Source organism: Muntiacus reevesi, chromosome 12, assembly GCF_963930625.1.
Source record: "Muntiacus reevesi chromosome 12, mMunRee1.1, whole genome shotgun sequence".
In the NCBI taxonomy this organism is placed as follows: Eukaryota; Metazoa; Chordata; class Mammalia; order Artiodactyla; family Cervidae; genus Muntiacus; species Muntiacus reevesi.
The window spans coordinates 68,078,782-68,367,139 of NC_089260.1; the positions used below are offsets into that span (position 1 = coordinate 68,078,782).

Consider the following 288,358-nt stretch of genomic DNA (forward strand, 5'->3'; position numbering starts at 1 on the left):
TTGTGTTTGCACACGTGGATTCTTTTTTTTTTTTCCACACGTGGAATCCAGGTATGGATTCTTTTTTTTTTTTTTTTAAGATTTTTTGGAAGTGTACTATTTTTAAATCCTTTATTGAATTTATTACAATATTGCTTCTGTTTTATATTTTGGTTTTCTGGCCGTGAGGCATATGGGATCTTAGCTTCCTCCCAGACCAGGGATTGACCACCCACCCCCTGTAATGGAGGGTGGAGTTTTAACCACTGCACAACCAGGGCAGTCCCCAGGTATAGATTCTTATGGAAGAGACAGTATTTCTTGTTACATTTCAGTTTTCTCTTAGTGGCAAACACAGGAAGAGTCTGTCTCCTAACCTCCCTTGCCTTGAGGTGGGACCAGTGACTGAGTTCTGGTTGATGGTAGGAAAATATAATAATACGGGTGACTCCCAGGCCTGGTATCCAAGACCTTCTGAGTGACCTCCCTTCCTTTCCCCCTCTTCCCTATAGCTGGCTGGATAGAGAGGATCAGGCAGAGGACTCCAAGTGGAAGGAGACCAAGATCCTGAGACCATTACTAGGAAGGCCCTGCCACATATTCAATAGGATGTAAATAAGATCTAAATCTCTCATTTCATTTTAGCTGCTAAGTGTAGGAGTTATTTGTTAACAGCACTTAGCTATTGTTGACCAATACAGTTCTGAGCCTAGTTCTACACCTAACTATAAGATCTTGGGCAATTCCTTTACTTTTTCTGAACTTTCTCATCTGTATGAAGCTTTGCTGGCAGGCTCTGTGATCAGAAGAGCAGAGCTTAGCATGCAGTCTTCCCAGGAAACAGCATACCTGCCTGAACCTGCTCACCAACCTGCTGCCTTCTCATTGTGCTTCCATCCAATCCAGTGGTCTTGATCCCACCTCAGGGCATTTGTACTTGCTATTCCTTCTGCTTCGGTCACTTTTCTCCCAGGTTCTATGGCTTTCCTCTTTCTCATCAATTAGGGCAAATCTTTAGCATCATAGCCTTAAAGATGCCTTCCCTGGTGTCTTCAGTTCAAAGAACACGCTTGACCACCAATTCTTTTTTTTTTTTTTTGGCCACAGCATGTAGGATCTTAGTTCCCTGACCAGGGATCAAACCTGTATCCCCTGCATTGGAAAAGCAGTGTCTTAACCTCTGGACTGCCAGGGAAGTCCATGATCTTCAATTCTTTATCACAACTGTCCTACCTATTTTTTTTTTTTTTCCATTGCCTCTACCCCTCTCTGAAAGCATTGTTCCATGCTTAGTCATGTCTGATTCTTTGCAGCCCAACGACTGTAGCCCACCAGGCTCCTCTGTCCATGGGATTCTCCAGGCAAGAATACTGGAGTGGGCTGCCATTTCCTACTCCAGAGGATCTTTCCAACCCAGAGATCGAACTTGCATCTCTGTCGTCTCCTGCATTGGCAGGTGGGTTCTTTACCACTGTGCCACCAGGAGGGCTTCCCTGATAGCTCAGTTGGTAAAGAATCTGCCTGCAACGGAGGAGGTCCTGGTTCAATTCCTGGGTAAGGAAGATCCACTGGAGAAGGGATAGGCTACCCACTCCAGTATTCTTGGTCTTCCTTGGTGGCTCAGCTGGTACAGCTCAGGACGGCTTCCCTGATAGCTCAGTTGGTAAAGAATCTGCCTGCAATGCGGGAGACCTGGGTTTGATCCCTGGATTGGGAAGATCCCCTGGAGAAGGGACAGGCTACCCACTCTAGTATTCTGGTCTGGAGAATCTGGTGTCACAAAGAGTCTGACATGACTGAGCAACTTTCATTTACACCTCACTTTTCAGTGCCACCAGGGAAGCCCCTAAATACTCTGAAAGCAGAGTATTATGTATTGGTTTATAGGAATATTATCCATTAAAATTATCATGTACCAGGCACATGACAAGCACTCTATAAGCAGCAGTTCTTTATGCAGATCCCACTATACTGAGTCTCTATTTACAGATTTCTCTTTTCACACTCCATTGTGAGCCTCTGAAAACAAGGACAAGGTCTTACTTATATTCGCTTCCCAATAAACCATGTATATAACAGACGATGAAGAAATGTCTGTGACGGGAGAGAAACTCAGATCATGTCTTCTATCTAGAGCATCCAGAGACCAATGAAACCATCCTTGTTCTAAAAAAAATTAAACCTTTTTATTAGTATATTTATTTTATATATAAAAGAAATACAAAAAAAGAAACACAAAGAAAATGCGTTTATGGCAACTCGGACTTGTCGGCGCCTTCGGCGGGGGCTCCCGGCTCTGGCCCGCTGGGTGTCAGCAAAGTCCGCCGGCTGTAGTGGCCCTTGATAATGCCCGTGTTGTTCTCGTTCAGCAGCTGCTTCTGCCTCTGCCTGTTGAGGGACTGGACGAGGCCCAGGACGACCGCGGCCAAGGAGTACTGCCCGGGCAGTCTCCTCGGGGGCAGGATGAAGGGGTTGGGCTGGACTCTTCCCAGGAGAAAGTACGTTTTGATTTTCCCTTCCTGCTCACTGATGCCCTTCACGTAGATCTCCCCTCGGTAGTCAAAGGCAAAGCCCTGGTCCTTCAGGATGAGGTAGGTCTCCTCCGGGACCTGGATCCTGCCGCTGACGCCCGTGCTGTCCATCCGACTCGCCAGGTTCACGGTTTTGCCCCAAATGTCGTACTGTGGTTTCTTGGCGCCGATGACGCCAGCTACCACGGAGCCGTGGCTGATGCCTGTGAGGGAAGCAAAGGAGGAAGAGATGAGAGAAGAGGGAGGTCTCGGAGGGACCCGCCTCCGCCGTCCATGGGATTCTCCAGGCAAGAATACTGGAGTGAGTTGCCACGCCCTCCTCCAGGGGATCTTCCCGACCCAGGGATCGAACCCACATCTCCTGTGGTTCCTGCATTGACAGGCAGAGCCTTTACCACTGAGGCACCTATTTTCATCTCATCTTACTACTATGAGGTAACAATATAAAACCCAGTTTATACAGGATAAAGCTGACACTCAGAGAGTTTTGTTTTTGTTTTCTAATTTTGGGCCGCACCTCGAGGCATTTGGAATCTTAGTTCCCTGCCAGGGGATCGAACCTGTGCCCCCTGCACTGGAGGCGTGGAGTCTTATCCACTGGAGCACCAGAGCAGGGCAGTCCCAGAGGATTTAAAAGACTTGCCCAAGTCATAGATCTGGTCACAGCAGACCCAAAACACAAACTGAGGTGCCTGATCCCATTGGGCACATAATTTTCCAAATTCCAAACTATGCTTCCAGTGTAAAGTACGGGTTGGCCTTAATCTCAGCAACATCTCCTGAAATTACGAAGCCATTGCTCAGGGTTATAGTTCTGCTTTTTGTTCCTGGTTCGATCATGTATTCAATGATTTCAGAAAGGACATGTAGGGCCACTGAAAGATGTGGAAACAAGCCCTGAACATCCCATCCATCAATCAAAACATAAAATATCAATGCTTTATTCCAGTGAACAAAGGCAGTCCTTAGATCTGACAAGTCAGGCATGGGTATTACTTGACCTTTTATACTTGAAAGCTACTAAAGCAGAACCAAGAAAGTAAAATGGCACACCAGCCAGAGGATATCTAAGACATGAGAACTGTAAGAACATCTGTTTTTAGACTGCACACTGGACCCCAGAAGGTCACTAGTCTCAGTAAGGAAATCCTGGAGCTGCTGCTGGAGGACCATTTGGCTGTGTGATCTTAGGCTAGTTGCTCCCCTTCTCTGGACCTGACTTTACTCATCTATATGATGTGACTGTGGACTAAGCAAAGGCTTTCAGATTGGGCTTCCCAGGTGGCTCAGATGGTAAAGAATCTGCCTGCAGTGCAGGAGACCCAGGTTCGATCCCTGGGTTGGGAAGATCCCCTAGAGAAGGGAATGGCAACCCACCCCAGTATTCCTGCCTGGAGAATCCCATGGACAGAGCAACCTGATGGGCTACAGTCCATGGGTCACAAAGAGTTTGACATGACTGAGCAACTAACACGTTCACTTTTAAACTGTGCTTTAGGAGCCACCCCACCCCCACCCCCTAGGCTCAGTAAAGATGCTAAAAAAATTAACGAGTTTTACAAATTGTAAATGACTATTATCACATCACTGTGAGTATTGTGCTGTTGTTTTGCACAAGGGTATCCCAAAGCTCAAAGGATGCTGAGCTATGTGGCTGAGTGAAGAACTCTAATGCTATCTGCCTGTCCCTGGCTCAATTCAGCATCTGACATCCTTAGGAACAGAATCCTGGCTTTTGGCTCAAGGCAAATACCCAGAAGAACTATAGGGCAATGCATTGACCCCCAGCATCAGATGACACAGAGGGAAATGACTGACAGCCAGCTTTTTCTCTACCCAATGCCTTGCATGGGTGGGATTCCAGACAAGCTGGAGGAGGGGGGAGCCACAGCCTATCATTTGCTTGGTATTTCTGCACACAGGCCAGAATCCTTCCCCTGCTTCCAGCATCTTGAGCAAGAAGCAGCCCAGACAGGCCTGTCCTTGACCAGGTCACACTGGCTCTGCTGTGTTCTTGTGGGAAAAAGCGCCCCTGGCTTGATGCCCAGGGCATGGGAGGGCTCAATGGAGTGAGGCCAGCCAGCCTTCCAGCTGCTACTCACCAATCCGGAGCTCGAAATTGTTGAAGGAATGCTTGTTGATCTCCTGGATGCTTTCAGTCAGGGCGAGGGAGAAGTCGGCCAGGGCACACAAATGCCCCCACTTATCCTCGCATTGCTGCAGCGAACGTGAGAGAAGAAGTCATTGGACGGGCAAACAGGATCGTTTCTGCTGCAGGGGTCTGGTCTGTGTCCCAACCTAACTCCACCCACACCCGCCTTCAAGGGAAGTAACCAGGTTATGAGCCGCTCAGTCATCAGTGTCCAAAGTCACAGGGTGCTAGGACATTTGCTCCAGAGAGTGTGTGACTCTCAGATTCCATTCCCTACCCCTACCCGTGTCTGTTCAGGTTGATGCTGTTCACAGGGGTGTGTGTGTGTGTGTGTGTGTGTGTGTGTGTGTGTGTGTGTGTGTGTGTGTGTGTGTGTGTGTGTGTGTGTGTGTGTGTACACTCCTACATTCACATGTGTGATGTTTCCAATCTAGGGGCCGTGTCTCTTTCCTTTGAAGCACTCACAGTGTCTGTTCAAGGGATGTTTCACATAGACATTTGCTTTCTGAGCCTCAGTTTCCTTGCAGCAACAAAGACCCAGTTCAGTCAAAAAAATAAATACATAAAATTATTTTTAAAGTCTGACTTTCATTTTTTAAAAGTGGAGCTATTATTATCATTACTTTTGGAGGAGAAAACAAAAGTAAGAATAAGAAAACAGGCTGGGATCAGGGGTTTAGCAACACCTGCAACTGAGTCATAATCAGTATTTCTCATTCCTTACTTTGCACATCAAGTGAACAATGAGGTTCAGAGTGAAGCCTAGAGGCTTCTCAGTCATAAAGAAGCATCATGTCACCCAGTGGATCCTGCTTACATGGGGAACAAATACATCACGCACCTGGAAGGTCCACTTATCAGAGTTTCTCCCTACCGGTCGCCAAGTCTGGGCGCTGACAGCCCACCACGCTCCCACCTTCAGCGACAGGACCACAGTGCGGTCCCTGCCGGAGGGTGTGGTCGAGTCCGGAGCATTCTTTACCTGCTTCTCAGGTGACAGGCCTGACACGGCCATGTAGGTGCTGCCAATGGTCTTAATCTTCTCAATGTCCTGAAACCGGTCTTCTCCGAGCAGCTGAAACAGACCCAGACAGCAGTGTCAGTCCTGGTCCTCGTGCTTCCAGCAGCCTGGGGCTCCTGGAAACAAGCCCTTGGCTCACGGTGAGGACCACCTCGGGCTGAGTTAGTATCTTTGAGGTAGCCACTTTCCTTTCTCAGAATCAAACATCCAGGCCGTCAACATATGTTTATTGATCACATGCTAAGTGTTAGGTGCCCAGACGGGTGTGACCAGATACTCTTAAGCACTAGATCAGTTCCTATGAGTCTCTGAAATAAATAAATCTATCTTATTAGATTAAAGAAGAAACAGCAAATATTCCAAAATCCATCAACATCTCCTTTTGGCTTTACTGTCAGTGTGTATTTAAAATTTTAGCATTTCATGTCAGCATCCTGGTCTAAGGCACCATTAGTCTATACCTGGTTTGTTGTTATTGTTTTTTAGTCGCTAAGTCAAGTGCGACCCCAGGGACTATAGCCCATCAGGCTCCTCTGTCCATGGGATTTCCCAAGCAAGAATACTGGAGTGGGTTGACGTTCCCTTCTCCAGGGGATCTTCCTGACCCAGGGATCAAATGTGGGTCCCCTACATTGACAGGTGGATTCTTTACCACTGAACCACCAGAAAAAGCCTTATACTTGGTTACTGTATTGCAGTAACTTCACTTCTTGAGCTAAAGTTAAAGCCACTATTCTGAGATCCTGCAAACTGTGCCTAGGGCAGAAAGTGGCTGGAGCGGTGTCTGTCCTCAGCCGTTTAATGCCTGACGTTTATCCTCAGATGCCACTAAGCAGGCTTGGTCTCTTAGCAGCCCTTTGACTATTGATATTTTAGCTCAGAGATTTTGGCATGTTTTTGGTTGCCCACCTCCCTCCCTCTGCCTCCTTACAATTGCATTTCCCCAGATTCCTGCAGGAGGGGGAGCTGCCTTCCTCTCTTCTCTTATGAACTACTTCATGCATGCCTGCTAAGTCGCTTCAGTCGTGTCTGACTCTTTGCGATTCAATGGGCTGTAGCCTGCCAGGCTCCTCTGTCCATGGGATTCTCCAGGCAAGAATACTGGAGTGGGTTGCCAGGGGATCTTTCTGACTCAGGAATTGAACCCGTGTCTCTTATGTCTCCTCCATTGGCAGGCGGGTTCTTTACCACTAGCGCCACCTGAGAAACCCTCGGAACTACTTGGCTGAAGGCCAATTTCCAGTCCAGACAAAGCTGTTCCCTCCTCAAAAGTTGATTAGAAGCTTTGCTACTTCGTTTTACATCCACTATGCAGCTAAGAGCATCAGGAGCCATGATGGGGTTCCTTATCAATGCCTTTATTAATTCTCTGTGAGGAGCACTGAGATATGAGGGACTCTTCAGCCTTCGATGAGGCAGAGGCTGGGGATGAGAAGTCCTGCCATTGGGTTATCACAAACCCAGTCCTGCAGTGTGTGCTCCAGGCAATGTTCCGCCTTCCTCTGAGCCGGGTTCCAGTGGCAGTTACATCAGCAAGAAGAGCAACACGATCACTGAAAGGTATCTGGTTGGAGATCAGTCAAGGCAGAGTCTAGAGGGTCTCTTTGGACCCAAAGAAAGAAGGCAATCTGACTTGACACTGTTGGTAATAACGGTAAAATATTTTCTTTAATTTTAGGATCCCCAAAGCTCACATTTCTCTCTAGGAGATGAGGCTGATCTCTCCAATGTGTATCTTCACTGCTTGCTATATCCTTTAGGTAACAATATGTTATCTGCTTCATCCAAGCAGTGTCTATATGTGATCTGACAAATCTCCAAACTTGCCAATTATTGTTATAAACGCCATGTACTTTGTCTATCTATTGCATTTCATTTTTCTTGCCTTGCAGAAGTTCATTATATATTTGTCACATTGATAATTTTTTGTTATAGTATGTAGACTATAATACAAATAAGTATTGTGTGGAAAACAAACAAACTCCAGAGAGCAAAGAAAGAAGGCATGTCCAGATGATCCAAGGACCCATGCAAAGGAGGTTGATGGGGCTTGGGGTCGGCAAACCAGGGAGTCTTATTTTTCCTTCCTGTGGACTACATTCTCTTCTTTCTTCCTTCTCCTCCGTGGCTTCTCTTCTTCCTCATCTTTCCCCCTCTTCTTTTTCTTCCACTCTCTCATCTCTGCTTCTCCTCTTTCTTCTTTCACCTTCTCCCCAAATCTCCTTTTTCCTCCTGTTCCTCCTGATCTAAAACCCCTTAGAAGGACTGATTCCTTCTCTTAGTCTTTCCAACTTCCCTCCTCAAACCTCCATCTCTACCAACAGAGACGCTGTCTTCGACCTCTGTTTATTGGGAAGACTGGCAAAGAGGAGCCGCCAAGGGATTTTAGGCTTCAAAGGAATGTAACAAAATACTGTTGCTTTTGGTGGTTGTTGGTAGTCAGATGCAGAAGCGTGAATGGTAAGGTGACTGTACTCATTCAGATGAGAAACAATATGGCCTAAAGCAGGTCAAGGGCCACTTTGATGGTGAGATGGTGAAGGGCGTATCCAAGAACTATTAAGAAGCGGGACTCCACAGGACATTCTAGATGGATGGTGGGGATTAAGGGAGAGAACTTTGCTTAGGGGGATGGGGTAGATGCTGTTGATACTGGCTCAGTTCTCTTGTATGGGCTCATTCTCCTGAGAACCCTCAGGGCTGGCTGCTAACAGTGTACTATTATACCCATTTTGGAGAAAAGCCCTGAAAGCCCTCTTCTTGACAATGCCTGGAAGATCACACACCCCCACGGGGGTGGCCCGTGGCCAATGGCTGACCTAGACAGGTGTACAAAAGCCCTGCCTCAAGGTGGACCTCTGTGGTACCACTTACAGCCCTGAGCTCCCTGGGGGATCAGGCTGAGGAGGCTGGACTTCAGCTGAACCCACATTTTTGCCTGGCTTCTTCCCTGACATCTTTTCAATTACTCACAAACTTCCCATCTAGGATTCAGGCATGTGGATGGACATGGGTGTCCTATGTCAAGCTGGGGGGTGGTGAAGAGGAGAAGACCCCCTCCTGCAAAGCCTATTAATGTAAAGTGTGGCATGAGTGTTTCCTGCATTCCTGGAAACTGGAAGAAGAAAGTACCATCTGGGGTGTGTTAACATTTTGTGTAGGTCTGTGAGCAAATGCTAATTGATGGTTTTATCTTTGGCAATTTGAGCAGATGGAGAAATGGCCCCATCTCTGTGATGTCAGGGCCTTGTAGCACTGGCCTCCGGTCAAGTCGTGGTTTTGCTATTTGCTGGTTGCATGACACTGGATTAAGTTCTTAGTCTCACTGAAGCTCACGTTCCTGGTCCTCCAGGAGAAACAACCGCCTTTATCTCATGTGATAATGAAATTAGATGACACATGTCTGTGTCTTTAATGCAGTCTGGAATTCTGTAAGTGCAGACATTGGTTACAATGAACAACACAACACTACGACAGCAAAGATGCTTATGCACGATTGTAAATTTCTGAGGCTCCCGCTTACCTCATCGAAGTCAGCAATGATCTCATTCAGCAGGCGGAGGCATTCCACTCCTTGGTTGTTCATTTCGGTCTGAGAGTAAAAGTCTGCAAACCCCGGGATGGAGGCAAACATCACCCCAACGGCGTCATAGGATTGAGAATACAGCTCCTGGACAGATAGACACAGAAGGAACCAGACACAGTCCTCAGAGGTGAAGTTCTGCGGTCCCATGTACGTGCACCTGCAGCCACGCACAGGCACCCAGAGAGGACAGAGAACGGGACCCTGACGCATCTCACCGTAGCCTCGTCACCAAGTGGGCTGGGACCATTGAAAATTCATGGTCCCAATTTCGCTGACTTGAGCTTAACTGAAGCCTAACAATTGACATAAAATGAGTATAATGATATAATATGCCATGTAAATGGGCATGAATGACAAATGCTTACTAGAAAACTGTTTTTTAATGACTAAACATTCACAATCTTTTTTTTTTTGCTTTTCATGTTGAATTTGTTTCCAAATCATTTTTAGTGTGTTATTCTAAGACCAATTGATAATTTTAAGTGGCAAAGCTATGGCTGATTCATGTTGACATATGGCAAAAAGCTATCATAATATTGTAAAGTAATTACCTTCCAATTAAAATAAATACATTTAAAAAAATAAATTATTTTTGTATTCTATTGTAAAAATACTTTGTACTAATAGCCTGTATGAGGATTTAAAAAAAAAAACTATGACGAGAAAAAGAGAAAATTTGTAAATTCATGGTCTCCAGTCTCAGCTGGGCCCAGATTTCTGCCTGCGCAATACTGCCCTTGGTCAGCTTCCTTTTCTGCTATTCTCAGTGGCCCTTCTCAGCTCTAATCACTCTCCTTAACTTCACTCTCCACTTGATTCTTCTCAGTAGATGGTCTTGTCTGATATGCTATTGAGAACACTGAGGCTCTCACTTTCCTTACTCATACAATCATCTCATTCATCATATCTTCATCTCTTTGGCTTCAACTCCAGACAATGCATCTTCCCTTCTCCTGCTGAATATCAATGCTTCTTCCTCATCTCTGGGTCCTCCTCTAGTGATCCCTTCCTTTCTTCCTTCTTTCTCCTCTCCCCCTCCACTTTCTCTAAGTGCCTCTGATAAGAAAAACTGCAAGGTGCTCTGGATGCTGAAGACACTTGTAACTAACCATCTCCACCCTAACTTCTCAAACTAGCTATCTCTAGTGCCTGTTCACGCTCTGTGTCCATCCGCGTGAAACGAATCTAGGGAAGGTCAGACTGCCAGCCAAAATGAGAACATCACTACACCAATCTCCGTGCAAGGCTCCCTGCGAATCCCTGGGAACCCGTATTGTGATCACACCCAAGTTCATAGGTCTCTCGACTTCTCTGTGCTAGTTATACCACATCTATTTTCTTTGTGCCTGGCCCCTTTAAGGATTTATTTATTTTTTGGCTCATCTACTGTCTTCAGTGTTGGTGATTGTTGTTATGGTTCTGTCCTTGACCCCTACAAGGTTCAGTTTGCACATTCACCTGGGCCATCTTGTTCACTCTCAACCTTTCACCAGCAATCACGTGTGAATCTCTAGAATCCCATTTCCAAGTCAGTTCTCCTTGGGCTCCAGGCTTCTCTGTTCCATGCTGGGTTGCCTTCACACTCCTCAAATTACAAGTGCTGCACGTGACTGCATGTCCTCCGCACCTACACCTGCTCCTGTTTCTTCATTCTCTGACTCAGTTGATGGCACCGGCATGGACAAGTCATCCAGGTTAGAGACCCTCAGAGTCATCCTTGACCCTTTCTTCCCATCATATTCAGATCCAATAAACTGCCAAGTCCAGGTGGGTTTCTTTTTGTCTCCAACATATTTTTTCTAACCCTCTCACTATTCCTATCAGGTCCTTCCTGTTTTCCTCCTTGACTGTTTTTTTTAAACATTTTTTTAAAAAGATTTTTTAAATACAGTCCAGCTATAAGGTTTTTTGTTTGTTTTGCCTGCACTGTGTGGCATGCAAGGCCTTAGTTCCCTAACCAGGAGTCAAACCCACAGTCTCTGCAATGGAAGGCAAAGTCTTAACCATTGGACCACTAGGGAAGTCCCTTCCTTGACTATTAATTAATATGAGACCCTCTTCCTGGGTTCAGGACTGGTCTTATCTCATTCAAAGGCATGTTCCATATGGCAACCAAAGTGATATTTCAAAGATATAATACAGACCATGCCCTTCCCAATCTCAAAACCCTCCCTCAGGACAAAGTTGAAACACGGGAGCATGACCTATATTCACATAGTCCTGCCCTCTCCTCCGCCTATCTCTTCCGCTTCATGGCCTGCAATTCCCTGTGTTGGACCTTGTGTTCTAGAAACCCCGAAGCATCTGTACTCCTGTACGCCCACGATGGCGGATGCGGTAGGCGCCTGGCCTGCATTCTCTTCCCAGGTTCTGCGGTCGGCCAGTTTCTTTGCACAGTTTTTCTCTGGCCACTGGAGGGCACTCTGCCCATGTGCGCTGCAGGCTAAAATCTCCAGGAAGCAAATCACCCCCTCCACTCCCTGCGCCCCCGCGAGGAGCTGCTCTTAACAGATTCCGGATGGACGCCAGCATAGAGTCCTCAGCACCTTCACCCTTTGGGCCAGACAACTTTGAGGCACACTTTCTATACCATTTCCCAGGTTCTCCACCAAGATTCAGCTGCAGTCACCCACAGAGCTAACTAGTCTGATAATGCCTCAAGACTGGATTCCTTTCCTTTCCCTACCATCTTTCTTCCTCTCCTGTCTACCTGGGTGGGTTTCCTGGGACCACCTTCAAGCAAGATACTTGCACGCAAACCCTTGTCTCAAGGAATGCTTCCGGAAGAAGCCGAAGACACGTCCTCTTCAATGCTTTCTATTTTTACGGTCTGTCCTTTGATAGAATATGTCCTTCCTTCCCTGCAGTGAGCCTCCCTAACCAGGCTAACTCTAGTTTTATGCTTTCACTACCCACCTAGGTATCATGTCTTCCTGCAAAACTTCCCAGACTTACCGAAAGGGGTGGGAGGCCGACTTGGGCCGTGTGGGCACCTGGGTCACTATACACCAGAGCGCTTGCCGTGTACACTGTCTTAATGTCCCTCTCTTCCTCTACCTGTGGACTCTGCAAGGGCAGGGACTCCACACCATTCATCTCAACGTGTTCAAATCATGTGATTAGTAGTTTTTGGATGTCTGCAATGTCATACATGCCCCATACAGGGTCTAAAGTGGAAGTGTAGTCGCTCAGTCGTGTCTGACTCTTTGCAACCCCATGGACTGCAGACTATCAGGCTCCTCCGTCCATGGGATTTTCCAGGCAAGAACACTCCAGTGGGTTGCCACTTCCTTCTCTAGGAGATCTTCCCAGCCCAGGGATTGAACCAGGTCTTCTGCATTGTAGGCAGATGCTTTACCGTCTGAGCCACTAGGGACTGTTGCAAGGTAAATGCCCACAGTTTTGTTAAGTTGATGACTTTTAGCCTGTGTTGTTATTGCTGTTGTTATTGTTGTTTAGTCGCTCAGTTGCTCAGACCTCATGGACTGTAGCCTGCCAGGCTCCTCTGTCCATGGGGATTCTCCAGGCAAGAATACTGGAGTGGGTTGCCATTTCCTTCCCCAGGGGATCTTCCTGACCCAGGAGATCTTCCTGACCCAGGAATTGAACCAGGGTCTCCTGCATTGGCAGGAGGATTCTTTGCCACTGAGCTACCAGGGAAGGCCCCCTTAACCTGTGTAGGAAATGTTAAAGCTTTACAAAGCATTTTCATATGAATCTGATGCTTTAATCCTTGCACTAATCCTGTGTGAAGTAGGTACAATTTTTATACCCACTATACAGATAAGGAAAATGAGACACGGATGACTTAAGACATCCGTGTCTGCAGTTGGCAGCAGAAGAGCCAGAGTTAAAGATGTCCAGGGTCTTCCCCACTCAGCACACCTGGACTTGCTTTCTCTGCCCTTGGTATGAGAAAGAGGTTGCCCCTGACTCACGATCAGTTGACTTGAGCTTTAAGAGTGGGTACATCTGAATGGATGGTTTTGCTAGTCTTCATTCAAAAGGTTACTGGTGGCTGGTGACCAGCTGGATTGGGTTGGGTTGGGGGACAGTGCAGATTGTAGCCAAGTTGCAGAGCCATGGTACACACCTTTCTTAGGCTGGGTCACTCACCTTGGCCTTGAACAATGGAGTTAGACCACAGGAGAAGCCTGACTGCTTTATGGGTCTGAGAAGCTGCATAAGCAAACCTACAGAACTGCATCCTCTGAATGACTGTGATTCGGAGAGAAAAAAAAAATCTGTTTGCTCAATTACTTGCTGTATTAGTCTGCTCAAGCTGCTGTAACAAAGTACTGCAGCCCAAGTGGCTTAAACTACAGAAGTTTACCTTCTCACAGTGCTGCAGGCTAGAAGTTTAAGGTCAAGGTGTTGGCTGGGTTGGTTCCTTCTGAGGCTGCTCTCCATTGGCTTACAGATGGCCTTCTCCCTGGGTCTTCACATGAGGTCTGTTACATGTGTATCTGTGTCCTAATTTCTTCCTTTTGTAAGGAAACCCAGAGAAGGCATTGGCAACCCACTCCGGTACTCTTGCCTGGAAAATCCCATGGACGGAGGAGCCTGGTAGGCTGTAGTCCATGGGGTTGCTAAGAGTCGGGACACGACTGAGCGACTTCACTTTCATTTTTCACTTTCATGCATTGGAGAAGGAAATGGCAGCCCACTCCAGTGTTCTTGCCTGGAGAATCTCAGGGACGAGGGAGCCTGGTGGGCTGCCGCCTATGGGGTTGCACAAAGTCGGACGTGATTGAAGTGACTTAGCAGCAGCAGCAGCATAAAGACACCAGGCACATTAGATAAGAACCCCATCCTATCCCTTTAAAGACCCCATCTCCAAACGCAGTCACATTTTGTGGTCCTAGCTGGTAGCAAGAGGGTTCTGCAGTACTGGGCTGGCCAAGTGGAAGGACAGAACTTCTTTGTCTTGGGCACAAACAGGTCCCAGACTGAGGGACTGAGGGACTCGTGAGTCGTTAGCACAGTACTCCAATGACTCTGGTCTCCCCAGTTATATCCACTAGGACAGGGACGATGGGGGAGGCAATGATGAGACCCCCTCCCTAGCACTGCCCCAGAGACTGGGAGGTGTCACAGGAAGTTCTTTCCTCAGTGGGTCAAGCCGGGAACATGTGAAGAGAGGAGACGATGGCCCTACAGATGTAGTCCTGTGGCCTTGGCCAGGGAGAGAAGTTCTCTGCTTCAGATCCCTTGGGGATAGAGGAGATGCTCATGTCTGCTCTGCTGTTGCCCTGGTTTCCCTGAGATGCTCTGTGTCACATTCCTTGATCCTCTGCACCACGGCCAGCAGTGGCTGCCTTCTCCTGGTGGCCCGGCTCCTGTCAAGTATTCTTGCCTGGAGAATCCCATGGACAGAGGTGCCTGGTGGGCTACAGTCCAGGGGGTCACAAAGAGTCAAACATGACTTAGCGATTAAAGGACAACAGTTTACAAAGGGCTTAACTAGGAAGATGAGGGTCAAGTATAAGTTTCCCCTAAGAAATCCCTTATGGAAACAGGACTCGTGGTCGTCGAGCTGTGGCAGTTGAGCTGCCATCCTCCTCGGCTCAAAGGAATGAGAAAAGCCAGAGACAAGGATGTTGATTTGACATTGGAGGTGGCCCAGCAGCGGCCTTGGGAGGAGCTGTCAGTTTCTGTGGGGGACGTAGGCAGCCTCAGATGGATTCCAAGGGAGGGAACCAAAGGAATAATAATATACTGACCTCATTCTCCTTCCCCCGCTCCTGGATCTCTGGCCCAGTGTCCCCAGTTAATGACCCTCAGCTGGGTGCCAGAGGGCTTTCGAGGTCACTGCTGTGACCCATGAAGGTTGCCCCCTCCCTTTCCAAGCGAGCAGGGAGAAGGGGGTGGGGGCGCTTGGAGGGGCTCACAGGAGAGCTCCAGCCCCCTGCCCACACCTGTCCACACCTTTAGAGACATCCTGTCACTCGACTCGCTCCAATCAACTGCGCTGAGTGTGCCATCTGTTTCTTTCTATTTTGAGTTCTAAAAAGATAAAAACACTGTACACTGTGGAGGGATTGATGAGTATAGAAAGGCTATTACTGTTTCATTGTCACCCTCCTCTGGCTGGATGTGCAGGTTTGGGCTTTGCAGGGGATTCGGGCACCTGCATGCTCTGCCCTCTGCCCCCTACCCAGAAGCCAAGATGAAGATTTTGCCCAGGGAACCAGCTCTGGTTTTTCCCTGGCCTAGGCCTGTCTGACTCAGAGCCCTGCGTGTCTTGTACTAAGTGAAGTCACCTCTCTGCAGGGGAGAAACCGTGTCTGATACCTCCTGGCCTTGTAAGCATCCTCAGGTCTCAGCACAAATGCCATGTGCTCAGAGAGAACTTCCAGGACCCTCCAGTGAAAATGCCCCCCTTTCACACGTGCTTTTCTCTCACTCGGGGATACCGAGGTGGCTCAGTGATAAAGAATCTGCCTGCCAATTTAGGAGACTCGGGTTTGATTTCTGGGGTGGGAGATCCCCCTGGAGGAAGAAACGGCAACCTACTCCAGTATTCTTGCCTGGACAATCCCATGGACAGAGGGGCCTGGCAGGCTATAGTCCAGGGGATTGCAAAGACTTGGATATTACTTATCGACTAAACAACAACAACAACAACAATTCTCTAACTCTGCTTCATCCACCCTCATAGAACATTAACATTAACATATAACTGTGTTACACATTCTTTCGTTTTAATGTCTGTTTTCCCAGAAAAACACGTGCCTCACATCAGGCAGGACTTTGTCTTCTTTATCCTTCTTTGTTTGAACCCCAGGATCTAGAATAACATGTGGCACATGGTTGACCCTCAAGAAATCCTTGGGGAATGAATGACTGAGTGAATAGGTGGGAGGTGGGGCTGGGAGTAGAAAGAAGTAATGATGACTCATATTTTCAGAAATAACAACAGCAAGAATCAGAGGGCTTGTAAAATGTGCCAGGCACCACTTAAGCCCTTTATGCGTAATAACTCATGCAAATGTTGTAACATAAAGTTGGGGGATCCTGTTCCTGTGGAGATGAGGAAAATGAGCTCTAGAGAGGTTCGCCTCTTGTTCATGGTCACAGAGTCGTGAGAGGAAGAGCCAGGACTGAAGTTCAGGCATCAGATTTTCAAATATACCAAATGGCTCTGCTCTCCTGAGCCCCGCTTACAGCCAGCCACACTGGGCACTTCATGCGTTCTCTCACCCAGTTTAATTCTCACACCAGTTCAGCAAGGCTGGTATTATTTCCTCCTCAGTTGGCTGACAGAATGGATTCAGAGAGGTTGTGTAAGCCGCCCTGGGTCATACCGATAGTTCGGGGCAGAGGTGGCACTTGTGCGGCACAGACTGTCCAGCACCTGAGACAGCTGCCCTGGGCACTGTCCTTTCGGAAGTTCTAACAGAGCCGGGATGAGTGAGCAGGTTTCCTGGGACTCAGCGAGCGCCTGCCTGACACTGCTGACCCAGCCCCGCTGGCCTGATCCGCAAGAGTCCCTGCCTGGCGTGCTGAGTGCTCTTCGAGGCCGAAAGTCGAGCGGAACAGCAGGAATGCCAGGACCTCTGCGCAGATGACTCAGCCGGAACAGACTCGGACAGGATGTTCCAGAGTGCGGCTCTGTCAACTGCCCTAGGTTTGGGTGGCTTGCATCATTCCTTGTCACCGTTCCCCCATCTCTGCCACTCACACCCTGACAGCAAAGTGCAGGAGAAGAAGCACAGCGTTTGGCTTGGAGGTTGTGCACACCTGGGCTTGAACTCCAGCTTTGTGACCTTGGGCAAAGTCCTTTACCTCTCAGAGCCTCAGTTTCTCCATCGATGAAATGGGGATAATCATTCTTACTGCCTTGCTGCCCGTATCTGTGAGCACTGCCCTCGCCTCTGAAAGCTGGGACCCAAAGTCATGAATGTCCCCAGGCAGATATTCACAGGTTTGTATCACAGTCAGATTTGTAGCAGGAGAAGAAGCTAAAAATGCCTCTTATGGAAACAGAGCATGAAATCGGGAATTCTTGCAGGCTATAGCTGTCCTGTCTCTGTCTGTCACCCCTTCACATGTTACACCACTCCGCCTGTGTCTCCTGCACACACACATGCACAGGCACATGTAGACACACACAAATACCAAGTTCTCCCACACATACGTTCATATTTCCATACACACAACCCAATCTTTCCAGATACCTACACAACATAAATCATGCCACACAGACATCTTCTATAACCATCACATACACACATACACACTCCCTCATCTTCCTGGGGCACCATGGGTAGCAGCACAGTAAGGAGTGACGTGGCATAGGTGGAAGAAATTTGAGGGACTGGATCAGAGCTGTGGCTTTGCTGAAATAAACAGAGGCACACCATGGACCTCGCTGAGCCCCAGTTTCTTCATCACTACTGTGGGGGTCACAGAACTCTCCTCTTCAGGTTGTGAATATGTGAAATGAAATATGTGAAAATGAAAGGTCATTTTCATCAATTGCCTGTCTCAGTACCTAGCACACAGTAGGTGTTCAGTAAATGATACGGCATCATAACGTGAAGTCCTCCAGGCAATGTGAAAACTTCCTCTATTTAAGCCTAGCCAAGTGCAAACTGTTTAAATATTTATAAAACCACAAATGAACTTGACAAGACTTTCTATTGAGAATGCCTTATCCATGTGATGAAGGCTGAGATGAGCCTGACCTTTATTTTGCTCAGTGGGGGTTTGGCTCGAATAATCGCTGATGACCTGGGGTCTGGGCATCTCTGGTTGGTTTCCTTAATTTCAGGATGAAGTCAGCCAGTGCATTCTTGTTCTTCCCCACTGGTTCCAAATATCTCCTTGTTTTGGTGTCTTGATTGACAGGTGGCTTTCCTTTCATTTCTTTGTGGGTCTTCCCTCCGAGGGCTCCAGTGTTCCATCTGCTCCTTCTGGTGGTCGCGGTTGATGCTCAGCGACATTTCGCTTTCTTGGCTTCCTCAAGAAGCTCTTGCAACAAAGTCTCTGACCTTAGGGAGCTCTGAGGAAACCAGGCTTGAACCCAATTCCAGAGAACTCCATCTGTTGAGGGTGTTTGGTGCCTTAATCTGCATCCAACAGACTCTCAAGGGCGTGAGTTCATCAGGAGTTGATTATTCAAGCAGCAGATGACTCATGCTCTTGGCTTCTCTCCCACTGGCCTTTTACAGAGGCTTGGATGGGAAATGGACCTTGTAGGTCTCTCTTAATTCTACCCTGAGGCAGGGGTCACAACCCCAAGTGTTTTCAGAGGTCCAGCAGGTAACATAGGTGTCAAGGTAGAGATGGATAAATTGGAGAGTCCATTCCAATGTCTAAAGGCATTGAATCTACCAATTAAAACAAAAAAGCAAAACAACCAACTGAGCACTGTCCCAGCCCACTGGCTTGCTGGTCAGATTTGTCTCAGAATCAGCCAGTCTGTGAGCTTTGTTCTGTGAGTTCTTCACCCCCTGTTTGACTCGGTTTGAAACTCTCTATTGGAAGGGTTGTCTTGGTCCGGTCTCCCAGACAACGGACCTTGCCTTTGTGGTGTCCTTGGCAAGGACTTTCCTCTCACCACTTAAAAAGCTTCAGCAAAGGAGCTCACCATTCTAGTTCATCCACAAGCCTTTAATGAGCAAGACCACGGGGTCCTGCACCAGGGCCCAAGGATCAGTGGTGGCCAAGGCTGATGTCCCTGCTCCTGTGGGTCTCACAGCCTGATGGCTCCGTCACCATAGGATTCTACAAAGTGCTGAACACAGAGATACCCCCGAGGGCCGTCCACGGCCTGGGTCTGCCCTCTGGAGTCTCACAGAGCAAGGTCGGTCCCTCTCATGCGATAACCCTTCAGGTCTTTAAGGGCATCTTTCATTTTCCTCTTGAGTTACTTTTTTCAACCAAATGGCTTGATTTTGTTTTTTTTCATTTCTCATCTTTCACATCTACTCCAGTATCGAGTCCTGTTGATTCCAACCTGTAAAGGTACCTAGGATTCATCCACTTCTATCTCACTGCTACATCTTAGGCCTCCCCATCAGACTCTTCCCTGGGCTATTTTAGGCTCTCCTAACTAGTTTCTGGTTTTGTGACTCTCTTATCCACACTCTATTAGCATTCGGTCAGATTAGGTAACACACTTTCCAAAGGCTCACACAGCCCTTAAAAGGGTGCCCCAAACCCTACCATACTCCTTAAGACCCAACTGCCAGGCCCTGGCCCCGGTTCTTCTTACATCACTCATCACTCTTCATCCTTGGAATGGGAAGTGTTCCAAATTCATGTCCCCCACACAACCTGGGCTTCCCATGTGGCTCAACTGGTAAAGAACCTGCCTGCAGTGTGGGAGATCTGGGTTCGATCCCTGGGTTGGGAAGATCCCCTGGAGAAGGGAAAGGCTACCCACTCCAGTATTCTGGCCTGGAGAATTCCATGGATTGTATAGTCCATGGGGTTGCAAAGAGTCAGACATGACTGAGCGACTTTCCCTTTCCCTTCCTTTCTTTCCACAACCTCAGAATGCGCCCTTATTTGGAAACGGGGTCTTTGCAAACGTGATTAAGCTAAGATGAGGTCGTATTGGAGAGAGAGAGAGAGTCCTAAATCTAATGACTTGTGTCCTCATATGAAAAGAAGACACATGCCCTTATAAGGAGGGGGAAGGCCATTTGACTAAGGCAGAGATTAGACTGATGTGGCCACAAGCCAAGGAGTGCTTGAGGCCACCAGAAGCTGGAAGAGGAGGCAGAATTCTTCCTAGAGACTTCAGAGGGAGCCTGGTCATGTTACTGCACTGAGTTCAGATTTCTGGCTGCCAGAACTGTGAGACAATACGCTTCTGTTGCTTTAAGTCATGCAGTAATTATTATAACGGCCTTGGGGAACCGAGACAATCCCCTAGCCTGGCCTTCCTGTTCCATGGGCATCCCAGGCTCATCCTCACCCCGTGTCTCTGCTTGTGCTGTTCTCTCTTTTGTGGATCGTCCTGCCTCTTCCTCACTCTCCTAGGATGACTTGGTCCTTCCTATCACTCAGTCACAGGTCAAGTGTGGGCATCTCCCCTGATCACACCTGTCCACGCCAGCTGCTACTAGCAGGTAACCTTTGTTCACCCATCAGAGCAGTGCCCTCACAGTGCGCTTTTGTACTGGGCTGTTATCTCTCTGCCCCCATTTGAATATAAGGTACACGATGGCAAGCCCTTGTCTAGTTAATCCTCCAGAAGCATCCCAGGGCCTTTTTGATGTTTATTGCACAGTCTGTGCCTGAGAAATATTTTTTGACTGTTTGTTGTGACTCAGATACCAGGAAGGTTTAGTTTGCTTTGCTTAGACAAGGCTGCCCTTTTGTGGTCAAAGGCTAAGGCTTACTTCACTTGCTGTAGTGTCTTCAGGCTTCATCCATGTTGTAGCATGTATCAGAATTTACTTCCTTCCAAAGACTGAACAACATTCCACTGCATGTATAGACACAACATTCCACTGTACGTACAGACACAACATTCCACTGTACATATAGACCCCATTTCCCTTATCCATTTATCTTTTGATGGAGTCTTGGATGATCCCAACATTCTGCTATTATAAATAATGTTGCTATGAATATGAATGTGCAGAGCTATTTCTTTGTGACTCTACTTTCAGTCGTGTTGGTTACACAACCCCAAAGTGGAATTGTTGGATTTATATATATATATATGCACACACACACACACACACACACACACACACACATCTATGTAAAACTTTAAAACTCCAACTCAGTCTTGCACTAGTGAACTTATTACATGCATCTTACAGATGAGGTACCAGAAGCTGGGGAGGCCACACGTGTGTTTCAGAGTGCTGGGGAGTGGGCCTGGCCTCCACGCTCAGGTGAGGACAGTGGGGCCCTCTGGGCGCCTGGGATCAGGGTGTCCCGCCGCAGCCCTCCCGCGGCCGCCCGTCCTGGGGCGGACGGGCCCAGGCTCACCTCGTTGTCCCGGTCCTTCTCCAGGAAGTGGCGGGCCACGTGGCTGGGCAGGATGTTCCGCAGCATGTTCTCGTTGTGCTCCCGCAGCTCCTTCATCTCGTTGATCTCCTCCTTGGCCTGGACTCGCCACAGGAAGTCCAGGCGGGCCGTGTACTCCAGCTGCGGTTCAGGGGACAGAAGCGGAGGAAGGGGTTCAGACACACGTCTGTGGGAGGTGGACAGGGCTTCTCCCAAACCCTCTGCACATGGAACAGAACCCAAGCCAAACATTTCGGGAGGCCTTTGCCTGACACCAGGAGACCGGAAGATGAGTAGCTTTTACGGGGCCGTGTGCCTCCCGTTCCGAGCACTGCGGCACCTGGGATTTTGTCGTCGTTTCTTTCCTCCACTGTACACTGCAGGTGCTGTGAGGTCAGGGTTCTCCCCCCCGTTCAAATCACATCCTTGCCATATAAAAACTTTCCTGGCACAGGGCTGGTGTTCCACTAATATTTCTTAATTCGACAAACAAATTACAGTAGTAAAAGCAGCTAGCACGTAGGCTGTGCTCATCAGATGGTGCCAGGAACTGTTCTAAGGAATATACATATATTAACGCCTTTAATCTATACAACAAGGACTTCCCAGTGGCTCAGTGGTAAAGAATCCCCCTGCAGTGCAGGAGACATGGGTTCAATCCCTGGGTCAGGAATTATTTAGGAAGTTGTAGGGAGAACATATGGCTCACAGTAGGTATTTAATACCTATAAGTTCCCTCTTCTCTTAAAATCCTGTTTGTTTTTTAATTTTAAAAAATTGTTACTCTTTCTTAAAAACTTTATCTTTTGTATTGATATTTCAGGTGAACAGCAAAGGGACTCCACCATACAAATACATGTATGCACCCTTCCCCAACTTCTCTCATCGTAGCATTTCTTTTCACTGGAAAGTGGACAGTTTCCTTTCTAAAAAATCTCACAAACCATATTTATGAGGGCTTTTGGTAATGTCATTATTTCAAAGTCTTTAACTGTTGAAATGAACAATATGTTGCACCATTTAACACATGGTTAGACGCCCTGAATTCAAGAGCTTAAAAAAATTCAGCTAGTTCTTTTCTTTGTCTTATGTGCAAGTCTCAGTGGATGGCAAAAGTATGAAAAGGCAGAGGTGCAAGGTTATTCTTTCAGCAGAATTTCTAATAGCAAAAGCTGGAAACAATCCAAGTGCTCATTTTGCTGGTTGAATAAACTTATATATGGCTATAAAAAGAAATGAAGAATATTTCTCTCTATGTACTTTGATGGGTTGGTATCTAAGGCGGAGAAATATATTCACAGTTTGTCATTATTGATCTAAGGAAAGGGGATATCTATATATATCTCTCTCCACATATATATATTTATTTATTTATTAAAAATTGAAGTACAAAAACATAAAAAATAATTACAAGGAGATGAGAAAGGTGGGGTGAAGGAATAGGGATACATTTAAACTTTAAAAATTATATCTTGTTTTATAAACCTGACTTTTGAATCATGGAAATATTTTACATAATTATGAAACTGGATGGAATTTTTAAAAGCTCAAACAAAGAAGCAAACCTACAAGTATAACCACACAGAGAATAATTATTCCAAATGTCTTTAACACAATAATTTGAAGGCACATTCGTGGAGAGACATATTCTAAGACTAAAAAGAGCTCAACAAAAATCTTCAAAGTGTTTACAACAATCACCTGGTAGATGGTGGTGTCTGTGGTATTATTGTTACATTACTGTGGTTTGGAAAAGACTCTTGAGAGTCCCTTGGACTGCAAGGAGATCAAGCCAGCCAAGTACTAAAGGAAATCAGTCCTGAATATACATTGGAAGGACTGATGCTGAAGCTGAAGCTCCAATACTTTGGCCACCTGAGGCAAAGAACTGACTCATCAGAAAAGACCCTGATGCTGGGAAAGATTGAAGGCAGGAGGAGAAGGGAATGACAGACGGCAAGATGGCTGGATGGCATCACCGACTCAATAGACATAAGTCTGAGCAAGCTCTGGGGGTTGGTGATGGACAGGGAAGCCTGGTGTGCTGCAGTCCATGGGGTTGCAAAGAGTTGGACATGACAGCAACTGAACTGAACTGATTGTATCTGAGGGGCTTCCTTGGTGGCTCAGACAGTAAGGAATCTGCCTGCGCTGTGGAAGACCTGGGTTCCGTCTCTGGGTTGGGAAGATTCCCTGGAGAAGGGAGTGGCTACTCACTCCAGTATTCTTGCCTGAAGAATTCCACGGACAGAGGAGTCTGGTGGGCATGGGACATGTCTGGGGGCATGTGACCCCATGGAGGTCCATGGGCTCACAAAGAGGTGGACATGACTGAGCGGCTAATACTTTCACTTGCATTGTATCTGAGTTGCAAGATAAAGCAAATGAATAATCCTTTTCAACTTTTTGTATTCTGATTTCCCTTCCCAAACCATTTAGGAACTGGCTATATGAAAACAGTGCCAAGGGTTTGTGTGCCCTCAAAATTCATATTTTGAACTCTTAACCCTAAAAGTGATGGTATTAGGAGGTGGGGCCTTTGGGAGGTGTTTAGGGCATGAGGTTGGAACCCTCATGAATGGGATTAATGTCTGTAAAAGAGATCCCAGAGATGTCCCTGTGCCTTCTGCCATGTGAAGATGTAGTGAGAAGATGCCTGTGAACCAGGACGCGGGCCCTCCTCACCAGACACTGAATCTGCCAGCACCTTGGTCTTGGACTTCCTATCCTCTACTGGGAGAAATAAATTTATGAGTTTATAAAAGAAAAAAGAAAAGAGCACCAACAGAACTAACAAACATTGTTTATATGTTTTCTGCCAGGCTCTTAACACAGAATGATAATTAACACGGACTAAGTCCTTGTCTTGAACTGGGCACTGTACTTAGCATTTCAAACATACTGAAAGTCTTTTAATCACACTATGGCTCAACAAAGCAGGTACTTTTTTATGCCTGTTTGATAGCTGAGGAAACGGAAGCACAGGAAGGTGAAGTCAGGTGCCCAAGGTTTCACAAATAGTGGCTGGGCTTTGAACTCAGGGCATTTGAACTCCAAGCTGTGATTCTTAACCCCTGTACTCTATGAACATGACTTCATTCAGCTGTTCTCCAACGCTTGATAGGTAACTATTAGACTTTTCCTTTTGCAGGTAAAGAAATGTCAGGTCTGAGAGGTTGAGCATCTCAAGGTCACCTATTCTTCCAGGAACCTTGCTGGGATGCAAATTTAATTATTTGGTCCCAAGGCTTGGGTCTTTCTAAGCTGCACAATCCCAGTGCCTATCTTTATCAGACCCGGAAGTAAGCAACTAGAGACATGACCTCATTAATCTCTATCTCTGTGCATGGGTGTGACGTCCTCTGCTCTGAAAGGAGAGCTGAGGCCAAGCCTAAACCTCAGGGCTGCAATGAATCAGGCACGAGTTGGGAGGCACCTGGCTGTCTGCTCTCTTCTGTCCAATGTTCGGGATGTTCACCTGCCTCGGAGGAGGAGGAAGTGTTTGGCGTATCGCTTTCACATATGTGCAGAATGAGAATTCCCAATTATTCGGTTGCATAACCGTCTCCGTCACTCTGGAGATGTAAAATTACACACGCTCCCACCGGGATGCTGCTGTGTACCGGCATCAGTGGGGATTACTCAGGCTTCAGTAAAAATAGAGGGCCTCTGAGTCACCAGGGAGCACAGTGGGAGCAGGTAGCAGACTCAGGCGTGGACGGACTTGATCCGGATGAACAGGATGCTGATGGGCGTCATGAAATGATGCTCGAGGTGATGCAGTTCTGCAGAAAGGTACCCTCTAACAGATAGGCAGCACCACGTGGTGGAGAGGGCGTGGACCGAGAAGTTGGATGGAGCATTTGCATCCCTGTTTCTGTCTGGTTCTCCTTGACTTTGTGACCTCAAGTGACTTGAGTCTCTGCTGCTGCCTTGGGACCAGATGGATGATAACGCTTTCTCCGTTTGTCTCAGACTCTTGCTTCCAAAGTAAACTATTAATAGCTCACGATGTTTGAGCACTTACTCTAAGTGCAAATCACTGGCAGAAGTGAATTATAATTATATTCTCAAATAATACTACAAAAAAACCTACAGAAACTGTTACTATCATACCCACTTTATAGGTGAGAAAACAGAGACACAGAAAGTTAGATAAATGACTGAAGGTCACATATCTACTGAGTGGCAGAGTTGGGATTTGAATAGTATCTACCCCACTCCAAAGGTTACATCTGTAACTGCTACAGTTATGGGATGTAGTTATGTCATTTTAAAACCTTTTGAGGGACTTCCCTGGCGGTCCACTGGTTAAGACTGCTTTCCAATGCAAGGGGGGCAGGTTTAATCCCTGGTCGGGGAACTAACATCCCACATGACTTGCAGTCAAAAAAACGAAAGCGTGAAACAGAAACAATATTGTAGCAAATTCAATAAAGCCTTTAGAAATGATCCACATTTAAAAAATCTCTTAAAAAACCTTTTGAAGATTAAAAATAAAAAAGAAAATAATCAGATATCACTTAAGTACTCAGACCCTCACTATTCACTTACTTGCTCTTTATTCAGATTCTTCATGAGATGAGGTTATCTGCTTTTGCAGGATAAATGGAAAATAGAGTAAACTAAATCAGAATTTCAGAAGGGCTTTGTGGAGGCACTAAGAGGCACAGAGTAATCCTTAAGGTGACAGGGAAGGTAGAAACAGCCTTCCTATTTTAGAATGAGGACTCCCTCCCCATTCTGAACTTATGCTCTCTTAGCATAAGAGAATTCTCTGAGAATTTCTCACTTGTCAGTTTAAAACCCGCGTGATGGAGAATACATACACTTTTCTATAGGATTGCCTTGTCTGATTCTGTCTTCACAGCCCTCAAATGGCTTGTCATTTGCATGTCAGACGAAGAATTTCTCCCCTGTGACTAGAAGCCATCAGGAGGTGGAGGACATGATCCCAGCTCTTACAGAACACCAGAAAGACCTAAGTAGGGGGATTCTGCCAATGGCCAGACTTTGACCTTTGGCTTAGTGTTTCAGCTGAAACTGAAGGGCAAGGTAAGGTCAAATTGCAGGACTGAATGCCCTTGGTGTCGTGAAGATACACAGACAGTGCCTTTTGTTTTTCCCCCGATCGAGAAAGTGGAAAGGTGGGCTCTGGAGACAGATCTGGGGTTGAATTATACTTTTCTCACTTTCTAGCTCAGTACCCTGACTGCCTTCATCTGTAAAATAGGATCCATCATAACGACCATTCAGGTTGTTGAGATGATTCAATAATACAATGAAGTGCCAGACACATAGTAGGAGGCCGATACAAGCTAACTCTTGCCTCCTTTTCTTCGATTGCCAAGTTTAGTCATTTTGTCCCCCTGAGTACATTTTACCATCGGCTTCCCAGGTGGTTCAGCGGTGAAGAATACACCTGCCAAGCAGGGGACTCAATTTCGATTGCTGGGTTGGGAAGATCCCCTGGCAACCTACTACTCCAGTTTTCTTGCCCGGGAAATCCGTGGACAGAGGAGCCTGGTGGGCTATAGCCCACAGGGTCACAAAAGAGTCAGACATGAGTTCATGACTAAACAACATGTTACCATCCCGCTTTATTACAAATAACTTTATGTATGTATCTCTAGCTTCCTGGGGTTTATGGCTGTTTCATCCCTGGTTTCTCAGGATTCGTTACCTCCCTGTCTCCATGGTAATTTCTCAGTGGTATGTTTCTATTTCTACTCTGGCTGATAGTCTTGTTTTTTTCCTTTCCTGATTACTTTTTTTTTTTTTGAAGTACACGCACAGAGAGACAGGCTGGGATCCAGAGCACAGCAGTGAAGCAGACAGGGCCTGGCTCTAGCAGAAAGTGATGAGTGTTGCTGCATTCATGGCCTGCGTCCTCATGGAGAAATCCTACTGGCTGTGGAGAACAGGTGACATCTCTCGGGTGAGGTCTGGTATGATGCTCCATGCAGAATAATTTCCTGCTTCTCTGACTCTTGCAGTCCTTGGACAAGGCTGGTTCACTCAGCACATCCCACCTTGCATTATTTAGGGTCCACTCTCCTCTAGGAGACAGGAAGCCTTGGGGCTAGGGACGGGGTTTTGTACGACGATATCCACGGTGCCCGCCCCAGATCCTGGCAGATGGGGAAGTGGCATCAATACTCTAGGCACTTTATCTACTCAGGACAAATCAATGATGAAGTGCCTCCTCTATCTCTGAAAGGCAGCGCTCAAAATGCTACATACAATCATCTCAAATGATTCTTCAAAACAGCCCTAGTCAGGAATTACTATCTTATTGTAAAGAAGAGGAGGCAGAGAGTCAGGGAGAAGGCCACAAACTTCTTGGAGGCAGGGTGGGATTGGAACCTTGGTTAGGATGGTCCTCAAGCCCGATTGGGAGTTTGGAGTAGACATGTACCTGTGTGCGTGCATGCCAAGTTGTTTCAGTCATATCCTACTCTGTGTGACCCTATGGACTGTAGTTTTCCAGGCTCCTTTGTCCATGGGATTCTCCAGGCAAGAATACTGGAGTCAGTTGCCATACCTTCCTCCAGGGGATCTTCCCGACCCAGAAATCGAACACACATCTCTTATGTCTCCTGCATTGGTGAGTGGGTTCTTTACCACCCAGATGACATGTACAAATACCTATATTTAAAATAGGTAACCAACAAGGAAGAAGGAAACGGCAACCCACTCCAGTATCCTTGCCTGGAAAAGTCTGTGGACAGGGGAGCCTGGCGGGCTATACAGTCCATGGAATTGCAAAAAGGTCAGACATGACTTAGCAAACAAACAACAATTGTACAGCACAGAGAACTTTGCTTCATACTCTCTGCATGTTGTGTGTGTGTGTTAGTTGCTCAGCCATGTCTGATTCTTTGTGATCCTGTGGACTGTAGCCTACCAGACTCCTCTCTCCATGGGATTCTCCAGGCAAGAATATTGGAGTGGGTTGCCATTTCCTTCTCTGGAGGATCTTTCCAACCCAAGGCTTGAACCTGTGTCTCCTGAGTTGCAGGCAGATTCTTTACTATCTGAACTCAATACTGTATAATAACCTAAATGGGAAAAGATTTTGAAAAAGAAGAGAGAGATATATATATATAACTGAATCACTTTGCTGTACATCTGAAACTAACATAACATTTTGACTCAACCATACTCCAATAGAAAATAAAAATTAAAAAAAATGCCAAAACACAAAATCCCCAAACCTGAATGTTTACCTTATTTACACAACTTCCATTGTTAATGTTTAGTTGCTAGGTTGTGTCGGACCCTTTGCAACACCATGGACTGTAGCCCGCCAGGCTCCTCTATCCATGGGATCTCCCAGGCAAGAATACTTGAGTGGGTTGCCATTTCCTTCCCTAGGGGATCTTCCTGATCCAGGGATCGAACCTGTGTCTTCTACACTGACAGGAAGAATCTTTGCCACTGTCCCACCAGGTCGACTTCCATAGTAATAGTATTATCCAGGCAACAGAACTGGGAGAGATCCCAGTTGGCCTTAGCCAGAAATTGAAAGCTCTTTTTTTATTTTTTTTCCTTATAATAGTTTCACTGAAAGAGATACATCTAAAAGGAATGAAAACCATATTGCTCTCCAAATCATCTCCATCTTAGTTTTTTATTAAGTGTTCCATACTAGGAATTGCTTTGTTAAGAATCACAACTTGCTGGGAATTCCCTGGCCGTCCAGTGGTTAGGACTCAGCGCTTTTAATTACCGGGGCCTACGTTCAAACTCTGGTTAAGAAGCTAAGATCCCACAAGCCATGCATGGCTCCGCCAAGAGGGGGCAAAAAAAAAGGAAAGAAACAAAAGAAAATAAAAGAAGAAGAAAAAGAAGAATCGCTACTTGCTGCAAGTTACTAAAAGTCATTTACCACAGAGATGAGTGGTGGCCCCCCAGCCCAATTTTATGGCAGCAGGAAATACCAGGTAATCACAGGCAGTCAGAGGAAAATGTCAGATTACCTGCTGTCCATGGTAGAACACAGCGAGAAGGAACATGGCCATTAGCAGTAGTGATGCTTCCTTGGTCCCCAGGAAATCTCTGCCAGGAGAAAAAATGCAAATAGTGGCATGGTTATTGACAACTATGAAGGGACTTCAAGGAGACCCATTATGAAACAGAGATTCAGAGTGGAGTGGGATAAAAAGAAAGGAGCAGTTGTTTTCTGAGCTCCCACTATATGATAGGGGCTCTTTGAAGTCCTCCACATAGGCTAATCGGAAACCAGTTGACCCGAAAGGCTACAAGGTCATGAAGGTCATACCTGGTGGAAGACTCCAGAATCTAGCATCAGACAAGGCAGTCTCATTAATAATGATGTCTTCTATTGCAAAAAGTTTTTTTTAAATTTCAAGGAACTCTTACACTTTCTTGTCACAAAGGTCCACATGAAGACAGACAGGCACATTGGACTTGCTATGTGGCAGTACCTGTTCTAAGTGCTCTAAGAATAACACTTCAGTTCAGTTCAGTTCAGTCGCTCAGTCGTGTCTGACTCTTTGCGACCCCATCAATCGCAGCATTGGAAAAGACCCTGATGCTGGGAGGGATTGGGGGCAGGAGGAAAAGATAACACTTAGGTTTTTATAAAAAATCTTATTGCAATTTTGGGCACTGTTGTTCTCCTTTACAATCTCTTTTCTGCATGGCTGCTAGAGTTTTGTTTTTTTAATACCACAAAAGCCAGAAAGATCCAGGGCAAGAACAAAAGAGGGCAACAGAAGACGAGGTGGTTTGATGGCATCACTGACTCAATGAACATGAGTTTGAGCAAACTCCAGGAGATGGTGAAGGACAGAGGAACCTGGCATGCTGCAGCCCTTGGGGTCGCAGAGTCAGACATGACTTAGTGACTGAACAACAACAAAACCAGATCACATCACTCCTTTGTTTTATAGCTTCCCAACCAAGCATACATACACTCAGAACTCATTCAGAGGTAACTTGACTCTGATGTGTTAAAGGACACAGTGAGGCCATCAGAGATGAGACGCAGGGCTCAGAGAGAGCAGAATGGGCACAAATATGGCAGCACCCAGGCCATCTCCAGCCTTCCCTGTTCTATTCTCCCTGGAGACTAGCAGGAGTAGCATGGGGCTCAGGGAAATGACAGCATGAACTCAGCTGCCAAGGCCAGCTTTTCACCTAGCTTTACACTAAAAGACCCTTCCAGCTTACACAGGGCCAGACCCAGTCCAGCTCTCCAGGCAGAACGGAGACTCGGGAATGGAAATGTGCTTTCTCTTGGGGAGATACTGTGCGCATGGGGACCCAGGGCTCCGAGGAACTCTGTAGGCTGCAACAAGATGCAGATTCGTGAATTCCTAGTTCCATCTGCTTTTTCTTGGAGATAAGATGCTAATAATAGATGAAACTCATTATTACATCTCTTTTCTGTAGCCCCAATGATGCACATAATTATTGACCATCTACTGTGTACCGGGCATATGCTAGGATACAGAACTGAAGAAGATACCTTGCCTTTGCCCTAAATACAGTTCAGTAAAGGAAAGAGTTAGACAGATGATTTCATAACATGGTACATCCCATAGTAAGGATATACCCTGGTTGCCATGGGAATATAAGGGAAGAGAAAGTAAACTAGGCTGGATATTCAGGTGAGACTCAAGAGCTGAATACTAAAGGCTGATAAGAGTCCATCCTAAAGGAGATCAGTCCTGAATGTTCATCTGAAGAACTGATGCTGAAGCTGAGACTCCAATACCTTGGCCACCTGATGCGAAAAGCTGACTCATTTGAAAAGAGCCTGATGCTGGGAAAGATTGAAGGTGGGAGGAGGGGATGACAGAGGATGAGATGGCTGGATGGCATCACCAACTTGATGGACATGAGTTTGGATAAGCCCCGGGAGTTGGTGATGGACAGGGAGGCCTGGTGTGCTGCAGTCCATGGGGTCGCAAAGAGTTGGACACAACTGAGCGACTAAACTAAACTGAACTGAAGAGTTTGGGAGGAAAAGGGGGGAGCGGAGTCTATAGGTATAAGACATAGATCTTACTTAGCTAGCAGCTGGTTTACAAGCCTGTAGTGCAGGGAGGATAAATAAATACCATACCTCCAGTCTGAGGCCACACGCAGACTCAGCAGGAGAGAGTGCTCAGATCTGCTGAGCCGTACAGCTTACAGCTGGACTGTAGGTCATGTATTGTCATCCAGAATTTTAGGGGCTAGGATTCATTCATTCATTTGGTCACAGTCACCATAGTGCTGAGCACAGGGACATACTAACGGGACCCTTTTTTCATGTCACAATTCTCTGGCCTTTCAAGCTTGTGGACACCTGACAAAATCAATTCACAAGCTTTATACTCATGCAGACCCAGCTTCCAATCTCAGTTCTGCTACTGACCAACGGTTTGCCTTTGGACAAGCTACTTAATACCTCTGAGCCTCAGTTTGTTGCCTTGTGAAGGACACTAACTTCATTTACCTCCTTAATTGTGAGAAATAATTGACCAAATCTTGGCAACATATATGCTTGGCATGTACTCTCTTTATCCCTTAAAGTTACCAGTACATCAACTTGCTCCTAGTGGTGGTATTTTACAAAATCACTCATTCACATGGCATAGATTGACTGGGACGTGTCCTATGTTTAGCTCCTCATGAATATAGCCTGAACTGCTGCCCTGACTGGCACTTCTGATATGCTTTCCTTTCTGATGCAGAAGAATTTTTAAAGCTCAGCAACTTATCACATAAAACATACCCTCAAGAGAAAACGTAAATACATCTTGAATCATTGTGAAAGTAGTGGTTGACTAAAAATAGAAAGATGACTAGATCACATTTGGAAAAAAAGTAAAGGAAAATTATGAACATTTGTTAAGTCTTCAGGATGTACTTCAAATGGAAAAAATATGGCCTAAGTAGACTACATAATATGCACAGTAAGTTAGCCAGGCCAAAGAACATACAGAAAAAATTGTGATTTGAAAGGATTTTTTTTTTCTTTGTAATTTTGGTGACTATTTGAAGAACTTCCAAAGAGAGCCAAATGGCTGAAATTTGTACAAAACTGTAATACTTTGCCAGATATTAAGTGGCAGAGACATGAAACCAAGGGCATTTTGAACTAACTTATTTGTATTAACAAAATTACTGAATTGATAGTATCCTCACCCTATACTCATAAAAAAGGACATAATTAAGTGAAAGCACATGTAGAATAATGTGATCCTCAGGGCTACCACAATCTTCAGAGACCATCTTATCTGATATCTCATAAAATTAATATTTAATTTGAGCATTAATCATTGCAGAGTACTCATACTAGTTGTAGTGAAATCGGAAGCTAATACAAATTCACAAATAAAAAAAAAATAAAAATTGTTCTTCAGCCTATCACCCAGAGAAAACAATGATTAGTATTTTGGAATCAGCTCAATGTCATTTCCTTTTCCTTCATGCAAAAATATATTTATGTTTACAAATTTAGAATCAGAGGGTTCAGGCTGCTCTGTAACATATTTTTGCACTTAGTATGTATTATGAAAATAATTCTATGTAATTAAATACTACACAATGTGAATTTAATGTATCCATCCAATTCCATATTATGTGTGCCATATATCATATGATGGTCCTTGCAAGCCCTTTAATTACTGGTTGAAGAATAAGCCCAGAAAGAATAAGATGCTTGTTCAAGGTCAAACAGCTGATTTGTGTCCCAGGATGAGGATTCACATCTCAGGCACCAAGTCAGAGCATTAGCCATTGCGCATCTGATGCCAAATTTTAATGCTGCAATTAGTTCCCATTTCCCCTTGTGAAACCCAAAATAAACCAGCCAGTTTGAATTTATCTTTTATTCTGTTGCCATACTAATGACTGCATTTGCTTAGCACTGATTTTATGTCATACCTCTAATAACACTTTGCGTACATTGCCTGCTTTAATTGTCACAGCAACACTTAAAATATTATTCTCCCTATTCTAGTAAAGCAGAAACTGAGACTCAGATGTTAAATGAGACACTCTAATTCATAAATCCAGTGAATGATGAAGGCTGACTATCAATGCACATCTCAGTGATGCTTTTTCAGTAAGTTCCCACGGCTTTCTAACATGCACTTACTTATAATTACTTGCTTCTAAGCTCCTTATCCCAGATGGTTCAGTAGTAAAGAACCTGCCTGCCCATGTAGGAGACGAAAGAGGCAGTGGATTCAATTCCTGGGTCAGGATGATCCCCTGGAGGAGGGCATGGTAACCCACTCCAGTATTCTTGCCTAGAGAATCCGGTGGAGAGAGGAGCCTGGAGGGCTATAGTCCATAGGGTTGCAAAGAGTCAGACATGACTGAAGCGATTTAGTAGGCAAACTCCTTGCAGTATCTTGTTCATCTGTGAATTTGCAGAACCTACCAAAGCCCATAGCAAAGGTTATGACACTTAAGTTCAGAAGCAAATTCTCCTGATGGTTAGGGGAGCACCTGGTTTGTGAGCACGTGAATGTGTGTTCAGTTGCTCAGTTGTTTGTGACTCTTTGCAACCCCATGGAATGTAGCCCGCCAGGCTCCTCTGTTCATGAAACTTCCCAGGCAAGAGTACTGGAGTGGGTTGCCATGCCCTCTCCAGGGGATCTTCCCACCCACAGGACCAAACCCACATCTCTTGTGTCTCCTGCATTGGCAGGTAGATTCTTTACTACTGAGCCATCCAGGAAATCATAGGGTGTAGGTAGGTGAAACTTAGCTTACTGTGAACTAGTGGTGTAATATGATCCCAAATTAACTACTATTTCCATCAGTCACTCATTCATTTCATTCAACAAGCATTTAATTGGACACTTGCTGCCAGATACTCCACTAAGTGCCAAAATTATGAACATGGGTAATGGCCCTTGCCCTTAAAAGCTCCTATTCTAACAGAGGAGGAAGATATGGAAATTAATGATTACAATCAGTCTAATGATAAGTGCAATGATAAAAAATTATATGCATAGATTAGAAAATGAGGAATGATCAAAGAGGGCTTCATGGAGGAGGTGGTCTTGAGCATGATGGGTTGGCAAGGGGGAAGAAAGTGCAGAGGCTCATGTGGGCAATGGCACATGGTTTCCCATGGCTAGAATGTGAGATCTAAACAGTGACCTGTGGAGTTGTAGGAGATAAGGTAGGAGTCATCAGTGGGACTCCAGGGAGGGTTTTGAAGTTCTTGACAAACAAGTTGAACTTTTCTCTCCTTAGAGGTAACAATGGGCCCCTTAAGGATTTTAAGAAAGATAATGAGTTGACCAGATGGCTTTGAGGAGGATGCCTTGAGAGGGCAGCTTAGGAGATCAGGTATGGTACAACAGTCCAGAGATGAAAGCAGGGATATTTCTAAGAATAGCAGTATTTGTGCTATAGAAAGGGTCATGTCTAACACAATAAGTCCCTTACCCATAAGCCTTCTAGTTATGACCTTTCAAGGATGCAAAGATGCATTCATATGTCCAATCATGCAAGTTAGTTCGTGTCTGGCTACATTGTACATGCAGGCATCCTCTATTGTCCAGTAACATATAGAATACAGAAGTACAGGGTCTTTATTTCAAGCCCAGGATGTCTGGAAGCAAGAGTACAAGCAGTGGTGATGTAGCTGGTACTGTACTGTAAGATTAAACATGTTTTCTTTATTTTTTGTGTTTGTTTTCTATGCATTATTTGCTTGAAAAGTATTACAAACCTATTACAGTATAGTACTATTTAGCCTATTGTGTTAGCTGGGTATCTATTTGTTGGACTTACCAACAAATTGAACTTATGAATGCACTCTCAGAAGGGAACTTGTTCGTATGTAGGGGACTTACTGTAATAATCATTTATATTCATCAAGTGCTTATTCTATGCCAGACCTTGAGCTAAGTTTCCACTATCACAATTTATCTCTCGTATATTCCTACAACATAGGAACTATTATCACCCCCACTTTGCAGATGAGAAAATTAGGCTTAAAGAGGTTAAGTCGCTTTTAATTCATTTTCTCAAGATTACACAGCTGGTTGATGAAGGCGCTGGGATTTGAAGACAGGTGGTTTGGCTCCTAAACTTGTACTCGCAGGTGTCACGATGTAGTCTTCCTTACTGGGGGTGCTGAGGAGGATGAATTTCTAGGGGCCGATAAGGCATTGGCAGTGAGGGTGCCTCCCCTGTTTTGCGCTCACTGTCATCCATGGAGACAGGGGGTTGTCACGGAGGGGGCCTCATGAGCAGATAGAGTCCGAGTATTGGGGTCATCTCAGCGTGGATGTAGCCAGGATGCCCTGTGCTAGCTTCTCTGTACTTTCCCAAGCACCCAATCCCCAGGAACAATCAGCAGAAATGCCCCAAACCAATGTGCGCTCCTATGGATTGGTTAAATTCCAATAGTATGAGCAGATTGTGACTGCTAAATGGATCCACAGTGACTACTGACCTGCTGATTTATAAACATGGCCGAGACGGAAAGCTGAATGGACTCTTCCATTTCTCATTAATTTAATTCTGTTGATAGCAGAGTGTGAATCAATACAAGACTAACTGACAATCAACCTTGAGTCAGGAAGCTGAGAAAAGCAGCAATGAACTTGGGATTATGTGCACTCTTAGAATCCTGCTTAACAATTTAACAGTAAGTTTTTCCTTAAGACCTCAAAACAGAACTCAGAACTAAACCTTTCTCCTGAAAAGGAAGGATGGGATAGGAGTGAACAGATGCTGAACATCTACCATGTGCAGGCACATCGGAGTCTCATGCAGCTCCACAATTGCGGACAATTGCTTCACTTCGCTGATGAGTAACCTGAGGTCCAGAGGTGGGAAGGGACTTTCTAATGCAGCAGAGTCTGGACCTGACGCCAGACCCCTGGTTTGCTCCATTAATACTTTTAAAATTTCCTTTGAGTGAGTAGGTTTTAGGTGATTTAATTTTTATTTTTACCACAAAAATGGCCTACCTTGTTCATGTATATTTTTGCCCTCTTTTGTGCTGATTTCTGCTTGGCCATGGGACATCTGTTGCCACTAACCATTTAATCTAATTTGAAACTATTTTGACTTTCTTTGAACCCTGGGCATTTGGTGAGAGATTCTTCATCTTGATGTGAGAGACATGTATCCAGTGTTTACAAAGATGGGCTTTTGAGCCAGAAAGACCGGAGTTTGAATCCAGATCTGTCACTTATTGGCCATGTGCATCCAGGTAATTGTTGAACCTCTCTGAGCCTGTGTTCCTCAGATTGTTGCCATGAAGGTTAAATAAGGTAATGGGTATAAAGCGGATGTTGTATTCACATAACAGGCACAAATTAGTACCTAGAAATTATAAAGAACCTTTACAAACCTAGTAAGAAAAAGGCAAACCACCTAGTAGAAAATCAAGCAAAAGATATGACCTGGAAGTTTGCCGAAAACGGTCAATCAACAGTAACAAGCTGCACAAACTTACTCATGATGAAGGAACTACTAATGAAAATAATGAGACAAAATTCTCACTAAAGAACTGAATACGCATTACAGAGACCACTGCTTGTAAGAGATAAACCATTCCAAACTTGTTGGAGAGCCATTTGGCAAGATCTTAAAAAGTTGAAAATGCAGATACCCTCTATTCCAGTAAGTGTGTTTTGAGATCTAAACCCAAAGAGATATTTTCAATGGTGATCACTGAAGTATCAATAACATTTCAATAGGTTAAAGGATAAATATATCTTGGTATGTTCTATCTAAAATGAGCTAAATCTGTAGATATGAACCTATATGAATCTAAAAAATACAATATTACATGATAGCATAAGGATTTTATAAACAATTTAAAATATAGACACAACTAAATATATACTGGGTTCAATATATATATATATATATACACACACACACACATACATACATACATACTGGGTTAGCCAAGAAGTTCGTTCTGATTTTTTCAGTTTATAGAAAAATCAGAATGAACTTTTTGGCCTACCCAATATAAAACACATGGATGGGAAGGAAACACATTAAATGCATCAGAAGTTGACTCTTGGGAGGAAGATAAAAGAACAATGCTGGGGAAGGGAACTTCAACAATATCTGAAAGACTTTATCCTTCTAAAAATGCAGAAGTAAACAGGACTAATTGTATGCATTGTTTATTTCCAGGAGCTGGATCATAAATGTTCACATTATTAGTCTCAGGCACATTTTCTGGGGCTTCTTGGACTGTCTTTACCGCCTCTATTTCTCAGACTTTGGCCACGTGTTCTGGTCTCAGCGAGACCTCTGTTCTTCCCACCTCCCAAGGCCAATCAGCCTCGTGCTCGGTGTCCGGCTCCTTCCATCACTTCCAGCCCCTGTGGAGCTCCACAAGGCAGGTGTGGGGTCTGGTTTCCCCAAGGGCTGTAGAAATGGCTGGAGTACATCACTAGGAAGTACATCCAGAGTATGAACTGAGACTAATGGGAGAAACGAGAGTGAAGGAACCAACAGATCCCATCCCTCCTGTCTGAGACATTTTCCCTACCTCTTCACCTACCCAGAGAGACTTCGAGACATCCTCCAAAGCCCCAGCTTCATGATTCATCTGGGCAGCATAACATGGCTTGTATTTCCCTTCCATCCTTTCCTTCTTCACTTCCTTTCCCCTCACTTTTGCCGTCCTGGGTTTGGATTAGCACTTCATGCTTGCCTCAGGCTCTGTTCTCTGAGGAATCTAGGCTGATTTTTGTTGTTGTTGTATTTTTCCATATTTCAAAATAACACCATGTAAGGAGTTTAGCAACTGCTCAATGCACAGGGCCTGCTATTATTAATAGTGCTACAGCAAAATGACAATCAGACCTTCCAAATCTTGGAGCGATCACAGTTGAAGGAATTATAAATTATTACATTTAGGGAGACTTGAGTTATGGTTTAGTCCAAACTTTAATCCATGAATTAATCTGTAGTGAATATACACGATAAAATAGAAAACTAGGAATTTTGCCTAAACTTATCATCCAGAGTGCGTGAGAAATAAGTCAATATTCAACCAGTCTCTAAGTTTCTCTGCCTTAATCATTTTCCCAATGGTTTCATTTCCCACTAGATGCTGAGGTCTAGTAAGTGCACTTACTCTCCGCTGTGGTTCAGGCTGTCGTAGCGCAGAAAGAGGCCTGCATAGATGGTCTCCGTCAGCAGGGCATAGATGGCAATCATGATGAGGAGCACGGCCAGCTTGAGGACAGAGTTGAGTCGGAGAAAAACCGCACAGGTCACCATGGCCAACACCCCCGTGAAGATGAAGTACTGGAAACAGAGAAGGGAGCTGGTCAGATTCAACAGGAATGTGGGCTGGTCACTCTCCTAGTCATAGATTCCAGTAGGTCGCTATATACGGCTGTTTCCTGAGCATCTCCATTTGGAGGTCTCAGGCCATCCTCAAATTCAACAGGTCCCAAGTTGAACTCATCATTTCCTTACCACTGAGAGAGTCAATTTCTAGGTAGGTTGATAAGAAGTCCAGAGTCCCCGAGAAGGAAAAAGGGGTCCAGAGCTCTCAAAGAGGAGGTAGGGGCCTGGGGTTCTCAAGGAGGAGAAAAAGACAAGTTTTTTTTCTTTAAACCCAGAGCTGATAATTGCACAACAAAACAGCTCATCTTGCTCAAGGATATGTTTTCCCTTAAACCCTGCACCAATGATTATATGACAACAATGTACCCTGCTTGAGGACATGTTTCTCCTTAACAAGAATCTTCTGACTAATCTTGTTATCTTAAGATGTATATTGTGGGAGTGGGTCTGGCAGTGGTGGTATAGTCACTAAGTCCTGTCTGACTCATGACCCCATGGACTGCAGCCCGCCAGGCTCCTCTGTCCATGAGATTCTCAAGGCAAGAATACTGGAGTGGGTTGCCATTTCCTTCTCCAGGGGATCTTCCTGAATCACGAATTGAACCCAGGTCTCCTGAATTGCAGGCAGATTCTTTACCAACTGAGCTACAAAGGAAGCTCTAAAGTGAAAGGTGCTCAGTTGTGTCCAACTCTTTGTGACCCCACGGACTATACAGTCCATGGAATTCTCCAGGCCAGAATAACGGAGTGGGTAGTCTTTCCCTTCTCCAGGGGGTCTTCCCAACCCAGGGATTGAACCCAGACTCCCACGTAGCAGGCAGATTCTTTACAAGCTGAGCCACAAGGGCAACTCCATGGGTCTGGTAAGAACTTTCTATTGTTAGTTCTAACCTTGTTAATTTAAGGTGTATGTTGTGGGAGCGGGTCTGGTAAAAGTATATAAGGCCTTGCTAAGATTAATGAGTGGGGGCACTCGCCATCCCCCTTCTGATGTCTATGTCAGGAAATTTCTCTGTCCCTTTTTCACTTTAATAAAACTCTGCTACACAAAAGCTGTTGAGTGATCCCTGGTCCCAAAGCTAAATCTTCTTTGGAGATCACGAATCCAACATCATTCACCATAAGCTATCACCACCTCCCCCAAACTCTCTTTCCAATTCTTGGCAGAACCATTGGCACTGTTTCTCAAGCCAGAAACCTTAGTCTCATCTTTGTTGCTTTTCTTTTCCCCCATATTCCACAGTCTGGTCATCCTAAGTTTGTAGATTCTATTTCCTCAATAAATCTCACATCCATCCACCTTTCTCCTTCTATCCTATTTCTGTTTTAGTTCTCACCTAGTTTTGGAATAGTTTTCTGGCAGCTGTTTGCTTCCAGTTCCCAATCCTTACTGAATATACAGTATCTTTTTTTTTTTTGGTCACACCATGTGGCAGGTGGGATCTTAGTTCACCAACAGGGATTAAACCTGTGGCCTCCACAGTGGAATCTTGGAGTCTTAATCCGTAGACCACAAGGGAAGTCTCTGCATACACACTATTATTTTCCAGCCAGTATTCTGAAACTCAGATCTGACCATGTCACTCCTTAACTCGAAGTCTTTCCATGGCTCTCTAGTCTCTCAAATTATATTCTCCTTCCTGCATGGCAAAATTCTCAAGACTGTCATATATCAGATTCCCTTTCACTTTCCAAATCCCGACACATGTTCCAGCCTCACTATGAACTGGCCATCTCCCACCAGCTGTTTCCCTGCTCACTTGTTCCTCTAGGGCTTTGCTTCTCCAGTGTCCTGTTTCTCTCAGGTCTCATGCGGGTGACCAAGCCTTACGCTTCTCATGGCATTAGCTCAGGTGTCCTCTCCTCTGAGACGCTTCCCTGCAAATCCTCCAGGTGGATATGGCCTCATTCCTCCACGCATCCTTCCCAGACTAGCATGACACCTGCCATCTCGTATTAGACGTAGCTGCGCAATAGGCCAGCTGGGAACCAATCACGGGCAGCAACGTTAGAGGGACCCCCAGGTGTCAGTCTGCCCAGGTAGATCTCAGCCTTCTGCAGGAAGATCCTCAGCCCATTTCCCTTACAGAAGGACCCACTATATCATTTTGGTTGAAAGGTTAGGATTCTGAGTATCCAGTAGGAAAAAAGAATAAAACTTGCATTATTCAAGACCCACTTGATGGTGGTACTTTGACTTTTATACACATGGTCTTCCCTTGTGATTTTTCAAAGCAGCTGGTCAAGATGGGATTCCTAATTTCCATCTTACAGGTGAAGAAACTGAGGTTCATAGAGCTGAAGTAAAATTTTCAAGTCCTCATAATTAGAAAATGATACCGAGGACACGTGGATACAACCTGTGCTTGTGACTGTTAACTCTAGTGGGCATAGTGGGCTTAATAATTTCTAAAAACCATTCCAGCCTTGTTATGCATGGCTCTTTCCAGTAACTGGTTGTCTTCTCTCTCCTGGGACATCAGGAGACAATTTCTGTATAGGTAGAGGAGACAGGTAAGAAATTCTGGAAATCTCTGAGCAATGACTGAAGGATTCCCACGTCTTGACAAAGTGTTAAGGGGAGCAATACTCTGTTTGCTTGAGACAAGCATCTTATAAACTAAACAGTGAAGTTTTTCCCTACAATCGTAGTCTGGGGACCTGCTGGACACCAAGCATTGTTCCAGGCTGGAAGGCACCATCCTAATGTCAGGACATTGTCACAATACATCATCTTCCTTTTAGAGAAGGAGGAAGAAGAATTTTACACAATGATAACTTAAAGGGACTTGCGCATCTGCTGACAGGGGTAGTATGTACTGGAGTGTCTGTAACCATTTGATTCCTGTCAAAATCCAATGGCATTATGAAGTCGCAGAACAAGAAGGAGAGAGAGCAGAGAGTTTTCAAAGAGAGGATCCAAACTTCCCGAATCACACAAAATCAAGCATTTAGCAATTACGAGCCTTGATACGAGCACACAGTGAAGGGTACACAGGCCAGCGACAGTGGCTTCCTGTCTCTTCCTGACCTTGGACTCCTCTCATGGTCCAGGAATGAGGCTGTCATGAACCCGGGGTCAGCATGGGTGCTGAGTGGGGACGACTGATCTGACTCTCCCAGCTGTTCCCTGGACCGCATCAGGTAGGGGAAAGGGACATTTCACACATGTATGAGGCTCTGGGACAGTCCGACTGTGGTGGGCTTGTCTGAGCTCCATGGTTTCCATGGTTGACGTCCCCCCTCCTCCCAATACTACAGGAAGAATGATGAGTATTTTTTAGTTCATCATAAGTTGTTAACTTAGATCTGTTGAAACTGTATTTAAATTCCACAAGCAGATGTGCTGTTTGTGTCTGACTTGGGTTGAGGATGGACTCTTCTGGTTATTTCCTTGAAGGGACTGCAGCCCCGGTCAATATTTTAACCTCATAATAATTCACAGGAAGACATAATCTCTGTTAATGATGTTCACAAACGATGACTCACAGTAGTATGAAATAAAACCTAACCAATGAGCAGGCAGATAGCTAGTTCTTAGGGAAAGAATTTGATATTTTCTATACTTTTTAAAAAAATATAAGAACTATGCTTCTTTTGATGATGCTTATTGGTCAACTCAATGTAGTCACCTTGAGGAACTATGTGTTTATCTTGATCCTGCTTCTTTGATGACTGAGCTCAGATCCCTGTAAATAATCTTCAGAGTCCGGTTTTGAAAAATGCCCCCCCCAAAATGCAGTTTTTTTATATTTGATTCCTAAAGAATGATGTCCAACCAGATTATGTCTCCCACATTACAGGTGAATTCTTTACCGTTTGAGCCACCAGGGAAGCCCAAGAATACTGGAGTGGGTAGCTTATCCCTTCTCCAGGGGATCTTTCCAAACCAGGAATTGAACTGAGTTCGCTTGCATTGCAGGCAGATTCTTTACTAGCTGAGCTACCAGGGAAGCCCTTTCACTTTCACTTTTCAAACAATGATGTCCAGCCAGATTATACATCTTGGTGACTTTCAAAAGTTAAATTTGTTCCCAGAGGATAACAATTTGACATTGCTGGACATACCTAGGAAGTATATGCTGTCAGCAAAGAACAGTTAGCAAAGAGGAACACGGGGGTGCTGTTGGAGTGAGCGTGTCCTCTCCAAGGCCACTCTCTTGGCTGGGGCAACACGTGGAGGTCTAGGAGGATCTGGCTTCCTGAGAATGATCCAAGTCAAGGTGGTTGCCACTTTGTAAATAATTGATAGGAGACTGATATTGCAATGAAAGCATGGCCCACTCAAATTTTTAGTCACATGCTGTATATGTGATTATGCAGATAATCTCATGTTTAGAGAATGAAGCCTTGCACCTTTTTTTTTTAGTCATTTTATTTATTTATGACTGTGCTGGTTCTTCATAGTTTGGCAGGCTTTTTTTTTTTTCTAGTTGAGGTGAATGGGGGCTTCTCTCTATTTGTGGAGCTTGGGCTTCTCATTGTGGTGGCTTCTCTTGTTGGGGAGCATGGGCTTTAGGGTGTGTGGGCTTCACTAGCTGTGACTCCAGGGCTCTGGAGCACAGGCTCCTTAGCTGTGGCACACAGGCTTAGCTGCTCTGCCGTATGTGGGATCTTCCCAGACCGGGGATCGAACCCACGTCTCCTGCATTGGTAGACAGACTGTTTACCACTGAGCCACCAGGGAAGCCCTGGCTTTAAAAAAAAAAAATTGTTATATTCCTATTTCCCTCCTTAAATACAAATCTCTACTTTGGCAGATACTATTTACTCAATTATCAAAGCTTTAAAGAAAGAGAAGGAGAAAAGAAACTGATATTTAGTATTTTATGTGTATTATCTCTATTTGTCACCCAAACAATCTTAATAATTCCATTAAACAGATGAGGAAACTGAGGCTCAAAGAGGTTAGGTGATTCCCCCAAGGCTAAATGGCTAGTTAATGGCAGAAAAAGAGTGCTTGCTCATTCTGTGTCACCTCACAGCTTCTATCATTCAAATCTATCCTATTTTCCATGCACAATTAATGTCCTTAAACATTTGGAATCCAAGCTTCAGTGAGATGGGACTTGGTTTTTGGATCACATTGTGTTATTAGAACTTTTGGCTCTTTGTGGGAAAGGCAATTCCAAAAATTAATTACCATTTGGGAAAAAACAAAATGATCTCCACTATGTATTTAGCCATAACATAAATTGGCTCAGTATAGAAGAAAAATGAGCTTATATAATATCCCTCTGTTCAACTAGAAAAAGTTCTGAAATTACAATGGTGCTATTTGACACTTATTTTTTGTTTGAAGTTTTTGGTGGACCTGCCACTGTGAAAGTCTGGAGAATCTAATTTTATCCTGAATGCCAGTTGGAGATTTTAGACTGCAGTGAATACATTTTCCTCCAAAATTACTCAAGGCTCTGATTCCTACCTGAGAAGTTAACCAGAGAAAGGAAGGCAAAGTTTAAGAAAATACCAATTTTTACAGTCACTTTTGGAATTTAAAATATCTGCTTATTTGCTTGAAGAATTGCACAGACAGAGGAGCCTGGCAGGCTACAGTCCATGGGATCGTGAAGAGTCGGACATGACTGAGCGACTACCATGAACTATTTGCTTTATTGTCACTCTTTTGTTTCTGTTCCTCTCTTTTTGCTCCTTCTTGGTTTTTCTCCCTTTTGTCTTCCTCTTTTAACTCCCACCCCCTTTCATCCCTCATCTTCATCATCATGATCAACTGATGTTTAATGAGCATTTATTATGCACCAGAAACTGTAGTTAAGTGTATACATGCATTCTCTCAATCTAAGTCTCAGGATAACACTGTGAGGTAGGCACAGCCGTTATCCCAGTGTGGAAATGAGGCTCAAAGAGATTAAGTAAGTTGCTAAAGACCACAGCTGCATGTTCAGCCAAAATGTTCTGACTACAGGTTTTCAAGACTCTTAATTCTCTTCCCCTTTCTCTCTCTCTGTTTCCTTTTGCACTTGTTTTAAAATAGTTTTCTTCAGTTATGATTCACCTACAGTGAACTGCATGTATCTATTGCATATACTTTGCTAAGCTTAAGTATTTGTATACATTCACAAAACCATCACAATTACGAAAATGAACACTAGCATGAGTTTCAGTGTATCCCTTTAGGAGTCTCCCCTCCCATGTTCCTCCCTCTCCTCCTGAGGCAACCACCTATTTCTTTCTGCTATTATGTATCAACTTATCAATACATTTTCTACAGTTTTAGATCAGTAGGACCATACAAATGCATACTTTTGCTTTGTTTTGCTTATTCCCATCAGCATACCGATCTTGGGATTCATCCATGTTATTGCACATATATCCAGAGATCATCTCTCTCTACCGATGGGTAGTAGTCCCCTGGATGGTTATTCTATAGTTTCTTAGTTTCTTTATCTTCTTGACTATTTAGGGACAATTGGGTTATTTTCAGTTTTTATCTATTACAAAGAAGGCTGACATGAACATTCTTTTCCAATACAGAAATAAAACTGTATTTTCTAATATAAAATATTTCTCATTTTACAAGAAGTTTATTAACCAACAGAGTGGTTGATTTGAAGGGAAAACATTCTAGGATTCATTTCTTTTAGAATAATTTATCCTTTTTTAAAGATTTATTGCCCTATATGTTTACTTCATTATCTGATTGGATTTCTTTTCATTTTTTGTAACACAAAATAATAAACATTTTGATCTTCATAAAAAGGAGAAATGTCTTATTAGACTTTTGGTGTTACTTTTCTTTTCTTTTTTTTGCCACACTGCATGGCTTGTGGAATCTTAGTTCCCTTACCAGGGATCGAAACCCAACCCCTTGCATTGAAAGGGTAGGGTCTCAACCATGACCACCAGAAAGCCTCATCTTCCTTTAAGATTATTTTTAAGGAAGAACTAGAGCAACAGCATATAATCTAGGGGTAATTATTGAACACTACTGAAGCAAGGCTCATCTGATTGCTCTACTTAATGTCCCATGAATTATGGTATTTTTCAGACTGTGGGAAAAGACACTATTCCCAGCCCAATGTGAGAGTCAGGCACTAATCCTTTCAGATGTTTTTTTTCTGGAGCATCGCTGTTTCCTCATATGCATGCACTGATCGGACCTTCTGCAGATCTCTGAGTCTTCTCTCTCAGAAACTCTTCTCTCTGGCAGTATGTCCTACAAACTCTAGCCACCTTGGTCCCCCCAGATTCTCAGTTTTCTCTCCGCAAATCAGGAAGTTGCACTGAGTTCCATGTGCGTTCTTCCAACCTGAGCCAGTCTGAAACACTCTTAATGCAAGATACAGCCCAGGCAATCATAGGGTTCACTTAATTTGCTTCCTGTCTTTCAGGGATTGTGCTCCTTTAGTACCTGATGCCCAGTGTCTTGAAAACTATTGCTTCAGATATTTTGTTTGTTTTTAGCTATTTCAGGTGGGAAGGCAATTTTATCTCTACGGTTCCACTTGAAATTTATCTTTTTAAAGAAAAATTATTAAATTGTGGATTCTGTCCTGTGCTGTGCCCTTAAGGTAATGTTGAATATTGAATACAATATTGTGTTTTCTCCTTAAAGCAATTTAGAAGCTTGAAGAGTTGGAAGAAATGTTCTAGCTACATGAATTATAGAAATGATGAACCGTGAGTATGAAGATGATGCCTTAAGGACATGTGAGATTGGCAGGAAACACACGCTAGTAAAGTAATGCTCAAAATTCTCCAAGCCAGGCTTCAGCAACACGTGAACCGTGAGCTTCCAGATGTTCAAGCTGGATTTAGAAAAGGCAGAGGAACCAGAGATCAAATTGCCAACATCCGCTGGATCATCGAAAAAGCAAGAGAGTTCCAGAAAAACATCTACTTCTGCTTTATTGACTGTGCCTAAGCCCTTTTGACTGTGTGGATCACAACAAACTCTGGAAAATTCTTAAAGAGATGGGAATACCAGACCACCTGACCTGCCTCTTGAGAAACCTATATGCAGGTCAGGAAGCAACAGTTAGAACTGGACATGGAACAACAGACTGGTTCCAAATCAGGAAAGGAGTACATCAAGGATGTATGTTGTCACCCTGCTTATTTAACTTCTATGCAGAGTACATCATGAGAAACGCTGGGCTGGAGGAAGCACAAGCTGGAATCAAGATTGGTGGGAGAAATATCAATAACCTCAGAAATGCAAATGACACCACCCTTATGGCAGAAAGCGAAGAACTAAAGAACCTTTTGATGAAAGTGAAAGAGGAGAGTGAAAAAGCTGGCTTAAAACTCAACATTCAGAAAACTAAGATCACGGCATCTGGTCCCATCACTTCATGGCAAATAGATGGCGAAACAGTGACAGACTTTATTTTTTCAGGCTCCAAAATCACTGCAGATGGTGATTGCAGCCATGAAATCAAAAGACACATGCCTCTTGGAAGAAAAGTTATGACCAACCAAGACAGCAGAGACATTATTTTGCCAACAAAAGTCTGTCTAGTCAAAGTTATGGTTTTCTCAGTAGTCATGTATGGATGCGAGAGCTGGACTGTGAAGAAACCTGAGTGCCGAAGAATTGATGCTTTTGAACTGTGGTGTTGGAGAAGACTCTAGAGAGTCCCTTGGATAGCAAGGAGATCAAACCAATCAATCCTAAAGGAAATCAACCCTGAGATATTCATTGGAAGGACTGATTCTAAACCTGCAACTCCAATACTTTGCCTACCTGATGCGAAGAGATGACTCATTTGAAATGACTCTGATGCTGGGAAAGATTGAGGGTAGGAGGAGAAGGGGATGACAGAGGATGAGATGGTTGGATGGCATCACAGACTCAACGGACATGGGTTTGAGTAAACTCCGGGAGTTGGTGATGGACAGGGAGGCCTGGCGTGCTGCAGTTCATGGGGTCGCAAAGAGTTTGACAGAACTGAGCGACTGAACTGAATCTGAAGGGATTGGGTACACTTGAAAAAGGTTTGAGGGCTGGGTAGAACCTGAATTCATGAAAGAGAAATGGGAGAAAGTCCCAGGATGCAAAGACAACAATGATGATTGATGCCTATAGGGAAAACTGGTTCCCAGGGACCCTTTAAAACCATAGCATACTCTGACTGTACTTGCAAGTATAGCTGACTGGTCAATGACTATTCCAATCTGCTAGAGCATATTTAAAGGGGTTTGAACGTAAAATGAAAATCTTCCCATTGAATCTCCTGAGAACCACATTCTGGAGTTTGAGATGATAATGGTTTGTGCATGTGACTGTCATCCACTTTACAAACTTATGGCTCTTTGCTCTCCTAGACTGCTTCTCAAATCATAGCTGGAACATGACTTTCTTCATGATCATTTCCTATATCCTCACTTTTTTTTTTTCTTTAGTAATTGGCAAGCTCCAGTTCAGAAATAAACTTTAGTTTATACCATGTATGATGACAGTCTCTTATGTTTATGCCACATCATACAGCTTAATTACCTGCTTCTGGACTGAGAACTGTTCCCCATGGGGGAGGTAGAGAGGTCCAGTATACAGATGAGGAAACCAAGGCTCAGAGAGAGGAAGTGATTTGCTTGGGGATACACACTTGTGAGTGATGGGAGGTGGCTGTGCAAATTAAGCCTTTTAGAAAGTTTGAATGTCTGATTCCTTCTACTTTGGTAGACAAATCCTTGGGTAGAGAAACATGGCCAGATATATCAATTTGGTAAATGGTGGGTTTAACAAGGTTGCTGTAGTAGCTGATGATGGAAAGAATCCTAGTGCTCACATTTTAGGCCAGTGGGATTCCCGCACCTGAGGAGATGTCAGAATCTGGCAAACTTTGCCTGGCAAGGGCCAGATAGCAAATATTTTTGACTTAGTTACCACTACTCAACTCTACCATTATATTATAAAAGCAGCCATAAAGACATTGCTAACAAATGGGTGTGTCTGTGGCCCAATAAAACTATCTACAAAACAGGTGGCAAGTGGAATTTGGCCTGTGGTCATAGTTTGCTGGCCCCTGGGCAAGATGATCCTCTGTCTTGGGAGGAAAATTTTAATATTAAAACTGATTGATTTATTTTATCTCATTTTTAACATTTCGATTTTACAAATATGTTTCATAATGTACATGACACTTTAGTACAATGGTGCATGTGTGCATGCCAAGTTGCTTCAGTCACATCTGACTCTTCGTGACCCATGGACTATACATAACCCACCAGTCTCCTCTGTCCATGAGATTCTCCAGGCAAGAATACTGGAGTGGGTTGTCAAGTCCTCCTTCAAGAGATCTTCCTGACTCAGGGACTGAACCTGCATCTTTTACTTCTCCTGCTTTGGCAGGTGGGTTCTTTACCGTTAGCACCACCTGGGAAGCCCAGGACATTGGTATATATTACAGATAAATATATTTTTATGGTGCAAGTTCAAAACCTTTTAACTTAGTAAATGAATCACAGCTGACATTTAATCAGCAGATACTTTGTGGCAGGTGTTTCTCTAAACACTTTCCATGGATTAATTCACTTAATCCTCACAACTACCCATGAGGAAGGTATTGTTTCTGTCTTCACTTTGCAGAGAAGGAAACAGAGGCACAGAGATGAACTTATGTGATCCAAAAGCTTACCCACCACTTTTTAGGCCTGGGAAATCCATGAGTGCTGTGGTCCTGAGTTTGGGAGTTCAAGTTTGAGGCAAGGGGTATATACACAGCATTGAATCAGAGGCCCAGATTAATACTTAAACACCAGCTTCAAGTCAGATCACATGTTAGAAACTCGACGTTTGCCAACTCATCTAGGTAGGCACATGGAACCTGATATTCTGTAACTCCACAGTCACTGTGCAAAGAAGGTATTATTTTTTCCACTTTACAGATGAGGAAGCTGAGGTTCAGAAAGAGTTTGAACAGATTCAAGATTCCACTGCTAGCAAGTAAAGGGGCTCAGTTTGGAGTGAAATCCAGCTCTTGCCTAACTCTAAATATCTGATTCTTGGCCAACTTACTGCCTCTTGGACACTCTTCATGCCCTCCAAATAAAGGTGTTTTCAGGGGACTGGTGTCCCACAGACTCTACAAAATTGGAGATCACTCCTTTCTTGGTGGGAGGAAGTTCCAGAGCACATGGTCTGCCCCACACAGCTGTGAAACCAGAGCTAGTCCCATCCTGCCCAGAACTTCCTTAGGAAGAGCCTTGTTCTTCCCTAGGGATGGAGCCTGAATTCAGAAGTGTGAGCTCATGAATAAGCCAGATGTGGTTTGAACTGCAGCAGTAAGTCTTGATAACTGAATGAAGAAGGGAAACACAGAAAGAAGGAAGAATGAAAAGAAGTGAGAAAAAAAGTGGGTCAGGCAGGAGTAGCAGTGAGCAAGTTACTTTCTGAACCTCCGTTTCATTATGTACAACATGGAGATGGTAGTAGCATCCTCCACATATCCTGAAGATTTAATGATTTGGTGCATATCCAGTAGATGCTCTATTACCTGAGGTCGGACGTGAGGCTTTCTCTCCTTTTCAGAACAACTGGACCAATTCTGGGGCTGAGGTCAGGTAACAGAGCGCCTTTCCCCCACCACATACTGGAAGAGGTCTCAGAGAACAGAAGTCTACCCAAGGTCCTCAAGGTTGGCTGCTGTCTGCTGGGACATCCCAACTGTCTTCCCTCCAGACCCAGAGTTTATATCCCAGTATGTAAAGGTCTGGGTCATGGCTTAACAGAGCCAAAGATTGTCCTGTGCTTGATCCTTAGGTTGACCCCAAGACCCAGGGCCAGACTAGTGGCTGTGAGGGGCCAGGAGATGGTCAGGTTTATACTACAATGGTAAGTGACCTGCTGGGACATTGCCTGAGTCTGCGATGCTATGGGCACTTTCTGTACCACTTTAATTTATATTTATTTACTTATCCTTTTTTTTTTTTTGGTCGCACTGCTCAGCATATGAGATCTTAGTTCCCCAGCCAGGATTGAACCCGTGTCCCCTGCAGTGGAAGTGCGGAGTCTTAACCACTGGACTCTCAAGGAAGTCCCACTTTGATTTATGTTTAGTTGTTTTCTGCATTTGTGATCTACTAGCTTCCTTCCTTCCTTCTATCTCCCCTTCCTTCTATCCATCCTTCCTTCCATCCTTTCCTTTTCCAATGCAGCAAACTCTGAGCCACAGCTCTGCGCTATGCCCCATACTGGAGACAACAGCACATTCCGCTCTAGGGTTTTAAGAGGAGTTGGGGGGAAATGAGAGGGAAGGGGAGGCAAAGGAAAGAAGAGCGTGGACAGAGGAAGAAGTGAAGAAGAAAGAAGAGGAGGAGGAAGAATAGAAGAGAAATGGTAAAGAGAGGCAGAAGAGATCAGGAAAGAGACAGAAGAGAAGCAGCAGATATAAGGAGAGAAGGGAAGGCAGAAAAGGGGAAGAAGAAGAAAAGAAGGAGGCAGAGTCAGAGGAGGGCAGACAGGCCCCTGGAGAGCTAGCATGTCTAGGGCCCCTCAGCCAGTCCTGCCGATTCGGAGCTGGTGAAGATGCCTAAGCCCCAGTCTCACCGAGGGGAGCTCGTGAATAAATACCTCTGGGTAGGAGCAGATATCTGTAAACACAGCTGAGGAATTGAAAGTCAGGTTCTTCAAGGGTATCGACTTGTCAAAATCACACCACAGCTGCGGATTAAGAAAAAAAAAAACAACAAAAAACAAAACAAAACAAAAAAAACACAGGAACAACAAAGTCAGTGCGAGCTGGAGATGGAGTCCTGTGCTATTGCTGCGGGGCTTCGGCAAACAACTGGGGCAGATCGGGGCCTCGAGGGGCTGGATTTCAGAATGCAAGCCCAGCTGGGATCTTCTGTTTCATTTTAAAGAAAGGACTGGCTCAGAAAAAAAAATTCACAAGCCAGTCATGAAACTAGGGTAAGACTGCTCCACCAGCCCCATCATGGAGGGTCGCTGGAGTGCGCTTGTGGCGCTTGGAAGAGAGAACTAGGGAGGGAACACTCACAGCCTGTCTCCACATGAACAGCTGGGGGGACTCAAGGGACCCACAGGGCATGCTTTCCAGAAAGACTCTTAGCATTGGGGTAGTGGGCATTTCCTAGGCTAGAAGTTGCTGCAGGAGATCTTGCGGCACTCAGAAGAGAATAGCTACCACTGGCTGAACGCCTAGGCTGCGGCAGACACTTTGCACAAAATAGGCGTCACAACCCTCTTGTGATGTAGCTACTACTTTTATCCCCATTTTACAACTGGAAAATATGAAACTCTGAGAAGTAAAGTAACTTGTCCAGGGTCACCGAGCTGATAAGTGGTGGAGGTGAGATTTGAACACAGGTCTATCTGACTCCAAAGCCTCTGAACTTCCTCCCACAACACTGTGGGTTGGTTGGCCCCAGTGGCAACCCTGACCTACAGTCACTGGGACGCCCCAGAAACATGATTCATCGAGAGTTGAGATCCTGGCTTCAGCTCTGCAGTCCGTGATCAATGACTAAGGACTTCTGTTTTTAATTGCCGTTATCTATAAAATGTTCATTAGATGAGGAATTTAATTAGACTATGATTCCCCTCTTCTTTGTCCCATAGTCTCTTTACAACAAGGCCAACCACAGAGCTTGAGCAACGTGGACACTAGGTGTGACATGGATTTCAGGCAGTGTAAATCTCTGACTTAGGGACTGACAATTGTGGGGGTCCAACAGTTGGGCTCCCTGAACATTTGGAGACCCTCCCTCAGGCCCAAAGGACACAATGATGGCTTTGGCCACAAGATGATGCCTTAATTAATCTCCTTCAATGTTCAAAGCCTGGAATCAGATAAATCTCTCCTAAACATCTAGGTTCCTAAACCATGGACAACACAAGACTATTGGGATAGACACAGAAAATGCCTATAACTACCACGTTACCATTCTAGAGAGAATATGAATTCACTGAAGCATGGATCACCAAGTTAAAGACAGTGATAAATATGGCAGTTGGAGATTCATCCGAGTTCGATGTGTCACATCCGGTATGAACTCTTAGAACGTCATAGGCAAGATGCTCAACCTTCCTGAAAGGCAGCTTCCGCATCTGTTAGGTGGGAATGGTAATACCTACCTGTGGCACACAGTAGGTGCTCAATAAATGACAGCTACTTATTTCCATTCTCCCCGCTTCCCCTCCCAGAGATACAGTTGGGCTAATGAGTTTGAGTGTGAGTCATGGAGTCAGACAGACCTTATTAGCAAGTTATTTCATGTCTCTGAGCCTCAGTTTCCTCAGCCGTAAAGTGGGGATAAAGAGACTTACCTCATGGGGTCTATTCGAGAACTAAATACGGAGAGCACAGACAGCTCCTCCCTCAGAGCATGGCGCACAGCAGGTGGGAACTTAATGAGCAGTAACTCTTGTTTACGACTTTAATTGACTGGCCACTGAAGTACAGAAACTTAAGGGCACTTGCAGTGCCTCTAGAGCAAATAACCTCCACCACTGAGAAAAAGACCGTTTTCCACCAGTAAAATGCACGGTTCTGACAGTATAGCCACGTCTTCCTTCTCTAACCCTGAACTTGGGGTTTGACCAGATACACGAAGGCATTAATAATTAGTTCCAAGGAAGGCAATGCCAGAGGCTGCAGGTTCTATAAACTCTTCATTCCTGACTACACACTAGACACCCAAGGACATGCAATGCTTACGATATTTAGGATGGCGCCCAGGAAATTAATCAAGATGGATGCAAAGATGATGACGTTCCTGGCCAAATAGGTCTCGTTAATCCAACAGCAGGTCTTCCGGAGGACCAGGGGCAAACACTTGTAATCCTCCGCTGTAGTGATGAGGACCAGAGCCGAGTGCAGCATGATCAGAATGGAAAACTGGATGGCCATGGGCATCACCCTGTGGGAAACACAGAAAGTTGGGTCGCGTGGCATTAATGATGGGACCCCCCTTCGCTGTGCAACCCTGTCAATCATGTTCACAATCACCTTTCCCTTCTCCTTGCACCCAATAATTCCTCTAAAGCTCTGTTTGCCCAGGAAAGGGGCTATTAACAAGAGACTTTTCAAAAATTACATCCATCCCTATAAAATATTCTCTTGAGAAACTTGGCAATGAACATCAAATATAGGGCTTGATCTATTGCTTCTGCCCATTTTTTCCCACTTATTTCATCATTCCTCTTTCTCACTTGGCAGCTGCTGTCAACACACCACTGGAATTTTATCTGAGTACTCTGGCTGTGGGAGAGCTCCATATGCCCTTTCCCCCTCAAGGTGGGTGTTAGGAAACACTTTCCCCCACGACTGCTCTAATATTGAGAACTGAACATGGCACCTCTCCATGTGGCTCAGTTTGGTTAGTGATTATCACAGTTTGCAGAGGCTACACTATGTGCTGTGTGGGAGGTGGGTATCAGTTTGGCTCAGTTCAGTTCAGTCACTCAGTCGTGTCCGACTCTTTGCGACCCCATGAACCGCAGCACAGCAGGCCTCCCTGTCCATCACCAACTCCCGGAGTTTACTCAAACTCATGCCCATCGAGTCGGTGATGCCATCCAGACATCTCATCCTCTGTCGTCCCCTTCTCCTCCTGCCCCCAATCCCTCCCAGCATCAGGGTCTTTTCCAATGAGGTGGGTACATACGACTCATATTTGCCTAAGGCTTCAATATCACTCCCAGTTACACATCTGGAGCTTCAGCACTATGTCCCATGGTAGCTCCTGCCTGTTGGGCACCTCTGTTGGGTGTCAGGTGGTGAGCTAAAACCCCATCTCTGGAGGCATCTGCTTCCTCTCCTTATCAGCCAACTTATCACCAGGATTCTCCTTGGGGATTTATCCTTTGTTCTCTCTACTCTGCCCAGCCATTTGGGTCCGCTGCTGGCACCTCAAGTTTCCCTACCTCTGTTTTAGCCAGTGAACTGTTGCCTGTTACAAGGTGTCTTGAGGGACGTGGTAGGAGGTTTCGCATCTGTTCCTTCCTCCATAAAATGAAGTTCATTCATTTGGCTTTAATATTTTGACTGGAACTCAATAAATGTACATTGAGTGAATGAAGTTGAACCCACCGTCTTTTTTTCCTTTGGCCACACCATGCAGCATGTAGAACTTCCCCAGCCAGGGATTGAACTCGTGCCCCGGTGGTGGAAGCACAGTGTCTTAACCACTAGACCACCACGGAAATTCCCGAACCCATCTTCTGCTGGCGCTACCACTTCTTACTGTCTTGTCTAAATTTTCTTATTTCTTATGACTAACACTAGCCTAAGTACTGTATTGAGCTCTTGATTATATCCTTAGGCACGTCCTGATCACTTTATATCAATGCATAATATCTCATTTCCATTCCTCAGAACAAACCTAAGAGGTCTTTTGATCTCTTTTTTCACATGAAGAGTTAAGGCTCAAAGAGCAGCAACTTCCCAGGAGTTACTGAGTTGGTAAGTATTAGAGTTAGGATTGAAAGTCCACTCTGTTTCACCACTTTGCTAAGTCCAGCCATTTTGGTGAGTAATGTAGGTCCCATGATTGCAGTAATCTTTTTTGTTTCTGTGGCTTTATTGTGATCTTTATTCATTCAACAAGCTTTCTTCCTAGGGTACCTTTCTTCAGGGGTACCAAGATGAAAGACACATTTTGCCCATCTTCTAGGAGATCATAATCTAGAGGGGAATATGGATATGCAAATGATGAACTATTACATACTGTGTTGTGATAGAGAAAAAGTAATCCACAAACATGATTTAAAAAAATAAGAAAGGAAATCAAGGAAGACTTCCCAGAAGAGGTGACATTCAGGTTAGGCCTTGGAGATTGAAGAGTAGGAGTTTAGGGAGGAAAGATTGGGGAATGTGGGCAAAGTAGCAGAAGAATGGGAGTGACCAGAGTGTAGACTGTCAATTTCCTCTGCATGGTCAACCATCATGAAGGCTGGAAAGTGACTTCTCCTATAGTCCAGATATCGTTGTTGGAGGTTTTTTTTTTTAATGCCTGCACAGTTTTGATTTTATGAATCACCTTGATAGGAAGTCTCTGCAGGAGTTTAAGATAAGAACAGAAGGTCTGTGCAGCAGTGGGTTCCCGGAGGGCTCCACACAGATGGGAAACTTCCCCCCAGACAGGCTGGAAAAACACTCCCTGACAACACACCATTATTCCTGGGCACCCAGGGGAGGCAAACGACGAAGAAGGCAGGCAGATCACTCTGTCAGGTGCTCCCAGGAGAGAAGGGGCCAATTCCAAGGCTGACGCTGATGCAGCTTAATAATGTGAGGCAGCGGCTGAGAATACTTGTTCCAAAGCGAAGGCAGAGGCAAATCAGGCAAGAGGGAGTCTGAAAGCAGCTCAGCGGGAAACTCGGACTCTTTGAAGGTCAAGGCTGCCATCTTGGTGGTCTACAGACCTCCGCACGGTATACCGGCCTGGCAGGTTCTCACCGCTGCCTTTTTTCTTTCCCCACCTCTCCGTACCCTCTGGGCAACCCTCAAGCACATGCCTGAAACGCTCTGTTCCTCCTACCTCTGTATTTTCTCACTCTCTGGGGGTGGTGGTGGTGGGGTGTAGGGCAGGGACATCCTGGTCATTCTTCAAGGCTCAGCTTTCTTTGGATTCTTCCAAGACATTTGGCATAAGGCTTGTGCTTGTGCTAAGCCACTTTGGTTGTCTGACTCTTTGCAACCCCGTGGACTGTAGCCCGCAAGGCTCCTCTGTCCATGGGATTTCCCAGGCAAGAATACCAGAGTGGGTTGCCATTTCCTTCTCCAGGGGATCTTTCCAACCCAGAGATGGAACTCATGTCTCTTAGATCTCCTGCATTGGCAGGTGGGTTCTTTACCACTAGCGCCACCTGGGAAGCCCTGGTATAAGGCTAGGTACACAGAAAGTGCTCAATAAATACTCACTGACTTGTTTTTTTGTGGGAGAGAAGACTTTCTCTTCTCAGCCTCCATAGGCTGTATTCCTATCCATGCTTCAGCCCCTCTGCCTGCCCTCCCTGAGGCATCCTTTACAAGAGGAGGAAGGACCAGCTCTACTGGTCCACATTCATCTGGGGTGTTCAGTGGACCTGGTTCTTCCTAGAGGGCAGAGTCGCTGCTCAAGGTCAGTGTTTATGCAAAATTCAGATGTTTGTCCTCTCCTCCTTCTAGATCCAGAAGGAGGATGGGATGCTCAGGAAGCTAGAGCCTTAACTTTCCCGGTGGGAAGAGACTTGGTCATCTTCTCCCTTTGGCCAGGCCATCTCTTCCTTTAAGCAAGGAAGCTCAGTTCGTCCCAGGAAGTCCTGATGGGCAGGAGGTAAAAGATAGCTAAGAGCAAAGCCCTGTGTGTTTGAACCAGTAGCTCTGAAACACAGCCAATAACACACCTGGGGCAAGGTAGCGAATTCTTCTGAGCATCTTACTTAAATTTTTTTTCCCAGTAACTTATTTTTATCTGCAAAACCAGGATTTTTAAGTCCACCTCTTAAAGGAGGCTCTGAGGGTAAAATAACAAAGCAATGTAATGCTTAGCACATAATAAGAGCTCAAAAAAAAAAAAAAAACCCATTCATTTTCTTTCTCTATTCATGGTAAAAATCAGTAAAAAGCATTTTAAAGATCTCTGGGAAGAATATTAATGGTAAGATAGGCTTTCTAAGCAAGCTACTGGTGCTACATAAACATTCCTCTGCAAATCTCTGCAGCAGCTCTTCAGCGTTCATTTATTTCTGCACATGTAAACATTATAACATCAATTGCAATTTTTATCTAATTATAGAGCTACTCAGGCATCAGGGAGTCTGAATTTGCTTTTGCATTGTTGATGCATGTGAGAGGCAAGGAAACCTTTCATTTCTGAAATCGAGTCTGAAAATGAATGACAAAGAATTTGTAAACAGCTCCATCCAAAACATTTCTAGACCTTAAGTTCTAATTTGCAGTATGTCATTAAAACAGGGTGCGGGCTGGTATCATAACTGGGCATTTGCTGGGGAGACACGGATCTGGGAAATGAGTGAAAAGCCTATGGCGGCTAGTGGTGCAACAGGAAAACAGAAATGCAGACTGAAAGATGACATTCGTACCACACTATAGAACTGGCAAAGAGCCCATGAGCCCAGAGGTATATCTGATCCTTGTAGCAACCCCGAGAGGTCAGTATTTGTAGCCTCTTGATTAGGTGGAAATGTGATGACTCAGGAAGGGAAAGGGAGTCAGAATTTATCAAAATGGGTATGGCTCATTTGATGCTTATAGCAACCCTGGGAAGCTGGCATGATTTTATAGATGAGAAAACAGGCTTCAGAGAGGCCAAGTATAATACATACAGGCAGCCAGTAAGATGCACAGAAAGAATTAAGATCCTGTGCCTCTTTCTTTTCCCTCTCTTGCTGGCTCCCTCTCTCTTTTCCCTCCTACCTTTGCCCTCTCCCCTTCTCCCCTCCTTCCCTCCCTCTCTCGCATTATCATGCATACAGACTTAGATACACTGTTCTCTAATTACAAAAGGTATCTTCTGGTCTTTCCTCAGTTTCCCCTTCTGGGAGAGGAACAGCTGCAGGTATGCAGAAATTAAAGGAAAGAACCAGGCAAAGCACTGTCTTTCTTTGCCAGGGTCCATTAATTTTTGCTGTGGGCCTGGGAATTCGCTGTGGTCATATGAGCAAAGATTGGCTTATCTGCTAAAGAGTCCATGACGGAAGAAAGGCAACTGCAAGGCACCTACCATCTGTTCAGTCTCAGAGAATCAATCAGAAATAAAGTGAGTTGGAGAGGAAAAGCGCTCACAGTGAAGAAAGGCTGGGCTGTCTGGGCCCATGGGCCACTCACTTCCCAACATATGTGGGCTGTCTGGTCAGAGCTCAAACTTGGAAGCTATCTTCACTGTCAGTGTTTTCTCTTCACTGAGCAAATGAGGTTGGGGTGTTGGCTGGTGTTTCATTTTTTTTTTTATTATTATTATTAAAAAGGTTTTTTTTTTTTTTTTTTTTTTTTTTTTTGGTTATACCCTGCACGGCATATGGGATCTTAGTTCCTGACTAGGGATTGAACTTGCACCCTCTGCATTGGAAGCATGGAGTCTCAACCACTGGACCGCCAGGGAAGACCCTGGCTGGTGTTTTAGTTCCTGGCTTCAGCTTGTACCCCAGAGTCAGAGACTTCATCCAGTCAGCTGCTAGGCGAGGTTCTAGATCTCTTGCCCCCGGAACCCAGGAATTGGGCATCAAGGTGTCTCACCTTCCTTGGTCACCTCTCCTGGGAAGGCCAGCTGGGAAAGATGGGGCACGGCGACCCCTTCTTCTGTCCCAGGTGCAGGTCCTCAGGTCCAGCCTGGGCTCCTCCTTCACCCTCATCCCCCCACACAGTCAGTCCTGGAAACTGTCAACTCTCTGTCCCAAGTACAGAGCAAGTTCATCCTCTCGGGCTCACTCCTCTTTCACTGTCTGGTCCCTCTTATTTCTCATCTGGAGTTTTGCCAGTGCCTCCCAAACAATCTTCCCAACTGCAGACTTCATCCTCGCCCATCATCATCCATCCCTTCCAAACACAAACCCAATCACGTCTCTTGTTGGATTAAAATGCTTCTGTGGGGCTTCCTTAGTGGTTCAACGGTTAAGAATCTGCCTGCCAATGCAAGGACACCAGTTTGATCCCTGGTCTGGAAAGATCCCATATGCCAAAGGGCAACTAAACCCAGGTGCCACAACTGAAGCCCATGCACCCTAGAGCCCCTGTGCGGTAACAAGAGAAGCCGCAGCAGCAAGTCCATGAACCGCGACCAAGACCAGCGCCTCTCGCCATGGCTAGAGAAAGGCTGAGTGCAGCAACAAAGACCCAGCACAGCCATTAATGAAGAAATAAAATTTCAAAAAAAAACTAAAAAGAAACGCTTCAATGACGTCTTCTCTGCTGAGCAGTCACATTAATCTGCAAGGCTTACACATCCCTCACCTCCAGAACACCCACATTCCAGCTCTCTCCCTGCCCCTCTTGGCCTCCGTCTCATGTCTCTGTTATGACTGGGAGAGGCCTTCAGGCAGTGGTTCAGGTGTCAGCATCCCCTCTGGGAAAAGCTGCCCTGATCCCCCCACCTCACCGCACGCTTGTGCTATCATGAGTTATTGCACTCCGCTACAGTTGTTCAACTCACGGGCTTTCCCCCAAGTAGACTGCCAGCTTTATGATGCCAGGGACCGCATCTCTAGTGTCCAGCATGGACCGGCACACAGTAAGTGCTCGAAGGATGTTTGTGGGGAACATCAACGCCCTGTGCTCCAGGGCGGGAGGGAGCACACACCAGCTGTGACCACACTCACATCCTCACTGGAAGGAGAGAGGAGGGGAGTCCAGGGGGTTTGGGTAAACCTGACAGGACCCCACAAACACACACAGCTCACCACCCTGAGACCAACCCCTTCCCCATGATCCTAGACCCCACATGGCTCTTCGGTAGTCAGGAGACCCATTCTCCTATGGCAGTACCAGGGGGTACCCCATCCTGAATTATTCATTGCCGTTTTTGTTGTTGTTCAGTCGCTCACTCGTGTCTGACTCTGCGAACCCATGGACTGCAGCACACCAGGCCTTCCTGTCCATCACCAACTCCTAGAACTTCCTCAAACTCATGTCCATCAAGTTGGTGATATCATCTAACCATCTCATCCTCTGTCGTCCCCTTCTCCTCCTGCCCTCAATATTTCCCAGCATCAGGGTCTTTTCCAATGAGTCAGTTCTTCCCATCAGGTGGTCAAAGTATTGGAGCTTCAGTTTCAGCATCAGCCCTTCCACTGAATAGTCAGGACTGATTTCCTCTAGGATTGACTTGTTGGATCTCCTTGCAAACCAAGGGGCTCTCAAGAGTCTCCTCCAACACCACAGTTCAAAAGCATCAATTCTTCGGTGCTCAGTTTTCTTTATAGTCCAACTGTCACATACATACATGACTACTGGAAAAACCATAGCTTTGACTAGATAGACCTTTGTTGCCAACGTAATATCTTTGCTTTTTAATATGCTGTCTAGGTTGGTCATAGCTTTTCTCCAAAGGAGCAAGCGTCTTTTAATTTCATGGCTGCAGTTATCATCTGCAGTGATTTAGGAGCCCAAGAAAATAAAGTCTGTCACTGTTTCCACTGTTTCCCCATCTATTTGCTATGAAGCAATGGGATCAGATGCCATAATCTTCACTTTCTGAATGTTGAGTTTTAAGCCAGCTTTTTCACTCTCCTCTTTCAGTTTCATCAAGAGGCTCTTTAGTTCTTCTTCACTTTCTGCCATAAGGGTGGTGTCATCTGCATATCTGAGGTTATTGATACTATTATCACTATAATATCATTGCCATAGCACATACAAATTTACATATGTAGGCTATACCTATCTACATATATATCTACATACACAGCATATAAGTAGCTACATTTATAGCATATACATCTAGACATGCATATACTTTATATTTCTTTATGTCCTTCCACTAGATGATAAGGCTCAGAAGGGTTTTTTATTGCTGTTGTTTTGTCTCTCTCTCTCTTTTTTTTTTTGTATTTTCTGTTCAGTGATGTAACCTCCACATCTAGAACATACCTAGCTCACAATAGGCAAGGGTTCCCCAGCTCCATGTGGAAGAGGTACATGGGCCTTGCTTCTCTCTCTCTCCCTCATTTGAAACATTTTTTAAAAAAAATTACAAAATGAATCCAGAAAACCACATAAGTAGAGCTTAATTAGCTATTTGAAAGTGTCTGCCTTCGTAATGGCCACTCAGTTCATGAAACAGTGCTTTGCAGGGCATTTCAAAAGTGCATCCATGTCTCCTGTTCCAGTTATGATCCTCTCTCTCACTCCTTGTTAATCACTTCCTATTTCTTTACAGTTTTAGCATCCAGTTTTAGACACTATAGTTCTGTCTTGCCCATTTTTTGCTAAATTTTATGTATCTTGTAAGTCTTTACAAAAAATCTACAGGTTCTCTCTTTACCTCTTTCCTTACAATTTATTACAATTTATTTATTAAGGAGTATACGCCTTTGACATTACTTTGCCAACAAAGGTACATCTAGTCAAGGCTATGGTTTTTCCAGAGGTCATGTATGGATGTGAAAGTTGGACTATAAAGAAAGCTGAACACCAAAGAATTGATGCTTTTGAACTGTGGTGTTGGAGAAGACTCTTGAGAGTCCCTTGGACTGCAAGGAGATCCAACCAGTCCATCCTAAAGGAGATCAGTCCTGGGTGTTCATTGGAAGGACTGATGTTGAAGCTGAAACTCCAATACTTTGGCCACCTGATGCGAAGAGCTGACTCATTGGAAAAGACCCTGATGCTGGGAAAGATTGAGGGCAGGAGGAGAAGGGGACGACAGAAGATGAGATGGTTGGATGGCATCACTGACTCAATGGACATGGGTTTGGGTAGACTCCAGGAGTTGTTGATGGACTGGGAGGCCTGGTGTGCTGAGGTTCATGGGGTCGCAAAGAGTCGGACACGACTGAGCGGCTGAACTGACCTGAACTGATATGCCTTTGGCGCTTCCCTCAGAGGCAAAGAATCTACCTGCCAATACAAGGGATGTGGGTAGGGAAGATCCCCTGGAGAAAGAAATGGTAACTCACTCCAGTATTCTTACTTGGGAAATCCCATGGACAGAGGAGCCTGGCAGGCTACAGTACATGGGGTTGCAAAGAGTCAGACACAAGTTAGCCACTATACAACAAAAACAAAATGTGCCTTTGATCTCACTATCTGGATTTTAATTTTTTAAAGTTTAATTTATTGAATATAGTTGACTCAGTGACTCAGTCTGAATCACTTTGAAGAATGTGTATATATGTATATACATATATACATTCTTTTATATTCTTTTCCACTATGGTTTATCATAGGCATTGAATATAGTTCCCTGCGCCATACAGTAGGACCTTTTTGTTTATTCTGGATTTTACTTTTGTAAATTCATCCAGTATCTTCTGTCTCCTGTGATTCATGCAATTTAAGAACCCAGTTCAAAGGCCTGACCAGACCTAAGATTGATCCCTTTGATGAGACTATCAGCTTGTGTTCTTCTATTTTTCCTCCATCCATACTGTCCTCCTTGGCAGGGAGTTACTTTCAGTGTAGCCACACTTTGAGGAGTAGAGGAGATAATTGCACCTCATCAAAGACACAGTATCTACATAAATTATTTGGACTTTTCCCCTTGGGAAATTTATTTGTTCTTCATCTTTTCTTTATTCACTCAACCATTTATCTAAATCAGTATGAACCCATGGATATTTATTTTACATTTTGGGTTATTGTTTTTGTTCAGCCACCCAGTTGTGCCCGACTCTTTGCAACCCCATGGACGGCAGCATGCCAGGCCTCTCTGTCCCTCACCATCTCCTGAAATTTGCCCAAGTTCATGTCCATTGCATCAGTGATGCCATCCAGTCACCTCATCTTCTGATGCCCTCTTCTCCTTCTGTCCTCAATCTTTGGGTAATAACCCAATACTATTTTATGTATTTTCTGGCTCAAGTTGTTCTAACTCTGGTTCTTGGGAGCTTTTCCTATGTCCCTTTGATATATTTCCATCACTGTGTGTTTTAATACTACCTAATTTTCTGGCCCTAAATGATGTCCCAGGCTCATCTTATATATTTACTACTCCAGACTTAGAATCAGCAGCTCTCCAAGGAGTCTGGTTCCTTGTACTGGATATCGATATTAGAAATCAGAATCAGGGTTGTGCCTATCGCTTGATGTGCTATCACTGCTGAGGCATCATTGCTGCTGGAAATTCTCTGCTGACAGAGCAAGGACATTGGGAATGGCAATCCACTCCTGGAGAATCGGACAGAGGAGCCTGGAGGGCTACAGTCCATGGGGTTGCAAAGAATCTGACATGACTGAAGCAACTTAGCAGGCCTTCTAATATGTGTCTATAAATATATCTGTGCTTATGTAGACATCCTATTTCTAACTGTATCTATGAGCTCAGTTGCTCAGTAGGGTCAGACTCTCTGCAGCCCCGTGGACTGTAGCCCACCAGGCTCCTCTGTCCATTGAATTTTCCAGGCAAGAACATGAGTGGGTTGCCATTTCCTACTCCAGGGCATCTTTCCGACCCAGGGATTGATTGAACGTGTCTCTTGAGTCTCCTGCATTGGCAGGCAAATTTTTTTTACCACTAGTACCATGTGGGATGCCTCAAAGGCACATACTCTAGTGAGCTTAACAAATACACGCTAATGTCTCCAACTCTAAGCCTTTACCATATGGATCATTCTAGCCTTTTCTCCTTGTCTGTAACCGTCTGGACCAACACTGAGAAGCCTGACTTCCACAATCATCCATCCATTAGCTTATGGTGCCAAATAAACTGTGGCTCAAGTTGTTCACACATATGTCCATGAGAATCACATTTATCAGCTAAAGTACAGTGCTATGGCACAGTTCTTTTTATGCTTAGTTCTAGAGCCCATGAATCCCCAAAACTACTTAGGAAACCCCCTAAACTACTTAAGAAAACCCCATCTTTTCTCCCCACCCCCTTCAGTAAGGCTGTTTCACACTTTTATTACAGGTATAATCTTTTGTCATAGTTTTATTTCATCATGGGGTCCCCTGAACTCCTAAATAATTTTTAAAAAGTTGTATACATTAAGGTCGTTCTTTGGGCTGTAAAGTTTATGGGATTTGACAAATGCATAGTGTCATATATACACCATTACAGCATATTAGTGAATAGTGTCACCACCCTAAAAACATCTCCTCGACTTCACCTATGCAATAATGCTCTTATCCTCCCTTCCTTTGCATGTTGTCTGATTTTAAATGAGCATTTTATATGATTTCACTTTGTTTCCTTTCTTAGTGTATCAATTTTATTTGTTTATTTATTTATTTATTTTTTAGTATCTGGTCTAGAGTTTACAATGGTTTACCTTCAAATTGGACTTTCCTGGTGGCTCAGTGGTAAAGAATCTGCCTGCTAATTCAGGAGACACAGGTTTGATCCCTGGGTTGGGAAGATTCCCTGGGAAAGGAAATGACAACCCACTCCAGCATTCTCACTTGGGAAATCCCATGGACAGAGGAGCCTCATGGGCTACAGTCCACGGGGTCACAAAGAGTCGGGCACGGCTTAGTGACTAAACACCACCACCAGCAACAACCTTCAAATTGCACTGCAGCACTTCATGTATAACGCTGGTACCTTAAGGCATCCCCAGTTCCTCCCTCACAGGCCTTATCGTGCTGCTGTTGTTCATCTCACTCATCTATGTTTATAACCACTAAATACATCGTTAATATTGTCATTCTAAACAGTTATCTTTTAGATCAATTAAGAATAAGAAAAAAATTTTAACTTCATCTTTTCTGAGGCTCTTCCTTTCTCTGTGTAGATCAAATTTCTGACCTACATCATTTTCCTTTTGTTTGAAAAACTTTTTTTTTCTTTTAAAAAAAGCTTTAAAAAATATTTCTTGCAGGGAAGGTCATATAGAAATGCACTTTTTACTTGTCTGATAAAATCTTCAGTTCTCTTTCGCTTTTGAAACATACAGAATTCTAGGTGGGTGACTTTTTCCTTCAACACTTTAAGCATTTCATTTTTTATTCTCTTCATGCTTGCATGGTTTCAGGCAAGACGTATGGTGTAATTTCTTCCTGTTCCTCCGTAGGTAAGTAGTAACTCCCCTACCCTCACCACTGCAGTCTTCTGTGAAGATTTTTTCTTTGTCTTTGGTTTTTTGTTATTTGAATATGACATACTTAAGTGTGCTACTTATTTATCTGGTTATTTATTTATTGTGTTTATCCTGTCTAGTGTTCTTGAGGTTCCTGGTTCTGTGATTTGGTATCTGTCGTTAACTTAAGAAAATCTTCAGCCATTATTACTTCAAAGATTTTTCCTGCTCAGATCTCCTTTCATCTCTTTCTGGTATTATGATGCATAAGTTACACTTTTTGGAATTGTCCCAAAGTTCTTGGATGCTTTGATCTTTATTATTTTTTTCAGTTCATTTTTCTCTTTGCATTGCAATTTGGGAAGTTTCTGCTGATCTATATTCAAGCTCACTGATTCTTTCCTTGGCCTTGTTGAATCTATTGATGAGACCATCAGAGACATTCATTATTTCTGTTATGGTGTTTTTGAGTTCTAGTGTGTTTCTTTTTGACATTTTCTTAGAACTTCCATCGTTTCTTGAACCATGTATACTTTTCCCAGTTGAACCCTTGGTATGTAGTAACAGCTATTTCAAGTTCTCATGCTGATAATTTCAACAAACTCTGTCATACCTGAGCCTGGTTCTGATGATTGCTTTGTCTCTTCTTCCTTTTTGGTATGCCTTGTAATTTTCTGTTGAAAACTGGTCATATCATATCAGGTTATAGAAACTGAGGTGAACAGACCTTCACTCTGAGGATTCATTAATGTATTAATCAGGCTAAGGGGTGGGCTATGCTGAGTACTGTATCTATAGGTACCAGTGGCTCCAGATTCTTCTTGTTTCCTTGTGTTTGTCTCTTCTCTTGAACTGAGCTCCCCTAAGTATTCATTGGGCTTCCCTGGTGGCTCAGATGGTAAAGAATTTGCCTGCAGTGCAGGAGACCCGGGCTTGATCCCTGGGTTGGCAAGAGCCCCTGAGGAAGGTAATGGCGACCTGTCAAGAAGCATTTAACAGGAGGCTTCCTGTGTGCTGTTTTGGATCTGTCAGGAATCCTCTGTTCCTTATTAATTCCTGAATATTCAGGAATTAAGAGGATGGGCAAGCCCTTCCCCGGGGCTGAAGAATCCAGGCATCTCCTTTGTTAGTTTTTCAAAACGGTGATAAGTACCCTCTTCCTTCTTATGAACCATTCATTTACAACCCTCTCTCTTTAATATGAATCGCCTTATGTTTTGTAAGTCTGGAATTTTAATCTTTATCTTTGCTGAGAATAACTACCTTGTAAGACAGTATATATGCCCACACCATGTTGATTAAAACACTTCAGCTCCATCAGAGTTTGGGTCCCCGTGTCTTTCTTTCTTTCTTTTTTCTTCTCTCTCTCTCTCTCTATTTCTGGCTGATTCCCTGGAGCGTGAAAGCCGTCTGCGTAACCCAGGGAATATTAGCCTCTTTCCTTCTTTCACTCTCTCATCGTCGACTCCGGACTACCAGGTTCTGGTCCAATAAAGGAGCAACAGCAGCCCACTCCAGTATTCTTGCCTGGAGAATCCCACTTATCAGAAAGAGCCTGGGTCTTGCAGTTCTTTCAGTCATGCCCTTGAATAATATACTGGATTCTAGATGGTGATAAGGTGTGGGGTATAGGGCTCTGCCAATCCTTTAAATCTCCTTTTTTATTTTGAAAATATTCTTCCTTTCCACCTTCTATTTCTCTTAAGGCATTATGTGCTGCATTTATGTGGCTTATGTTTCCTCATATTAAATCTTCATTCCTGAAATGTACCTTTCTTTTATTTCCTTTTTGAGCACTCATCCCAAATTTCTAAGTTGTTTCTAATTCTGATTTAGGTTGTTATAGGCTGCTTTGAATCACATTAAGGGTTTCAGCTGGTAGGTTAAAATTCTGGTATCTGTTGTAAGCATGTCTTTTGGAGTGTCATTGCCAATAAGGATATCAATCTATTTTTACTTAATTATCAAAGTATAGCTGATTTACAACATTGTGTTAATTATTGCTGTAGAGCAAAGTGCTAAACTACTTTTAATTCTTTTTCTTATAATAGCTTCGTATGAGATTGCCACCAATACATTCTGTTGCTAATTTTTGTGTAATTAGCAAAATTTGTGCAGAACAAAAATTAGCAACAAAATGTATTGGTGGCAATCCCATACGAAGCTATTACAAGAAAAAAAGAAAATTTATAAAGAAGTATGGGTTGGAATAGTTGTTTTTTTTTTAAACTCCATGGAGTTTTCTTGTCTTTAAAAAAAGATTTATTTTATTTTGACTGTGCCGGGTCTTTGGTGCTGCATGCAGCCTTCCTCTGGTTGCAGTGAGCAGGGTCTATTGTTTTCATTCCAGTGGCTTCTCTTGTAGAGGATCACACACAGGCTTCGGGTGCATGAGCTCCACTTGTTGCAACGTGTGGGCTCAGTGGTTGCGGCTTGTGGGTTCTAGAATATAGGCTCAGTAGTTGTGGAGCACAGGTTTAGTTGCTCCATTATGTGGGATCTTCCTGGACTGGGGATCAGACCTGTGTCCCTTGCATTGCAAGGTGGATTCCTAACCACTGAGACACCAGGGAAGCCCCCACAGAGCGTCCTTTAATGCGTTTATATAGCATTCAAAACTTGATGGCTAGATTCCTTTTCTATTTTTACTTGGACCATCCCTTTTCTTCTTCACTATAACCCTTACTGTGAGTAATTTTGATCCTATTCACACAGAGTCCTGTCCTGGGAGGGGGATTTGGTTGATCAGTTTTAGGAGCTCACAGGGTCTGATGACTGCAGCTCTTGGAACCTTAACTATAAATCTTCATGCTCACCTTGTTATGCCCGATGTCCAAATCCCCGAGCAGGAAGAGAGAAGGCTTCTAAGACAATGCAACTCGCAAAAAAGGGAAGTTTATTGCTGGCTCGAGTCAGGGCTCACTGCCGCAACCAACGCAGTGGTGCAGGGTCAGAGAGCACTGAGCCCGAGCTGTTACCCAATTTATAAGGTGTGCATAAGCAGTTGGTAGCTGGCTTAAGCGGGTTGGTTACATGTTTGCAAAGTAATCTTATTGACTCAAACCTTCTCGGGCTTTTTTTTCAAACTCGGGCATTCTCGGGCTTTTCAGCTTTCCCCTGATAGGATCCCTTTTCCTTACTGGGCGCATATTGATTGGCTGGCTCCAGGTGGCCTGATAATCATGTTACCCTGGAAAACCAGGCCTACTCCTAATCTAGGCTGCCTGTCATGGCGCAGCCTCACAACCTGATGTTGGATTGGGCAAACCCTTTCCCACTTTCAATTGCTTTTGTGCTTTGGTCCAAGGCACTTTCCGGTGGACATCTGTTGGCAATACTGGGACTCTTCTCTTCCTGGATCTGACAGATATCTGCTTGTTTCTTTCCAATTCCTTCCACAGATACTGACATCACACCAGTCTTGGGGCTCTTGGGAGACTGTCATTCCCATTTTGAAATTTATGGGTTTAGCACATTAATTCTGTTTGTTGCAAATACGGTCCTTGAGGTTTTTGGTTTTGCTATCTAGTTGCTCAGATTCTGAGAAATTCAGAAACATAATTTCAGAGATGTATCACTATTTTCCCGGAATCCCCTTTCTCCTTCATTGTTGTTCCATCGCTAAGTCATGTCCGACTCTTTGTGACCCCATGGACTGCAGCACACAGGCTCCTCTGCCCTCTACTATCTCCTGGAATTTGCTCAAATTCATATCCATTGAGTCAGTGATGCCATCTAACCATCTCATCCTCCACTGCCCCCCTTCCCTTTTGCCTTCAATCTTTCCCAGCATCAGGGTCTTTTCCAATGAGTTGACTCTTCACATCAAGTGGTCAAAGATGATTCAGCTTCAGCATCAGTCATTCCAATGAATATTCAGGGTTTATTTCCTTGAGGACTGACTGGTTTGATTCTTTCTCCTTATATCCTTGCTAATCAGGAAAAGGTCAAGCATTGCCATGCCCTCGAGTCGAACATCTTTCTCTCACAGAATTGTGCTATAACCTTCCTCAAAAACCTTCAGGGTCTCCTTCTTGCTCCCAGATTCAATTATAAAATTCCTTAACATAGCATGCTGACATTGAACTCCTGCTGGTTACCTCCCTATCCAGCCACGCCCCCCACCAAATCCTTGTACAAATGCTTTACAAATGCTCTAGAGTCTTCCACGTACTCACTGTGTTACAGACACAAGGTTTTTCACATCCCTGGGCTTTTTCCTGCACTGTTTTCTAAACTGGGAACACCTTTCCACTCTTTTTCCCTCATCCTGCTCAGCTCAAAACATCAACCCTTCTGCCAACTTTCTTTAAACCACCTAGGCAGGATGAATCATTGATTTTGGCACAAAGTAGCTAAGTAATTAAAAGCACAGACTGTCTCTGTTAATCCAGCTCCATCACTATATGGATGGGGATTAGAATGCTGCCTCACTTATTGGTTATTTTTGAGGCTTTATTGAGACAATCTGTGTGAAGGGTTTAGCACATAATAGATGCTCAGTAACTGGAAGCCATTATTAACATCTCTCTCTCTCACTAAATTATGTCTTAGGAGATGCAGACTTCCTCCTGCAAAATGATACCATCCCGAGGGGCCAGCGAGTTGCATTGCCTGTATTAGACATTCAACTAATATTTGTTGATGCTATTTTTAACCATGTAACAGGGGGAAATTCCTAGCAAGTTTAGGGGGAAGGGAATTTATCTGAAAAAAGAGGCAAGTGTTACCTTCCTGTACAGGAGACAGCAAAAAACATGGCCATTGGATGAATCTAGAACTAAATTCAAATGCTGGCTCTTGCACCTGTAACCTGTATGATGCAAGCCTGTGTCTAATAGAATGTTAAGATTTCCAGGCTGTGGAATCTGGTTTGAATCTAGGCTGTAACATTTTTCACCTGTGAGATGTTAGGCAACTCTATTCACTACCCTGAACCTCAGTTTTCTCCTTTTTAAGTGGGGATAATAATAGTACCTACCCCATAGGGTTGTCATGAGAATTAAATGTGTTGCTATATGTAAAGAATTTGGATCAGGGAATGGCCACATATATTTGATTGTAGTATTATGAAAGTGCTAATTTTGCTGACCCTGAAAGCTAGGATATTCTATCTATGAACAATAAAGATGCAGTTAACAAAGAGACCCATTGATGGTGATGGAGGGATTTATACTTACTTTCTGCATTCATGGGTGCCATGTCAAATACGAGGGAACCCTATGTTGATTTTTGTTGTTGTTTCTATTGAGATTGGGAAAAAGCTCTTGCCTTGGGAGAGTAATGAGGTTATTACACAGAGTTATACAACCAAAACAGACCCTGCTATCATCAAATATTTGGCTATGAATCCGAGATCCTGTTATTTCAAATTCCGATCCCTTGAAAAGGTCAGTGGCTGGCTCCAGGTGAGGGCCCATCAGCTCTCAGAGACATTTCATCTGATAACTCAGTCCTTTTATATTTACCTTGAAGAAGGAAGCAAGCTTTGTATTGCCGTGATAAATAGAAGAACGATAAATGCACAGACCAAGTTTGATTTGAATACTTCATCCCTCATTTGAGAATACTGTAATTAAAAAAAAAGGGAGAATGAATTACATTGCAGCAGCGTTGGTCTCTTGGAAAAGTTAAGTTTTTACCAGTGTTTGGAGTCAGGGGGGAACATCAAGAAAAGATAAGGCATTTATATATATTTGACATTAAGAGTCATCCATATGTTAATAAATCTTTGCGGGCATTACCTCCATCCCTCCCACCAGCCTTCCAGTGAGAGCCCAGGGGTGAATATGATTTCCTTTATAGCAAAAGGGAATGGGAGAGGGACTTTGCATGAGTTTATAAATCAGTTCTCTTCCTTCCTCTGAACTCACATCATCTGAACAAAACAGAAGAGCACACATCCATATACGTAGCAAATCAAATTCACATGGACTTTCTTCATGAGTAAACGTTAAGTCATTTAAGGATCTTGCTCTTGGGGACACAAGGAAATTTTTGACCATAGAGTCCTTCTGCCTCCCTTTTTTCATGAAAACTATTGAAAAATAAAATCATGGAGTCTTAGGATAGAAAATGGCCAAGAAAATCTCCAGCAAGGGCAGTCCTTTCATTTTGTACAAGAGAAACCAAGACTGATGGACCAATATGCTTGACTGCCCTTCTGTTGTCTGCTCGAGGTGGCCCTGGGGAATGGTGCTAACTTTATTTTGATTATCCAGAGTACTCAGTAACTTCATTGTCCACCCTTAAAAGCTTCTGGAAGGTCAGCACTGAACGTGTATATACTTGTCTTAGTTGCCTAGTTTCCTGAACTGTCTTTGAGTCACTAAACTGAGGAATAATCCAATTCCTCCAGAAGGAAGAAAGGATTTTTTTAAAACTGAAAAAGATCTTAAAGTTAGCCTACAACCAAGTCCCTCTTTTTGTCTTAATGCCAGAGAGGTCTAGTAACTCACCATAGCCCACATAGCACACAACATTTTGAGGAGTGGGAACAGAAAGCTAAGTCTGACTGTAATGTCTTTGATTCCCAATTTGAATTTCACCATGATTTTATGAAGGAAGGCAGTAAATAGAGTTCTCATGTTCTATGTCCCTAATACCAAAAGAAGACTTGCTTGGGTCAATGAAATAATAAAATCAGTCCAACTTGTTGTTGGGAGTCCAATCCCTGGTAGCATGATTTTTACTCTCTTGCCTACTGCTTGGTGTGGTCTGGGTTTTAGACTGAACTTGCTGCTCCGTGTCATGGCTGTGATTTGGAGAGTGGAAATGACCTGCAGTTGGTGAACTCCATGGTTCAGGCACCAATGCGGCTCAGAAACTGCACATTCATTGCTGTCAGAGGGCAATGTTTTTTCTGCTCACTGCTGCTGAGTCCAGCGCTTGTTTGCTGACAACCTGCTCCATACCTAGAGGGGAACATGTCCCTTTGAAAAATCACGAAGCACCTCCACTCTTGATAAAATGATAGAAAATTCACGTTACTGACAGTTTTCCAGAGCACTGCCTAAGAAAGGGCACCATCAGAGAGACCCACATATACCCACTTCAAAATAGGAGCTAGTCACAAAGCAGTTAATTCAAAGAATGACAAATGTCTGAATTCTTTCTAACAACCAATTGCACAAGACCTAATTATTCTTTGTTGACTGATTTCAAACCAACTTGGTTACATAGATAATGCGATTTTAAAAACAATGATAATAATTTTTCTTGTATATAATCCCCCATAATGGCAGAAAGCAGAGGAACTAAAGAGCCTCTTGATGAAGTTGAAAGAGGTGAGTGAAAAAGCTGGCTTCAAACTCAACATTCAAAAAATTAAGATCATGGCCTCCGGTCTCACCACTTCATGGCAAATAGTGGGGAAAACATGGAAACAGTGACAAAATTTATCTTCTTGGGCTCCAAAATCACTGTGGACCATGACTGCAGCCATTAAATTAAGACTCTTGCTCCTTGGAAGAAAAGCTATGGCAATCCTAGACAGCATATTAAAAAGCAGAGACATCACTTTGCTGACAAAGGTCCATATAGTCAAAGCTATGGTTTTTCCAGTAGGCATGTAGTTGAGAGAGTTGGGCCATAAAGAAGGCTGAGTGCCGAAGAATTGATGCTTTCAAACTAGTGCTAAAGAAGACTCCTGAGAGTTCCTTGGACTGCAAGGAAACCAAACCAGTCAATCTTAAAGGAAACCAACCCTTGACTATTCATTGGAAGGACTGATGCTGAAGCTGGAGCTCCAATACTTTGGCCACCTGATGTGAAGAGCTGACTCACTGAAAAAGACCCTGATGCTGGGAAGATCAGGGGCAGGAAGAGAAGAGGGCAGCAGAGGATGAGATAGTTGGATGGCATCACTGACTCAATGAACATGATTGTGAGCAAGCTCATTTTCTTCAAATGGCAAGTTGGTTGGTGATAAAGTAGGAGGACTTACTTGGCTCCCAAAGCCTCCACCTGTCAGTGTTTCACAGTGAACAAAACCAATTCCTTTTAACCTCAGTTTTCTTATCTGTCAAATGGGGAAATGAATATAATTCATAAGTTTTGCAAAGCTGTTCCAATTTACTGTATTTTGTTATGCTAGAATTTAATAATAACTGCTATCATTTTCATGTTTGAGCTCCAGTGCTTAGCACAGGTCACAGAAAGGAAGAAACTTATAAGATTTGTGAAGATGATACCAATTAAATATAAAATATTGGTTTCATAATGGAGTGCATTGTTACTTTGGAAATGCAAAGGAGACAGAACTGTGGAAAGAACATCCCTAATTGGCTTAGAATGAGAGGGTGCTGAGACTGAGTGGTGATTCATTTCACTTCCTCTTGACTTGTGAAGATCTGAACGCTCTGGTTCACAGCTATATTAAGTTACACGTATTCTCCTTCCTGCCATAGTTAGACTCTTTATCTTGCCTCTTCTCTGTCCTCACTTGGCCCCATTTACTCTTTTATGTCTTAGTGGTGAGCATGGAGTAATTTAGAGCTTGACTACCAGGATTTGAATCCAAGCTTCAACACTTAGGAGCAACGTAACCTTAGACAAATTTACCAAGTTTTCCATGTCACAGTCTCCTCACCCAGAAAAAGGGGACAGTAATAAAACCTATCTTGGGTGGGTTGCTGGGAGGATGAAATGAGTCAATATACTTAAAGTGCTCATAGTCGTGGATATAGCACATGATAACCTTATATAATTATTTACTATAATCAATGAATTATACATATTTTATTGCTATACAGTAAGTCCCCTACATATAAATGAGTTCCCTTCCAAGAGTGTGTAGGTCCAGTTTGCTCGTAAGTCCAACAAAGTTAATCTAGGTAAGTAACATAATCGCTCTATGGTATTATACTGTAATAAGCTTATAGTACTTTTCACAAAAATAGCATATGTAAAAAGCAAACAAACACAGAAAATAAAGAATGCATTTTCAATCTTCAGTACCTTGGAAAGTACAATAGCTGGCATACAGGGGCTGGCATCGAGTGAACAGACAAGAAGAGTTACTGATGGAGGAGAGAGAGGAGGTGGGAGATGGCAGGGCTGAAGGGTCGTCAGCAGTAGGAGGCAGAGGGCAAGCTGCAAGTTCACTCCCACCTGACACTGAAGAACACACGCTTGCATCTTTGAAAGTTCTCAGCATGAACACTCGTATGTAAGGGACTTACTGTGTTTGTTACATTTTCCAGCAAGTGTTGCTTTCTAGAATGCTGTCTTCCATTTTTCTGTACAAAACTGTACCTTGCACTCAGTAGGGCACCCCAAAATGTTGCTGACTGATGGGTCCATCATGTTAGAAAGGATTCTTCTAATGGGAATTACAATCTCCTATGTGATCTTTTGTCTTCGGAAAAGACTTTGTCCTTATTCCTTCCTTGGCCTCCTAAAAGATCCTTCACCAAACGGATAGAATTGTCCCTTCTCCTTTGGAAAAAGTGTCCTTGGAAATGACCACTGGGCCCTTATAATTCACCGGGTCCTTGATCTATAAGAGGACTTGGCCATTGCATACATTAAAAATGAGGAACTTGAGAATCAGAGATAGGGAAGAACAGGTCAAAGTCAATCAAGTGGTTGGTGGCAAAGTTCAGACAATAAGACACATCTCCTGGCTCCTAGTGGAGTTTTTATTCCACTACACCATTGGACAGGAAATGGCCTGAAGACAGTAACTGAGCTAACTGTGGATGAGATTAATACCCATTAAAAAGGCCATAATACTTGGAACAAATTACAGATGCTTCCTTTGAGAGCTTAGATTAGAATTTTGATTATAGGTAGCCCTTTGTATCCAGGGGTTCCACACCAGCAGATTCAAACAACCACAAATCAAAAATATTCGTGAAAAAAAAAAATTCCAGAAAGTTTCCCAAAGCAAAACTTGAATTTGCTACACACTGGCAATTATTTACATAGTATTTACACTGTATCTGCAACTATTAACATAGCATTGAATTGTACGTAAATTAGAGATGATTTGAAGTATTTGAGAGGATGCGTGTAGATTATGTGCAAATACTACGTCATTGTATGATCTTGGTATCTATGGTCCTGGAATCAATGCCCTGCTGATAGAAAGGGACAACTACTATTATTTTTCAATGTGTAGGGTTTTGGTTGATTCAGGAAAGGGTCAGTTCAGAAATGAGCCAAAATCTAGTATAACAAATTGAATAATAATGAGTAGGCAATAGGCTATGTGCTTCTTGTGGATGATCTCATTTAATTATCATATCAACATTTTTAAGAAGATTATATTTATCATATCCCCATTTTGCAGATAATGAAACTGAAAATTAGAATTATTGAGTAACACAAGCAGGACCTCACAGATTGTAAAGAGGGACTCTAGACTGTTTGACCCCAAAGTTCAAGGTCTCATCGGCCATATTATGTCGGGAAAGAAAGAAAGTGAAGTTGCTCAGTCGTGTCTGACTCTTTGCGATCCCATGGACTGTAGCCCACCAGGCTCCTCCATCCATGGAATTTTCTAGGCAAGAGTACTGAAGTGGGTTGCCATTTCCTTCTCCAGGGGATCTTCCCGACCCAGGGATCAAACCTGGGTCTCCCGCATTGTGGGCAGACACTTTACCATCTGAGTCACCAGGGAAGTCCATATTATGTCAGGGAAGTGTGTAGTTTCCTCGGTTCTGTCTCATCACAACAAAAATCTGAAGCAATGGACCAGCATCACAGCCCTTGGACAGACCATGTCACAATCACAGCTCTTGGACAGACCGTGTCACAGCTCTCAGGCAGATCAGAGTTACAGCTCCATGTTACAGCTGTTTTATTTAGAAAATAAAGGTAAATACATCCTTGAGGTGTGAGGGCATGCCAACCCAAAAGACATGAAGAGAAGAGAGAGCAAGCGAGAGAGAGCGAGAGAGAGACCCCTGGACCCTTGGCTCCTCTATTTATACATTTTTTCTCCTCCCCTGGGTCTGCCGTATGTAAATCAGGCTAGCCAGGAATGCTATTTGTTCTACCTGAGGTCCCCACTCCAATCCTCAGACCATCCTTTGTTCTATTTTCGGGGGCTTTTCCCTTCCTTGTCTTTTAGCCACCACCATTCTGGACTCCTTTTTCCTATTCTAACTACCTAACATTTATCTGCTGAGACTTTGCTGTTTTTAAGATAAAATCATCTTCACAAGGTGAATGATCATATTTCAGTGATGTGGTTTACAATACAAAGAAAGAAAACGTGTTAAAAATTTGAGTCTATGTAAATCTTCATTAGAATGAAAGTGAATGAAAGTGAAGCATGATCTGGGCAAAGAATGGACCTTAAAACACTTCATGAATCAGTCTAATACATTGGCACTGCTGCATTTTCATGATTAATTTATGGATCCTCATCACAAAGCAAAGCAAAATAAAGAACCCTTTTCCTAAGGCCTAAATAGGTGAATGAATAACAGGGAAGAAAATAAAAGATACAGTGGATTTTATTAAATGCAACAGAATAAGAGGGACCACCAACTTTCAAACAGTTAAAAAAATGTTTTAAAAATGAAAATTTCCTACTTGATTTGATTAGGTTGGAATTTGGGTTCCCTTCCAAGGACGTAGAGCAGGAAGAACTTGTGTTCCATTTTGTTCATTGTCTGCGGATGTTGGCCCTGCATTCTCTTGAAAGACATGTTCATAAATGAACTCAGAGCCATCAGGACCCATGACTTCCTAGCTCTTTCATAAGGAAGCTTGGAACTGAAGTGTGCTCACACAAGGAAAATCCCGTTCTATATTCTTCATCTACAGAGATGTGACTAGGGACGTTAGCTTGCAGAGGTGATGGACAGAGTTTCTAGCTTTTTATGTTTCTTTGCCTGAGACAGGCCTGGAAAATCATCCTAGGTGGATCAGAGGGAAATCACCCCACTCTGCCAGATTCTCTAACTTGTTGTTGTAGTTGCTGTTCAGTTGCTAAGTTGTGTTTGACTCTTTGCAACCCCATGGACTGCAGGACACCATGCTTCCCTGTCCTCTACTATCTCCCAGAGTTTGCTCAAACTCATGTCCACTGAGTTGGTGATACCATCCAACCATCTCATTCTCTGTTGCCCCCTTCTTCTCTTCATGCCCCAAATCTTGCCCAGAATTAGAGTCTTTTCCAATGAGTTGGCTCTTTGTATCAGTTGACCAAAGTACTGGAGCTTCAGATTCAGCATCAGTCCTTCCAGTGAATACTCAGGGTTGATTTTCTTTAGGATTGACTGGTTTGATCTCCTTGCTGTTGAAGGGACTCTCAAGAGTCTTCTCCAGCACCACAGTTCAGAAGCATCAAATCTTCAGCATTTAGCCTTCTTTATGGCCCAACTCTCTCATTTGTACATGACTACTGGAAAAAACACACCTTTGAGTATACAGACCTTGGTCTGAAAAGCGATGTCTCTGCTTTTTAACATGCCATCTATGTTTGTCATAGCATTTATTCCAAGGAGCAATTTTGACTATGAGCTAAATGGTACTTACTAAATTCTTACATCTCTACAAGTTGTAGAGGACACTTCAAACCAAAGCAATAATCTAGTCCAAACCACAATTATTTTTGTCTTTTTTTCCATGTATTTATTTGGATTGAAAAATTTTATAGGTGGAGTGGGGATTTTATTGATCTAACTTTAATGAATGCTGATTTCACTTGGTAAAACCTCAGAAATGAGCCATTAACTCCTACTGGAACATTTCCAGTGATGAAGAAGTCAGTCCCTCAGTTGATAGCCCATTCCATCTTTGGATAAATCTAATTTGAAGAATGATAGTTTTCTAGCACATCTCTCACTAATATAAATTAATATGTTAAGAATCTCAACTGAGACAATCTACTCATTTTGTATGAGTGAACTAAAGAATGTAACCTCCATTCTATTGTTGGATCCATGCATTGTGAGACCTGGCACTGACTAGAGCACTCTTAAATTAGATCATTTGGGTGAAAGACATAATTACAGTAAAAACCAAGAAACTAATTTTCAGTCCTTTCATATTTTGAAATGGACTCTATTTCCTATCTTGGTGTCTAACCAAAATATTACCAGGAACAGTTCTGTGAGGGACAGGTGTATCTGAGGAATGTCTCACTGGTATACTTCTTCCTAAGAGATCTGACCTTCAAACACAGGTGGTCTCATCTTTAACAAAGTCACAAGGAATCATGCTAATGCGTATTTAAGATGGACAGCTTCAGAAGTGTGAGACAGAGAGGATGCCACCCCAGGACGGACAGAAGATCCTTAATGATAACATAGTATTGTAAATCTATCTTGACAATGACAATGTATTATGATCTTCCTTGGTGGCTCAGCTGGTAAAGAATCCATCTGCAATGCAGGAGACCTGAGTTTGATCCCTGGGTTGGGAAGACCTGGGTTTGATCCCTGGGTTGGGAAGATCCCCCGGAGAAGGAAATGGCAATCCACTCCAGTATTCTTGCCTGGAAAATTCCATGGACTGAGGAGTCTGGTAGGCTACAGTCCATGGGGTCGCAAAGAGTCAGACACGACTGAGCGACTTCACTTTCACTTTCACCCCCTTCAGTATTCTAGACTGGAGAATCCCATGGACTGCATAGTCCATGGCTTCACAGAGTCAGACAAGACTGAATGGCTACGCACACAATGTATTATAGTCTTCCTAGGGAGGGAGATGGATTGCCATATGAGAATTCCAAGTCGAACTTTTACAAAGCTTACAACCCACCATTCTCGCAGCTCACCCTTCTCCAGATCTCTCACTGTGGGGAGGAAAGACTCTTCCTTTCTTGAGGACCCAGTCGCCCAAGCCATGGTGAGGGGATGAGAATGATAACAGCTCCTTGACTTTTTGCTTAGAAGCCCGTAGGTTTAGATGATGCTTATACCCACACATAAAACATCAGATCACTTTTAAAGACTGAGATGATGAACTTTAGGCTGAAATCATCATAACTGTATCATTCTATACAAGATTATTACAGATGAAATTGGTCCTCCTGACTCTGAAAACGCTGGCTTTGTGGTACTGGAGCTAGCTAACTGATCTGATAAAAAAAAAAAAAACACAAGTGACACAGCCCTTGATCTCATTTGACCTCCTAGAGGGTGTAGAAGTAGCAGTAATTTTACAAGATAATATGAAGAATGTAAAGGATTCTCACTTAGCTATTGTTTGAATAGGAATGATTTTCCCCCCAAGCATCTTTGAAATCTGTCCATCTTATCTGAAGAAGATGGTCTAAATATTCTTATTATTCTGAACCTTACTAGAGCAATAAAACTCAAGAATAACCTGAGGCTACAAAGGAATAATTCCTTCAAAAACCAGAGATCACTTGGTTCAGTGTTCCATGTATCTCTCCTCTGCATCTAAATAAGAAATAGTGTGCTTCAACACATTCTGAACATTTCCCAAAATAGACAAAAGCATTTTTTCTCATTACTTAATCCCAGAATCCAACATCTTAAGAGATTTTTCATTCATTTAGCTACCCTCCTCTGCTTTGCTGAAACTCCTCCCTATTTTAGTTCACTCATTATAACTCCAATATGAGTTTATGGAAAGAAGAAATATTTCAAAGCTTGTGACATATTTTTCCTGAAATCTCTTAAGCCTTCGGTTAGCTTTGATTTTCTTTATAAAGGACAGAGAAAACTGAGTGAAATTCTGAACAGATATAAGAACCAACTGTACTCAGCAAAGGATTATATAAAGGTTTCTTTGTGTGACAAATCCTTGTTTTTATGTGGTTACTGAACATAACAAAAGTAATATTAAATGAATGTTTTGAAATATTCAGCACAGAACTTAGTTCATAGCAAGCACTATCTATGGGCTATGGGTGTGTACTTGATTATTATATACCTTACAAGGTTATGAATTTATGAAAGTCGTAACCCTAGTACCCTGAGATATAAGACACATTAAGATTGCTCTTTACCACTGTTTTTAATGAAGCAGTTTCTCTAAAGAAGCTGTAGAATTGTAAGATTTAAGTGAGGATGTAGCCTCACCCAGAATTGGACTGGCATAGAGTTCATCAGAAGGAAAGGGAAAAAATAACTATTGCATTTATTCACACATCTATTATATGTGTATTATGTCATCTGATTTTTACAACAATCCAATGAAGGGCAGGTGGTATGATCACCGTAATCTCACTGAGATCAAACACCTTGGCCTCCATCATCCAGTCCGTATTTAGCAGGAATTGGGTTCAAGTCATGACTACTCAGTAAACAAGTTTATGTTTCTTCCTCTGTCTTTTAACAAAGACCAAACACTTGTGAGCTTCCCTGGTAGCTCAGACAGTGAAGAATCTGCCTGCAATGTGGGAGACATGGGTTTGATCCTGGGTTGGGAAGATTCCCTGGAGAAGGAAACGGCAACCCACTCCAATATTCTTGCCTGGAGAATCCCCACGGACAAAGAAGCCTGGTGGGCTATAGCCCATGGGGTTGCAAAGAGTCGGACATGACTGAGCGACTTTCACTCACTCAAACACTTGTGAAATAAATGAAGCTTTGGCATGTATGCAGGGGTGTCTATCTATCAACTTGTTATTATCCAATAATGATCTGTAAGTTAATCAAGTCTCCATTGCACCTACAACTATTTTCAAAGTAGGATTCGAACCAGTGTCTGTTTGACCCCCAAGCCTGAGCCCTTGGAAGGCTTATGGAGACAATCCTTCTAGGCTTATCTGAGACCATGTGGACCTTGTTTATGAACCCAGGACCTTCTGACATGACCTGATCTCTGAAGGCATGAAGCAAGTGACTAGCCTAAGTTTCAAAGTACAGCCAAGGATGGAGAAATGTGGCTGGCAACTCAGAACAACAGAATCCCAGGAGGGTTTTCTCAAAATGCAGGTCCCTCTGCAAAATCAGAATCTTAGGGACAGAGTGATGGGCAGGGGTACATTTTAAACAAGATCTTCAAGTTTGAAAACTATTAGCCTAGGACAAAGAGACTTTTTATTGCTTAAATTTGTAAGGGTGACAAAAGAGGCCTTGATTTCTCAAAGAAAAAATTTCAGAATTTAACAGGAAAATACTGGCATTGAAAGAAGGAAGGAAATCTAATTGCCATCGATATGGTTTGATTTTTAACAGCCCACTAAAAGGCAATGGCAACCCACTCCAGTACTCTTGCCTGGGAAATCCCATGGATGGAGGAGTCTGGTAGGCTACAGTCCATGGGGTCACGAAGAGTCTGACACGACTGAGCGACTTCACTTTTCACTTTCACTTTCAAACATAAAACACTCCACATCAAAACATAAATTTTCAATCAATTTTGAAATGTGTACTAAACATATCTTAATCTTTATTCAAAATAAAGAAGCTGCCTCATTCTGAGGTGGTCCTGATGTTTTTGTAACATCAAGCTGAGTGAAGTCACTCCAGTAACTACTTCCGTGTGATTAAGCTCTCTTTAAGGCACTAATGTCTTTCTTTGGCTTGGAAACCAAAGTAATTGTAATTAATTGCCTTCCTCATCTAAGCTTCATTCAGAGCCTTGTTCTAGAAGAGAAATAAGAGGTAGAGGCTGAGAAATATCACCTTTCTATAAGTGTTCTGGGATTAAGATCCTCACTACATAAAGAACACTCACAAATCAATAAGACAGAAATGAGCATCACAATAAAAGAAAACAATTAAGACAAACATTCAAGTCACATAATTAAGACAACTGTGAAGATCACAAAAGAAGAAATATAAAGACCAAAACATAAAAAACATGTACAGAAAGACATTCAACCTCAATAATAATTTTTTTAAATACGGCAAGAAGAAGCTCCTTGTATCTTATCAAGTCAGCAATTTTTAAAAAGTATAGGCACAATTTTTGAGGGTTATTTCAGAACGCACATCATGTATTTTAAAATGTGCATTCTCTTATGCCCATTTTTATGATTGTATCCCAAGAGAATAATTAAACATGGATGTATGATTTAACTATGACCCTGGTAATGGCAATGCAATTTATAATTTGTAATAGTTAAAAACTGAGGGAACAAAAGCCAAAGGTAGTTAAAATATGCATGGGAATAGTATGTAGTTACAAAAAATATTTTGTAACTAAATATTTATTACTGTGGGGAAAAGTTCAAGTGAAGAATGCTTAACACTGTCTTACAAGGCATGATGTATAAAATGGCCGTTTTAATAGACACATTGTACAGGTAAGTAAAAAGAATCACATTCATGAAAGACTAGGATGACACATGACAAAATATTATCAATGGGTATTGTGGGCTGAGATCATAAGAGGTGTCATTTTCTTCATTTTGCCTTATATGCTTGGTATAAGCTTTCGCTAGGGCAAATGCATTACCTTTTTTAGCAAAAAAAATCATATATAATAGAAGAAAAAACCCAATATGATTGACAGTATGTGACAAATGCCGCGATTCCTACATCTCTTTATCACAGTTCTAATTTTTTTTCACCTGTGAGATCTGTAAGCTCCCTTTAGGAAATTTTAGCTGGAAGTGAAAGATGGGCAGAAAATTCTTTAGTGGAGGGGACCTTAGATGACTGGATAAGGGCTCCGCCCCCATTCTGGAGTCTTCCCAGAAATCTCATGTGGTTGCAGGGGGGTGAAGATGTTGAGAATCACTACTTCTAACCTGGCCAAGATCCAAGCCGGGGGTCACATGACTTGTCACCCGTGTGATTTTTGAGTGAATGGAACTGCTATTTATAATTACATTGAGAAAACGGATGTAAACTGGGCAAACCAGGACATGTGTTCATCATGACCTCCGGGAACTCAGCCCCAAAGCATTGAGTGCTGAAAGCTACGAGGAGCTGCCCAACCATCTCATTTCACAGATGAGAAAACCTGAGGACAGAGAAGGAAAGTGTGCCGTTCAAACTTGGTTAAGACACAGGAGTCATGAGCATACTGTCTGAAGCTTAACTCGGAAGATTTTTCTGTGTGGACATGCGTGAACCACCATGAGATGACATGGCAGGGAGTAAGCAGAACATTACATTCTTCTCTCCTGAAACTCCACCGCCAAGAGTCAGACCAAAAGCAACCCATGTCTTTTGGATCTTAGGATTCACAACATATAGCCTGAGGCCAGTTGCAAAGGTGAGGCAATCTCCTCAAAGATTCTCCTTACTAACCTGAGTCTTCAATCGCTCAACAAGTTTTATAAAATACTGAGAGGCGGGCAAAATGTCCCATTTCACATAACACTTGCTACATATGCTAATTTTTATAAGCTAATGCAACCAAGAAGTGTCTGGATGACATTTCAAAGCAGTTTTTCGTGTTCTCCAATTCACAAATAAACATGAAGAGGAAAACAGTTTCACTTATATTGTTCAAACAGAATGAAGCTTTTTCTTCCTACAGAATTTCCAAGGTAAAAATCATTGTTTCCATTTCCAGTTTTTCTCTCAGAAAATATACCTTTATGGTCCAAACTTGCTCTCAAAAAGCAGGGTAGGGCAGTGGGAAGAGAAAAGACTTTGGTGTCACAAATACAGTAAATATTTCAACAAATCTAAGATGCACAAATTTTACCCTACCTTTTAACACTGAAATCAGAAAGTTATCTTACTGTCAGTGAAGACTTAAAATCTTAAATTCCTCCAGGGAGGTTTGTGATTGCTGCTACTGGTCACCAGGAGGCAATATGAACCCAGTGAAGTGAAAGTCTCTTGGTTATGGTCTCTTTGCGACCCCTTGGACTTTAGAGCCCATGAATTCTCCAGGCCAGAATACTGGAGTGGGTACCCTTTCCCTTCTCCAGGGGATCTTCCCAACCCAGAGATCGAACCCAGGTCTCCTGCATGGCAGGCGGATTCTTTATCAGCTGAGCCACTAGGGAAGCCCCAAAATACTGGAGTGGGTAGCTTGTCCCTTCTCCAGCAGATCTTCCTGACCCAGGAATCAAACCTAGGAATCCTGTATTGCTGGCAGAGACCATTTTAAATTCTCTGCCTGACTTTTTTTTTAAAGATCACATTCAGAGCGCGAACTCAGGTGGCAAAACCAAGTGGATTCCATTTTGGAATTCCACTTCTTGGAGAGGATTTTTGTTTGCTTCTTTTTTCATCTAATCAGTACCCAGGGAGAGGCATGTGAGTTTCCTTGTTGACTCTGTCCATTGGGTGGTTTTTCTTAGTGCTGCATAGAAACCAAACACCTCACAGTTGATGGTACCTTAGAGTCGATGAAATATGGCAACCAGATTCTGAGATCTATAACCTCTACTTAACCTCTAAGAGGTTCAGTTTTCTCTTACAAAAGTGAGCGAGATAGTAATGTTTCCCTGAGGATGCAATAGACCAGTATACCGAAACACTGGCCACAGACGAGATGCACACAGATGCTATGCTTTAATTCTGGGGTCCTGTGGATTTGAAGGCTCTGCTTTTACTTTGGTAAGGCTTCTGGGACCTTTCTTACCTGACCTCTCTCCCAAATCCCTGCCCTGCGCCTTCTACTTCATCCAAAGTTCAAAGAGAAGAGAATGAAGATGGCAGAGGATTGCCTTCTCTAGACAAGGGCCTGGGGGAGTAGATCCTCAGGGCTCCTGGGAGGGGCAGTGTCCTGACCAGACCAGACCGCTGGCTTTGGGGTCACAGTGAGCTCAGACTGCAGTCCCTATACTGACAGCTTGAATTTGGGTGGGCTACTGAATCATTTCTCCATGCCCCCATTTCATCAAATATAAAAGGAGGCTCATTATAACATCTATTGGGTTGTCCAAATGTTTGTTTGAGTTTTTCTGTAACATCTTACGAAAGCCCTAACAAACTCTGGCCAACCCAATATTTCATACTGTCATTGTTAGTCAGTTTGTGCTCATAGCTTAGAAATTGGTGTTATGTAGTCACTAAGTCCTGTTTGACTCTTGGTAATTCTATGGACTGTAGCCTCCCAGGCTCCTCTGTCCATGGGATTTCCCAGCAAGAATACTGGAGTGGGCTGCCGTTTCCTTCTCTAGGGGATCTTCCTGACCCTGGAATCGAACCCTCATCTCCTGCTTGGCAGACAGATTCTTAACCACTGAGTCACCAGCAAAGCACATAACTTAGAATGGTGCCTGTTGTTCAGTTGCTAGTCATGTCCAACCCCGTGAACTGCAGTTCTTGTCTTTGTGACCCCATGAACTGTAACCTGCCAGGCTCTTCTGTCCGTGGGGTTTCCCAGGCAAGAATACCGGAGTGGGTTGCATGTCCTTCTCCAGCGTGAAATAACCACTGGTTACTACTTTTGATACATCCTCTGCTCAGCAGTAGTGCTGCCCCCGAGAGGGTCTCTGAGCAGGAGTCAACGAGGACTGTCTCTGTGACATGAGGGGAGTGAGCACTATCCGGTGTGCCTCGATTGCCCGCCCCTGGGAGCCCATGTGATGCAGAGCACGTGCGAGATGGTGTAAGACTGGACTCTCAGTGACCTAATCCCCACGTGTCTGTTCAGGAGGGGATGCTGTCCCTTGCTTCTCCTAGAAGAACCTCCCTGGTCATAGAAATCAACCTCTGATATATAGTGCCTCCTCTAGATCCGTTCCCTCTCCAACACCAATGCCTGCAGGTCAGCACCAGACATTACTGAATAAAACTACATTAGAAATGATCTCTAGTCTGCAGGGGTCAAGTCATCAGTGAAGCAAGTACATCTTCAGCAAGAATGAATAAAGGAGTTTTTGTACAGCTCTGGACACAGGTATTTACACAGCCTAATTGAGAAGATTCTTTGTAAGACCACCCTGTCTTTCCTAGCTCCTTCAATGGAGAAGCCAGGATAGAAAATGTATTTAATTATATTACTAACAAGAAAAATCCACCTGCAATGGATGGGGGGGGGGGGGGCGGGGTTGTTAAATAGGCAAAGTGTTTCTTTTCCTTTTGTTTTGTTAGTACATAGATACAATACATTCAAACTGTAAATTGCAGGTAAAGATCTCAATTTTGGAGTTTGCAACCTTCGGATAGTTATCAAAGAGACTCACTGGGAATAAAGCATGTGCTTGGAAGTGTGAATTCTCTAAATCCAGCAAAGTAGAATCTCCCAGGCAGCTGAACACACTTGCAAAAAATTGCTCACTGGAGCTTTGCAGAGTATCGAATCAAACTCCTGAAATTTGCTTGCAAATCCCCTGCTGTTCTTGCTGGAGGCTCCTGCAGATGCCGAGCACCTCCTGTGCTCAGCCAAGGAAGGTCTGTCAGCTTCCATCAGTGCAAACGAGCAGCCTAGTTACCCAGGGACAGCACCCACTCATGGTTTGGTGCTGGGGGGAGGGGAGAAGGGGCATGAAACCATGTCATCATCAGTACAGTAATGGTGGCCACTTTTGAGCAGTTGATCTCATCAAGGCATTGCCTGGAGCATTTCATCCTGAATTATCAGGGAGGCATGTTCATCAGTTCATTGTACAGAGAGGATCTCCTGCTCAGAGACTCCTTCACTTACTGAAGGTCACACAGCAAGGAAGTGGCAGAGGTGGAACTGGAATCCAATTCTGAATCCACTACCATGTACTCTGCGTACATCAGGGGATCTCTGAGCAGCGGACAACTGGGAAAATGGGAGAACAGGAGTCTACAATCTAACAAAGACAGTGTTTATCACTAATGCTTGCATTAGGTTATTGAGTGCCCTCATATAGTAGGTTACAAGGGTAGCAGATTCACCTAAAATCAAAGGCAAGTGGGTGCTAACGTCACTTGGGTTAATAATCTTAAAGTGGAAGGAACTCCTTTGTTCTTTCCATCATCTTTTCCATAAAGAGCAAATGATGCTCTCTTTATCTAACCAGCATCTCCTTTCATGGCCTTCGGTCTACTCATGATTTTCAAAGAGAAAAAGAAAAGACAGTACCAAACCCAACAAACACACACAAACACACCAACCAAAACCACAGCCCCTGGGCTCTCTCTCTAGTCCCATGAACATTTACGACAATTTATTTCAGAAAAAGAGCCACTGTGGAGACCCAGCTCTACCTTGTGCTCCAGGCTGGAGTCTTTAAACATCAGTGAGAATGGCTTGATATGCTCTCTTCTCAATTTATCACCACTCCGCAAGTCGATGGTATGTTCTATTCTCTTGTTAATTTCCTCAGGCCCAGACTGGACATGCAAAGCTTGTGCAAGATGGTTTGGAAGTAGATTTATTGAATTTCTTGTTAGGGCAGCCAGAGTCTAGGGGGAAAGCACATGCAAACACAATAAACCTGCTAGTCCCCTTTGGATTAAAAAGAAAGGCAATGTGTTCAGATTAGGTTGCATTGCAAACAGTAACAGCATTCCATGCAGTTGTATTCAGTGAAACCTACAGAAGTTGACAAGTTAGCATTTGGTTCCCAGAAACACAACCTGGAAAAACAGTATATCAAGGGGGACATTTCCCTTTCCTCTGTGTAGGTGCACTGAATTCCTTCCGTTCAGGTATTGGGAGAGTTGTCAGTTTGCAAATGTTAACCAAGAGCCTTTCTCTAACCAGGCACATACCTGGTTTGAGAGAAAGAAAAACCAATACAAATAACAAAAGGGAAAACAGAGCTGAAAAGCCCACAGAAATGATCCCCTCCAGCCAAGTAGATTCCACATTTTCATGTGCTCTTTCCTTGAATGGTGGTGGAGAGACTTGGGGACCAATGGCTTGCATTGTTTTTGTTTTTTTTTTTAGCATTTCTCATGGACAGTCAAATGAGCCAGAATCTGCTACTTAAACTTGATGGAGATTGTTAGACCTTTTACACTTGATGAATGTTTTTTCCCCATAGACTGTTATATATCTATATTTTCATATAGATATATGTGTTTAATTTCCTTCAGGCAAAAATGCAAGCAGTTGCAACCTCTCACCATTTCACAGGGTTAAATAGCAGGAGGTGGGGAAAGGCACAACCACCATGGTTGATTATTGGGTGTGGCCACATGGTTGCAGAAATAGCATTGGCTCAGGAAGACCCAGCAGATTTGGCAGACGGAACTCTGTCTCCTGACATCTTAGTCGCAGGTGACGAGAGCAACCAGTTCGGGATCCAGCCAAATGCAACACCCCTCACAGCTCCAATTTCAACTTCTTTGACCCAAAACATGAGAGTTGGAGCTGGAGGGATATAAGGACAGCAAGGCTCATCTCCTCCCTGTAAGATTTCTTGAGAAGAGGTGGAGGATGTAGTACCTCTGTAGAGGGGAAGAGAAAGCTCTGCCTCCGAACACACTCACTGAATCTTCTTTTCTCTGCCAGCCTCTCATCTTGGCCAATGTTAGACCATAGGCTAGACTGAGATAAGATGATGCAGTCATGAAATAACAGCCTGTGAGAGCTGATAGAACACCTTGGAGGTCCTCCTGCCTGAATCCTGCATATACCCATGTTGCAGTGGTTGTTTAGTCACTAAGTTATGCCTGACTCTTTGTGACCCCATGGACTGCAGCACGCCAGGCTCCCCTGTCCTTCACTATCTTCCGGAGTTGGCTCAAACTCACGTCCATTGAGTAGGCAGTGATGCCATTCAACCAATCTCGTCCTCTGTCACCTCCTTCTCCTCTTGCCCTCAATCTTTCCCAGCATCAGGGTTTTTTCCAATGAGTCGGCTCTTCGCATCAGGTGGCCAAAGTATTGGAACTTCATGAGTCTCAAAGAATTATACTCATGTGCCTTCAGCCTTCTCTGCAGCCAGGTCAGACTCTCTGACTCTGGAGCCAGAGTTGGGGGCTTTGATCTCACGGAGCCCACTAGCCCATTCCATGAGGATTCCTCCTATGACACTGTTGGACTCCTCCTTTTAATCTTCATGGAGATACTCAACATAACCTAAATTCATAGGCTCTAAAGAAATCTAGAGCAGGGCTTTATCACTGGTAGAATTTATTGAAAACCTTTACTCCAGCCACACAATAAAGATGGAATCACAGGTGCCAACACGAGCAAGTACAGTATATGCTCTGGGGATACTGAAGCTAATTTCAGCACTGAGTGCCAAGGAGGCAACCGCAGAGAAAAAACAAATATCAGAAGGAGGTATGGAGGAGGAGAGCTGGATCCAAGAGAAGGAAGCAGGTACCAGTGTTTCAGAAAACCGAATAGCAGGGTTCATACTGGGGCAGAGGGTTTGAGCTCTGGGGCTAAATGTTTTTAGAACAGCATCTCAGAAGGTGAAGGAGACTGGAGCCTACCCTCTGTGGGTCTCCTATTGGCTTCTTGGGCAGAAATTCTCTACACTGTTTGGAAATATCAGAATTCAGTCTTCTATCTCAGAGAGGAGGTGGGAAAGACACTCTGCTGCTCACAGCAGACCCCAAACACAAACTGAGGTGTGCCCAGTACCACTGGGAACATAATTTTCTAAACTCCATTCCTGCTCTATGAATTTGTGCAAGTTGTTTAAACCCTCTGGGACTTCCCTAGCCACTCAGCAGCATTTAAGATGGTTAAGGCTCCACGCTTCAACTACAAAGGACATGGGTTCAATCCCTGGTCAGGGAGATAAGTTCCTGCATGCCTTGATGTGTGAGAAAAAAAAAAATCATCAAAGTCCAGATGAAAACCAGAGATCCTCCTGAACCCAAATTTCCGAACATAGGGTCTTGCCGAGAGGCTCGGGATTTTGTAAACTTCATTTGGGTGGGGTAGGAGAATATAAACCCTCTCAAACTCATCATTTGGTTTATGACCAAAAGACTGTTCTTTCGGAATCATGTTTATCTGTGTACACACCAACAACGTGCTTTTTCTTTTAAACAGGTCCTATGGCGTCATGGATAGTCATACACTTTGGTATTCCTTAATCAGTTTGTGCCAGCAAATAACAAATTACTCCCAATAAAATCGCAGACTGAAAGTGTACTCTAGAAATATCCAGTTTTGTTGAGGCAAAAACACTTTAGCTGTTATGGATCACATATTCCGGTCTTCAAACACCCTCTACGGCATCCGTGTAGAGGCTGTAAATCAGCCTGCACAGTTTCCGTTCTGGAATCTGGGGAAATCATCCCTCAATTTCATCACAAGATTCTCTTAACTAACTCTTTCCCCAAAATCTTGTTCTAAGGAACACAGGAATGAAGGACTGCTTCTTTACAAAATAGTTTCTGGACCAATCGATTTGGGAAATGTGGATCCACTGTTTGTTTACTGCCATCCATTCTCACTACTCTCCTCCGGAGAAAGGATTTTGTCTCTTTTGCGAATCTCTTTGTCTGGAATGTGTATGCCAGAACCTGGCACAAAAGTAGGCACTCAGTACTGGTGTGTTGGATGAAAAAATTCTTATATCCTCCTATTGGAGTCTCACAGTACACATTACTGAAATAAAGGTACTGATAAGTTCTGCAGAAATCAGGCTTTTAAACTCTGCATATTCCAAACTTTTATAACCATGAAACAGTTTTTGCTCAGATCTCCTCTCCATGGTCCATGGAGGACCACTTTGGAAATAGTACTCCAAAGTTCTTCCCTGGTTTTGTTTGCAACTTTTCCTTAGTGGATCTGTTTCTGATTTCTGAATACAATCTATTTACTCCCCTCCGCTTTTCTGCCACAGGCTAATGGCTTCAGCTTTCCCAGTCACTTCACAGGTGACACGGTTTCCACATAGGACACAGCAACGCTTTCCAGTTTCTGCATACCTTGAGTTACTACTGCACTGAATCAGACCGAATGCAAACGACATCAGACCCTGTGTTGGAGCCTAGGCAACTGACGCAGTATGACCTAGTAAACAATTACTCAGTCTACTACATTTTATGCATTTGAATGTTTGGCAGCTAGGTAGAATGTCCTACTGCTTCTCTGAAACCCAATTCAGACATCATCTTCTGCAAGAAGCCTATTATGAGTCTGCATGTATCCTTAGCATAGCAGTTACTGTGATGTATTGTTACAGCCTCATTGTGGGTTTGCCTGTTCCTCTAGGCTCTGATCTGGAGGGCCAGGTACTACATTTTACCCGTAACTAAGCCTTCAGCATCTGGCATATTTGATAGATTCTTAATAAGCACTTTTGGAATGAATGAATGCATGCATGAATGAAAGGTTGAATGGCTGTGTCAGACTATTCTTAGGGCATTGTTTTCAATCTCTTGCTACCAAAAGTCTGGTGATGCTTTTCCTGTCCTCCCCCAAACGGACTTCAAATTTAGACTTTGTTTACCAAATTGCATTTATTAAATAAGAGGTAGTTTGTTTTCCTACTATTCAATTAAATGCCTAGGTTTTGATCAGCCTGGGGTAACAGGCATTTGCCACAACAGCTTAAGAGAATTCCAGCCAAGAGTAAGAACCTTGAAAGGCAGCTTTATGATGCTTCTCAGCATGCGGTTTTATTCAGGTGTTTGGAATCCAGAACATGAGGTCACAGATGGGAAAGCACTAACCTACCGTCCTTTCTGGGACCAATGCCTGGATAAACATCAGCTTGAGTGTTTCCCATGAACCAGAATAAAGCAAAGGTTAAACTCATCAGTGAAAGGGTGTCATCTTTTAGCCCCGCTGGAGATGGAGTCTTGAGATTAATTGATAGGTAGTTGTGACTGAGATCCTGCACTGCAGGCCAGCTTGCTATTGATTGGGAAAGACCCAGGGAAGATGCCCAGCCCAGCAGGCTGAGTCTCACAGGACCTCTGTCTCTTATGCGGAGATGGCTTATCCTCTCCCTGGACTCTGGCTGTTTCCAGCCTCAGGCTGGAGGCTGCACTCCGAAGCAGGTATGCCCAGCAGCTTCCTCAGCTGCTCCAGAGCTTCCTCCCATCACCCCTACGCAGCATCTCCCTGGGCCTCACCTGGAGGCCTCTGTGGCTCCACTTCAAACTCGTCACCTGCAGGGTTTGGACTGCGGAAAAGTCAGATATTGCACGTTTTAGTGCCTAACCCATTTTCTGTGTCCTGCATATAGGCCAATGGGAGAAGAAATTGCCAGGAACAGACACCAAGCCTGAATAAGGGCTCCCAGGTGCACACATTAGAGCTCCTTTTTATTCTGTGCTATGCTCAGTCGTGCCCTACTCTTTGTGACCACGTGGATTGTAGCCTTCCAGGTTCCCCTGTCCATCGGAGTTCCCAGGCAAGAATGTTGGAGCAGGTTGCCATTTCCTAATCAGGAGATCTTCCTGACCCAGGGATCGGAACCAAGTCTCCTGTATCTCCTGCATTGGCAGGCAGGTTCTTTTCCACTGAGCCACCAGGAAAGCTCATTTTTTTCCTTCTACTGTTTATTAACCACCCTCAACCAGCCCCCAGAAGAGAAGACTTCTTTTTAAAGTTATTTTTGTGTTCTTTTTATGAAAGCTCACTTGGAAAAGCTTTGAGGTGATCTAGTCCAAAATTATTTGCTCCAGGAAGAATGCTTGTTGCTTTTGAAAGTGGAACAATTATTATTTTTTCCCCTCAAATCCAGGGATGGGGAGCAGAGATTTCTTTGGGTATGCACATCATGTTTTTATGGTAAGAAAGTTCTAGGTGGTATTTATTTGGGTAAATGCTGAACTGGGGGTCCCAGGGAAAATATCCACATGGGGCTTTCCAGAACCTGCCATGTAACAATTTTTCCTTCTGAAAAATATGGAGGTTCTAGTGAATTAGACCATTCTTTATAAGCAAGCGGTGTTAGCCAAGATTGCCACAATTTTCCCTGTCTGTACTGAGACAAAAATGAAATGTCACATTCAAATGATATGCCTGATGCTTTTTTTAAAATTTGGGCTATTGCTTACTTTCCCTCTCTTTAAGATATTTATACCATCATCACCTGTCTCCCAAACAAATCAAAAGAATGTTTAATGAGATCTTACTGTGGGAGGAGGTTTACAGAATACAACTACAGGAAGAGTTGAAGGAATTTTCATAATAGGCTCGTAGCTTCTGCACCAGGAAACGAAGTAACAAGCATCAGAATGTCCACTCTGTTGGCTGAAATAATAATCCGGACATTTCTAGCCAACCTGCTCCAGGATTCCAGCACCCCTCTGTAGCCTGGTTCCCCATTCTCAATTGTCAGCAAACAATGTCAGTCTGGGGCCTGGGCTATTTGAGCCTTCACTGCTTCCCACTTTGGAGCAGCAGCAGAAGTGTGCAAATATTGGCTGGGTGCTGCATTGGATAGGGAATAAAAAAATGTATAAGTGCGTTTGTCACTTTGTGGTCTGAAATTTCAAACTGTGTGTGATTTAGAGAACAAAACAATAATAGGGAGGTATCCCAAATTCTGGCAGATTCCACAATAAACATTTACTAATTTGCTGCTGATTTGAACCCCACAAACTCACTCTTGAAATTTTGACTAACACTGATAAGGCAGATCATCAAAACAGTTTACTTATTAGGTCCCAGATTGCTAGGTTCCCTTCTCAGGGTCCTTTGTCTGACATTAAATACCTCATTCTTTGTTTCAGTTCATCCTACTAGTGGCTCCTGGCTTTGGAAACAGGCACGCTGGTTGGTTGCCTTTGGACTGCGTGCATGCTAAGTTGCTTTAGTCCTGTCCTACTCTGTGCGACCCTGTGAACTGTAGCCCTCCAGGCTCCTCTGTCCATGGGATTCTCCAGGCGAGAATACTGGAGTGGGTTGCTATGCCCTCCTCCAAGGGATCTTCCCGACACGGGGATCGAACCCGTGTCTCTTGGGCCTCCTGCATTGGCAGGAGGGTTCTTTACCTCTAGTGCCACCTAGGAAGCCCCTCCATTTGGCTGAGGGGTGGGCAAATGGTCATTTGTGACTGAATTTTTGGACTGACCACAATTCCAGGTAACTGGGCAGAGCTCTGGAAACAAGGTTACCTGGAGCCCACAGAGGGAAGCTCCAGCATTCAAGACTTGGTCCCGGAGCCCTAGTCCAAGGACCTGAGGGCCAGATTAGTCCAGGACAAGCGGTGCCTGACACTGATTCTGTCCGGCCAGGAGTTTGTCTGGCTCTGTTTGACCCATCTGCTAACTAATTCGGGATCCCTTAAGTCTGATTTCATCCTCAGAATTTCTCAGAAAGATGCTAATCTCACTTTGGGAATAGGATTGTACTCTTGTCATTACACACTTGAGCCATTTTTAATCAAAAATAGTTGCTAAACTGCTGCAGAATTGGCTGAAGCAGACCTTGGCACATCCATTTAGACATGGCCACTTTGAAGTTAGATGATTTGGGGGCAAGCTGCCAGTTGAATTATTAGCTTTTAAAATATCACATCCACAGTAATGTGTGGAAGAGATGTGCAAAGTCCGACTTGGACCTCATCTCAGGACTGGGTGGAGTGGATGAGAGGGATGGTGTGGACTTAGGGAGGGAGGCAGGACTTCCGCTCTGGATGTGGCTCATGAGCTGGGGAGAGAGAAGCCGACACATTGATGGCTTGTTTATAAAGCCACAGGATAGGTGTGAACCAAAATACTCACAGCACTGAAATGACTGGACCAAAATGTAAACAGCTGTGGCTGGAGAGGTGGCCACTAGCCCACTGACCAAGTGACCCTTTGTACTGGCAATGAATTGGGCTGGCAATCAGATAATTTCAGCTCAGGAAATGAATAAATGAACATCTATCAGGACCGAAGTTATTCAGATTTCTTGTGAACATCAGTGATGTAGGCTTTTCAGAAATGTTAATGCCATGGGAAAAATTAATGTGTGTGTGTTATATCTGTGTCTTTGTTTACTTAACAGAAATTTGCAGAAAATTTAAATATAAGAATTACCTTTTTATCTTTTTTAAAAGGTTCTGAAGTAACTCTTTTCATTGAGGAATATGACTTAAGTATTACATCAAGTTGCTGTTCAGTCGCAAAGTCGTGTCTGATTCTTTGAGACTCCATGGACTGCAGCACACCAGGCTCCCCTGCCCTTCACTATTTCCCGGAATTTGCTCAGATTCATGTCCACTGAGTCGGTGATGCTATCTAACCATTACATCCTATCAAGAGTTGCTGATAAATTGCTCATATTTGGTGCCATAAGTCTATGGGTCTTATTATACAATTTGATGATTAAGTTTAGTGACTGATGCTTTCCTGGATTCAGCTTCAAAGGAGCTCACATTACTGACCTTCAAGAATCCAGCCTCTAAACTTTTCAACAGAGATGGGGTGACAGACTGGGACCTGGGACCCTTGGCTGCAGTGCTGCAATGTTTGCATCTGAACACACCTCTCCACAAACAACAAAACATAAGAAATAGTAAGGGACTAAAAATAACTGCATGCATGTGCTGTTGGGGCAAATTCTGAACAAAAGATACAAAAAGACCAAAAAAAGCCCAACTGCCACTTCTGGAGAGCCAGGAGCAAAAACAGGGAGTTGGTAGCAAAAGCAGGGTGCTGTGCATGCCCCCTGCACAAACCACCACCTAAAGGGTGGACAAATGACCTAAGCCACCCTTCTGGCCAGACCCCTGGATACACCCCTACCCTCATCCCATATAAGGAAGAAGCTTGCCCCCACTTTGGGGAATGAGCAGGCAAGGGAATCTGTTACTTGTTCTTGCTCCCTCCTGCTACAGCAGGGGCCCCAGTAAAGCCTTTCCTGAATTTCTTGTCTGGCCTTTGATCAATCTCTATATACAGGAGGCCAAGAACCCTGGGGGGGTAACAATAGCAGGACAAAACTGGGAAAAGAAGAGACTGCTTCCTGGTTTCTACATCCTCTTATCCTAACTTCTCTATCACACACTTTATTAGATTGATGTAATTAATTTAGCTCTTCTTGGCTATCATTATTCCTAATGTTTGTTTCTGAGTTTATCACTTCAGAACAGTCCTGTGTCTAAGTACTCTCAAGATATGGACACCTGAGTGGGGGCTACCATGTATGACTTGTATGGAGTTCTTATCATCTCAAGCTGTGAAAAGATCCTTTAAGGGACTAAAAACGATACAAAAGTCACAGAGTAGGAAAGACACAATGGAATCTAGTGGTTCATAACCTGGAATTCACAGTAGTGTTTGAAGATCCTTGAGATGTGACGGTCTTTCAAAAAATTCCATCAATACCCAAGGAATTAGGGCTATAACTCCTTGTAGACTCCAGGTGAAGTGAAAATAAGTACATACACAAATAGTCAAGATGAAGCTGGCCAGGCCAACAGAAACATCCAGTGTCTGTGCTCTGGGCTGGAACTGAATCATCTTATGTTGGTACCATTCGTTTCCTTGTGAAGAGCAGTAGCAATGGTGGGTCATGACACATGTGCTAACTCACTTTAAAAAGAGGGAATGCAAATTCACTCACATCAAGTGCAATTTTCTTTGGCAAGAAAAACTTTGATATATATAGATTGCACTGGGTCAGAACAATGAAAGGTATTCATGGAGAAAAGATGGGAAAATCTTGACATAACTCAATGAAGAACTTTTACAATGACACATCTCAGCCCAGCAAAACTGGCGCCAAGATGAATAAAACTTAAATCCACTTCTATTTTTTCAAATTGAGGAAATAAGTAAAACAAACAAACAAACAGACTTTTGCTTTCTCTTCCTACCTACCTTCACACATTTAAAATATCATACAATTATCTTCACATATTTAAAATACTATTGGGACTTGCCTGACAGTCCATTGGTGAAGATCCCTGGTCAGGGAAATTAGATTCCACATGCCTCTCCACATGATCAAAAGTAAAAATAAATAAAAATAAATCACCACTGCGTTCTTTGGGTCCAGTTCCTCATATGTTTAGGGCTCCTGAAACAACTAGTCAATCCCTGGTGAAAGAAGACTCCAATGAGTTTAGCAAAGTTTCAGCCAGCTACTGGCCATGGGGGAGCCATAGGCTATGTCTTGTGTCAACTTATATGCTCCTTTCCAGAACTGCAATTCCATACAAGCCACAAACTCATCTCTCCCTTTATCTTGTCCACCTTAGTCTATCTCTGGAACTCCAGAGAAAGTGGGGATGTTGCATCAAAGTTAATGGATCAAATTGCCTTCTTAATCCACTCAATGCTCTCTGGATGGCTTCAAATCCATTTGCCTTTCTGAAGAGAGTGAAAAACCAGATCCCTCTAATTCCTGGCTGAACTCAGCTGCTATCTTCAGAGTCAGGACTAAGAGCAGCCTGGGGAGTTTTGTTGTCAGTAAAAGCCACGTTACTGGAAGAGTCCAGATGGACTTCAGGGAAATGTCCAGAACCCATCATGGTGTCTATCCCTAAAGCCTGCAGATGTCCCATCCAATGAACATCAGAGCTTAATTTGATGTTAAAAGTGGTTCAAAAGAAATTACCTATGGAAGAAAATTTGCCTGTGGCTTCCTCTACACCAAGACTGAACACAGACAATTAGATACTTAGCAGCTTGTCATAGAGTCAGCCAACGGAAAACACAGCTTCCTCTTCAAGACCACTGCCCAGTATTTCAGGAATTTTTAGGGGTAGAAACTTCAGGTTAATGTTCTCAGGGGGGAAGGAGAAGCATGTGCTTTGGTCCTGAGGAGCCGCCCTGCTTTTTCTCTCCTCTTGGGGTCTTGTTCCCTCATCCTTTGCCTCACTCCTGCTGTCTGTAGATTTCAACGTCACACCCACCTCCTTGGGAAGGTCTTCACTGACTACCTGGGATCACTATTCGGTCATGCTAGAATGAGAGCAATGTCCACTGAGCCTGATGACTTGCTAGTAATACCACCAGACAGTGAGCTCCCAGACAGCTTGGACCCAGGACAACGCTTGGCAAATTATAGTTCATTAAGTAGTTGAATAATCAGTAACTGCCTGAATGAGGAAACAAATGGACCTCTTGGGGGACTGACTTGCCCAAGTCAAATGCTAAAGTAAAATGAGTTTGAATTAAAAGTGTTCTTTGTCTTCTGGCCTTTCATATGCAAAAAGAAGCGGCCTGCCACTTAATTTGCATCCCACCTTTAGAGAGAAACAGAAGGAAAGAAATCAAATCCTAGTGATCTTGACAGGAGAATACAATGATCACGTTGATCGTTTTGCCTGAATGATCGTTTTGCCTGAAAGATAGCAAAGCGTGATGATGTTTATAATGACGTTTGGTTTTTATTTTTCCCCTCCGTTTAATCAAAATGCAATTATCCAGAACGCTTAGAGAAATGGCAGAGTTCATCCCCTAGTTAGATGAAATTTCATCTCAATAATTTTCTTTTTTTGCTTTAACTCTTGCTTCTGATTTGGTATTAACATTTTACGACAGTTCATTAGATGACAGTTATGCTAAACTGTTATACTAGGAAAACTGTAAACAAGGGGTATTCCCATTACTTCCCATTATTACAAATAATTAATTGTTTGTTCTCTGGGCTTTGGGTGGCAAGATTCTCAAGTGGAGGTAACTCACCAGGATAGCCACAGACTTCCAACATGTGTCTGAGGCTGACAAACTGAAGGGGCAACGTTGGAGCTGAGAATAGTCATGGGACCATCTAGTCCAGTTCTGCCTTTGCACAGATGAAAACCCTGAGGCCTGGAAGGGAGTCGTGGTGGTGGCCCAAGGCCTGCAACAGTATCCGGAGAATCAGAGCCAGGACTCCATTCTCTTGAGCTTCCATTCCAGCCCTTCCCACTATCACAGGGGCAAATTTGAGGTCCGGCAGAAATTTGCCCCAAGTTTAGAGGAGACTCACAGGGCTAAGCGGCTTACTATGAGAAAACGGGCCCTCAACATCAGGTCCACATGACTTTGATCAGCAAGGCAATCAGATGAGAGTTTTTTTCTTTCAATGGCTACAGAAAACAGGATCTAAGCAAAGTCCCAGCTGGAACTGATAAAAACATAATAACATAAATATGCTCTTATATCCTGCTTTCAACCATGGCTAGCCTCACTCCCTATACATTTCTGGAGTCAAGGTTCTCTAGGCTAAATGCAACTAAATCAAGTGGCTCATTTTTTGTTTTTATTACTGTATAGACATGAGAAACTTTTCTGCTTAACCCTTTCCATGACAACAATGATCGCATCAGGACTTTCAGGGAGATGTTGCTGCTGCTGCTAAGTCGCTTCAGTTGTGTCCGACTCTGTGCGACCCCATAGACGGCAGCCCACCAGGCTCCGCCGTCCCTGGGATTCTCCAGGTAAGAACACTGGACTGGGTTCCCATTTCCTTCTCCAATGCATGAAAGTGAAAAGTGAAAGTGAAGTCGCTCAGTCGTGTCCGACTCTTAGAGACCCCGTGGACTGCAGCCCACCAGGCTCCTCCATCCATGGGATTTTCCAGGCAAGGGTACTGGAGTGGGGTGCCACTGCCTTCTCCGAGTGAGACGTTAGGGGCATGCTAACACTACCTGGAGGAAAAACTGGTCCTTTTCTGGAGTTTTCACAGAAAATTTCTAAATATGACTGCTTAGAAAGTGAGTCATCTTCAGAGGGTGAAGACACACACACGTGCACACACACACCTCCTTTTAAGCTTGACTGACCAGGACACAAGGTAGACGGTAGAAACCTGGTATGCATCTTCAGGACACAGAGAGGAGACACTGCAGCATGATTTAAAGCATGAAGGTTTTAGAATCAGACATGACCGGCTTCTGATTTTAGTTCTGTTGTTCGCTCACTATATGGCCTTCAGAGAATGAACTTATCTCTCATTTCACAATTTTGTCACTTGTAAAGCAGGCACATCACACTGACCCAGTAAGACTGATGTGAGAGTGAAACGCAAAGACTTTGAGCAATACTCCCCACGTGGTACCTGGCCCCAGGCTCTCTCCTTCTATGAGTGTCAGTGACTCCATGGATGTTTATCTATGTCCCTGGTAAGCAAAGGCATTTAATTTCTGTCTTGTTGTGTGGAACACAGGCATACCTTATTTTAGTGCACTTCATTTTATTGCACTTTGCAGATACTGTGGTTTTTACAAATTGAAGGTTTGTGGAACCCTGCCTCAGGCAAGTCTATGGGTGCCATTTTTTTAAACCGTATTTGCTCACTTGGTGTCTTTGTGTCACATTTTGGTAATTCTTACAATATTTCAGACTGCTGCATTATATCTGCTGTGATCTGTGATCAGTGGTCTGTGCTGTTACTATCATGACTCACTGGAAGCTCAAGTAATGGTTATCTTTTTTAGCAAAAACATGTTTTTTAGTTAAGGTATGTACATTTTTTTAAGACATAATGTTATCACACGTTTAATAGATTACTGTATACTGTTAATATAACCTGCATGCACTGGGAAACCAAAACATTGGTGTGACCTGTTTTACTGTGTTATTTGCTTTATGATAGTGGTTTGGAAGCAGATCTAATATAATTTCATTTGTGTTTTCGATCTTCACAGTGCACATATGAACTTTATGCTGCTGCTGCTGCTGCTAAGTCACTTCAGTCATATCCGACTCTGTGCGACCCCATAGATGGCAGCCCACCAGGCTCCTCTGTCCCTGGGATTCTCCAGGCAAGAATACTGGAGTGGGCTCATGACCAAAGTCAGTCTACTGTACAGAAACAACTAATATATACAACAGGAGCACCAAATCTATACTTTCCCCGCTGGTGATTCTTTTAAAAGGTCTAGAGGAGTAATGGAAAAATGCTTAGGTTCTGATGTCATGATCAATGTGAAAAGGAGGGATGGGACAATGGTGATGATTTCTCAATAAATGGGGGAGACAACCCAGGCTTTAAAAAGGGGTTGGCTTCTAAAAGAATAGCTCCACCTCTCTTGGCATATCACCTGTCATAAAAACCAAGTTAAGTATATGTACGGCTGATGCACTTTTCTGTACAGCAGAAACTGACACTGACATAGTAGTGTAAAGCCACTAGACTCCAATAAAACACACACACACACACAAAACCAAGTTAAGATGATTCATATCCTCACACAAAGCACTTTATAGCGACATAAAAGCTTCAACCTTTGATACTCTCTTGTAAATCATAAGTAAAAATGCTCTTTGTCTAATGAATCCATTCTTGCTCCCTATAATCCATTCTCCACAGGCAGCTGGAATGATCTCTTAAACATCTAAATCAAATCATGTCACTGGCCAGCTTAAAATAGTTCTATCACTTCCCTAGAATAAGATCCAAAGTCAACCAGGTTTTCAAGCTCAACCTCTGTCTCCTTTAACTTCATCTTGTGTTCCTTCCTTCCCCTCTCTCTATGCTCTGGTCGCTTGGGCCTTTTTGCTCTCCTAACACATCAAATTTTTTCCCACCCCAGGGTCTTTGCACAGGCTGTTCCTTCTATCTATAATGTTCTTTTTCAGGTCATTCAAATGCAGGGCTCTTTCAACACTCATGTAAAATTTTCAGAGGACTCTTGATGTAATAAGTCTGCAGTAATTCTATCTGATTCTTAGTCATATATCCACCTATATTTACTTCTCAGTACTTTCGTGTTTTGACTAATTATCTGCATTCTCTACTCCCTTAAAATGTAAGCTCATGAAAGATGGGGGCCAAGTCTGTCTTCTCCTTATGGGATCCTCAGCATCTCAAAGACTAAGACTGTTAAGCAATTGAATGAACCAGAGCTCAAGCTTACAAATAGATTTTAGTTATAGCATGCAACCAGCAGGGGAAAATATGATCTTCAGTATAAGGACCCTTTCCTTATATCTTCATTTTCATCTCAAATTTTGTCTCTGTTCTGAGAGATTCAATGACCACGTTGATGACTTACTCAACAGCGTAGCCTTGAGATTTTTTGGACATCCTCCTGGAGGTCAAAATGTTCACACTTCGGGTGTACTTCAGCTATCTACTCCTACTTTTGTTATGTTACATTTTAATAGCCCATGTATGATCATAAGTTTCTTGCCTTCTAGTTTTCTTAATTCCATTCCACTCAGAGGCTCAGAGCATAGGAACCCTCATAGGTATCTGAGCCACGGTTCAGGGAGCCAGGACCCCAAATCAGTGGGGAAGATGTCTGCCCATGTCAAGAGTAAAGGATGAAAAGCACAAGTGTTTAGGGTGTCCAAGAGTGGGCTGAAACAACAATTTTAGCCCAGTGGGGCACAGATATAGGGGCTGGGAAGATGCACATCTAAACCAAGAGATTATCTTCGGGTGTAGATTGGGACTGAAGACTCACCTAGGGGCCAAAAATAATTCTAAGTGACTTCCCTGGCTCCTGCAAACTACTGACGGACTCCTAAAATGGGTAGTGAAGAGGGGACTGGGGTGGAGTTGGGGGTCCTGGAAATCCAGAGCTCTCTCATACCATCTTGGACAGTCTGGCTTCTGATTCACCACTGCATCAGATCTGCCTCTTGCAACTGTTGTTTTCCAATTCAGTTCACATTGACAATTTTCAGTTATCCTTTCACTGGGCCTTTTGGCTACACTGGACACTGCTGATCACCTCATCCTTCTCCAAATGCTCTGCTCTTAGGCTTCCATGATACCTCATCGCCTAATCTCCTCTGATCACTTTGCTTCCTCTCTGTCTCTGTCATGGGATCCTGACTCTCCTTTACCTCCATCTGGTGTTCCTGTATGTCTATCTTATACTTTCTTACTGTTTTATTTTGCACATTCCTTAGCATGATCTCTTTCACTCTCATGGTTTCATCTATCCTCAGATGTTACCAGACTCATATCCCTTGTGTAGTCCTTTTACGCCTAAGCTCCAGAAGTGTGTATTCAACAGCCTTTTGGATATCTCTCCTTGGACCTCTCCCAGGCTTTTAGTGTTTCCTTCCATTCGAGTATCACTTATTTCGGTGGGCAGGTCTACCATTCATCCCATCAGATCCAAGCAAAAATTCAGGAAGTTAAACTTGATTGAGTCTTCTCCTTTTCTACCCATATTTATTGTTTAATTCACTCAATCAGCAAACTGTAAACAAGCCTTGTTATTTGCCAGATATTGTTCTGATTGTGGACTCAATAGTGATAAGGGAAACAGACACAATCCCTGTCTTCCTGAAGCATATAAACTATTGGCTAACTTCATCTCTAAAGTGTTTCTTTCCTCTGTCCCTCCTTCTCTATTATTCTAGCAGTAGTTGGCATGAAACAGATGCTCAATTAATCTTTATCAAATGAATGAATACATGAGAATGTAACTATCCAAACATCTGCTATCTATACAGCACCGATTACAGCATGGCATACCGCTGTCATTAGAAATATTTCAAAGCATACTTTATGAATCAACAGAAGCTAAAACATCTGGCCAGTTTAGCTAGAAAACCCCCAACAAAGCATTCGTATATTTTGTCTGTGTTAAGCTAACACTTGGATGGTCTGGGCTTTCTGTAGTACTGACCAGGAGATTTGGCAGAGCTCAGGCTCAGCCAGACCAGTCTTGATCTCTTCCAGGAACACTCTACATCCCTGCACCGCACATACGGCTTGCTGACTTCCAGAGCTAAGCACAAGAGCAAACTCTGAGCGCCTGTGACCATTTTAATTGACTTAACCGTTTCCAAAACGTTATTAGTACCACTTGGTTATTACATATCATTGGCTCTTAAGTCTTAGGACATCAAAACAAACTAAGATTACTCATCCTGAAGATGGTAAATACAGGCAAAACTCAGGCATCTTAAGAAATATATGGTATGGTTAAACACCAGAAATAATAATCTTTGACTAACAATGACATCTTTATGATATCAGTTAAGATCATTAGGAAATTAGCAGAGAAATATTTCTAGTATTCCTATATAATTCTACCAGATCAGTCAATCATGAATTCAAACCAAGTATCTCTACCTCTCTTCTGGGTTCTCAATTCTTAGTAGCAAGGATAGGCACACTGAGACTAGAACAATTATTAACAGATATTATCCCCATTTCCACAATCAGCTTAAATGGATGGAGTTTTTCAAAAGAAAAGACCAAAAATAAAAGGAAAAACAAAAAGCAAGAGAGACAACTTTTATGCACAGTTACTGAGGTGCTCAGGATGAGGTGTGCATCTTTTTAAAAATAACCAGCATTCAGGCTCAAGTTAACAATAGACAGAGGAAACAGATGGTACTTTCAGCAGGGCATGCACCAACTCCAGGAAGTATTTAAGACTGTAATTTTCTATAGTAGCAAATTGTACCATGCGTACCAATTCAGGGATAGAAAGAGGTAGGTACTGAAATCAGTGATGACTTGTGTGGGCATAATAATTTGGGAGGAAAGTAAACACTCACAAAAGAATAGTGAAGACCTAAGGGTTGGCTCTTGCAATGCATGCAGACACGGTTCAACCTGCATCTTTGCCCAGTGGAATGGGTTCCATGCACTGATCTACAGCTCCTGCACACAGAGCTGGAAGGAAACAGAGGTTACCCTGGCCTCAGAGCACCCTGTTGATCTTTCAAATGCAGAAGAAAGAGGCAAGACTTTCAGTATTTTAACCTTTTCTATTTCACATGCCTTTTAAGCAGACAGATTTTTCTTAATGACAAGTCAGCGAGAAATGTTCAGTTCTGTGGATTAAAACAATTAACTTCTATATGTCTTCACAAAGCTCCAGATACTATCAATTTGGTCTATTTACTTCATAGTAGGTTCAGCTTTTCCTTGGCTCAGGAGCATGTCAGATGCTGTTTACAAGAGTTATATACGTACTTTTTTGGGTAAGTTTCTTTAAAAAAGTGCAGTGAATTCACATAATTTACACAAGGTCAACTATGTTTGCCTGACCTAAATAACGAAAGGGAAAACTCACGTCAGAGCAGGTGATTTTGCCCGTGCTCTGACTGAACACTCTGGGCAGTGGAACATTCCTGAAGCCACTTCAGTTCTCCTTTGATTGACCAGTTCTCTGGTGCCTCTCAGAGTAAGAGTATCACACTAAGTTTAGTGTGATTCTAGTATTTGAAAATATAGTTAAAAACAAATTTGATCCTTTGATCATTTACACTTTATGTACTGACTGTGTTGCCCTATGTCTAACGCATGCACTGCTCAATCGCTTCAGTCATGTCTGACTCTTTGTGACCCTATGGACTATAGCCTGCCAGGTTCCTCTGTCCCTGGGATTCTCCAGACAAGAATACTGGAGCAGATTGCCATGTCCTCCTCCAGGGGATCTTCCTGAACCAGGGATCGAACCTGTGTCTCCTGCATTGCAGGTGGATTCTTTACCATCTGGGCCACCAGGGATGCTCATCCTATCTCTCATAGAAGATGCAAATCCACACTACATAAAAATAGCATCATACTGACGGCTTTGAAATCACTAGCTACTCTTGAATGACCTCATCTTAACTTCACTTGCAGCTATTATATTTCCCAACCAACAGTGACCCCCTGATTCTACATTTCAGAGGGTACCTCAGTTCTCTGAGCCAGCCAACTAACTTAAAAAAAAAAGACATTCTCATGGATTTGACCTTCCTCTTCTGTTGCTAGTTTCATAACATGAGGTTTATCTTCTCCAACATGAGGAATTAATTTTGGTAAACTGATAATTCAGCTTCACATGACATTTATTTTTAACTAGGTCAAGAAAAAAAAAAAAAAGAAGAGGGTGTTGAGAACCCTCTGGGATTCCTGGCATTTCTTGAAATTGACTGCATAAGTGAATTCCATCCTGAGGATACATGGTTGATCATTTACGATTAAGATGCTCAATGGAGAAAAGGTTAAAGATGAATCGGTTTCCCTGAGGCATCTGGGTTGGAGGTGCACATGCATTCACAGCAAACCAGAAGAAGGAAGCCAGGACTTACGTTCTGTTTCCCCACTATGTTATCGAAGGGCAGTTCAGGGCTCCAAGATCCCTCTGTGAACGTCGCCCCGCTGTTCCTCCTGTCTGAGGAGCTCACAGACTCCTTGACAATGTCTTCGGGCAGAGACAGCAGACTCTCCTCAGGCTGCTTAATTAAATAGGTCTCTATGTTATGCTTCCTCAAGAATTCGTTCCTCTCTTTACCATGACCCTCTTCCACATTATAGTCACCGTTGAGGCAGTCCAGCGTGGCTTTGGAAATGTGAATCCGCCTGTGTGGACAAAGCATAGGTTGTCATACACCTGACGTGGCTTGCAAAGGCCATCTCTGTTTTTGGTTCTTGTGCAAACCCGACATCGGGGCTGTATATGGGTGCTGGGAGGATATGTCCTCAAGGACCGTATCTGTTCCTCTGAAAAAAAGCAAAAAGAATAAAAGAAAACAGAAATATCAGCATAAATCAATGAGCAGAGTATCTATCACCAACTTCACCCCAAGGGACCCTGTAGCCTCTGATAAACTGCAGGCCCTTTGAGCCACATATAAGCAACCTCCTTTTTTCCCTCATGACCATCAGCCTGATCCCAGCAACTTTTAAACACACGTGATTTTTTTTTCAGCTGTGTTGATTATTTTGGAAAAACAAGTTCCATAAATGTTGTTGAACCCAACAGCAGTTATTGTCAGATTACTACGCAAATGTATACTTTTCCTATCATTTCAATTTTCACACATTTGTGCCTTATTTCTTCAATTTATCTATAAGCTTCTTAAGAACAAAGGCAGGTCTTACAAGTCCATGGGGCTACATGGAAGGGGCCTTTAGGAAAACCACTGTAAGATGCAATTTCCCCTATAACGTGTATGTGAAAACCAGAAGAGAATAAAGCTATGGATATGCGCGGGCTAGGCTCATTCACAGGGTGACAGACTTGTATCAGCCATCGCAGTCCAAGATTCTAGTTTCTTTTCTTAGCCAAACAACAGATGACATCAAGTGCTATAAAGACCAGATGTGAATCTTGGGAATGTCACATGGTAAATTCTTCTGGACAAAAGTTTTTCTACTTTCGTCACTAACTGAATCTGACTGCTTATTGTGCTGCATTGTGGTCTGGGCAGACTTGCTTGTTGCTTACAAGCCGGGACACTTTGGCCAGGTTGCTTGCGTTGAAACCCTAGCTCTACCACTTGCTAGCTGAAAGATCTTGGGCAAGTTATTCAACCTTTCCAGGTGTCTATTTTATCACCCATATAAATGGGAAAAATAATAGTGTTCATTTCTTAGGGTCATCATGAGTATTACAAGAGTTGATTCATGTAAAGCAGTCAAAACAATTTGTGGCACATTACATGTGCTACAAAAGAAAACACTTGAAGTACTCTTTGGAATGGCACTATTTTATTTCTGTTGTTTATTCCATGCCTCCTCAAGGCTTATGGGATACAGTATACATTCTGAACAGGATCTATAAGGCTTCTACTATGTGGATCCTGCTTCTTCAAGGCTCATTTGCTGACACTCTCTCCAACTAATCAAGTAATTGGCATGTCCTCAAATTCAAGGTGCTATTTCACACCTGCTAAACTCAGAGCAAGCCATTCTCCTTGCCTAGAATGCTTCCCCCATGTTCCTGATCCAGCACAAATTCATTTCTCTCGGCTGACTTCAGCGCTCTTGAATATATGAATGAATGAATAATGTAGATACTTAAGACTGCTTGGCTTCTGGATTCTAGAAACAATATATCCAAGCAAACAATTTTTTTAAAGTGTCTTTTCTAAATGCATTTTACTTAGTACTATCTCTGCTTCTCCCTGTCACCCTCCTTTCTAACAGAGAAAATAATTCACTGCAAAGACATGTAAAGAAACTGCCAACAATGCGTTTCTGATCATTTAAGGTACATTCTGCACATTTTCCAAATAAGTATTCTTGTACACAGGCATTGATGTCAAAGGTGAGGTAACATAGAAGCAGGCGTCACTTCAGTGTGCTCCCCTTTATTTTGCTTCACAGCTACTTCGTTTCTTTTCAAATACAAATTGCAGGTCTGTGGCAACCTTGCACTGACCAAGTCTATCAGAGCCATATGTCCAACAGCCTTTACTCACTTTATGTCTGTGTCACATTTTGGTAATTTTTGAAACATTTCAAACTTGTCCACGATTGTATTCGTTATGGTGACCTGTGATCTTTGATGTTATTCTTGCAAAAAGATTACAATTTACTGAAGGCTCAGGTGGTGCTTAGCATCTTTTTAGCAATAAAGTATCTTTTAATTGAGGTATGTGCATTCTTTTAGACATACTGCTATTGCATCCTTCATAAACTATGGTATAGTGTTAACATTTGTTCTGGGAAACTAAAAACTTTGTGTGATTTGTTTTATTGGGATATTTGCTTTATTGTAGAGGTCTAGACTCCAGTTTGCAGTATCTCCAAGGTACACCCATATTAAAAATAAAAGCATGTGAAAGCTGTTTTGAGCTCTCCAGAGAAAACTGCTAATTACAAAATATTCTTATGATAAATTTTGTTAATATATAGGAACTCAGCTCAGTAGTGCTGACCTAGGAGAATAAAAAAGTTGTTTCACCTTCCATGAAATAAAAAGGTGTCCCAGTCTTTCTCGGATCAGTCTCAGAGCTGGGTGCTTGAAAGCTTTTTCTCGTAGGCAAAATGAAACTCTTGGAAGTGTTTTATAAAGTCCGATAGCTGATTTTCTTTAAAAATAATCAAGTTACACACCAACCCCATTTGGTATTGTCTCTGGATTCTGTATTTTATCATTCTGTGGTCAGTGCTAAGGGGGGCTAATATTTGCATATCGTAAATCGATAGTATGTTTCCCATGGTGAAAGACACCCTTCTCATCATTTACTATGATCCTTCTGCTGAAATTCTAATCCATATTTAAATGCTTTGATAGAAATGGAATTTCAGGGGTTCATTTTCATCCTTGCTACTATCTGGAGCTTTGGAGTAAGATACTTGCGGCTGAGGTCTGGTGATTACATTTCCCTGTAAGGAAATGAGTCAGTTCTCAGACAATATTCACATATATTGGTTAGGTAAATCTGACAGTTTCTGATAATTTTAAATGCCATGACATAATAATAACAATCATGATGGTAAATAAGCTTTAACAGGTGGGCAACACTTATTTTGCTGCTGCTGCTGCTAAGTCGCTTCAGTCGTGTCCGACTCTGTGCGACCCCATAGACAGCAGCCCACCAGGCTCCCCTGTCCCTGGGATTCTCCAGGCAAGAACATTGGGGTGGGTTGCCATTTCCTTCTTCAATGCATGAAGGTGAAAAGTGAAAGTGAAGTCACTCAGTCGTGTCCGACTCTTAGCAACCCCATGTACTGCAGCCTACCAGGCTCCTCTGTCCATGGGATTTTCCAGGCAAGAGTACTGGAGTGGGGTGCCATTGCCTTCTCCAACTTATTTTGCATAAATGTTATTTTGTACCCAAATGTAGTCTATATGCTTTGTTCCAGGAATCACCTAATTCCCATTCCTTCCAACAACTGTAGGTGATAAAGTGTTTTCCCCCCTCATTTTGCTGACAGTGAAACTGGCTAAGAGGCAATGAGTAAGTAACTGGACCAAAGTCCTATGAATGGGAGATGACAGTGCTGGATGGGGATTACAGCTTTCACCTTCGGAGTCCTTCCAAGACCCGAGGCTACATCACATAGTCATTACTACAACCGTAACCACCATTACTTCCTGGCCAAAGAACTTTACATACATTGCTTCACTTAACTAAAAGTTGAGAACCGTGGTCCTCAAACCGTGGTACCATGGCCAGCAGCATCAGCATCACCTGGGAGTTTGTTAGGGAGGCACATTCTTTGTTCCCATCCCAGACGTGTCGATCAGAAAATCTGAGGATGGGGCCTAGCTATTGCTGGTTTAACAAAATACATATGGATTTTGCATGACTCCAGGGAACAGACCATCAACCATTATGCCATGGTGTTGTATACCTCCTTCCCTTCTTCTTATGTTCTCTGCATCATACTCAGCAGTGCACACACAGTGAGGGGGCGGAGAGTCATAATAAAAGACAATCTTGAGCAAATGGGGCTGACAAATTAGCAATGGGAGACAGTGATGAGTAGGGAGACCCTTCATAGCTGTGTTTATGCGACAAATTTCATTTCTTTGAGCCTCAGTGTCCCCATTAAAACAAGGAAGCAACTGTTTACTATATGGAGAGATCAAATGACATGGTGTATTCATGGTATTTAGCAGACTGTCTAGTGCATAAAAGATACTTGACACGGGTTTAGAATGGGGGGCTATCTCTCTCACTGAAAGGAAAAGTAAGCTAAGTTATATCCTACAAAAGAGGGGGCGAGATAACAGACATTAAAATAGCAGAAAAAGCCAAACAATGTCAAATCATGGAAAGTTCAGAGACATGTCTGAGTTTTCAAAGGAAGGTTAAGGTCATATAGAAGGTCAATAAGTCTTAACCCTGGCTGCCCATGAGAATTGCTTTAAGAACTTAGATGAGATTTTGCACAGATTCTGCCTGACATGGACTGGTACGAGATCGAGACCACAGGATTTTTAAAATGCTCCTGTGCTGTTTCCAAAGCGAAGTCAAATCTGAAAGCCAGTGCTTTACAGGACTGAGTCCAGAACACCTGAGTGCCCTCACTGCCTATGACAAATGTCACTACAACTTTTGGAGCCAATATTTGCATGATGCTTTAAAGTTCTGTGTCCTCCAAAATAATTGTTTCTTGGACATACACTTTTGAATTCTGCACGTGGGAAACCCACTGTCACAAAGAGAGCCAATAAGCGAGGAGACGGCCTTGCTTTGGCTTACCCGGGGATTCCTCCAGATTCAAGTTTATTCGCAATGTCCACATCCCAAGACCAGACGTCAAACTGCCACTTCCGAAGACCCAACACGCCGCACAGCACCGAGCCCGAGTGGATTCCAATCCGCATGTCAACATCGTGCTTCGTCCTTGATCGCACATACCTGACGACATAGTGAATGGAGAGACAGATGTCAAAGGCCAGAGCAGGCATCTTGGCCCTGGCGGCAGTTTCGGTCCTGCTTACTCCATAAGTTTAACTCTTGCTCATTCACGTGCCACCTCTTCCATGAAGACTTCTTGGATTTCCTGATAACTGGAAAGATACCCTTCCTCTTCCAAACTCCCCTAATTTTTAATCTGAACTTCTAAGGGTCTTTATCACCTTTCTTCCCAAACCTGGTCATCCTATATAACTTCTTTCTCAGGGAAGACAACCCTCTACTGCACAAACCTGTGACAGATTACAGATTCTGCACTTCATTGAACACTCCATATCCAACCTAAATATTTTAATTTTTATTCCATTTCCTTCTCCCCATTCCTTAAACCAGCATTCTAGTTCAGGTCACCATTAGGCTTCAGTCTGGAGTCCCCTTTCAGCTCATGTTCCACATATCTATCTACAAGACAAAAGTGACTGTCACTCCATCACTCCTTGTCTAAAACTCTTTCCTGACCTCCCAACCCCTTAGAGCAGTGGTCTCCAGAGAAGCTTGGTCACATCCCAGGGCTGAGCCGGGTCAGCTGTTGGGATGTATAAAGACAATCACACAACTTCTGTCCATAGCTTTTGTTTTTATCTTTACCAAAATTCAACATATGGATTGACCTTAGGGACCTTACAGGGTCTGTGTCAGACTGTCCTCTGCTTGTGAGTATGGGGGAGGCGTCTTGAAAATAGATTTCTTCCATCATGGGCTGCCTCTGGGTATAGCCATCTCTTCCTCATTTTCAAAGTATTTCCAACTACTTCAGTTTAAGAGTTAAAAGATGTCCTTTAAGTAGAAAGAAATTCAAACAGAATATAATACTTAAGATAGAAGAGCTAGAAAAATCTTCACTGCCATATAGAAATCCAATGGTTACTTTACTTCAAAATGCTGAAAGGAGTTGTCAAATTTAAATTTGGACTTCCTTGATGGGTACGGTGGATAAGAATCTGCCTGCCAATGCAGGGGACACGGGTTCGATCTCTAGTCTGGGAAGATTCCACGTGCGGTGGAGCAATGAGGCCCGTGGGCCACAACTATTGAGCCCGAGTTCTATAGCTCACAACGCACCATAACTAAGCCCGCCTGCCTACAGCCAGCGCTCCACAATGGGAGAAGACACGGTGCTTCTCTTCATCACAATGAGGAGCCTGCCCGCTGCAACTAAAGCGTAGTCCCCACTCGCGGCAACTAGAGAAAGCCCATGCCCAGCAACGAAGACCTACTGCAGCCAAAAATAAGGAAACAAATAAATGAAGAAGATCTACCTCTACGGCAGCTTATATGATCAACACTGATCATATAGATAAGCAACAACGATATATTGTATAGCACATGGAATTATAGCCATTCTCCTATAACAGCTAATGGAGTATATTCTGTAAAAATACTGAATCACTATGCTGTCTGTATACCTGAAACTACTATGATATCGTAAACCAACTATACATCAATAAAAAATAAATTAATATAAAAAACAAAGATGATTTATCCTTTTTTATTTGACATGAAAGTGAATATTTGGGGAAAAAGCCCAAACTTTCTTAATTTGTTTATCCAAACTGAAGAGGACGATTTAAGAAGGAAGGAGAAAGTCACTGCCTTTCCTGAGAAATTTACGCTCTGAAGAGAGAATTTTGAAAATGGAAGTTCGGAAATGTCTCCTTCTCTTTGGGAACTTGACTGTCAAACATGAGTTATATCAACTATCAAAATTCTCAGAAAGGGAGTTCCTTGGCGGTCCAGTGGTTACCAGGCTTTCACTGCCGGGGCCCAAGTATGATCCCTGGTCAGGGAACTAAGATCTTGCAAGCTGGGATACGGGGCCAAAACAACTCTCAAAGATGCATGTTTACTAATGTCAGGGAGAAAAAAGTTTTCCTTTCCCCTTCTAGTTTCTTCAGACTGCTCTAAAAATTAAATTGACGTGAGACAGAGTAACAGTAAAAAATCAAATTTAATTACATACACCCAGGACCTCTCAAGAAAAATGACATCCCAAGATAAGTTAGGGAGTGAAGGCTTCTATGAGGAGAGAAGGAATGAGAGGAAAAGTTAAAATTTTACATAATCTCCTTCTTTTGCCTCTGTAACTCCGCTTGCCCCTTGCAAAGTCTAGATCACGTAGGTCACATAGTCTCAGAAAGTTGGGACTTGCAATACTAGGAACTGGAGTTTATCTCACTCACCCTTGTCCTGCTCTTCGCAATCACCCAGTCCTGCAAACCTGCTTAATCACGCCTGTCCAGGCCAGGCATCCCCCTCCCCATTTTTACCACTGTTTCTGCATGCGAAACTTCTTAGTTTAAACCAACCTATTAACAGCTGGTGTTGCCCACTATAGTCTGTCTATAAAAACTCTGTAATCCCTTTGTTCGGGGCTCAGAGCCTGGAGTGTTAACTCCTCTGGGCCCGCCAGCGTAATAAACCTGAGTTCTCCAAATCTCCGAGTATGGTGCTTGGTTTGTGCAACAGTGGAAGGGGAGAGAGGTTTGGGACTTCAAAGAGGGAAGAGAGCAATTTACAGGAAGATGGGAAAGAAGTGTTTGGTAAACATTTACCAGGTTTTGCAAAGACAATGGGACACACGGAGAATTTGATCAAATAGGACTTGCTAAGCTTCCCCCAGTTTAACGTGCTTAGCTCCTATTCCTTCTAGTATCTCTGAGGCCAGGTCTCTTCCTGGAATGGGACCAATTTAAATTCTTTTAGGCAGTCAAAAGGAGGAGGTAAAAGCTCTTCCAGAGCCTTTTGTTTCTTAAAAACCACCTGCCAGGGCTTCCCTGGTGGTACAGTGGATAAGAACCCCCCAGCCAACGCGGGGGACATGGCTTCGATCCCTGGTTTGGGAAGATTCCACATGCCGCAGAGCAGCTAAGCCCGGGTACTACAGCTACTGAGCTTGCACTCTAGAGTCTGTGCTTTGCAACGAGAGAAGTCACGGCAATGAGAAGCCTGTGCACCACAATGAAGTATAGACCCTGCTCACCGCAATTAGAAAAAAGCTGTGCTTAGCAACGAAGACCTAGCACAGTAAGAAAAAAACAACCCAAAACAAAAACAACAAAAATAACAGCCTAAAATAATCTTCATGCCAGACAGACACATTTTGGGCTGGCAAATTTTGCTCCCCTACAGTAATCTACTTTAAAATTTTCCAAGTACAGAATTATAGTAGACTTTGAACCCATTTGTTAAAAAACACAAAAAACCTATTGCCTTATAATGAGTTTGTATGAATAACTCACAAACATCAGAGAAAAAAAAGTAAGATTGGGGACTTCCTTGGTGGTCTAGTGGCTAAAACTCCATGTTCCCAATGCAGGGGACCTGGGTTTGGTCCCTGATCAGGAAACTATATCCAATATGCCACAACTAAGACCTGCATGCTGCAACTAAGACCCAGAGCAGCCAAATAAGTAAATATTTTTTAAAAAGGAAAATGTATGGCATGCCTTGTATAAGGCTTTGTCGCAAATGACTTAGAAAACACAGCCCAGGGTGCAAACACACCTCCAGGACCTGCCTGTCTTTATAAGATGTATATTTCTCTCTGATGGCCCTCAGAGCCAAGCACAGAAATAAACTGAATTTGAAACCCGACCTTTGCATTTCTGTATCGTAAACTATTAGGATGAAAAAAAAATCGGTTATGTTCAAACCCACTGCTCTCACCAAAACATAGTGAGAGCTGAAAAATTTTTGCACTATCATTGAATTTTAAATATTTGAAAGTATTGTTTATTTCACCAGTATCATTTATAATCCATCTCTCCTGTGTGTTTTATAGTATGTGCTTTAAATGTATGAATATATTGATAGAATGGACAATAATATAATTTATAAATTATTATGATCACTTTTGATAGAGATGGGGGATCAAAATATTCTGAAATCACTGGCCTGTGAGATAAAATGGAAAATTCCTAGCCTGGCACATAAAATCCTTCATGAGCTTCCTGCATCTCAATTATCAGCCTCATTTCTCAAGCATACATTGGACGCCAGCCCTCCAAACTGCAAGTCACTGCCTGAATCCTGGGCCCTCCTCCCCAAGTCTGGAATGTCCATCCCCTCCCTTCAGGTGACATCTGGATTATGTGCTTTTCCCAGTGTTCGTACTGCATCCCATGTGAACAGTAATTGGGAAGCTGTACTATAATCATCTCTTCCCTCTCCTGGATTCTAAACATTGATGGTATAGACTTTGCATGGTTCAGTGCCATCCACCCCTCTTAACACGGTACTGTGTTTGGAATGTGGCCCACACTTAATGGACGTTTACTGGATGGAAAAATGGATGGGTGAATGGATGGGTATCCATAAACTATTCATGTTCTCATATTTCTTTCTCTTTTTTAAAATTTCCTGACAAGGGATCAAACCCATGCCCCTGCAGTGGAAGCAAAGAGTCTGAACCATTGGACCATCAGGGCAGGCCCCATGTTTCACATTTCTACATATAAACTCCTTGAAGGCAGTATTCCCATCTGAATAATTCCTGTATCTCTCATAGCCTGGAGCACCATGCCTCACATATAGTTTTTTTTTTTTTTTTTTTTTTTTAAAGAATAAATGAATGATTCCAGATACAAGCTGCATTCTCTGTTCTTAACAAGTTTGGCTAAGAGAGTAAAGAATCCGCTTGCAATGTGGGAGACTTGGGTTCAGTCCTTGGGTTGAGAAGATCCCCTGGAGAATGGAATAGCTACCCACTCTAGTATTCTGGCCTGGAGAATTCCATGAACAGAGGAGCCTGGCAGGCTACAGTCCATGGGGCTACACAGTTGGACATTTCACTTCACTTCAACAAGTTATAAGATAATACACTTATTTAAACAAGAAAGTAAAGCAGAAGTGGGTTGAGAATATAGAAATAAATTAGATGTTAAGAAGGCAGCCACAGACATTAGAAAGAATGCTTGTAGCTAAAGGATGAGACAAGTTTTATTCCTGGTGAGGACTCTATAGTTTCTGGGCCATTGTTTTAAGTTAAAGACTGCATGTGTATACATATATACACACAGCCTTCATCCACTGATAATTAAAACATTTGAGACCATTTGAAAAACTCAATAAAGCAAGAGGACAAGTAGCATCTAGCACTTAGGAAGAGCTTTTCAGTTTCTGATGCTTTCTCAATGAGTTTCTGTGAGATGTATCAGTGGGGGAGGTCGTCAGTGTGGTCTACCATGTCTTATACCACAATATTCAAACACATATTAGGATTGTGTTTTCCTGCATATTTCATGTTATTTTTAGCCAATAAAATGTGAGCAGAGGGGCTTTTCTGATGGTCCAGCGGTTAAGACTCAGAGCTACAGCGCAGGGAGCATGGGTTTGAGCCCTGGTCAAAGAATCAAGATCCCACATACCTTGCTGCGAGGCCAAGAAAATACATATTTTTAGGGCAGAAGCTTTAAAAACCTGACCAACCACATTTTCTCTCTGTTCCCACTGTCATTCAAGGACACTTGGTGATGAAGCCTTCTTAACTAGGGTTCTGGAATAGTGGTTCCCTGCCATTTCCTCAACCAGTTCACAATGGACAGAAAATGTCAATGAAAAGTGAATCTTTGTTGAGGTAAGCCATTGAGATTTGGGGGGATGTCTCTCATGTCAACCTACTTGGGACTCTCCTGAAGGGTACAGTCATCACCTCCAATCTACATCCTTCTCATGATATGAGCACCATGATAGTGGAGGGATTAATACAGACTCTGTTGTCAGACTACCTGAGTTTACGTCTGGCTCTGCCCCTTACTAGCTGCACTATCTTAGGCAAATTACTTAACATCTACCTAAAATGGGAATGAAAATAGCATTGTCAGAATTAATTGACTAAACACACATACAGAGCTGAGAAGAGTGTCTGGGACATACTACAGGCTACTTGGACGCTTATCACATTTGAAGGCACTGTTGTTGTTAAGTCACTGAGTCATGTCTGATTCTTTGCGACCCCATAAACTGTAGCCCACCAGGCTCCTCTGTCCATGGGATATCTCAGGCAAGAATACTGGAGTGGGTTGCCATTTCCTTCTCCAGGGGATCTTCCCGGGCCAGGGATCGAACCCGTGTCCCCTGCATTGACAGGTGGATTCTTTTCCACTGAGCCACCTGGGAAGCCCATGCGGAACTATAGGAAAGTAGGATTTTCTTGTGGCCACACAGCTGAAAAGCAGGATTCTAAGACTAAACCAGGGCTGTTGTTTTTTAAACCTCATGCACTTCACAACATAGATACTGTACGTGTTATGTGAGTCTGGGCAAATAACTTCATCCAACCCAGAGTTTCAACAGTCATAAAATAAAACTCTTGCTGATTGTTTCACTTACAGAGCCTCTGTGAGCCTCAGAGGAGATAATGGATGTTAAAGCACTTTGCCAACTAATTGTGAGGGTCTATTAAACAGCACTCTGTGCTAATGCCATTGGGCAATTAACATTATCCAGGGAATGCACTGGAACATCTTAATGAAAAGACATTTAGATTTTTTATTTTCTTCTACAAAACAAAAATCATGAGAAGACAAACATGGTTGCTACATTATATTCTTTCTTTTTGTTGTGTCTGGAATTTGACTTAATAAAAGATAAGAATGAAATTATGGCAAAGTAATAAATAATTTACAGACAGTGACCCTCTTTGGAAAGGCTACCCAGCGGTGGCATAGAACTACAAACACATACCATGTGTTTCAAGACCAGTTTTTAAAGGAGTGCTCTGAATATCCTTGAAACTAAAATGGACGGAATTCTGCTCTGAGTTACAAGTCTTGTTTATTTTCTCCAAAGTAAAGCCACACTGATGCTTTGCTGTGCTTCATCACCGCAAATAGAGAAAAAAATGCCTATAGATCGCTCACCTTATAAACATGTTATCTTCCCTTTCTTCTCCATAAACTCTGAGCTTCTGGAGGGCAGGGGTACCATCTTTCATTTCCACATGCCCAGCACTTAGCACAGAGTGTGTGCTGTGTGCTCAGATGCTCATTCGTGTCCGACTCTTTGGGACCCCATTGACTGTAGCCCGCCAGGCTCCTCTGCCCATGGGCTTCTCCAGACAAGAATACTGGAGTGGGTTGCCATTTCCTTCTACAGGGGATCTTCCCAACCCAGGGATTGAAACCATGTCTAATGTCTCCTACATTGGCAGGCAGATTCTTAACCCCTAGCACATAGTGCTCAGATGTACTTATTGAATTCATGGACAAAATCTTTCTTTCTCTATAGCCTTTGGCTGCTTCTAAGAGCCCCAGGGGAACCATGGAGGTGCCTTTAGCCCTGCCAGTTGGAGAGTGGGGAGAATCTCCACATCTTCCCCCTTCAATTCAAGTAGCTTTGCTCTCATCTCTTTGCATAGAGGGCTTCTATCAAGGTTTCTTTGAAATAAAGACTCCACTTAATAGTTATTACAAAATTTTTTGTAGCTCTAGATCAAGCAGGGGTACCCATGATGCAGCAGTTAACCATAAAAAAGTGATGATGTTATTTCCTGTAACTGAACGATTAAAGAAGAGTGCTTGGTATATGGTAAAAGATGAAGAACCTTAGAAATGTTCTTCCAATTGAAATGCTGGAAAAAAAGGAAGAGCGTGGGAGTTAGTTAAGGAAGTCAGTTACAGTCACTGGGCGGGGCGTTCTGTGCAAGTGTCAAGTTTTATCTTTACAATAACTCTGTGTACCATTGCCAGCACCATTTTAGAACTGAGGAAACCGAGTTCCAAGAAGTTCCTTCCTTTTGGTCACACGTATAGCAGTGGAATAGCTGGAATTTCACCCCGGGGGTGTGAGTCTAAATCCAGGGGTCCACTTCTACTACCCGGAATGGTTTACTTTGAAAAAGAAGCCATCCTCAGCGGTACCTGAACCACTGAGGTTTAATCTGGCTCTGCCCAATAGATGGATGACACAGTCTCTGCTGATTAATTCCCAAAGTCAGCAGACCTATGACAAGCCCCCTTCCACAGAATTTTGAGTTCACTGAAGGCAGCACAGGAGTCACTCACTGTCAGGGTGGGGGCTGTCAGCACGCTGGTCATGCAGCCTGACTTTGCCTTCCACCATGATCTATTCCACAGCCTTTACTGGACGCTGGAGTCAGCTTGCCTTACAAACCTTGCAGCTCATCTGCTTCTAAAAAGTTGAAAAACTACCATGTCTTATCCTAGCATGGAAGTTGCAGTCTCATAAAATACTTCATATGATGCCCACAACAGTTCTGATAGGTAGATGCCTATCAGGATTATAAACTTCCATTTTACAGATGAGGAAACTGAGGCTCCCAGAGAGTTAAAACGTATTCAATATCTCTTTTGTGTTGAGCTCATGTTCTGTGTTGACTTCATGATCTCCTTTCATTCTCACAACCACCCGATACTACATATCCTATCCATTTATCTCATTCATTCATCCAACAAGGATTTCTTGAAGACCTCTGCAGATATAAGCAGGGAACCAAATAGACAAAGCAGAAAATCTGTTTCTGTCTTTATGGAACTTGAATTAGGATCCCCCCCCTCCCCATTTTACAGCTAAGGAGCCTGGCACGGAGAGAGGTTAAGTCTCTCGTTCAAGGTCAGGAAGTGACAGGTCCTGATCGGCCCTCAGAATGCCAGACTGCAGGCTGAGAGCTCCGCGGACACCTGACCACTCCTCGTAGTCCATTCAAGATCACCCTCCTGCTTTTGAGAGTGGGAAGGTAAGGGGAGAATCTAGAGCAGGATTTCTGGTCAAAAACAGTGTGAACCCCGTGAGAGAAAAGCAAGAGAAAGGATCCAGCCACCTATTTCCCACACTGAGCTCTATGTCTTTCTCTCTCTGTAAAAATAGATGTAAAAAACTAAGGTTGCCCTAAATGATGTGCTTGTGCATGCACGCGTGCGCACACATGTGTATGTGTATGTGTGTGTATGTGTGTGTGTGTGTACTCTACAATGCATATTACTTTAAAATCACAAGCACTTTCCTATGCCTTGGAATACTAACGCAAACCATGGCAACTAATGGTTCCTCATTTCCCTGTTTTGTAACATGCAAAAATTTATCTAACCATTTCCCTGCCTTTGGACATTTAGGGATTCAGATGAATATGCCTCAGGGTCTTTGCCCTGCCACTAATAGGCTGTGCGTCATTGACAGGAAGTTATTTATCCAATCAGAGTTTCATTTTCCTCCTCTGACAACTGGAGAAAGAGACAGTAGTTTCCTCACCTCACAGGGCTGTGGTCACTATTAGGCAAGGTGAGTCAGGAAGGTTATTTAATATAGCGTCTGGCACGTGGTAAGCATTCAATCAATATTAGCTTAATGAACTATTGCTACTAAATAGATTTGATCTTCACCACTGTAAATAATTTTGCAGAAAGAACCCTTGCTCACGCATTACAGACAACTCTGTTGCATTTTAAAGAGAACTACAGCTTTGTGGATGCTGTAGCCAATGACTTTTCAGATCAAGGTAAGAAAGAGGTTTGGAAAGGAAAGAAAGTTACACAGAGAGACAGAGACAGACAAGGGAGAAAGGGAGAGAAAGAAAAAGCGAAAAAGAAGTTCAAGAGGGAGACGGAAGAAGGAGGAGATGTCGAGGCATGCAGTAGGCTTGGGCACTCCTGCCTCTTAAGGGAAGAAAAATAAATCCTGATTTTCATTCCTCATCCTGCCATGCTGCTTGGCAGGACAACCCCACCACAAGGATTAAGACCTTTGCTCCAATTAACCGTTGGGGACAAGCCAGTTTCTGCTTGACATTCTGGTGTCATTCCATGTCTTTTTAGCAACTGCACTGAAAAGATCAGGCTCCGAAATTTTCATTAAGTTTCATCAAGGGAGCCTTTGCAGATCGTTAATAAAGATATTGCATATTACAGACTCTACCTTCAGCTCTAGTGTCTTATAAGCTATCAAGCCTCCCCAGAAATAGAGCCAGGGTGTGTGAAGAAGTGCCACCTGGAGCCACTTTTCAATCTACTTAATGGAACTATTATCTAGGCCTATTTTAATTAATTTAATTTTATGAACAGACATCCATGAGATGCTATTAAATGCTTCATTAGAAATAAAGCTACATTCAATCACCTTTTTTTTTTTTTGCCATTCACCCAGCTAATATCATGTTTCTAAAATCAACTATTTTTTCTGATGGAATACATTTACTAAGAGGTTTGATGAAGGTTTACGATCTTCTGATTGTCAGAGGTTCACTGACTTCTCTTCCCTCTCAAGGGCAGTTCTGATAATTTATTAAGGATGTATATGACACCTCCTAGGCTACCCTGTGACCCTTTGGGTGCCAATAGCAGATTGCAGGCATCAGAAAGAACTCCAGAAATCCAGAGATGAGATGTATCATGCTGTCATGGTTAAAACCAATGGTTCTGAGGGCAGATGGTTCTAGATTGGTGCCCTTGTTCGGCTACTGACTAGTTCTGTGGTTGTGGGCAATTACACAAACTCTCTAAGCTCCAGCTTCCTCACGGGTAAGGTAGGAGCCTAACTCCAGAGGTGAGTCAGGATGTACCCACACAGCCGTACTGATTGTTTATGGCTAGCACCCACTCAGACGGACGTCCCTGACTAGTCTGATTTGTCCATGTTGTAGCCACACTAGTGAGACAGTCAAGTCCTAGGCAGGCTGATAGGAAGTCTGGGGTTTCTGAGGAGGAGAGGGGGGTTTGGGGCTCTCAAAGAGGAGATAGGGGTCTGGAATTCTCAAGGAGGAGGAAAGGACAATCACCCTTCCCCACTACATTCCTTAGTATTAGTCACCTAAAACGTTTTTTTCTTTAAGCCTGGAACTGATGATTACACAACAAACAACTCAGTTTAAACTCCTTACTAAGGATTATGTAACAACAGTGTATCCTGTTTGAGGACAGTTTCTCCTTCCTGAAAACCTTCTGACTAATCCTGATATCTTAGAATGTATATTATGGGAGTGGGTCTGGTAAGATCTTTCTATTGGTGAGTTCTAATCCTGTTATCTTAAAATGTAAATTGTGGGAGTGGGTCTGGTAAAATGTTTACAACCTTGAGACATTCTTTTGATTTATTGTAATAACTAATTAAAAAGTATATAATTCCCTTGTCTAGTCTAGCAAGGGGGGCACTCTCCGTGCCCCTTCTGATGTCTGTGTCAGAAGCTTTCTCTGTCCCTTTTTATACCTTAATAAAACTCTGTGACACAAAAGCTCTTGAGTGATCAAGCCTGGTCCTTGGTCCTGAAGCTAAATCTTATTCTTCAGAGATCATAGTATCACTAGTTGTTCAATATTTTGCTCTCAGCCCTGCCTAACTTCTAGAATTGCTATATGGACTAAATGAGTGAAGACATGTAAAACACTTAGTTCATGGCATAGAGTAGGTGTTCATTAAACCTTATTGTTATTGTTATTATTATTTTATTAGACTAGAAGCCCTAAGAAATGAACAGATTTCTGTAACTTAACTGAGTCCAATTTTCCAGTGTCTAAACTCAGCCCTAATTGTTAAGATTCTATTAAAAAAATTTTTTTTTCTGGTGATAAATGCATGCTATGTATTTAAATTTTCAAAAGAACACCCTGAGTTAGGGCTCTTATGGTTCCCATTTCACAGAAGAGGTCATGCAGGCTTTGAGAAGTGAAGAAGCAGGAACCATATTATGTCTTCTGACTGCAGTTCACGATCAAGTATGTTCCCTTACAAGTCACTCTTCCAGGGAGCCATTGCTGTGATCACATCCAGCAAAAACTCTAATAAGGTGGTGTGTGTGTGCTCAGTCACTTAAATGTGCCCAACTCTTCGTGACCCCTTGGACTGTAGCCTGCCAGGCTCCTCTGCCCATGGGGATTCTCCAGGCAAGAATACTGGAGTGGGTTACCATGCCCTCCTCCAGGCGATCTTCACAACCCAGGGGTCAAACTCAGGTCTCCCACATTGCAGGCAGATTCTTTACTATCTGAGCCACCAGGGAAGCCTAGAACCCTGTCCAAATGCTTAGAGTATTATCAATCGACAAGGGAAGTTTACTATGATGATAAAATTTGATTTAAACTTCTAGGTCACATATGGTGTCTTGAGGGTCTCTTGGGGGCTTCAGCTTTGGAGGATTATAACCCTTTCCTATTTCACTTACTGCTCTATTTAAGGTCTTTACTCCTCTTTCCTGTACTGTTATAAAAATATCTCCCAACCAGTTTCCTTCCCCTGGGCCTCTGTTTTCTCTCATCCAGAGTCAACTGGGGAGAGTTACCCATCTCCATGGTTACCCTCCTCAAGCCCAGATCGGAACATGACACTTCCCCACTTTAAGTGTCAGAGACTTACAATCGCCTGAGGGATAAAACCTGGTATCTCAAAAGGTCACCAACTATCTGTGCACTAACTCCACAGACTGAATTTAGAATTATAGTGACCATGAAGCCTGCTTCAAATCCTTCACACACACACATACACATGCACCAACATACCCGTGAACACACATGTATAGACACATAGGTGCACATATACTCATGCAAATCCACATATCTCACAAAGACACACACACACCATACGTATACACATACATACACATACACACATATACACGCCACATATACACACATGGCACACATGTACATATATACAATACATACGAAAGAAAGTGAAGTTGCTTAGTATTGTCCAACTCTTTGCAACCCCATGAACTGTAGCCTACCAGGCTCCTCCGTCCATGGAATTTTCCAGTTAAGAGTATTGGAGTGGGTTGCATACATAAGCATATATACATACACACACACACACACACACACACACACACACACGTGGTTTCTGCCATTCTTAACTACGAGGGTAACCTTCTTCACAGCCTTGTGTTTTTTTAAAGGTACTTAAAAAAAATTTATCTGGCTGCATTGGGTCTTAATGTTGCCACCCAGGCTTAGCTGCCCCAAGGCATGTGGTATCTTCCTGGACCAGGGATCAAACCCACATCCCATGAGTGCAAGGTGGATTCTTTACCACTGGGCCACCAGGGAAGACCCATGTCTTTGTTTTTAGGAAAAAAACTTTGGATCTCAGTGAAAAGGATCACTGTGGAGATACATAGATGGGGAAACCGTTCCCTTACGCTTTTACTTCTGACAGTCTTGACTCTGTTTCCTTGGGAAGCCTTCCGGTGTTCTGAGTAGCATGCTTATCCCAGCTTTCCAGATTCCAGCTCTCTGTTCCCACTAGTGTGTGATGGAAGGAGAATCCCTATAACATATTTGGAGTGATCAGTGAATAAAGGCCCAGTGCCATTTTGAGCGTTGGTTTGCCATTTGTGCAGGAGTTATAAATCTCACCCAAACATGGACACGACTGAAGCTGCTGGGGTCAGATGCCATCTCACCATCAGAGCACCAGCCCCTCACTGTCAGTCTGTACTCTGGGGACTGGTGTTGGGATTCCGACTCCTTGAGGAAATGCCAAAAAGGGGGACAAAGAAAGCCTGACAAGGCGGGGGCAGTACCTCAGTAGGGATCCATCTCTAATGACAAATATACAGGGTGGCCATCAAGCCTGAGGATACCAGTCGATAAATGGCTTATCGACATTACAACGTATGCAAATAATGTTAAGTATGGTTCTAGACTTAATGGCTTCTTTGGAGTTTTCCAGTTGGAACAAGTGCCTTTGGGGCTGAATACAAAGTTGCATTGTGTCTAAGTGATGGTTGGTTAAGATTTTTGACTTTTTGGTAAAGCTATAGAACTGGAATTTTCTTCTCCACACATGGAGGTGCAAATATTGTCTGCTGGTCATTCCTCAGAGTGCAATACTTGACAGTAGGAGTGGAAACTCTACAAGTCTGAGCCAACTACAACTAAGGTTTGCCTAATTCTAGAGCTCGTATTTTATTTCTTGCACCATGCTTTGTTGGTAACCGGAAGAATTCATGCTGGACCTCAAGTCACCCACATTATAATCAAGGAGTTGTTGGAGTATTAATAGACTCTGACTCATGCAGTTAAAAAACACCCTCCTGAATTGTCTTGTTCTAAAGGAAGTAAAAGCTGTACTTAATAAACTAACAAGAGAAAGTCCTTGAATCACTTCAAGCCCTCCAAATCTCAGTGTCCCACTCCAAAGCTTCAGAAAGGACACTTTAAATTGGTTAAAATGGTCAGGAGGGATAAGATCCTCTCCAGAAGATAAATGGTAATGTTCTGAGACTCTTAAAGCATTTTGACAATCAATGTTCATTTCTTCTGCAATGTCATCTCTGCAGTATACCTTCTACTCAAGTTCAAGTTATAAACTCCTATAGAAAGTCTGTGAATGAATGGATAAAGAGAATATTCTTTCTTTCTTTTTTTCCTTCCTTCTCCCTCCCTTCTTTCCTTTCATCCCTCATTTCTTTCTCCCTTTCTCTCTCTCTCTCTCCACACAGAAACAGACACACAGAAACACTGGAATATTATTCAGGTTTAAAAATGAAGAAAATCTTGCCATTTGCAATAACCTGGATGAATGTGGAGGGTGTTATACTCAGTGAAATAAGCCAGAAAGAGAAAGACAAGTCCACTTATATGTGGACTGTTTCTTTTAAAAAAGTTGTACCAATAGACCCAGAGTAGAGAGGTGGTTGTCAGGAGTTAGCAATGAAGTAGAGAACAGGGTAAATGTTGGCCAAAGGGTAAAAATACTCATTATAAGATGAATAGATTCTGAGGTTTTAATGTAAACGTGATGACTATAGTTAACATTAATTATTGTATATTTGAAATTCACTGAGAGTAGGTCTTAAGCATTCTCATAAAAAGGTTACTGTGTGGAGTGATGGATGTGTTCATTAACTTGATTGTGATGATCATTAAAAAATGTTTAAGTAGGGTATTCCCTGGTGCTCCACTAGTTGAGAGTCTGCTTGCCAGTGCAAGGTACACGGGTTAGATCCTTGGTTTGGGAATCAAGATCCCACATGCCGTGGAGCAACTTCCCTGCGTGCCACGAGTACTGTAGCTTGCGTGCTCTACAGCCCATCCTCATCAACAGGACAAGCCACCAAAGTGAGAAGCCAGCGCATAAAAACCAGAGAAAGCCCGTGAGCAGCAGTGAAGAGCCCACGAGCCTCAACAAAGACTCAGTGGCTCTTAATTTTATTGATCAATTTAATCTTCACACAAATTTAAAGGAAGAGAGAAAGTCAGTAGAAGGTTTTGCTACTTACACTTGATTTTGATAAGTCATAAACTTGCAGAGGCCTCAGAGCTGATCTAATCCAACTTCCTCATTTCATAGACAACCAATCCAAGGAACGTCTCTAATGGGCAGCCACAGACAAGAGAGGGACCCAGGAGAGACCTGTTCATCACTGTATTTCCGGGACTTAGCACAGTATCTGACACATGGTAGAACTGAACAAATTATTTGTTGACTGACCTACTGATTGACTGACAGAGTTCAGAGACCTCATCAGATGCAGAGCTGGTATGAGACATTGGGTCTTCTGGGTTTCGGGCCCATTGCCTCCTTGAAACCAGTCAACACATTATCACAATTCAACCTAGTTTTCAGGGCAAGACTCTCAAGCATATGGATTAACAGCTGAGAAGCATCTGTAGCCTTTCCCATCTACGAAAGGCTGATCAAAGAGAACCCTGGTAGGAAGTGGTGGACTCCTTTCTCTATGGTCCCTCTTGGAAGAAACATCTGTATCTCCGTAGAAGAAGAGGTAATAGCAAGTGGACATCCCCAGTCTCTTTCCATTGGCCTACCTGGTTTTAAGGCTTGTGATGGTGGGGTTTTTCATTATATATGCATGTGTGCTAAATCACTTCAGTTGTGTCCAACTCTTTGCAACCCTATGGATTGTAGACCACCAGGCTCCTCTGTCCATGGGATTATTCAGGTAAGAATACTGGAGTGGGCTGCCATTTCCTCCTCCAGGGGATCTTCTCCATCTGGGATCAACCTGCATCTCCCACATTGGCAGGTGGATTCCTTACTACTGAGCTACCAGGGAAGCCTTCTCTCCATACACCTCATGGCTAAGCACCTCACCGCTTTGACCCGGCCCTGGTCATGGTTGGTTCCACAGGTGGGACCCTGAAGGCCTGCCCAGGGGGCACACCTGCCCACCCAGAGTGTGATGTCAGTCTCAGTCTTGAAATGACCAGGGTTGCTTCAGTGGGACAGGATCGTATGTAGGAAAAGTACTTCTATGCCCTCATCTTAATTAGGGGACTTCCCGGCCTTTCCCAATGTCAACAGACTTCTGCCTGAAACCTGAATAAAGTCAGGGATCTGTCAGCAGGTAGAAAGGCCAGGCACATGGTGTTGGTCACAGCCAGCTTCTATTGTAATAGAGAGGGAGCCTCCAACTCCTGCCTGTACCTGGACTGGTCTTGGGAACCAGCAGACAAGCTGAGCCTACAGTGGAGGGTGTGCATGGGGGTGTGGGTTGCTGTCTTTGATGACTTTAACCCAGACTAACACTCCCAAGCATCACACGTGCAACAGGTAGACCATACGATGAAAGTGTGTGTTCACAGGGAGAGTCTTCCAGTCTGTTTTCAACAATACCCTTCTTCTCTTAGAAGACAAGGCACAAGCCATGGAGATTTCTGCCTGTGAGTCCTCTCTTTGCTGCCTTTGCTGTGGTTGTGGGAGGATGTGATGCTTGGAGGATCTGCAAACATTTTGGAACCTTGAAAGGATCTTTGACAACACTGAGGTTTTATCCCACAGTCACAGACAGTCTAGTTCTAAAGTCCTTGACCTCAATAACTTATGCCCCTTTGATTAAATCTCTATTTGTCAGATATACTGACCAAAGCCAAGAGCACTTGTCACACACCCATGAAGACACCCTTGGTTGCCCTTCCTGTTGACCTTAGGATAAAATTAAAGTGAAAGTTACTCAGTCATGTCTGACTCTTTGTCAATTCTCCAGGCCACAATACCAGTGTGGGTAGCCGGCCCCTTCTACAAGGGATCTTCCCAACCCAGGGATCGAACCTGAATCTTCAGCATTGCAGGCAAGTTCCTCAGCAGCTGAACAACCAGAGAAGCCCAACAATACTGGATCTTCCCCACCCAGGAATGGAACCGGGTTCTCTTGCATTGCAGGCAGATTCTTTACCAGCTGAGCTACTGAGACCCCTTAACGTGATTGAGAAGGCCCTGCAGGTTCTGGCTGGTCCCAGGATGCTGCCTGCCTGTCACCACATTCCAGTCGAGACCTCACCAACTGCCATGGCACCACATGCCAAATTATGCACACGGCCACCTATTCTCCAAGCTCTCCATTCCACCTCCAGAATCTAACATCTTACTTTTCAGGTAACAGCTTAGACATCTGTAGGCTGGAAAGTCTTCTTCAGCACCCCAGATTGCACAAACTGTTGGTTTTCTATCACCCCAACCACGCTGGTCTGATTCATCTCAGAGCGAACTGTACTGTGTTGAAATTGTCTATGTATTATCTCTCCCACTGCACTGTCATCTTCCTGAAGGTAAGCCCTACATTCATCATGTTCCTTGCTGTATCCCCAGAGGAACATTGGTTATACAAATTTGTTGAACAAATAATGAAAAGGAAGTATATCTAGAATAGACTGAAACTAGCAGGTTTATTGGCTTTACGGGAGAACTAATGGGCATAAATCTTCACGAAATAAGTCAAAGAACTCCACCTTGCAACATACACAATTGACCGTAAAGGATAGATAGGGTACTTTTGGTCTTTTCCATCAAGCCCACCAAAGGCCCGGGATTAGGAAGAAGATCCCAAGTTACCTGATGGTTTTGATCATGCTGAGGCCCATTTCAACGCAGCAGTGGGCGTGGTCCTGCCGGGGCTCAGGAAGTCCTGAAACGCAGTAGTAGCAGTCCCCCAGAATTTTAATACGAAGGCAATGATGCTCCTGAAAAGCATAATGCGGGAAAGGATTGAGTCAGCAGATAGGTAAGTGCTTCTGAAAGGCTTGGGAAAGAGGGAAGCTGGGTCAAGAGGCCTGCACCTTGGAATCAGGGGCTCCTACTTTTGAAAAGCTGCTATCATCTTCCCAGGAAATTAGGGGATGTTTGAAGGTATCAGGGGCAGAATGGAGTCATGGAAAAACAGTGGATTTTGAGCCTGACAGATACACAGTCATATCGGGGCTCTAATCTCAATACCCACTGTATGGATGGACCTGGCAGAGTGGGCATTCAACATGTGTATTCAGTGTTTCCCTATGAGTCCTGCTCCCACTATACATTTCCTTTCAGGACATGTCCTTGGACTGGTAGTTTTTGTTGTTGCTGTTGTTGCTAGCTCAAAACAAGCACTTAAATATATAAATCACTTAAAGATACCAACCTTTTCGACTCTATATATATAAAGTCCTTTCCCAACTAGGGTACTGGCACCTTAATAAGAGGGACTGACTATGTCTAATACATACTTCCATTCATTTATTAATTCATATGCTTGTTCATTGATAAAAACATCAGTTGAGCACCTATCTGTCATAAGGTAACCATTGTCCTGACACAAAGGTGATTAATAACAGCCCCTAGTATGCACCATGAACTTTCCGGGTGGCTCAGTGGTAAAGAATCTGTCTGCCAAAGCAGGAAACTTGGGTCTGATCCCTGGGTCAGGAAGATCCCCTGGAGGAGGGTATGGCAACCCACTCCAGTATTCTTGCCTGGAGAATCCCATAGACAGAGGAGCCTGGTGGGCTACAGTCCATGGGGTCGCGAAGAGTCAGACATGACTTAGCAACTAAAGAACAACAATATGCATCATATATTAAATGGAATGAATCTCATGACAACCTTGAGGTAGGTATAGTTTTTATCCTCATCACTTCACCAGTGAGAAGCAGGACACAGCTGTTTGGTGGATTCACATTCTTGAAGGTATGATTCTTACAAAGTTTCAGAGAACAACAGGCATCTAGGAAACCATGCATCTTTTCATACTGAACTGGAATAGGCTGGATTTTGCAGATTTTAGAGGACAGAGAACTTGGGACAGTATAGCATTGGGGCAAAGAAAGCCGGCAGAGGAACTCCACTGTAGCAGGTCAAATCCTAGACCCCCACCTCATCTTTACAGTGTGTCTTTAGATAAATTACTTAACCTCTGAGCCTCTGTTGCCTCATCTATAAAAAGAGGATAGGTCTAGGACCTCAGGGATGTCCCTGGTCATCACATGGTTGAAACTCTGCACTTCCAACGCAAGGGGCAATGGTTCAATTCCTGGTTGGGGAGCTAAGATTCCATAGGCCATGTGGTCCAAAAGTTTAAAAACAAATAAAATAAAATTAGGTCTTTAAGAAAAAAAAATAGGACCCCACTGTGTGATTGTAAAGATGAAGGAAGATGATGTGTGTGAAGGTTTAGTAGAAGGTCAAGCAGATGGGGCACTAAAAATACTGCCCGTCTCTGTGATGGGGACTTGGATTCCTGTCCTAGTTCTTCCACATCTCTGTGACCACAGTAGAGTCCCTCTAGATCCCCTTGGGCTAGATGCCTGGGACTCAATGACCTGTGAGGTGTTCTCTAGATTTGATGCCCTGGAAGCCTATGAGTCTAGGGCTTTGTGGGTGAGTGGCTCTCCTTCGGAAACCAGAGTCCAAGGGCAGGAGGAGGGGAACTGCAGACACCAAGGGGCCTGCTGAGATGCCAGGAGCACACCGATGCCCTGGTACTACAGGCTCTAAAGCACCATGCTGGCTTCCTAAGCGGAAGAGCAGTTGGGACATTATGTTTGGGTAACGAGTGAAATCACTCTCCCAATAAAAAAAAACAAATACCAGACAGGGAAAAGAGAACCAGAACTGGCTCTGGTGTTTCCCTGTCTGCATCAGATCTCCAGGGTCTTGCCAACCTTCCCAAACGGGAACAGATGTGATCTTCAGAATGCTGATAGCATGCACAGCATCCCACGGTTATTTTTAGGAGCATGTAGTTTCTAATCTATTGGCGGCTCCAGTGCCACTAATTTTGCAAGACAACAAAAAGGGGAACTCAAGACCTTTGCTTGTTTCTTCTAACACACTCGAGACTGTGATGGCCAGAATGGAACTAGACAGACCTAGCTCACTGGTTCTGACAGTTTCTAGATTTGTGTAGTCCATGGGACAGTTATATACATATATATACATATATATATAAGACAACCAATGGGCCCAAGGGACTGCACCAAGGTTCAATTTTGCGTTTTGCCAAGGAAGTATGAAAAATGTCCATCGACATACAAAAATAACAACCCAACTATCCCACTATTTCCATCGCTTTATAAAAGAAAAGGCATTTTTAACCCACTTCACTCTGTATAATAGGTTCTAGGTTCATCCGCCTCATCAGAACTAACTCAAATGCATTCATTTTTATGGCTGAGTAATATCCCATTATGTATATGTACCACAACTCTTTTATCCATTCATCTGTCGATGGACATCCAGGTTGCTACCATGTTCCAGCTATTGTAAATAGTGCTGTTGATGGACATCTAGGTTGCTTCCATGTTCCAGCTATTGTAAATAGTGCATTGAACAATGGGATACATGTATCTTTTTCAACCTTGGTTTCCTTGGGGTATATTACTAGGAGTGGGATTGCTGGGTCATATGGTGGTTTTATTCCTAGTTTTTTTAAGGAATCTCCATACCGTCTTCCATAGTGGCTGTATCAATTTACATTCCCACCAACAGTGCAAGAGTGTTCTCTTTTCTCTACACCCTCTCCAGCATTTATTGTTTGTAGACTTTTTGATGATGGCCATTCTGACTGGTGTCAGGTGATATCTCATTGTGGTTTTGATTTGCATTTCTGTAATCATGAGTGATGTTGAGCATCTTTTCATGTGTTTGCTAGCCATCTGTATGTCTTCTTTGCAGAAATGTCTGTTTAGGTCTTTTTCCCACTTTTTGACTCGGTTGTTTGTTTTTCTAGCATTGAGTTGTATGAGCTGTTTCTATATTTTGGAAATTAATCCTTTGTCAGTTGTTTAAATTGCTATTATTTTCTCCCATTCTGAGGGTTGTCTTTTCAACTTGCTTATAACTTCCTTTGCTGTGCAAAAGCTTTTAAGTTTAATCAGGTCCCCCTTGATTACTTTTGTTTTTATTTCCACTACTCTAGGAGGTGGGTCATAGAGGATCTTGCTATGAAGTGAGTCAGAAAGAGAAAGATAAATATCATATCCTAATGCACATATATGGAATATAGAGAAATGGTACTGAAGAATTAATTTACAGGGCAGCAGTGGAGAAAGGGACATAGAGAATAGACTTATGGACATGGGGAGAGGGGAGGAGAGGGTGAGATGTAAGGAAAGACATGGAAACTTACATTACCATATGTAAAATAGACAGCCAAGGGGAATTTGCTGTCTGGCTCAGGAAACAGGGGCTCTGTGTCAGCCTAGAGGGGTGGGGTGGGGAGGGAGACAGGAGGGAGGTTCAAAAGGAGGGGATATATGTGTACCTATGGCTGATTCACGTTGAGGTTTGATAGAAAACAACAAAATCCTGTAAAGCAATTATCCTTCAATAAATAAATAAATTAAAATAAATAAATAAAATGGTGAAGGTCATCATAAAGAAGGAATGAGAAGTTGTCATATCTTCAAGGAGTCTAAAGGAGACATGAGAACTAAATATGGTATCCTGGTTTAAAACTAAGGCAATTTGAATGAAAAATGGACTGTCATTAATAGTAATCTATCAAAATTTGATCATTAATCTCAATGAGTGTATCATACTAGTGTAAGATTTTCATAATAGGGGAAACTTGCATGTAGGACACATTGGAAATCTGTACTATTTCACAATTTTTTTCTATAAAGATAAAACTGTTTTAAAATAAAAACTACATTCAACTTTTTTAAGAAAAAAAAGGAAAAGGACACATGCTTGGAATAAAGAAAAGTTTTTGGCACTAAATGAAATTAATGATAAAAACGCACTATAATTCTGTGTATGTATTACAGATGTGTAGATATACATGCAATTACTGTACATATATATACTGTATATATTGATATATATATATGTTGTATACATATAGATATGCACACTACAGAAATGTGAGCTTTCATATACATATATATATATGTGTATGTATATATATGAGTGTATATATATATATGTATCTCATAGTGGCCACATGTTAAAAATCTGTTTGCAAAGGAGCAAACCCCTCGCTCTTATTTTGAGGAGCACAGTGAGGCTGGGAGGCAGTGGCCGGTGACATCAGCTGGGCACCCTTCATGTGCAAATGGTCTTTGGGCAGAGCTGACAGTGACTCAGGCCACTGGTGACCTGGTGCAGTGGAGACATCTTCCTCCCTGTTGACCATGGGAGGATGGAGGGGAAGGGTGGAGCAGGGAACACTTTGGTCTAAAAATCAGACCTCCATTCTAGTCAAATTTATCAGCTGTCTGACCTTCGATAAGTCATGGAAGCTACTGATATGCAGGTTTCAATTTGCCGTATATGACTTCAGTCAATGATCCGCTTGTCCTTAACAAATAATAAAGCAAGCATGGCCGTCGGCTAGCAATGACAATGACAGCTAGCATCTGAAAATAGTCTTCTCCACATTCAACACCATACCTTCTCTTTTCTCCTCTGAGTATCACAACAGCCTTGAACACAGCAGAGCGTGTTTTTAGATATGAAAACTGTGCCACAGGGCAGCTGGCTAAAAATAATGATATGGATATAAATGATATTCAACAGCCCCAAATTAGTCATTTTTCCATGAAGACAGAGGTGAAAGAATTTTGGAAAAACTTAGGGAAAGGGAGTTGTATTTATTGAGCACATACTACATGCCAGGCTATGTGGTGAAGGCATCACATTGACCTTGTCTGGTCTTTATGACCACATTCTGAGTCACATGTCACTTCACAGATGGCTTACGGAAATGGAGGTCATCCAGCAAGTCAGAGGCAGAGTGGAATTCACAGCATCTCTGTTTGACTTTGGGGCTACATGCTCTCTTTAGAAAAATACAGAAATTGCGGCAGAGTCTAGAATGACAGATTTCCTGACAAAATGTGATTTGGAAGGAGACATGTAAAACCGTTTATTACCTTTTGGAGCAGACAGAGAACAATGTGGTGAAGATATCTGAAGGGCCCATTTTCCTTCTAAACAAAGGTGAAGCTGACAGCTTCTTGAAAAATTGTGGTCCCCAAATAAATACCATTTGTGTATGTATATATGGCTCAGACAGTAAAGAATCCGCCTACAATGCAAGAGATCTGGGTTCAATCCCTGGGTAGGGAAGATCCCCTGGAGAAGGAAATGGCAACCTACTCTAATATTCTTGCCTGGAAAACCCCATGGACAGAGAAGCCTGGAGGGCTACAGTCCCTGAGGTCACACAGTCAGACACGACTGAGTGACTAACGCTTTCACATAAATATAATAATAATTTGTGTATGTATATATAAATATAAATAAGGAGATAGTGAGGGACAGGGAGGCCTAGAGTGCTGCAGTCCATGGGGTCGCATAAAATGAGACACAACTTAGCAACTGAATAACACCATATAAATATAAATACAAATATGAAAGGGCCTGTCTTCTCATCTGTCAAGTTCTGTCAATTTGCAGACACATTCTTCTGATCAATTCCTGTGAGCTGTCAGACGATCTGACAGTAATATTCAGGCAACTTCTTTTTTTTTTTTTTTTTTTACCAGAAACTGCTTTGAAAAATTCACATTAAAAAAGCCAGGTTCCTTTGAAAAAAGATACAGAAAAAGAAAAATAAAGTCAGGTGAGGGTCTTGTAAATTTTATTCAGTTAGTCCTAATATAATCCTTTTCTTCTCACTTTAATGGCTTTGATATGATATAAGTCTTGGGGAAAAAATCCAGAGAATTTAGGAAACCATATATGTACTATTGAGGAGACACAGGCACCAAATTATCAAAGATGGTTATATCATCAGGGAGGGGTAAGAGAATGAAGAAAGCTGAGTGCCGAAAAATTGATGCTTTTGAACTGTGGTTTTGGAGAAGACTCTTGAGAGTCCCTTGGACTGCAAGGAGATCCAACCAGTCCATCCTGAAGGAAATCAGTCCTGGGTGTTCATTGGAAGGACTGATGCTTAAGCTGAAACTCCAATACTTTGGCCACCTCATGTGAAGAATTGACTCATTGGAAAAGACCCTGATGCTGGGAGGGATTGAGGGCAGGAGGAGAAGGGGACAACAGAAGATGAGATGGTTGGATGGCATCACCAACTCGATGGACATGGGTTTGAGTAAACTCTGGGAGTTGGTGATGGACAGGGAGGCCTGGCATGCTGCGATTCATGGGGTTGCAAAGAGTTGGACATGACTGAGCGACTGAACTGAACTGAAGATTATAGGGTTGCATAGTTTCTATATGGTCTCTTTTTTAAAAAGCTAAAAAATTTTTTGGCCACATTGCACAGCATATGGGATCCTAGTTCCCTAACCAGGGATTGAACCTATGCCCGCTGCATTGGAAGCAGGGAGTCCTAACCACTGGACCATGAGGGTTCCATGTGCTGTCTCTATCTTTGATGTTTGAATTTACATAATGGACAAGTAAGGCTTTAGTAATCAGAAAAAAAAAACACACAAAACATGAAAAGGAAAAAGACTCTCAGAACAAGAACATTAGTGCCACGAATGTACTTTAAAAAGTTATATTAGAAATCATGGCAATTTTTATGGTACTTTATCTAACTGTAACTATACAAATTAACACATGAATATATTGCCCCAGTAAAAATAAAGCTGTAGATAAGTCTCCTTGAGTACTCTCTCCCCCTCAGACACACCACACGCTAGAAACCTGGTCCCCTTTCCCCTCTTGAGAGACTGCTGTGCATTTATACAAACATTTCTATATTTCTATGTATGCACTATTTTTCATGCTCTTTAGCTACAAATTGATCAATTTTGTCTTTCAGTTGCTAAGTCATGTCCAACTCTTTTAGACCCCATGGAGTGCAGCACGCCAGGACTCCCTGTCCTTCTCTATCTCCTGGACTTTCCTCAGATTCATGTCCATTGAGTTAGTGACGCTGTCTAACCATCTCATCCTCTGCCGCCTCCTTCTCCTTTTGCCTTCAATCTTTACCAACATCAGGGTCTTTTCCAATGAGTCAGCTCTTCACATCATGTTCATGAGGCTCTTTGCATCACTGTTTATGGGGTTCTCACAGCAAGAATACAGGGGTGGTTTGCCATTCCCTCCTCCAGTGGACCATGTTTTGTCAGAACTCTTAACTATGACTCATCCATCTTGGATGGTCCTGCATGGCATGGCTCATAGCTTCATTGAGTTACGCAAGGCCCTTCACCATGACAAAGCTGTGATCCATGGAGAGGAAACTGATCATACCATGTTTATAGATCTAAGACGTGTTTTTTCACGCAAAAACTTGTCTTGAAATTTCATGTTTGGTACAGAAATGGCTATCTCATTCTTTAAAATCTATTGATAAGCTTTCCATAGTGTTGGAATAGTTTCTTTTTTAAAGATATTATTTTTGATGTGGGCCATTTTTAAAGTCTTTATTCAATTCATTACAATACTGCTTTTGTTGTTTATGTCCTGGTTTTTTGGCCCTGAGGTATATGGGATCTTAGTTCCCCTCATCAGGGTTCAAATTCATGCCCCCTGCATTGGAGCATGAAGTCTTAACCACTGGACCACCAGGGAAATCCCAGAATTGTTTCTTGCAACAATAATTTAGGTTGCTTCCCATTTTGTCAGGAATCTGAAAGAAGGTTTAAGATGTAATGATGTTGCTTTAAATTTACAATTTTAAAGCCTTGATAATAGCATACATATTATTCCTAATTTTGAACGGAGAGGGGTAGTTATGAACTATTTTTTTTTTTAAAGATCGAGGATCAAAAGTTACTAGAGTTTGCTAAGGGCACCAGAAAGAGTCAAAAACATTCTGCTTTGAGCAGTCTGAACCACAAAGGCACTGAGGAACTCAATCACATTAAGAGGATCTTTAACAGAAAGCTTTGAAGTTTTGGCCTGTATCTTAATGATGCAGTGAATAAATGGGCAGCTGCAGTAGATGGTATTTACATGGGAAGTGGGTTCTGTCAGACGTATGACATAAAACAGCAAAGAATTACGGGCACAGCCGGGAGAGGTCATTACAAAGCCACAGAATTTTGATACTAAAAGATACGAGAAAAGGCAAGTCTAATCTGCTTGTACACAGAAGCAAAATCTGTGACACACTTGGTTAAGTGATTTGCCCGAGGTTGGGAGGCAAAAGCATTTCAAGTAGGTTTTTGCATTCCAAGGTGAGCTGAATTGTTTTCACTGGCAGGATTTCTCAAGCGGAATCCCCTAGAGTAGAAGACATTGATGCCCCTGGGGTAGGTGGGTGGGTGAAAATGGGGTAGGAGTAGCGTGGGAACTATTGAGTACTTCTGGGTGTGCTGAGGACTTATTTTGAGCCAGACTTTGTGTTGTTTCATTTATCCCTCATTACTATTCTGATTTGGAAACTGAGACTCAGAGAGATGATTTGTAGTTAATTGAAGTCCAACCCATAGCTGTCCATAGCTCATCCAGTAGTCACAAACGGATGTGAGAGTTGTACCGTAAAGAAAGCTGAGCGCTGAAGAATTGATGCTTTTGAATTTTGGTGCTGGAGAAGACTCTTGAGAGTACCTTGGACTGCAAGGAGATCAAACCAGTCAATCCTAAAGGAGATCAACCCTGAGTATTCACTGGAAGGACAGATGCTGAAGCTAAAGTACTAATACTTTGGGTACCTGATGCAAAGAGCCAACTCATTGGAAAAGACCCTGATGCTGGGAAAGATTGCAGGCAGGAGGAGAAGGGGATGACAGAGGATGAGATGGTTGGATGGCATCACTAACTCAATGGACATGAATTTGAGCAAACTCTGGGAGATAGTGGAGGACAGAAGAGCCTGGCGGGCTACAGTCCATGGTGCTACAGAGGGTTGGACATGACTGAGCACTATTCTGATAGGAAACTGAGGTTCAGGCAGGGAATGTGCAACTGAAGTTAACTGAAGTCCAGCCCACAGCCGAAGTTCTAGAAACCTAACTTTCAGAGTCGTCCAGTGTGAATAACAATAAATCTCTGACATCTCGCTCCATTCCTAAAATGCCTGGAGCATTGCTCGGTGGTCAGAAGCCAGCACCTGGCCTCAGGTGGCCTGAATCACAGATGCACCACCTACCAGGGGTCCTGGGCAGATTATTTGACTTCTTTGAGTCTTGGTCACTTGCTCTACAAAACGGGAACAAGAAAAAAACTTCCCTTATAGAATTCTTATAAGAACTGCCTAACTGTAAGTTAGGTAATCCAGGGCAAATACACCGGGTAACACAGAATGTACACTAGGCAGTTGATGAATGTTTAATATGATCGAAATTAATCATTTTACTCCATTGTCTATCTGCATTTATTTTGATATTCATTTTTTAAAAATCTTTCAATATGACTCAAGCTCCAGAAGGACTACAGCTTCTTGCAGCCCAGGGACTTGATGGGCTATGCACGGCCATCTCACCTCACCCTGACCAAGTACAGGGTGAAAGTTGAAGTCTGTAATGTCCGATTCTCTGCAACTCCACGGACTGTAGCCCGCCAAGATCCTCTGTCCGTGGGATCCTCCAGGCAGGAATACTGGAGTGGGTTAGGCATTCCTTTCTCCAGGGGATCTTCCCCACCCAGGGACTGAAACCGGGTCTCCTGCACTGCAGGCAGATTTTTTACCATCTGAGCCACGAGGGAACCCCAGTGTACAGTGTAGCTAGGGTAAAAAGCCAGAGCTACAAGGTCAAGTCCACATTCCTTAAATGTTGCACTGTGCCCTCCAGACTTGTGTCTGCTCTCCTTTTTAAGCTCACTCCTCACTGCAGTCTGCCATGCCCTTTACGCTTCAGTAATCTTGAGCTCCTTATAGCTCTCCAAACAAGCAGCACACTTCCGCATTTTCACACTTGCCTGCCTTTGCATCGCGGCTCAGCCTGGAAGGTGCTTTGTTATCTAATCTGATGCTGGCAAAGCTCCTGCTCTTCCTCAGACCCTGTCTGCATAGGGCCTCTTCTCCTGATGCTGCTCAACCACCCCCCTCCTCACCCCAAGCACTGACCGTCCCTTTCTCTGTCCACCAGGACTTCTGTGCCCACTGTCTGTATCACACTGTCCTGCAAAGTTGGCAGACTTGTTTCTCCCTTAGCAGAGTCTGAGGGCAGGGGCTGATTCTGTCTTGCCACTGCCTCACGTGGTTCCTGGCACATAGTAGGTACACAGGCAGTGTTGACTGAACAACTTGGATTGCATCTTTCATACAATCCTTTATCTGGGTCAATGCGGATTGCTGTGGCACCAGAAACTGATCTTGATCATATCTCTCAGCTCTCTTTGGAGGGCCATTTTTGTTCTTCTCAGCACCTTGGGCAAAAATATTTAGAAACAGAATATGAAGTAGAAGAACTATGTGCAACTGGCACCAACCATCCTTGAAGCAGCGATAAAAAGCAATGGTGTACATTCTTTCCTGCCTTCAGGTTAATCTGACCCTTCTCCTGAAAGGAGACCTCTTTCCACCTCTTCTTCTGCTCCTGTCAGCCTCCTACTTAATAGCTGTCCAGTAGCTGCAGGTTACAATGCAAGGTCCTTGGCCAGTCCTTGCTTCTTTTTCTAGCCTCTCCTCTACCCCTTTCAGCAATGCTAAATATCTTCTGGTTCTTCACACACACAGCATCTTTATTTTTGTTCTCTCCTCTGCATACATTGACCTTTCCTGTGTTCTTTACCTCCTAATTGGTGTACAATTTTTATATAATAAAAATTGCCATTTTGATAAATGTGTACAATCACGCTCACATACAGAACAACCAGATCACTCCACAAATCACCTCACCCTACGCTTCTGTGCATAAAATGACCCTATGCTTCTGTGCATGGGACAACAGAGGGTGAGATGGTTGGATGGCATCACCGACTCAATGGACATGAGTTTGCGCAAACTCCAGGAGTTGGTGATGAACAAGGAAGTCTGGCGTGCTGCAGTCCACGGGGTCGCAAAGAGTCAGACACGACTGAGCAACCAATCCATCTGCTCCCTCCATCCCTTATCCTACTTGGCGATGACTTATCCCTTCCCTTTCCCTGTAATTTTTGCCTTCTGTAGAATGTCTTACAAATGGAATCACCAAGTGTCTAACCTTCTGTGGCCTGGCTTCTTCACTTGTCATATTGCATTGGAGATTCACAGATGTTGTAATATGTAATGGTGGTTTATTCCTTTTTACTGCTGAGTAGTATTCTGTTGTATCTGTCTTCTCCTTTTTAAGACCCAGCCTAAGAATCAGTTTCTCCCAGAAGTCTTCTCTGACCCAAGGCTTATACATCGTTTCTATGTCCCCATGGGATTCTAGACTTGCTTTCATCACAGCGTATAGCACACTGCACACTGATGACCTCTTTAGGTATCCCTGACAAGACTCAGCTCTAAGAAGGGAAAAAATGTGTTTCAGTCATTCCCATATTCCCAACACAACACCTAATAGATGCTCAGATGCAGGATGAATGGATCTCTGTGACAATCTCTGTGACCTCACTCTGAGTGAACTGACCTTAAAATAGCACATTTTGATGCCCTAACAATCATATGGGCTTCCCTGGTGGCTCAAATAGTAGAGAATCTGCTTGTAATGCAGGAGATCCGGGTTTGATCCATGGGTTGGGAAGATCCCCCGGAGAAGGGAATGGCAACCCACTCCAGTATTCTTGCCTGGAGAATCCCATAGACAGAGAAACCTGGTGAACTACAGTCCATGGGGTCACAAAACAATGATAAGGTTTCATTCCACTCTCACAACAGCCTGTGAAACTGGCACTACTACACATCCTTTACAAAGCAGGAAGTCAAGTCATGCCAATTTGAATCCAAAACCTGGGCTAAAATACAGTGTGACAATGACATTCCTCTGTGATTTGAGTGGCTTGAGGACTTGAAATCTTTGTTTTGGTGGCAAACGTTCATATTCTTTAACCTGTTCTCTATTTTAGCTCTAGTCAAACCAGCAGCAAAAGAAAGGTAGTGTCCTGTTGGCTAAAACCCAAGCTCTTAGGTCAAACAAAATGGTGGTGGGATGGGCCGTAGCTCACTGGTCCTTGAGAAGAGGCCAATTCATTCCAGATGGCTGGGGTTGGCTGGGAAACTGTAGGCAGTCGGCTCTGCATGAAGCAGCACTGAAGCTGCATCTGGATGGAGCCCAGCCACAGGCGGAGGAGAATGGAAAACAGATTTAAAAGGACTGTGGTTTAATTGTCACTCAACCAGCTGTCTCTCAGCTGGGAAAATTCATCTGACAAACCGTAAATAACTAACATCAGTCCCCAGAATGCACAATGGTCAGGGGTCCAGGTCTGGGGTCAGGATGCAGAACGGTAATGACATTGGTGATGAAGACTGAGTCCCTTTCTCCCTTAATTCTGCATGCAGCCCGTCACTCCTGTGAAGACGAGGAGGGAATTAAATTCAACTCACATGGGCCAGTCGATCAAATCTGGCAAAGAGCTCGTTGAGCATCCTGACCAACTCCTGAGCAGACAAGGTCGTGGAGAGGTTGGTAAATCCTTTAACATCTGCAAAAAGAATACTAGACAACAGGAAAGGGGTGGGGAGGGGGAAGAGAGCACATTAATATTTGAATCCATCTTGGGAGAAACATTCCCATTCAAACAAACCAACTGTGGCCTGAGATGTTAGCTCTTCTTGCCAGGGGAGTCTCGAGGTATACCTCAGTGTTTACCAAATATTTCAGCGGAGAGTCCACCCAGGCGTTGAGGAAGGACAAGAGAGCAAGAGAAAGCCCTTCTTCCTGTGCAGGACTGTGGAGTGCTGGTGACGCAAACAACCCAAAACGGGAAGTTTTCAGTAGTGAAGTGACAGTCACTCACTCGTATCTGACTCTTTGCAACCCCCTGGAATTCTCCAGGCCAGAATACTGGAGTGGGTAGCCTTTCCCTTCGCCAGGGGATCTTCCCAAGCCAGGGATCAAACCCCGGCCTCCTGCATTGTAGGTGGATTCTTTATCAACTGAGCTATGAGGGAAGCCCAGGAATAGATCAATTTATTGTGGAAAACAAAATGAAGGCTTATGAATTATCCTTGCAAATGCAGATGTCATGAACACAGAGCGTAATGGACTCAGGGACAAAAGAACGCAAAACCACATTATCTCCAGTCCAATGACATATACTCTATCCCAAATTGCAGGCACATAGAGTTAAGATGTTTTTTAAAAATTGCGGAAATAAGTAGCAAACCTGGGAGACCTTAGGCAGAATAATAATGACTTCTTTGAAATGTATATTTAGTAAGAATTTCAGTTAGCTGAGGTCTTAACCTATGCATATGGCTTGGTGGAAGGGAAGCGGTGGTCCTTGAAAGCCTTAACAAAGCAAGGCACTATATGAGCACTGTCTTAGTCAAGTCACCCAGTTCGCCCGGGGGGAAGGCACTGTTCATCCCAGTGTGAGGATCAGGAGAGTGAGGCAGGGAATCTTGCCCAACATTCGCTGGTAGCCTGCGGCAGAGGTGGGATTGCCCTTGAGGCTGAACTGCACAGTGAGGGACCACTCCTCCCACCTAACACACCATCTCAGGGATCACTTCAACCTCAGGGGCACCGCTGAAAGGAAGCATGACACCAGAAAGGGGGCCGTATTTTCTTGATTCTTGTGTTTTATCATCTCTGAAACTGACTGTACCTTTGCAGTGTATCACACTTTTTGGTTAGTTTTCTTAGTGTTGCACAAAGTAATGGTGAGTTTCACCACCAGTGTGACTTAGTTTTAATGAAATAGCTGAATCGGCCAGAAGGCACTATGGAATGTGCGTTGACTTATGTTGGTCACCCCTGTATTCAGTGATTCTGAAAGTTGTCTCCATTACCAACCTCTTTAAGAACCTGATAGAGGTTATGAATTCTAGCTCCTAAAAAATGTACAAGTGTTCAAAATTTTGCACTTGATTTCAAGGGATTTGTACCTTCCCAGAAGCCAACTCAGGGACTCATTAGGAATCCTTAGATCTCAATGTTTAAAAATATTTATTTTGTTTTATTTATTTATTCAGTTGCACTGGATCTTAGTTGTGGCAGATGGCATCTTCAATCTTTGTTGCAATATGCAGGGTTTTTAGTTGTGGCATGTGGGGTCTCGTTCCCTGACCAGGGATCCAACCCAGGCCCCCTTCATTGGGAACTCAGAGTCTTAACCACTGGATCACCAAGGAAGTTCCCTTTAGGTGTCAATTTAAAAGCTATTGCTTTAATTAATTAGTTAATGTGTTAATTATTTAAGCAAATATTTATGTGACCAGCTACACACTGTGCTAGAAAATTGTATTAAATGATAAAGAATGCCCAGGACCTGTCCTCAAGATCCTCAGAGGATGGGGAATGGAGTTGGGCAGACAAAGAGAAAAACAAAAACAACACAGGCAATGACTGCTGTAACAGAAAGATTCATGAGGGGTTTGACCAGCCACTGGAGGATCAGGAGTTTCCTAGTGAAGCCAAGTCCAGGTGGAGTCTTGAATGACTTAGGGCAGGAGTCCCCAACCTCTGGGATCTGAGGCCTGGTGAAGTGAGGTGGAGCTGATGTAATAATAATAGAAATAAGGTGACAATAAATGGAATGCACTTGAATCATTCAAAACCATCCCTCGTTCATGCCCTAGTCTGTGGAAAAACTGTCTTCCACGAAACTGGTCCTTGGGGCCAAAAAGGTTGGGGACTGTTACTCTAGAGAACTTGATGGTAAAGTGAATAAAAGAATGGGTGCTCTTAGCAAGAGATCAGCACATACTAGGGTCTGGCTGGAGAACGAGCAAACGTACCAGGGTTCTGCAAGAATTCAAAGACAGCTTGTCAAAGGGTAGTACTGAGCAAGGAAGGTGGGAAGAGAAGAGGGAAAGGGGGAGAAAGAGAGAGAGGAGGGAGGAAGGGAGAGAGAGAGATGAGCTCAGAGAAGAGAACAGAGGAATAATAAAGAAGGGCTTGATAAGACAGGTTGATGAATACAAACTTTTTCCTGACCATGACGGAAAGCGAGTGAAGGGTTTTAACCATGGGAATGATACTTAGGGGTTGTTCCTGTATGAGGCTTCCTCTGGAAGGGTCACCACACTGTTACTGTCCTCTACAGTTTTCTGGTGGTATAGCATCTGGTTACATGCACAGAATTTGTGCCTAGACAGATTGGGGCTCCAATCCCAGGTCAACCACTTATGAATACTATGAACTTCTCCAAGCCTTTGTCTACTGGAGATCATTTCAGTACCTACATCACTGGTAGGTAGCGAGTGTTTAGCACAGTGCCTGGCATAGTAAGTGCCCCATAAATATGTTAGCTCTTGGCATCATGATTGTACAAAAGTGCACTATAATTGAATGGTTGAATGGAGGAGAGACAAGCAACGAGGTAGAAGAAAATCTGACTATTAACTGGATTACTTATCACCTGACGTTAAAAGAATTCCTAACTGTGGACACAAACCTGAAACAACAGTAGCAGCAATACTCAGACTGTGAACTTGATACTGTTCTAGGAGTTCTACATGTATGAACTCATTCATTCCTTATAACAACCTATGAGGGAGGATCTAGGATGATCACCTCCACTTTACAGATAAGGAATCTGAAGCCTGAGTAACTTGGCAACACACATGAAAAGCTGAGGTTTGAACCAGACAGCCTGGCTCTGGAATCTTTACTCTTTTTAAAAAATTTTTTGGCCATGCCACGCAACATGTGGGTCCCCAATCAGGGATCAAACCCACATCCCCTGCATTAGAAGCACAGACTCTTAACCACTGGACAGACAGGGAGTCTATACTCTTTACCACTAGAGTATGGTACCTTTGAAATAAGCCATAATCCTCACACACGTGGGAAGTGGAAGGGTCCAGAGATTGTCCAGTTGAATTGCTCACTTTATGGATCTATTTGCCCAAAACTATGGGCTTCCCTGGTGGCTCAGAGGTTAAAGCATCTGCCTGCAATGCAGGAAACCTGGGCTTGATCCCTGGGTCGGGAAGATCCCCTGGAGAAGGAAATGGCAACCCACTCCAGTATTCTTGCCTGGAGAATCCCATGGACAGAGGAGCCTGGTGGGCTACAGTCCATGGGGTCGCAAAGAGTCGGACATGACTGAGCGACTTCACTTCATGGCAGGGATGGTTCATACATTCATTTAACATCTAATAAATTAAATGCCTACTATGTGTCAGATCCTGGAGATACAATGGAGAGCAGAAAGTACAATCACAGCCCTTATGGAATAAGGAACCTACTGAAAAAAGAAATAGAATCGTTAAGAACAAAGGGCATAAAGGTTTCAAATATGCTGTGTTTCAACACCATCATTTCTGAGTGTGATCTTCTGAACACACCTTGCTTTATGCACCTGTGTCTGTACAGGGTGTGCCTGCTCCCTGGTATAGCTTTCTTTACTATTACTACCTACTAAAATCCTACTTGTCTAAAAAATAAATAAATAAAATCCTATTTGTCTGCATCCCAGTGTTCACTGTAGCACTGTTTAGAACAGCCGAGACATGAGAACAACCTAAATGTCCATCCACAGAGGAGAGGATAAAGAGGATGTGGCACAGACAACAATGGAGTATTAGCCATAAGAAGGGACGGGACTGTGCCATTTGCAGACACGGATGGACCTAGAGACTGTCATGCAGAGTGAAGTAAGGCAGAAAGAGAAAAACAAATATCCTGTATTAATGTACATATATGGGATCTAGAAAAGGGTACTGATGAACCTATCTGCAAAGCAGAAATAGAGACACAGTCATAGAGAACAAATGTATGGACACCAAGGGGGAAATGGGAGTGGGATGAAATGGGAGATTGGAATTGACACATATAAAGTACTGATGAAAGTGAAAGTGAAAGTCGCTAAGTCGTGTCCGACTCTTTGCTACCTGGTGGACTATACAGTCTATGGAATTCTCCAGGACAGAATACTGGAGTGCTTAACCTTTCTCTTCTCCATGAGATCTTCCCAACCCAGGGATCGAACCCAGGTCTCCTGGATTGCAGGTGGATTCTTTACCAGCTGAGCCACCAGGGAAGCCCAAGAATACTGGAGTGGGTAGCCTATCCTTTCTCCAGCGGATCTTCCTGACTCAGGAATCAAACCAGGGTCTCCTGCATTGCAGGTGGATTCTTAACCAACTGAGCTGTGAGGGAAGTTCATATGATACTATGTCTAAAATAGATAACTCATGGGAACCTATGTATAGTACAGGGAACTTTATTCAACGTTCTGTGATGACCTAGAAGGAAATCAAAAAAGAGGGGATGTGTGTCTATGTACAGCTCTGCTGTGAGGCAGAAACTAACATGAGATTGTAAAGCAACCAAACTCCAATAAAAATCAATAAAACAAAGTCCTGGACTTCCCTGGTGGCTCAGTGGTAAAGAATCCACCCGCCAGTGGAGGACCCAGGGGTCTGACCCCTGATCCAGGAAGAGCCCAACTGCCGCAGGGCAACTAAGCCCAGGTACTGCAACTACTGAGCCGGTGCGCTAGAGCCTGGGAGCAACAGCCATTGAGCTCATGCGCTGCAACTACTGAGACCCAGTGCCCTAGAGCCCTGGCTCTGCAACAAGAGAAGTCACCACAGTGAGAAGCCCAGGCACCCCAACTAGAGAGTAACCCCCGCTCGCTGCAGCTAGAGAAAAGCCCGAACAGCAGTGAAGACCCAGCACAGCCGTAAATCAATAAATAAAACCCTTTTAAAAATGGTCCACCTTAAAAAAAAATCTTTGGAAAAATAAAATAAAATCCTAGTTGTCCTTTAAGACCCCACTCATATGCTAAGATTCAACTTTGATGGAGATTTCCCCAAGCATAGCTGGTCACCACACTCTAGATCCTTGCCTAGCCTGTGGGCTCCTCTGTCAGGGCACTAATCCCCTAATCGTGTGTGCTAGGTGTAAAGAACAGGAAGAGCGTCACCTCTGTAACCCAAATCCGAGCACATGGACCTCATGAAATATCCCCTGGATTGAAACAACAGAAATCTTCAGAATTAAATCTTTCTTCCTCAGAGTGGTCATGGCCACCCCTGGCATCTCCTGGAATCTGCTTAGAAATGCAGAATCTCAGGCTCCACCTCAGACCCTCTGGGTCAGAATCGAACAAGAATTTAACAAGTGCCCCAGGTGATTCGTGTGCATGCTTAGTTATGCAATAAGTTTGTCTAATAAAAGACAAGAAGAAACCAATGCCCTTGTTCTCACTTTATTGTTCCTTCTGCTACCCCCAGGTGCTGGGCTTAAGATCAGATCTTTTGACTCTAAATACAAGCTTGTAAACTTCCAAGGTGAATATAGTGAAGAGGCCATATTAATTGTCAGATCTAATTTGCTTACAAAAGTTGTTCATTTGGCTGAAAATAATTTGGCTGAAAAAAATTAGTCACTGCAATACTATCCTCAAGGATGCTTAGCAGAATTCACTAGACTCATTAGGAACATGAGCCATGTGTAGACTTCTCTTCCTAACCTGTGTTTTTGGGAAGGTTATTTAATCTTTGAGCTTCCACTTTTTTGATAATAAAGCAGAGATCATACAAGCTATTCTTCAAGGTTACTCCACTTGTAAATATCATTTATATCACTTATAAATATTGGCACCCCACTCCAGTACTCTTGCCTGGAAAATCCCATGGACTGAGGAGGCTGCAGTTCATGGGGTCGCTGAGAGTTGGACATGACTGAATGATTTCACTTTCACTTTTCACTTTCATGCATTGGAGAAGGAAATGGCAACCCACTCCAGTGTTCTTGCCTGGAGAATCCCAGGGACGGGGAGCCTGGTGGGCTGCCGTCTATAAAGTCGCACAGAGTCAGACACGACTGAAGCGACTTAGCAGCAGCAGCAGCAGTCCTCAATAAGTGGAGGGTATGTAACTCCTTGTGAAAAATTTTGGGAGTTGGAGAGATGGCCACACAAACAGACCTTCAAAGGCAGGTTTTCTAGCTCCACTCAAATGCATTTTGTTTATGTTGAAACCAAGCAGGTCCCTGTGGGGTTCCTGGGCACAAAAGCCTTTCTGTAGCCCCCATTTCTTGATTACAAAAAATAGGATCCATTCAGCCTCTGTGACTTTTCCTGAGTTCCAAAGCGCAGGCTCAAAAAATTACTAATTAGGGAAGGGATGGGATGCAAAGACCAGAGAGAAGCAGTTAAGAAACAATAATGCAAACTTGGGGCAGGGTCCTGGTTCCCCCTCAAGGGATACATATAACAATATCTTTGAGTTGTTTGCCTGTACTGAAGCCCCCACCAAGTAGAAGTTAACAGTATGCTGCCCACAAGCACAGAGATCCCAGACTGTTTAAAACCAGGTTGATGATGCTGATGCCCACTTACCTCCCCACTGCAAATCAGAAGAGCATCCATCAAGCTGATCACCTCCTCTTTGAACTATAAGGCTCCTCACTGCCCCCTCCAGGTCAGCACACACTGTTTTGAGGGCAGTAGCCCACTGTGGCCCCCTTTGCTTGACAAAGCAATAAAGCAATTCTTTTCTACTTCACCCAAAATTCTGTCTCCAAGAATTAACTCAGTGTCGGAGTACAGAGGCTGGATTCGGCTTCAAAGTGATGATTGCCCACTTTAACAAGCCTGGCTGGGAAGAAGCAGCCAATCAAGAAATTGAGTGGACTATTATGTGAGCATATATGCAAGTGTACATGCTGTGGGGTCGGGGGCAAGAGGAAGGGAGTTAGGGAGCTCGGGCAGAGAAGCTAGCTGTCCACCAAATCCACACCTCTCTGTCACTAGCAAAGGCCACTAGCAGGGGCTCTGACCCTCTTCTATCAAGGTGGGGCCGTGTAATCAGGTCAGATCAACGGAATCTGAGCAGACTGATACATGCCATTTCTGGGCCGAGTGTTATAAAAGCAGGTATGCCTTTTCTCTCCAAGAACTGAATGGTAAGAACGTGGACACCCATATGAAATGCAGGGGCCTTTATCCCTGAATCACCCACTGACCAGAGTATATAAGCCAGGAGGAAACTGTGTGGACAAATTATATTGAGTTTATATCACTGAAACTGAGAGGTTATTTGTTAGAGCATTACCCTAACTAGCACAAGAAGAGTCTTAAATATATGGGGAGTGAGGAAAGAGAAATAGAACTGGACAGATGGGACTGGAAGCCCAAATGGCTTGCCATAAAAAGCCGAGTGGCCAGGTGGAGCTCCAGAACGAAGCTGGTGAAGTCTCAGATGTTTATAGCTGAAATCGACTTGACAGTCCAAATGTTTTGTCCATTTCAAGCAGCTAGGTTTTTGAATTAGGGAAACGGAGATCCAGAAAGACAAAATGATGCAGGAGATGTGCCTCATAGAAAGCGCTCTGGGATGCGTGAAAACCCGGAGCTGCTCACTGCAGTCCACCCTGGGACACTCATGTCCCCAAGCACAGCTCCTCTTCCCTCTCTTTATCAGGACAGGATACAATGAGCTGTATGAAATATAACTGAGCTGGACATTTAGAGCAGACTATTTTCAGGGAAAGGTCACAACATAAAAACAACATAAAAGCAACTGAGAAGAAAGAATGATCCAGGTGGGTTGCCTGGAAGAGAGTGACAGGATGAGAACTACATTTCAAAAATGCCACCTTCCTGCACTGGGTGTGCTCTGGGAGTCAGGGTAAGGCTGTCCTCCTCTGCTTTTTTCTTTTTAAATCTCCGGTCCTATTTTAGTTCTCAGTATCCTTGTTATGGGCAGGAGAGGCTCCACCACCCCACATTGAGAGCATCTTCCCAGGACCTGCAGGCCGTGGGCATCTCGCCACCAATGCCTCTATGAACAGCAGGGAGGGGAGCCTCCAGCTGCCAGGATCTTTGCACATTCTTCTCCCATTAGAAATGGCTCTTTCACCACGAGCTCAGGCTGCTGGAGAATGTAGGGCAGCAAACTCAATCTTAATTTAGTGTGGCTCCAAGTTCTGGAAAGGAGTCTGGAGCACAAAAGCTCAGTTCGATGACTGAAAATAAATGGGCAAGGTGCAGAGAGCAGAAGTAACTTTAGTTGTCCTCCACTAAGGGAAGTCCTGGAAATTGATTAATGCAGAAGGAACCCCAAACGTGTTACTTATTGAACTTAAAGCTCCCAAGTACGTTGACATGGGCATGCAGGCTTCTTTATATTTTTATTTATAAATATTTACTTCTATATATTTTTAGGGTATTTTTTCTCTCCTCTTTCTTCATGGTGACAGGCACTTTTGTAATTTGTCATATATCTATTTTATAATATGTCATATTTCATTACAGTTATACTTCATTAAATTACGTATACTTATATATGGGCTTCCAAGGTGGCGCTAGTGGTAAAGAACTTGTCTGCCAATTCAGGAGACATAAGAGACATGGGTTTGATCCCTGGGTTGGGATGATCCCTTGAAGGAGGGCATGGCAACCCACTCCAGTATTCTTGCCTGGAGAATCCCATAGACAGAGAAGCCTGGAAGGTTACAATTTGTGGGGTCACAGAGAGTCAGACACAACTGAAGTGACTGAGCATGCATGCATGCATACTTATATATAAATCATTATGCTACATAAATACATATTTCATAATGTCATATATATCAAATATTTATTATATATTTTGTATTTTTTGTATTTATATCTGATTGTTCTGCCTCACTTGTGCTGATTCTTCTGTCCAGGATTCCTTTCCTTGAGTTTTTTCATTTGGCTGACTCAATTTCAAAGAAGCAAATAAGAATCATCTCATCTAGGAATGTTTCTCTATCCACCTCCATCCCCACTCCAGGCCTTCTTCTTTTTATGATCTCTTAGTATCCTTTGCTTATTTTAATAATAGAACCTCACACTGGATTATAGTTATTGGTACTGCCCTGAGCCTATTCTGCAATTGGTATTGATGGGTTCCCATTGTCTGTGGAACCAGTTCCTTGATCTGGATTGTACTTTTACTAGAGCTGCTGTTTGAGAAGGGGTTCCTTGCAAACTCAAGCATCTAAACCAGTGTATCTCAAATCTTGGATGAGAATCTCAATGACCAATACTTAAACACCCTCTAAAGGGTGGTGTTAGAATCAAGCATTCTGCCAGACTTACTTTCACACAAGTGCCCTGGCACACCAGAAAAACACCCAGGGATGCTGGTAAGAAGGAAGAGTTGTTCTTCCATTCTTCCAAAGTTAGGAGGAAAGGAACTAAGAGGGTACACTGGTGATTTTTAGAGCTGTTCAACCTATAGATTTTCCCCAATGCTGGGGAAATTCCCACCCTATGATATTTGCTTGGAGGGAGATACAATTCTATTGGACAAGCTGAAAAGTCAGATTTTTTACTTTGTTACTTCTGGGGAATGACTGGGGCTGAGCCAATTGGACACATACATGTGCCTCAGGCTTGCTCAACTTGAGATGCAAAGAGGCAGGGTGGAGAGGGGATCAGGGAGGGGGTCGGAGTAGAGGCAGCCAAATCAGACTCTGGGTCTGCAGGAGGAATGCTGTGTGCAGGGGTGGAGTTGGGACAGGGCTGGTAGCACAGGGACGGATTCTTCAGGAACAGTGGGAGCAGCCAGTGTGCTCACTGGCCCAGTACCCTGCTGTGCTGCTGGCTGGGCTTTCAACTTCATTCTGGCCCATTTCCTGAGCCTGCCTCTCCATCCTTCCCCAGGGACTCTGGGAGCCACCGCATGGCCTTTCACTACATCTCTTTTACAACAGCCTGGGCTGGAGTCTTTATTTTCTTCTCAAAGCATCAGTTTTCATTTATTTCAATTCAGACAATAAAAATTGACTTGATTTATCTTTTATTCATTTGTTATTTAAAAATGTATTACTATGACTTGGAACCAATTACTAGTAAATGTTTAAGAATTTTAAATTGTAAAATATTACTAAGATATTAAATATCCTATACAAAATTTTCTTAAATATGTCTCTAAGTAAACTTTGTATGAAGCAAGGAAAAGAGAAACTATTTTTTGCTTATTTTGAGTTACAAAAAAATAAGACCTCAAAACCAACGAATGCTGCTCGACATTTACAACTGATGCTGTTTTACAAATTTTTCAGCTCATGGAGTAAAACAGGGTTGAATTCTTTTCCACTTGTAACCATGAAAATGTCTGAATCTACAGTATGCTTAATGCTCTATGATGCGCTTACACCCATCCTGTGCTTTGTATGTATCTTCAGTCACGTAATCTGTATAAACCACTGTAATGTGGCTATTAAAATGCCCAGTTTATAGAGAAAGATCCTGAGATTCAGGTATGTAAATTGCCCACGGTCATACACAAGGAGAGGGAGAACTGGAATTCCAAACTGGTCTGCCTCATTAAAGGGCTTCCTTGGTGGCTCAGACAGTAAAGAATCCACCTGTGATGCAAGAGATCCTGCTTTGATCCCTGAGTTGGGAAGATCCTCTGGAGAAGGGAATGGCTACCATTTCTTTGGGAGGGCACTCCAGTATTCTTGCCTGGAGAATTCCATGGACAGAGAAGCCTGGTGGGCTATGGTCTATAAGATTGCCAAGAGTCGGACACGACTGAGCTACTAACACTTACTTTTTCACTGCCTCGTTAAGGAGTGCCCCTCCTCCCCACCAACTCTGATTTTTATTACACACCATATCGTCTGGCACAGAGGGAGCACTGATGGATGGGTGGATGGGTGAAGCAATAATAGATGGTTGGGTGGATGGATGGATGGATGGATGGGAGGCCAAAAATATGTTTGCAAAACAAAAATCAGCTGTAAATCTTTTTTGTATTGTTTTAAAGACACTTATGGGCTTCCCTTGTGGCATAGATGGTAAAGAGTCTGCCTGCAATGTGGGAGACCCAAGTTCAATCCCTTGGTGGGGAAGATCCCCTGGAGAAGAGAATGGTTACCCACTCCAATATTCTTGCCTGGAGAATCCCATGAACAGAGGAGCCTGGTGGGCTACAGTCCATGGGGTCGCCAAGAGTTGGACACAACTTAGTGACTAAACAACCAAACATCTGTAGGTCACTCAGCAAGAGCTTTGGGCATTAGGGAAGCCCAGTAATGTATGCATGTGAGAGTTGGACTATAAAGAAAACTGAGTGCCAAAGAACTGATGCTTTTGAGCTGTGGTGTTGGAGAAGACTCTTGAAAATCCCTTGGACTGCAAGGAGATCCAACCAGTCCATCCTAAAGGAAATTAGTCCTGAATATTCATTGGAAGGACTGATGTTGAAGCTGAAACTCCAATACTTTGGCCACCTGATGGGAAGAACTGACTCATTTGAAAAGATCCTGATGCTGGGAAAGATTGAGGGCAGGAGGAGAAGGAGATGACAGAGGATGAGATGGTTGGATGGCATCACCAACACAATGGACATGAGTTTGAGTAAACTCTGGGAGTTGGTGATGGACAGGGAGGCCTGGCGTGCTGCAGCCCATGGGGTCACAGAGAGTCAGACACGACTGAGTGACTGAACTGAACTGAACTGAATTGACCTGATGAAGCCTTAATGTGCTGATCTGAGTGGGGAATCAAAAGACCTACTTTTTGTTGTTATAAAACAGCCTATGGGAACATGCTCAGTGCCTTGCTTGGTGTATGTGAGCTTCTAATATTTTTGTGTATCCCATAAATTCGTCAGAGTTAGGAACACTGGTGATGAACATGGATGAGGAGGAACCAGGACTACAGCTCAGCTCAGAAGGGAGCCCTGGATGGGACGTTCACAGCCCCTCACAACTTGACCCTTGTCTGCCAAGGTAGATGGGCTTGTTCCAGACAAGTTTGGGCATAGATAGGAATCTATATGACGGAAGTGACTTAGCATGCATAAGAAACATAAAGAAGAGATGTATGTAATTGTCCCTGAAGCCCCCAGATCATATTCTGGAATCATTTTTTCCCCGTAAAAGTATAAAAAGCTCTTGTCTTTCCTACAAAATGTAAAGGCAGGCAAGCCTGCTGCAGGGGAGCCAGGCAAGAAGTTGATTAGCAAATATAACTGCATTTCTCTGACATTCTTCTGGAGGCTCAATTTGGAGGTGTAAAACTCTCTGATGAATAATCACTAGTTAATGAGTTAATCAATCACATGAAGAAAGGCACTGACATTTAGGCAGACAGAAATCATGGCAGTGAGGAGAGAGCAGCTAGGGCAGAGACCTAGGTGGGGGTCTTGTCGCTCACCTGACATTCTCGTAGCGATGGATGTAGATCCGGTGGAACTGATGCTGTAGGTGCTCATCTTCCACGTTGGTCATGTCATTGATCATCTCCAGGACGACAAATCGAGGAAGCACGGACAGCACAAGGCGCTCCTGGGACAAACCAACACAAGGGTGAGAGCTAAAGTACTGCTGCCGAATCAGTAAACAAAGGACATTAGAGCCATCAAGCCATGAAATTACAGCTGCCCTGACGGTGAGCACTGAGGGAGCTCAGGATGGAGACAAAGGATCTGGCCACTGCCAAGCCCATCTAGCAGTCAAGTGGCTGCAGGCACCCTGGACCACGCACCCTGAGGAAACTCACGATGAGGAAACACACGATACTGGCCCCAGAGAGCGGAGCTGCATATCAAAAGCATGATTTCAATGAGCCCAGACGCTTGTATCTTTCCTTACATAGAAAAGCGCCAAACTCCTTACGAGAGATGTTTGATTTTCTTTTGTTAAGAATAATCCTTTGATGGTCCAACTACCTGATCTCTTGTTGCAAAAACTCTTATATATCCTGGCTCCCTCATTCGCCCTTGCCTCTTAGAAACAGTTTTCTCAGCATGTCTGAGATGCTGTGAGCCAGGCTTGAAATCCTCAAAAAGTCTGCTGAATAAAACATAACTGTTAGGGGAGTGGGTAAATTTCCTCGGTTCTGTCTCATCACAATAAAAATTTGAAGCATCGGACGTTAAAGCCCTTGGCACGTCACAGCTCTCGGACAGTGTTACAGCGCTGTGTTATAGCTCAGTTTTATTTAGAAAATAAAAGTCATAGCCTTGACTAGATGGACCTTTTTCTAGACAAAGTAATGTCTCTGCTTTTTTTTTAAATTTAAAAAAAAATTCTTTTCATTTATTTTTATTCTATGATGTTTACAGTGGTCATGTATGGATGTGAGAGTTGGACTATGAAGAAAGTTGAGTGCCGAAGAATTAATGCTTTTGAACTGTGGTGTTGGAGAAGACTCTTGAGAGTCTCTTGGACCGCAAGGAGATCCAATCAGTCCATCCTAAAGGAGATCAGTCCTGGGTGTTTACTGTAAGGACTGATATTGAAGTTGAAACTCTGATACTTTGGCCACCTGATGGGAAGAGCTGACTCATTTGAAAAGACCCTGATGCTGGGAAAGATTGAGGGCAGGAGGAGAAGGGGACGACAGAGGATGAGATGGTTGGATGGCATCACTGACTCAGTGGACACGAGTTTGGGTAAACTCTGGGAGGTGGTGATGGACAGGGAGGCCTGGTGTGCTGCGGTTCACGGGTTCACAAAGAGTCGGACATGACTGAGCGACTGAACTGAACTGAACCCTTTTGTTATTCTTTTCTTTATCAAATAAAATCATGCACACACAAAAAAAAAAGAAAAGAAAAGAAAAGGAAAATACGTCCTCGACATGTGAGGGCATGCCGACCCAAAAGACGTGAAGGGAAGAGAGAGAGAGAAAGAGAGACATGGAGAGTGTGCGCGCGTGTGCACACACAGAGAGAGAGCCCCCTGGCCCTTTGGCTCCTCTTTTGGTTTTTATCCTCCCCCTGGGCCTGTTCTATGTAAATTGGGCTAGCCAGGAGTGCTGTTTGATCTACCTGAGGTCCTCACTCTGGTCCTCGGACCTTCCTTTGTTCTATTTTCACGGTCTTTTCCCTTTATTGTCTTTTAGCCCTGCCATTCTGGACTCCTTTTTCCTATTATAACTACCTAATAATAACTATCAGCTTTTAGGTTGCGCAATCTTTTTCCAATCAACAAGGGACAGTCTTGTTAAACTGATCACTGGGTCTCAGAAGGGTGGATGAAGCGTGCAGAAGTCATGGGGCTCTTGGTTGAACTTCTTGAGGAATTATTGATTTTCTACCATTCTAGGAACATGACAGACATCTACTGAGTACTTGTTATTTTCTGGGCACCGTGCTGAGTGTTAGTAGATGGTGATGAACCATATGGATGAGAGCCCTACTACTGTGGAGCTTACATTCTAAAAAGGGATACAGACATTGAATACAACACACCCAAACATGCCCACACACGTTTATTTGTAACAAATGCCAAGAAGAACAGGTCATGATCAGAGAATTTGATGGTTGATGACATGATCTAAATTGGGGGTCAGGAATGACCTTCCTGAGGAACTGATATGTAAATGAATTTCTGAAAGTCTGAAATGAGCCAGCCTTGTGTAGTGTGAGAAGAGAGCCCCAGGAAGAGGAAACAGCGAGTACAAATGTCCTGAGGCAAATAGAGAGCAATGGTGTGGCTGGAGGGTGGTAAGAGAGGAGTGTGGTGATATGCAACGAGGTTGGAGGTGTAGATAAATGTGTCAGGCCTGCCTAAGATGTTAGCGTTTTATTCCATTAAAACCGGAAGCCACTGCATGATACTATGCAGAGGAGTGACATCAGCTGATATTTTAAAAGAAGATCCTTGGCTGTGGTTTGGAGAATGAATCATCAGAAGGGGCCAAGTGTGTGGGCAGGGAGACCAGGTGAGAGGTGATGGGGGGATACGGTCTATAGGACTGGCAACCAGAGGGATGGCAGGAGAGAAAGAGGGTGTAACCATGGTGATAGCTGGGTTTTTGAGTTTGGTTAATGGGAAGCATGTGCTACATTCACTGAAACAGGGAACATGGGAGAGGAATCAGGCTCAGAAGATATCAACTCTTCCTCGAGAGGAAAGGAAACCAGACATATAGCCTGAAAGTAGGAACCCAACACTTGTCAGAAAAATGTTTTACCATGTGATCAACACGGTAGATAAAAACAAAATAACACATTAACTAGCAACACAAACTAAATCCTAAAAGGATCTTGTGCTGTGGGAACTAGGCAAGAATCTGCTTCTTTCCTTTTCTATAATTTGCTCCAGTATGGATAGGAGTTTAAGACAGATATGTTTTATTATTATTAATTTTCAAAATTTAAGTATAGTTGATTGACAATGTTAATTGTGCGTTAATTTCTGCTGTCCAGCAAAGTGATTCAGCGTCACACACACATATATACATACATTCTTTTCAAATGTTCTTTTCCATTATGGTTTTTCATAGGATATTGAATACAGTTCTCTGTCCAAACAGTAGGACCTGGCTGTTTATCCGTTCAACCTATAACACCTTCATCTGCTGACACCAACCACCCACTCCATGCCTCCCCCAACTCCTCTCCCTAAGACAGGTGCATTTTAATCATCATAGTTTCTCATATCTTCATAGATATTTATGGATCCTAAGCACTTTCACCATTCATTCTTTCATTTGTTCCTCACAAAACCCTGAAAAGAAGCAGGCACAAATAATTAACTTCACTTAACTGAGAGACTGAATCAAATCAGATCGCTTGCATGACCTGAACAGTTACCACACTGCAAAGCCAGGACGCAATCCTTTACGACGCTTTTCCTGGATGGGATTCTTGGTGAGATGGGAAAAGCCCCAGGTTCTGAGTCTGACTGGAGTTCAGATCCTGCCTTCATCCCTCAATAATAAGGTAGCATTAGGTGAACTACACCCTCTCTCGGAGACTTAGTTCCCTGATTTGGCAAATAGTGATAATATCACCTACCTCACAAGGCTGCAATGAAAATTCAATGAAATAAAATACGTGCTGGGCCTGGAGTTAATTCCCTCCTGCTTCCTCTTTGCTCTATTCAACCCTGCTCTCATGTGAAGGGCTTTGTCAATAAAGTCCACAGAGCTTTACATGATGAGGTTTTTCCTCTTGGGAAAGCTGTCCCACTGTGGGGCTGAGAAGCCTGCTTCCTGCGAACACCCCTGCCTGATGTCCCTTTCATGCTTATTATGCTGTCTGTCAATTTCCAGGTACTTGTGATCCAGTTCAGGTAATCGCTGCTGGATGGGAGTCATTCCTCATCATGGCTTTGAGGGGCACTCGAAGCCTCAAAACTGTAGGTACTAAAGAAATACTTCCTAAACAAATGAGTGAACAGAGAGATGGCAGAGACCGTGTTCAGCTCACGACTGCATCTCCTTCCATGGCCATCACAGTCCCTGGCACTGGATAATTAATTATTAAAGAGATTCTTTAAGTGGCAGTGCACATTCATTCTTCAAGTATGGCACAGAAGCTTTGTGGGAGACTTTTATTTTTTTAGAAAACATTTTAATTTCAATGTGTTCCCAGACGACTAAAAAATTTAAACTTCTTACAAATTATCATACACAAGAGCTTTTTCTGACCAAACCATTTCATGTTTTATTTTCTGACTATTAGTTCTGAGACATTGGTGAACAGATCAACAGATATTATTTAGGAGGTAGATGCACCTTGTTTGCAAACAGAAATAGATTTGTTTGTTTGTTTGTTTGCTTTGTTTTACAATTCCAGAAACACAAGGATTTAACATTAAATGCCTTTTAGTAATCAAAAGGGAATAATCAAAACAATGTCCCCATTAATTCTGAAGATATATTTCATAAAATTCGACATCTTTATGGGAGATTTTCAAAATAAAATTTTAATAGCGAAATCCTCCAGCACCCAGGTTTGGCAGCCTTTGACTAGTCTGGCTGCTGCCAACTGCCCCAGTTCCCCACCCTGTAAGGCATTTTCTTCCAGATGATGGGAAATTGCCTGGAGTCTGCTTATAAAAGCCCATTTTCAACACTTTTAGTTCCCTCAGATTTGCTAGCTGCTTGAGAAACATCATTCAAATCCCCTGAAAACACAGTCTGAAAGAAAAATGGGAAAGTTTGCCCCTTAATACAATTCCCAAGTCTTACTAAGGCAGAATATCAGATTTTCCGGCTTTGGAGATCAGAGGTACAAGACGCTCTCCTGTAGCCAGACTGTGGCCCAGGGTGGCCTTTGTACTCACATTCTGCACATCTTTCTCTCTCCAGGTTTTTCCCGTTTGTATGAACAGGGACCCCAGGTGGATTTCAAGGGCCTCAGTGGCTCCTGCCTGGACTTGCCTCTCATCTAACTGGCTCTATTCCAGTCATCAAAATGGCTTCATGGACATCTACTGCTACAGTGCATCCTGAGGGGGAAGTCAAGTGAAAACAACGAGGGAGTCAGCATCCTCATTTTATGCAAATACTTGTCCTGGAGAAGAGAAAGAAAGTAGGGCAGTCCTCTGAGGCAGGCAGTACTTCCGAGCTTGCACGCACCCATGCTTCTGAATGGCTGTGGGAAGAACTCACCATTTAGACCCTCGCAAACCGCAGACCTCCCAATACTCTCTGTACCATAGGCCAAGCAAGGTCAACTGCAGTATAGGTCCAGGCTCTGGCTAGAGGCTTATCCTGGGGTTATAGATAATATCTTTTCAAAAAAATGTTTATTTGTTTGGTTGCACTGTGTCTTAGCTGCAGCATGTGGGATCTTTAGTGGCAGCAGGCAAATTCCTAGTCAAGGTGTGTGAACTCCTAGTTGCAGCATGAGTGATCCAACTCCCTGCCTAGGGATTGAACTCAGGGACCCTGTGTTGGGAGCTTGGAGTCCCAGCCACTGGCCCACCAGGGAAGTCCCCAATAATATCTTATTTTAAAGTGATCGCTCATTGTGTAGCAAGTCAAGTGCTTTGCATTCAGTATCTAATCAAAACCTCACATTAACCATGCATGCATGCTAAGCCGCTTCAGTTGTGTCCAACTCTTTGCGACCCCATGTACCATCGCCCATGAGGCTCCTCTGTCCATGGGATTCTCCAGGCAAGAATATTGGAGTGGGTTGCCATGCCCTCCTTCAGGAGATTCTTCCTGACCCAGGAATTGAACTCACGTCTCTTAACATCTCTTGCATTGGCAGGTGGTTCCTTTACCACCAGAGCCACCGGGAAAGCCGATCGTAGTGTGAAATGGAGTATCTGCCCTCTCATCAGTAACCAATGATGTGACAGCCATCAGGGATTTCCGGCCTCCAAATGTGAATCTCTGAGCCCAGAGAGCGCCCAAAGGGGAGAACAATGCCTTTGATCCAGTTTCTTTGTCCTCCCTACAGTGAACGAGGACCTAGGGATGTAAAAAAACCAAGAAGCAGGATGCTGGCCCCAGACAGCTGAGACGCATATGAAAGGAATGATTTCAGTGAGCCCAGACACTTGCATTTTCCCATACCTAAAAGAGCACTGAATTCCTTGATTTGAGATACCTGGTTTTCCTCAATTAACGATAACTTTTGATGTTCAGACTACCTGCCTTTTGCTGCAAGCTTCTATCTAACCTGACTCCTCCCCACCTCCTCACCAACAGTTCTCTTAGGGTCACTTGAGATGCTGTCTCCTGGGCTTGAAGTCCTGAGAATTCCCACCAAATACAAATTAACTCTCAATTTCCAGGTTGTGGCAATTTTTTTAGCTGACAGTAGGTTACTATTTTCACTGCATTTTATTAATACAAATAAAGATGTTGAGATTTAAAGAATTTAAGCTAAATGAGGCAGTTCAGAGTCACGTACTTGGTAAGTGCATAGTGAAGATTCAAGCCCATTTTTTTTCCTTTGAAACTTAGATTATAATTCATCCATTTATTCATTTGTTTCTCATGTCAAGGAGTAGGTGTTATGTGACAGGTGCAGGGCTGGGCATAGAGGATAGGCAGTAGACAAAACCAGACACGGTACTCACTTTTGCAGAGGTAATATTCTAGACGTAATGAATGGTAAATAAAAATAGGGACTAATATATGGGATGCTGTTTATATTAACATGGAACTGAACACTTTGGAAAGACTTGGTAATATTGTGTAGCTAGAACACTGCACCCAAACTAGATGTCAGCAAGCCAGCCATACACATTTGTAGGAAAAATAATAAAAATCCAGAAATCACTCTGATAATTTTGAGAGTACTTTTTTGAATATGTGGCTCCATTTTAAAGAACCAGAAATTTTGACTGATGCACTAGTAGCTGTGGTCTCTGTAAGAAACAATAGACCTCTGCTTGAAAAATACCTTGGCCTTATTTTAAGAGACCAGATAATGAACTTATTATTCTATGTTTAAGTTACAAATGAAATGTATAAATTGAATTCCCATAAGCTCCCATTTCAACCTACTTTTTCAATTTACCAAGCAGCCTCCTATCCGGATGACTTCAGCTGAAGGATTTTACGATTCTTATTTGGGTGTCCGTCACCCTTCCTAAGGGCTCCCCAGGTGGCACTAGTGGTAAAGAACCCTCCTGCCAATGCAGGAGATGTAAGAGACGAGGGTTTGATCCCTGGTTCGGGAAGATCTCCTGGAGGAGGACATGGCAACCCACTCCAGTATTCTTGTCTGGAGAATCCCATGGACAGAGGCGCCTGGAAGGCTACAGTCCACACACAGGTTTGCAAAGAGTGGGACACGACTGAAGCGACTTCGCACAGCACAGCACCCTCCCTAAAGTGGGAAGCATTTGAGAGCAAAAAGGATGTTTTTTTCCACCTACAGAAACCAACACAGGCTTAGTGAGGAAGTGGTTATATTATCTGATTCCTTTGGTGATAAAGAGACAGATATCCTAGTTGACACAGGTGAAGCAAAATCAGGATTTATCATAACTATACTGGTGTCTTAAGGAATCTAGGGGCAAAACCTGGACTTTGTAAACAAAAAGACCCAGAGACCCATAATGACTCTTTCCCTAAAACTTGGGTCTCTTCTTCTCCTGAAGGCCAGCTTCATCCTCCTTGCTGACTTCTCAGCCACTGGGAGCTCTTGGTCCTTATCCTTTGGCCATTTTTGAGAAAACTCTTGCAGAGTTCAAGATGCAGTATGTCTGCTCAGGGGCTCTGCTTGGATCAAACATCTAGCTCATGCTCATGGTTCAGGATCAGGATAAAGATTATGGTGTTAATGGGGTGATCATTATAACAGGGGAACTCGCTGATGGTCCAGTGGCTAGGACTCTGCACTTTCACTGCTGAGGGCTAAGGTTCAATCCCCGGTCAGGGAACTACGATCCCACAGGCTGTGCAGGGCAACCAAATAAATAAATAAATAAATAAATAAAAGGATTAAGGTTGTTCTGCTTTTTATTATCACCGTTCATTGGCCGTTTTAAACACTGTCAGCTATAAAATACCCCTGTTCACTCCCAAGACGATTATTTAGCAGAGAACTTGGCCTATAGGACACCTGCAGATCCGCCCATGATGTGGCAATCCACACCTTTGTCATCCATCTCACCCTGACCGAGGCTCAGCACATCCATGGTAACCTTTAGCTGAGGGTCTAGTCTGATGTATCAACCACTATAACATGATGAAAGAAAAAGGAAGGCACTTTCTTTTGCCCTTTGGGAATGCAAACGATAAACGAAAGGCAATATGACACTTGGGGAGATGCTATGTTCTCCTAAAGGAATTTAGTCAAATGTGAGGAATAAAGAACACATTTGTTAGCCCAGAAGACATTAGGCACTAAACCTGCTGCTAAGTAGCCTCTCTTGAAAATCTCTCTTTTAAGTACTTCTTAAGGCTTGAGGATTTCAAAGTCTTTTCAGAGAATGCTAAAAGACTCTCCCACAAAGTTCACTACTTTTCTCAGACGCAGGTAACACGATTAAGCATTGTGCTATTTTCAAAAAAACATGTTGATATGTAGGTCAGAAATCACACTTGGAAGAACTAAATTTTTTTTGGCATGTGCTCACTAATTTTCTGATCTTGGACAAATTTACTTAATCTCTCTGAATCTGAGTTTTCAGGTATAAAGTGGAAGGAAGTGTTAGTCACTCAGTTGTGCCCAACTCTTTGTGATCCTGTGGACTGCAGCCCACTAGGCTGCTCTGTCTATGAAAGGCTCCAGGCCAGGATACTGGAGTGGGTTGCCATTCTCTTCTCCAAAGGGTCTTCTTGACTCAGGGGTCACACCCGGGACTCCTGCATTGCAGATCCTTTACCATCTGAGCCATCAGATGGAAGTAAGTACTAAAGCAGGTATAAAAGCGGTACTAAATCTCATTCTGCCTACTTCGCAAAGCAGCTTTATTGAGGATGAGACATTTCAGCTGGATATTACAGTGTCTTAAAAAAAAAAAAGGAGCTTGCCGGACAGAATCAGAGGAAACCATTCAGGCAATGGGTAAAGATGTGGAGAAGAGATGGAAGGTGGCAAGCTTGTGGAAAAGTTCACCAGTGTGGTAGGTTCTTGGGGAAGAGGCACTGGTCAGAACTGAGACTTGAGAATTCCACTGGAAATAGTTTGGGATGGCCCTTGAATGCTAGAGCAATTGGGAGAGTAGCAATGACATATACAAGCATCACTGACTCAATGGACATGAATTTGAGCAAACTCCCAGAGACAGCGGAAGACAGAGGAGAGTCCATGGGGTCACCAAGAGTCAGACACGACTTAGCGACTGCACAACAACAACAAAGTGTGAAATAGATAGCAGGTGGAAATCTGCTATCAACAGACACGTCAGCTTGGTGCTCCGTGATGACTCAGAAGGGAAGGATGAGGAGGGCGGGAGAGAGGTTCAAGAGGGAGGGGATGTATGTGTACATATGGCTGATTCACTTTGTTGTACACAGGAACTAACACAACATTGAAAAACAATTATACTCCAATAAAAAAAAATCTGATCTTTAGCCCACAGGGGAAGAGAGAGCAGTACGTGATTTTTAAAACTAGGAGTTACAGTCAAAAAAGTAAAAAGGCCACAAACATCCTTCTCTGAATCAGAGACTGAAAAGTTAGTGTCTACATTTCCCCAAATCCTGCAATTCTGGATCTGATTAGGGTTTTGACAATTAGATGCTTTTCTGTAAGACTTAGAATTTGGAAGTTAGACAGAAGCTATTTTTCATCTACTTCTGTTTCTTTTTTTTGTTGCTGGCAATCATGATTATGGAGATAATGGGATTTGAAATAGCAGCCTTCTGCTGTCTACTCACAAGATTTGCAGCTGTTTGAAAGGTGGCCGTTGTCCATATTTTTGCCACAGGGGCACTGAAAAGGTGGCACTGGTCTGGAACTAAGAGCTGTGGCAACAGGGGTTCCATAATCCTCGCTCTCCACAGCATGTGGGAAGCTAGTCCCCAAGGTTTAGAAAAGAAACATCAATGTCCCAAGAGAGAATTTAACCCACCTCCAAGGCCAAGGGATAAGAAAAGCCCTCTTGTTTAACTGTGGCAGGAAGGCATTTTATAATTCCATCGACACTCAAAAATCCTTTCTAAAATTCATCAGGGGACTTCCCTGGTGGTCCAGAGGTTAGGAATTCACCTTCCAATGCAGGGGATGTGGGCTCGATCCCTGGTCGGGGAGCTAAGAAGCCACATGCCAAAAAACTAAAATGTAAAACAGAAAGAATATTGTAACAGATTCAAGACTTTAAAAGCAAAAAGTCCATGTTTTAACAAAAATAAAATTTATCAGGACCTTAGAAATTAGATACGCCTTGCCCTGAAGTCCTCTTGACTATATATTTGCAAATGACACGCACCTCATGTCACTCTGATATTCTATTACACACCAAAAGAGCATGCCTATTTGCCTCTATTTGACTATTCAGTTCAATTTCCTTCAATAAACAGGGTCATGCCTGAAGTGTTCCTAGAAGCTGAATAGTCTCCAGCCCCAGAGAATGCACAGCCGGTGGGGAATCCAGATACGGGAACACTTCATGGCTCATTTCAGTAAGCGCCATCAGAGAGGCAGGAACCTGGCCCTCTGGGGACACTAGGAGTGACCCAGAGGAGTGGTGGGAGCGTGGGGTCTGATGGTCCCTGTCCCTCAGTCACACCAGGACATTTATTTCAAATAAGTCTCTCAATAATTTCATGAAGGGAGTTGGAGTATGACCAATTTAACAGACAGGAAAACCAAGGGAGCTACAATCTTTGCCGAAGCTTATGCAGTCAATAAAGTGCAAAACTGGAACTTAAACCAAATCTTTCTAAGTCTCAGCATCGCTTAAGTCGCCTATGAACATAGTAGGAGTTGTACAAAAAATAAATTTTCCAGTGAAATTCTAACACCGAAAAAGTAAAAAATCACAGAGAGGCTCGTCTTTGGAGAACCCTGGGCGACATTTCCCTCGATTCTGATAAACTCCTTTCAGACCACGGTCACTTCAAAATCTGTTATAATAACATGCTATCATAGGTGCTGAGAAGCAATGTATAAAAGCTACCAAATGTTGTTTTAATTAACTGGCTACAGAAACATATACCTTTCGGACAACTGCAGACCCACCTGTGGAAAAGACTTCTAGAGATATGGGGTGTTTTTTGGTTTTTGTTTTCCAAGAATATTTGGACAGACGTGGCAAAGCACATACATTTCCAAACTAGCATCCATGTCCTTGGATGGGAACCACTTGGGTATCTGCAAAGTGAAGACTTCAGTCTTGAAGGTGAGCTGGGGAGAGAATTTTCCATTGATTCCAAGTGGGCTGATCCAGGCTTGTGGGTCCTGAGACTCCAAAAAGTTGAAGGGATCCTATTTAAGATAAACATCACAAGGCCTTCCCTGGTGGCTCAGCAGTCAAGAATCCATTTGCCAATGCAGGAGACACAGGTTCTATCCCCGATTCAAGAAGATCCCGCATACCTCGGAGCAACTAAGCCCATGCACCGCGAATATTGAGCCTGTGCTATAAAGCCCGGGAGCTACAACTACTAAAGCCCTTGCACCCTAGAGCCCAAACTTCACAAGAAAAGTTACTGCAATGAGGAGCGGTCATACCACAAATAGAGTAGCCCCCACTCACTGCAACTAGAGAGAAGTTTGTGCAGCAACAAAGGTCCAGCACAGCCAAAAGTAAAATGAATAAAATTATTTTTTTTAAATGGCTGACATTTACCCAATACATTAAAAAAAGAAAAACATCACAAATTGTAACTGCAAACTTCAGAGGACCCCTTGGAGGGCCTTAGAACGGCCTTATAAGCGAGGAGCCCTAAAGCTTAAACTTTATCATTGTCACCAAAAGTCTGCTTCTGAGCAGGCAAACCATCTTTCTTTATTATAAATGTTGGAAGATGCCAACACTTTGGAGCCGGTGGCTGCGTGTGAACAAATAAAACACAGTATCGCCTAGCTCAAGTATTAATATGCAGCTGTTTCCATAGATACCTGATTAGAACTATGCCACACATGTGTTTTAGAAGGTTATTTGAATACTGTCTCTGATGCAGTGAATTCTTAGTTTCTAATTCAATTGTTAGGATTATGGTACCTTTTTTAGATTATTACAGATGTTTTATAACACTCATCCACTGAAATTTTAAAAACATCAAATCTGTGTTTTATCTTGATAGAGAGGAGAGCTTTTCAAGTTTATTCAAGAACATGCATACATGCTCAGTCACTCAGTTGTGTCCAACTCTTTGTGACCCTATGGACTGTTGCCCACCAAAATCCTCTGTCCATGGGATTCTCCAGGCATGAATACTGGAGTAGGTTGCCATGCCCTCCACCAGGGGATCTTCCCAACCCAGGGATGGAACCCACATCTCCTGAGTCTCCTGCATGGGCAGTGGATTTTTTTTTTTTTACCACTGAGCCACCGGGGAAGCCTCTTATTCAAAAACATCATACTTTAATAGCAATTGGGACAGAAAGCTTCAGAGGTTGAAAGATGGATGAAAATTCAAATAAGGAGCCTCCTGCTGGCATCATTATCAGGAGCTTCTATGTCCTCTTCAGTGACATTTTAAAAATAATACAAAAGAATAACTTACATCCGTAGTGTGTGTATAGTTAAAAAATATGTTCACATGTACTTGTCCACTGAGTGGTCAAAAGAATCTTGAAAGTAGAAGTTAGTAAAATGATTGTCGGTTCAGTCACTCAATCGTGTCCAACTCTTTGTGACCCTGTGAACCGCAGCACACCAGGCCTCCCTGTCCATCACCAACTCCCGGAGTCCACCCAAACCCATGTCCATCGAGTTGGTGATGCCATCCAACCATCTCATCCTCTGTCGTCCCCTTCTCCTCCTGCCCTCAATCTTTCCCAGCATTAGGGTCTTTTCAAATGAGTCAGCTCTTCACATGAGGTGTTCAAAGTATTGGAGTTTCAGCTTCAACATCAGTCCTTCCAATGAACACCCAGGACTGATCTGCTTTAGGATGGGCTGGTTGGATCTCCTTGCAGTCCAAGGGACTCTCAGGAGTCTTCTCCAACACCACAGTTCAAAAGTACCCATTTTTTGGTGCTCAGCTTCCTTTATAGTCCAACTCTCACATCCATACATGACCACTGGAAAAACCATAGCCTTGACTAGATGGACCTTTGTTGGCAAAGTAATGTCTCTGCTTTTTAATATGCTGTCCAGGTTGGTCATAACTTTCCTTCCAAGGAGTAAGCATCTTTTAATTTCATGGCTACAGTCACCATCTGCAGTGATTTTGGAGCCCCCAAAAATAAAGTCTGACACTGTTTCCACTGTTTCTCCATCTATTTGCCATGAAGTGATGGGACCAGATGCCATGATCTTAGTTTTCTGAATGTTGAGCTTTCAGCCAACTTTTTCACTCTCCTCTTTCACTTTCCTCAAAAGGCTCTTTAGTTCTTCTTCACTTTCTGCCATAAGGGTGGTGTCACCTGCATATCTGAGGTTATTGATATTTCTCCCGGCAATCTTGATTCCAGCTTCTGTTTCCTCCAGCCCAGCGTATCTCATGATGCACTCTTCTCATGATGTACTCTGCCTATAAGTTAAATAAGCAGGGTGATAGTATACAGCCTTGATGTGGTCCTTTTCCTATTTGGAACCAGTTCCATGGTCCAGTCCAGTTCTAACTGTTGCTTCCTGACCTGCATACAGATTTCTCAGGAGGCAGGTCAGGTGGGCTGGTATTCCCATCTCTTTCAGAATTTTCCACAGTTTATCGTGATCCACACAGTCAAAGGTTTTGGCATAGTCAATAAAGCAGAAGTATTTGTTTTTCTGGAACTCTCTTGCTTTTTTGACTCAGCAGATGTTAGCAATTTGATCTCTGGTTCCTCTGCCTTTTCTAAAACCAGCTTGAACATCTGGAAGTTCACAGTTCACGTATTGCTGAAGCCTGCCTTGGAGAATTTTCAGCATCACTTTACTAGCGTGTGAGATGAGTGCAATTGTGTGGTAGTTTGAGCATTCTTTGGGATTGCCTTTCTTTGGGATTGGAATGAAAACTGACCTTTTCCAGTCCTGTGGCCACTGCTGAGTTTTCCAAATTTGCTGGCATATTGAGTGCAGCACTTTCACAGCATCATCTTTCAGGATTTGAAATAGCTCAACTGGAATTCCATCACCTCCACTAGCTTTGTTTGTAGTGATGCTTCCTAGGGCCCACTTGACTTCACATTTCAGGAAGTCTGGCTCTAGGTGAGTGATCACACCATCATGATTATCTGGGTCGTGAAGATATCTGGGTTGTGGAAATGATTTTACCAGTGAAGAAACTGAGGCTAAAAGAATTTGTTCAAGGCTAGCCTATCTATTAATGTAGGGCATCAAGTCACATATCCTCTTTCTGCTGTATCTGAAAAAACCATGACTGTCAAGGCCAGAGCTCCAAAAAAGGAACAAAATCAAAGGTTGGAGGACACGACATGACAGAGGCAGTATGGCTGGTGGCCCTTGAGCATCCACACCTCCACAAACATAGAAACTGCTTAGGTCAGATGCGGGTACATGGTCTCTATAACCCAGTCTTCGGACCCTTTAACTGGCTAAAGAGTTGAATCATTACTTTTCACTTTGATGTTTAATTCTGAACTCATGTCAATTTTCTGCTCCCGAGAAGAGCAATTATCAAACATTTCTCATTTACATTTGAAAAGCAAGAAATATCATAACTACCATCAGAGCTTGCATGGAAAATACATGCAATACTCATTCATTCATTAGTTCTTTCTTTTATTATTTCAGCAGAGAAATGTTGGCAGGCACCCCCTACAACATAAGGTGTAATTCAATTGTCTTTAGTTTTCTTAACTTCTCACACTCCAAACATCTCAATCAGTTTCTCCCTATATTTATTTAAAATGAATTCAGTCTCTAGTAGACTGGGGACTTTATTTTCTGTGGAATGGATTAGTTCAATGAATAAAGCACATGCTTAAGAAAGAGTAGCAATTATATCAACAACCTTACTATGAACAATAGATTTTACTGGGCATTATGAACTGTCAAGCTCTGTATATGAATTGTTTCATCTGATCCTCATGACTCACAAAGTAGAAATATTTCTTCCTGCTATTACACAGATGTGAAAACTGAGGCACAGAAATGTTACATAGTTGTCCCAAGGTCACAGAGCTAGTAAATGGCAGTGCCTGGATGTGAACCTGGGCATGTGGATGTAACTGGGTTTACTCTTTTCATGAGTGCAATGGATCACCTGGGGCTGTCTCTCAAGTCACAATCTTTTTCACACTTTGTATGATCTATTGTGGAGTATCATCCACTACCCATTCATGCATCTGACAAGCTGTTATTTAGCAAACATGCACTAAGGAATGAGTTAGTGGCAGGCATTGCGCTCGTGCAGAGCAGTGGATAAGCTTCACTTCTGCCTTCTCCATGCATGCAGTCTAGATGACACAGAGACCAAAAATGACTGCCATAAAATATTAATGACATTATGATAAAAGTCAGCACAGGGCACCACCTGTCACCTGCAATATCAGGACAGCAGATGCGAAAAATGAAATGCTTTGAGCTGTTGGAGAATCAGGAGGTGTAAAGATGAAGTATTTACATCCCTGTGATTAACAGACAAAGGATGAGGCTCCAGCTTCTGAGCTAAACCACAAACTCTTCTGGACAACGGGGATGAAGAAAGAATAGTTCATGGAGTGTAGACTTCGACAGGAACAACCCCTGTGGGATGTGAAAACCTCTGCAGAATCTAGCTCCCAACTGACTAGAGGGGAAGGGAAATTATTCTTTGATATTTTTCAACAATGTGCTCCTGTCTGGGGAAGGGACCTCATGGGAAATGCTCCTTAATTCAATCATGATTTTATTCATTTGATAAATGTTACCTTCTGAATGTCTAATACCAAGTAATATATTAGGGTGGGGGGTAATGGAATATGAGTTTTCCTGGATCAAGATTCTTGTAATCCAGTATCAAGATGTAAGACATGTCATATAAGACAAGATGCAAGGTGCCAAACTTACCAAATTCCAGTGTATTCTGAAAAATTGTATCTAAAGATTTTACTTTCATTTCTGGCACCTAACTCAGGGCTTGGTCTACATTTCATAATGTACTAATGTGATTACTATTGTTAATACATTTGTTACCATTATGAAAATTCTGAAGAGGGTTCTGAAAAAAAAGTGATCAAAATGCAAGTGGAATTTTGATGGATTTTGATAACTGAAGTCCTAAACAGTGAAAGGAAATCAGTCAAGTGTACCAAATAGCCCCTGGATCAAGCTGTGCCTGAAGCCTAATGCTGGTTTGGGAGGAGTGTACACCTTGTAAAATAATCTTTTTGCAGTTGTTATTGGTTTCTTGCACTCAGTGGGCAGATTGGTATGGAGTTGGGGCTTTTGGAACAGTTAAGAGGAGAAGGGAGAGCAGAAAAACCCCATGTGAGGAAAGCAAAGGGAACTGCCCCCAAACCCTACATTACTCTTGTACTCCTGGAGTCCATCATGGGCAGCAGGAGCTCTCACTGAGGTTTCATTGGAAACTCCACTAGTTGCCCTCCACCAGACACTTTTAGACATTGTCTACCTGCTTTAGACAGTGTTATATAGGCAGTGTCTACCTCCACTAGACACTCCACTAGACACTGAGCAGAATCACTATTTCTCTTCCCTACTTAATTCATTGGATTCCCCCAAGTCTCTCTCTTTATTCCCATTGATTACACTATAGTCTTGGTGAGACACTGGTGCACATACCTAGATATTCAGTAACATGAGGCAATGCATTCTCCTTACTGCCAAGGCCAAAATTAGTTGGAGAATCTCCAGTGAGAAAGAGAAGGCAAGAGAGTGAGGGCAGGACCTGGACTCATGCTGGGCTGAGATGGGGAGGATTGAATATATTAGCTCTTAGCATCACTGTTGCACAAAAGTGTATTAAAGTTGAATGGTTGGGTGCAGGAGAGAGACAAGGAACATGGAAGTGTTGGATAAGACAGGTTGATGAATACAGACTTTTTCCTGACCATGATGGAAAGCGAGTGAAGGGTTTTAAGCATGGGAATGATACCTTTAGGTTGTTCCAGGGGCTTCCTCTGGAAGAGTCACCACACTGCTACTGTCCTCTATAGTTTTCTGGTGGTATAGCATCTGGTCATGTGCATAGGATTTGTGTCTAGGCAGACTGGGGTTCAAATCCCAGGTCAACCACTTATGAACACTATGAACTTCTCCAAACCTCTGTCTACTGGAGATCATTTTAGTACCTACTTCATTGGTAGGTAGTGAGTGTTTAGCATGATGTCTGGGTGACACAATGATTGTGCATAGAGGTGGCATGTCCAGGAGATTTCACTAAACGCATGGCATAATAGTTGGTGTATGTGCTCTGGAGTAAGACTGTCTAGGTTGCAATACCAGCTCTGCAACTTATTAGATAGTGTGTGTGTGTGTGTGTGTGTGCATTTGCAGTCACTCAGTCATGCTCAACTCTTTGCAGCCCTACGGGGAACAAACCCCTGGATTTGTTCCATAGATTCTCCATGGATTCTCTAAGCAAGAATACTCGAGTGACTTGTCATTCCCTTCTCCAGGGGATCTTCCCAACCCGGGGACTGAACCTGCGTCTTCTGCGGCACTCGGATTCTTTAACACTGAACAACCTGGGAAGCCTGGCTATTATATATAATCTTTTTGTTTATTGGTTTCCTCATATATAAAATGGAAGCTAAAATACCACCCACCTCATAGAGTTGCTCTGAGGATTATAATAAAGTAGTATATGTAAAGTGTATAGTATAACGATTAGCATATAATAGATGCTATATATGGGCTGCCTGTGTGTGCTCAGTGGTGTCCGACTCTGTGACCCCATGGACTGTAGCTTGCAAGGCTTCTCTGTCCATGGGATTTTCCAGGCAAGAATGGAGTGGGTTACCATTTCCTTCTCCAGGGATATATGGGCTAGTTATTGCCAAGTCTATCCTGGTAATGTGTTAGATGGAGAGGTAAGAAATAAATTAGATATCATTCTAAAGGCAGTGGGAACTTCAGTTCTGAGGAGTGCAGAAAAAAATCAGCATGAAACCAGATGACTTAAAACAGCAGACATTTCTTCTCTCAATAGTTCTGCAGGTCAGGAGTCTGCAATCAAGGTGTAGGGAAGCTGTTTCCTTCTGGGATCTCTTAGTGGGAAGGTGTCCATTCTTTCAGCTTCTGGTGGTTGCCAGCAGCCCTTGCTGTTCCGTAGCTAATAGATGGATTACTCTAATCTCTGCCTTTGTCTTCTCATGTGGCATCTTCCCCATATGTTTCTTCTCTCTGTCTGTATTTCTGTGTGTTCTCTCTTATTATAAGAACACCAGTCACATGGAATTAAGGCTCATCTTGTCCTGTGCTCAGCTGTGTCTGAATCTTTGCTACCCCATGGACTGTAGCCCGCCAGGCTCCTCTGTCCATGGGGATTCTCCAGACAAGAATGCTGGAGTGGGTTGCCATGCCCTCCTCCAGGGGATCTTCCCAACCCAGGGACTGAACCCAGGTCTCCTGCATTGCAGGCAGATTCTTTACCATCTAAGCCACTAGGGAAGGCCAAGAACACTGGAGAGGGTAGCCTACCCCATCTCCAGGGGAACTTCCCAACCAGGGTCTCCTGCATTGCAGGTGGATTCTTTACCAGCTGAGCTACCCAGGAAGGCCCATTCTAATGCAGTGTAAATTCATCTTTGATCACATTTGCAAAGGCCCTCCTTCCAAATAAGGAGGTCTTGTCTAGTCCACCTCCCATGTCTGCCTCATCAGTTATGATGTATCTTTACCTAGAGGCAGTAGCATGCTTTTCCAAATTTGTTTATGTAAGCTGTATCTGCAATTGCTAAAACTGTAATTAAATATAGCACAAACAACAGAATATGAGTATAAAAAGAAAGCAAGCTTTTGTTTCTGTTAAAAGTTGAATGCTTCAGAATTCCTCAGTGCCCTTCTTAAAAATGCTTTTGAATTAGGTGTGGGTATGAAATTTGCAAAAAGCTGGAAATAAAGAAAATTTGAGAATGGTTCTGTCCTCAAGATTGCTCTAAAAATATTTTTAAATTATTTGCTCTCTTTTATTATTAATATATTTTGAGTGCAGTTTGTATAAAATAGAGGGTATAGAATTCCTGTCAGTGGACATATACTCACATCCAGATGAAATAAATTATTTTAGGCATGGATCTTTATTTTTCTAAAATATATATATATATATATATATTTTTTTTTTTTTTCTTTTCCCTTCATCTAGTCTACTACTATTTTTGAAAAGTGCCTTTAACTATAACCAGGCTAAAAAATCCTACCTTCCTTCCAGCATAGTACAATTAGGTTGTGTGAAGTCTCCAATTCCAATTTCCTTTAGCCAAAATTCCCCCAACAGATTTATGAGATAAAAGGGCCCCACAGGGCTGTTGGTCTGCTCTTCAGCCTCTCCTGGCTAGATCAGAGGTGTTGAGGGCAAGGACGGTGAGGGATTTCTTCTTTGTGAACTGCCTCTGGAAATGTTAATTGTATGCAAATTAGTGCAGGATTATGGCCTCTCTTTGAATCAGGGGAAGTATTTAAAATCTGTACCCACACAGGGATGACAGATAGAAGAACACAAACAAGAAGAAACACTGTAGGTACTACGATCGGAGTGTGCTCTGCTCAAAATAGGTCCAGGTGGTCCTATAGGTTCAAGGACCAACTATGATGCCCAACTGCCATCTCTATTACTTGATTTCTTCACAGCAACCTTGAGATAACAGGGATTATCATTTTTGACAGATAAAGGATCCAACATTTGGAGAGTTTAAGTGGTGCCCTCAAGGTCACCCAGGCATAGAGTTGGAAACTGAAAGTGAAGTCACTCAGTGGTGTCTGACTCTTTGCGACCCCATGGACTGTAGCCTACCAGGCTCCCTGGTCCATGAGATTTTCCAGGCAAGAGTACTGGAGTTGAAATTAGCAATCAAATCCAGGTTTGTCCTTCTTCAAAGCTTTTCCTCTTTTTGCTGTGCCAGAAGATCCAAACAATGTGCTATAAAGGTGGTAAAGAACTAGGCAGCCAGGTGGTTGCCAGAGGTGCAAGGGGGTAAACACAAGACCCGTGAGTGAAGTTAGCTGTTACAGGAGGGTCAAAGTTCATGAACATTTTGCGCTTCTGCTCACTGTGCAAAATCTTACTGACAGAGGTGATCACGGTGCTGACCCCAATACTGAGCAGAGTGGCAAGAACTCATGTTAAATAAAAATATCTAAGTGCCAAGGAGGAAGTAGTTCATGACTGCAAACAGTAAAGGATTCTTTCTAAAGGGAAGACATCTCAGCATTGGTTTGAGGCGTTGGTGAGACTTTCACAAAAATAGCCCTAACATTTGTAGAGTTCTTTACAGTTGAAATAACGCTTTTTCAGGCATTATGTTATTTGTCTCTGGGAAAACACCCTGTGGGTTAGAGTAGGCATTATCATTTCTAATTGAGAGATGAGGAAATTCATGCTCATGGTATTCTCCAGGCAAGAATACTGGAGTGGGTTTCCATGTCCTCCTCCAGGAGATCTTCCTGACTCAGGGACTGAACCTGCATCTCTTATGTCTCCTGCAGGCGGGTTCTTTAACACTAGCACCACCTGTGAAGCCCAGGATTGCACATGGGTGGTCTTAATGTAAGAGCTGGAGAAGAGCATAAAGGGTTTTTCTGGAGCATAATAAGAGTCATCTAACTGGAGAAAACAACAAATAAACACATGTTCTGAGATTCCAGGTCCATTTTGAGTCTTCCTTGAATGAATGGGAGAATGTCAAGGCTCTGCCTTACCTAGTTAGCAGTTCTCTACAGTTTCAAAAATACTCTCCTATATCCCAGTGGGCACCAACATGCACCCAAATAACCAACTCAAAACTCAATAAGAAACCCAAATTTCTCACCCAATCTATCATCCAAACCATTCGCTTATACCAATATTATCTAACAAAGATGTTTCAGTTAAACAGAATTGTTTTAATACAGCTAAAACATCTGCTGCATTTTATAATAACCTCCCTGCTGTTGCAACATATGGCAGCATCAGACTACTTTATTCCAGGGCCCTCAGAGCTTCTGAGACACCTCAAAATGCCATATCATCATAAGTAGGTTCTGGCAACTCTCAAAGCTGAAAGAAAAACAATTAATTCATTTTAATATTTAAAATAAACATGGGCCATTTGGATCATTTGGGAAGAGAGGGGGGGATTACAAAAATTATAATAATTAGAATCTGACTCCCCAAAGAGAGATTTCCTAAAATGTAGCTTCCAGATGGAAAATTCTGCATCAGGTCTGAATAAGAAACAATCTCAGCCTGCGCCAGTATCTTCTGAATTGGAAAAGAGTCCTCCTCCTACTTGACCACCTGATGCGAAAAGCCGACTCATTGGAAAAGACCGTGATGCTGGGAAAGACTGATGGCAGGAGGAGACGGGAGCGGCCCAGGATGAGATGGTTGGATAGAATCACCAACTCAATAGGCATGAATTTGAGCAAGTTCCACGAGATAGTGGAGGACAGAGGAGACTGATGTTCTGTGTCCTCCACTATCTCCAGGAGTTTGCTCAAATTCATGCCTATTGAGTCTCAAAGAGTTGGACAAGACTTAGTGACTGAACAACAACCACAACCTCTTCCTACCAAGTTTTGAATGGGAGTCACAATGAGCACTGTCCCTTTACTTGTATATAGCAGAATTATGACAGCGTGACTCTCGGGTAGGTAGAAGTGAAGCCAGGAGCGGAACTGAGAGTTCAGTATAACTCAATGAGATAAACGTGAATCAGAAGATCCTATATCCCAGCCATCATGCTGGATAACTACCAGAGAATCAGATGAATGATTCTTTAATTTAATGATTCTTTAGTCAGTTCTTACTGGCCATGGAAAGAAAGAAATGGAGACTCGTAAATGTTACAGAATGTGAGAGATTCTATGAGAGAGTTGACTTTAAGACATGTTGGAGGCATAAGGGGAGCGTTTCACCTCAACCTAGGGAGGTGAAAGCAAACTTCATGGAAGGAGTGATGCTGAAACAGAATATTCAGGGTAGAGATGTTACACTGAAATTAGCGAAAGGAAGGTGGGCTTCCCGGGCTGAAAGAACCAAATGGTGTAGAGTAGGGAAACAACTGTTCAGGGAGCTGATGGCCATTTGGCTTCAGGTGTGAGGCGAGGAGGTGGAGAAGAATCCAAGGAGAGAGGAAAAGGGTTAGATCTTGGAGGAACTGAGGGCCCACACATGGGGGTCTGGGTTTCATCTTGGGGGGAATGCTACCACTAAAGGGTTTTCCTGCAGAGAAGGGTGACATCAATGTCATTATCATTACAGCATTCTCTGTAATAGGCCTTGAGTGCATCCTCTGCCTTGGACTGAGAACTGTTCCTCCTTCATCTCACCACAACCCTGGAGAAAGGTAGAATCATTATGACCATCTTGAACCAGTGAAGTTGCTCAGTCATGCCCAACTCTTTGCAATCCCATGGACTGTAGCCTACCAGACTCATCCATCCATGGAATTTTCATCTTACATGGAATGACCATCTTACACCCACAAAAATCAAGGTCTTTAGAGGAGGAGAGTTTGTCTGATTTCCCACAATCAGGAAACACAGGGAGTAGGATTGGAATCCAGATCTTTCAGACATTGACAACTGTGCTTTTGACCCCTATAGTGTGCTGGTCCTGAACTAGACTGGGCTTCAGGGATGGAGAACAGCTTAGAGAAAGAAAAGCTGGGGCCCAAGAGACCAGACAGGTAAGCGGTGCTTAGTATGCCCTGTATTTGTTACAACTGATGACAAAAATTGTTAAAAAAAAAAAAAAAAAACATAAGTCCTGTCACCCAGAAAACAGAGCCAATATGAGCTCAACTTCTTGAAGTCAATCATCTAAAATAAGAATGTCAACATTTGGGCTCATTCAGTAGTTTCTTCCTGCTATTGTGCCAGCAACTATGGAAAGGAACAGGGGTGCTATAAAGATGAGAACCAACATCAAGGAACTTTTTTAAAAACCTAGTTTAGAAGAGACCTTGAGAAAGAGTTTTAGCATTTTGCTGGTTTCTCCTGCCTGCTTGCTCTTGACCTTAAGAACAATGGCTGCAACCTCAGGTTATCCAAGGAAAAAGCCTGATTTTCAGGACTCTGAGTCTCAAGGCTCAGAGCTCTTTCAAGTTCACCAAGATAGGAAGAAGGTAAGCAAACATTTCAAATTCTGGGCCATCTCATTTGAAAGCCTTGCCTCCTCTGCCCATCCATCATTGAGGAAGTTCTCAGGGATAAAGGAAACCTGAGTGAGAGATCAATATCAGTGGAAAGAAACTTTAGCACTGAATGATTCAGAGCCAGTTAGCTTAGACACCACCATGCTGAGGGTGGGGGATGGAGTGCGGTGAGGGGTGGAGGGGGGTGGAGTGGAGGGTGGGAGGTGGGGAGGGGGAAGAGGATGGTCAATATACCAGAAATACTTCATCAGAATTGCATACACAGGACTATAACAAACTCAGAGCAAATTTTACTTAATCCTCAGAACAAAGAACCTTCCACCAAAAGACCTTCTTCTATATAATAATGAAGCTGACTTACAGTTTTCTATTGTTTCATATGTGTCCTCTTATTGGAAGCAAACACAATGCTGAAGAAAAGATATTGGACCAAATAAGGAGGAGGAACCTAAGACCAAGAGTTAAGTGGTTAAGGTGGCCAACTAGGAAGTGATATGGCCAAGGTATGAATTCTACAGGACTCTCTTGGTCCCTTAGATGGTAAAGAATCTGCCTGCAATGCAGGAGACCTGAGTTTTATCCCTGGATCAGGAAGATCCCCTAGAGAAGGGAATGGCTACCCACCCCAGTATTCCAGTGAACTTTTCACTGCATTTGATTTGTCACTTGTTCTCACCTTTGGGTATTATTTTCTTCCTCCTATTATCAATTTAAGCAAAAATAAAGATTAGAGAGGATGGAGGAAGGTCTGTGCATCATGTCAGATTGTTATATCACAGCGACTCCAAGACAATGAACTTGAAGAATGGGAAAAGAAGAAAAGTCTTATGAGTATGATAAAGCAATCATCTCTGGTGTCTCCAATATTTCATAAACATTAAATAAAAGACTGAGTTTCCCAGACAACTTATCCACAATTGCAGTTCTGGCTGTGATAGTGCATCAAGAACAGTTGATAAATTATTAATCTGCAGCACTGTCTGAACTGGCATAGATCCCATGGAAAGAGTGATGTGCCAGTCTAGCAACTGCTCTGTTTTACAGGGCAACATAATGTATACGTGTATATAACCTGGGAGATATCGTGTTTATTGCACAAAGTGATTTCTTTCTTAAAGCAATTTTTATAAATTATTTTACAGTGATGCTCAGGGCAACTACAATAAATCTGTTATGAGGTTCCATAGTTGTTTTAGACATCAACTTAAAATTGTCCAAATTCTAAATCCTATGAAATCCATGTAGGAGCTGGAAATTCAATAATTTTTCTGTGCCCCTGGCAATAACATATAGCACTGGGAGTTGCATTTTGTCAGACTGCACCTTATCTGTCAGCCTCATCCATTATCAAACAGACCTGGCTTTGCTCACTTCAAAGATCCATGTTTTACTGATGATTTGATGAGATTAAGATAAAAATGTTCCATTTTTGAAGCTATTTTCTTTATAATTTCCCAAACCATTATTGCACAAAGCTTAAAATAACAAGCATGTATCCACAGATGTGGTTTTAAAAAACAAAGCCTTGTATGGTAGAACTAATATATCTATTGAGCCTAGGAGTCCCAAGAGTATATAAACAGTTTGAGCATAAAATATGTTCATTCTATAACCAACTTTAACATATTCCTGTTATTTCTATTTGAACATTACTTTCAGAGGCAGAGATATGCATTAATTTTTATATATGAAAAATTTAAATAGGAGAAAATCTTTATTTTTTAAAAGCTAATTTTATCTTTGAGAAACATATCATTTGAGGTCAAAACTATTTTTTAAATCCTTATAACACCCACCTAAACAAGATGTCCAAGGAATTCCTTTATTTTAACTTCTTCCAGCTAAAACTCATTGTCTCCACTTTGAACCAAACTCCTTTTCCTATTGCATCCCCTATCTTGGAACTGGTATCATGTTCCATAAAATTTATTATATTCAATGATCTCTTCTGAAAATCAGGATGAGTTATTAGGAACTACACATGTACAAGATTTTTCCCTGAGCTTCCTATAATTTGAATTGCTATGTAGTGAAAATTTTATTTGAAATAACAATTTATAGTTTGAGAAAAGAAGAATTAAAGATGAGAATATGAAACCATAGCCTTTTCCATAAACACAGATATCAGTGAAATGTGTCAGGAAATCACTTTATATTTAGACTCATTTTATTTCTTATGGGGAACAATTGAGTGTGGAAACTAGGACCAATTCATTTTGACCTGAGAGTCTAACATAACTATTTCAGCCTCTGTAATCCCATGACACAGACTCTGAGGCAGCACTTGCAAGGCAGGATGTGTTTGGGGAGACAAAATCTCTATGGAATTCAGAGACTGGCTACGTGATCACCAAGCACAAGGTCTTTTCGGTTGGTACCTGTCTTTGGTTTTCCGTCTCCAGGCGCAGCCTGGCCTCCACACACCTCCTTGTCTCCAGGAAGGCTTGGCGCTGGGCCCGGTCGGACAGGTAACTGATGAAGATTCCAGCTGTGTTCATACACATGAATAACACTGCCTGGGCCACAACCTAGAACAGAATTACAACATAGCCTGGTCACAGGGTTAAAAGAAGAGCTGCCTCCAGGCAAAGAGAATAAGTAAATAAACAAAAACTTCCAAGGTAGGGCTTCCCTGGTGGCTCAGTGGTAAATAATCCACCTGCCAACGCAGGAGACATGGGTTTGACCCCTGGGTCGGGAATATCCCACATGCCTCAGGGCAACGAAGCCTGTGGGCCACAACTATTGAACCTGTGCCCTAGAGCCGGGGAGCCGCAACTACTGAAGCCTGTGTGCCTAGAGCCTGTGCTCTGCACCCAGAGAAGTCGCCGCAACGAGAGACCTCCACACTGCAATGAAGAGCAGCCCCGGCTTGCAGCGGCTATTAGAAAACCCACGCAGCAACGAAGACCCAGGACAGCCAAAAATACATAAATATGTATTAAAAAAAATTTCCAAGGTAAATCTTAAGGTAACAATCCAAATGTTTAGTAGCAGTTGAATAGAACCATGCCCCTCATTCAGTTCTCAGGTCAACTTATTCCTATAGGCCTTCTTCAACCACCCCATCCAGACTAAAGCTTCCCCCTCCCTAAATCCAGATTTGAACTCAAATTTGAAACCTCAAGCAAAGCTTCCTTCCTCACTCTATCTCACTTATCCCTTCACTAGCTGAAATTTTTAATTTTTAAAAGGATTGGGGAAATAGGTGAAAAGACGAGAAAGATTAATAAGAAACAGGAAACATGTTAGTTGAATGGTACTATAGTACCCAGGTTGACTTTGGTACCCAAGCTTTCTTGGGGGACCATCCAAGTCCTGATGTTCCTAACTCAAGAGAAAATATCACATTTGTCTACTGCTCTCTATTTCCATTGCCATTACCCATCTCCCAGGTGCCAAAGTCTCTTTAACTCTTAAGTTAAACTTAGTATCTTCACATTTGAAATTGAAAGTGTTAGTTGCTCAGTTGTGCCTGACTCTTTGGGACTCACTCCATGGGCTATAGTCCTCCAGGTTGCTCTGTCCATGGAATTCTCCAGGCTGGAATACTGGAGTGGGTTGACATTTCCTTCTCCAGGGAAATTTCCAGACCCAAGGATTGAACCCGAGTTTCCTGCATTACAGGCAGACTCTTTACCATTTGAGCCACCTAGGAAGCACATTTGCCCGGGAAGAAAAGCAGGAGATTCTGGAAAGGAGTCAATACATGGAAGAAAAAAACCAGCAGAGTATGGCTTTCTTGATTTTTATGGCTTTAGCTTGAGGGCAGATAACATAAGGTATAGTTTGAGGGTGAAAAATAGGAATGGGAAACCCAGTTGGTCTGAAGAAGCAAAAGAATAAGGTTCAGTACCTATGGCCGATTCATGCTGAAGGATGGCAGAAACCAACACAATATTATAAAGCCATTATGCTACAATTAAAAATCAATGAATAAAAAATAGTAAGGTTCAGAACAACCGCAGTTGCTGGAAAGTGATGGGAAAAGCCAACAAAGAAGAGAACCAATGAGGAAGAACATTAAATTCCTATATAAACTCTTTTTTGACCCACATATGCACAGGGCAAACAGCAAATGATCGAGTTGAGTTAATGGTAAAAGAATTGAACTGAGATTTGAAATGCCATAAATAAATAAAATTTTAAAAAAGAATGCATAAAATATTCCTAAAGGAAACAGCATGGGAGACTTGCAGTATCAGGTAACAGAACTGTTATAACACTGTAATAATTAAGACATCCTGGTATTTACAGGGGGATACAGAAATTGACCAGTGGATGTGAATGGAGAGCCCAGAAACATAAACACACAAACTTATAATAATGCATTGTAGTAGCAAGGAGAAAATAAGGCCTTTTCAACAAAGGGTATTAGAACAATTTGTTATTCACTTGGAAAATAAAGTAAAAGTAAATTCCTGCCTAATCCAATATATAGGAATACATTGCAAGTGGATTAACGTCTTAAATATGAAAGGCACAAATATTTTACTATTTTGATAAATTTTTAAAATTAAATGCAAAGAATACAAACCATAAAAATAGATTGATACATTTGACAAAATTAAAATTAAGCATTTATATTCATTGAAAGACAGTTTTAATTAAATGGAAAACCCAAAAGTAGAGATATTTGCAACACTTATAACCAGTAAAAATTAATTTAAGCTCACATGAAGAACTTGTATAAATCTATAAAAATAAAAGCAATCTTATAGGACATAAAGGAAAAAGAGAAGTGGGGTATTTCAAAGACAAGAGAATACCAACATGAAAATAAGTGTAACAATCCAGGAACTATAAGCTAAAAATCCACACCCATTCTACATCTACCAGGCTGGCACAAAAAAGGAAAAAAAAAAATAGTGGGTCATCATCAAGTTGGTAAGGATGCTATTGGCAGCGTGAACTGACATTGCTACTTGGACTTTGCACACTCATCTTGAATTTGCACATCACTAGAACTGAATCTCTCCCCTTCATAGCCAGAGCCATCTTTACACAAACGGCCCAGGGAACACGCCCAAGAATGTTCAGAACAGCGTTTTCTACAAGGGCTTCAAAGTGGAAATAATCTGAATGTCCACCAACAGTAGAATGGATATTTTAGGATGTATTAAAATACTTAAATACCACTCAGTGGTGTTGATAAATTTAACTACTATTGTATGAATCAAAAATGTTTCTAGAGACTTCCCTGGCAGTCCAGTGGTTAAGAATTGCACTTCCATTGCAGGGGACACAGATTTGGTCCCTGGTCAGGAAACGAAAATCCTGCATGCTGTGTGATGCAGCCAAAGAATATATAAATAAAAATAAATTTAATTAAGCATCTTTAAAAGGTAGGATTGCCTTACCACTCTTTATCCCTGCAAGCTGTGCACTTATCACAATCTGTATTTATCTGCAAGCTTGGTTGTCTGGTACCTATTTTATCACATTGGATTATTACTTCTGACGTTATAGGATAATGTTTGTTTTACTGTGTACTGATAGCCAGTACCTAGCATAGTGGCTGATAAGTCCTTAAGCACAGTGCCTGTTAGCTGGCACCTAATATGTGTGGGATATTTGCTGAATGAGTAAATGAATGTATGAATAGCTCTCCTCTGTACCACTCATCATTACTTACAAGACATGATGGACTAATGATCTTAAAATATCAATAATAATGTAAAACACCCCCCAAAAAAATCTTTGACAAAATTAAAAAATATGTGGGAACTGGAAAAAACCTAAAGTACATGACTTTCAAGAGATAAAGGAGGGGGAAGCATTTCTGATAAAGGGACGCTAGCTATTAACTATGTAAATAAACTACTCAAATTGCTTTATGGCTTTAAATTATTTACAATCAAAATCCCAAGTGGAATTTTCATTTGGAACTTGGAAGATGACTTAAAAGTGTATCTGAAAGAATATATGAGTCAGACTACTGGAGACATTTTTACGAAAGAGATTACAGAGGGTCATTGCACAGCCAGAAGACAATATATACCATTAGGCAACAATAATTAAAACTCTGACATTAGTAAAAAAAACCTCAACTGAAAAATTAGTGACATAAAATATAAAACATAATGAGTTTATATACAGTACATTATAGCTCAATGATTCATTGGAAAAACAATTGTCGGTAACAGGATAATTTTTCATCTATTAAAAAAATGGATGATAGCCACCTCATAACATATGTCAAAATAAATGCCAACAAAATAAAGATTTAAATGTGAAAAAGAGACTACCCAAAAAGGAAAATAAAACAGAATATTGCTTTAATCTAAGCAGAAAAGCATGAGCTAAGTCTCAAACATAAATAGGTTTTTCATAAAAAATGGAATTATTCTGACATATTGCTGGTGTGAGTGGTAAAGTTTATTCATTTCTTTCCACTCAGTGACCCAACTTCTAGTCATCTATCTTAAAAAAACAATCATATATAGAATCAGAAGTTTCTGTTAAGGGATGCTCATTTATTAATGAAAACAAAAAAATAAATGGAAATTGCGTATTTCAGGACTAGGGGAAACGGCTGAGTGGCTAAGGCATGCATATATGAGGGAATATAAAGTCGCATTAAAACATTTAATGACATGAGCAAACATGTAAGGTACATTAAGATATAATATTTAAAACTGTATTACTCCACTAACCTATAAATTCAATGTGATCCTAATGCCCAGTACAAGAGAAAAAAATATATATATATATACTTGCACGTATATGTCCCTGCATGTGTATAAGCGTGTGTGTATGTTAAAATAGGAGGAATAGGTTATGCAGACAAACGCACTTGTGATGAAAAACAAGGCAGTAAAAACAGGAAAAAAACGAAAACATGAAGTATCAAGATTGAGAAGAATTACACCCAAAAAGGTAAGCCTAGCATTTGGGGCTTCTTTCTTCCTAAGGGCATCTGCAAATTTCAAAGGAGGTGTCTGACAGCTTCAGAAGCAGAACTGAGTGTTCAAGACTCAGGAACCAGGGGAACAAAAGCTGAGAGGAAGCAAAGGTGGAGATGCTGGAGGAGAAAAGAGTCCCCAAACAACTTGTATATGGACTTGATCCTTGATCAGTAGCTGACTTCCCAAATATCTTTACTGTTGCATTTTAGTATCAAATAAGTATCTAACAATACTTAAAATGTTGGATTATTTTTTAAAGCAAATTTTATGTAGGTGCTATTCCATTGTAGAAGCTGTGGATCTGTGTTTCCATGAAACGGTGGGGTATATTCTGCTATGATGTCTCAGGTTGGTTATCTTATACAATCCCTCCAACCTACAGCTCTCTCTAGAGCCCCGTAAGCTGCACTTGTAAGCCACCTCTGCCCCAGAGCTGACATACTGAATGAGAGATGCTTAAGAAACATCTGTTGATCAATGCTTTATTTTTCTACCCTTGCATATCTATAAACTGCCATTGAGAAATATTCCTAACCCTTCACTACTAAATAATTTATCTATTCACAATTTTTTATGGAGCAAGTTCTATGTGTCAGGTACAGTTTTATAAGCCGGCAGTGTGCAAAGCAGACAAAGCTGAGCTCTCATTCTAGCGGTAGGAAACAGGTAATAAGCAAATAAACCAAGGAAGAGTTAACACATAGGGGCTTCCCTGTTGGCTCAGTGGTAAAGAATCCGCCTGCAATGCAGGAGACGTAGGTGACATGGTTTTGATCCTGGGTCAGGAAGATCCCCTGGAGGAGGAAATGGCAGCCCATTCCAGTATTCTCGTTTGGAGAATCCCATGGACAGAGCAGCCTGGTGGGCTACAGTCTGTGGGGTTACAAAGAGTCAGACATGACTGAACACGTCAAGCACATCATTTAACACATGGTGATGCTGTGTGTGAGATAAATGCTAAGGAGAAAAATATAGCAGCATAAGGAGGATAGACAGTGATGGAGTAAGGTTGGGACTGCTCATTTAAACGGAGTTCAGAGAAAACCCTCTGATAAGAGATATTTGAGCAAGATCTAAAAAAATGAAGAGAGTCATGGGATGTTTGGGAAGAGCAGTTCAGGAGAAGGAAACAGAAAGCAAGGAGAGAAGCAAGAAGCCCGCTCAAACCCACTGTGAAGTCCGCCATGGCTGGACAGAGAGGGGGGCAGGAGGATGGAGGCGCTTTTAGGAGAGGAGCCCTGAAAGGTAACAAAGCGTCAGACTGTGCATGGTCTTGCACATGATAAGAATACTGACTTTAGGGACTTCCCTGGGGGTCCAGTGGCTAACATTCTGCACTTCCACTGCAGGGGACTCAAGTTTGATCCCTGGTCAGGGAACTAAGATCCCACATGTTGAACAGCGTGGCCAAAAAATTAAAAGAATGTTGGCTTTTCTCTCTGTGAGACAGGAAGGCACTGGAGAGTCCTCAGTCCTGGGAGACATGACCCACCTTCCATGTTTTAAGGGTCATGCACTGGCTGCTGTGAGGGGCCAGGATGGAGTCATGGAGAAAAGTTACAAGGCTCTTAGAAAGGCCCACTGAAGAGAGATCGTGGGCTTGGACCAGGGCGGCAATTGTGCAGCTGGTGAGGTCGGGCCAGGCCCTGAATGCATGTCAAAGCTGGAGACAAGATTCACCGATAAATTTTGTGTAGATGATGAAAAGAAGAGAGGAGATGAGAGTGACCTCCAGGAAATTACTCATTCTCACCACACTTGCAAATCATCTAGGGGCTTAAAAAGATGCAGATCCCCTTGGTCCTACTCAGACCTACTGAATAAACATATACAGGGATGAGGCCTGGGAATCTGCATTTTTAGGAATCTCCCAAAATCACTTTCTGCAGTGGGTCCATGGGTTGCCACAGGGAATCACTGCTTCATGAAAACAGTCTGAAGATCATAAATAACACTGCCTTTTGACCTCCTATATATAGGTCCATCAATCATACTGTAACAGGGAAGAACAAAGTTGACTCCATATAGATCTGTTTCTTTTACTTTAACCTTTATATTCTATTGCTTCACTGAAAGTTAGGAATGTTGCCTATAATTTAAAGTACACAGGATAGCCTATTCTCAAGGCTTTGACTTTAAAAAGTATGATGCTTTTCCACTCACACAAGGGATAAAAAGTAAACAGAGAGGAACATTTGTTTAGCTGAAGATTTACAGTAGCATTGTAACCTGAACTATGTGGACAAAGTGTTTCTGCATCAAGAAGTTTGCCACAATCAACCTCACCCTTCCCTCACTTTGCCTTTAAAAATGCTTTGCTGAGACCATTTCCGGGAGTTTGTGTTGGTCTGGGGCGCAAGTCATCCATCTCCTTGCATAGCCCAGCAATAAGCCTTTCTCTGCTCCGACCTCTGGTGTTTTGGTATTATTTGGCTTCACTGTGCATCGGGCACATGAACTTGCGTTTACTAACATCACTAAATTCTGGACTCCTACAGGGCAGAGACCATTTCATTGTATCTCATCTCTTAGCACAGGGGCTGGCATTGTAATACTCAACAAACACTTGTCGAATCTAATTAACTTGACAGAGTCACATGAGTGAATTTCAATGACCCACCTCTTAGGTGCAGTTTTGTGATCCCTGGGAAGAGGGATGTTATCACTGTGAGCAGGAAGCCCTCGACAAGTTCATCCAGATAGGATGAGTCCCTCCTCACCTTCCCCATCGTCTCTGCCTCCAAGCCCTGGAGACGGAAGCTTCTCTGTGTGGGCCAGGCTGCCCCCTTCCTCCCTCGGGTGTCCACAGCGTGGGCACCGCTCTTCGAGGCCAGGCAGCTGAGAGCTGGAAAGGCTCGCAGAGTCAGCTGTCCCACTTGACACAGGGTTTGTGCTTTTATCATGGCAGCAAGATCTGTGCTGTTCATTGCCAACCGGCCAGACTGGAGGTGGGAGAGAGGACTGGCTCCCTGGGGATCCCCCCACTCTTCTGCATTCAAAGTTAGGTCAAAGGGATGTGCATTTCATTTTCTCTGCAGTTCGCTTTGTACAGGGAACATCGCCACAGTCTGCAGTCCAAGCTGTTGAAGGCTAGAAAAGGCGCACTCTATTATAAGAACAGGAGAAAGACTTCCCTTCCATTCATTTCTGGGTCTCCAAAAACATCCTTCCAAGCGCTACTGTGTGTATGGAAAGACTAACTCTGGGAAAGTGACTATGGGATTGGTCCCTGTGGACAGTTTTGCATTTTTAATTTAGTAAGGAGAAATTCCCTGGTGGCACAGTGGATAAGAATCCATTTGCCAATGCAGGGGACACAGGTTCGATCCCTGGTCAGGGAAGATTCCACACACCGCTAGGGGGCAACTAATCCCGTGGGCCACAACTGCTGAGCCTGCGTGCTGCAACTCCTGAAGCCCTTGGATCTGCAGCCCATGTTGTGCAACAAGAGAAGCCACCACACCAAAACTAGGGAATAATCCCTGCTCAGCTAGAGAAAGCCTGCGTACAAGCAACGAAGATCCAGTTCTGGGGGTCCCGACAAAGTGAGTGGGGCAGCCACACACAAGGGCCTTCACAGCTGCTCGGGGCTGTAGCTTCTGCAACCAGAGACCTGGGTTTGCACTTCCTGTCGCCCCCATCTACTAGGCACACGACCACAGGCATACGACCACTTTTTGCCTTTTGAACTTTCTCATCTGAACAATGGGAATAACACTTCACCACATAGAAGTACATGCATGTATAGCTATATATATTTATGTCTAAGGGATGGTGAAGGATAGGGAAGCCTGGCGTGCTAGAGTCCATGAAGTTGTAAAGAGTCGGACATGACTTAGCCACTGAACAACGAACAATAAATATTTATATTATATATATATATGAATATGCATAACAGGTAACAGAGATCCAATAAATGTTGTATATATAAACATGAGGTTATTTCCCCCCAAATTCTAGTGTACAGTGCAATATATATATCTTTTTATCTCTGAATAAATGATGCATTACAAATTACTATTCTAGCTGGTTTCGCTTCCTGTTTTCTTGAGAAAGAAGCTACCTCCTAAATCAAGCACTGAAAATCATTCTGTAAGGATGCAGTATGCTATGATGCCCAAAATGAAAAGGTCAAAGGTATAATCCCGAATGTCCCTAGCTCTCTTTAGTTTGACTTTGAGGATGTTGTCTCTTTGAGTTTATATGAATGGGTTTGAGCACAACATTTCTTGAGTTAACCAGTCCTACATTGTATTTCTTACTCAAGCTTCAGGGGTGTTCTGAACACAGGAGAAAAAGATTTTCTCCCTTCAGGTTCAGAAATAACCCAGAGGACCATGAAGTATTAACATCTCTTGTATTTACGCTAATTTACAAATAATGTTTTTGCTCATTGTTTACAATGTATAGAAGGTAGTAGGGGGAATTATGGAGTCATTCAATCCCATCTCTACCTTTCACCCCCTGGGTGACCCAGGCAAGTCATTCCTCTCACTAAGGGGGTGGATATTAAATGGTTTGGTTTGCTTTGCTCTGTAGCACTTAGCAGTTTAGCCCAGTGGTTGAGGATCTGGGTTCCCAATGAGTGAGTAAAAGTGAAGGTTGCTCAGTCATGTCTGACTCCTTGCAAACCCAGGCTTTAGACCACCAGGCTCCTCGGTCCATGGAATTCTTCAGGCAAGAATACTGGAGTGGATTGCCATTCCCTTCTCCAGGGGATCTTCCTGACCCAGGGATCGAACTCGGACCTCCTGCGTTGCAGGCAGATTCTTTACTATCTGAGCCATCAGAGTTTCCACTAATGCCACTTATTTGTTATGTAAACTGGGCCCAGTTACTTAATACCGCCCTCACCTGTAACAGAGGAATGCCCTCCTAAAGATGATGTTGTATAAGTGATGAAAGCAATCAGCAAAAGGCTTATAAGACAATCATTGCTCACTGTGTGTTGACTGAGGTCATGGTCATGGTTATTATTATTATTATTATTGCTTTTGTTGTATGTTATATCACAAGAATGACTCATGGATGGTCTGAGCAGGTAAGCAACCTGGGAAGTTTTGTGTTTGAGAAAGATGTCCAACAATACAGTAGGAGGAAGAGTTTTCACCCTCTCTGAGTTAAGAACTCAGAGAAGACTGGAATGGGGGTGATTAGGATGCTCCATGGGCTCAGCTGAGCCAACTGGAGGCATAAAAGTACCACTGCCAGCATCCTCTACCAGGGTTGTGGGTTCTTACAGCTGTCAGCCTGAGACCATACTTCCTGCTTGTCCTTTATAATAGTACATACTGGATTAGGAGAAGAAATTATAGATAGTACATGATGAAGTTTAAAAAAATAACAGAGCACTAAAGTAGTAAACTTAAGAGTATATCTAAAGGAAAAAAGTGATGCTGGCATGCTGAATTCAGAGGGCATATGATATCATGATGAATTAAATGATGAAAAAAGTACATTAAAAACCTCTGAGTTCAGTGAGAAATGACCAAGTAATGAGGGGAAAAGGCAGTCTTTTCAGATGAGAACAGGAAGAGAGAATTTTGAAAAACAGAATAAAAAAAATAAGAGGAGTATAAGATTTTTTTAAAAAAAATAGATTAAACAAAACTTTGACATTAAGGAAGAAGTAAAAATGTTAAAGGCTAAAAATAGGAAGGACTGGAGGTGAGGAAAAATAAATGATTAAACCCTTCAAAAATAGATAAGGTAAGATGATAAAGTTAAATTTTTAAAAAAATATCAGAAGTATAGCAAGCAGTAGCTCAAAATTTAAAATAAACTATTAATGGCAACCCACTCCAGTTCTCTTGCCTGGAGAATCCCAGGGACGGGGGAGCCTGGTGGGCTGCTGTCTCTGGGGTCACACAGAGCCGGGCATGACTGATGCGAATTAGCAGCAGCAGCAGCATGCTCATGCAAAGCAGCTTAAGATAACAGCCCATTTATAATGTCTATTCCACAGTATTCAGAGAAAGGGACAAACCAAGTGGCCAGTAACTGTTTGAACAGTGTTTTCCAGGTTCAGGTAACTATGCTTAGCAACTCCTGCTTCTTTGCAAGGGAGGGAACAAGAAGAGAGCTTCCCTTTATACACTCCAATTGTGTGCCAGACACTGAGCTTTGGCCTTTATGGATGCTATTTTATAGTCACCCAAAGGAGCTTCCCTGGGGCTCAGAATGCAAAGAATCTGCGTGCAATGCAGAAGACCCAGTTCCTATCCCTCTCTTGGGAAGATCCCCTGGAGAAGGGAATGGCAACCCACGCCAGTATTCTTTTCTGGAGGATTCTATCGATAGAGGAGCCTGGTGGGCTACACTCCATGGGACTGGAAAGAGTTGTACATAACTGAGCAACTAACAGACTTGGTCTTATTAGCTCCATTTCATGGAAATGAAAAATAAGGCTCAGAGAGGCTAAGTAATTACCCAAGGCCACAGAGCTAGTAAGTGGTACTAGCATGATCAGTTGGTCTTGGTTTTCCTGGAACACAGAACTTTGATTTAAAACCTGGATGGTCCTGGGAAAACCAGAAGAAGTTTTCCTAGCATGCTTTCTGCACAGTTTCCTTGCCATCTACTTCAGTGGTCCCCAAAATTTTTGGCCCAGGGGTTGGTTTTGCGGAAGACAATTTTCTCACGGTTGGTGGGGAGTTGGTTTGAGGATGATTCAAACACATTACATTTATTGTGCACTTTATTTCTATTATTACTACATCAGCTCCATCTAGGATTATCAAGCATTAGATCCCAAAGGTTGGGGATCCATGATCTATTCAACTCACAGAGCTCAAGATTCAGCCTGGTCCTCACCCCATGGAGAAGCAACTCTCCTTTTTGTTTTCTGCTCTGTGGGACTGTATCTCATATAGCCATCTATCATCACTCTTATATGGTGGTGATCAGTCTCATCCGTTGTCAACTCTACATCCCCAGGGCCTTGCGTAGTACTTACACTTAACCTGTGTGTACATGTGTGTGTGTGTTAGCCTCTCAGTCATGTCTGACTCTTTGTGATCCCCTGGACTGTAGCCCACCAGGCTCCTCTGTCCATGGGATTCTCCAGGCAAGAATATTGGAATGGGTAGCCATGCCCTTCTCCAGGGGATCTTCCCGACCCAGGGATCAAACCCGGGTCTCCAGCGTTGCAGGCAGATTATTCACTGTTTGAGCCGCCAGGGAAGCCTGCTCCTCATTCATTCTTAGAGGCAACAAATATTTACTGAGAGCCTCCAACAGGCGAGGCAGCACACTATGACCACATGAAGGTGGACCAAAGAAAGACAGGCCCTGCCCCCATGAAATATACAGTCTGTTAACACTGAAGGCCTTTGGGATATGTTTGTTGAATGAATGAATGAGCTTGGTGGTGGACAGACTAAAGGGATGTGAGCTGTTCACCTTCCTACCTTTCCTTAGCGGATGCCTCAGTTAAACATTCTCAAGACCTTTTTTCTTTTTTTTCTGGCATGTGCTGTGTGGTTTTCAGGCTCTTTGTTCCCCAACGAGGGATGGAACCAATGCCTCCTACAGTGGAAGCGTGGAGTCCTAACACTGAACTGCCAGGGAAGTTCGTGAAGCAAATTTTCATGGATACCCAAGGGAAGAAAGAAAGTGTCTGTTCTCAGTTTTCCCCCTTCAATTATCCAGGAAGCTTCTATGGTTTAGGATTTTAGAGTTTGGGAGTCAGAATTGAACCCCAACACTCTACCTCTGAGAGCCTCTATTTTGGTTTTTAATATAAATGACTATTGATGACCTATTATACATTTTCTAGGCACTATCCTGGGCGCTGGGTATAGAAAATAAGTCTCTTCTGCCTGAAGCTTATAATCCAGTGAACTTACTATTTCTTCACATGCAAAAGAATAAAGGAATCCCTATGACCTAAGGTTATTGCAAAGATAAAATAAAACACAAAAGTCGCTCTCAAAGTTATTATAGCTTAGCAGTCATAGCAGAATCATCATAGGTGATGATTCTTTGTGAATAGTTACAAAGATTAAAGGAGGCAACTGTCTGACTTCCCAGGTGGTCCAGTGGTTAAGACTCCATGCTACCACTGTAGAGTGTGTGGCCAAAAAATTTTTTAAAAAGGTGGGGGGGAGGCAGCTGCTATACATAAAGAACGACTTAGCATTTACACAGTCAGTGTGTAAATTAGCATTTACACAGTTCAGTTCAATTCAGTCGCTCAGTCATGTCCGACTTTTTGCAACTCCATGGACTGTAGCACGTCAGGCTTCTCTGTCCATCACCAACTCCAGGAGCTTACTCAAACTCATGTGCATTGAGTTGGTGATGCCATTCAACCATCTCATCCTCTGCATCCCCTTCTCCTCCTGCCTTCAATCTTTCCCAGCATCAGGGTCTTTTCAAATGAGTCAGTTCTTCACATCATGTGGCCAAACTATTGGAGTTTCGGCTTCAGCATCAGTCCTTCCAATGAATATTTAGGACTGATTTCCTTTAGGATGGACTGGTTGGATCTCCTTACAGTCCAAGGGACTCTCAAGAGTCTTCTCCAACACCACACTTCAAAAGCATCAATTCTTCGGTGCTTAGCTTTCTTTATAGTCCAACTCTCACATCCAGACATGACTACTGGAAAAACCATAGCTTTGACTAGACGAACCTCTGTTGGCATAGTAGTGTCTCTGCTTTTTAACATGCTGTCTAGGTTGGTCATGGCTTTTCTTCCAAGGAGCAAGCGTCTTAATTTCATGGTTATAGTTACCATCTACAGTGATTTTGGAGCTCCCCAAAATAAAGTCTATCACTGTTTCCATTGTTTCCCCATCTATTTGCCATGAAAAGATCTTAGTTTTCTGAATGTTGAGTTTTAAGTCAACTTTTTTTACACAATAAACACCCTAAAATTGCAGCCACTAGTATAGAAGTTTTCACATAGGCTGCCTCCAGAAAAAGGCAGTGGGCAGAGACTAAGGAGGAACCATTAGGATTTGCTTCTCTATTTCTCTTTCTTCTCTCGTATGTGCTCCCTGGCTTGTAGTCATATAGGATCCCTTGGGGTTATCTAGATCAGCTTTTTGCCCCTAAAGAGCTGCCCTTCTGTGCCCCTCTCTGTGCTGATATCTCTGGGTGGTATCAGGTGTCTCTGTCTTCAGTTTCCATTTGGGTTCTTCCATGGCCTGTTCAGGAAGGAGCTAGGAAGACAGGAAGAGAGAGAGAGACTGGGGCAAGCCCTCACTCTGCAGCAGTCTGGGCAAAGACTGTGTTCCTTTGTAACTAACAAGATAGCTCTCACCAGGTTCTGATGATACCACCCCTCTCCTTATTCCATCTGATCTCTGGGGGTGGAGACAGCATTCTCTGTGTCTCATCACGCTTTATATTTCCCTCAATCCAATCCCGGGGATTCCCAAGTGGCACAGTGGTAAAAAATCTGCCTGCCAATGCAGGAGACCCAAGAGATGTGAGTTCAATCCCTGGGTTGGGAAGATCCCCTGGAGGAGGACAAGGCAACTCACTCCAGTATTCTTACCTGGGAAATCCCAAGGATAGAGGTGCCTGGTGGGCTATAGTCCATAGTTACAAAGAGTCAGATATGACTGATTGACTGAGCTGGCATGCGTGCAATCCTATCCCAAACCTTTGCTTGATTGACAGTGGAACTGAGAATGTCTGATGCTAATATCCATCCCATATCACTATGTTCAATCCTCTCCTGCAGAATATTTGGCCCTCCTACTTTTAGGACTCACAAACACTTCCTTGAATATTCCAGTTAAAGACAGCATCATCAAGGAATTCTTATTACTATTAATATCAATTAATATCAATATTAATGGATTTTGTTTTAGGAGGAGATGCTTCTTCTGGATGCTTGACATCAATCAACTCAACTGTTACTTTGCAAGGAAAACCAGGAGCCAAGTTCAGGTGCAGAGTTTTATGCTGCTGGGAGCCAGCACACGAGATCCCACCCATGACAAGGTCATGAGGGAGAAAACCTGACAGGCAAGGCGAATCAGGTTTTCAGGGATTTCGAAAAGGCCAGCTCACGAGCTCCCACCCATGACAAAGTCATGAGGAGAAAGCCTGACAGGCAAGGCGGATCAGGTTTTCAGGGATTCCGAAAAGCTGCCACCGGTGCTCACCCTAAAGATGATATCTGTCTTTCTGATGCTTGCTTCAATAGACTGCTCCCTAATTTCTGTGACACAGCCAGAAGGCCTTCCCTGATCTCTTTCCAAATAAGAATCAATTTAGAACTTTAATCAATAAGTTTCCTAGGTGGTGGTATTTTATGAGATTATCCAGGGTGAAAGGAGTGTTTTAATTTAAACTCCTTTGCTGGTATTTTAGTTTGTTTGGCAAATGCATTTATGCCCTTGGTACTAATATGCATGACTGCTCATAATACCCTAATCCTAAAACAGCATAAAGAACCTGATCATATAAAGGCCCTAATAGACTAGAGCCTTTTTGGGGGGTGAAGGAGTCCTATTAGAAAACACAAGAAAAATTATTCTGAAAGTAGCTATTGGGTTAACATTTGCTTGCTGTGTTTTTGCTCTTAATGTGCTAAGGTTGTGTTATAGAAACCATTGTTAATATAGTTATAGATCTAGAAAAATAAGAGCTTAGCCCTAGTGTGGTAACAATGAGATAGTTGTTAATTGTCACCCAGGAGTGCTAGGCAGAGGCTGCCTCACCAAGGTCGCAGAGTCTATATGGGGTAAAACTTAGATAAATGCAACTGACAACTTCTGCAGAAGGATTAATTTTTATGTTAACAAGGTTATACTTCTACTCTGTCCTGTTGCCCTATGAGACTGCTACCTTTCAGTTAGGGTCACCACAGAAACGGAAAATAGGTTTACATTCACCTGACCTGCATAAAATGTTAATGGGCCCCAAGGCCAGAAGATAATGTACAAGACCCTTATAAACAAAGAAGTATGCAGAAACACCCTGGTTTCGTGAAGAACAAGCTGATGTAATGTTAAACTATCTTCCCCTTAGAGATGTACTAACTTAGGGTATAAGAGCTATGGTAAAAAATAAAGCATTGCCAGACCCTGCCAGCTGCACCCCCCCGTCTGGTCAATCTCTTTCTTTCTCTCTCTCTCTCTCTTTCTCTCTCTCTCCCTCGCAGACTTGGCCCTATCAAGGCTGGTCTCACGTGTCTTCTCTCGCCAGCGCCATTCATCCCGAGGGTACCCCCTGGATCCTGCCGAGGCTGGACCCCGGCAGTGCCCAGGGTATTGAAGGAAGCTTCTCCATGGGACTCTGAGTTTTATATGTTGACAAACTATAACATAGCAGAGTTTTCTCATCTGTACATTTAGCTTCTGTGTATTGCAACTACAAGTAGGGGGTGAGACAGAACAAAGAGAGAGAGGGAGAGAGGTGGGGAAAGGAACGGAGGGGAAAGGAAGAGAGTGAACAGAGACAGCATATTAAAAAGCAGAGACATCACTTTCCCAACAAAGGCCTGTATAGTCAAAGCTAGGGTCTTTCCAGTAGTCATGTACGGATATGAGAGCTGGGCTATAAAGAGGGCTGAGTGCTAAAGAATTGATGCTTTTGAGCTCTGGTGCTGGAGAAGACTCTTGAGAGTCTCTTGGATTGCAAGGAGATCTAACCAGTCAATCCTAAAGGAAATCAGTCCTGAATATTCACTGGAAGGACTGATGCTGAAGCTGAAGCTCCAATACTTTGGCCACCTGATGAGAAGAACTGACTCACTGAAAAAGACCCTGATGCTGGGAAAGATTGAGGGCAAGAGGAGAAGGGGGTGACAGAGGATGAGATGACTGGATGGCATCACTGACTCAATAGACATGAATCTGAACAAACTCTGGGAGATAGTGAAGGACAGGGAAGCCTGGCATGCTGAAATTCATGGGGTCTCAAAGAGCTGGGCACGACTGAGCGACTGGTTTGAGCATGGTGTCTGTTCAGGAGCACGTGGTGTGAGAAGACAAGGATTTACAGTCTGTTTCAGCCTGTGGCCTCCAGCAAGGCACCCACCCCATCAGACCGGATGTGCCACTAGGTTTAAAGTTACATCTCTGTCACACATCATGGCTCTAAACACAAGCCAACTGCTTCATCTGGCCTCAACCATTCCAGGGTAAAACTTGCCTGTGTTGGCTTATGGAGATATGATACATTTATTTGTTGACTTCTTTTTGCATTTAATAGATTTTTTTTTTTTTTTTTTTTTTACAGCCTGACTTTTGATTACGTTGTTTGCTTTAAAACCAAACCTCAGTGTAAGTTGTGATTCCAAAGTAGAGTAGGTTTCACCCAGGTAGTATATGTTGCTTTGTGACACGTGTAGCAGAAAATAATGAAGTAAGCAAAACAAGTAGAGATGAAAAGTCACAGTCTGGATGCCCACAACTCCTGGAGCTGGCAGGTGAATAATAAACGTTTCTTTGAATGAAAAAAGGAATGAATGACTCATCTGCTGCTGGCAGTCAGGAAAGACTCAGGTGTCCTTTCTGAAACGACTGTTGATGCAAAAGGCACAGGGCATTTTGCAGCACTGTGTTGGAAATGAAGCCTATAAATATTCACAGGCAGACAAATCAGATATGTTTTGAAGACCCAAGTGGACACTGATTCAATTCTCTTCTCTCTCCATCTAGCGCCTGTCAGGCATCGCATCTCAAGTGTTTTATGGATGTAGCTAGGAGAAGGCAAAGGGTCAGCTGGGGAATGCAAGACTCAAATGAATTGCTCCCCTGCTGGAAGGACCCTCCTGGTTGGGTCACTGGCAGGTCATTGATGAAATGTCCCCCTTTGTCACATTCTCTGTTCCTGACACATAGGACATGGAAAAGCTGGGAATCTGTTTTTAGCTACTTTTAAGAGTGCTTTCTCTCAGGACTCCCCTGGTGGTTCAGTGGTTAAGGATCTGCCTTGCAATTCAGGAGGTGAAGGTTCAATCCCTGGTTGGGGAACTAAGATGCCACACCCTGAAGAACAACTAGAGAGCCTGTGCTTTGCAACAAAAGATCCCTGATAATGCAACTAAGACCTGACTCAGGTCAAACAAAAAAAATGGGTTCTTCTTCCAGAGTTAGCTTCAAAAAATTTTTAAATGGAGGTGATGGTATGAGCGTGGGTGGTTTTGCTTAGCTTGGAGACAGATGCATGTGCAGGAATCTGGCTTGGGAAGAATATTATACGTGTCTCCAGTAGTGTCGTGTCAGACCCGGGGATGTCCTTTGTGACAGAAGGGGTGTGAGAATGGGCACAAGATGGCAAGATCCAGGGGTGGCATCACTGCCAGGCACTGAGAGAGCCCTGGATTGAATAAGGGAGCACCTTGGTGGTCATTTTGTAGTCAATCTCTCCGAAGATGGGGTGCCACTCTCCAGGATGCAGTGGACATGTCAAATCAAAGGCATGATGTTAAGCCCTGGTAGGTGGGAGCATGAGTCTGAGAAATAAAGAGGGGAAGCAGGAGTGACCCCACTTACCATCTCTCCAGTGACCCACCTCGGGAGCCTAAACCCCTGAGTGCTCTAGCTTCAGAGTTCCAGCTTTTCGAGGGTTGAAGACTTCTACCAGGTGACAGAGTAACTGTCCTACGAACTACAAAACACAGCACGTTGGTCTCGTTATGCCAAGGAACCAGCAGACAAGCAGAGTCATCATTCAGGCAGGAATTACATCCTGGCCTAGGAAAGGCATGGTGACCAGAGGCTCAAAGGTTTGAGGGATTAGAAACTGGACCATGGCCCCAGGTAAACCACCAAGAGATGCTAAACCACCAAGAGATGTAAACCACCGCCAGAGATGCTAGCTGGCGGTGAGGGGAGTCTAGAACACAGACAAAAGGAGGGACACCATGTACATCGGTTGGGCCCGCAAAACCAGCTGCAGCAGTGGAAACTATGATTTAGCTCAGGCACTGCCCTCTTCTAAGCTTGCCCAGGAAAGACAGGCTCACCAGGGTCATAGAAAAACTGCTCTCAGAACTTGTGCAAAGATGTAGATCCTAGTGGCACAAGGATTGAGCTATGGTGGGTCTTGGGATGAGCCATTAGGTCTCCCGCTAGGAACCAAGGACATATTCTCCTAGGATTCCTGCCAAAGGCTGGCATCATTCTTTGAGCATCAACTCAGCTGAGAGGGCCTCCTCACCCAAGGTCACGCTCCAAGACCAATGAACTTGGAGGTATAAATGCTCATAACTTCAGCTAGAAACATCATCCCAGCTTCAGAATTCCCCACGGACTTGTCAGGTGGTCCGGTGGTTAACACTCTGCACTTCCATTGCAGGGTGCACAGATTCAATCTCTGGTTGGGGAACGAAGATCCTGAATGTCACATGGATCAGCCAAAAACGAACAAACAAACTCCCCATGGAATTACTGAGGTTGCTGTTGAAACTGATTCACAGCTCAATGTGTCCCTTTGTCTAGTTTTACTTTCTTCTCTTCCCTTCCACGGGAGCTGATTCCCAAAACATCCCCTAATAAATTCCCAACACTAATGCACCTCACCTGTTCTCAGAGGACCCAACTGGCATTAACCAGAAAGCAATCAGAACCCTCACGAATGTTGTCAGCCTCCAACATTGGTTGAACAAATAAATTTGTTCAATGAGTGATTTAAATAATGAGTGTATTTTGCCATCCAGACCACTAGATGGATGATGATTTGACCATGTCATAAAGAGTTCTCTTCATCCATTTTATATTTATTGAGCCCCAACAACGACCTCTGAAGTGAAGTGAAAGTTGCTCAGTTGTGTCCAAATTTTTGTGACCCCTGGACTATACAGTCCATGGAATTCTCCAGGCCAGAATACAGGAGTGGGTAGCCTTTCCTTTCTCCAGGGGATTGTCCCAACCCAGGGAGCAAACCCAGGTCTCTTGCTTTGCAGGTGAATTCTTTACCAGCTGAGACTTAAGGGAATCCCAAGAATACTAGAGTGGGTAGCCTATACCTTCTCCAGTGGATCTTCCTGATCCAGGAATCAAACCAGGGTCTCCTGCACTGCAGGAGGATTCCTTACCAACTGAGATATCAGACAATGACCTAGACACTGTTTTATTTTATTTAAAAAATTCTTCTTGGAGTATGGTTGACTCACAATGCTGTGTTAACCTCAGATATGCAGCAAAGTGAGCCAGCCCCTCCCCCCACATAAATATACATATACATCCATTCTTTTTCAGGTTCTTTTCCCATATAGGCCACCTCAGAATATCGAGTAGAGTTCCTGTGTTATATAATAGGTCCTTATCAGTTATCCACTTTCTACACGGTAGTGCGCATATGCCAAGCCAATCCCAATTTCCCAGTCCACCCTGTCCCCCTGTTTTCCCTCTGGTAACCAAAAGCTTGATTTCAAATACTATGAGTCTGTTTCTGTCTTGAAAGAAAGTTCATTTGTACCCTTTTTAAAAAAAATTTCACATATAAGTGACATCACATGATTTCTGTCCCTGTCTGTCTGACCCACTTCACCTAGGATGATAATATTTAAGTCCATCCATATTACTGCAAATGCCATCATTTCACTCTTTTCCATGGCTGAGTAACATTCCATCATATATATGTTCCACACCTTTTTCCAGCCATTCCTCTGTTGATGAGCATCTAGGTTGCCTCCCTATCTGTTTTAGATTCTCAAGGCAAATAAGACCTCTCAGGGCCTTTCCTATGGGACACTCCGTTGGAACTTTAATTTAGATCAAATAAATAGTTCAGGGAGAACCTTTCTGGGGGTGGAAAGTTCAAAGGACACCTGAAGAATGAGGAAGAGTTGGCCAATAAGAGAGGCAGGCAATAACTACCCCAGGCAGAGGGCAAGGAGGGAGGGTGACCTAGGGTAAGTGAGGTGGGGGAGAGCAAGGGCAGAGGGCTTCTTGCTGAAGCTCTACAGCTTGTTTCAGCCTGGCGCCCTTGGGTTTAGCCACTTCCAGATCATGGTGAAAACCACAGAAAATGGTCTTTCTACCCAATATATCTCTGCCCCGAGACTCCCTCTTCCTGCGATCTGCACAGATCAGAGCTACCCTTTCCTTTCCAGCCTCCCCCACCGTCTCCTCCTTCCCCTCCGTCCGGAGCAGATGGCGCTGTCAAGGCGGTGCTGGTAGCAGTTCCCAAGGAAGTTTTTGGTGTGAGCATGAAGGAGGTGTTGTGTAATGTGATGGTTACTATGGCAAGTTTTATTGGGTAATTGGGTTTGAAGAAACATTTTGATTCATCATTAGCTACTGAGCTAAAAATAGTACCTCACCAAGAGCCTGTTTTCTCTTAAAATGTGTCTGCTGTTCTGAAAGCGCAGTATACACCAAAAATTGGAGCATTTTCTCAAGTCACCTAAATCTTGATCTTGACTCCTCCAAAGAAGGCCCAATTATCATCTGCATTACTTCACAAAAAAGCATGCTTGTTGTTACGAATGAATATAGTATTGACTTAGATGAAAAAAAGAGTCTACTATGTCCTAGTTGAAGAGCCCAATTCATAGAGAAGATAACTTTACAAAGTTTCCCAACTATACAATTTTACAGGCAGGGGATAAAGCCAGTCTCCAAGCATTTCTTTTATCAGATGAATATACAGAATCATGTGGTTGAAATACGGCAATCTATCAAAGGACAAACACTGGTCAACCTCTGTAGTAGAGAATAGACATTGGCTAATCCATGGCACTAGCGGTAAAGAACATGCCTGCCAATGCAGGAGACATAAGAGACGTTGGTTTGATCCCTGGGTCAGCAAGTTACCGCAGGAAGAGGACATGGCAACCTGCTCCAGCATTCTTGCCTGGAGAATCCCATGGACAGAGGAGCCTGATGGGCTACACTCCATAGGGTCGCAAAAGAGTCAAACACGATTAAAGCGACTTAACACAAGCACAGAATCTGTTGCCAAGAGTTAGTTTACTCTCACTTTTCCAAGTTTACCCATTTAACGTTTGAATAAAATAAAATATTCTTCAAACATTTAAGTCCATGGTGGTTATGAGTAAGTGCATGTGTTTGGGTCTACAGGGCTGAGTTATATACCTTGTGACACATTAGGTAGTAAAAATATAACGAAAGCCAAGAACATGAAGTGTCTCCAGCCCATGGTGACTCATACCTAACGCCATCCTGTTTGCAAATTTTTTTCATAAATACGCTTATTCTAAGCTTGGCTCTTAATTCTGGTACTGAACACAGCTAAGCCTATTTTTCCAGCTTTAAAAAGTGGGACAACTAACTTTCCAGGATCGCCACGAGATAAAAAGAGGTCATGTGAGGGCAAACCCCATGTGCTGTTGGTTCCACTAACCTAGGAGCGCAAAGATCTGCCTCTGGGGTTTGAATTCTCAACTCTGCTCCTTACTCAATGTGGGGAGATGGAGCTTTAAATCTCTCTAAGCTTCAGGCTCCTCACATGTTAAGTGGGGATAATAACTGTTACCTACTTCATAGGTTTTTGTGATGGACAGAAGTGATTACAAGGATCCCCGGGCATACGATGATCAGTTAGTACGTGTCAGATGTTACTATCAATAGTCATTTCTTTTTCTCAGCTAGACTGTATGTTCCTCTGCATGGGTGCTAAGTTGCTTCAGTCGTGTCTGACTCTTTGCAACCCTATGGACTGTAGCCCTCTAGGCACCTCTGTCCATGGGATTCTCCAGACAAGAATACTGGAGTGGGTCGCCCTGCCCTCCTCCAGGGGAATCTTCCCAACCCAGGAACTGAACCCACACGTCTTTTGTCTCCTGCGTTGGCAAGCGGGTTCTTTAGCACTAGTGCCACCTGGGAAGCCTCATTCCTTTAATGAGTGATAATAGTCATGCCTAATTCTTTTGGATGCTATAACTATTATGACAATGTATCTATTTTAAAACCTGGGATACTTTTGAGAGTGAGAGGAGGCAGGGACCAATCTGGAGTGTCCTGGGCACTCTGCAATGTATAGTCATCCGACCTGTGACACATGCTACTGGCTTAGGCACAGGCCAATTATATAAACCTTCAAGCTACACTCTTGGGAAATAGCTTAATAATGGGCAATGTCTTCAATTCTCTAAGTGTAGGCACAGCTCTAGGGCCTGGGAATATGTCAGTCAACAAAAGAGACCAAACCCCTTCTTCTACTTATAAGGATGCAGACAATAAACAAAGGAATACAAAAAGACAGATGCACCCCCAGTGTTCATTGCAGCACTACTTAAAATGGTAAGTAGTACTTAAAACTACATAAAGCAACCTAAATGTCCATCGACAGATGAATGGATAAAGAAGATGTCGTACATAAATACAATGAAATATTATTCAGTCATAAAAAGGAATGAAATTGGGTCATCTGTAGTGACATGGACAAACCTAGAGTTTGTCATACAGAGTGAAGTAAGTCAGAAAGAGAAAAACAAATATCGTATATTAACACGCACACATGGAAAGAAGAAAAATGGTGCTGAGGCACCTACGTGCAGAGATGCAGACGTAGAGAATGAACTTGTGGACCGAGTGAGGGGAAAGGAGAGAGCAGGACAAGTGGAGAGAGAAGCAGGGACGTGCACACACCCCCACGTGTAAAAGAGATGGCCAGCAGGAAGCTGCTGCAATGGCACAGGGGGCTCCGCTCGGGGCTCTGTGATGACCTGGAGGGCTGGGATGGGAGAGCAGGTCCAGAGGGAGGGGACATATGTGTACACATAGCTGATGCATGTTGCTATGGCACAGGGGGCTCCGCTCGGGGGTCTGTGATGACCTGGAGGGCTGGGATGGGAGAGCAGGTCCAGAGGGAGGGGACGTACGTGTACACATAGCTGATGCGCGTTGCCGTGCAACAGAAACTAACACAACGTTGTAGCGCAAGTATATTTCAATAAAAACATAAAACACAAAAGCTGTTGGCCCTTAAGAAAAATGTGAGGAATATAAAATTATAGTATTTCTGTGCATTGTGAAGAGTGCTATGGAGAAAAATATAGCTATCTGTGATGAAGTTGTATTTGAGTAGAGAGCTCCCCAAAAGGTGAGCAAACCATGCAGATATCCAATGGAATAATGTGGAGTATATATTCCATTATTGACAAACATTCATAACAATAAATGGAAATTAGAAGGCAAAAATAAAGGATTACAGACAAAATATAATCTAATCAATTTTACGGAGACTTTAAAAACTCATTTCAGATATGCCTGTTGTTTTCCCTATAATTTTGGTGATTTGATCTTTAAATAATTTATAACATAACAGCTTTAACCAGCTGTCATCATTATAAAAACAGTAGTTAAATTTATTATGTATCTCCTACGTGTGTGGTACTTTACCACAATAGGTCAGCTTGGGGGCTATGGCACCTACTTTTCCAATGAGAGACAGGAGGCTCAGAGAGGTGAAAATCCTTGTGTGTGTACGTGGCTAGGTAGAGGAAGTGGGCCTAAAATACAGATTCCAGTTTGCAGATTTCAAATGTCTTGCCTTCTGTCTGATGACTTTGCTTGTAATCCTAACACTTAGATAAGAAGCCTGTGTCCATCTGAGAACAAGAGCAAACATCAAGACATAGTTAATGATGGAAATTCCTTTCTTCCTTCATCATTCCACAAATGCTTTCCCAGGGCCTACTACATGCCAGGTACTGTTCTAGACTTTGAGGATACATTAATGAGAAGTGGACATCACTTTCTATCTGTGGGCCTGCCCTGCTGGCAGAAGCAAATAATACAATTACATAAATTATTTGGAGAGGTAGAAGGTGAAAAGGCTGGCTTAAAACTCAACATTCAAAAAACTAAGATCATGGCATCTAGTCCCATCACTTCATGGCAAACAGAAGGGAAGAAAGTGGAAGCAGTGACAGATTTTATCTTCTTGGGCTCCAAAATCACTGCAGAGAGTGACTGTAGCCATGAGATTGAAAGACGATTTCTCTTTGGAAGGAAAGCTATGACAAACCTAGATGGTATGTTAAAAAGCAGAGACATCGCTTTGCTGGCAAAAGTCCGTATAATCAAAGCTATGGTTTTCCCAGTAGTCGTGTATGGGTGTGAGAGTTGGACCATAAGGAAGGATGAGCACTGAAGAATTGATGCTTTTGAATTGTGATGCTGGAGGAGACTCTTGAGAGTCCCTTGGACTGTAAGGAAATCCAACCAGTCCATCCTAAATGAAATCAACCCTGAATATTCATTGGAAGAACTGATGCTGAAGCTGAAGCTCCAGTACTTTGGCCACCTGATGCAAAGGGCTGACTCACTAGAAAAGACCCTGATGCTGGGAAAGATGGAAGGCAAAAGGAGGAGGGGTGACAGAGGACAAGATGGTGAGATAGCATAACCAACTCAATTGAGATGAATTTGAGCAAACTCCAGGAGAGAGTGAAGGAGAAAGAGCCTAGTGTGTCCATGGGGTCACAAAGAGTTGGACATGATTTAGTGACTAAACAACAACAAAGAGAAGGTAAAAAGCATGCTTTTAAAATAGAGCAATGGGGACTTCCCTGATGGTCCAGTGGCTAAGACTCCATGCTCTCACTGTGGAGGCCCAGGTTCAATCCCTGGTTGGGGAACTAGATCCTGCACACCACAACTAAGGATCTTGCATATTTGGATCAAAGCAGTCAAAGAGTCCATGTGCTGCAATTAAAACCCAGTACAGCCAAATAAATAAATAAAAATAAAATACTGCAACGTAAAATACAATGGAATGTAGGTTGGGGTGGGGTGGGATAGGGATGCTGTGTGAGAGAGGTTATAAATTCACATGAGAACAGCAGGGTAGATGCTGTCACTGAAAGGGTGGCTTTCCTGCCAAAGCGTGAAAAAGGAAGGTAATCTGGGGATCTCTGGGTTAAGGACATCCCCAGCAGACGGAAGAGCCTGTGGTCAGGCCAGAAGAGTATTCTCAAGAATTTCTAGGAGAGAGTTAAGACCGGAGCAGAGTGAACAAGGGAGAGAGTAGTAGAAACCCGGGCAGCAGGTGGAGGGCCAGAGTGGCCCACTTGAGGGACCCCAGCTTGACCAGCATGAAATGGGGAGTCACGCTCGGTTTGCAGCAGGGGAGGGGCTGTGTTGATGACACATTCGTTCTGGGAGTTATCCTCTGAAAAACCACTGGTCCATCTGCTAGAACCTGCAGAATACACAACGGCTTCCTGAGCACTCCTAAAATTTCTTCAACTCGAAGTTCTTCTCTCGACCCATCCAAGAAGCTGGAAGAAGGACTCCTGCTTTGATCAGAAGGGACCTTTGGTAGCATGAGCATCCCATCAAACTTGGAATGCATGAGATTCTAAAGTGCAGTAGAAAGCCAAGCTAGATGATCAGAAGCACTTAGACTGGTGTTCCTTGCTCCCACCCTTCTGAAGACAATGGCTATGGCTTTGAATTCAAGTACAGGACATATGTTTGCATAGTCGTTCTTTAGGGTATGGGATGAGAAGCTCCGGGAAACCAGATGCTAGAAGAGCTGCCCCATCTCCCAGAGTCTCTGTGGGCAGCTGCCAGAGGGCGCTGCTCTCACTTGTGATCACTAGCAAATCTGACCCCATTGTCCGCTGGAGGCAGGCACTGGAACCAATCAGCAATGGAAGCCTTGTAATGTAAAGTAATGCATGCGGGTTCAGTCATGTCTGACTCTTCGTGACTCCATGTACTGTGGCCCACCAGGCTCCTCTGTCCATGGAATTTCCCAGGCAAGAAAGTTCCAGGCAAGAAAGTGGGTTGCCATTTCCTATTCCAGGGGATCTTCCCAACCCAGGGATCAAACCCGCATCTCCTGTGTCTCCTGCATTGGCAGGTGGGTTCTTTACCACTATGCCACCTGGGAAGTTATAATCACAATCTATTGACAGTTAATTTCCTTTGCCCATCAGAGTTTTAGAAATGGTGACAGAGAAGTGTGCCAAGTTAGAGAAAGAGAAATCCCAGTAGTAAATGAACAGTCCTGCCCAGTGTCAGGATACTAAGAAACATTTCAGGTGCAAGCTTCCAGGTCTGATAAGCAACAGGGCTAGTAACTTGCCCTCCATAACCAAGTTATTATACCATCTGATACACTGAATATCAGAAAGCTTTAAAATATAAATTGTATTAACAACTGCCAAGTGTATTTTTTGGTCTGAGTGCTTTGAGTGAGTGGATCATTTAGAGAACGCGTTGGTTCAATGGAAAGAAGTGGGCTTTGAAATACATGTCTTCCTTCAATATTTAATCAAAACAGTGATTCAACAGAGTTCCAGTACTGTCTCTTTTAGCTATTATTTTTTAAAGGTCAAAGAGAATACTCAGAGAAAGAGACACAAGTCTTTTACTTTTTTCCTTTTAGTAAAACACACCATGTTGGAGAAATGAAGTTTGATTACATTCTTTCAGCCTTCCATCAAACGATTTGGAAGTAGCAGTTAAAAAATATCAAAGGCATACATTTTCATTAAACAGGCTATTCGCTAGTGCTTTGGCCTGAGCCTTTTGCCAACTCTTTCATTTTGGCCATGTCATACTCCCTAACAGCTCTGTTCATTCATTCAATAATTACCTACATATTATCAGTTATGTGCTAGGCAATGTTGTAGGGGCTGGAAAGATGACAGTGGATTAAAGAATCAAGGTCTCAGAACTTCCCTGGTGGTCCAGTGGCTGAACTGTGAGCTCCCAATGCAGGGGGCTCAGGTTCAATCCCTAGTTGGGGAACTAGATCTCACATGGTGAAACTAAGAGCTGGCATGCCACAGCTAAATTTCCCGCATACCACAGCTAAGACCAGGTGCAGACAAATAGATAAAATAAATTAAAAAATAATAAATATGAAAAAAGAACCAAGGTCTTTGCCCTTATGAAGCTTCCACTGCAAACCGTATAACAGGTAACCTGCAAACAGGTGACGCAAGACTTCCCCGGTGGCTCAGTGATAAAGAGCCCACCTGCCAATGCACGAGACACAGGTTCAGTCCCTGAGTTGGAAAGAGTCCCTGTAGAAGGAAATGGCAATCCACTCCAGTAAGCTTCCCTGAGAAATTCCATGGACAGAGGAGCCTGGCAGGCTACAGTCCACGGGGTCATGACTCGGGGACTGAGCCACACACACACAGGCAACACACATGGCCTAAAGCTTAAAGTCCCAAGGCTTTACCCACATTACCTCTGTTAGCAATCACACTGGCCTTCTAAGATACATACTATAACCATCCCATTTTATAGATGAGGGAACTGAGGCTTAAAGAAGTTAAATAACTTGCCAGGTCACAAGTTAGTGAGTGGTGGTGTCAGGATTGAAACCCAAGTACTCTAGTTCTGAAGCATGTCTTATCACTCATTTTGCCAAAACACCTTCTTTAATTTGAGAGGAAATATACAAGTGACACTTCCTGAAAACAAAAATCTGGAGGGTATGGATATGGGCATCTCATTTTTCAGCAGTGGAGGGCTCACTATTTAGCCATGCCATTTTGTTGGTACCTCTAAATCTTACCTTTGAATTCCCAGCTCACCTGCTATAGTGAAATTTTCCTGTGTCCCCAGTCAGAGTTAATGACATCACCTTCTTTCTGGCTCCAAATACTACAGAAATGTCAGGGACTCTTGTGGAGATGACAAAAAGGGAGGAGAAAAGGAATAATCATGGTGATGATGAAAATAAAGGTAATGTTGGAACTAATGAAAATGATGATCTGAGATATTGTAGGCAGTACTGGCTTTTTGCAGCACAAATGTATGGCAGCTGCTTACGTCACGTCAATGACAAACAGTATTTTCTACAAGTAGGTGTGTCACAAAAGGCCAAGAGCTTCTTGGGGTGGAGTGAGTTTCCTGTCATTTGAGTATTCAAGCAGAATTGGTATAAAAATTTAATAGAAAACATACAGATTAAGTGGCTTCCCTGATAGTTCAGTGGGTAAAGAATCTGCTTCCAATGCAGGAGACCTCAGTTCAATTCCTGGGTCTGGAAGATCCCCTGGAGAAGCAAACAGCTACTCACTCCAGTATTCTGGCCTGGAGAATTCCATGGACTGTATAATCTGTGGGGTCACAAAGAATCCAGCATGGCTGAGCAACTTTCACTTTCACATATAGATTAAGCATATTAATCTATATTCTACTTTTTTATGATACTCTTCCCAGACTCATACCCAAAATTGAGAGGACAAATGAATGTCAGTATGACTCAAAAATTTCCCCTAGTATTACATAAGTTTTCCTTTCATCTACCTATCTGTTTATCTAGCTAGTTAGCTAGTTAGCCACCCAATCCAGTACTTGTGTCAACTTCCTCATTGTAAGGTCAATAGATCTTATAAATTTATTTGATAACTCAAGCTTACTGAGATCCACCATAAGAAATAAGCAACAAAATAAGAGTAATTATGTTTAATAAAATTGGTGGTTATCTCTTTAATGATACCATCTATTTAAAGACTATGGAGGTCATGAGTATTTTTATCAGAACGTGGACTATTAAAAGAAAAGCATCACCTTGGCATAATGATTTTGTGGTAGGATGACTGCAATTACTACTTAAAGGCAAATTCATCTTCCCTTGGTATGATTCCTATTCATCTACTGGTACCAAAAGTATTTTGTCTGCAATTTTTAGCCTTATCCAGGATTTGAGCCAGAAAGAAAGAGGCCAGAAGCTTGGTAGAAGCACTAATCTGAACCCTGGTCCAACCCACAATTATCTCACCTTTTTAGACATTAAAATCTATTGTAGTATATCCTCTAGAGAAGCCAGAATCACCACCTGACCCTGAACATCAACCTGGGTATTCCCATTCATTTTTTCAATCTTATATAAATATTTATCAAACATGGCGTACTCAGAGTATTCAGGTGTGCAAGCAAATTTGCCCCATTTCTTATTTCATCATACCTACTCTCTAGTGGAAAAACAGACATGGAACAAAAACTCTCACCACACACACACACACACACACACACACACACACACACAGTGTTATGTGTTATCTAAGAAAAGTACAAGAAGACATGTGCTTAGTCATGTCTGACTGAGCCCTCCAGGCTCCCCTGTCTATGGGATTCTCCAGGCAAGAACACTGGAGTGGGTCGCTATTTCCTTCTCCAGGGCATCTTCCGATCCAGGGATTGAACGTGGCATCTCTTGCATCTCCTGCATTGGTGGGTGGATTTACTATCACTAAGCCACATGCTGGGACCTAAGAGAGGGCAGAGGAAGCCTCCCTGAGAAAGCTCCTTGGGTTGAAAATGAGGAAAGAGCTTCTTAGGAAAAGGAGGAACAGAAACTTGGGCAGCTCAGAGGCAGAAAGAGACATGGGTCTTTGGAGGAACTGAACGGAAGTCAGTTTCTTGAACTGAGTGAGAAGGAGATGAAGAATGGAATCATTGGAGGAAGACAGAGGCCAGATCTTAAATGTGGATCCCAGGGGGAAATTCTGCCTTTGCCTCAAGAGCAATGGATACTCACCTTTGCTGAAGGATTCTAAGCAATAATCCCCAAGAGAAGAACTCCACCCTGTGACGCTGTGGACAGATGACTGGTAAGGTCGAAAGAGGGTGCAGGGCGGCCACTGTGATTCAGGTGAGGAACAGGATCTCCTGCACTGAGGTGAAAGGATGGAGATGAGGGGGAAGAAATGAGCCTATTCAGATGGCAAACTGGGCAGGAACTTGCAGTAGCCCGGCCACGGGGACTGAGAGATGGAAAAGTGACAGAGATGGGCTTTCTGGTTTGGGCAACTGCAAGGATGGACCAGAGAACACTGGACCCACTGAGATCAAGATCTGGGTGGAGGGATAAGCTTAAGGGAACTGCAGAATGTAAATAGCCCCATTCCTTTATGATATCAGAAGGTCTTTTTCGGATTTCCTTTTAGAATCCAATTATTGTACATGTAGCCAATTATTTATGACATCAAGAGTCACAGAGTCATAAGTTTCAAATTAGAAGGGATCTTAAAAATTATTTAGTTCAACCCTTTGCCTTTTGCCCCATATTCCTGATGATGGACATCTGGCTTCTCCTGAACACCTCCAGGGATGCCTTTTAATCTCGCAAAGCCCGGTGTGATTTCAAAGAGTTATAAATAGGAAGGCATCCTTTTCTTCCTTTGGGACATAGTCCTACAAGCCTTCTCCAGCCATAATTATTGCCTGGTATTTATACTAGTGCTATAAATTATGTATCAGATGACACATCTGACCTGAATCTTTATGTTCCCGAAACCTAAAGAATGAAGCAAAAAAAAAAAAAAAAAATCACAAAATGAAAATGGCTCTGTTTGTCTTAAATGAACAGATCGTCAACAGAAGAGCTGCAATCAAGGAGTGGTCAATGGTTATGTATTGGTCAATGTACCATAGATATATTTTGCAGTCAGCATTGATTAGTAATCTCATTTGGGATGTTGGTAATGGAGACGTGTGTTCATGGAGTTCCTTGGAAGAAAAGCTATGACAATCTAGACAGTGTATTAAGAAGCAAAGAAATTACTTTGCTGACAAAAGTCCATATAGTCAAGTGAGTGAAAAGTGAAAGTCACTCAGTCGTGTCTCTTTGTGACCCCATGGAATACAGAGTCCATGGAATTCTCTAGGCCAGAATACTGGAGTGGGTAGCCTTTCCCTTCTCCAGGGGATCTTCCCAATCCAGGAATAGAACCAGGGTCTCCTACATTGTAGGTGGATTCTTTACCATCTGAGCTATCAGAGCTATGGCTTTTCCAGTAGTCATATATGGATGTGAGAGTTGGACCATATGGAAGGCTGAACACTGAAGAATTCATGCTTTTGAGGTATGGTGCTGGAGAAGACTCTTGAGAGTCCCTTGGACAGCAAGAAGATCAAACCAGTCAATCCTAAAGGAAATCAGTTCTGAATATTCATTGGAAGGACTGATACTGAAGCTGAAATTCCAAAACTTTGGCCACCTGATGCGAAGAACTGACTCTTTGGAAAAGACCCTGATGCTGGGAAAGATTGAAGGTGGGAGGTTAAGGGGAAGACAGAGGATGAGATGGTTGATGGCATCACTGACTTGATGGACATGAGTTTGAGTAAGCTCCGGGAGTTGGTGATGGACAGGGAGGCCTGGTGTGCTGCGGTAAATGGGGTTGCAAAGAGTCGAACACGACTGAATGACTGAACTGAACTGAGAATGCTCATTTCTTTTTTAAAGCTTTTTTTTTTTTTTGAACTTTTTGGCAGCACCCAGTGGCATGGGGGATCTTAGTTCTCTGACCAGCAATCAAACCCTTGACCCCTCCAGTGAAAACGCTGGCATCTTAACCACTGAACCACCAGGGAAGTCCCTGTATCATTTTTAAAAAAGATGCCACACACTGTACAAGTGGTCAGGTACTCAGTCTACGGGCTACTGTCCTGTGTTTGACCAGTTCCAGCCCCATCTCAAAGCAAGACAGCCTGACGATGTGTAACCACCCGTATCAGGCCCATGTGTGTCACAGAAAGACTACTACTATTACTATTACTACTACAACCCAGGGCTTGGTGACTCCCATTTATCAGCTCGACACTTGCTCTTATTCATCAGCTCCTTTCATATCTACAAACTATGAAGCTCTGACAGCAGGTGTCCTCCATCCCCATCCTGTTACAGGTCAGGTGACTGATGTACGACAGGATAAAGTGAGTTCCTCAGGGCCTTGCTGTTTATGTCCTGGAGTCTGCAGATGATGAAGAAGAAACCACAGAAGCCAAACTCCATGCTGTAGGATATTCAGGCTGCATAAATGCCCAGCTCAATCACTTCTGGCTAACACTGACATAAAATAGCTTGTTAATAACTGCTGACATGCACATTTTAAAAAAGCTAGATAGGCAATTCTGACAAGTGCCACAAATCACTAATTAAATACTCAAAGTAAACATTTGTCTATCAATTAACTATCTCAGTTACTATCCCTTTTGAAACAAATCGAATGACTAAAATCATGTACAGTTTTACAAGTCACGGAGTCAATGTAATTAAACTACTAGGAGAAACTCTATATTAAATACTATCTAATAAGTAATTCTCTTAGCATTTGCTATAATCTTACTTGTATTTCTCTTCCTTCTCAGAGATCACAGACCTCAGCCAGCTCTGTTTTCTGTAATGACTGTCATAATCTGATCTTGGAAGCTAAATAAACCAAGAAAACATACAAATCCTCACCTCCACACTCATTATAACTTGTTGTGGTTCAGTTGCTCAATCATGTCTAATTCTTTGCAACCCCATGGACTGCAGCACACCAGGCTTTCCTTTCTTTCACTATCTCCTGGAGTTTGTTCAAACCCCATTGTGGCCTTCTCCTCCTGCCCTCAATCTTTCCCAGCATCAGGGTTTTTTCCAGTGAGTCAGCTCTTCACATCAGGTGTCCAAACTATTGGAGCTTTAGTTTTCAGCATCTGTCCTTCCAATGAATATTTAGGGTTGATTTCCTTTAGGATTGGCTGGTTTGAATTCCTTGCAGTTCAAGGGACTCTCAAGAGTCTTCTCCAGCACCACAGTTTGAAATTGTAGAGTGTGAGCCATCTCAAAAACCATTTCATAGTGATAGACTTTTAGAGCTGTGAGGAATTCATTTCAAGGTCAAGACAGGTGGGGTGGTCTGTACAAAGCTGCATGGCCTTGGATATAAAATCCGAGGTCCATCTTTTGATGACTGTGAGCTGCTATTTTCAATGCAATGTGCTATTCCCCTGGCTCCATAAAGCAATAATATCATTATGCACATTGCTACCATTTGGAATACAAATTTCATTTTTCTTCCCCTTTATGACTTTTAACGAATTGCCTCTGAAACTAGCAGAGTTAATTGAGATAAAATAGTCTTAAAAGACCATCAAATCCAGGGGCAGCTTTGAAATGAGACAGATGTTGTTAAAGTACTTTATTAGCTGTCTGACCAAAGGGATATGATGTAATACGCTGAGCTTAGCATCCTCAGCTATAAAAAGGAAGCAGCAGCACTGATGCTAAGATGATTCCTCAGGCATTGACTCAATAAGCCTCTGCTACGAGCTTTTCCAGTGACGTGCCAACATCCATTCCAGAGACATATAAAAGGTCCGTTAGTTAGTTAAGTCGCTCAGTTGTGTCCAACTCTTTGCGACCCTTGGACTGTAGCCCACCAGGCTCCTCCCTCCATGGAATTCTCCAGGCCAAGAATACTGGAGTGGGTTGCCATTTCCTTCTCCAGAGGATCTTCCCAACCCAGGGATCGAACCCAGGTCTTCTGCATTGCAGGCAGACGCTTTAACCTCTGAGCCACTAGCGAAGCTGTCTTCAAAGAGTGTATGGTTTAGCAGTAGAAACAAATAAGGAAACAATAGCTTCAATCTCATCTACCAACCCCTATTCCTTCTTCAGGTCTTAATTAAGAATACTTTTCTCATTTCAGTTCAAGTCAAGTGTTTTCTTTTAAATAGAAACCAGGACCAGAACTAGGGTGAGACTAGCTGAGTTCCTAGGGTGTACAGTTTAGAAATTTATTTATTTCTTTGGCTCTATATTGCCTTTAAAAGGGTGCAAAGGGCATGAGGAGACCCAAGAGGACAGGGACCTATATCTACCTGATCGAGTGTCAGAAAGCCCATTGCAGAGAAGGTGGGGTCTCTGTTGAATTTCAAGCAGATGGGCCGGTAAAATTTAATGAGGTCAGAAAAGAAGGAATATCTAATTCATTCTGTGTGTTAGTTGTGTAGGTGTGTCCAACTCTTTGCGATCCCACGAACTATAACCCACCAAGCTTCTCTGTTCATGGAATTCTCCAGTCCGTGGAATTCTCCAGGCAAGACTACTAGAGTGGGTAGCCATTCCTTTCTCCAGGGGATCTTCCTGACCCAGGGGTCGAACCTGGGTCTCCAGTATTGTAAGCAGATCTTTACCATCTGAGGTACCAGGGAAGCCCCTAACTCTAGCTGTTGAGAAAACTTCAGAATTCTGGCATTTTTTCACTACTCACAAAACCCTTTTAGGCATCAAGAAAACAAAGTCACTTGGCCAATGTCACTGAGAAAATTCAGGGTAAAAATAGGACAACAATTTGTGGTACCTGTGTCTTTAAGGAAATGTGCATACATAGCTTCAGAAATCTCTCTCACTGTCCATTGGCACAGTTCACAGATCCTCTCTGGCTGAAATGTCTTGGGCAGCACCCCAATAGCACGTGTTGTCATCGTTCACTTGGTAAGAGACAAAGGTTGTGTCTCTCTCATAAACAGAGAAGAAAGCCCTCTGTTCACTAGGTGCTGACTGTCTGGTCCCAAGAACCCATCCTCAAATGAGCTGCCCATCACCAGTAGGCTGGGAAGACTCATGTAAGTAATGGGAGAAGTTTGATGTTGAAAATAAGTTGGTTCTTACTGATTTTGATTTTGTTTCTTGAACTGACAGTAGAAAGGGAATTGATGGGGATGATACCTCACAGAACTGAAAACAGGAGGCTGACTCATAGCCTTTTTGGACGTCAGGAAGGCTGTTTTATTCACTTGCATTGGGTTCCAATATCTAAAATTGGGCTCTGTATTGCCTTTACTATTGTCTTACTAATTAATTTATTTATTTTTGGCTGCGCTGGGTGGTCATTGCTGCACGTGGACTTTCTCTAGTTGCTGTGACCAGGGGCTATTTTCTCGCTGTGGGACGCAGGCTTCTGATTGCAGAGGCTTCTCGAGTTGTGGAGCACAGGCTTTAGTGCACAGGCTTTACTCTGCTGAGGAGTTGAGGCTCTCAGGTCCTAGAGAGTGCAGGCTTCAGTAGTTGCAGCATGCAAACGCAGCCTGGTTCATGGGCTTAGTTGCCCCACAGCATGTGAAAACTTCCCGGACCAGGGATCGAACCCATGTCCCCTGCATTGGCTGGTCAATTCTTAATTACCAGACCACCAGGGAAGTCCATATGTTGGCTTTCAGTAGTCTTCAGATAAAACTGGTCCAGTTGGGGTACAAATTGGTCTTTATATGATAGGTTTTATGCTGTAAAAGTGGGAGACTAAGTATAATTCAGTTATTACACTCAGCAGGGTCAGCTGGTTCTGTTCAATGGCCTTCTCTTAGGAGTGAGGCAGACCAGCCTGGCTGGCGAGGGGCGCCAGGAAGCAGGTAGGAAAGTAGGGACACTGCTTGCCCACAGCTACACCTGGATGAAGCTAGAGAGTGAACATCCATAGGTGCCCAGCAGCGGGGACCACTGAGGGGTCTGGCCAAAGAATTGATTCGGGGTAGAATACCACGAAGCAGTATACCACAAAGCACCTGATGCAAAGAGCAGCTCATCAGAAAAGACCCTGATGCTGGAGAAGACTGAAGGCAGGAGGAGAAGAGGATGACAGAGGGTGAGATGGTTGGATGGCATCACTGACTCAATGAACATGAGTTTGAGTAAATTCCAGGGGATAGTGAAGGACAGGGAAGCCTGGCGTGCTGTAGCCTGTGGGATTGCAAAGAGTCAGACACGACTGAGCAAGTGAACACCACCACCACAAAGCAAGAGGCTTCCCAGGTGGCAAAGTGGTAAAGAATCTGCTGCCAATGCCGGAGACACAAATGATGTGGATTTGATCCCTGGGTCAAGAAGATCCCCTGGAGAAAGAAATGGCAACCTGCTCCAGTATTCTTGCCTGGAAAATTCCATGGAAGGAGCCTGGAGGGCTGCAGTTCATGGGGTCCCAGTCAGACATGACTGAGCACACACACAATGCATGCATGCATGCACAAGGACAAAAGATGATGAACCACAGAGCAAAGAGAGCCTGAGAGAGGTGTCGTGTGGGGGTTCAGAGCCAAGGTGCTAAAGAACCAAGAAGGAAGCCAAGGAACTCACCTTAATACCTGGACTCTACTTTGTGTGGATGGACTGGATCCATTTAAAATTTTCAGAAATGGACAAATAGGTATGGATAATTTAGGTCCATCATTTTTAATCTCATTTTCCTATTTTGACTGAAATGATCTGGATAATGACTTAAATTTTTCTTCATGTTATCTAATATAACTTCCTTAACACAGGTCTAGCGAGCACTCAGGTTGGAGCTTTCTGCCCAAAGGACTTCTTGGGATAACATTGAGTGTGCTTTTGCCTGTATTGACCAAAGAAATGGATTCCCCCTGCCCCCACTGGTTTCTCACTGATTGTGTGTGTTGAGGGGTAGCCAGGGAGAGGACAGGGGAAGGAGTTGATCATAAAATATTCATTCATTCACTTCACTTATAACTGCACTGTTTAGTACTGTTAATGTGCCAGATACGATGCTAGGAGCCAGGGACACAAAGATGAGCAAGACACAATCCTTGACCTCAAGGGGCTCACAGCCTGGTGGGCACATGAAATGTTATAAGTTGTTTTGATAGTTGAAAATGCAGAGTGTAGCAATGTACCAAGGAGAGGGAACTGAGCCTTGCTTAAGCTCCTTGTCTGCCCACCCTTGTGTGAAATGGGTTGCCTGGAGCGCCAAGGCATCTGCTCAGTTTCTAGCTGGAGTTATTGGGTAATGTGCTTCCCAGGTGGTCCCAGTGCTAAAGAACACGCCTGCCAATGCTGGAGACGCAAGAGACACGGGTTTGATTCCTGGGTCGGGAAGAACCCCTAGAGGAGGAAACGACAACTCACTCCAGCATTCTTGATTGAAAAATCCCATGGACAGAGGAGCCTGGCGGGCTACAGTCCACGGGGTTGCAAAGAGTCAAATGTGACTAAGAACATAGAGCAGCTAGGAGAACCTGGAGCTGCTGCCAAGCCCGGCCTTCTCAACACGAGGCAGATGCTCTCGTGCGTCTGCTGATCACCAGGCCTGGGATGCGTTCAGTCTGTGATAAGGTGATGCTTTATAACTGACCCCCTGGCCCTTCCCAGGGTCTCTTTACCCTCTTCACCAGGAAGATCCACACCCTTTTACAATTTCTTCTAAAGTCTGACATTTCCTTTCACACAACTCCTAAAAGAAATCCACTGTAGCTTTGATTTTTTTCATGCTTTAGAGACTGTAGTAAAAAGAGCCCAAGACCTGCATAAAACACTTACCCAATGCTGTGTGTTTCAGACAGGTCCTAAGAGTCAGTTATAAACCTCCCTACCTCTGTACCAGATTCACAAACTTCCCTCGTCCCCCCAGATCCATTCAGGTATCCCCCTCCTTAAAGTGACAACCTTGGCGGTATAACATACAGCTGTGTCTCAGAATCTAGAACCCAACAGTCAGTCAACAAGCATTTACTGAACAGTCTTCCACTCAATCCTATTATCCTCTTCTTCCTCTAAGTCACTCTTGATTTTTTGAGAAGCAGTAAACTTGAATCTATTTTTGCCATCTTTTCATGATGATGGAGGAGGGGCCATGTGTCAGAATTCAGAATTCTGGTCCCCAAAATAGAGGCAGATGGCATTGGGTATGGGTCCCAGAGGACCACGCAGGGGTCCCTCCTGAAAGGGCTACAGACTCGTGGGCAAATGCCCTCTGGTTGAGGGAGGGAAGGAGCAGGCCGAGCTGACTTCATCTTGAAAAAGAAGGAAACTCCATCTTGCACTTTCAGTGAGCTTTGGACCATGTGCCTGGTAGCCATGGGGATAACATACCCATGGCCGAACTGGCCTCCCAGACTGATAAACACCGGATTCCATACCAAGATTTCCTGTCGCCCAAAAGAATGTAATGATCGCCTGTGTAGTCAGTCACCTTTGTAATCTTTAGGGCACTCATTGGTGTAGGCAACAACGCAGAACCAGCTGAGCCTTCTGAGTATGAACCATGGCTGTAACCTGATTTTATCTCCCTTTAACACTTTCCAGGCTAGATTTAAGGAATCTGGGGAAGTGGGCTTGAGCAGTACACTTAAGGCATATAAGGTTTTCACAAAAGTTGGTTGGGGTCCTTGGCTGAGAGGAGACTCTGCCTTGGGCTCACCGGTGTAATAAACTGCATCCACTATCCGCATTGTCTTTTTGAGTGTGTGTTTCCTGGAACACATGGCTACAACATGGTCATCTTGACTGCTTACCCTTTGCCCTTTGTCCTCTCCTTTTTTCTCGCCTGCAAAGTGGCTGTGATGGCTTAGAGATGCAGCCAGTTGTTTTCAAACGAACTAGAGCAAAAGATCTTCCCTGTGGAATTCTCCGTTAGAGCATCCTGGATAGATTTCTATACAGCTTTCTCTTGATGAATCCCCTGACAGGGAGCTCATCACTTAAAAAACATCCCCCTGGGTGGGTCTAGTTGTTATAAACCCTTATGAGCTTTAGGTGAACCAAAATCTCTCATGATATAAAGACCACCCGTTGGTCATTATTCTGTCTTAAAGAATACACCTAAAGTAAACAGTCTGTTTGTCATGAAGTACCTCCAATATTTGAAAACACTGACCATATATCTTCTATCTTTAGACCTTGCAGGAACGCTTCTGTTTGTTTGTTTTTCTAGTTCTGTTCTATTTTGCTGCAATTTTTTCCATGTTCTGAGTGAAAGAAATACATTATATTTTGACTATACATTCTCTAATCTTTAGTCATCTTGGTTTTATAAGCAATCATGTGTATTCAACACACAACCACACACAAAAAAGGAGAAAAGATCCTGAAATGGTTTACTCTAGCCAACTGGAAAACCAGCTGACACAGGACAAGGACGTAGTTTATAAGACAGCTCAACAAAATAATTCTTCTTTCACATGAAAATTTTATGCTGGTATACTTTTTATATAGATGTGGCAGTTTTTAAAATTTACTTGTTAAAAAAAACCCCAAACATTAATATGATTTAATTTCACACTTAGTTCATGTCTTCACCATGTAAATTTTTACCGCGTTCTGATTTAGGAGAATTTTGTGTTTCAAAGATATTTTGCAACTCATAACACCTGAGTTTGGAGGCATATAAATCAGGAAGTGGGGTGGAAGAGATAGAAAACCTCACTTGACTAATGAATAGGCAAGGTATTATACATATTAAAACACATGACGTAGGTAAAAATAAAATTCAGATGTAAAATCACAGACATGCCCAATCAGAGTCCGAAGCAGAGATATCAAGGAAACACCAAATTGTAGGTTTATCTGACAACACAGGGTTATAATCCCAGTTCCCTGGTTGAGAGGGGGGCACTCATTTGTATTCACGGGTAGAATGGCTTTTATTCCTCCTGGGAGGTGGCCCGGCATCCCTGGGAATGTCTGGGGCCTCAACGGTTAATTAATCTACCCAGCATTCTTCTGTACCCTGCAGAGAGCTAACTGTGAAAAATCTTGCAGTGAGAAAAGCTGCCTTCCAAAGTGCTGCTTAAGTGACCTGACTTCTTAAAATAGTTCTTTATAAACAAAACTCACATGATCTAATTTGAGTGTGTAAATCCAATTATGTTCCCTGGGGAAACACAGGGAAGATGATACTGGCTCTCGCTGCTCTGTGATGGCTGGTTGGGCAGAGGAGCATTCTTTTACTTCAGCCCCAAGAAAATGCTGGGGGAGAAATTATTTATGGAACCCATTTTCTTGCTAACTGAGGGTCAGACCTATACATCCCAGAAACTTGCCTATTTTCTGTTCTTGGTACCTTGTGTTATAGAGAAAGTAGAGAACAGGCCATATGTCTAGTGAACTGATATGACATCCAACTGTATATTCTAGAATTCCTGGTTGATCACAGCATCAGTATTGTGCCCATTTGTTGGTGAAAGGAAGGGTATGGAATAAGTATTACAAATGTCTCCCATGTTCTGAAAACAAACACATGCAGGGTCAACTCAAATAGATACACTTGGGAAAAGAATAAATTATCATCCTAAGAAATATTTAGACAGTGAAATGTCACATCAGTTCGATCGTAGTAGTATCCTTTGATTACATGTTGCCGGCAGCACTGAAGTTGGAATCAACTTTTTTTAAAAAGAATCTTTCCTTTTAATGCTTGGTTTCACTTATTTTTGAGGAGCTCTTAAAATGCCATCAATCATCAAGGTGTAAATATGACTAATGTACTTGTCCTACTTAGCATGGTACTGCAGCAGCTGCTCCAGAAATAAAGTCCTCCCAGTCTTCCCAGTTCCCATCTAACTGTGCTCCAACTCACTGAAACCAGTCAGGTGACATTACTGGCTAGACAGAAAAACAAACTCATAATTCAATCTTGCAAAGACCACATCACACGTCATTTTACAACTCAGTCTAAATACACAGATGTCAAGTTTATTGGCCACTCCAGGGCAAATGTGTCTACAGATAAAGGCTGAAGGGACTTAGTTGGTCATTTCAGAGGTCATTAAAAATATCCTTTGCAAAGCCTACTCTGCATCACAAAAAAAAAAAAGAGGAAAGGAAGGAAGGAATAGATAGAACCAAAAAGGACAGTCTCTGGGCATTTTTCAGAAGTAAGAGAGGATGATATTTCCATTTCCTGGTGTTCAGAGGACCCTCTTGGGAATGCTGACACTCAAATCTGCTTTTGAAAGTCATTTTCTCAGACAGGTTGGAATGCTGCAATTATTTTTTTTTTTTAAAGCCTACATGAATTTGCCAACTGAAAATGCACAGAAATGGAGGTATTTGGGCTTTTAAAAAATGCACATCATAACTAGTGAGGTGCTTGAAATAGGACTCCAGTTACACTTTAATGGATATTTGTGTTTTCTGAAGTATCTGTCTTGATATCAAATACCAAATGGAGACAATTTAAATGACATGTCATTTGCTGTGCATTAAGTAGTCATAAGATTCCCTTTATCTGACTTGGATTAGCAGACTTAGACAAAGAACATATAACATATGCTTATATTTAAATTTTATAAGTGGGGAGAAAGATGTTGGTAATTCCATTACACTCACGTTGTCTTTACTGTGAAGTCAACCCTTCACTCAAATGATCAGAAATGTGCAAAGGCTACTTCTCTCCTGAGCCCAACCTGCTCATACCAGACACCACTATCTCACCTAATATAAATGACAGATGCTCCCTAAAAAGATTTTTAAAGGCCAAATGGTAAGCTATAAGTCCCTTGTTTTTAGTCAAGTGCAATGATCGTGCCTTAATTAGCATTCTTCTGGCACTGGTCTCTTCTGTTTCATCGGATATATATAAGATTGGGAAAAAAAGGCTGCTTTCCAAATTCAACTCTGACAGCATGACCTTGAGCACTAACTTACCTGGATTTGCATACTTGGCTGCATTTGCTCTAGAGTTATCTTGGAGAAATCACCTCCTCTCTAACACTGCTGCTTGTCTGCCTCACCAAGAGGTTCAAAGGGTTAATTAGCCACTAGCTGCAACATTTTAGAATCCCCGGAGGGAAGCATAATGCAGCAATCTTTCTGGTTAAATACCGCTGTCTCTCAGTGTTCCAATAACTAAATGATTTTCAATAACTAAATGATTTTCTTATCACTAATGAACTGAAGAATGAGAACAAGACAAATTTCAAATGTTAGGTAGCCCGTATTATTGTCACCAGCAATCAAAATAGAGTAAAATGCTAATTACAGCAACAGAGCTGAGGCTGTATCTACCGTGTGGAAGAACTTAACAAATATGACCTTATCACTCATAAGTTATTTATACATATAATGCCATTCTGTAATGAATTTTTAGATGGGTAAATTGAACTGGCAAGATAAACAATTTGTTTAACATGTGGAAGAATTCTGTTTTGTAGAGGAAATCTGGACAAAAGTGCTACTATCTTTGGCTTGAATCACATAATGAAGCTGTTTGTTTCTTCAGTTGCTGAGTTGTGTCTGACTCTTTGCGACCCCATGGACTGGAGCCCACCAGGCTACGCTGTCCATGGGGTCCCCCAGGCAAGAACGCTGAAGTGGGTTGCCATTTCCTTCTCCAAGGGGGTCTTCTCAGATCAGGGATCAAACCCATGTCTCCTCTGTTGACAGGCGGATATTTTACACTGAGCCACCAGTCACTCAGTCATCTCCGACTCTTTGCAACCCCATGGACTGTACAGTCGATGGAATTCTCCAGGAAAGGAATTCTCCTTTCCTTTCTCCAGGGGATCTTCCCAATCCAGGGATTGAGCCCAGGTCTCCCGCATTGCAGGCTGATTCTTTATCAGCTGAGCCACAAGGGAAGCCCACAATCAAACTGATTTAACTTAAAATGGATGAGGCTCCCCAAGGAAGCAGTAACTGCAGTTCTAGTATTACCAGTAGCTGAACTATCTCAGGGGGAGACTTCAAAAGAAAGGAATCCTTTGAACTGGGCTTTGTACCTTCTAAGGGTTCCTCAATATTTTCAATGCCCCTTTAGACATACAAAATATGCAGGGATCATATCTGTGTATTTGAACAGAACCTCCTTGGGTGGGAAGTTCACAACTTTCCTCTAACGGTTCACCAAGTGGAGAAGACGGAAACCATTTCCTTACTGATAGTAAGGAACCTCCTGGTTGGCCCTTTTCATTGGGCTGGCCAAAAAGTTCATTTGGGTTTTTCTGTACGGTACTACAAAAACCCGAACAAACTTTGGGGTCAACCCAATAGGTTCCATCTTGGATCCACAGTGGAAAGCACATGAAAGCTAAATGAACATAGGACTCTCTCTCTTCATATAGGGTATCTGCAGAGATCTGCAGCTTGGCTGTTACCTCGTCAAGCCATAGATACCACAGTCTTCCAGAAAAAAAAAGGAGAAGCCGACTCTCAAGCCTGGATTAGAGAAGGCAATCACTAGCTCATTTGTTCCTTTTGAAAATGGCCTTTTCAGTGAAGGGAAATAGCTGAGAGGTGTGTTCGCTGTATCCTCAGCTTCCTGCTTCTTGAAAATGCTAAGTTCAACATGAGCTATCCACTTAATGGGAATTGAGATTAATGTAGGGAAAGAAGATATGCCAGTGTTTATGCCCTTCAGTTGACAAATTTATATCCACTGAGCTAGATGATGAGATGAGCTAGCTACAAAGAGCCTACTCCCTGCAATTCAATCATTGTCCCCTCCTGATTGCCCTTTGGCTGTTTTATTAAATGTTAATTCTTGGGTTATACGGGGTATTACTCCCTTGAGAGGTGAAACACAGGTGAAACTCTTGCTCTTAAGCCACTTCAAATGCTTATGTTTTTAGAAGGATGCTCTCTGAAAAGTTTCTGAAATATGATTAGCATTGAGCTAGGATTTGAATTCAGCCCCCACCACTTGTTATTCTTATCATCTTCCAGCTGTCCCCTTAAAGTTTCTAAGAACCTGTCATTTCTTCTCTGAAAGAAAAGTGATGGATGTTACCATCTGCTTGGCATTACCAAATGAGATCATGTATGCAAAAGCTCTTGGTTACAAGCAAAATATTGTATAAATGTAAAGAGTTGCTACCGTGCTTTGATTTCCCCAAAGGTGTTTATGTGTAAAAGACTGCCTTGCATACATAGCTTGTGAGTGTGTGTGTGTTTGTATGTAGAAAGCTTTCACCAACACCAACGTCAGGGGACTTGGCTATTTCATAATATTGCTTATGCAATGAGTAGTCTTGCTCATTTAGTTATTGAAGGGCCTACCAAAAATGCCAGGTGCCTGGCATTTTTCTAGGTGATAAGGATAAAATGATAAACACGATAGACAACATCTGGCCTCTTACATGATGTTTACATTCTTGTGAGGGTACGGGGTTGGGAGAAGAAACACAGGAAATACAAACCAATCAGATCATTTCAGATGATGCACGTGCTCTGGAGAAAACAAGGCCCGTCATGTACCAGGGAGTGGCACCTGAACTGAGTCTAGAATCATGAGGACGTGTCAGTCATGTGAAGACCCGGCAAAAGTTGTTCTAGGCAGCAGGCATAAAGCCTAAGAAGTGGGAAAGAGTTCGGGATATTTGAAAGACAGGAAAACAGTGATTTGGAGGCTGAGGAGTAGGAGAGAAAGAAAGGAAGAGAGAAGGAAAAGGAAAGAGGAGAGAAAGGAAATCTAATTAGCAAGAAGAGCAGCATCAGATAATAGTGGATCCAGGAGCCCATGGTAAGGAGTTAGGATTTTATTCCAGTTTCTATACAAGGTAGTTAGCAGGTATTAAGTATGGCCTGTTTATCACCAAATGGTATACCAAACATCACCAGTACAAAAACCACAGGCTTTTTTTTTTTTTTTTTAAGCGATTAATGCTTCATTTCATCCACCTGCAAGATCTAGGAAAGACACTTGAACCTCTAGAGGGCGCCAAAGGAAAATGTTTTGTAGCCGCCAAGGCTCTTTTCAGCACCTAAAATCAGAGGAAAGCGCTCCACTTGAGCCTCCAGTCTGGTAAAAGGTGACAAGTTAGGACAGGATGGTTCGTCTACAGTTCCTACCCAAACAGAAAGTTGGACGAGCTTGACATGCAGGTACCAGGACCCTAGTCTTCACACCGAAGGATTGTTTATGATGGGGTGGGAGTAGCAAGACATTTGGGGCTTATTTTTAATCTTCTCCCATCTGGTAGTATTTGAGTGGAGTATAAAACAAATATAGATCCAAAATTTACTTTCTGGATTCGTTTGGCAAAGAAAGTATCTCTATACTTAGGGCTTTGAAAATATTCATCATTTGCCACTTAGGATGTGTTATTCTAAATACTATTCCAAACTGACTTGATGAAGTCTTTCGGTAATGCATACCAAGAAAGGCTACTGCATGAGAAACAGTGGATTATGATAAATGGAATTTTCCGCAAATGGCCGGATAGTTATATTATGAAAACGACTCATAGTGAAAAAAAAGAGAAGTGGAAGGAACAAGGAGAAGGAGACAGAAAAACTGAGAAGGGGAAGAAGGGGAAAGGAGTAGGAGGGGTCAGGAGAGTTCAGCTGATGTCTAGGCAGGTAATAAAGGAAATGCAAAGCAGGAAAGAACTTGAAAGAAAGGGAGAGAATCAGAGGACACTGGGGTTCAAGTGGGGGTCAACGAGATTCAGAAACACAGTTAACATATACTTTCCTATAATCTCCAAACTGAGACTCTTATCATAAGTGGATATTAAAGGTTCACGGTGATTTTGAGAAAACATTAACTATTATCTTTAAAAAGGAAATATTCAGCTGGTCAGACCTTACTCACAGAGGCTCTCACGTCCTCATTTCACGCCTGATGATCACAGCCAAGTACTTTATATGCTCTTTGCTCTACCCAGGGAGACTTCAAAAAGCATCGTAAAAGCAGTCAACCAGATAAGTAACCTGAGCAAATGGATACAGAGCCAGCAGAGAAGAGAGAGAATCCCAAATCAGCTAGAAGCCCAGAAGGTCAGTGATGGGGAAAGCACTCTGACAGTGCCAGCACTCTAAAAGTCATGAGCAGTTTTCATAGGTGTTGTACCTGTTTATTCTAAGAAGCATTATTCAAACCAGACCTCAAGAGGAGCCTCTGAACTTCCAATAGAGCAAAAGTACCCCAGAGGCTGAAGCTAAAGCAGAAACATACAAAGCATGCCCTCTTCAAGCACCTCTCATCAGCTTTTTACTTGAAAACACTTCCGCTGATACGCTTCCTTCATTTTTATGGAGATGACCCTCCTTCCATTTACTCTTGTTACTTACCAGACCTTTGGCCAAGGAAGTGCCAGGACATTAATTATCTATTGATTTCAATGAATTTAAACAATAGTCATCATCTACCTCCTCCTTCACAGATGAAGAGAATTCTGTTCACAAAACCACATCCATATTTAATGGGGAAAAATAGGAAGAAAGAGGGAGAAAGAGACATAAAGAGTCAGGTTCCACCTAAATATTTCAAACCATCTACATCAAAATGTCCCTTTTCAATTAAGCAAAACTTGCCTTCTTTGCCAATAACATGCCCTCCCCTCCCCACCAACCCCAAGTTCTGAGTTTGATTTATTCAAAGCATTAGGGTTGGATCCTGTAACAAGAGAAGAGAACCTCGTAGACTCACAAGACAAAAAAGAATTTCCACATAAAACATGTGTCACGGGCTTGACTGAAGGATTGTGTGAGAAAACTTAAGTAGGGTACCCAGCACCAGAAATTAGTACAGGGTTAACAAATGTTGATTCCTTTGCGGCACAGAGATTCAGAGAAACCCAACACTGAATCCTGCAGTCCCTTACAACCCCCTGCTGTAATGCTTGTGAGTAAAGCTGCTAAGGAATGGGTCACCTTCTAAATTGGGGTGCTTCTCCTCCCCTTCCGTCTCCTGCTCCAGAGCCTCACTGCAGCCCCTGGGGGATGTGTGAGGAGCAGAAAGAAGACTGTACATCAGCTAAGAAGCTAAGAAGAGAGGAATTTCAGAGTCAGGGTGGAATGGTCGAGCTGGTAGAAACTTTAGAGGTCATTTAGTTCCAGTTCCCTCTAAGAAGAAAGAAATGCCACCCCAGGGGGACCCAGGACCTCCTAGGTGCAAGGCACTGTGCCAGGCTGGGGGAGGAGACTCCAAGGAAGCCAGGTAACCCTGCTTCTTAGAAAAGCGATTTCTAAAGAACCCCCAGGGGAGTCAGGGGAAGAGCAAGGCAGGCAGGACTTACCTGATTGATGGAAATGACCGCCAGCCTGGGGATGACCGCCTGGAGGACCACCTGCATTAAAGAGGTGCCTAGGCCGGCCAGGATGGCCCAGGTGAGCGGCAGCGGCAGCATGCTGTAGGTGGCGAACAGGGTGAAGAGCACGTAGCCGATGCCGTCTCCCAGGAGCCCGTAGCCGAGCCCTGCCGCTAAGATCTGGGTGGTCATGGCCACCCAGGTGACCACGCCGCTGTACTGCAGGTATGTGTGCGAGGTGGTGTCTTTCCTGACCACCACCAGGGCGCAGATCACCACCTCTATGCCCGTGAAGAAGCCCAGCAGAATGCCCTTGAGCGGGTCCATGGGGGCCGAGGCCAGGCTCAAGTGGAGAACCAGGAGGGTGAGTTTGGTCAGCACGTCCAGCACGTTCATCACCACCTCCGATTTGCGCCTCTGGCCCAGGAAGTAGCGCTGGTACAGGCGCTCCAGGTCCCGGGACTTGAAGGAGTTGCGCAGGGTGGGGAAAATGACCCCTCGGTAGCTGTAGCCCCCATTGAGGAAGAAATCCGAGTTGCTCGGGGCGCAGTCGAGGTGCAGGAAGCCCAGGTCGCCGCCGCCGCCGCTGCCGCTGGCGCTGCCGCTCCCGCTGCGTTCCGGGAAGACTTTGGGGCCGCCGGTGCCGTGCGCTCGCTCCCCGGGGCCCAGCGCGTAGAGGGGCAGCGCCGAGTCGCCGGACAGCTGCGACGCGTGGTGGTGGTTGGGGCCGCCGCCTCCGGGGTCCGAGACTTTGCTGGAGCTTCCGCTCCCGCCGCCGCCGCCGCGGTGCCCGTGGATGAAGCGCTGCTCGGTGATGTGCCGCACCGCCGTCTGCCACAGCAGCCGCTGAGGCCGGGAGCCGCTCCCGCCGTCGCCGGCCGGGGGCGTCGGGTGGATGGTGTAGAGTTCCTCGCTGCCGCTGAGGCAGCGCACATCGGAGAGCTCCATGGCGCCGGGCCGCGGGGAGGGAGGCGCAGGACCGGCGGCAGGCCGCCGGGAGAGGAGGTCCCTAAAGACCCAGAGGCTGGCCTGGTCGGAGCTGGGCGGCGAGCCCTTCTCTCCCCAGCCGCCCCGGGCAGGAGGGCCCCCGCGCGTCAGGTCATAGTTCGCCCCGGGGCAAAGGGCGTCTGGTAGATCGCCGCAGACCCCTGCGTCCTTGCGCGGCGCCCTCCCGCCAGCCCCGCGCAGCTTAGGGTGCGTGGCAGCCGGCGCTCGGTGTCCGCAGCAGCCGCGGCGCTCGGAGCCACGCAGCCCCCTTCCCGGGCTCGGGCTTCCCAGCTGGTTCTCGGCTCGGTGTCTCGGCGTAGCCTTTGCTCTCCAAGAGGCGCCCAGGCGCCTGGGGCTCCCGGCTTGAGCTGCGCGCCGGGCGGGTCCTGGCTGCGGCACTGGGCTCGGGACGCCCACGGCGCGGCGGCTGCAGGGGGGCTGGTCGGGGGGTGACCGGAGGCGCAGATGGGTACGAAGTTAGCAGCTGGGGCTGGAACAGAGCCCTTCGGAGAACTCCATTGCGCTGGGATGGGGAGCCGGGGCGGAGTTGGGGGCGGGGGGAATGAAGGGGGAGGAGTGGAGGACCGTGAGGTGGCGGGTGGCCCGCGGGAGGCGTGGAGGGGTGCTAGCCTCAGCGCTTACGAGTCACCAAACAGTTAATTTGGAAGTGGGGGTGTGCTGAGGCTTCCCTCCCCAGGTTCGTTTCTGGCTGTCTCCACTTCCTGAGCGAAGACTGGCAGCGCTGACCTGGCTCTGGCCCGACGCATCCCTCGGGGAGAGGGGAGGATCTCAGGGTCCCAGTCGCTGCTGTAAGACGAAGCCCCCCTTTCCAGCTGTGCTTCCGAAGGGTCGCCGCCAAAGCTTCTCACCCCCCTTCACTTCCCTCGTTGGAATCCATTTAGCCCGGAGCTGGGAGGAGAGGGAGGCGGGGGCAGGGAAAAGTGGGGAGGGCTCCCAAGCCAACAATTCGGAGAACGGAGAGAAGCCACCGATACAGAGCCCTGAGGCTAAGATCCGAAGCGGGGTGGCTGCGGCGGGTGTAAGGCTGGAGCGAGAAGGGAGGCCCGAGGCCACGGGGAAGTCGCCTGGAGTCGCCGCCGGATCCAGGGAAGCGCCGCGTGCCGCCCGGGCGCTCTGAAGCGCGCTGCGGGCACCCGGCGACGGGGAAGAATTTGGAGACCTGTCAGAGCGGCCGGACACCAGCGGCCACTTAAGCCCGCCCCCACGCCAGGCCACACCCCCCGGAGCGGGGCGGGGGCCCGGGGGCGGTGGCGGCGGGGACCTGGCACCCAGATCTGGCCAGGGCGCCCCGGGTCTTGGAAGCGGCAGCGCGCGCACTTCCGCGCGGGAGAGGACGGTGGGGCTACTGCCGACGCCCCCAGCCGGTCTGGGACGCCGGGATGCAGCGCTCCAGCTGGCGGCGCGGGCCGGTTCCTCCGCGGTTCTTTTTTAGGTACTGGCTCGAGTCCTGGGCAGGTGCGCAGCCGGGACTCGTAGGCCGCTGTGCCCACGCAATCCGAGGGCCCAACGCCAAGGAATAGAGGGTCTCCTTTACGCGCTCTCCAATGGGGTGTCTTTTGGCAAAGCCAACTTTCGGGCTAAAAGCAAAATGTCCCCAAGAAGCAGCAGTTGTAGAGACAGGCAGCTTCCCCAGAGTCTCTTAACCACGCCAGTCCAGGGGGTGGAGGGCGCGAGGCATTAGAATATGAGGGCCCCGGAGTGCCTCGCACGCCGAGTTTCTCCCGGCTTACAGGCGGGGTGGAGGACGAGGCCGCGGGGAAGGCATCCCCAGCCGCCAGCTGAAGCCGGGTTTCCCGCCCGCCGAGCTCCGGTTGCGAGCAGTTGCGGACACAGCGCTTGGCGGCGCTCGGGGCAGAGCCAGGCGCCACCCGGGGGCGCGTGGTGTCTGCGCCCGCGCCGGCCCGAGCGCGGGCCCCGGGCGCCGCAGTCCGGAGCCCGGCTGCAGGTGGCGGAGCCACCGTGGCCTCCACCTCCGCCACCGGGACTGCGGCTGCAGCGAGTGGAACCCGGGCCCTGAGCACGGTCAGCTGATGGCCAATGACGTCAGGCCCCGGGCGCTTTCGCGGCTCTCCGTGGCGCCCCCCGAAAACCCCAGGGACCGCCTTGCCACCCCCTTCAGGCCCTCCTCAGCGGACGGTCCCCCGCTGCTTTCCCTGGGAGAAACTCCCCTCCCTTCGCCTGGCCTGGGCAAGAATAGCTTTGCCTACCTCCCTTCTCAACCGCTTACACCATCTCCAGGGTTATTTGTGTCCACCGTGTCCCAGAAACACAAGATTTCATTATATCAAGCCTTTCTTTTCCACACACATGGGTTTCAGTTGAAGCCCAGACTGGTCAACTGTCTTGCACATAGAATCGCCCCCACCACCGCCCCAAAGCAGGAAGAAGATACCGCTAAGAGTAGATTTCTGAGATGTTATACACATCCTGGAAAAGACTCCTTTAATCCGAGTCCTGTCGAGTTGTCTTCTACCACTCTACCCCTCAAGAAAGAGAACTAAATTAAAGGCTCCATTTTAAATGGAAAGAAGGTCGGTTCTATTTTTAACCCAGTTGTAGATGTATTAATTCCTTAGCTGTAAAGAGGCCCCAGAATAGCTGGTCTCTTCGGTGAGACTGGAACTTAAGGGCAAAGCCCTTCCCCCCGCCCCCAACCCACTTTTGCAGTTATCTAGACCTTAATGAAATCGTCCTGGGCATCACATTCCTGAGAAAGAAATGCTACTTGCTTTCTCCCTTCTTAAATTCCTTGGACTCTGCCTGGTCAGCTCTCCTGAAACTCTGGGTTGAGTAGTAATTATCTTGACTTGAGGGAGGGAGTCCAAACAGGGCAGAGGGCGGGGTGGGGGAGGGAGGGGGTTCCTGTGGACCCCATGCCAGGATGTGTGGGGAGCTGTGTCCTCAGGCTGCAGGCGCAGCCCCAAGTCATCTGTGCTAATGACCATATTAGTAAACTTGGCAGTGGAAGACACCTCTTTATTTTCTCAATTCTTTCTCCTTGGGAGCCTGAGAACTCAGCCTGAATAAATGAGGGGTTGAATGCAGATGGAACTTTCCTATGAAAATCTTCCTCCTGGACATATCCCAGGATGATTTATTCAGCAGCAAAAGTAGGCGTGCCAAGGAGGGGAAGATTGGACCCAATCAGATAAAATGACTCAGGCTGATGAATGAGCATAGCGTGCTAACAGAAAGCAGCTCCAACAATTTCATGAACTTAGAGGTCGAAACTGACATGTCAGGGAGAAAACATTGCATCTGGTCGCCGGACTCCTCCGAAAGTTCCTTTGTGGTAGGGGGTGTTAGGACATGTTGTTTGAAAATAAGAGGGTGGATGACAGAGTAAGATTTACATGTTATTCTTCTTGTTGGAATGACACGGTGCCGTTCAGCACCCCCCAAATTCTGTTTTTGGATGACAGAACTGGCTCAGCACACATATTGGGAGGCTTTTGGGAACATGCAAACCACCATATGATTATCACTTAAAACAAGAAAAGTCAACACATTGCTTTGAGGCTATAATGGACCTCTCACAGGGCCTTCATTTAATTCCCTGCATATTTATTATGGCTGGGTCGCCACTGTAGAGGGACAGGATTTTGCAGACTCCATGTCTTTTTGTACATAGCCTCCTCTTCTTGGAATTTCCCTCTATTCCATTCATAATCCTCCTTCAAAGCCCTACTCATCTCATTCCTTCAAAGCCCAAGCACTGTCATCTCTGCTTTCCTGGTATTTCCAATGAGAATTAGTGGTTTCCTCTTCTGTTGCTCTGGTTTTCTCTTCTGTCCTTCTGTTGTTCTCAGCCGCTTAGTTGTGTCCGACTCTTTGCGACCCCATGGACTGTAGCCCGCCAGTCTCCTCTCTCCCTGGAATTTTCCAGGCAGGAATACTGGAGTGGGTTGCCATTTCCTCCTCCAGGAGAGCTTCCCAACCCAGGGATCGAACCCTTTATCTCTTGTGTCTCCTGCATTAGCAGGCAGATTCTTTACCACCGAGCCACCTGGGAAGTTGTTCTGTTCGGCCCTTCAATATGGTTCTTACTTACTCATTTATCCCTCCATGAACTGGTGAGCTCATTGAAGGGCAAAACTGATTTTCCTTGAGTCCATATCCCCCTGTTTCTAGCAACTCTAGTGTACATAGAGATGATAAAATTAGCAATAGCAGATGACACACTTCACCCTTTACAATGATCTTTATAACTGTCAATTCTCTGAGTTAGATCCTTCTCTATTTTTTATTATTCCCATTTTACTGACTCCATTGAGGCTCCATTCAACCAAGGAAGTTGCTCAAGATCTCCGCTATAGCAAAATTCCAGCAGTTAAATTTAAATTGTATAAATCTAGCCTCCATGTGCTCAATAAAAATATTGTAACAAGCAGGTCACACATTTTTGACCTAATTTAAATAGGATTGATAGAATGGAAAATGTCAAATATATTTTGACTTTCCAAATGTAAATTAAATAAGAGACTTCTGAGATGTTTGGACTTTGAGAAGTCTAATGGGGTGACCAAATGGATGAGGTAGCAGAACGGATTCTTGTTTCTATAGAGGGTCTGCTAGGTTTTGCTCAGTGTGGGCTATGGACATTATTCCTAGTTTGTGAAAAAGCAGATTTTTCACATATTGGATTTAACCAAAATAATTAATTATCACACCATACTCATTGGCTAAGAGTAGTAATGGCAAAACAGCCTCTTGCCCCATTGGAAAAAAAAAGTATTTGCTTTATGATGTTGCTGCCTACTGCTGGCCACATGTATAGTAGATATGGGAAATTTGTTCCTCTCAAGTGCTTCTTTGACTTTCTAGGCTAACTAGATTAACATATGATTTAAATTTTATAAGAGCTGTGCTCTTTGCAAAATACCCATAGAAACTCTAACACTCACTGAAGACATATAAAATATTCACATGTAAAAGAAAAGATGGATTCAGTTCAGGAAGGAGACCTGAAACCAGAGAGATCCTGTTTCCAAAGGGAAGGAGGGTGTCGATGACAAGGCAGCTTCCAAAGCTGGAAGTCCTTAAAGGAAAAGTGCAGGAAATTTTCTGAGGATAGATCTTAAATATTCACACACACACACACACACACACACACACACACACACACACACACACACACACACACAGGAAGGGGAAAAAAAGAAAGTGGTAACTGGGGTAATACATATGTTAATTACCTGATTGTGATGAACTCATGTTATATATCAAAATATCAAGTTGCAACCTTAAATACATACAGTTTTGAGGCTTCTTGGTGGTTTGGTGGTAAAGAATCCACCTACCAATGCAGAAGATGCTGGTTTGATCCCTGGTTAGGAAAGACCTCATATGTCAAGCAGCAGCTGAGCTCGTGTGCCACAGCTACTGAGCCCATGCTCTGGAGTCTGGGAGCTGCAACTACTGAGACCCCCGCTCCCTGGAGCCTGTGCTCAGCAAGAGAAACCGCTGCAATGGGAAGCCCGTGGACCGCAACTAGAGACCGCAACCCCATTCGCCGCAACTAGAGAAAAGCCCTCACAGCAGCAAAGAGCCAGCATAGCCAAAACTAAGTAAATAAATACTAAGAAAAGAAATGAAATATATGCAGTTTTTATTTTCAGTTATACCGCAACAAAGCTGGGAGGCGGGGGTGATGAAAAGGATATGACTGTCTCGCCTAGAATCACTGCTGTTAGGAAATATCAGAGCATGAATTACTTTGATGGAACTCCAGGAAAAGTCAATGTCTTGTATTAAATAAGGCTCATCCATGGAAAGGGCCTATGAATGACCAACTTTGCACTCACATTTCATCTGGAATGCAGCACAAATATACAATAGAAAGATTGAAATGTCCATTTTACTCCTTGCACGTATTTTCTTTGCATTGTAAAATGTAAGAGAGGGAAAATTTTGTGTACATTTTGGATCTTCATGGGAACTAGGTTCAATTAGATTCCGGCGCCTGAGAGAAGAAATCTCATCAGTGGGAAAGTGACTGTGAGACAGCATATTTATACACGGAATTCATCAGTTAGGCAAGTCAGAGAAAGACCTGTCCAAGGGAGACAGACATAATCACCATTTTCTTCTTAAAAGATGATTCCTTTGTCTCTGGCTTCACTAGGGTGTTAGCTTACTGTGGCAGCACTTATGAAGCCTTCATGTACTGAAATGATAATAAGAACACACACACATACTCATGCAGCCCATTGGACAAGCTGTTAAGATGCTCCCTAAAAGAAGTAGTTATAAAAGAAAAAGTAAAAGAGTTTGCAGTTAGTTCACCCACATCACCAAACCTTCTTTTGAAAGTGAAAGTGTTAGTCGCTCAGTACTGTCTGACTCTTTGTGACCCCATGGACTGTAGCCCACTAGACTCCTATGTCCATGGAGTTCTCCAGGCAAGAATACCAGAGTGGGTTGCCATTTCCTTCTCTAGGGGATCTTCCCGACCTAGGGATCAAAACTGGGTCTCCTGCATTGCAGGTAGATTCTTTATTGTCTGAGTCACCAGGAAAGCCCCGACCTTCTTTTGGCAATGGTTTAATATCTGCTTTTTAATCTGGCACACCAAAGTCTTAGGGCAAAGTGATCAGACTCAATGGGAAACAAAGTAGATCATTTTCTTCTACTTTATCTTTTAAAAATCTACCTGATTCTTAATTTAATACAACAGACATTTTCTTTTTCTTTTGGCTGCACTGTGAACCATGTGGGATCTTATTCCCAGGCCAGGGATTCAACCCAGCGCCCCCTGCATTGGAAGAACAGATCCTTAAGAGTGGGGAAGTCCCCACTCTTCTTATTTCTTGAAATGTTTCACCTTGTTACTATTTCCCTCTTGGAGATATTTGGGATCTATGTAGAATATTTAGGGTAAAGGCTCATAGATGGAAGTACACATTTAATGTAGTTAAATTTATTGATGTAGTTGTGTATATGGATCTCGGACCACTGATTAAGTGTGAAAGAAACATTTCTCTTCATCTTTTAAAAGTCAGTGTATTTCTGTTTTCATCCAGCTTGTGAGACATTTAACATGCATCCTTCTTGATGCAAGGTACAGCTTTCATCTGTACCATCCTAATCCCAAGAGGATAACACAGTTCCAGACTCTTGTGTAGTGCCCAGGTGTGTGTGGGAGGGGTGAGGAGGAGGTTATGCATGCCCTCTGTTCTTTGGCGCTCTTATTTGTAAAAGCCACGACTGAGGCAGTCAGTCTTTGGTCCTAATGACACGGTTCCTATGGGGCCAGCAGTATCTGCATTGCTTCTTCTGAACACAAACAGGGGAGCCTTCGAGGTCTGCTTAAGGGCCCATATCCCTGACACAGGACATCGCCCCTCCTCTTCAGGGTGCTGGAGCCTCTCTAGGGCAGCCCTGGGAAGTAGTCACGTAGTATGCAAGAGCTCCCCCTCTCTCTGTTTCTTCCTTTCTCTTCTCCCCCAGTGTGGGAATATCTCCTTTAGTCTGGTCAGAATCCTCGCTTTATGTTTCTTACAAGCCCATCTGATTTTTCTTGTTCTCTTTGGGAATTTTTTTTTTTATAAAAACAAAAGATGGAAAGACTACTTTTGCTTTCTATTCATTCTTTCTGGAATCAATTTGTGGAAGGCTTGCATGAAGGAAAGGGGAAAGGGACTATGCAAAAGCAAATCTGATAAATTGATATCTCAAAATAATTCACAAATACAAAATGGGTGAGACGCATTTCTCCTGATCAGTTTTTTTTTTTTTTTCTTTTTGCACTGTGAGTTCCAACCAAATCGTGGGGTGTGAAATCCACTTGCTGGGTCACAATTAGCACTTAAAGAACAAATTACTAAAAGAGTAGAACACAGTCATAAGGATAATCATATCTTGCTACTCTTTATAAAGGCTTTCTTTTTTATCCAAATTCTTCCTCTCTGATGTTAAAAACAGAAGAAAGATTGATAAAATCTCAGAAAAATACCTTATCAAACTCTTGGCATGGCATTATCTGAAGTCCACAAAACAAAATTTAGTACAGTACAGCATTTCTCACTATCCAGCATGATATTTAAACTCACATGATACAGTTAGAAATCAAGTAGATTTGACTATCATAAGCTTCATACACACATATTTACATACTCTATATGTACTGGGTACCATTTAACATAGATTTTGTAATGTGAATTAAAGTAAAAAAAATTTGGAAGAGATTGGTCTAGCCCTCAGATCCTTATTGGAATTATTAAATACTATGTTTCATAGCTCCTGCAGTGCAGGAGACCCTGGTTCAATTCCTATGTCGGGAAGATCCCCTGGAGAAGGGAAAGGCTACCCTTTCCAGTATTCTGGCCTGGAGGATTCCATGGACTGCATAGTCCATGGGGTTGCAAAGAGTCGGACACGACTGAGCGACTTTCACTTTCATGTTTACTGAAATGAGTTGCTGTGGTAGTTAGGAAGACTCATTCTTGAGTTGTGACTTTACAAGATGCCAGGTCTGTGATCTTGCTCAATTACTTGGTGTTTTTGAACTTTTATAACATGGGGGGAGGGAAATGACAACTTCACCAGGTTTTGTGAGGACTGAAGTTATCTTGTATAAAATGCCTGGTACAGTGCATCATACACTGCAAATGCTCAATACAGAAGACTTCACCCTACCCCTCAAATGAGTCAGCTTCCCCAGTGAACCTACCGCTCTCTTCTCTCTGAATCCATAGACTTACTATTCCCTTTGCTTAGAGCCCTCTTTTTCCACATCCTTCTGCTCTTAGCATGGATGTCCCTTTTTTCAAGAAGTTTCCCTGGCTTTCTATTCTTTTGGCTACAAATAATCACAAAACCAAAATAAAGATAACTTAAGCAAATAGGAGTTAGTTTTTCTTTCATGGCAAGAATTGGGAATATAGAAATTTGCTGCTTTGGTTCAGGAAGTTAATTATATTAGGGACTTCGTGCTGACTCTCTAGAATTTCTTTGGCCTTTTCCTTATGGTCACAAGATGATTGTAACATCTCTAAGCATTCATTTTCTTATACCACATAGAAAGGTAGAAGCAGAAGGAGGAGTGATGCTCAGAGTTTCTCCTCAGTACCTTCTTTTTTTGTTTCTTAAGAAAAAAAGTTTATTTATTTGACTGCAGCAGATCTTATTTGCGACATGTGGGATTGAGTTTCCTAACCATGGGTCGAACCCCTGCACTGGGAGGGTGGAGTCTTAGCCACTGGACCACCAGGGAAGGGCCTCCTCGGTACCTTCTTTTTATCAAAGATGAAAAAAGTCTTTCTCCCCTCCAGACTCCACCATCGTGATAAAAGAAAACCACTTAGGATTATGATTCAGGCAGATAATAGATTGCTTCCCAGGTAGCTATGGTAAGTTTTCAAAAATAAATGAATAAATAACCCAAACAAACAAACAAAAACCATTTAGATTTGTTGCAGTTCAGTCAAGATCATACATGTCACTGAGAGCTAATCTCATGTGCTCGAATATTTGAAACTTTCCAAGTCTACAGTTAGTCATATCTGTTTCTCTGCAGTGACCTTGAGTAAATACAAGGTACAAAACAGGAGGCATCAACTAGGAGAATCTGCCTCTTTCCCTGGTTCTGATCTCCCGAATCTCTCGTTTCTTTGTGTATCCCTCACTTACCAAGACAGTGAGAGGAAGACAGACATATCGTAATAACACAACAAACACCTTTATCCGCTTTGCCACTTCAAGTGTTATTCCCGTGTTTCAGTCTTTTACAAATTCGCTGGCCTTGCCAGACACCCAGAGAAGTCTCAGACCTCCTGTGCCTGTGAGGACTTCACAGGTGGCAGAAGGAGAGGATGAGCAAAAAGAGGAAGTCTGGGAAAGGAGGGAGCAAGGGAAGACTGGAAGGAAGGAAGGAAGGGGGAAGGAAGGGAAGGAAGGAGGAGCGTGGGAGGGAAGGAGGAAAAGGTTTTGAAAAGAGCAAGATGTAAAAGGGAAGAGGACAGAAGAAGAGAAGGAAGGAGAGTAACCTGCGCCTGTTCACTGCGAACCCAGCACTTTCACATACTTCACTGTATCAGATCCACACAAGGACCCAGTGAGGTAGACACCGGTCCTCCCACAGTACAGATGAGCAAGCTGAGGCCTCATCAAGCCTACACATTCCTCCAGATGGTTCAGGAATGGGACTCGGTATCAGTGGAAGCTTTCAAGTTCTTGTGCTTACTACTACATCATAGGAGAAAAGACCTAGGGAGGTAGGAGAGAATATGAGTAGGGACCAGCAGGAGAGGAGAGGAGAGAACAGGGACAGGTAAGACAACGTGGCCCTGGTTACGATCAAAAGGTACTTCTGGTGCCCTTTTGTCTTCATTAAAGCTGTGCTTACTCTTTAACGACTGTGCACACTATTAGATTAATTAATTAGACTTGAGTGTACTCCTTACAAACCCCAGGGAGTTCACCAATAAATAGTGTCTAGACATGGTGGCTGTGGAACCCAGAAGGAGGTCATCACACATAAAGCTTCACTCTTTGGCTTCAACTCCGGGGTGAGGCTGATGGTTGGAAGGCAAGGATTTGGTTATGAGTTCTCCATGTGCCCAGAGCCTAAGACTCCACTGTTCCCAACCCAAATTTATCTGAAAGTTCCCTCATGTTGGGATGACTTGGAGTGGAGAGATGGCCCTCAGTGGGGCTTCCAACACAGGAGGCTTCACTGTCACTCAAACTGACAAAGGACCACAAATCTACCCTTTGGAGCTATATCTCCATGAAGTAGTCTACAAAATCTTCTATTGACATCATCTGATAAAACCCAGAGAATGCCTGAATTAAAGCTGGGGAAATGAAGATAAGCAGCTTGGAAGAAAACACAGGAGACAATAGAAAATCCTTTTAAGAAATGAAATGATGCAATACCAATGTTCTTGATGGCATAGAACACTGGTGACTCTGAGATGAAAAACCAATCAGAATGGTACCACTTTGAAGGTTTTAGGAATATATTTCCAAATTTATATCAGTTATATTTTCATATATATATATGTATATTATATCTATAAGTGTGGTATCTGTTAAAATCTCTATTTATCTATTTAAATGCTCTTTCAGTAAGTATGCACTTAAAATTATAAGTGGTAAAAAGCATTGCTTTATAGTTTCATTAGCAGGATTTGTTTTTCTTTTTTAGTGCTGCATGAAATAATGAAGTGTCTAAGAGTTAATGGAGTCTTACATTCCAAGAAATACAGTATGTTGTGGTGATAATAAAGCCATTGACTTATGGGAAGGGATAGAAGAGACTCACATCTTTTCATTTCATAGGTGAGGTCGGTTGCAAAGAGGCTAAAGGACTGGGACCACCCTCTACTCATTACAGGACCGGTAATTCATCTGAGGGGCTTACCAGGTGGCTCAGCAGTAAAGAATCTGCCTGCAATGCAGGAGACCTGGGTTCAATCCCTGGGTTGGGAAGATCCCCTAGAGGAGGAAATGACAACCCACTCCAGTATTCTTACCTGGGAAATCCCATGGACAGAGGAGCCTGAGAGGGGTACAGTCCACGGGGTTACAGAAGAGTCGGATATGACTGAGCAGCTAAACGGCAACAACGGTTCATCTGAGGGAAACACACACAGTCTGGAAGTCAAATCTGGCTCAAATCCTGACTTTCCCTAGGCAGCCCTGTGCCCTTGCTCATGTAACTTGACTTCTCTCCTCTTTATTGTCTTTATCTGCATATTAGGGATGATAATACCATAACACATATGAAAAAAGATATCTTAAAATTACAAACTGGACGTTGTAGAGTCCTGGGTACAGGTGAGCTTTCAGTCTGAGACAGGTCAGAGTTATTATGAGGTTACCAGAAGTTTCTTTCCAGACTTCACCTTTTGGAGAAAGACTCATCTCTCCCCCTCCTCCTCAGTCCTCCCTCCTTCTCCTTCTTTTTTCTCTCTCCTTTCTCCTCACTCTCTTTTTTCTTCTTCTTCCCTCCCCACTCCTTCTTTATTGTTTTTGAAACCTATTTCTTTATTTTTCCTCCTGTCTCCTTCTTTCCTCCCTCTCTCCTTTTCCTTCTTTCTCTCTTTTCTTCCCTTCCATTACTTCATCTGCCTCTCTCTCTGTCTCCTCCTCTTTGTCTTATCAGGAAAAAATACTTTAAAAGCACTTGTCTCTTTTTACAAGGGCACGAATCCCATTCATGAAGACTCTATCTTTATAGCTTAATTGACTCTCAAAGGTATATCTACAAATACCAGTATATTGGGGGGTTAGGGACTCAGTATATAAATCTTGGAGGAACACAACATTTGGTCCATAACACCTTTCCATACAAATATTAATGAATTTCATTAGTTGCGGTCCTTTTTGCTGCAAACTATAGGAAAAGTCTGCAGCTAGTTTAAGCCAATAAAAGTAGAAAGGATGGGATTTCATGGTGGGAAACTGAGATGTTCGCAGTGTAAAAGGAAGAGATGAACAGTGGAACTTGGGAAGGATAAAACCTGGGACATCGTTGACGACTTCAGCAAGATGTTTTATTTCTCTTTTTTCTCTGTTTCAGTCGTTGACGTAACTCAGTTCCAACTGTCCCTTGGTCCCTGGAATCTTCCTTTCAGCTTTCTCATTCCCAGAAAAGAGAAATGATTGACTGACAGCCTACTCAAGTGTTTCTACCTCAACAGTACTGTCTTTGATCAGGTAGACATAGTCTCATAGTATCCCATGTAGCTAATGGGATATGGCAAGTGAGTCACCTGAATTGATGTTTACTGAATACATCAAACATTTATTAAATATCTACTGTATGCCAAGAAACACTCAGATGAATGCAACACAATTCCTGTCTTCAGGTGTTTATAACGATCTGGGAGAATTCCTCGTTACATCTGACTACTAACTTTCCATAAACATATTCCCATTTAATGCACTCAAGCGTTGTGATTCTTGGCATCCTGTCCTCTTCCATTGATGTATAACATTGGGATTAAGAGCCTTAGCTGTGGAGTTCAACTTGGGTTTGACTTGGCTTAATTGCAGCTCTAGGTGCATTACTTAATTTCTCTTCTCTGCACTTTGGTTGCCTTTTCTACAAAATAGGATAATAGCTCTAGCTAATAGATGTGTGTGTGTGTGTGTGTGTAAGAGTGGGAATTGAGTAAGACAGTACATGCAAGTAGATGTCCAATGGATGTCAGCTATTGCTGATATTGTTATCATGATCTTAATGCTTTTGATTACTAGAGCTTCAAAATTGAGTTTCAGAAAAGGTAAGTGACTTGCCCAATATCACATTTGCTGGTGGAGTTTGATTTTATTTTGAGTGGAAGTGCAGAACCTCCTACATGGATATATGGCCCTGACTTCCAATTCTAAGGCAATGTAATAGTCAGGGCAGCTGAACACCAGGCAAATCACTTCTGTCTGTACTGAAAGCTGGTGGGTGACAGTGACGACTACAGGACTTTAGGCTCTTGTGACGTTTCAGAAGCAGTTGCGGATTGTTCTGTGTCCTCCCATTTGCACGTGTGTTGCCTGTGTGCACGTGTGTGAATACATGTGAAGGCTTTTTTCCACATCCCACTTAGCTCTTGAAATATATTTAAAGGAGCTGCTTTCATAGAAATTCTAGTCAAACTGGAAGCCAAGCACTTTAGAAGAAATCAGAAAATGGGCCTTTAAGAATCCTCTAGCCAGATACTTTCAGACAAGCAAGAGTTCACTTCTCTTTACAGTGATGACCAAGGAAATCAGTGTTTAGAAGAAACCTCGGTCCTCTTGAATTCCAGGAGCTTTAATGAGCAGATTCCCCTGCTGACCCAGGTTGAACATATCACATGAGTAAGAGATAATTCTTATTTGTGTTCAGCCATTGAAATCTACGAATGTTTGTTATTATGGAATAACCCAGCCTAACATGACTAATAGCAGGAATTTGAACTTCACAACAGGAGCTGGGTGGGTTCAGATATTTTAGCATTAAGTTGACCCCAGCTGACATGGGATTACCCCATAAAACTCACTGAGCACCTATTTGTTCCAGGTTATGTGGGAATGTAATGTGCAAATACGTTTGTCTTCTTAAGGTGTATACAATAGAGAGGAGAGACCAACCAATAAATTGGTGACTATAGGTCAGTAACACTCAGCATATTGTTGGAAGGCCAGGAAGAATTTCTTGAGCCACGTTTGGATAAGCAAGTTAAAAGTAAATTAACATAAGGAGGTAGAGGGCATTCTAGATAGAGGGAGCCATGAACAAAAGGAAAATCAATTTCAGGGAACTGCAAAGAAACATTGCATTTGGGTCAAGGGGGAATGAGGGGAAATAGACTGAAATGAAGCTACTGAGGCAGCCAGACCCAAGGTCAAAACCACCTGGAGTGCTGTGTTTGACTTTCATTTGGCAAACCATAGTATGGTACCTGGGCTTCCCAGGTGGTGCTAGTGGTAAAGAATCTGCCTGCCAATGCAGGAGACATAAGAGATGCAGCTTCCATTCCTGGGTCAGGAAGATGTCCTGGGGGAGGGCATGGCAATTCACTCCATTATTCTTGCTTGGAGAATCCCAGGGACAGAGGAGCCTGGAGGGCTGCAGTCCTTAGGGTCACATAGTTGGGTATGACTGAAGTGACTTAGCATGCACGCAGGATGGTACCCATTAGACTGTCTCACAGCAAGTCCATGAGGCAAATATTATCACCACTAATGCCCAGTGATAAACTCAGGTTCAAAGAAGTCAAATAAGATTTTTTTTTCATCTTTCACTTTCAGAATCTTGTATTTGTATATTTGTGATACACTTGACATTGAACATTGTGTAGATTTCAGGTGTACAATGTATTGATTGGATTCACTTGTATATTGCACTGTGATGACTACCCTAGCATTAGCTAACACCCCTATCAAATCCCATAATTATCATTTCTTTCTTTGCGGTGAAGACATTTAAGATCTAGTCTCTTAGCAACTTTGAAGTATATAATACAGTATTGTTGACTATAATCACCATGCCAAGCACTACAAACTTGCAGTTAGAAGATAAATAAGTTCTTGAGAGTAAATGAGATGTTTTGATCCCATACAACTAGTAAGTGACTAGTTGAGACTTGAATAGTACTTCTCTGAACTTTTCAACTTTTCATCTCACTTTCCCGCTTGCACAGGTGACTATGGCCATAGCGACCTACATTTCTCCTTCAAATCTCCAAATTATCTTTATGTGTTAGGGTTTTGTGCTTGCCTCTCCTCTGGCTGGTCTCTGGGTCCCCAGATTTTCCATCGACTGCCTTTATTTTACCATATGACCTCTCCTAAAATGTCTCTTGAGTGGCATGCTGTCTGAAACACCCACTGACCCCAACTTTTTGCATCTCTCTTACTCTAGTTATATTTTTTCTTCATAACACTTACTACTACTGAAAATTTTCTTTGTTACATAATTAAATGTTTTCTCCTTGTTTTTGTCCTTTAGAATATAAGCTCTATGAAAACTGGACTGTTATTCATTTTATCTATTGTGTATAAGTTGCTCAGTCGTGTCCAACTCTCTGTGACCCTATGGACTGTAGCCCACCAGGTTCCTCTGTCCATGGAATTCTCTAGGCAAGAATACTGGAGTGAGTTGCCATTCCCTTCTCTAGGGGATCTTCCTGACTCATGGATCAAACCCTGGTCTCCTCCCTTGAAGGCAGATTCTTTGCCATCTGAGCCACCAGGAATATTGCTTGCTTGAACGTAGATGCCCGACTCCTGGTAGAAGCTTAACCCATTTCTGAAAGGGGTGAGTGACCCATTGAATCACAGCTTCAAGGTCACAGCCTGGGAAGATAGCCCTGTGCGCTATGCTGAGGGTTGGTGTGAAGCTGCCATGAACTGAGAAAAAAAATCTCTGTGTGATTCCTATATATCACCCTGCTTGAGTACCAAGGAGTTCAAGCAAAGAAGAAAGAAAGAAAATTCTTCCCAAAACAATCAAGAAACGTTATTCATTTAGCAGGGATCCTTTGACTTCATCAAATATCTACTGAGCACTGAATATGTATTAAACCATCCCTGGGATTCAAAGATAAATGATATGACATCCCTGATTTTATTACCTAAAGCTTGCATCTTTTTACATCGTTATTTTATTTTCTTAACTTTCACTGATAATCTGGATAACATTTTATATTTGGGAAAACACACCGTTCCTGAATAAAACAGTCCTAATCGATGAAGCAATGTGAGGAAACAAAGGTAAAATTCCAGAATTTTAGCAGTTTGTGGCCTCACATAAAGTTTCAGCTCGTGTCTTCGGTTAAGAGATGGAAAACTGAGTCACAGATTTTGAGTGACTTTTCTAAGACCGTATGTGAGATAATTGAGAAGTTATTGGGAATTAAAATTCTTCTGAGTCTTATTTTAAAGTATTTTTCCTGTGCAGAAAATTGAAAATAAAAAAGGAAATAGATGAGGTTTCTTTCCTTTAGAAAAATAATTTAGCCACTTTGAAGGGCCATTACTGATGGGATTCGCAAAGAAGCATGATTTCCACTCGGTGATTCCTTAACCAAACCAAAGCCCCCAGCTGAGTTATGTTGATTTCTTTACTATCTGATAAGAGTGACAGAATATGAAGGAGTTTTATTTTCACTAATTTGCTTCTGAGGTATTGTTTGGATGGAATTGCACCTTTAGTCATTATTTTCAACCTCCATGTATAATGCTCTGCTGACTCATATTTACTTTAGATTTAAAAGCTCAGTTTTGTCCTCGGTAATTAAAATGCCCACATTTCTTAGATGGGCTCAGAAGACGGAGCTGTATTCTGCTGCATAACAGATAAGACCATTTGGGGAAGCACCAGGGTGTGTTTATTTGAATCCATTATCATCCCTTAGGGATGCCAGCACACCTGATATGCTATGGAGAGGTTTGAAAATGGCAACCCACTCCAGTGTTCTTGCTGGAGAACCTCATGGACAGAGGAGTCTGGTGGGCTATAGTCTGTGGGGTCACAAACAGTCAGACAGGACTTAGTAGCAACAACAAAAAGCCCACACTCTTGTCCTCCTCATATGGACGGTGGAAGAGGTTCCTTTAACTAAAATTCTATAGAACCTGGTTCCAATGGAGTGAGTTCCTGGGGTAACTTTGTCATGTTCATCTCCATGGCTTTCAGGATCCAGGGTCCAGTTGGCTTCACAGACTCATGGGAGCTTTTGGACAAAGAATGACTGAGATCAAGGGCGCCGTTGCAGACACTAACCAGAATAAGCAACATCTGATTCTTCTTGTTCTGTTGACATGAAACATGGCCAGGGGAGCACTTTTCTGCCTTTTTGGACCAGACTTTGGCAGAGCTGAAGGGGAAGTTCACATTTCAGGTGCCTCAGAAGCACAGCCTGCAGCCCACATAGAGGAAAAGCTAAGAAATCATTTCTGCAAAGCCTGGAAACCACAGCTTCAGGGACCAGGCCAGAGACTTCTGTTTTCACAAATACGGATATTTCTGTTTAATTTGCTGTTGATGTGTTCTTTCAGTGATAGTTTTTTATTTTATTTTTATGCACTTTCAGTCCAAACCAGCTGTAGAAGATAATCGCCTTCACCATTCATGTATATTCTCCAAAGAGAACTTGTGTGTTGTTTTGAGATACTTTATATGAAAACGTTTGATTGCATTCGCCGTCCATTCACATCAGTGAGGGAAATTTCCTCCATACTTTGTCAGTAAGAGAAGAGAAAGATCTTTTGGATTCTGTGTATTTCATTTCAGCTGTTGCAAATTTTGAATGGTTGTGAAATGGTTTTACGTTTTATTACTCATACAAAGTTGGTTTTTAGTTGTGGTAACTATTAAAACTTTGAAAAGAGCCTCATTAAAAAGTATCCATCAGAATTTGTGTGTGGCCAACTGAAGCATAAAATCCACTATGAAATAAAAGTTATCACCAGAGAAGCAAGTTCAAGTTGCCTATTAGAATTTTGATGGGATTTTATGCAGTTGTTTCATATGAGTTTAATATTTAATACCATTCACAATACTTTTTTCATTTTATCTTTTCTTATCATAATAGTACTTTATAAGAAAGTTAAATGAATTTTCTTCTGCTACCAGCATTACTGCAGTAAAAAAGAGTATCATGTTTCCTGTTGCAGTGGGAAAAAAAGTTCTACACTATACTGCATGAGCAGACCTTTTACAATTCCTTATTGTGGTCTGGATAATAATCCTAGTTAGAAGTGATTTACTCTCAGAAAAGGAACTTCTCGCAAGCTATAGAACATCCTGGTGAATAAAGCAGATTCTCTTTGTAAAGATAGCACAAGGAAGCCTTGAAATTGAGCGTCTTGCCTTCATTCATGCAAACTGTAAACTTCCATCTCTTTTGCCTCCTGGCCTGTGTTTTGCAGAGTTGGGCAAAGTTTCTCAAGAAAATAGATGATGCTCTCTATCCAAACTAGAAAAACTGGGATGATACTGTTAACTTCAATGTGCTTCTCATTTTTATTACTTTTAAAAAATATAATCCCAGAAGGCTCCCCAGGTGGCTCAGTAGTAAAGAAACTGCCTGCCATGCAGGAGCCTCAGGAGACGCGGGTTCAATCCCTGGGTCAGGAAGATCCCCTGGAGTAGGAATTGGCAACCCACTCCAGTATTCTTGCTGGGATAATCCCATGGATAGAGGAGCCTGGCAAGCTACAGTCCAAAGCATCACAAAGAGTTGCATATGACAGAGCAACTGAGCAAGCATGCATGCATGATCCCAGAAATCCACACAGGCATTCATCTTAATAGATTACTGAACACTATAGGAAAGGGAAAGACAGAATAATTCTTCCAGTTATAGATGCTGCTTTACTCTTGGACAGTGGGATATCTGGCTGAGAGAAAAAAAATGCTCCGTTAGGTTTCAGAAGAGTGTACAAAAAGGTCCATGATCAGGAAAGTGTAAGCGATATATTTAGAAGAAAAATAATTAAAAAATAATCCAAGCCATGTATAACTCACAGTTTTCAGGCCCACAACTCTAGGTGTAAATCTAGGGTTATTAGAACATTTGACTACAGTCCTCCTTCAGCTTTGTCTCATTGACTATTGCAAGATGTCTGTTACATTCAAACATCTCTCAAATCATTCTACTTTTTCTTCCAATTCTATCGTCACTTCCTCTGTCCAAGCTGTGATAATGTTTTCTTCTTTTAGCCATGCCACATGGCATGCAAGGTCCTAGTTCCCTAGCCAGGGATGGAACTCACGCTCTGCATTGAAAGTGAGAAATCTCAACCACTGGACTACCAGGGAAGTCCCTCAAACTATAATAATCTCCCTTCATCCTTTTTTCTCTTTTGTTTATCCTCTTCTTCACTGTCAGCATAAACATTTGGCAGTACTAATCTGGTATTTAACACACAACACATCTACTAAATCCCTCTGGCATCAGTCTTCCTATCGCTTGTATGGTTAGGACAGAAACCCCCAGAATGGACTTTAGGACCTCTCTTGACCCAGCTTCTGTCTGTCTCTCCTCCTTCACCTGGCCCCAAGCGTTCTATCTGATCACATTCTGTAAATATACCTGGTCCTCACTGCTTTTGCCGACATCACCCCACTGTGTTTCCTGGTCCCTCTTGTCACCTCAGTCATGTATTTTCATCCTTAATATCTCACTTCCTTGCTATATCCTTAGAAAATCTCTCCCTGATGCCCTGATTTGGTCAACAACTCTAACTACAGGCTTTGAAAAGACGGCATAACTTATTCTTGGTTGTGCTTTTCATATTTGCCATTTTTCATTTACTTGGCAGTTATTTGATTAATGTCTTTTTCCTGCCAGACGGTTTATACCCTCTGAAGACAGACTGTATTTTTTACTTTTGTTTTGGCTCACCATTGTGGCTTCAGACTACAATATGGTGTTGAATCAAGTCCAGTGTGAATGTTTAGTCCAATACATTTCAGCTGCTATTTATTATTAATTGTTTTTTTAGTGGATTCAGTGTATGTACTTCTGGTGAACGTCTTGGTACTTTCTGTCATTTTCCCTTTTCCTGACTGTCTCCTCCAAGTCCTGTGGTAGCCAAGTCTGCCTGCTGCCTCCATCACCAAGTACTATCGCTGCCTCCTCTGGGTACAAGAGCCAGGCTTCAGACGAGCCTCCGAGGACCCTCACTGGTGAGGACTGAGGGAGTAACAGCTTAGGTTTGACCCGGTCAGGCCCAAGAGGCTTCCCAAAGGACTGGCGGGAAAAGCCAGGTACCATAGCCAAGCTCCATGATGCAATTGAACACCCCAGGGGGTGAGCGTGGACCAGCAAGAGACAGGAGACAGGAGGGATGGGCAGATACATTGCTAGTGCTTCTTCTGTCTGAAGAAGAAGTAAAGTACGCAGCCCCACTTGGCTTTTCCAGGGACACCCTTGTGACTGATCCACCCTCTCCCTTTAGAGTCCCCTGAAACTTGGGTCAGTTTAGCAAAGCCCATTTCATATTTCCCTTGGAACTTCGATCAGTTTAGTAGCACCCATCTCATATTTGTTTTCCTTGCTTCCATCTCTCTTCCCTTTTGCCCCCCTCTCATATATATTGGCTGGACATCCCCATGAAAAATAGCAGCTAAGATTTGCCTCAGGCTGTTTTCTAGGAATCCTAGGCTTGGATAATTTTCCCTCTTGTTTCCAGTATCAATATAATCTTCCTTTGGGGCACCAATCTAAGCAACTGGACAGTGCTGGACCCCATTCATACATTTGTGAGCTAAAATTTATCGAGTTCATACTAAGAGATGGGCTTTATTTGGGGTCTTGTAGGTATGAGAATGTAGAGAAAGCTATTCATGAGCTTTAGAGGCCGTTTCTGAAGTGGGAGAAGGGGAAGCAGGCTTGGAAATTAGCTCTCAGGAGACTACGGTGAGTGTTCACTGACCTAACAATCATTAGTTTTGCCCAGAGTTGTCAGGAGAGTTTTTTCAGGGGGCAGTAACATATGATGAGGAAATGTTATCCTAAAGGATAAGGAGTGATCTTCCCATCAGACAAAGTGGTCAGAGAGGAAGCGAGACAAGAGAAGGCTCTCCAGGTGGAGCGAGGAACGGGCATGCAAAACAGAAATAGTGACACATCCTGAGGAAAATTGCCAGAGCTTATCAGAATAAAAGGAAGCTGGAGAGGACGTGGGCTCAGAGCCACAAAAGAACATTGACTCTACATTGTGGTCGGGCAGCCGCATTTCTGATACACCCGGTAAAGATGCATCAGAATAAAATGAAGGTGATGGAGGGACCGGGTATCAACTAATTTTGTTTAATTTTTCCTGCTTCATTTTGAGGCAGAATTTCAGGCACACTGAGCAGCCCAAGCTTAGAAATATGAAGAATGAGAGTTACTATAATCATAGAACCTGCATTTAAAAAAATTTTTTTTAATTTTTATTTTTCAGTGGGTTTTGTCATACATTGATGTGAATCAGCCATAGAGTTACACGAATTCCCCATCCCCGTCTCCCATCCCACCTCCCTCTCCACCCGATTCCTCTGGATCTTCCCAGCCCAACAGGCCTGAGCACTTGACTCATGCCTCCCACCTGGGCTGGTGGTCTGTTTCACCACAGATAATATACATGCTAGAACCTGCATTTTTACACGAGGTTGCTTGCCCTTTGAAATCCAGAGACTGAAGTGACAAATGTAGCCTGGTAGATCCCCGAAGCAGATCTGTTTTTGATGTCTCCTTCTACAGGGCAGAATTATTTTCAGTAATAATCAGTGAAAGGGATGAATATGTTTCATGTATGAGTCAAAGTTTGTATTTCATATCTTAAAATTTTATGCCCTGAATTTCGCATTCTATTTCACTTTTAAATTGAAATAAACACTTTAAAGGCACGTAGAATGACAGAATTGAAGTGACTCTAGTTCTTTCTTCATCTTTACCATCACTGTATCATCACTGTTTACTTCTCACCTGTAGGTTAAATATAGAAATACGTACTATATCCACAGGGTTGGATATGTGATCTATATTTGCACCCACAATAAGCACAAACAGTTCTAAATCCGAGGAAAACTTGCTCTTGAAAGCTATGTGTGTTGCTGGGTTTATCTATGTCAGGGGAGCTCTTTCAATCAACTTTTGTTGTTCATTGTATTAATGAACAACAAACATGTACCAATTTGAAGCCTATAGACACATTAGTAAAACTCATCAGTAGTAACAGTGATTGTTGGGAACTTGGGACAACAAATAATTTGGGGGAATGTGCATTTTCTCACTGACATTGTTCAGAATTACTAGTGAATGGTGATAATAAAAGCAGATGTTGTTGAGCTTCCCAGGTGGTGCAGCAGTAAAGAATTTGCCTGCCAGTGCAGGAGAAGCAAAAGACAACGGTTCTATCCCTGGGTGGGGAAGATCCCCTGGAGAAGGAAAAGGCAACCCACTCCAGTATTCTTGCCTGGAAAATGCCATGAACATAGGAGTCTGGTGGGCTATAGTCCATGGGGTTGCAAAGAGTTGGACACAACTGACTGACTAAAACAAACAAACAAAAAGAAAATACAGTGAGTTTTAGCTCATCTAGTTCAAGAAGGGAAAGTGAGACCCTAGGGGGAAAACTGAGGTAGTAGCTGAGACAGGATTGAAACCCAAATCTTCATATTTTAACTCAGTTCTCTGATCCCTTAGCAACATTGATTAATATGATTATGGTGACAAAATGAATGGTTGATCAACGAGCCCTGAAGACTCGTTGTTTTAGGAAAATTGGTTTATGCAGTTGTCACATACTAGTGTTAAAAAAAAATGCTTTCTTTTTTTCGGCAAGCTCTGGGAGATGGTGAAGGACAGGGAAGCCTGGTATGCTGCAGTCCACAAAGAGTTGGACATGACTAAACAACTGAACAACAACAGTTTTTCAAAATTGGGCTGGGGATAACTTCTCTGCCTCATGGTGACATGAGATGCCATTATAAACTGAATGAGATGATGTGTCTACAGCAGCCACACACTGTCTGCACCTGCTTGTTGCTCAAAGAACCCTATGATTTTCGTTACTATTGCTATTATACATGAGTGCTGCCCAATATAAATATAATACAAGCCACAAATGCATGCTGCATATGTAATTTTGAATTTCCAATAATCTTTTTCTTTTCAAAAAGTAAAAAGAAACTATTTAAATAAATTTTAATAGTTTAATGATATGTTTTATTATTTAACTCAATATAATTGAATATTATCACTTCAACATCTGATCAATATAAAACTTAGTAATGAAATATTTTGCCTTTCTTTTTAGAGGCATGCCTCATTTTATTGCATCTCTCTTTATTGTACTTTGCAGATACTACATTTTTTAGCAAATGAAAGGTCTATGGTAACCCTGCATTGAGCAAGTCTATTGGTGCCAATTTTTTTCCCCAACACCATTTGCTCCCTTCATATCTCTGTGTCACAATTTGTAATCCTCACAATATTTCAAGCTGTTTCATTATTCTTGTATTTGTCAGGATGATCTTGTGATCAGTGATCTTTGATATGACTACCAGGACTTGCTGAAGGCTCAGATGATGCTTAACATTTTTTAGCAATGAAGTTCTTTTTATTTTTTTAATTTAAATTTTTAAAAATTATTTTATGTGAACCACCGTTAAAGGCTTTATTGGATTTGTTAACATATTACTTCTTTTTTATTTTTTTTTATATTTTTTTTGGCTGTGAGGCATGTGGGATCTTAACTTCCTGGTGAGGGATCTTCCCTCTGCCTTGGAAGGCAAAGTCTTAAAGAATGAACTGCCAGGAAAGTCCCCAAATTTCTTTTTAATTAAGATATGTACATTGGTTTCTTAGGTGTAATGCCATTACACACTTACTAGACTATGGTATAGTGTCTATATAACTTTTAGATGCACTGGGAAGCCAAAAAACTCATATAACTCTCTTGCAATATCCACTTTATTGTGTTGGTCTAGAACAGAGCCTCCAATCTCTCTGAGGTTTGTCTGTACTTTCTTAGTCTTTGAAGGGCATTGTGTATTGTATGGGCTTCCTGAGTGGCTCAGTGGTAAAGAATCTCTGCCTGCCAGTGCAGGAGATGCAAGAGATGAGGGTTCAATCACTGGCTCAAGAAGATCCCCTGGAAAAGGAAATGGCAACCCACTCCAGGATCCTTGCCTGGAAGACCCCATGGACAGAAGAACCTGGTAGGCTCCAGTCCGTGAGGTCACAAAGAATCCGACAGGACTGAGTGACTTAGCACAAGGGTCTGTTGTATGCATAGGCACATTGCAAATGTTTATTAGGCCCATGTGAGTTATGGTTGCTATATTAGACAATACAGGAATAGATAGTTACTCTAAAAGGTGACATATGTTAAGAACATAAAGAGCTATTAAAGTTTTGATAGTGCCATTTACCACATTTATAATATTTTGGCTAATCAAGCAATCAGGGACATTTGAAGGAAATCCTAAAACTTAAAAGTATTTGATATAATATCAAAATTTGTGTGGGCTCAATAAAGGACAGAAATGGTAGGGACCTAATAGAAGCAGAAGATATTAAGAAGAGGTGGAAAGAATATGCAGAAGAACTGTACAAAAAAGATCTTCCTGGCCCAGATAATCATGATGGTGTGATCGCTCACCCAGAGCCGGACATCCTGGAATGTGAAGTCAAGTGGGCCTTAGGAAGCATCACTACAAACAAAGCTAGCGGAGGTGATGGAATTCCAGTTGAGCTATTTCAAATCCTGAAAGATGATGCTGTGAAAGTGCTGCACTCAATATGTCAGCAAATTTGGAAAACTCAGCAGTGGTCATAGGACTGGAAAAGGTCAGTTTTCATTCCAATCCCAAAGAAAGGCAATGCCAAAGAATGCTCAAACTACCATGCAATTGCACTCATCTCACACAATAGTAAAGTAATGCTCAAAATTCTCCAAGCCAGGCTTCAGCAACACTTGAACCATGAACTTCCAGATATTCAAGCTGGTTTTAGAAAAGGCAGAGGAACCAGAGATCAAATTGCCAAGATCCGCTGGATCATCGAAAAAGCAAGAGAGTTCCAGAAAAACATCTACTTCTGCCTTATTGACTATGCCAAAGACTTTGACTGTGTGGATCACAATAAACTGTGGAAAATTCTTCAAGAGATGGGAATACCAGACCACCTGACCCACCTCTTGAGAAACCTATATGCAGGTCAGGAAGCAACAGTTAGAACTGGACATGGAACAACAGACTGGTTCCAAATAGGAAAAGGAGTACATCAAGGCTGTATGTTGTCAACCTGCTTATTTAACTTATATGCAGAGTACATCAAGAGAAACGCTGGACTTGATGAAGCACAAGCTGGAATCAAGATTTCTGGGAGAAACATTAAAACCTCAGATATTCAGATGAAACTACCCTTATGGCAGAAAGTGAAGAAGAACTAAAAAGCCTCTTGATGAAAGTGAAAGAGGAAAGTGAAAAGGCTGGCTTAAAGCTCAACATTCAGAAAACTAAGATCATGGCATCTGGTCCCATCCCTTCATGGCAGATAGATGGGGAAACAGTGGAAACAGTGGCTGACTTTATTTTTCTGGGTTCGAAAACCACAACAGATGGTGATTGCAGTCATGAAATTAAAAGACGCTTACTCCTTGGAAGGAAAGTTATGATCAACCTAGACAGCATATTAAAAAGCAGAGACATTACTTTGTCAACAAAGGTCCTTCTAGTCAAGGCTACAGTTTTTCCAGTGGTCAGGTATGGATATGAGAGTTGGACTATAAAGAAGGCTGAATGCAGAAGAATTGATGCTTTTGAACTGTGATGTTGGAGAAGACTCCTGTGAGTCTGTTGGACTGCAAGGAGATCCAACAAGTCCATCTTAAAGGAGATCAGTCCTGGATGTTCATTGGTAGGACTGATGTTGAAGCTGAAACTCCAATAATTTGGCCACCTCATGTGAAGAGCTAACTCATTGGCAAAGACCCTGATGCTGGGAAAGATTGAGGGCAGAAAAAGAAGGGGATGACAGAGGATGAGATTGTTGGATGGCATCACTGACTCAATGGACGTGGGTTTGGGTGGACTCCAGGACTCCAGTTGGTGATGGACAGGGAGGCCTGGCTTCCTGTGGTTCATGGGGTCACAAAGAGTTGGACACGACTGAGTGGCACTGAACTGAACTAAAGAAATAAGTGTAAATGTCCAGTGCAAAGGAGCAAAGCTAGAATCACATTTCTTTTCTAATGTATAGTTATGACTCCTCTGGTCATATTTTGAGACATAGATCTATTGAAGTTGATTGCATTGCTCTGTCTGCCTTACTTTACCAGGAAGCTCTTAGCTAAATTGAGCATTCTACTGTAGTGGTTATCTTGAGGCTAAGTATCTTTTTTTCTACCTGCTCTATCCTCAGCTCTTGTTTTTTATTCTAATTTGCCTAATTTCCAACATGTTTACTTATTATTACTGAAAATCATTTGAGGAGAATAAATAATATATAAAGGAATAAATGTATAAAGCATCCTAAAAGCATCTTTTGGTACCTGCTTCAGACAGACTTTTGAGTTGAGTGAATTACAATCCTATGTGAGATATGACCTAGAGTTTAGTACTCTTAGGAGAATAATTAAAACTTAAACTATAGATTTAGATATTGTCAGAATCTGGAAGGGCTGGGAGATTATTTAGTTGGACTCTTGAGTTCCAGATAAATTAAGCAAACTTCTTAAAGGTTTCTAGAAGTTTAATGGTAGATCTGGCCTTTAGACTGGTCTTCACAGCATAAGAACTGCCTCTATATCCATTTTAGTAAGATTCTGATGAGCTAGTTTTCAAAGAATCAGCTCTCCTTGGTGGGTGGACAGAGACGTTTTGCCTGGGGCAGTTCAAATCTTGACATTTGTTGGTACAATGTACACGGACTAATACAGATTTCTCTCTTATTTGCTGAGGGCAAACTCAGCTAGACATAATCGATCTATTCTATGAAGGAGTCTTGTTTCTCCACCCCTGATAATAGAACCATTATTCATGTGAGATGACTTTCCACTGGTAGTTTGGACTATGGATATTGGTTTTTATCAATCATGCTTGATAAAACCACACAACATGCTAATTGCTGAAATTATTTAATAAAATTTGGCATTGATTTGGGAAAAAAAACAGACATTCTAATATAGTCGCATACTTATCTCAAGGTTTTTGGAAAATAATTTGCTAATGTATATCAAAAATCCTAATCATATACACGTCCTTTGGACCAAAAATATAGCTTCTAGGTATTTATCCCAAGTCAGTTCAGAGCCTTGGCTTACACATGTACGTTACACAAATTACATTTGTATCACATCTCTGATCCCTTATCAGGGCCTGGGAATTGAGTAGTTCTAATTATACCCATTTTACAGATTAAGAAGGCAAGAGTTGAGGAAGTTCAGGTAACTAGCTAATTGGTAAAAACCTGTCTACAATTTACTTCATTTGAATTATGCAGACAGCCTTTGAGACAAGCATTTTAGTACAAACTGACAAAGACACTCTTGGAAATGAGAGGAGACAGGAAAAAAAGCAGAGAGAGAACAAGGCTTCCATAAGTGATTTGTTTTATTTGATTCTTAAATATGTTTGACATAAAAATAGCAGATTAAAAGATACTAGACTTCAGACTCAAAGTTAGTAAGCATTCAGATCACAGTGAAATCATGCATTGCTGCATTGCACATGAAATGAAGAAGTATGTGAGATATATACTGAACTCAGAATTCAAGTTCAATGTGATACAGTATTTGCTTTTCATGACTGTTCATTTAAAACTAGGAAAGATTAGAGCCGGCTACTGACTCTTATTATTTGGACTAAAACAATTTTGTTTTTTGCAAGAAAAAGCCAAAGGATCAACCTACTATTTTAGCTTATTAACTTTTTTTTTTTTAAACAAGCTTGGCTCAGCTGGTGAAGAACCCACCTGCCAATGCAGGAGATGAAAGAGATGAGGTTTCAATCCTTGAGAAGGGAAGATCCCCTGGAGAAGGAAATGGTAACCCAGTCCAGTATTCTTACCTGGAAAACCCCATGGACTGAGGAGTCTGGTGGGACAGTCCATGGGGTTGCAAAGAGTCAGACACAACTGAACACGCACATACACAGAAAACCAGTGCAGCTGTTGCAAGGAGAAATCAACTCTGACTCCATGTTGGAACTGTTTCTTTGGCTCGCTTTCTGTTGCTTTTGTTATTATAATCATACATAATGGCTGGCCTCAGAGAAGCCTGCCCATCTGCCTGACCGTCAGAGTGCCTTTGTTCAGAACCCTGTAGATGGCAAGAAGGAAGAAATGAACACATACCCCTGTCTGAGGCTTGCCATTCTGGGAGACATTTGCAAGATTAGATGGACTTTTACTTTGTTTCCTCACCGCCCCCTAGCTCTGATTTACAAAAGAACCTGACATCCAGACCCAGGCAAGATGGTTATTTTGAGATATTAGTCTGCCATCTTCTTGGTCAGAAGGCTTTCTGAATAAAGTCCTATTCCTTGCTTCAACTTCTCGTCTCTCAGGTTCATTGTCCTGTTGTGTGGCAAGTAGAGCAAACTTGGACTTGGTAACACAGCCACTACGCACTCTGCTTGACTGCTGACCTGGGGCCAGCCCTCCAACCTGGATGGAGCTTCTATTCTGGGAACAGAGGGAATGGGAGTCTCTGTGGAGCCTTTCCTGTGTCCTACTGGCAAGGTTGTTTTTAACTTTCGGTTGGAGTCAGACTTTACACCCTAACACACAAGATTTTAAAATGGGAGAATTGTAGAAAGATGCTTGTGGGATGCCTACAGGGTAAAAGAAGCCTTGCCTTTGGTGGTTATGGATATCAGGCAAAGTCCATCATCACTATTATCATCACCTTCATCATCATCACCAAAATAATTCCAAACATTGGGTCAAGCATTATGCTAAGCACCCTCAGCACATTATCACGTTCAATCTTCATCATACACTCTGAGGTAGCTACTATTACCCCTGACATACAGATCAGAAGACTACAGCTCAGGGTACAAGTTGTCTGCCTCACATGAGGGTCATAATTATCTCATGACCTTCAGTGTCAGCCCTGATGGATAGGAGCTTTGAGGAAATCTCAAAGCTTTGAGTGAAAGAAAAACTGAAGGAAACAGTTAAAGCCTTACATGCATTTAATAATCTCCGTTGTATCAGATGAAAATGAAAATCGCTTCACTAACCCTGAGTCCTGCACACTTTGAAAGGCTGGAACTAAATAAAATTAAATTGCTGTTTTTCTCTTGAGAAGCTACAAAAGAAATGTAAAAAACAAAGAAGAAGAATCAGAAGTTAGTCCGGAATCAGGGGCTGGTAAGTACTATCTGTCTATGCCACTAAAAATGAAATTCATTGAAATGATGTAATTCTTTGAAAGCACAGTTTCTGTGGCTCAATGGAGGCAATATTTTTTTCATAGAGAATTAACAAAACAGAAAACTTCTGCTTTATAGATTTAATTTTCCTGTTTTATAGATGAAACAGTTGGGGCTTGGAGATGTTATATGATCTGTCTGAGGTCACAAACTGCCCATCTCTCTGACTTTGAATGATATTTTTCATAATTAATGCTCCAGAATGTTCCAGAAATTATTTTAAGGACTTAGCATAGTTTGACTCATTTAATCCTCACAGTAACCCTAGGAAGTAGGTTCTGTTATTATCCCCATTTTAAAATGGAGGCATTCAGATGGGTTACATCAATGTCCCAGATCATTATGTGCCCCAGGTCACCTGGCAGAATCAGGATTTGAATCCAGGTGGTCTGGTTCCTACGATGTGATGTCTTCGGCTCTCAAACAAGCAGTGTGCCATGGAAGGAGTAGTGGCAGGTATTACAACAGTAATAGTGATTAGAAGCAGTGTGTAACTAAATGAAGAAACTTTCACTAGTCAGGATTTCTCTTAGGTGGTCTAAAAAGGACTTGAGAGTATGAGCTGGGGGAGAGAGTAGGTCAGATCCTACTAGAGGCAGAAGAGTTAGAATTTCCTCATAATTCAGTTCAGTTCAGTCGTGTCAGACTCTTTGTGACCCCATGGACTGCTACACACCAGGCCTCCCTGTCCATCACCAACTTCCAGAGTTTACACAAACTCAAGTCCATTGAGTCAGTGATGCCATTCAACCACCTGACCCTCTGTCATCCCCTGCTCCTTCTGCCTTCAAACTTTTCCAGCATCAGGGTCTTTTCAAATGAGTCAGTTCTTCACATGAGGTGGCCAAAGTACTGGAGTTTTAGCTTCAGCATCAGTCCTTCCAATGAACACCCAGGACTGATCCCCTTTAGGACGGACTGGTTGGATCTCCTTGCAGTTCAAGGGACTCTCAAGCATCTTCTCCAACACCACAGTTCAAAAGCATCAGTTCTTCAGCACTCAGCTTTCTTTATAGTCCAACTCTCACATCCATACATGATTACTGGAAAAACCATAGCTTTGACTAGATGGACTTTTAATGGCAAAGTAATGTCTCTGCTTTTAATATGCTATCTAGGTTGGTCATAACTTTTTTTCCAAGAAGCAAGCGTCCCTGGACTCAGTGGTCTCTTTTTATGGAGCAACAGTTACCTTGTGGGAGGGGTCTTGGCTACCAGTTATTCTTTCAGTTTCAGTGACATGCATTGCCCACCAGCATTATGTCTAAAGTAAAATTCTTAGTTTATCACTCTGAGACCCTCACAGTCCTCTAGAGGATGTATCAAAACAATTAACACATGAATGTTAGGCCACCACGGGCAATTTGGAATCCCGCACTCAAGCAGCATCATGTGAGATGAATCTGAAGATGGATTGACCCTAGGATGTGTGCTTGTGTGTCTAAGAATGCCAACCTTTCCATCTGACTGAAGAAGTAGAGATTCATAGGGATGTGGTTACTTCTGTTTGGTTACACAGCTGGTCAGTGGCAGAGCTGGGTCAGGAAATCTTACCTTGGGGTTCTCAGTATATAAAATCTGGTGTTTGAAAGAGAGGTGGATACAAAATTAAGTATTTTAATACTAAATTGTAGGAATGTGACTTCCTTGATTATTAAAAGTTCAGGGGAATTCCCTGATGGTCCAGGAGTTAAGACTCCACACTTTCACGGCTGAGGGTATGAGTTCAATCCCTGATCCAGGAACTAAGATTCCACATGCTATAGGGAGCAGCCCCCCAAAATAAACAAAAAATGAAAGCTCAGAATGTATATTATACATATACACAAAATGCATATATAATTATATAATTTTATTTAAAATAATATATGCCATTGAAAGGCACTAGAGAAATGTGGGGGAAATTTGCTCAAAATATGCATATTTAAGTATGAAGAGGAAACAGCAAAAATGAGAAAAAATGATAAGAAGAAAAGGAGACTTTAATATGGTGAGTAATTTACATACTGACAGTAAGTTTCTTTGAATGGAACATACAAATGTATGTAAATTGGACAGCCTGTTTAAGAAAAAGATATGCAAATGCATGTCCATGGAAATCTGCTACCCTTCCTGTTGAAGTAGAAAAACAAGATGCCTAATTTTTGCTCAAATTATTTTTTTCTTTCCAGAATGTTCCCTCAGGAAACTGTAGGGCCAAATTCTTACCTGTCTAAATTTTAATCATTCATTCATCCTTGTGTTCGTCTTACATGTACTTCAGGCATTATGCAGAATAATGAAGTAACAAAGGTGAATAAGACACAGAAAGTACTGATTTATTGCATTTATTGTAAATTGTGTGCCTCCGCCCTATAATTGAAGCTCCTTTGCGGGCAGGGCTCTTTATCTATTTTGCACAATAACATGCCTAAATCTGCGTCTAGAAACATATGAGGAGCTCTGAAAATATTTGTCAAGTGAGCATGCCTGGCTTAAAGCAAGTGCTCAGTCATACTTAGTTTTCTCTTTCCTACCTCAACTTCAAATGAAAAGCTACATCCAGTTACAAGACAAACAAGTACTGATGGTATAACAAACAGCATGATGACTACAGTTAGCACGGCTGTATGTTACTTAAGAAAGCTGTTGAAAGAGTAGATCCCAAGAGTTCTCATCACAATGAGAATACTTTAAAAGACTGTTGTCATTGTTGAGGTGCTAAGTCGTGTCCCTCTCTTTGTGAGCCCATGGACTGTTGCCCGACAGGCTCCTCTGTCCATGGGATTTCTCAGGTAAGTGTCTTATTGAAGTGGGTTGCCTTTTCTCCTCTGGGACATCTTTCCAACTCAGGGATCAAACCCGCATCTCCTGCATTGGCAGGTGGGTTCTTTACTGCTGAGCCACCAAGGAAGCGCCCCCCCCACACACACACCTTTTTTGATTCAAATTTTTATTGAGCAGCTAGGGAAATACATGGTCAGAGGTGAGGTAATTGCACAAATAGAAAGCAAAGTAGAAGGCTCACTGAATCACAGCAGTCAAAGTGTTTTAAGAGATCAATTGATTGCTTCCAGCCTAGAAGGAGGCATGGGTGGGTGGCCCATCAGGAAAGGGGTTTGAGATTAAAATAGAAGACTTCAGTCGGGACTGTTGATGATACTCAGTTTGGACCACTTGGGTCTCTCCTTTTCCTCTCCCCATCTTTGGGCTTAATTTACCAGTAGCTCCCAGGATTGTTCAATGTGCTTTTTCTAGGCTTGCTTGTATTTTTGCTTTAATGTCTTCTACAGAGCTAGGTTCTTTTGGTGTTTTAGGTGTTTTTTCCTGTTTTTTGAAGGATTCTTGACCTTTTGATCTTGGTGTTGACAGTTTTGAGTCTTTTTCATTCTGGTTTGATTTTTGTGCATTTTGGCTGGAGTATCTCGTACAGATTTCTTTACTGGAGCATTTTCTTCGACTTCCTCATCAAAATTGTTATCATCTTCTTCATCATCATAATCGTCATCTTCAGCAGCAGCAGCAAGCTTTACTTTTTTCTGGGGAAACTTGCTACCTCTTCCAGGGGCAGAACGCTTTCAAGATATACTTAGGAGTTTCACATCCTCCTCCTCTTCATCTTCTGACGCTGCATCTTTCTCTACAACTACTAAGTGCTGTCCTCTGATATGCACAGGCCCTGAACCACACTTCAACCGTAAGACCATAGGTGGTGTAATTTCAAAGCCCCCAAGAGAAACTGTTGACTGTACAGACATTTTCAAAGTTGCCAGTGTTACTTTAATTGGACCGTCTTCATAATCCATCGCCTCTGCTTCAACAATGTGTGATTCATCCTTTGCTCCAGCCCCTAAACTGACCATTCTTAAAGAAAACTGGTGCTTATTTTCATCATTATCCACTTTGAAGGGATAATCTCTGTCAGCCTTTAGTTCACAACCAAAAAGATAGTTTTGGGGCCTCGAGGGGCTCATATCCATGTCCATTGAATCCTCCATGGGTTGGCGGCATGCACTTATGTGGGAGAGAAGCTGGATGGAATTAAATGACTATTGTTCAAATGAGCAACCGCACAGGACAGGGTCACACCAGGGAAAACGGAAGCCCTTCTAAAGGACTAGAAATACTTTATTTTACAAAACCGTATGAACCGATGAGAATTTAGTTAATATTTTTCACATGTTATTGTCATTGTAACTTTAAGCAGGTAAACCTTAACAAATATTAATATTGCTTACATCATAATTGATTTGCCTAATTTTAATTACAAGAAATAGTCAAGTTTTTTTTTTTCTTTCATTGTATCTCTATGAGATGATGGACGTTAACTAAACTTATCTCAGTAATCATTTTACAATCTATGTGAATCAAACCATTGTGCTGTGCGCCTGAAACTTTCCCAGTAATGTTATATCAACTATTTCTCAATAGAACTGGGGGAAAATGAAGAGCTACAGAATGTCTGTTAGGGTTGAAAAAAGCAATGACCACCAACCAGCTTTCCTCTCCATCCTCGCTGTGACAGGACTCTGCTCAGCCTGGGAGGTAATTAACACTTGTAAGGTGACACTTCTTCCACCTGGAGGCAGTTGTTGTCCTTGGCATGGGTTCATCTCTCTTTGGGACACATACCATGTTTCCTTCTCCTCCTCTCACCAGATGCCACGTTCCACTTCATCCCATGAACAGAGGTATTATGTGTCTCACCAGGAAAAACGTTGGTCCTTCTTTTTTCTTTCCCCTTCTCAGCATCAGACACTGTGTCATTTAGCCTGTTTCATGGCTTTACTTTGTTGAAGGGAGTTTTCTTTGCCAATGTGTGAGCAGAGTTTCTTCCCTCTTGGTCCCATCCACTGTGGCTTCTCAGCCTCCTCTGGGCTGTTTCTATGATTGACTCCTTCTGATATGCGCCCTTGGAAAGGACTGATAGATGATGGATTATTAGTAACTGCACATTGTCCAAGCGGCGTACGTCATCTCACAGTTTATAAAGCACCTCCCTATTTGTGGACTTCTTTATTTCTCACAAAGCAATTGGTCCTGCTTGTGATGGTTGAGAATAAATGGTATTTAGAATGAGAGGACCTTTGTTCATATCAGAGCTTGTCCATTCATCAGCTGTGTGATCTTGAATATCCCTTGTGGCCTCTCTGAGCCTTATTTGAACCTGGGCGAATGACTGAGGGATCATACAATGTGTCATCGCCAAACCTGGATAGTTTTGAGCTTCCAAGTGAGTACTTTTAATAATCGTATGAGAATACAAGTACATATAGCTCTGTTCTGGGCCTGTCAGATATATGATCACTCCTGTTATACTAACAGTTCTATTGCTTATGATACAGATGCTAAGACTAATACAATAACAACTACCATTGATGTTATAATATTAGTGATAAATACCTATTTCACCAGGTTATTGTGAAGGTTAAAAATGCATGTTAAAAAGTTACATCTGTTAGATGTTATGTAAATATTCTTTGTTTAATTAAAACCTGGGACAAGAGATCAGGTAGATCATTCCTGAACAGGTGGCAACTAAGGAATAGAAATGCTAGTGGGCTTTTTTTGAGAATCCCAGTTGGTTAAGGTAGAGCAAAATTTCTGACTTTCAGTTCTAAATGGGTGCCTCTGCTTTCTTTTTTGCAACATTCAAAAGCATGTTCTACTATCCACCTAGAGGTTGGCCATGGTGGTTTGCTCAGTGATGATTTCCTTGAAGGCAGGGCCTGTATCTTTCTCATCCATGTCCTTTCGGTAACTTTCAGAGCACCTGGCATTATGCACATGCTCAAAGGATGTCATGATAGATGAACATACCGCTGGAGAGCAAAGTTATAAAGGACAGTATCATTTTTTTTAAAGATTTTTTAAAAATGTGGACCATTTTTAAAGTTTTCATTGAATTTGTTATAATATTGTTTAATTTTTTTTTTTTTTTGGCAGCAAGCATGTGGGATCTCAGCTCCCTGACCAGGGATCGAACCTGTACCCCCTGCACTGCTAGGCGGAGACTCAGTCACTGGGCCACCAGGGAAGTCCCCAAAGGATGGTATCATGACAGGTACTCTCTTTTCCCTGGAAGGCAGGCAGAAGTAGGGACTTGGGAGGCAACGTAGAATCAGGGCGAGAGACTCTATATGAATGCAAGTGATAAAAGCCCAGAATGGCGACCTTAATTTCTATCTAGTCTGTTTATATTTGCATTGCCAGTTTTTAGCACAGTGCTTGCTCTTAGCAGGTTTCTAACAAATTGTTAGAACAATTGTTGAATTGATAGCCACAGCTGTAATCTATTTGACATAAAGAGGAACATGGAGTTTTTCCAGAAAAAAATCAAGTGGTTATAAACTTTTGACCAAGAGTATCAGATACCTGAAAAGGACATGGGCAGATGGCAGTGGATACCAGCTTTGGATGTGCTGCAGAGCTTAAGTCTGATGGATGGTCTCCAAACTGTGGTGCTGGAGAAGACTCTTGAGGGTCACTTGGTCAGCAAGGAGATCAAACCAGTCAATCCTAAAGGAAATCAACGCTGAATATTCATTGGAAGGACTGATGCCGAAGCTGAAGCTCCAATACTTTGGCCACTTGATGTGAAGAGCTGACTCATTGGAAAAGACCCTCATGCTGGGAAAGATTGAAGGCGGGAGAAGGGGATTACAGGAGATGAGATGGTTGGATGGCATCACCAACTCAATGGACATGAGTTTAGCAAACTCCGGGAGATGGTGAAGGACAGCCTGGTGTTCATGGGGTCACAGTCAAACACGACTTGGCATCTGAACAAGAACAACCCCAGCACTGCAGTCCCCCCTCAGTAGGAGACACTGGCTGCTCACATCTTGCTCTGGGTTGACCTGAGCCTTCTCACAGGTATAACACAACTCTCCTCAGACCACACATCTCACAGCTGGGTATGCCAGGATGTTAATCCAAGTACATTCCACTAAACTACCTTGTGTTCAGCTATTCACCTCTTCTAATTTAGGTTTCCATAAAATTTCAATGAAAGGAACATCTGGAAAGTTTTGTACACCACACACATAAAACTATTCCCTGACCAAAGTGACTTACTTATAAAAAGTAAGACCAGACTAGCATTTTCCAAATTAGTATTCCATATAACACTGATCCAACAAGATGTCCCATGACAAAGGGTCCCATGGATAATAAGATGAGAATATGTGGTATCTTATATTTTTTCCCAAATAAAGTTTCCCAGTATACCTTAGAGACTATAAGTTCTTACACAAGGAAACCTGTTGAACTTCATGAAACACAACATTCTCTGTATTTATTTTATTCCCAAGCCTCCCTTCCCCACATAATAATGTCCTGCAGTTCCGGTATTTAGTATAACATACATTGGAAGGTGTTGGGCTGAGATAGTTTCCAAAATTCTTACCAATTCTGAAATTCTGTTCATCTATTTAAAGAGAGCAGCCAGTAACTTATTTAGAAAACCCTGCCTGAGTAAATGCTGCTGGTTCCTAAACCATACTTGGGGGATTTTATTATTTTTTTTAACAGCTGAGTTAGGGTGCTGGCATGGATTATTTTCGTGGTGGCTCAGATGGCAAAGAATCTGCGTGCAATGCAGGAGACCTGGGTACAATCCCTGGGTTGGGAAGATCTCCGGCTACCTATTCTAGTATTCTTGTCTGGAGAATTCCATGGACAGAGGAGTCTGGTGGGTTACAGTCCATGGGGTCACAAAGAGTCAGACATGACTGAGTGACTAACACTTTCACTTTGATGGTTTATTTAGAAAATGTGAACCATTCTCATCAGAAGCAGTGGTCTCTAAGAAGCTGCCTGAGTGACAGATCATTCATGAACTGTGTGTCTGTTCATATTCAGGGAACTGTTTATAAAGAGGAATTCGATCTCGGACAAGGCCCTGAGATGCATGAGGTTCCCAGCTCCAGATGACTCAGCAGAGGATGAGCTTGGAGACTATTTATTACATTTCAGTGGCTGGTTTGGGGCTGGCAGGGGGGCGAAGGGAAGGATGCAAGCCTCTGAGATCATCAGACAGTAAGAACTGGTACCTTTTAGGAAAGAGACTTTAAATAACTCAGAGCAGGCAGTCCATGTTCAGGGGGATGTGTCGTCTCCAGTTTTCACTTTGTGAGGTCATTCTTAACAGTCTTATTACTTAAAAAAAATTCTCCCTCCAGCTTTTCCAGCCCATCATCATGGAGGTGTTAGTGGGGACACAGGTCGGTCTTTAATAAGGGAAAGGACAGCTCCAGACCTTCCACCAGGCAGTAGTGTCCCTCCACTTGCAGTTCATTAACAACATCCAGAGACACAGACCCCAGAAAGACTTGCACCTCAGTCTCTTTGCCAGAAGTGGACCCCTCGGTAGAGATGATTCTTTGAGATTGAATTCAAAACTGTTTTGTGGAAAGAAGATGATGGACAGCCTTGACCACAGGGAAGCACAGGACACAGAGGCCTGATTCCAACATGGGCCCTGTCCCCTACCAACCTGGGCTTTGAACAGAAGTCTAGGTCCTTGGAGATTCAGATATGATCTTGCTTTCATGCAACTTGTATTCTCATGGAGTGGTTGGTGGGTAGTAGAAGATGCATAAGCAGATAACCAGATAAATAAGAGAATTTCAGATGGGTATAAATAGCTGTGAAGGAACAAAATGTAAAGAAGTAAGAGAGTGAGGTGAGACTGGGGTGGCTAGTGGGGGGTCAGAGAAGGCCTCTCTGGAGAGATGGCATTTGAACTAAGAGCTGAATGACAAGGAGGCGCTCCCATGGAAAGCTCCAAGGGCATCCTTTTGCAGAGTTAATGACTGGCTCTATTTTTAAAGCACTTCGTTTATTGAGTTCAAAATAACAAGGGCAAAATTACCTTTGGAGGATCCCCTGGAGAAGGGAATGGATACCCATTCCAGTATTGTTGCCTGGAAAATTTCATGGGCAGAGGAGCCTAGTGGGCTGCAGTTCATGGGGTTGCAAAGAGTCAGACATGACTAAGAGACTAATATTCACCCACTCTTTTACTGAGTTCAGAATAACATGGACAAAGTTACCTTTAGCTCTGTTTTCTCTCTGATTTATCCGCAATTGATTGAGTCCTAGGCTCCCCTTAGCGATACGTTGCATTCTCCCACCATTTTCTTTGTTATCCATCTTTGACAACCATGTACTTTTATTCTTCTGCCTTTTCCCATCTCCCTCTGTCTTTATTTACTTATAGAGAAAGATGGAGAAAAAAGGAATAGATTTTTCTAACCAATGGGACTTCGGTTGTTGTTTGTTTCTTCCAAGAACATTTTAGTAACAAAGGGACAGTCAACAGCCAGAAGACATTCATGCAAGGATATTGGATGGGTCCCAAATATGTGTAGTTATTTGAATATTTCTATTAAAATAATAAAAGTCCACTTTTTTACAGGTTCCATCACATGAGTTCTCTCTACATATGTTCTTACAGCTCTGATAAGGAGCAACAATAACTTAGTTTTGCCTAAATGTAATGGACCTCAGTGACACCCGAGAGGGATTGTATTGACAATTGTATACACATGTCATAACTCAGAAGAAAGATTTTGGTCAGATGCAGCTTTGTCAGTATTTAGTGTGTTTACAGTTGCAATCACCCAGTATATTTATGGCTGCAATCATCAAGCATATTTATAGTTCACTTATGTGAACATATATAGGACTGAGCTTTAAGAGATTAGCAGAGTAACAGACAGTCATGAAGGAGGCTGAGATGGGTTAGCCAGAAATCTTAGAGAAACCACTAGGAGGGTGAGGTGCCATGGAAACCAGTGGAAAAAGTTACTTCAGGAAGGAAGCACATGTCCATGCAGATTAAGATAAGGAGTGAAAATGCCCATTGGATTTATTTTTAAAGAGGTCACTGGTGAGCTTGTTTGGGCAGTATAAGTGGAGGGTGGGTTAGATGCTAGATTTCTGTGGATTGAGGAATTTCAGTGAAGTAAGAAAATGATAACAGTAAATATTAATAAGTAAGTTGGTTGCATATGTTGGTAGCTTGAGGATGATGTGGAGTAAAATGAAATTATTTGTGAATAAAAAGAAAATGCGCATAGCATCCTATACTGGTCTCTGTCATTAAATTTATCACACAGTGACTGTGTCTCTGTCCAGAGCGTTTGACTTTGAATTTTGACCATGACATTTTTGTCCATCTTAGAATCCCCAGTCCCCAAAAATAGACAAGATTTTGTTGTTAAAGATTGCTTTAATAATAGAGTGAATAAAAGGACGTATTTAGGAATATCCTTATGCAAAGAGATTCCATTTCATTGTTGGCATTGCATTTAAAAGGAATAACTACCAAAAATCAAATGAGCTTGCCCAAAGATTCTCTTTGCTGGAATCTGATGTCTTTTTAAAAAAAATGTTTATTTATTTGACTGTGCCAGGTCTAGGTGCAGCATGTGAGATCTAGTTCTCTGACCAAGAATCAAACCAGGTTTCCCTGCATTGGAAGCTTGCAGTCTTAGCCACTGGACCACCAGGGAAGTCCCTGGAATCTGATATCTTTATAGCAGGAGCAACGTGTTTTTCTCTGTTTTCGTTCAACGCCAATCCAATTCCCCACAGATAACATGTGTGTGCTCAGTCACGTCCAATTCTTTGGGACCCCATGAACAGTAGTCTGTTAGGCTCCTCTGTCCAAGGGACTTCCCAGGCAAGAATTCTGGGGTTGGTAGCCGTTTCCTTCTCTGGGGGATCTTCCTGACTCAGGGATCGAACCTGCATCTTCTGCATCTCCTGTATTGGCGGGCGATTCTTTACCACCAGGCCACCTGGGATATCCCTCGCCCCGCCCCTGCCCCCCACACACAATCCTCTCTAGAGGCTTCTCACTTTAAATAGCAGTGAAGTGACTGAATGCATGAGGATGGAGGACATATACTTAGTCTGATTTAGACTTGGGGAAGAGAAGTTTCCCAGGTTTGCAATCACCTTCTTCAAACATCAGGGACCTGTCAGGTACCATAAAGATTAGTTGTCTTTCCTATTATCCCAAGAAAAAGGAATCGAAAAAAGGGAGGAAGTCAGCAAAATACGTCAGCAACTGAATTTAATGATGATTGCTCATGTCTGGTTATTCTGTTGATGGACCACTAACATTGTTATGCATAATTCATAAATGAGTGTATGTTTATTCCATGAAACTTATTTTTCTTGACTTCATTTCAGCAAAAATAATTTCTCATACCTTTAAAATAGAAAATGTTTATGTTGTTTGTGTTCCATTGACTGAAATACTCAGCAAGATTAAAATATAAAGTGGAGTTCTATTCAAAGTATGAAAAATTAGAATATATTTCCATAAAATATAAGCTAAATGCAAGTGAAAGTGTCAATTTTATTTCTGTAAAATATAAACATTTGAAAAATTAGCATCATTTTGCATATGTCTCCAAAATGTTGTCTTATAAACTTTCAGTATTGCTTATTAAAATTAAAATATACAATATCAGTAGGATTGCTTAATATCAACATTTTATTCAAAATCATTCAAATACAGTTATTTAATTTTTTTCAGTTATTTAATATTTAAATGTAATTAAATATTATTAAATATATGTATGAAAATAGTCTTCACATTTCTTGCACCCACTGCCCACCAGGTTGCCAATATAAAGTATTGGAGTAACATCCCATACATGTTACAGTGAAGCTTAAGAATATGCAATTTTAAGAGTGAAGTGCACCTTTCTGGCTCACCTCACTCTGTATAATGGGCTCCAGTTTCATCCATCTCATTAGAACTGATTCAAATGAATTCTTTTTAACGGCTGAGTAATATTCCAGGAGGTGGGATGGGAGACCGGGATGGGGAATTCGTGTAACTCTATGGCTGATTCACATCAATGTATGACAAAACCCACTGAAAAATAAAAAAAATAAATAAATAAATAAAAAAAATAAAAACAAAAACAAAAAACAACAACAACAACAACAACAAAAAAAAGAGTGAAGTGCATTGTTTAACATTGCAAAATGTTTCCTAGTTGACTCATGCATATATTCTGAATCTTGAGTTAATTCTGAGTACCTCTGAAATCACTAATTGGAATATAAAGAGATTCAAGATCAATGGATAATTGGCATCCTTGGGAAACTGATGCTACACCAAAAGCAAATGCATCCTTGAGAGGAAAGAGTCGATGGAGTAGTTGCTTGATCTTTTCTCTTTTTTAAGCATTTTCCCCACACAGGTGATTCATGTGCATTTGTATCCATCTCCATTCACAAAGCTTCACACATTTGGACTCAGCCATCTTTCAAGTCACCCAGTTGTGTCCGGCTCTTTGAGACTGCATGTACTGTGGGCTGCCAGGCTCCTCTCTCCATGGGGATTCTCTAGGCAAGAATACTGGAGTAGGTTGTCATGCCCTCCTCTAGGGGATCTTCCCAACCCAGGGATTGAACCCAGGTCTCCCGCCTTGCAGGCAGCCTCTTTACCGTCTGAGCCACCAGGGAAGCCCCATCTTTCAAGAATTTATGGTATAAGAAACATTTCCTGGATGCCCAAACAGTGTTAGACACATGAATTAGTGTTTAGGTTTATGAATTGTTCTGTGCCATTGCTGAAAGAGGAGAGTGAAAAGGTGGCTTAAAATTCAACATTAAAAGAAAAAAAAACCAAAACTAAGATCATGGATCTGGTTCCATCACTTCATGGCAAATAGAAGGGGGAAAGGTGGAAGCAGTGACAGATTTTACTTTCTAGGGCTATAATATCACTTTGGGTGATGACTACAGCCATGAAATTAAAAGAACCTTGCTCCTTGGAAGAGAAGCTCTGATGAACTTAGCATATTAAAAAGCAGAGACATAACTTTGCTGACAAAGGTCCGCATAGTCAAAGCTATGGTTTTTCCAGTAGTCATGTGCAGATGTGAGAACTGACCATAAAGAAGGCTGAGTGTCCAAGAACTGATGCTTTTGAATTGTGGTGTTGGAGAAGAGACTCTTGAGAGTATCTTGGACTGCAAAGAGATCCAAACAGTCAATCTTAAAGGAAACCAATCCTGAATATTCATTGGAAGGACTGTTGCTGAAGCTGAAGCTCTATTACTTTGGCCACCTGATGCAAAGAACCAACTCATTGGAAAAGACCCTGATGCTGGAAAAGATCAAGGGCAGGAGGAGAAGAGGGTGACGGAGGATGAGGTGGTTAGATAGCATCTCCAACTCAATGGACATGAATTTGAGCGAACTCTGGGAGAAAGTAAAGGACAGAGAAGCCTGACATGTTGCAGTCCATAGGGTCACAGAGTCAGACAGGACTTAGCAACTAAGCAACAACAAATTGCTGAGTATCAGACCGCAAGAGACAGTGGTATAAATATGTACTTTCATAAATTTGCTTTTGATATACTTTTGTGATATGTAGGATCCTCAAAAGAAAAGGGTTCAGGGAAAGGATGCCTTTGTTCTAGCGCCTGAGGGAGGTACCAGGTAGATCTGGCAGGTCAGCACTCAACTTCCCATACAATTTCCTTCTATACACCTTTATTTTTGTAAAACTGGTGGTCTAAAAATTGCATTTCTCAAACCCCCTTATAACTAGGGTTCTGGTTAAACTGAGTTTCTGTTAGAGCAATTGCACTCACAATGCGACTTGGAAGGCGAAATTTAGCCAGAAGTTTTCTTTCTGTGGCTATAGTAGCTGCAGCTGGCAAACCCAGTCATGGAGATTTGGTGTTTCAGGCAGCAGCATTCCAGGTTCCAGCCTGGGTGTGGGCCGGACTGGTGTTCGCCAGTGCAGGATTGGCCTGCAGGGAGATATCAGGTGAGGTGTCTGCCTCAGTCCCTGGAGCACAGACAAAGTGCTATCTTCCCGGGGCCAACAGGTGTTGCGGCAGCCCCCTCACCCCTCCTTCTTACCTGCGGCAGAGTTAGCAGCTCTCTGTTGGGTGATGCTGTCTTATGTCCTAAAAGGACAGCAGGGAGCAGAGGCTTGAGCGGGGAGATAAAGTCCAGGTACAGCCAAAGAGGAGAGAAAAATAAGCCACATTCAGTGGGTGCTTACTTTCTGTCTTTTCCACTCCACACTTGCATTTCAGACCTTATCTCACTTAACGACACCAACTCAGTTTTCTATTTAATTTTTTGCCTCACCCAGTGATTTGTGGGATCTTAGTTCCTTAACTAGGAATCGAACCTGCCCCCCCAGCAGTGAAAAGACAGAGTCCTAACCCCTGGACAGCCAGGAAATTTCTACCAATTCAGCTTTTAGATGGGCAGATGAAGTAAAACACCTCACCTTGATTGAGATCCCTCTGCAAGCAAACTTTGTTCAATTGCTCTGTTTCACCTGAGTCCTCAGAGCATAGGTTTGGACTACTGATCTTCACTTTACAAACAAGGAAATTAAAGCTCAGTTAGATTAAGGGCTTGTGTTCAAGAAGAGCTGATAGGGGTGTTTTTTTCTTATCACCAACTTCAAAACCCTGTCTCTTTCTCTATCACATGAAGGCTAGAGACGCAGTTCAAGAAAGTGGATGACTCAGTTAACTCACAGTAGACTATTGGGATGACCCATATATGTTTTCTGCATATCTACAGCATCCTCTTTGCCTTTAAAAAGTAGTAGTAGCTCATCCTATATAAAAATTGTTTATTGATTTTTTTCTTATTGTAAAGTGCTACTTACTGTGAAATTTACCTGAAATAATTTGGATAGCACATGAAAGCAGAAAAGAGGACATAAAAATTCCGAGTTCCACTGCTCTCGAATTAACCACTGTGTTCATTTTGATGTACACACATCCTTCTAGGTTTCTATTATTTTTATGTAAATGAATGCACATAATTATGGTTATACAGCTCATTTTCTAATAATCTGCTCATTTCACAATTGCTCACAATGATTGTCAGTTGAATATCCACCTGGTATTCCATCTTATTGATTCTACAATTTATTTCTCTGGTCTTGCATTTCTGAACATTTCTTTTCCCTTTTTTTTTTTGCCTGGCACATACAATGCTGTATTGACCATATGAGTTTTTATTTCTTCACATGCTTAATGATTTCTTTAGAGATAGGGTTTTGAGATCAAGATACATTTGGGGGCTATATATCAAAAAAGATGTAGCTTCTCATCAGTATTCTGCAAAAGTAGCCGCCTACAGCCCTTCATTTCTGTGATTATTAGCTTTAAAAATAAGCCAAAAATACCACCTTAAATAAAAGTTATCCCTAATTAAATTAAAGTCATGTTAATATTGAGTAGTGTGAGATTTTGGGGGAGTATATTGATTTTTGCCATCACTCCATTCAATTTCCATGGAAGTTTGTGAAGAATGACACCTCTTTTATTCTTATTGTAGAGTCAAAACTTCCTGCCAACACTTGTCCCCTCCTCACACCTGTGAGGGTTAATCTTACCATCAGGATGTGATAGCATGCTGTCTGGCCAAAACCTTTTTTTGTCTCATTATGGGCTTCTTACCTAGCCCCATTCAGGCAGTGCAATCAATGTTTGTTCAGTTTAAAAGAAAAGGTAGAATAATCCCTAAATATATGAACTATACCAGCAACTACACTTGGAACTGGCTTTAGTGTACCTATTTTTAAAAGTCACTTTTTGTACCTAGGACTTTGATGTTATTTTCCAAATTCCTTTTGCTGTGATCAAAATCAATGTTGAGCAAGGTACTTGTCTGGGCTCTAAGGTGCTTCCAGGAGGTCTTTGTCTGGTAATATATATATAGAGAGAGAAGGGGGGAAAGAAAAGTGTCCTTTAGGTCTGAGGGTGGGAAGGGAACCTGAATGTCACCTTTCCATCCTCTTTTCAATCTTACATCTGAGAATAAAAGTTTATGCCTTCCATTCCCTTTTAAAAACTGTTCAGCCATAATAGATGTACTTTGCCAAGCAGTTCCAAGCATCCTATCTACAGTAACTTATGTGTTCTCATATAATAGCCTGGAAGAGTCAGCCTGTTATTATTCCCATTTTACAAATGAGAAAAAGGAGACACGGAGGTGTCTTGCATGGTTTCCCAGTTGACTCCTGCCTGCAGTGCAGGAGATGTGAGTTCGATCCATGGGTTGGAATGATCCCCTTGAGGAGGAAATGGCAACCCGCCCCAGTATTCCTGCCTGGAATGTTGCATGGACAGAGGAGCCTGGAGAGCTACAGTCTATGAAGTCCCAAAGAGTCGGACATGACTGAGCGACTAACACACATGCAAACACATATCCATTCAGCTGCTCAGCGGCAAAAAAACATGCAATGCAAGGGAGTTTGATTCTACGGCCCACAACCCCCATCACTCTGTTCTTTGCCTGATGGTGGAAAGTAAGTTGCCAGCCAGGCAGACTCAAGTTTGATCCAAGCTCATGACCTCCCTACTTGATCTGCCCTCTAAGTTGCACTATGTTCTAGAACATACCGACTGGTAGTGGAGTGGGTGCAGAGAAAAGAGGATGGGCTTTCACTTCATCCCAGCCATGACTCCTCCACTTCCTCACCGCGCTATTTTGATCAAATTTCTCAACCTCTCTGAAGCCTTGCTTTTTCTGTATCCTGGGGAATCACAATAATCACAGCATTACTTGGTTGTGAATTTGCAACAAAGACTTAGAAAAGTGTCTAAGGGAATAGATGGCTAGCAAGTTTTATTCTTTCTTTTTTTTTTTTTTTTTGTCGTAAGGGATCATATATCAAATTTCCCAAGGCTCAACTTGGATTCATTTTCCTCTTTGATAAATATTCTTAGCTCCATTATCTATTTTTTTAAACATTTATTTGTTTATTTGTCTGCACCCAGTCTTGGTTGCAGCATGTGGAGTCTTCCATCTTAGTTTCAGCCTGTGGATCTAGTTCCTTGTCGGGGATGGAAACTGGGCCCCCTGCATTGGGAGCACAGTCTTAGCCACTAAACCACCATGGAAGTCCCAACTCCATTATCTTTTAATGGTAATAATTATATGAATAACATTGACATCAGTTTTACAGAAATCATCCTGGCTCATTCTCGCATACAATTCTCACTTCTATTCTGCAAGAGTGGCCGTGATATTATTGTCATCTCTGATTATGGAGGAGGAAGTGGAGGAGGCTCAGGAAGGTCAGAGGGCTTGTCCAAAGTTAAAGCAGCTCCACAAAATTGAATCTGTGTCTTGAAAACAGGTCATCTGACACCAGCAGAAGAACTTCCATCCCAGCTCCCCTCCTTCTGTGTCTCGCATGATGTATTTTCCAAACTTTCCCTTACTCCTCTGACTTCTTTTTTCAGGGTCACAGTTGTTGCCAGTCAATAACTTCTTGGAAGTGACTAGAAGTGGGTGCAGCATTTCAGATGAGACTTGCCCAGGACCGCACATTTTATTGTTTGTTCATCCTGTGATGCCTGGAAGAACGGGTTTTGGTCTGAGCTCTGTCTCAGACGTGTTATGTGAGAATGGTCAGATTGTTTTCTCTCTCTAGCCCAGAGTTTCCTCATTTGAAAAAGAGACAATTGCTAGCAATTCCTTCTACACTGTTGGTTTTCAATACATTTTGTTTGAATGAATGAATGAATAAAATAGATTGTTGCTTAACTCCTTATATTTCTAAACTTTAAAAGCAGGCATTCAATAACTAGTACACTACCTATGTAATTTCATTTTTAAAATTTTTATTTGGAGGATAATTGCTTTACAAAATTGTATTGGTTTCTGCTCTACAACAGTGTGAATCAGCTATATTATACATATTTCCCCTCCCTCTTGAGCCTCCCTCTCATTCTCCATCCCACCCCTCTGTAATTTCTTAATTTCTTTAAAAACACTCTAAATTGACCCAAGACTCTAACTGTTTTGGGGGGTGAATTTCCTTCCTCCTTGGCTTCATGTTTTCATACAGAAAGTGCTCCATTATAGTAGCATTTGGCCTGAGGCACAGGCCTCTGTCTCCTCCCTTAGGGCAGAAAGAAGTTTCATTGATTAATGAATTGCTCAATCCATTCTGGCTCTTCTTTTGGGGCATTCTTACCTTTAAAGAGGAAGTTTCTGGTCTATTGTTTCTATTTTGTACCAAATTAAGGGAGTCAAGCTTCCTGTGCCAAGGAGGGTGGGGCAGTGATTTGGGAGGAAGTTCAGTTCAGAGTGTTAACAAGCTCATTGGCTATGCTTGGAAGCCATGATGGTTGATATAACTTTTATCAGAAATGAAATTGACATTTTGATTTCCGTCTCTCCAATCCAGGGTCCACATGCCATTTGCTCCATAATTAGAAAAGGGTGAGGCATAATTTACTGACACAAAAACCCTTTCATTTGATGAGAGCAGATCATGATAAATCACAGAGAAGAAATATTTGGGGTCAAAATGTAAGTCATTGTGATAGAGGATTTGTTGGCTTGGAACACAGCTTTGGGCCCAAGTTACGGCTTGCGGTGCCCATGTGGGATTTTGACTAATTTGCGTTGGCTTGTGTTACCCCATGAGGGTAGTTTCTGGTTCTATCCTTGTGCTAGTGACCCTTCTGGAGGTTTTTCCATCAATGAATGGTTGTTATTATACAAACAAAGGTGGATTTTAAAAAGCATGGACTTCAGAATATGCTGGTCATTTAGATCTTCATTTTGGACTCCTGTAACTTGACCTTGAACCACACAGGTATGGCTTGGACTAGTATTTTAGGAGAAGCCGAGGCAGATGTTAGAAGTTCTGGTCTTGATAAGTGGCACAGTATTTCTACTTTTCCTGAGGTCATTGGTCAAGAGTAGGTCTACAAGTGACCATTTTAAGCTGCAAAGGCAGTTACACTCTTCATAGACTGCAGAACCTTACTGCAGAAAATTCTTACTTTAGACTGCTATTGCCAGGCCTAGGTAAGCAGCACTAAACCTGCTGCCCCCAACTATCCTTGCAACCTGAAGGGACAAAGGATGAACCCAGAGGTTCTAATAACTTATAAACATGGACTTGTCTACTGGTTCTTGAGAATTTATTCTCTACTCTGTGATCTCAAGTTGGCACGGGGGTTTGTTTATTTTGAGATTCTGCCCATGGCTTTAGTTTCCCAAGACTGAAACTATGCCTTCACCCACAGAATGGTGGTGGATTTTTTTAGTCAACAGGTAAAATAATAGGAGATCCTTACTGTAAAGAAGAGTAAGCTATTTTCTTGGCAAGAATTATTAAAAATTTGGAAGTTAAAAATCTAGAAAAATGGTACAGATTCCTATTAGCAGGACAGGAATAAAGATGCAGATATAGAGAATAGACATGTGGACAGAGGGGGAGGGAAGGGGAGTGGGATGATTTGGAAGATTGGGATTAACATTTATACACCTCTGTGTGTAAGACAGATAGGTAGTGGGAAGCTGCCATATAACACAGGGAGCTCAGCTCAGAGCTCCGTGACGACCTAGATGGGTGGGATATGATGTGGTTGGGAGAGAGGCTCAAGAGGAAAGGGGCATAGGTATGCATCGAGCCAATTCACTTCAAAAAACAGTAGAAACTAACACAGCATTGTAAAGCAATTATCCTTCAACTTAAAAAAAAAAAAAGGCAATTAAAAAGCCTGCCTGTGCCTAGACTACTTCACTTCTAGGAGCCATTTTATTTAGAAACTCGAGGGAGAAATAGAAATCTTGACTAGTATACTTTAGTCACTCCCAGCAAGAGTAATGGAAGCTTCGGAATCAAGCACAGGATGACAGTGTTAAAGCAGAAATACACTTCCTTAGATAAATGCTGACATCTTGGCAGAAAAAATCAGGCAGATATGAAAGGGAAATGAGATATCAAGGACTATGATATGCAGATATAAAATAAAAGTAGCTGCACCTAGATGTAATTGCTGTATAAAAGGGCATTAGAAAAGAAGGCATTTTAGTTGTTATTAGATCAGACAATTTGACAGTTATACAAAGAAATATAGCAGAAGGAAAGGCGAGATTTCAGAAAGCAGCCTGGAATGAATGTCCCAGGATGCTGACAATCACTGAGAGGGGACCACATGAAGAAACCATGAAGCCTGGGCGAAACATATAAGTGACTCCGAATATTTGGACAGACAAGAGACATCAATAGAATGCACTCAAAAGAACTTCTGGATTTTGGAGACTCGACTGTTCTAGGTGGGTTTTCAGCTCTTGTCTCTGCCATTAGAAAAAGGCTTGGTCTATTTTTGGATTTAGGATTTTAAGGCCATCATTCTATCTGAATGTTTAAGTGATTAGATTAATCACACGACCATACAGATAATCTTCCTTTTGATGAACTCAGTGTCGATTGATGAGTAACATTAATTATATTTTCAGAATCCCTTTGCCATGTACTGCAGCATAATCACCAGTGTGAAATCATAGTCGAAGTCCCAGGGATCAGGGTGGGATATCTTGGGGACTATTTTTAGATTCTTCTTACCACAACACATATTAAAGAGGATCTAGACAGAATAATGATAGATTAAATCCAGATATAGTCTGATGGACGACTCTCTCCTGGGTAGCATGATTCGACTCAGAAAATGATAATGCACAAGATTTGTTGGAATGTTAGAGGCTTCTGGCAGACTTCAAAATTATTAATTTTATAGCTCTCATTGTGGGAAACCATATGAGATAACATTTAAAGGAGAGTGTTGGATAAATAAACATCTTGGCCAGAAAGCAGAGGGAAAAAACCCAAAGGAAAGAAGCAAGGAATTTAATTCCAGCAAGCAATAGAGGTCCTCCATTTGCTTGAGAAGGAAGGGGGTCAAGCTACAAAAGAGATTAAACAGAAATTCAGTTGAACATTTCTGTAAGCCTTAACAGCCTAACAGAGAGGAAGGAAAAACTAGAGGCATAGTTTGCGTGTGTGTGTGCTCAGTCGCTTCAGTCGTGTCTGACTCTTTGCGACCCCATGGACGGTAGCCCGCCAGGCTCCTCTGTCCAGGGGATTCTCCAGGTAAGAATACTGGAGTGGGTTGCCATGCCCTCCTCCAGGGGATCTTCCCGACCCAGGGATTGAACCTGTGTCCCCTGTGCTGGCCTGAAAGGGTAGGACAAGATAGTCTCCAGGGTGTCTTCTAGCTCTGATGTGAGGGTGCTGCTGGGAGAGGACTGAGGGGAGGAGGTTCATGTTCGCGGCCTGAGTTGTATCTCCGTTCACTGTCTTTGAATGTCCTGGTCGTTATCCGTGTATTATTGGCAGATTTGGGGAACTGATGGAGTAGGACATGCAACCCACTCCAGGACTGTTGCCTGAAAAATTCCAAAGACAGAGGAGCCCGGTGGGCTGCAGTCCATGGGGTCGCAAAGAGTCGGACACAACTGAACACTCACTCTTTGGGGAACTGGATTCCCGAGCAGGGGTGCCGTAAATGGAGTCAACAAATCATTGCTATTAGGGTCAGCATGACTGTCTCTGGCAACATTAAAAATAGAACAGAGCCTTTTTTGGTCTCCCTGCCTTTTCATGGCTAGATACATCTGATAATTAAGAGTCTGATAATATGGATATTTTCTTCAGAGCAAAAATGAAAATATCGCCAAAAGCACCAAGTGCGTTTTGATCGATTTTGGCTGGATTTAAGAAGTGTGTCTAGGAGTTTGAATGATCTCTTTCCCTTAAGGATAATTTTAGAGCTGGTACCCTTGTCTCCCTTCTCCTGATGTCTCTCTCTCTCTCTGGTTCTTCCTTTCAGCCGTAGTCCTTAGTGTCATAGCCTGTCTTTCACTTGAATCCCGTTTCTGTTTCCAATCACCACCGCACCTGTGTTCCTTGACAAGCAGCTTTTTATTTTAGCACGAAGCAGAGTGAGAGAAGCAGGTGAAAGCTCAGGGCTAAAAAGAAAAATTCTTGAGCCGGTGTATGTAGTTTTAAAATATTTTGGAAAGTTAGAAGTTGGCGCGGGGGAAAGCCAAAACTTTGAGGATTTCTTTTGCATGTCATTTTCTGTGGAATGCGCTCCTTCATACCCTCACCGACATAGTTCTTTGCATATTCTGTTCCCTTTCTTTAGAACCTCCTCCTCTGTTTTACTTTTCTTTCCCTCCCTTCTCCCCATCTAACAATCTCTCTCTCTTCTTTGCGTGTCTAAAACCCCATCCTGTGTTAAGTTTCAGCCAAAGCATCACTTTTTTCAGGTGACTTCTCTGGACTCCTCTGTCTGGACCCCTTCTACAACTCTTTACTGATGCTACACTTGTGATCACACACTTCATGTCTGTTTATCACTCTAGACCATAAGGCCCCTGCAGGCTGGAAATGTACCTGTCTTGTCCAAATTTATTTATTTTTTAAATTGCAGTATAGTTGCTTTACAATGAGTGTTGTGTTAGTTTCCGCTGTACAATGAACTAAATCAGCTACATGCATACATATCCCTTCCCTTGTGAGCCTCTTTCCCACACCCCCTCAGTCCCAGCCCACCCCTCCAGATTACCACAGAGCTCAGCTCTCTACTCTGAGAACCAACTTTATCTTAAAAAGTCAAATACTTTTTTTAGGAACCCCAATTTCTATGTGTGTGTGTCCTCAGTCATGTTTGATTCTTTGCAACCCTAAGGACTATAGCCCACCAGGCTCCTCTGTCCCTGGGATTTCCCAGACAAGAGTACTGGAGTAGGTTGCCATTTCTTTCTCCAGGGAATCTTGCCGACCCAGGAATCCAACCTGCATTTCTTGGGTATCCTAAATTGGTAGTTGAATTCTTTACCCACTGAGCCATCTGGGAATCCCTTAATTTCTATATATCCCAACTTCTAACACTGTGAAAGTGTTAGACATTTCTACAAAGTAGAAGACAAAGTAGATGATTACTAGGTATTGACTTTATAATTTAGTGAACATACTAATGAAAGACTGTGCTGAAGATATATTCCCTGCTCCTGGTGTTTCCTTCCTTATAAAGCGATTTTTCACTTTACTGACATTCAAGCCATCTCCTGACCTTACTCTTAAGCCTCCTCATGGGAGGACAAGTGGTTGATTGAATAAAGGATAATGAAGGACAGGTATACATAGCTCATCTTCCCTCTGGGAGCCCCCTGCCCACAATATACATGAGTTACTCCTCTGTTCCTCCCCTGCTCTGCATTTCGAAAGGGTGTGCCCTCAAACTGGGAGGGAGCCCTGTGGCTGATGTTCAGAATTAGAGAGCCTTTTTTTTCATGCATCTTAACCACTTCCTCAGTTCAGCTTTTATCAATAACAAAGTTGCTTAAAATTTCTACCTGTCTTACTCCTTGCCAAATGTTTTAACAATAGGTTCAGAGCATGAGCGGTGAGAAGGATTTCTTTTCTTTAAAGGGAGAGGTCTTCTTAAAAAGTATTTTTATTCATTATTTGGCTGTGCCAGGTCCTAGTTGTGGCAGGCAGGATCTTTAGTTACAGCATGTGAACTCTGAGTTGCTGCATGTGAGATCTAATTCCCTGACTAGGAGTCGAACCTCGGCCCCTTGCTTTGGGAGCCTAGAGGCATACTCACTGGACCACCAGTGAAATCCTGAGAAGGTATTCTTCATAAGATGCCCTCCAATCCCAAAGGAAGGCATGAAGTTTTTATTTCTTAAAAGGAGCATGGATTAAAAAAAAAAATTTAGAAGCTGTGCTGCAGTTCACGTGGGACCTTTGACAAATACTGTGCAAGCAACTAACATGATTGGTTTCGGCAACCTGGCGAACATCTGCTGAGGACAAAGTACTTAACGCTATAGGGGATTGAAGACAAATAAGCGCTGTTCCAGGCCTGTGGAGAGCTCACGGTGTATCAGTGAAGACAGACACATACATAAATAATTCTAATTCAAAAGAAGACTATGGTAAGTGCTATCGCTGGGGAATAAACAACACCTTGTGAGTTTGGGGGAGGGAGAAACTGACTTAAAGTAAGAGCATCTCCTACAAGCTGCTTATAAGAAAGAAGAATTTAACCTGGACCTTGAAGAAAAGTATGGGAATGTGTTTAACCCAGGGCCTAGACTGGGCAGCTGGGAAATCAGAGGGACAGTTGGACCCCGATCCCTCGTACAGAGCAAGGAAGGGTTTTGAAATGTTCTCAGGAAGGGGTCATATCCAATTAAATTGCCAAAGTGAGAAATGTTCCCCAAGGAGGCTCTGTCTGTTCAAAGGTAAACAGGCTGCATGATTGGGCAATAGTAACCTGGGCTGAAGAGATGTTATGCGTTTTTATTATTAATTTTTATTGGAGTCTAGTTGCTTTACAATGTCATTAAGTTTCTGCTGTGCGGAAAGTGAATCAGCTCTGTGTTCACACACATCCCCTAGTTTTGGATTTCCTTCCCATTTAGGGCAACAGACAGCACTGAGGAGACTTCCCTGGGCTGCCTAGTAGTTTCTCATTAATTACCTATTTTATACATAGTGTCAACAGTGCATATACATCAATCCCATTTTCCCAGTTTCCCCCACTCCCCTTTCCCTCTTTGGAGTCCATACATTCTCTATACCTGTGTTTCTATTTCTGCTTTGCAAGTGAGATCATCTATATCATTTTTCTAGATTCTACCTATATGCATTAATATGCTATATTTGTTTCTATCTTTCTGACTTTTTGTTTTTTAAAGTTCTCTGAGTCTCTTCCTTTGTAATTGTGTCTCACTCTCCCATCCTTCCACCAAGGATAGAATATTTTATTGGCAGCCCCAGGCATCTGCCCAATGCATAGATTTTTTTTCTCTGCATAATTGATCTAAGCAGGATATAGTTTCACTTACAAGTAGGTGTGTGTGTATGTGTGTGTGTGTGTGTGTGTGTGTGTGTGTGTTCCATATTACTGAGATGGGGAAGGTATTATTTTCTGGTTCATCAGCAGCCATGACTCCACAGGTACCAAGGTATAGAAAAAAGACCAAGTGTGGGACCTGTGAGTGGTCAGATCACTCCCAGCTCACAAGAGTCAAGCCTCTAGCATGCAGGGTACTTAGGGCCAAGTAGACAATGTCTCAAACCACCTAGCTTATCCATCGTGGAGGACACTGGTTGTTTCTTTTTTACGTACCCAGCATCTAGTCTCTTTTCCTTCTACCAGTGCCTAATTTTTCTAGTAATGTATTTCTTCACCCTGGCCACAGCAATTAATTCAGAAATGAGGGATGGAGCTTAAGCCATTTCACTGAGAACCAATCCAGAAACTTGGTGCAGATGTTATGAAAGAGGCGCTCTTCACAGGGGTCGCTCAGCTGATAGGGTGGAATCTCAGCGCTTGCTCACACAAGGGGAAAACCTTCCCAGAGAAACACAGTGGAAATAGAACCAAACTAGAGAGAGAAAGATGTCCAAGGACATTATCTGTACATTGATATCCGAGCAAACACGAAGCCATGGATTTTTTGTTTGTTTGTGTTTGGCTGTACAGGGTCTTCCTTGCTGCGTGGGCTTTTCTTTTCTTGTGATCAGCTGTGATCTTCACTGTGGCCCTCAGGTTTCTTGTTGCGGTGGCTTCTCTTGTTGCAGAGCATGGACTCTAGGGCATGCGGGCTTCAGGAGTTGCGGCACGTGGGTTTAGCAGCTGCAGCACGCAAGCTCAGTAGATGCGGCTCGTGGCCTCTAGAGCACAGACTCAATAGATGTGGCCCTCGCGCTTAGCTGCTCTGTGGCACGTGGGATCTTCCCGGATCAGGAATCAAACCTGTATCTCCTGCATTGGCAGGTGGATTCTTTACCATTGAGCCCGCAGGGAAGCCCTGTCCATAGATTTCTTTTAAGTGACGTAAGTGAATTCTTTCTTTTTACGGCTCAAGCTGGCTTGAGTTAGGACTGGATCACTTGTAATTGAAAGAGTACCAGTTAATTCACCCAGACGCCATAACAGATCTGAAGCATCTCTTTTATGCCCCTTCATCTTAACATGTGTGATTCTCTCTTCATGTTATGATCCTAGTTTCATCTATAGATTTGTTGCCAGGATGCCCTAACTTGCCTACTTTGTGAACTTGTGTTTTTAGATAAACAACAACCCTGGTCATAGTATCTTGCTCTGGGTCGTGGGAAACCAGGGTGAGGACTGGAAGTATGCTTAGGGTGGTCTGTGAGCTTCTGAGGGTACAGTCAAGATGATGGTGAAAAACAGCATCTGGGCTCTTAAGTATTCTCGTATCAAACCAATAAAAGTGGGAAATTATCAGATCCAAGGCAATGAGTAGCCCAGACACTGGGACATAAGACAGAGAGATAAAGACAATTGATCCAGGATGGTCAGTCTGAGGATGGAGCCTGAAGGCTGGGGTCTGTTTAGTGAACAGAAAATAGTGACTCAGTAATGTTCTCGGGGGATTCCTCAGGAGATAAGAGGTAGAGTGGACTGATAACTAAGCGTCAGTTTGGGTAGGGCTTTGAACTCCAGACTGAAGGGTTTAGAATTTATAGTAAAATAAATGGAAATTCAAGACTACAATTTTGGAGGCAATGTGCATGAAACTGGACATAGACAAGTAAATCCATTAGGAAGATCCCACTCTGACTTTGAGCCTGGGTGATGGGATGAGCTCTGGCATCATGCCTGGGAGGAAGGGACTCCATATAAGAAGCTGGTTTTGCAGGCAAAGGAAGGAAATGTTAAGCTGAATTTTAGATGAGTGGAATTTCATGTGCCAATGGGTGAAAATAATGTGGGACACTCTGACTTGAGATTCAGAGAAAGAGCTGAGCTGGAGTCATTCCCTTGAAATGCTGGGGGTCATCGGAGGTCATGGAAAAGACAAAGTGAAGCTTTAAGTGTGACCGACTTTTCTTAGGGAAAAGCATCAAGAAAATCGACCTGTCGGATTCCTTTACTTGTTTTATGGAGGAGATTGGTCATCCATCTAACAGACAGCACATAAACTTAAAAAAAATATATACGGTGATTTAGGAGGAAACAGAGAAGCCTAGAGGAGGATCTGATCAGCTCATGGAATGATTCCCTTTGGGGAGGTATTCAGAGCTGTGTTCCAGCTCCTTGTGACAGGGAAGAGGCTCTTCTCCAAAAGACCACACACAAACTTGGGCTTTAGAAACAACTGTGGAAAACAATATGAGGCAACTACCATACAGCAAGCATCAGTCAGTCTTATCTTTTATTTGCAACTTTGTGGCAGAAAGCCTTCCTGCAGGAAATCGGCTGACAGAATATATTAATGTTCGGTTCACAAGGAATGTGTGGATTGCTTACTGATGTCAAGAAACGAAACGGAACGGGGCAGAAAAAATGAATGTCAGGGATTATTTATCATTAACCTTTCCCTCTTCTTTGTCCCTGTACTCCATCGGTTATTAATCTCTGACAATGTCGTCTCTCTAGCGTCTCGTCAACACATACTTATTAGGAAACTACTACAGGCCAAAGTATACCAGGCCATCAAAAGAGAGAGGATAAGAAATTGTTTCTACCTTCTGGTTTCTCAGAGACAAGCAACAGATAAAACACAGTGAGCTTGCTGGCGCCCACAAGCAACCAGCGCCGTGGTCAAGGCAGTGATGGAGATTTACTTTCTGTCTTGGCTGACAGAGGCCTGGTAGCTCAGAGGGTAAAAAATCTGCCTGCAATGCAGGAGACCAGGGCTCAGTCCCTGGGTTGGGAAGACCCTCTGCAGAAAGGAATGGCAACCCACTCCAGTATTCCTGCAATTATTCCACAATTCCGAGAACTGTGTGGACAGTAACAGCCTGGAGGGCTACAGTCCATGGGGTCCCAAAGAGTTGGATGAAAGAATCAGACACTACTGAGCGACTAACACTTTCAATTTTGGTCTTGGTTGACAGAAGTCTTTTCCGACTTCCCCCAGGAAATGATATTTCCTACGATTTGTCATGTGACATAAAATATGAGTAGGGATTTTCCAGTTGAAGACACGTGGGAGACGGGCATTCCAGGTAGAAGAGTAACATCACATGGTCTTACTTTATTATCCCATTCAGCTTACCAAAACTTACGAACATCCTAGACATGATGCCAGGCACTGCTGCTGCTGCTAAGTCACTTCAGTCGTGTCTGACTCTGTGCGACCCCATAGACAGCAGCCCACCAGGGTCCCCCATCCTTGGGATTCTCCAGGCAAGAACACTGGAGTGGGTTGCCATTGCCTTCTCCAATGCATGAAAGTGAAAAGTGAAAGTGAAGTCATTCAGTCATGTCTGACTCTTAGTGACCCTATGGACTACAGCCTACCAGGCTCCTCCACCCATGGGATTTTCCAGGCAAGAGTACTGGAGTGGGGTGCCATTGCCTTCTCTGGTGTCAGGCACTAACGATACAGAAATAAATGAAATGTACATAAAGTCGCCAGTTATTTTTATAATCCATTCTCTATGCTCCCAAGATACTGATCTTACACATTTCTCTTCATCTCTCTTAGATTCCAGTTTCTGCTGACACTTGAGAAAATATGGGTTCTTCTAGGTTCTCTAAAATGGAGCCCCTTTATAACACAAGCAGACCATATCACAATGGAATCATTGTTTGGTGGGCTGTTTCATTCATGTTTTGGAAATCTCAGTGTTTTCTGCCTAGGGAATTAATGATCCCTCTTTCCCAAACAACTGGGGCAAGCTGGGATACTTGTGTTAACTTTAGATACCCAGAGCAATTAGAAGTCCTCCCGCTCAGCTGCCTCCAGAGATGTTCTGATTTCAGTGCTGTCACATATAATCCTGCCTTGGTCATGATGAAGCGGGGTTTGAAATGACAACACAAGCCCTCTGCCCCATGTGGCAGATGTAAAAATAGACCCGTGGCTGCAGGGAGTGCAATGAACTGCACTTTTGTGCTCCTTAGTTTGTCACTTTTCTTTGTCTAAATCCTCCCCCCGCCCTCTGAGCCTTCGGTATACACAGAGTTAAGGTCTTGGAAGCAGCCTTGCTCTGTGCCGCCTAGTGTCATGGGCCGTCATTGTCCTGGCTCGGCTCACTGTCTTCCAATAGGCAGACTGAGCGAGTCCGGGCAAGAAGACACCATGAGGGAATGCAGATTTCATCCCGGCTGTCTCTTGCTCCTATAGGGACTGTAACCAACAGCTGGGGTGACTTTTAGAGCGGATTGATTAGATGTTGTGACCCTGTGTAGACACAAGTCCCACGTGACTCTGTGACAATCCACAGGGAATGGAAGCACGCCTAGTTCTTCACTGAGGTTGTCAGCCTCACGGTGTTTTCCTGGTGTGGTGAGAAGGTACAGGTGTGTCTTTCTCTTTTTTTAATTTTTAGCTGCACTCCAAAGCATGTGGGACCTTATTCCCCCATCAGAGATCAAACCTGCACGCCTTTCTCTGCATTGGAAGGCACAGTCTTAACCCCTGGACCACTAGGGAAGTCCCCAGGTGTGTCTTCTGACCTTTATCATTCTCTTATTGGTTCCCTTTTTCTCCCATTCTGGGAGGTTTCATTTCTCTAAACCCAGCCTCTGATCTGTTTTCAGCTCTACTGATTCTTTCTTTGTCATTTCTCTCCCAGCCAACCCTGCTTTCTCATTCCCCCAGTTCCTCTGTCAGACTCAATTTTACATTACTTGAAATCAACGTCTTATTGCCTCTAGAGGCTCTCATCCAATCCATATTTCCCATGGCCTCCAAGGTTTTCGGTCAACAGGGCTTATACTTTTCCTGTTAAAATTCACTTGGCTACCCATAGATGCCTACATTCAGGAGGAGATTTAGAACTTTTCACATTCCTTCCTCCTGTTGCTCTGCCTCTCTGTATCAACCTAGAGCTTCTGATTCCTCATGTTGTGATTGCCTCTTCTCTACCAGGAGGGACCACCTTCTCTGTCCAAAGCCATTTGTCCAGCTGCCTTTTCCCGTCTTCACTGTGCCTTTGAAACCAGCCCTGGGGGGCTGCCATACTGAGTGCCCTTCAGCACGAAGAAGAGGCTTCCCCCTCATCTATCTTCCAGAGCCTGCCTGACTTCACGTGTCCCTTATCATTGACTTAAGCCTTCTAATGTGACACTGATGTCACTGCATGTCCCTGGATCCAGATTCAGTTTCCCAATACCTAGAGGAGCAAATTAGCTTGAAACAGGGAAAGGCAATAGGACTCTCAGTGACAACTATTTCAAGAGGAAGAGAAAGTTAACTCCATTTTATTTGGAATCAGATCTCTATGCCAGGAGTAAATCGCACCTACAACCCACTTTACACCTTCCAGGACTTGCGGTTCTGGTTTCCCCAGATGGCTATTCAGAGGGAATTTTGCTGTAGTAAAAAGCAAGAGAAATGTTTAAGAGGAAGATAAATGCGGAGTGACGTTATAAAATTATACTATGGTTGGATAGCTTCACTGACTCAATGGACGTGAGTTTGAGCAAACTCTGGGAGATGGTGAAGGACAGGGAACCCTGCCTTGCGGCAGTTCATGGGGTCACAAAAAGTTAGACACGACTTAGTGACTAAACAACAGCAATAATAAGGAATCTAAAAGATTGCTGCCTAACTATTTATTGAGCAACAAATATTTGCAAGATGCCTAGTACATATGATCAAATTAAATCTTCATGATGTATATAATTTTGAGTATATAATTTTGTGTCCTTATGGTAGACAATGAAACTAAGGCACCAAACTCAAATAGACCCATTAATATTATGAATAAAGAACTAAGGGTAAAGCTAGATTTATGTAATTCCCATATTAGTATTACTTCCATTGTTACTGCTTAGATCATCAGTAACAGTCCTATTCCTTCCTTCAGTCAACAAATATAACAAATATTTACTGAGTACCTTTAATGTCACCAAGTTGTATGTCAGGGATTGGCCATTAGATGGTGAATCAGACACGTTTTTAGGAATCACATACATTAAGATTATTGCAGTGTAATAGTAGATGCAAAAGGATAGATAGGCAAAACAGAAAACAGAGTGACAATTATTATAAGGGGAACACAGAGCATGTTCCCCAGAAGCAGTGCTTGTTAGAAAAAAAACGGTATCAAGGTTGACCTTTGAAGGATGAGTTAAAAGTGAGTGAAAAAGGACAGGTGGAAACCATCCCAAGAAAAATGACATGTGCAAAAGCACAAATCCAAGAAAGTACATGAAGCTCAAGGAAATTGACTTCTGCTGGAGTGCGTAGTAGTAAGGAAGCCGTAGAAACAGCAGGAATCAGTGACGGAGGCGGAGGTCGTACGTTGTACACCACGTTGAGAAGTTTTGTTCCCCATTGTGATGTTAGCGTCACGTCTGTGTGTCCAATGCACAGAAACTGAAGCCTCGGAGTTTGGAGCCGAGAAAGGTTTATTGCAGGGCCGTGCAAGGAGACGGGGGGCTCATGCCCGAAAAGTCCCAAACTACTGAAGAGTTTCCGTAAAGCACTTGTAAAAGCCAAGTGAGGGAGGGAAGTCATAGGATACGTGACCAGCTTGTGCTTGATTCTCTGATTGGCTGATGGTGAAGTAATTCGGTGGCATCACAGGGGTTAACCTTATCCATCCTTGG

At 43.0% G+C, this 288,358-nt stretch overlaps 1 protein-coding gene, 1 non-coding gene and 1 pseudogene across 2 annotated transcripts; 1 reads left to right on the forward strand and 2 right to left on the reverse strand.

Annotated features, from left to right (window-relative positions):
• Positions 1–2,228: 2,228 nt before the first annotated feature.
• Positions 2,229–227,685, reverse strand: ADCY8 (adenylate cyclase 8). The gene is made up of 18 exons (XM_065902994.1): positions 226,616–227,685; positions 179,718–179,867; positions 153,990–154,120; positions 141,271–141,382; positions 128,514–128,641; positions 110,562–110,720; positions 105,711–105,981; positions 87,129–87,326; positions 70,629–70,729; positions 53,204–53,405; positions 51,097–51,186; positions 38,344–38,516; positions 29,228–29,306; positions 21,228–21,386; positions 9,207–9,353; positions 5,645–5,737; positions 4,613–4,727; positions 2,229–2,713 (listed from the first exon to the last, which is right to left on the reverse strand). Exons 1-18 carry the CDS (start codon positions 227,573–227,575, stop codon positions 2,229–2,231), a joined length of 3,753 nt encoding a protein of 1,250 aa, XP_065759066.1. The 5' UTR covers positions 227,576–227,685.
• TRNAE-CUC (transfer RNA glutamic acid (anticodon CUC)) lies at positions 204,694–204,765 on the forward strand. Its single transcript has one exon. It is a non-coding gene; the product is annotated as a tRNA-Glu (tRNA).
• A 32,495-nt stretch (positions 227,686–260,180) lies between the features above and the next one.
• Positions 260,181–260,977, reverse strand: LOC136145032 (nucleophosmin pseudogene; annotated as a pseudogene).
• Positions 260,978–288,358: the final 27,381 nt, after the last annotated feature.

Bases quoted from the DNA above. Each gene is read 5' to 3' on its own strand.
- ADCY8 (XM_065902994.1), bottom strand. From the start codon at position 227,575: ATGGAGCTCTCCGATGTGCGCTGCCTCAGCGGCAGCGAGGAACTCTAC. The intron at 29,307-38,343 runs GTAAGTGCACTT...TTCTCCTGGCAG, and splicing joins AGCCTGAACCACAGCGGAGA to AGATTTCCTGGGGACCAAGG. The intron at 2,714-4,612 runs GTGAGTAGCAGC...CTTCCCTCACAG, and splicing joins CAATTTCGAGCTCCGGATTG to GCATCAGCCACGGCTCCGTG.